The 288,358-nt window shown below is 40.5% G+C and overlaps 4 protein-coding genes across 9 annotated transcripts in view; 3 read left to right on the forward strand and 1 right to left on the reverse strand.

Moving 5' to 3' along the window:
* Positions 1 to 109,812: 109,812 nt before the first annotated feature.
* SEL1L (SEL1L adaptor subunit of SYVN1 ubiquitin ligase) lies at positions 109,813 to 146,744 on the forward strand. Of its 3 annotated transcripts, none has more exons than XM_082318115.1 (21): positions 109,813 to 109,940; positions 117,353 to 117,390; positions 117,749 to 117,971; positions 121,574 to 121,741; positions 122,949 to 123,054; positions 124,809 to 124,971; positions 126,848 to 126,901; positions 126,982 to 127,041; positions 127,661 to 127,742; positions 128,070 to 128,224; positions 128,981 to 129,037; positions 130,057 to 130,125; positions 131,435 to 131,512; positions 132,706 to 132,768; positions 133,580 to 133,667; positions 133,929 to 134,077; positions 134,645 to 134,810; positions 136,441 to 136,515; positions 137,643 to 137,815; positions 141,622 to 141,750; positions 143,182 to 146,744. In XM_082318115.1, exons 1-21 carry the CDS (start codon positions 109,868 to 109,870, stop codon positions 143,383 to 143,385), a joined length of 2,373 nt encoding a protein of 790 aa, XP_082174241.1. In that variant the 5' UTR covers positions 109,813 to 109,867; the 3' UTR covers positions 143,386 to 146,744. The 3 variants fall into 3 exon arrangements, with proteins under 3 accessions (XP_082174241.1, XP_082174242.1, XP_082174243.1); XM_082318116.1 differs by having other exon boundaries at positions 136,444 to 136,515; XM_082318117.1 differs by lacking the exon at positions 143,182 to 146,744 and adding an exon at positions 141,939 to 143,128.
* A 1,905-nt stretch (positions 146,745 to 148,649) lies between these two features.
* STON2 (stonin 2) lies at positions 148,650 to 232,576 on the forward strand (the record flags this gene model as incomplete). Its single annotated transcript, XM_082317348.1, has 9 exons — positions 148,650 to 148,697; positions 151,235 to 151,438; positions 152,377 to 152,505; positions 173,344 to 173,555; positions 174,002 to 174,256; positions 180,492 to 180,689; positions 223,083 to 224,918; positions 231,147 to 231,349; positions 232,493 to 232,576. Exons 4-9 carry the CDS (start codon positions 173,468 to 173,470, stop codon positions 232,574 to 232,576), a joined length of 2,664 nt encoding a protein of 887 aa, XP_082173474.1. The 5' UTR covers positions 148,650 to 148,697; positions 151,235 to 151,438; positions 152,377 to 152,505; positions 173,344 to 173,467.
* Positions 232,577 to 251,095: 18,519 nt separating this feature from the next.
* On the forward strand, positions 251,096 to 279,446 carry GTF2A1 (general transcription factor IIA subunit 1). 2 transcript variants are annotated; one of them, XM_082317522.1, is made up of 9 exons: positions 251,096 to 251,319; positions 258,730 to 258,831; positions 260,564 to 260,771; positions 263,244 to 263,308; positions 265,475 to 265,550; positions 267,443 to 267,576; positions 268,461 to 268,781; positions 270,220 to 270,309; positions 274,763 to 279,446. In XM_082317522.1, the coding sequence occupies exons 1-9, from the start codon at positions 251,290 to 251,292 to the stop codon at positions 274,868 to 274,870; spliced, it is 1,134 nt and encodes a 377-aa protein (XP_082173648.1). In that variant the 5' UTR covers positions 251,096 to 251,289; the 3' UTR covers positions 274,871 to 279,446. The 2 variants fall into 2 exon arrangements, with proteins under 2 accessions (XP_082173648.1, XP_082173649.1); XM_082317523.1 differs by lacking the exon at positions 274,763 to 279,446 and adding an exon at positions 273,714 to 273,743.
* Positions 279,447 to 287,971: 8,525 nt separating this feature from the next.
* Positions 287,972 to 288,358, reverse strand: part of TSHR (thyroid stimulating hormone receptor) — a gene marked incomplete at both ends in the record, with an annotated part of 70,234 nt that continues 69,847 nt past the window's right edge. For all 3 annotated transcript variants that reach the window (XM_082317150.1, XM_082317149.1, XM_082317148.1), the window contains one exon: positions 287,972 to 288,358. This exon is cut by the window's right edge and continues 1,021 nt beyond it. In XM_082317150.1, the coding sequence (XP_082173276.1) occupies positions 287,972 to 288,358 (387 nt within the window).

The raw sequence follows: 288,358 nt of genomic DNA on the forward strand, positions 1-288,358 counted from the left end.
TATCCTTTCTTTGCCAGTGCACTTCATCATAGGCCTGTAACGAGAAAGCACCCACTTATAATCTAGAAAGGGAACTGTCATTTTTCAGCCAAAGATCTAACAGCACTTAACAAACCTGAAGGGTTTGACTGTTGCAGTATGCTGGCAATGCATTGACTGAGAAGGGCTTTCAGGAGCAAAGTGAGACTATAGCTTGCGTGCCTCCCTGAAGATGCCATGCCTGACCGTACCCTGAGTGGGCTAATTCTGGTAGAGGCATAGACCTGCGTTCTGTGTGGCACTTCTGGCACTGGCCACAAAGACAGCCAGATGGACAGACAAGCTTTTGACCTTAATACTTGTGCAGATAAATAGAGAAAGGAAATTGAGCCATTGAGTCAGGGAGCCAGGGCCCAGGAATTTTAATTACTGTTTCACGCACACTCGTTTTTACACCTCCATGAATGCTCCCCCAAGCCGAGAGTTCATGGCTGGATCCAAGGCATTTAGTGCTGTTTCAACATACGCATTTAGGGCAGGGCTGCCTATTACCACAGTGCGGCTTGATAATGAACTACTTAATGGTTCGATTAACAACTTTTAACAATTGCTCTTCTAATTTCCTCTTTTCACTGGTGTTTATTTATTTATTTTATTCTACTCCTCCTTCCTCCTCTTGTCAGGCAAATATAACTAGGAGAGATCTAATTAGCTGAGGATATTGCTTTGTAAAAACTTTACTAATGATTTACTCTTGCCTATAAACCCTGGGGTGCCAGCTTCTCATGTGTCAACAGCTTCCTGTGGAGCCTCATCATTTTCTATGTGAACTTTGATCCATACTAGAAAATTAATGACTAACTCGTATAGCTTAATGTATCAAAAGAAGGCAATTCAAAACTAGCTGAAGAGATCTGTTCATTTGGTTATCGATCTGCTTATGTATTTGTCAAGAACATGCCACACAACTTTATCACATGAAAAACTTTCCAGTAAAGTCTCTGACTTTAAGTGAGCCTTTTTTGTGTAATTCAGCTGCTCTTAGCCTAGGCTGCCTTTTGCTCTCTTAGCTTTAGGGCAGGCTTTTCCAAAATCGTGTACCTTGAGTATGACCAGAATAGCAAATATTGTCAGCTATGCCACATAAACATCTGTTTGAAGCGGACAATTGGACTCACTCCAAATTGTAGCTGCTCCCACCTAGGAAATAGACTCTTCAGAGGTGTATTTGTCCCACAGTCCCTAAATCAGCTCTGAAATGCTGCTTCGTCCTGACATCTTTTTCCACTGGGAGGATGCAGGGTGATAATGCTTCTCTTTCAGTACTGTTGGTGCCATTTGAGTTTGCTTAACACAGGGAGAATACAACTCTGCCCTTACCTTCCCAGTGTCAATAACTCTCCCAGGGTCAAACCCACTGCTCCAAGGCACTTTATCCCAATGACGAGGCCTACTCCCAAGCATTTGACTGAACTTCTCCTTGATTTAACACCTCAGTTAAGGTCCACCTCAGCCCCAGAGCAAGAATACAGCCTACATCATCTCCAACAGCAGAGTTTCAGACCCTCTTGCTATTTGTTTGGAAGGCTAAATTTTGGAAGTCAAGGAAACATGACAAAACCCACTCTGCTAGTTCCTCTGTCGTATGCATCATCAGCATGGTACTATGGATCACAGGACTTGACCTGACATAAATTAAGTCCTTCAGTTGCATTTGTCCCACCATCTCCTCCTCATTCATGACTTAACTCATGACTCCTAAGAGGTATTTTGCTGTCATTGTCCTAAATGGCGCTATTATCACTTTGTAGGTTTCATGAGAGCAAGACAAGCTTTTCCCAACAGGGACAAGAGGATGCGTCTGGGAAAGTTTCTCTGAAGTCATATGAAAGAAAATCTACCAAAAGTATCAAAGAATCTAAAATACTGGAAGACATTCTACTCCTCAGAAATAAATAACCTATACTTTACAGAATAATTATAGATGATATGGCATCCACACTCAGTGTGGTCTGGTTGGTAGAAGGTGGCAGGACTGACCAAGCATTCACGACCACAGAAAGCTGCCAGAACACAGATAAAAATCTTTACATAAGATACGAGCCAAATCAGAACCAAAACATTTGTATTTTCAGTCAGGTTGTGGTTTCCCCTTGTGTCAAAGACAGAAAAGGGATTACTATCCTGGGAGTATAGCACCAGAAAACCATAAGGAAAGCTGTTGCTGCAGACAGAAGATCAGGCAAAGGCTCTCGTAAGCTTTCAGTAATTCAGGAGTTACATGAAGTGCCCTTGTCTCCAGACCCTGCATATGATTTCACCTCCAAGACTATATATGAAACCTAGGTCAAAATCAGACCAAACAACAGCTTTCAGCTTATCTTTGAGTAAAAGATGACAAGCAAGAAATCTGGTTCGATGTTCTCTTTCCTGGGTATATTTTTTTTTCCCACTGTATCAGTAATCTTCACACTTTTCACACTATAACACACTTTTTTTCCCCCCTGATAACCATATACAACACAAGAATCTAAAACTACTTTTCCTTCTTTGTGAGGGGCTGCAGCCTCACCAGTAACCAGTATAAAGCAACTGTCTCTGTGACAAAGACTACAGGCACAAAATCTGAAATGCAAATCTTACCAGCATTTACGTTTTTATAAGCTGTATTGACAGCAGCAGATTGAGAAAAAGGGAACAGTGCACTCTTAACTAAAAAAAATGCTTGCCACAGTTTCATTGCGTCAGACAGTAACTGAAAGTCAGCTGAGCTTTAGGGAAGGCATAAATGGGAACTCTTGAAGATATAATATACACTACTGACATTTAAAAAGACAAACACCAAGTAAAGAGCAAAGGGAGCTAATTTAATAAAGTAAGGGTTTGGCAGTGAGTGTTTATTTGTCTTGGAGGACTTTTTTCTTTTTTTTAAGGAGCACCATTCATGTTGCTCATTTTCAGGCTTGGTTACATCCCAGACGGATAATTTCCCAGTTACTACCCTTATTAAAAAATACTAGACTATTTCACAGCAGTAGTCCCAATCACTGTAGCAATACAATGCTGTGTATTGTGCTATTCATCTTCAAAATGCTCCATAAATATTAAAGACTAGACCATAACACTGCAGTCTACCTTGAATAAAGGTAGCCCATAGCTATTCCAGCCTAAGAACTTCATTCTCTGTACCCGAACACTGCAGTTTCCTGCTTGCATCCTTCTTGCTCTAAGGGGTTCAATGTAAGTAGAAGTGTGGTTTTAACTCAGTTTTTATTCCTTATTTGTCACCTAAATGAGAGCTGAGGCCTCTTTAAAAGTCTAAGCATGACAGTGAATACCACACCCATGAAAACTGGCCTTTCACTTTCTAAGGTGTCCTTGATGCTATATGAAGGACTAAGCAGCCAAGGTAGAATCTTCCACTAGAAGCCCGTATACTAGGATAGTTTTCCTGAATTTAAACAGCACTGCATTGGACTACACTAAAAGCTTTATAAGTGGCACTATGCAAAAACTATGTCAACACATAGCCCTTAAAAAGCTTTTTCAAATCGTTCTCTAAGATGCTAGGTCCACTTATTAGCTTCAGAGCAAACTGAAGAGGAAACACAGAGAAAGGATAAGAAACCAAGATTTTCCAGTTTGAAGGTTGTTTCTAACACTACTCTTTCATGCCAAGTGCTATTAAGAGGTTATTTCTCATGAAGAGCACTTCCTATAAACTTCAATACACTTCGGCTTGGTTATCAGCAGCTGCTTACCCAAGACCTTGGGGTGGGGGCGAGTGGTGGTTAGCAGGCACTGTCTGTCCGCACTAGGGTGTGAGCACACATGATTTCCAGGTGGAGAGAGAAATGTTGATGTTACATTGTCTACATAAATATTCTGTACCAAAGATGAAGATGTAATGTTGCTAATTCATCTGTCTTCACAATAGATATATAACCTTGTATCTTTTAGATCTCTATTGTATCTTCAAAAAAGGATAGAAGAAAGCTACAGCTTCACTAATATACTGTTTATTTTAATGCAGAAGCACCTACAATTATATAAATGTTAAGTAACCATAGCTGATTAACTCTGTTAAGGTTAATTGCAGTTGAATGTAATTTAAAGACTCATTTGAAGTTAATTATATGTTCTTTTAATAATCAACATTTTCATATTGCATAGAACAGCTGGTAGGAAAATGCTTTTATGACTAGTAAGTCCCTGTTGAGGTCTAAGAGATACCAGGGAGATTTCTCTATGAAATGCATGAAACTATTTTCCCTCTCAGCTTCAGACACTGGAATAGGGCCTTATAATCACAACATGTTGAGCGATTTTTTTCTGGACTTCCGACCACCTTCGGTACCTCAAGCTGGTACCCCAAACTTGAGTAATGTATTCAAAATAAGTCTGGAAAAATCTTGACTGCAGGAGGCTTGTATCACAATGGGTGACAATCATTTCTATCCTGGATATTTCAATTCATCAAAGATCCAATCAACCCTTTAACTTTTAAAAGGGATTACTTAAATGATGGGAGAGTGAATATTCTAGTCTCACAGAATGAAATGCTTTCAATAAGAGTAGCAGTTCACAGAAGACTTGTGTACCGATACTGAGACATTCTGCACATTTTGCTTCAGAGTACAGTCTCATTATTTTTCCCAGTCCAAATCATTGTCAAAAGCACCTGGACTTCCAGGGAGGCATGGCCTTGTAGTCTCAATACAAGACCAGACACAAAAGTTCAAAACTATCATCATTTCATGTTTTTCCACCATATTGCTTTAGGGAAGCAGTTTCAATTACCTTCCCTGGTTTCTAGCAGAGATAAAAACTTCCATTTAACATTTTAGAGGTGATATTTTGAAGAGTTCATATATTTCTTGTAAAATACCTGAAGCTACTATTCTAAAAGCACTGAACAATGCTGAAATGATATTTATGTAAGTTAGATATTTCACCTACATTTTTTTACTGATGGTTCTAAAACCATAATTGTGATAAGCATCTATAAGAGTTAACAAAAAATCTGATTAGAAAGTATAGCCATATTCTGCTATGGGAAGCCAAGCTCTCACCTCCCAGTAATCTAACAAACACAGTTTAAACAACTGGAAAAAACATTTGTAAGAAACAGAAAAGAAAAGGGATGCTGACAGCAACATTTGTGAATTACAAGCAGAGTGTTCTAAAAGAACCGAGACTGGAAGGGAAGAGTACCTCTTCCTTCTACAAGCTATAAAAAACTAGCTGAGCTATTAACCCACTTTTCATTGACAACTGGGGATCACATTGGATCTGGGTTCAGTATAAACCTGAACACCTTGCTGCCATTAGAGTATAGAACTGTGCTACTTCTGGTTCACACGGGAGTAAGAAATGAGGTGTCTTCTGTTCTGGCTGTTGTTGGATATCTGGACCTTGTCACTGTAGCTATTTTAAATTAGAGAAAGTCCACATCTGCAACAGTGTACTAATCCTATGAGAGGGAGCATTTCCATTACTTAACATAATGGTGCTGTACACAGAAGAGACAGGCAAAGCTCAGTGGAAGGATGACCAGAAACAATTGTCGAAACTTTGTCTAAAATTTGTTCCTTCTCTGCATTTCTGTTCAGCCAGCTTAGCATTTTTTGCACATTTTTTAATTCTAACATGCTGAACAGTCAACTATATTAACAAAAGTATTGCTGATTTTTAAGGTTACATTCAAAAGACAGAAGGAAAACTACCTGGATTACTGGGGTGGGGGCTCAATTAATGCATTTCCACATCTCTAATAGAACTACAGATTTCGTTCTTTTTTAATTACTCTTTCTACATTTGAGGAATACAGTTGTTTATTCAAAGAATTCTGTAGTATATATTTCTATAGCAGAAGGCTGTTTCCAGGACTGGAGATGAAGTACAACACTGGCAGTTTTCTAGGATCCTAGTCCTAAACCTCAGACGTTAGACCTGGTTTGTACCTCTCAATGCCATAAATATTGAAATTTTATTCTGTAAATCTTGAACCATGAATAAAGTTGTACCATCTTAACAACATTATATGGATTCTAAGTTTTCTTCATGACAGCATGAGGCTATCTTGCAAGAAATATTATCACAGACTTTTTAAAATCTATAAAATATATAGACTTATTTTGGACATAGTCCCATCCTTTTCTAATACAGGAATGATTAAAAATACTTGGCCCAGAATACACCTATTTTTCAATGATTTTTCACCCTCTTGTCTCCTTTTTGGGAGCCATAAGCCTCTAATATGAAATACAGAGCTGTACTGGTATAAGAGTTTGGTGGCTGATACTGTAACTCTTACATTCCAGGTTGTCTCCCTATGTCAAATTTGGACACGTGATTCTTTCTTCAATACTTCTGGAAGAAATTGCCAAAGGAACAAAGTTAACGCACAAGGCCTTTAGTCAATTTATTCTGACTTCAGTAATTACATGCAAGTACTGTTAATACCAGCCACTTGGTTATATTCACATTGATTTCTCTTTAGAGTGTCACCCTTGCAGTTCACGCAACTATCTTATATTTCTTTACTTTCTTCACACAACATACCTTTCAAATTATCATCCTTCAGCGTGTCGATGGGAACAGATATATGCTGTATCCTTTTTATCTTCAGCGAGTTTCAAAAGCAAAGGATAATGTAGTATCACACATGATAAATCCATTTTTCACTAAATGCCTTATTGTCTTTCCACCAGTGTAAAACACTTCAGATCTGAGACACCCCTCGTCTGGCCACCTCAACACCTGCAAGACTGAAATGGTCACGAAGAACTTTTAGTTGTTCCATGACACTTTGGAATGCTTCCTTTAAGTTCAAACAGTTCCCAAGCTAAACTCCCAGTTCTCTCCACAAGTAACACTAGCATCATGTCTCCTCTTCTGAGGACTGAGCACCAAGAATTTCTTCACAACATTACTTTACTTTATGGACAACCTCAACCTCAAGATCTGGTGCCTTCTATTCTTCACAAGTCTTGTGTCACATTAAGGAATACAGGTGGTGAACAGGCAAACAGAAAACCAAGAGAAACATTCTCTAGTCTCTCCCACTAAATCCATGCCTCCAATAATTACTGTGAAATATAAAGAATAAAGCAGCAAGATGACTCAGCTACCTGCCACCAGTAACTTTCAGAGAACTATTTGTGTGAGAGTACTCAACAGGGTTGTATTTTTGGCTTGGAAAAGACAAACATTTATTCATGTCAAGAAAAACAACTTGTAATACCATCTCATTTACCATGACATATCATCAAGATGATCTCTCAGAAAGGAAAAGTTATCCAGACAGCTATAATTACTTCTCTTTATTGTGAAAGCTGTACGTTCTCACTGGTGGAATAATATTTCATCTTCAAATTCATCTCCTTTCTCACTTACTGGCTTTGCTTGTATTCAGAAGTTTTGATTCCTCCTCTCCCCATCCCATCCCCCCCACCCCAGTGAACTGGATAGGTTCTGTTGTCAATGCTTCTGAGCATCCTTTTGCTAGATGACTATCCTATTTAATCATTTTAATTGAGGCATAAAAGCAATGAGAATGCTTTCTTAAACAGATTTGAAAACCTAAACCCTTAACTGAGCCTCCTGAGTCATTCAGGCTTGGAAAATAAGGCTTTTAGTTTGGCTGTTCTAGGAAAGGCAGAATCAGAGAATTGTACTTACAGAAGCTGTAGTAAAAATCACTGCACGACATTAAATAGTCGTCTATTTTTCTGCTGTTTGAGCTCTGCAGCTCCGAATTGTAAGCGTGCAGGAACATATTTAAATTATGGGAATTGCTGAGGGGATCCAGCAAAGAGTGAGTCCCAATGTTTGGGATCAGGTTGCAGCCACCAGGTTGGGATACAGGCCAATATCAACACTACATAAAAGCAAGGTCAGGAACTGAGAAGTTAAGGTGCATATGAAGTTGAAAGGCAAGGTAATAACATTGTCAAAAGTCAGAAAAATAAGTAGTCAAATATGGCCACAAAAGCTGTTTTCTAGGAAGTACAGGATTGCTGGTCAGGAATCTGGCTCCAAAAGAGAAGGGATGGAACAAGAGCAGAGAATACAAAATCCAAATGGCTGCTTGAACAAAGGAGCAAGGGTCAGAACCAGGAATCAGAGATGACTGCCCAGCTTACATACGCAAACAATAAGCAGCCCAAAGCAACTGATGGGATAAAACTTACACCCGTTTGGATGCAGTAGATCACCCAGCAGTTTTACAGACCAGTTCTCAACTGGTTAGGCTTGTCAGGCTCTTTGCTGTCCAAGCTGGAGCCCAGATGGTGACAGAAGAGTTTGTTTGTCCAGCTGAAATATAACAGACTAATAACAACCTATAAATAAATAATTTGATTTTCAGAACAGCAAATACTGGTTCTTGTTTATAGCATATAGCATATAAGTTGCTCATTTCACAGCCCCCAACAAACGCAACTGACAATCTATCAACAAATAAAATTTACTTATAGCTTTAAAATCCCTGTGTATGACATTTGTGGATTCAGTAATTGTAGGGGAAAGAAAAGCCAGACTAAAATTTACATAACAGAAATTTCCTGACTTTGATTATAGTGGGCAAAAGGAGGTTTTAGGATGCTGCAACTGCCCTACATGTTTTACACAGAGTATGAAGCGCTGGGAAGAACAGTGTCTGACAGGGTAGGAGGAGATGCAGTTCTGTTCTCTGGATTTCAGCTAACTGCTTGTTCTGCCCAGAAACCTCTGAGAGATGGTACTGTCACAGCTGCCTGCCCTCCATGGCCTGACTCTTTGTAGAAGCATAAACATGTCTGTCAGGACTGTTATCATGACTGCTTCAATGAAATTATTCCATTCAGAGTCTCTCATCCTCCTGGAAACAAATGCTGCAAGTATGAACTACATGTAGGTGTGGTTACACCTACGCAGCAACTAATCATAGATTAAACTAGATAGATGAAGCAGATATTTAATGCGTAGATAGATGACTGGTAGAGTAATTGCTGATAATCTCTGTTAGTTTGATGTAATAATATAAGGCTTTATTTTAGGCTCAAGCCACAAGTACAGGATAACCTCAGACTTACTTAGCCAACTTTTAGTCCAAAGCAGAAAAAGGCAGAAATCCATAATCTGCCTGCTAGTTCATTACGACAACACAGGGGACAGAAAGCAATCTCCATATCATAGACTGACAAAGGATAACTTTGAGATGGAGTAAGGAGACTACAACACCCTCCAAAGACACACCTGGGTTTGAGTAAAATAATTCTTTTCAGTGGTGTTTTAAAATTGCATCCCCAGCTTCAATCAAGTGCATCTTGATGTAACAGGAATACAGTTCAGAGGAACTCGAGCGACAAAGTGCTAAAGAATGTTTTACATAAGAGCATCACAGCATGAGGAGACTTGCTAAGAACTCTGCTGGCAGGACTCAAGAAAGAGCTGAGCAACTTTAATAAGATCAGGGTAAATGAAAGCAAAATAGAAAAAAAAGGCAGAAGAAGAAAAGAAAGGCCAATGTAATAGAAATCTTGTCTGACTACAAAGGCTGAAGAGATGAAAGGCAAAAGGAACTTCATGTGTTTTCTACCTTCTTGTTTTTGGGCTCAGATGCACTGGCGCAACTCTGCAAATGTCAGCAAGTCAGAAAGCAAATCAAAAGAAACAGCTCTGATCTAGGGAGTGTGCTTTTGAAAAGGAATACATCTACTGAGGGTGTAATGTGGCACATCAGGCCACCTGGATAATGAGGGGCAGCAGATGAGAAGGAGGTCGAATTATGTCAGCTCCTAAATGAGAAGGCTGATGGCAGAGACGGATCTGTTTTGCTGGAGCTTTCATTAGGAATCATTTGTGTAGCAGCACTTTGGGCCTCAGCTTTGGCACCCTCTTTGTTGTGCAGAATAAGTGCTCTTGGACATGAGATTTCAAGGAGCTAAACTCTGGCTTGGAGTCACGGATGACCAAGCTCTCTCCTCAAACTGCTTCCAGAAAGCTTACAAAACAATGAGCTAAAGTCCATTTTTGTCTACATTTTCCTAGAGCTTCAGAGAATACAGTGAAGTTAAAAGAAATTGCCTAAGTGTCGTGACTTGTGAACTGTATCTAAAAATACTGATTTATCTTTTAGATTGTTAGCTGGTTCAAGAATTTTGTCTGATATCCAAAGATTTTTGTCTTAAAATTTTAAGAAGTAAGCAAGTTATATTCATACATAAATGTAATGACAAATGTAATTTTTTTGGTGAGGTTAAAAAAAAAAAGGGAATGAGTACATAAATTGGCAGAAGTTTAAATAAGCTGTTGAGATTTTGTCAAAAAGCTTTAGACAGCAAGTTTCCAACGGAAGTTCAGGAGAAATGTGGATAAGTGTAATTATTCTGATGAATAAACAAAGGGCTCAACAGAGCAAGTTGAAAAATGGCATAAAAAGAAATAGCCATGGTCTCTTTCATTTATGTTTTAGCAACATGTTCCTTTGAAGTCTTTACCTTTACTGTGAAATAAAAATAGGATGGATGTGTAAGCAAGAACAAGTTGTTAATTTGTGAGAATTATAGAATGCTGTTGCTGTTGTTTTTCTCATTGAATTTTGTGTTTTACTTTCACAAATATTCATGCAACTGTATGTTGCAATACTGTGCAAAGTGAATTTCATCACTTGCTGCTTGTATTCATAGTAGGATCTTTACATTTACTCATGTGAACATTCAGACTATTCAAAGTGCTGAAGGAATTGAAAAGCATCATCTGACTTAATTTACAGCTAATCAATTAAACTCAAATAGCTAAATAAGAAAAGCAGAACAATATTAAATCTTTTTTATTACAAATACATTTGGTGAATTAACTTAGAAACTGGACATTGCTATGTTTGTCATTAAAACAAGTTCTCTGCTGGCTAATCATCACTTACAAACACCATGACAACAGGACAAGAAAGAGGATGGGTTGAGTCAGGTAATGATTAAGCATTACATTTTGACCAGTGCTTGGACTAGCTCTACTGTTTGATTGTCTCCAGAAAATTAGATTCTTTTCTCTTGAAATTTTGTATTATTCTGTTACCCAGCTTCACTCAGAGCTACAAATGGAAATATTGGGGAAAAAAAACATACTTGAAAACAAAGCCATGAATAAGGCTATTTCTGTTCTGTTTCAAAGCCAGCCAGGGATGACAAAAAGCTCAAAGTCAAGTCTGTTCTAATGAGATTTCTCCTCCAAAGATTTTTGGATGCACTTGGATACACATTTGAACCCTTCAGGGTTTATCCGATCAGAAATGAACTGCTGGGCAATCCTCATATGCTCGTGGATCCAAGTCATGACCTGGAACATCTTGTGCTAGAAGTGATAAAGCAGTGAAATAGCTTTATCAGAATTAAAGGGCTGAAACTGAATCAGGAGAAACACAAGACAATTAACTGGAGCACAGTAACTTTTTCAGGGTGCTTGGTATCATATCTCAAATGCTATTGCAAGGCATTTCCACAAAAGCAGAAGATATATATTATTTCACATGTTATAAATGAATCAATGCTGGCTTTCATTTGAGGATGCAAAATTGAGATGGCAACAGAATGACAGAGAGACTTTAATTTGAGTGGTCCAGGGCAGAGTAAATTGATGGAAATACAGAGTTTTGCAGAAAGCAAAAGGATTTGCTGGCTGACAGCTTTTAAGCACAGCTGCTCTCTGGGCACTAGGGAATTGTACATTTTACTGTTGCTTCAGTATGTTGGCACTTTAGTCATTTAAATCTCTGTCCAAGACTGTACACATTTGTGAATGAAATAGTCTAGGAATATAGTGCCTGAACCCATTTTTCCCCTCTCAGAGGAGGAATAAGCTACAACATGAGTGCAACCTGTTAACCAAAGTCCCTGTAATATCATGGAGACATGAGTCTTAGACACAGCTCAAAAGTCTACCCTCATTCTGACTCAAAAGCTCCAGCTGAAAAGAACTGTGGGAAACTCAGTTGATTACAGATGGTAATTTTGGGGGACTAATGAAGGTTGAGAGAGAAAAAAAGTTTGAAGGAAACTGGACGTACATCTTAGGATTTACATGGTTCCTAACACTCAAGCACAAGCTTGTCCAATGAATAAGGGTAGCTAAGAGTGAGAGAGATTTCTCCATCACCTGTTTTCTTTTCTGCTCTGAATAACAGTGGGAATAATACACAGCAGCAGAGAAACACCAGCAGCATCCCTAGACCATGGGGCTGATCTGCAGTTCCCATGGAGACAAGTATGGTTAATTAGTCTTTGAAAGAGAAGTGTCCTTTCTCCTGTGCATTTTCTTTAAAATTTTAGTCACTATATTGTATTGTCAGCCTTTTTATTTTTTAAAAAGGTAACAGTTCAAATAATTGCAATTCTGGTCCTTATAATTCCAAATCTCAGATTAAAAAACAACAATGCCAAGTTCTGGGGAAACATTAATATAATTTCATATTTTATCCTAATGAAATAGGTAGCTTAAGAGAAGATTCAGGTGTAGGCAGTGTTGAACAGCATGCACACGGACCAGCAGGTCTGTCCTGCCTGCCGCCTGGCTGCACTTCAGGTGAAGTGGTTTTAAGACGTAATTCCATCACTGCTTTCTCATTGAAATGAATGGAGAGAAATAATTAAAGGCGGGATTTACTTAATTGCTTGCAAAGCCCAAGGGCTTTCTGCACAGAAATGCAGGGTTATGTCAAGCATAAAAAATGAAAGAGCCAGTACTGTTTGTCTCTTCTGTGTACTTGCAACATTCTTGCTATGTGCACATACTCCCTTTGCTCTCTACAACAACCCTTTCCATTATTATCAACTTTACCTTCCTGAACAGCATCCTGTGTTTTCTGAGCCAAAGACAGTGTGTTTTGTCAGCAATCCTGCATTTCTGGAGTAGACAGGGATTGGTAGTATTTGCGTAGATTTGTTTGGCCAAAGATTGCCATATGTTACTTCAAAGACAGTAATTTTCTTTTTTTTTTTTTTTTAATCTTTTTTTTCCCCCATATGTTACTTGCCAGAAATTTTTGAAGGTCTAGAGCATAAGCCAAGAGCAGATTTTAGTTGGTTTTCAGCACTGATCTCTTATCTTCATTAATTAGAAGTAGGGAAAAAAAAATCTGAGAGAAAAATACTCCAGACATACTATTTGCATTTTTACATTAATTCCTTTCCCCCGTGTCTATCGTTTGGAAATATTGCCATGATAAAGTTTCCTATCAGATGTAGTCATGAAAACAGCTATTTCTAGTCAATATCATGATCTACTTCAAATTACAATTATAATTTACCATCACTAGTATTTGCACTGAAATTCAGTTTCTGCTACCAATATAAGTGATAAAAACACAGTGTCACCTGCATCTCAGATGCACCAGCTGGGCTTCTGAACACAACACGTATGAATCAAGCGACTGTGAATAAGCTTCAGAGCAAGAATTACTCACAGAAATGAGCCACGAAGGAATCAGAAAAGCTGATCTACTTCAGAAACTTTTAAACGTAAAGGGTAAGAGATTCTCTGAATAGCGTATCCATTTTAACTGGCCACGCAGAGAAGAAAGGCTTTGCAGAGGATCAGTTGAAGGTCTAGGTCCTTAATTAGCTCAATGGATTTTTGCACAGAGATGAGCAAGGGCCAGAAGGATGCCAGATGGGAGCAGCAAGCAGGCAGGGGATACAATTAGTGTATGATAATCCAAAACGCAGAACCAAGTCAGAGACAAACAGCTGTTGTATTTATCACAAAGAACAAAGGCAACAACTGGAAGGAAGAACTGCAAGTCCTGATGTAGGACATGAAACTGGATGATTGTAAACATTAAGGAAAACATAAAAGCACAGTAAGCATGACTTGACATTGCACTGAGTAGAATGGGCTGTTCAGAAATGATGGAGATGGTACTAAAGCCACAGAAAGTGATATGGATAAACAAATTCAGTTCATATCAAATAAGAGGCAGAAACATGCAAGTCAGGAATTGGAAACATGGTGGCTTTATTTACTAGAGGGGGAAAAGTGATATTGGCAACTACAAGGCCTGATCTCAATCAGGAAAAATACGAAGGAATGATACCGGTAAATGTAAAACACAGTGAAGGATAATGTCATCTTATTTGTTAGGGTAACTGATTTTATAGGGAAAATAAGTAAAATCTAATCTATCAGACATAAGGAAAGCGTTCAACATGGTCTTCAGAAGAAAAAATTTTATTTACTGTGAAGAAGATATGCTGTAGTCCTGAACTGTAAGAAGAGTAAAGAGCTAGCTAGCATGCGGAGAGAATTGCTGGTGATTACTGTTCGACAGGAGTCTAATGTAATATTTTAATTAATTAACAGGACACAAGGAGGAGATGCCAATGGTATTTTCCAGTGACAAAAAAAGGGGAAGCACTGTCAACATAAATACAAGCTTTTTCTTTTTTTTTTTTTTTTTTTAAATAGCAAGACCTTGCTGCTGTTACGTTCCAAAAGCATTGAAAAAACAGGTTCATAGCACAAAGCTGTGCTTCTAGATTCTGTACCAGAACTACAGTTCTGCTATTAAATGGGAAACCATCCTTTAGAAGCAAACAAAAAAAAGCACAACAGTCTGGGAGTGTTAGCTCATCACTGTACATATCACGAAATGGACTCTGAGGATGACAAATTCAATTCCAGGATACGTACAAGGTAAAGTATTTCCAGTGAAACAGAATGGTATTGTACAATTGCATTACACAAGGCAATAGCAGAATAATGTGATTCAACTCATTCTTGTTCAAGAAAAAATAATTTAAATTGGAACAAAGAGTGTTCCCGAAGGGAAAGGAGCAGTTATTTTAAGAAATGGCAACTGTTTGTCCAAGCAAAATGCAAGCTGATGGAGGGTATGACTGCTCTCTGTAAATATAAAGAGGAGAAAAATTAATTATTTATGCTAAAAAAAAAACCCTAACAAAAAATATGTACAAACCAGCAACAAATACAGGCATTCTAACCTTTAAAGCAGGGAGGTTCTGAACAATCAGAAATTGGCAGGAGGACCAGAAAAATTGCCTAGGTTTACGATGGAGCTAATACATGAGAAACATTTGGTGATAGGACTTCAAATACCAAAGCACCTGCTCTTTGTCCTTGTTTGGGTGTGCCACACCTCTCCCTCATTGCTCCATGCTAACCTCTCCACAGCTTGCCAATTTACATACCATCAACTAGGTAGGTGCCCTCTCACATCTAGCCTGGGCCTGATGCAGTGACTGCTCATCTCAGTCCTGTGATCGGGATCCTCTCATCACGCAAACAACCTTTTGTCAGTGCCCCCTTAAATATAATTAAAATATATATAAAAATATAAAGGGTTAATAACTAGCTGTTATATAGAAATCAGTTTATAAAGAAAAAGATAGTTGCACATATGTTAGAGATTTAGTGTTTCTCTTACTAAAAGATATTCTTGAGTGTAAGTAGGGAAAGGACCAAACTGGAATCAATGCTACATTTGCTGTGTTCTTCGTTAGAGCCACCAGAACCCAAGGTAGGACACGTTTCTCTATCAAACACCACAGAAATATGAAATCTGAATGTTTGGCAGAACACAAATTTAGCCATTCTCAAAGAGCAGGCTCTGACTTATAACTGAAAGGGTATTTCTGCAGCAGAAGGTCTATGGCGTGCAGCTGAGCAGTCTGGGTCCCTCCCACTAAAATACTTAACACTACGCACTGCTCGGAGTACAGTGAAATTGAGACTGATGATCGTCTGCTAGCTCCAATGATTTGGTGACAGCGCGCTTGAAATCTTTATTATCTGTTTTCTGGCACATTAACTGGACTGACTTACACCCCAAGCTGCCATAGCGGTCAGAGAAGTCCCTCTGATGGCCATTATAAACAGTTGCACTGAATTCTTGCTCATTATTCCTTGTGAAAGAAAACCACTACATCTGGATTATTACAAATCCTTTTCTGTTAAAGCAGCTCTGCATGAGTCATTGTCTGTGGCAGGGGAAACGCTGTAGGTCTCCAAGCATCTCTATAAAAAATCTCCTTGGAAATAAGGCTCCTTAGTACTGGGAGAATGTGACCTGCAGAGCTCTGTCCCACATACCCTTCCTGCCAAGTGGGCACAGGATAAGTAACCTCAGCCAACAGTGTGGAAGCCCTTTCTCTCTTCAGTAAGTGGTATTAAGCACATTCACCTTAGCAGTGAGGTCTACAAGAACCCAGTGTGTTCAGGAGATGATGTAATCTGCAGGGAAGAAATGGAGACTGCAAACCTCAAGAGGAAAACAAATTGATTAAATGCAGAAAGCATGAAAACCCAGTCAGTATCACAAGTGCCTCCAAGAGTTTCCTTAGTCAGGCTTAGTTTCTCTCAGCAGCTGCCACCTGTAGATCCAGTATGACACTGACTCGTGCATATGCTCCTTTTTCACTGGATTGTATACTGACTCAGACAGGTGGGATGATGTCAACATTATTTTTCTAGAAACTGTGTCCCAGTCTTTGATCTCTGATGCCCTGGCCAGATAAATTGACAGCATCAACTCTTCATTTCCTCCCCATTCAATGTGTTAATCTCATTTACAGTAACATATCAAATTTAGAGGATACATGCGTTAAGTTATACTGAGTCTCATTCAGAAGTGATCAAAGAGCGCTGTGTCAACATTTTCTCTGATGTGACATGGGAAAGGATTCCCTGCTGGCTTAGAGTCAAAAGTTCCACAAAGCAGAAAGAGAAAAACTTCTTTTTTTCTAAACCATAATATAAATACACACTTTTTCTTCACTTTTTTTTCAATGAGGTAAGAGATTCCCTGTAATGATTTCAAGAACATCATTGTCTTGCTAGAAATCCAAATCCTGAAAGGCACAATTGTGACAGAGAGCCCAAAAAAGGAACAATTCCCATCAAAAGAATCAAAATGTATTAAAATCTTCTGTGTTCTGATAAGACTGGCTGGTAATGCAATTGGAAGAAAAGTTGCTCTGTACCTTGTACTTTTACTGTCTTATTACTCTTTGATGCATCTCTTGCTATTTGATGCTTTTCTTAAAGCTTCAGTTTCTAGAGGCTTCAAATCCCTCAGGCTTTCTAGAGGATAAAAAATATAGTAAATTTTTTTATGTGATGAATTTCCATGAGGACTCATGATACTAAGAATCTTCATTTGCTGTAGTAAATCAAAATTCACATTTTGGAGTCGGCGCATCAGTCCAAAATGTCAGGATCTAGGCCCCTCTTTCATGATCTTTTCTTGGAAGTGTCTCTGCTTTCACCCACTGACATAATGCTGTTTCTCCATTTTCTCCATCCTATCACAGTCGAGCTGCTGCACAGAAAGGCTGTGAGATGCCTCTGACTGCTTCACGATGCTGTTAAAAAGGGTATTCACCCTCTGCCTGTTGTCATCTCTCAGGGAATGTTTTTTCAACATAAGTCAGCCTTCTCTGTGTGTTAGCAAGGAGAAAAACAGGGATGTATAAACATACAAGGTAAGCATGGAGAGGAACGCAGAAATTCTTTGGAAAAACTCCCCCTTCAGAAAGGGTTTCAGGCCATCATGGTACACAAATATCCATGTTTCCTTCTACTGTAATTAATTTGATGATTCTTAATTAAACCCTTCTGATGAGTCCATATGACTTAGGGCTCAACAGCTACTTAAAGGAGGTTATTTCTCATCCCATCTGGGAATCATCCAATAAAGAGCTGACTACTTAGTTGAAATATAAATTGTATCCCTGTTGGGTCATCTCTGAACTCTTTACAAGATGGCACCTGTGCTGATGCACAAAAACAGTAGCACAGCTGACAGTTTTAACAGATCTTATGTATTAGGAATGGATGCAAATTAAACAGCTCTACCTTTCAACAGCTACATGCAGAATAACAGACAAGATGCCTAAGGACTCTCAGAGGGATCTGATCAGAGAAGAGGAAGCAAGACAGGAGAATTCTCCATTTCTGAGTGTTGATCACAAAGAAGCTAGCTGGACAATTAGTTCATCAGATAACATGGCATTCAGTTTAACAAAAAGACCACAGGGTCAACAGCTACAACAGCTACATTAGATGAAATTCCTTCTGACAGAATACCACCCACAACTTCTCCATATTGAGGGTGCTTAGAACTGTGTGTAGGTGGCATAATATTCCAGATCCAGAAATGTGCAAAATCAAAGTCCTGAAGTTCCTGAAAATTCTTTCAAAAGTGAAATTATTTTCCATTGTCACCTCACCTTCTAAGCAATTTCATCCAGCATCAGTTGCAGCTGTGACTTAAGACTCGAAAGAGTGCCCATGTGTTTTCATGTTCCACACGTACCATGTACAGCAGAAATTCCGCTTAATGTCATTAAACTCTGTAAAATTCTTACCTAGTTGAACAATTAATTTAATTATACTGACAGATAATACAGATACGCTTTACTGGGAAATAAGCTGTGCTGAGTTATTTGGTGGTTCCTGATTCCACAATTCCCATCACACAACAATTTTTCCTGATGAAGATCCTTTCTAACAAAATCGGAGGGTGAAGAAATATGTGAAAACTATATTAATTGAAAGGTATTTTCAAAGGCAGTTGGTGCTAATGAGTCCAACAAGAAAAACTATAGCCAGCTATAAAAGTAAAATAGCATGACACTTAACCCTTTGCTAAGGATGGTAATTAGCAGGAAGTTTAGGCTTAGTATTAATGAGGTAGCATTTTTATTTCATTGAGATTAAGTTTAACAAGGCAAGTGGTCTAGGCTAGGGAGGAAGAGTTGCTAAGTACCATGCAGAGCATCACAAAGAGGCAGATGCAAAATTCTCCACTCAGGAAATACTAATGAAAACACCATTACCTATGGAAACCTATGGCATGGGAATACCCCTGGAGGTTTTAAAGGCATATGAATGATTAAGGAGGCCAAATCCTTGAGCTTGTTATCTGAAGTCATTTGGGCACTCTTAAAATTCCCAGCTTACAATCTGTTTTCTGCCAGGAATACATAAACGCGCAAAGTGGAGGCAAAATATGGGGAGTCCTTCCCAAAAGACCCAAAAGACCAAAACCTTGCCACAGCACTCAAGCAATCTAAATTGCATGGAGGACATCATAGACTACTGCCCTTGGCCTCACAACAACTGTTCAGCATCTTCATCTAGGCAATGATTTTATATTCATGAGAATGTTACTTTCTAAACTATTTGCATAATATCTTGACTCCGACAGACTCAAAAAATCCTTTGGAGAGAAATTAAATATTATTAAAATGAACCCTACAGATCATCTCCTCTTCTTCTATTACTGTTACTTACTTCACCAACTAGATGGGAATGGATTTGAATTTTCTTTCTGGAGTGCTGAGAAGGAGGTTACATACACATTGCTCACCACCTCTGCAAAAGCAACTGTGTGGCTTTAGCTGGCTTTGAGTATTAATTTTCACACCCTATGCCACACTCACTGTCCCTATTCTCATTGCATCATGAAGTGCTGAGCCTGACTTTTCCTACTAAGCATATTTGTGGCTGGGTGATGGGATAGGGCAATGGGAAACACAGGCTTCATTCTTCACTCCTCTTCTTTAAGAACTTCTATCTATTCTTGCATATGGGCTAATGGACATGGGCGCATGCAGAGCAGCATGTGTCTGGCATGAGGCTCTCCCCAGGTATGCAAGTGCACACCAGTGAAAGCAGTATTTAAAGCGAGTATATTTTGGGGGCAGGGATTCTTCTTGCCACACTTTGTCCATCACTTCAGTATTCAGGGGAGCTTTGAATTCTCTTTGCTTGTTCTCCTTGTTCTCTACACCATGAAGCACACACCAGGCTCTCATCCTCACAGACACTGTCCTTGTCATCCACTTCAGAATTAATGGGGCTATTAACAAGGAAAATGAAGATGATGTGGTTTGATTAGACATATCAACAATAGGTTCTGGGGCACTGGGTGGTATTTGGCCAAGTGGTTATTTGTCTGTCTCCCTGTTTTAGTACCTTAATTCTCTTCAGTAAGCACTGTACCTTGGCAGTTGCTCAGGAATCCTGAGTCATTTTCAAATACCAAATATTAAGTATCAGGTACAATATCAAATACAGCCTCCTACTCTCCAAATCCCATCTAGACTGAGAAAAAACTTATCATCATAGATCTTGAGAAGACCTGAGTACCTGTAATCTTCAGGAAATAGACATTAGTTCCTAAAGCTCTCAGATCAACCTTTTTCATCAGCCCAGTAACAACAGATATTTGTCCAACATTTTCAGGTGGTTACAATACTCCAGAAGGCCTTATAAGCAACCGACAACTTTCAATAAAGAATAATGTCATATGTATGGGCCTGCCACAAATACTGCCAGATACTTCTTACAATCAAGTCTCTGAAAATCCTCCTCATTTTTTCAATACAGAAAATTGTACATGTCATTACATAAAGTGATTACTGAAATCTATAAAGCTTGAGAAATGGGATATCTCCAGCAGTTAACAGACAAGAGTCTCTATTAATGCAGGTTAATGTGGTAATAAACCATTTGTTAACAGCAGTAATTGACCAATTGTGAGAAAATATGCTGTATTTAATGAATAATGTCAGGAAGACAGAGTGCCCAGAAACCTGCTGGCATTGCTATTCATATTTTTGCTCTCTGTGGTAGTGGATATGGGTAAGTGGTTGCTTCTAGTGGCAAATTGCTGTCAGAGCCCATTACCCCGTGCAACAACAGAGCTGGACTCTGTGAGAAGCTAAATTAAAACAGGAGCTCAAAGTAAACACAGAAGTTCTCTCTATAACAACCCATGCTCCCCATGGGTTAAAACTTCATATATGATCTTCCCTGACCATGAGATTCGCTAGTTTAACAGAAGAGATAGCTTTTCCAAGCAGACCAGCAATTCCTGTATATTAAGCAAAAGTAGAAACAAGGCCTTCAGGGCTCTGTCCTCTCTTTTGTTGAGCCTCTGAAAAGGCTAAAACAAAATAAGGAGTCCCAAATCATAAGCGGAAGGGGAAAGAGACAAGTATTTATGTTAAAAATTCCCCAATCATTCTAATATCCTCAAAGGATAACATTTCCTGCCCAGTTTGCCACCAAGAACTAGCAAAATGTGCTTCAACAGAATTTCATGATTTTTATCCTTCCTCCCCTTCCCACATTTTTCTCGCACTCCTATTTGCAATTGAATGCAACAGATTAAATAGCATTCAGACTTTCTTTTGTTGCTTTCTTATCACTTTTCTATACTCCTTTTTGACAGTACAGCTTTTCGGAGGTTGAAGTCTTGAAATGCCACTGAGAAAGAAAAAAAGAATAAACAAAAAGGAAACCATTCAGTTGTTTGCTTCCACTAGCAAAAAGTAGGAAAAAGGCACAATAGGGCGGAAGATAAAAGAATCGTATGTCACCAATTCAACATCTCTAGTTTTAAAACCTAAATGGAAGGCATGGATGGGAAAATGAAGATAAACTTTTGAGGAAAGTTCTGCAAATATACTTTAAAGACTCATGTCAACTTTTGATATTACAAGACAGTAATGGCTCTGGACACAGTCAAAACCAAGGTAGGGCTCTGAAAAGGTGTAACCAGGTAGCACTCACACAGTAGCAAATCTAGGTAAGGATCCTCAACTTGAAAGTTCTACAATATTTACATAAGAGCAAATTCATCCTTTCAGATATTCCCAACAAAACAAGATTGTTGTAATTCCTATTTTACAGCAGGAATTAATTTTGCTGTGGCACAGAATGAATCATCATCATTCCATATTTTTACTGAAATTTGATTATAAAAATCAATTTGAGCTCCCATTTACCTTCTTGTTTGTAACCATTCTGGAAACATAATTCATCTTTCACAGGCATTCATTGGATTCCAGGAAAGAATACAGTATTTCTTTTAGAGTATGCTTATCAATAACTGTGTAACGGTATATAATGGAAATATGGCTCCAAATTAAGACAGTTGAATTCAAGTAAAAAACCTACTCAACATAATTACACCCTAAAAGTAAACAAACCAAAGTTTCCCAGTTTAATTCTGAAAAGTACCAGTTTTGAACTAATTAATTTTGGAGACATTGCTAATAAATCTTAATATTTCCCAAGGAATAATGAATGGCTTGTAATTTAATTTTTATTAAGCTGTTACCAAGTCCTATGCTAATTAAATCCAGGCATCAACAGCAAGTTCTCCAAAGTAAGATCTGAAAATGTAAATAATGTATTAAAATAAGTAAATACCGTTGTCTTACCCTGAAACAAGGCGAGCCAAGAGCACAGAGAACTAAGGAATTGAGAACTAGAGGGAAATTCTGCATGCCTGTCTCTCTCATGTAGATTTGTTCAATATTTTATAATGCCTGCTGAATTTTGCATGTATTTCACATCAACAAATCTCCTCTTTGTGTAAGTGTTAAGGGTTGGCAGCTGAGATGACTTCTGCCAGCAAAGGGCTTGTGAGGGAACCTTTCCCATGGGGCTGAGATGAAATAAAAGATAAGGAGGAATGAGAGATGATACCAGACAGAAGAGCTGCCCTCAAGGGTTTACAGGAACAGACTCTCATGGGATAGAGACTCCGGTGCCACACGCTCCTCTCCCCATGCCCAGACAGACCTTGTCCCAGCTGCACCAGGAGTCAGTGACAAAACTCCGACTGACTGCAATGGGAAAGCAGCAGGCTGGGCGAGAGCAGAATTTTAGGTGTGTGGATGTCAGGTTTGAGGTGTATGCATGGGAAAGCTTAATAGATCACATCCCTCACATGGAGGGAAAGACTTTTGAATCTTCCTCTCCTTCCCTTGCAATATATTAATATATCCTGTTATCTGTATTAGAATAATCTCTAGGGATCTCAGTTAAGCTGGAGATCCACTATATTAAGTATTTATACGGTAAGAGAGAATCCTGGAAGATCTTACAATTTAAAAATACAAGGTAGGAAAAAAGCAAGGAAAAACTGTTTAGCATTATATTTTGGAGCTCAGTTAATGCCAGAAGATTACCAGTAGCACCACTGGTATTTGCTCATCCACCTCCTAGCAGACAAATTAGCCATGCTAATTTTACAAATGGAAAGTGAAGGGCAAAAAGGCTGAAGAAATCATCCAAGCTCACAGGAGAAGTTGCAGAGACAGCAGTAAATAAATCCCTCTATAATAAGACCAGTTCTTTAGGTGTTTGAGAAATACCTCTCTCTTAGGAACAGTTCAGCTTCCATATTTACTAGGGTGTGCCAGTGAGACCAAAATACTGAATTTGAATATCTGGTCAGGTATACTATGATAAGGCATCCCAATGAGAGATGATGCTGTATATTCAAGTAACAGGAGATGCTAAAATATTCTGCCCTGAAATGAGGCAACAAACACAACAAAACAACAAACAAAAAAACCCTACTCAAAACCAAAATATTGCTGTTTTCTTTTTCTTTGTAGCAGAAGAATATTGAAAAGTCTGTGTGTGAGCTGACAGCCATAGAAAAGTTTTCCATTCATTTTTGTAACCAAACCCAGACTGTGTAGTCAGCCATCCAAGCTCTTCTGAACAGGGATGGCATACAGTCTTCTCAATGCATTGCTTTGTAGTCATTGCTAAATTCCTCCCAGACACAAATAATCCATGCTGAAGAATCATTTCTTATCTGAACCATATTTAATCAATAACAAAACTAGTTCCAGTCCTCCCTTAGATCACTCTGAAGTCTGTCTCTGCCCCAGTTCTGACAACAGTTGGGGCTCGCAGAGCTGAACATGGGGGAAAAGAGAAAAAAATCCCCAGGAATTATTAGAGATGAGGAGAAAAGTAGAAAAGAAACTGGGCTTTACTTCAGATTCATGCTACTATATGTCCTTCAGGTTGATTTCCCATGATAACTTGACATAGCAACAACACAGAGGCCAGAGATGTCAACAGCATTGCTAAGGACCAGCCCTATTTCAGAATGTGAAGAGCAACATCCTTCAGTGAGACCCAATGAAGTACAGCACAGAGAACTGGCCAAGACAATAGATTTTGTTTGCATGTATAGAAGTGCCTCCAAATAACTAATCACATAAAAGCAATGTAATTTCCTAATACTCCACTGAAGCAGTTTTTAAGAGACACAAATAAGGCCAAGACTTGGCTATAGCAACCCATTAAGGCCTGTGATCTGGACATCAAAGCTGAGAACAAGGACAGGGACACCCCAAGCCTTCTTTCCGTTCTCTAAAACAGCAGGATGCATTGTCCCTGCTCCATGTCTGCAGCTAACTACTTCCCAAAGGGGAGTCAGCAGATGATCCTGAACACCAAAGTGCCTCGTCCTGTGCTGTCTCATTACTAATTCTATCTATCTCATGTATTTCAGTCATTTAGCACCAGTCATGATTTTAGCTTTAAGCTCTTCTTATGTTGTTACTCAGCTTAAAAATTCTGATGCTACTCAGCTCTCTTCTAATCAGTCGGTGGAAGTGCAGAGGCTTCTTTGCATATTATGGACCAGGTTGCAATGGTAAAGCGTAAATTCCAAGAAATTAATGCAATAACACACTCGGAATAGGTGCAGAGCTTCAGCAGAAAACATTGCCGCGCACACATGCTACAGGCCAATGATTTTATACTCTTGCAAAGATCCTGTGGGCTTCATGATTATGCATCCCTGCCTCTTGGAGAGGCAAAATGCTGGTGATCACCCAATTTGCTGTCTCTTGCCTTTGCGAAAGGCAGCTCCTCTGCAGTCCTCCCAGTGCCATGCCAGGCAGACACTGGGAGCCTGATGGAAGCCAGCACCCTCGCACAGAGAAAGGTGCTACTAACCCACTCATCTCGCTTACACAAGAGGCAGCAGCTTCCAGTTCCCAGTGACTGCCAGGACCATAGTCCCTGCTCCTAACCCTGGAACAGGTTTCCAAGATCACAGTATCTGCTGTGCCTCCAGTCTGTAAAAGGCACAGGGTCCCACAGAGTTTGTAGGAATATTCTTCTCTGACTACCAGAAATTCTTGGTACTTAAAAAGCCAAAAATAATGGTCACAGTGCATGAACACATAAAAATGAAAGCTAACTGCAACAAAGGAAAGAGAAGAGTTTCTGCTCACTGTTCAACATGTCACTGTTCTGTGCATACAAAGAAAATATGGATTCCCAGATTAACAAACTTGGTATTTAATGTTAGTGTAGGAGTGGTGTGCTCTTCTTCAGAAATATCTGGTGGGTTTAGCCTGCTTTTTACCTTTTAGCTATATATTTTCTTGGCTTTGTATTTTTAAAGTAAGTTCCAAGAGCTTCAGCGATCTTCTGTGTTTGAATTGTATTTTGCTTTGTTCTGAATGCCAGTGCATTTCTAGGCATTAATCCTGCCTGTTTATTCTATGCACATGTTTGTTCGTTCAGTTGGCTTGGTATGTAATGAGGTTGTTGGCAGTTGGGGCTTTTTTTATTTAGGATCATTAGGTTTCATGATGTCTACAAGTTCCACATAGCAAAACATTCACCCTGATATTAAAATGCACAGAACAATATCCACCAATTAATACTGGCTCCAGAAGTGACCATGCAGACACTATGAAATAAGTCTAATGAAGGGAACGTATTCTTCCACTTCTGACCTTTCTACCACATTTTGTCTTCTAAAAGAAGAAAAATGTTTCTGGCCCTTTCCAATGCCACGTCCTCTTGTAAAGTACATAATGAATACACACATGCACCACATTCACACGTGCTCACAAGCTCACTGGAAAACAGTCAACTTCTTAAAAAAAAAAAACCACCTTTGTGTCCAAACACCAGGTACTCCCTCAAGAAATAAGAATCAACCCAAAATGATAGTAAAAGAAAGAAACAGTTATTAAAGCAACAACTGTTCACAAAAGGCAGCCCTGTGACACAGCTTTCTGGTCTGCACGCTTTTGGAGGCACATAAGACAGCAGTTGCAGGGTAAGGATCTAAAGTCATAGCCCCACCAAATGTGCTGGTTCATGGTGGTCTGTAGAAGTTTATACCTATTTTACTCCTGGCATGTTCTTCCACAACCCTGGGTGATGCATCTGGAATAAATCTGTATATGGAGTCATGATATAGTGGGGAGGACAAGGCACTATGTAGCAGAAGAGAGTGTGTTTTCCCGAGGGATGTCAAGGAGAGCATATTCACCCATAGCTGGTGGTATGCAGCATCGCAGCTCTCTGCCTTTACCATGACCACAGGTGCCAGATGTATCTGGACAGCAGAGCACAGAACCAATCATCTGTTATACGGTGTCAAAGACGAGGAAGAAGAGAGGCCATGGGAGCTGTGCAGCAAATATTTGAGATACAGATGCAACAGCTGGGAACATGCAGAGTGAATTAAAGGTAAAGCTCACACTGAGTGTATGAGACTGGCTAAGCTAGACCTAAGCAGCGTGGGAAAAGGCCAGCTGAAAGGTATTCTAACCCCTAAAGACATAGGAAGGGTGTAGGGAGAATGTTGCAGACAACTCATCCCAAGAACATTGTCATAGGAGAAAAAGACCTCATTAAAACCATTTTGAAATATTTTAAAGGGTATTTAGGAAGAAATTTGAATATTTTTAATAGTTCGTGTAAAAAAATCAAGTGGTCAGCCCCTTTTAAATGATGAGGAAGGAACTGTGACCACGGGTGGTATCGTTCATATTTCTCTGAAATTGCAGAACACTCAGGTATGGGGAGCACATTAGGGTTACAGCTTTTGGTCCCCTCTGGATGTACAGCTTATGTAGACTGCTGTGACGCGTGTGGGCTTGAGGCAGGGTTGTTCCCTCAACCTTTATAGACTAAATGTCTATTACAGAGTTGTGTAGGACCGAATTCACTGACCCTGGTGTTACATTCCTATTCTATGCATCTCTTTCCTAGTGCAGGGTTTATGAAGAACAAATTGAACATTTACAATGATTGCATAGAAGATAATTTTGAAAAAGTTAGAACAAGATTTGTCATCTCTGGCCATGAGATTAAACTTTCTGCTAATTTACCTATATATCACCAGCATAACTTCTTTTGTATTTCTGATTATTCTAAGTCTCGTAATCAAGGTCAGGTTTAATACAGAGCAGGCATGTAATATAAATCCTGAGGTTTCTTTGGGTGGGTTTTGGGGTGGGTTTTTAATGTCAGAATGCTCTATTTATCATACTCCAGTATCTCACAAATAATTGCATACACTGCACTGTAAACCTTAAAGGGAAATTCAGCTATTATAAAGAAATGACAAAAACCCTCATGTTCAGAAAACCAACCCATCCATATATACTTCTTTCCTCATAAAAATCTCCCAGCCACTTTCTAATTTGTTTTAATTACAAACTTCTATTCAGGGAACAAATGGTTTATACGTTACGCAATACAAATAAAAATAGCCACACAAAGAAATCTCTATTCCCCCTAGACTGAGTGAGCTTTTCAAATGTTTGCCAGCAGGTTAAAAAATGCTTCTTACAAAAGCAATTAAAAGTAATGCCACAAATAGTCATTTGAGTCCAGTCACCTATACCCTAAGCATTTTTTGCCTGGACAGTTGTGCTTAAAATAAATGTTCCTGTGTACGCCCTCTGTTTTGCAGTCTCACTCCTGCAATATTTTACTCTCAATACTGTTAATGTGTTCAGCTCTTCCAAAATAAAGATGCATTTCCATGGAGGGCCTACCTGCCAGATTATGTTAACTGGTTCTCTTCAGTGATTCTTACTGTCATCATCCCTTGAGACGGCTCTTAGAGACTAACCCAAGTCCAAAGTCCCTGAAAGGTGTTTCTATTAAACTGCAACAGCAAACCACAGATAGATAGAAACAAATTCCAGGTCTCCACTCGGGCAAGCACTAGGGCTGTCCCAACCCGCATTTCTCCACTGCTGTGCTCTGAGCTTGCCTGCCCAGGGCTGCTCACACAACATGTCCACAAGATATGGCCATACAACAGGGTGCCGCATGCCGAACTCAGCAGCTTGTTGGCTTTTTTCTGCTTTTTCCTTTAAAAAAAAGAAATCAAGTTCCAAACAGATAGGCTTCCTTCAGATATAATATAGTAATGTAAACAACTGTAATCTTAAGAAGCTGTCCCATTAACATTCCATCCAGCATGCTCTTCACTATTTCCCTGCTACTCAACAGCACAAGTTCTACTAATGAGCTACATTTAACCTTCCTGTACTACTTTTATGCGCCAAGCTCATACCATTATGTCAGGCTGCTAAACACTGTTAGACTGTAGCTAACAGACTGTTAGACTGTAGCTGGAGAAACTGAAGCACTGAAAAGCAACATGACCCATCACAACACAGGATCCTGCTGGAAAGACTGGAATCTTCCTTGTTTTTTGCTATATGTAACACAGCGGAAGAAAACTACTGCCAGTATAAGAACAGGAAGAATTTAATCTTATTTCAGCCATGTCTCAAGAACACTGGAAATGGGAAAGTCGTATATTAGGCAGAGTGCAAACCTGCATCTGACAAAATGAATTTCAGATATGACACACCACAAATCAAAATGCTCCCATACACCCAATTCTTCTATTCAAACTCATTGATTTATCATTATAAAGCTACATATAATTAATTCACCTTCTAGTTGTGCTGCCAACTCCAGAAGTTCTAAACCAGGATTCAGAACTGGAGGAAAACAAAGTTTTTTTCAATCATGTTTTTCTGCCTGTTGTGGGTTTTGGACTCCTCCTACTCTCTACAATTCATGAGAGAGATTCACAGGTTCAAAAGTCAACTTTCCATGCATGTACAAGTGAAGGAAAAGACAGAACGACCTGTGATCACCTGCCTCATTGCATCCCCTTTCCACACAGGACAGACAGTAAAATTACTGAGCTCATTACCTCACTGTAAGATCACAGGAACCCTTTTCCTTTGAAAAACTATTTAGTTTTACTAAACTGTTTTAATTTTACTTCTGCTCCTAAAGTTGCTGCTCTACCCTCTTGCTTACAAAATTTAAAATCTACATGAATAGCACAAAGCTAAAAGTATTTTCTTCATTACTGGTTAAATATTCATACTTCATATGAATTTAGTATTTATTATTTCATTTATGTGCAACTGCTTTGCAATTTAGAGACTGTGAAGTCTGCCTTATCAGCTGACACTGTATCTAGGAAACTTCCAGCAGAACTGACGTCCGGCCTGCGCACTAACAGTGGCAAAAACCTGCCCGCCGTTACCACGATAGTGTCAGCTCTCCGCAGGGGCAGGGGGATTGACCACATGTCATCTGGAGCTTGTCTTCCAGCTCTGCTGTGCTATGATTTCTATGACTGACCCAAAATTTAATTTTATACCAGGCTGATGAAATGCAACCCATATGCCTCGTGGTGTGTAGTCAAGCAAATGCTATCTCCTCACATAAACCTTGCAGGTCTTAAGATGCAGCCTACTGGCTTTGGTGATGAGTGTGGTGTAAATGTCAAATGAGGTATCAACAGATGGATGGTCCCCTACAGTTAGGATAATATTCATTTATCCAGTCTTTACAGACTTTACGCCACGAACATCTATGTCCCGGCTAATTGTTTCAACTCTCTCTATAATCAGTGGAGATAACCTGCTCTTTAATTCACCCAATGTATTTTAGATGTGTTTTAGCAATAGTATTCTGCTGAAAGCCTTTGGGGGCTCTGATGCATGGAGCAGGAGGGGAAACTGAATATATTGTATTGGGAGATCCACAAATGTACCGGTTAAGGAGAGCTAGTGCAGTGAACTCCTCCTTCATCGCATGGTGCAGCTGCATCTGCCCAAACCTCTCACCCAGTCAAATCTGAGGGCTACAGCATATATAATCAGAGGGACTATGGACAGCATTACAGTCCATAAAGAGGATAACTTAGTGCAGACTGCTATTTCTGACCGGCATCATTACCACCACCACCACAATTTTCTCCCTAAGGACAGAGGAGAGACTGTGTTTTTAAAACCAACAGAATACAGCTGAAATCACCAGGCCACAGTAGATTCTACATGGTAAGAGCAGATTTTTAGACATGACATATGAAAGAGATGTTTATGATCACTCATTAAAGAAAAAATGTAGCACCCCAGGAATACATGTGAAGATATTCTCCAGCTCACCCACAGCCAACAGTTCCCATTCTGTTAAAGAAGAAAGCCCTTCTAAGACCGTTAGTAAACAACTAACTTCTTTGATCTGTTATTTTGATTCTGGAACAAAGAGTTTCTGAGCAGCATAACAAATTAGTTCACCCATATTAAAGCATGTCAGACATACTGTTCTCTTCAATATTTTTCATCTCCCAGCTCTGTTTAAGATACCCAGTACAATTTACATCTTTTCTGAGCAATCACATATATCCCCTTACCCTTCTGCACAGTCCAGAAGAGATACTGAGAAAAACTACAAGTTCGAAGGAATTAATGCAATGAGCCGCAAATTCTCCATTTCTTTTATTTTTAGATGTAGCTGATTCCATTACATTTCCTTGAATTCAAGACAGTGTATTTTGTTTAGTTTTAATCTTTATTTGAACTTAGTGCAAACCTCTTCTGTCTGCTCCAAAATGCTCCAGTATTAGTAGGTATGATACCTTCATCCATACACCAGAAACCAACAGGTAACGCACAAAATATTGAACCCATAATACATGCAGCTCAGGAGCACTGACTTTTAAGTACTGGCAGAGTCTGCAGGAGACATGAGTGCCTGGATTCTAGTGGCAATGATTTCTAACAGCAGAAACTTTCTTAGCATCATAGCTCATTGCTTTAATACTTTGCATGGAGTATTATATCCATTATAGATAGAGGAAGATATCCTTCATTAACAGTCTCAAGACAAAAAGCCCTTAACTTCACATTACTCTGAACAGAGTTGTATCCCATCACTAAACTTAAGAGCCACTTACAAAACATTCAGCACCTTGTGTTTTTGTTGCAGACACTTGCATTGAATTAGTCTTCGCTTCTGCTTATGGCGAGGATGATGCATTAGACACTTTCACTGTTATAAGCTGTCATGGCAGAAGAGGCATTAATTTACTGGGGGGATAAGAATGTTTTGCCTCCCCTCCCCCTTACTACCCATGCCTTTGTCCCATTCTTGCTCCTCAAGCAGACTTAGAGAATCTGTAAAGTCTTCAATTGAAGCTTTTGTTTTTTGAATGAAAGCTGTCCTTCTATCCCAAATAGAAAATTGTCAATAAAAGATATTAAATTGATATTTCCTGGTGCCACTGGGTAGCTATCCCAATGCTGGAGATAGTTTGAGAAAAGGTATAAGCACTGAAAGAAAAATGAAACGAAAAATTGAACCAACTTGGACTTTAACACATTTTACTGCACTTGTTGGCAAGAAGAAAAGAACTGGCAGATAAGCAGCATGGAAATGCCTTTTCCCCCATACAGAACATTATGCTTTAAAACGAGTGTGAACCACTTGTTTCGTTTTGTAATCTTGTTCTAACTCTATTTTCTGACAATGTCCTGAAGACCTGATTCCTGTACCCTCTACTGGCATTGTGAAGTATTTTACTTTGTGATTACTTCCAATCAAAGTCAGAGAAATTATTTGCAAAGTGATCAGTAGCTTAATTACGGGTGACAAAACCCAGTCCTATCTTGCCAAGATCACTAGGGGGGGAAAAATGTGATCTGGGCAAATCAGTCTTTTTTTCTACTTCTTCTTTTTTTCTTTTTTTTTTAAACCTCTGAGAAGCACAGAAACAAAAAGGGAAGGAAAGTACAAATACCCAGTTCTCAGTGCAAGCTAGATCAATCTAAATGACAGATCTGTATCCTGACTGCAGCTGTCCTCAGGTGCTTTTACTAACCCAAAGGCTCCAAAGAGCATCTCTTCCCCTCTCCCACTCCATTACATGGCTATGGGGTGGGTAAAGGGTTTAGGTCACCACTCTCACACACAGACACACACACACACTCTTATTGGGACTGTCACAGTTGTGACTGTAACCTGTTAGACTCGATGCAATACAGCCACTCTTTTTCCTAACTTTGTGTCCCTTGCATCAAATGCTCCTCCTCTACCCTTGTATCACCATACACACCATATCACCATACACATAACACCAGAGGCACCTTCTGCAGGCCAGTTCCACATGCTCTTCAGTGTTTGTTCACAGAGCATAAAAAAGCTTCAGTAAAACAGAAAACTGAAATTTAAGATCCTAATAAAAGTTTATTTCATTACCAGTAGCAATAACTGCTATATTTTCAGCTGCCCAGTAAGTTACAGACTTCCTTACTCATTAACTCATAAAAAAGACTCCTTTGAGTTCAGGCACAGTAAGTCATAAATTATAGAGCTCCTCATCACTGCCATGCTATGGAACTTGAATTCTGCTCTCTTCATTCAAAGCAACTTCCTCATTACCTGCTTCTGACATTTTTTCACCTCAGTTCTTATCTGCTTTGTTCCTTTTCCATCAATTCCAGCAAGTATTCCTTTTTCTAAACTACCTCTTGCTTTTCTACATACCATATTCACTGTGCAGGTATGCTCTGATGATAGAGGCTGAAAACATCAAGTGTACGGGTATCATCAAAAATACTTTGCATTTGTCAAAGTTTTCCTTTTCTAGCTAAGCGTGATCTGAAAAGGGAAAATATGGGTGTCCTGGTTTCAGCTGGGATAGAGTTAATTTTCTTCTTGGTAGCCAGTATGGGGCTGTGTTTTGGGTTTAGGATGAGAACAATGTCGATGATGATACACTGATGCTTTGGTTCTTGCTAAGTAGTGCTCAGCTGTTGCTGAATAGGTGCTAAGTGGCGCTCACACTGGTCAAGGACTTTTCAGCTTCCCCTGCTCTGCCGGGGGCACAAGAAGGTGGGAGGGGGCACAGCCGGGGGGGGTGCTGACCCCGACTGGCCCAAGGGCTATGCCATACCATATGACGTCATGCTCAGCATATAAGCTGGGGGAAGAAGAAGGAAGGGGAGGACATTGGGAGTGACGGTGTTTGTCTTCCCAAGTAACCATTACGCGTGATGGAGCCCTGCTTTCCTGGGGATGGCTGAACACCCGCCTGCCGATGGGAAGTAGTGAATGAATTCCTTGCTTTGCTTTGTTTGCGTGCACGGTTTTTGCTTTGCCTGTTTAACTGTTCTAATTTATTTTACTTCAATTATTAAACTGTTCTTATCTCAACCCACGAGTTTCCTCCCTTTTTACCCTTCTGATTCTCTCCCCCATCCCACTGGTGGGGAGTGAGCAAGTGGCTGCATGGTGCTTAGTTGCTGGCTGGGGTTAAACTACGACAATGGGCTTCTAATATTTTAGTCTTCCCTGACAGATAAAAAAGTCTTGAAGGACTGTAAAGAAGTGCAGGGAAGGAGAAGGAAAAAGAGCAGCATTGACTTGGGGTTGAGGGAAGAGCAATTCAAGTCTCTATTGGATGGACTGTTTTGCCAGAATTGTGTGTGCATGACTGGAAAATATCAGAAGCAATATAACACCACAGGTTACAAACAGCAAAGCTTGATTAGTTGAGAAAGGAAAATTTTCCTTATTACTGTATCTATTTAAATTCTTGTATAGAGAAAAGGGAGGTAGTAAGGAGGCAGGGGGAAATAACAACTAGCTAACAGGCAGCAGGAGAGAGCTCTTGGGTGTAATATTCAGTCCCCCTCACCAGCACATTGAAGGGATATGAAAGCTCCCAATCTATTTTTCTCCATTGCTATCTGTCCACTTTTATGACCCTGCCAAAGTCAAAGAATCAGTCCATTTTTTTTTTTAAATTACAACTATTGATTTCTCTCTTTTTCCTGTCCTTGTAGGAGAAATATGACTTACGAAGGGTTTCTCTGGTTGGTTTGGGCTTTGTTATTTTTGAAAGAAGACTTCTCATCCTTCCCTCCCATTCATTCCTCTCTGTATTCCCAAGAGACCTGCACTGAAAGCAGGAAAGAAGAGACACTGATGGCCCTGGTCTTTCTAAGGTCAACCACCGTAGTAAAGAACACCCTCTGTGGTTTCCTTGCTCTACTGGAAAAAGGGCACGCATGAAGCTTACATGCTCTTTGCAGAGACAGTGCACACAACCGAATCCCCACAGCCACATCAGAAAAAATTTATTTGGACACCAGGAATCACATTATCAGCCTAAGGAAACAGGGTTCATTTGGGAATGAAATAAACCCAAACCTTTGTATTAAAACAAAAAAATGAGATCACCCTGTGCTACCAACCTCACCACCTAATTACAGCTCTTCCGTACTCTCTAATTATTGATGAGAACTCCTGGTCCCATGGAAAAAGCTATTCGGCCTTCTTATGGCTCATATAAGGGACACAGCATTTACGAATATTGATTCACCCTCTCTGCCTAGTGGAAGTGTTGTTCACAGACTATAAACCCAAAGAAAGGCTGGCTGCTGTGCATAATCAGAATACATTTTGGTAGGAGTTCTCTTTTCCACTTTCCCAGTTTAATTAATGTATCCTGATTTCAAACTATTTTTAAAGAGTCATTTTTCTTCAATCAAAGGGCAAATGCTTTTCCAAGAATGTCACTCACCTAAATTCGCACCTAAATTATCCATCATTTTATAGTTTTCTCACAAGCCAGAGAAATAAAATACACAGCTGAATTAAGTTAAGACTGTCTTATAGGGGCCTGCTATAACAGCAGTGCACTGAATCTTGAAGACCACTGAAGACTCTTGTCCTTAGCTTTAGTTTTTGCAAGAATTATCCATAGTACAGGAGGATACTGGGACCAGAACTTAACTTCTGTTGAATCTACATAAAGCTGAAAGGACTTTAATACCATCAGAGAAAATATTTTGCATTTACAACGGTACAATTGAAATAAAAACTTAGCAAAGCTAAGAACCCCCCCCTTTTGCTAAAATGGGATAAATGAAGGAATCTGAGAACACCTAGATGGCCAACCCAATGTTTCGTGTTTTTGTTGAATTGTTCTGAATATTAAATAGCAAGAATGTCTAATTTCTTAAACTCAGGCTCTCCTGTCAGTGCAAAACCACCACCAGCAGCCCAAATTTCTTTCTTGCTTGGCTGATGATTACTGATCTTGACATTTGCTGGTATTCTGTGTTGTGAATAATTCAGGGATGCTGAGTTGTTCAGTGACAACTCGGAGGGTAAAATGAGATCTGACATTGCAGCCTACCTGTTTGTGCTTCAAAGCAGAACTAATAAGCAGGATCTCTCTGTTAAGCCTCGGGATTACTGAGAAGAGGCCTGAATCAAAATGCCCTCACGAACGCTCTAAAGTATTTGCCCCGCTCCAGCTGAAAGGAACATGGCGAAGACCGTCTTTGTTCAGCATTGTTCAAGAACTTGAAGTTCTTACCTGATTGTTGTAAATTAAGCCTTTGATTGAAGCCTAGAACAATGCTGTTTGGTTCCAAGCCACCCAGTTAGGAAGAAAATAAATTTCTTCTCTGGAAAATAAGGAACTCAAGGTAACAACCGCTTTCTGCTAGATCCAGCCACTGTAGAAGGGAATGGTTACCACGTTCTGCTCCACCCTTTGCTGTAGGCAAAAACATCTACAGATCTGCCAGCTGAGCCCTTCAACACTTCCTAATTTGTTCAGAAAAAATCACTTATGTTATCCTGAGCCATAGTTTGAGTTGACCTGCATGATTTTACCTGAATTAGTGAACTAGAGAGCACTTTCAGCACTTACTCCAGAGGAAGTTGATGGAGCGAGGTTAAGGTCCAAAACAGATCCTGTCTCCTTAGACTGAGAGCATTTGGAGAGGAGGAATCTCAGGTTCCACCTGATGTGGCTGTGAGGAATCAGTAGTGTGTACCAGTGCCGTGTCCTGTCCCCATCTTACATTGGGCTCTTTTTCCACTAAGGTTAAGGTAGCCCTAGACTGTGTTCTTTACACTGTTACTTGACTTTAGAAATATCAGCAGAAATACTAGGAGCAATGGAGCATAGCCAAGGTCAGTAACTTCTTCCACAGACATAGCTGTGTTTTCTGTAGCACAAGAGAGGGTAGACAGCGTAGTAGTAAGCACTTAGCTTCTTTAAATCAAAAATGAAAAGAGATGCTAGTAAAAAGCATAAGCTTTACAAAATCAAAATGGGGTTTTGTAAACCTTAAAGTGCACCTGTGATTAGCAAGCACTAGTGATAGTTCACTGTTAAAGACCACTAAAACTTTCCCTGAGGGGCATAAATTTATCCACATCCAAACATTTCTCTACAGCATTAGAAACCCAGTATCATGTACAAGACCGAGAAATCTTAAGCAAATCAGGTACTGGCCATTAAGTTGACAATTCTCATTTTACTGCCTCAGAGGCAGAGCCACGCAAAAACCAGCATCGATAATGAAAAATAATTGAGATGTATAACCTGCATCCAGTTTTACTGATCTACCCTTCCATGGCTGTAAAGTCGCAGCCTATTGTATCTGGGAACACCATGTGGTGTCTCCAAAACATTGTAGACCTCATGAGCTTAACAGCTACTGAACTAATTTTGTCACTTGATATGAAAGACATTTTGATTAGGTTAACTATACTTTTGGTAATAATAGTGGTAAAAAAAAAAAAAAAGTCTTTATATAGTCCTTGCAGTAATCTTTTTTTTTCTTTTTTTTATTCTTATGATACCTAAAATGGAGATGATGTTATCCTTAGCTGTTTTAACACTTGCACTGTTACTAGGGCTGTCACTGACACCTGGCTTGAGAAGGCTGGCTTTGTACTGTGTGTTGACTCCCATAGACTGGATGCCATACACTGTCTTGTTAACATCTAGTTACTCAGGAGTCCTCAAATGCACAGAAAATAACCTGCTGCTGTAGAAGCATCTAAGTGCAAGCTGATGTGCTATTTTCTCGTTTTATTTCTTTATGAATGCTGGGTTGGACAAAGATGTTTTTTAGTGTTGCTAAAGAGTCTAGGGCACGCTAAGATGGCTTACCAAGTACATTAAACTTTATGAGTTAGCTGAATTACTAGATAATTGTGGAGGGAGGGTAAAACTTTTTTTGGAAACTTTTGTCACAAAGCAAGCATGACTGTAATCTAATTTCATTCTCACATATACACACATGGTCCCCATTTATTTATTTATTACCATCTATCCCAAAGCTGCAAAAACTCCAGGAAATGCCCTGTATTGCCATGCTGCCACATAAGGCTGAAAGCTTGAAGCAAATCATTAGGCAGAGCAAATCACAAGGCAGCTTCAGCCACGGATCAGCACTGCTGACCTGGGCAATAGGGCTGACACTCTGCAGGCCTGCTTGTGCCTCCTGAGGGCTCCCATTCTTTTCTTTTTGAAAGTTTCCATGCATATTTCAAATAGACAAGGGAAAAATAAAGTAGTAATGGAGATTAGCTGAAAAATGGTCTTGTCCGATCCCCCTTTTAACTCTTGAGGTGTTACGATGTTAGTTTTCCATGCCCAGCAGGGAGCCAGCACACTCTGTTGCACAGGTGGAATCTTTTTCAGGTTGAAAAAATGAATTTGGGTCATTCTGAGCAGTAAATATTTCAGGATAAACAACATATGCAGAAAAGCCCCATACCACAGATTCAGCCAAGTGGATTTTGAATTTTCCATGCTAAAATTGAAAACAATGTTTCCTGTTCTGTTTTTGGTTCTGACATAGTAAAACTGGTGACCTGAAACTCAACTCAGCTGTTTTTTTCCCACTTCAGTTCTGACCTGTTCTGTGCTCCTGATATACCCATAAATGGCACTGGGACCAAAGGCTCACAAGAAGTGAGGAGATCAAGGAGGAGGAATCAAGTATCATTCATGTAGCTGCAGCAGTACTGAGCTGACAAAAGTCACTTTCAAGACCTTTCATGACCCAGATTCATCTGTCAGCTTCTGACAGCCGAGATTTGGGGGAAGGACTGTGAGTGTGATGCCAAGAGACCCTCAGAGGCTTATTTTGGACAGTGGAACCCTCAAGCAGCCTTTACAACATAGCAATGAAACATGAAATGTTTACCCTTTTAAAATAACTGACAATTTGCTGTTTCCTGCCATGAGTCAGATCTCACCTCAGAAACAAATCAACACTATGTAGAGGCAGCGGCGCGCGGGAGCTGCAGCACGCCCTTTGCAGAAGGGCAAAACAGTAGAGCAAAGTCCTAGCTATCATCAGGCCTGAATGCCACTCCCCATGTCCACCACTGAAAGCTCCATTAGAGCTCATCTGACACAAGGGATTTGTACTTACTTGACGTATAATAAATTGCCTAAAGGCCTTTATGGGACCGTACCTGAAATACATATAAGTAACAAATATTTAGCAACAATGTGTAGTCTTAATTGCTTCTCTCCAACTGTTTCAAAACCACAGAATTTCAGCCTGGAGGTAAGCTTGTGTGTATAGCTAGATTTCTTACTACCTATCATGTTAACGTCCCGCAGTGCTGTTGTTTCAATCAGGATAATGGTCAAATTAGTATCATAAATGAAATATAATATTATTCTGCATTCAAGGGCAGGTGATGTTAAAGCCAACGGCAACCGAACTGAACTCTCTCTCCACTTCGTTTTGTTGCTTTTGCCTACTAAATTAGTCTAAAGACATCCTGAAAAATGACATGGTTTCTTGAAATGTATCTGAATAGTTCTCACTTGTGACTCTCAGAAATAGCATTAGCACATGTTCTCTTCATAAGTTCACAGCTTAAGATAATATGAAAAATAAAATCATAAGAGCATATGAGACATCCTGAAAAAATGAAGCAAAAGCAGCAATATCAGCTTCCCATTGGTAGAAAATAAATAATAAAGAAAAAAAGACAAACTTGTAAAAGCCGCTGCCTACATACTTCTGATATACCACCTGCTCTGACAAAAACTTTTAGATGTCTCCATCTCCTATAGGGTCTTACTCTGCAACCTAACTTCTTCTCTTCTTTGTCTGAACTATATACTCCCTAAGACACCAAATACTTGTCTGTAAAGCATTGCATGAATACTAATGTAATATTAAATGGTGTTTACAGCATTAATGGTGTCTACACAAATAGCAAGACAATCCTCAGAGTCTTAACCAACCTTATTTTAAATTGAGAAAAACTACACAAAAGGATGAATATACAACAGTATATTTTTGAGAGTCTTTTCTATTGTGTTGTATCACCGTGTTTTCCATCATGCTATGCGTTGTTTTTCCTGTAACATCATACCTACATCCCATCTCACAGACTTCAACTGAAATTGCAAGAAAAGAGATCTCTCATAGTGTAAAGAATTCACAGGAAACATAGCTGAACCAAAAAAGCAAACGACTTCGACTTTGGATATTTATCCTCATATGAACTTGCTTAAAACCTTTTGGTATTTTCTAACTCAAGGCACTATCTTAGAATAGGATTTTCTGATAATCTCCGTTTGCCTTCAGTTCCAGAGAAGAGCAAGGGCTATTTTCTTCTACACGGTCTTTAATACGTGGCTTCTGTATTGAATTTATGAAAAATGTTTGTGAATCTCAAGTGCTCTTACTAATTTGTATTGAAAAGATGCAAGGAAATAAAGGAAGGCTGAGTGCAGGGAGCTCAAGTAATCCCAGCATCCCCTGTCGGCCTGAAGAAGATGCTTCTCAGATCTCTCTACTTGCACTAACACAGCCATGTCAACAGGAACAATATGAAGCTCCAGTTCACTGAGGCTGTCCTGCCTCACACAAGAGGTTCACATGCTGATGCCCTCTGAGAAGCTCATCGCGCTTGACTGCATTAGCAGAATGATGGCAGACCTAGTTTCTGTCAAAATTGCCCATGGCAGAGCTGTGTGACATAACACCTCCCCTGCAGACTGAGACGTGTGGGAGATTAAGGTATATTATTAGGTCAGTTTTCTAAATTTTATAGCTTGGTAATTTTCACAGATAAACTACTTTTCTGCCTTCCCCTTCCACGTCAGCCTTTTTATAACCCCTTTCAATGCTGATTATCAGTGCTTGTACTTAAAGTGCGAGTAGAACAGAAAACTAGCCAAGTTGGCAGCCTGCAAATCCTTGTGTGGACATCACATTCAACGACCCTTATATTATTTACTTCACTTACACATGGTAATGGTCTTAAAAGCACTATACAAACTGATCGGTGAACCAAACAAAAGCCTGCCTTTAGCCAGCTGCTGCAGTGGCGTATAATAGCACACAGAAACTGAGTGCAATACCTTTAGAGAGAAGTGTCTAATAGCCTACCAAATGACAGCACATAGAGATTTTACTTCCCTGACCTATGGCAGTAACATTCAGCCTAATTTTAAAGTGTTCTCCTGCTTCTCACATGGCCTCACCTGGGACCTTTTACAAGTAAGGCTAAGGTTGTATCATCAACCGCATAGTGTCCCACCAGCACAGCTGCAGTCTTGGTTCTCTACTCTCCCTGACAAAATATAAATCCTTACTAATGTACCAGAGATTCAAGCTGTAAGTTCAGCCTGGCAGCAACTCATTCAAGAGCAGACTATGCATAAACTTTCTAGATTGGAAAAACTAATAGTTTTGGCTATCATTCGTTCTCATAACATCTCTCTCCAGGGCACACCCTAACCATGGGAAGCGGCAGCAGTAGAGGAAGTGGACTTAGCAAATGGAAGAGTCTTCATTGCTCAGGCTAGTACATTGCATGCCATACCCAACACAGGCAAAACACATCATCAGCTATGCCTGACAGACTCACGTCCTTTGGTCAGCACCTGCTTTGTCTAGTGTCTTGAACTGGCTCCGAGAACAGTTTTATGTTCCATGAATAAATCCTTGACATGGAGTACATCCAATTTCCTAGAAGTGCTGATACTTAGCTATACCGCATATGCAGCCTGGAACTGGTGTCAGCCAAGCAGGTAGATGACCTTTCTACTGATAATTGTCTTTGAGTAAAATTAAAACCTCAGCCAGCTATAAATTGGCTTAAATTTTTAAAAGTCACTTTCATGGTTGGTTGACAGTTTGAAGCTGGGGACTAAACACTTCTGCCCACCAGTTAAGTAAAATATAGCCAGTTGAAATGCTGTCTCTCCAGTGAGATGGGACCAACTGATTCTGTCTCTCCAGCAAGATGGGACCAACTCTGTAGATGACAGAGGAGTTCATACCCTTTGGTTTATTCTGTCTTGTCTCTCAGCTGACAGTGTCAGCCAGGGGACCAGCAATGATATTTTCTCCTGCCCTCTAGTAGCTCAAAAAGAACCTAGCAATGAGCACTAGTGACTTGGCCTGCACTGGAACTAGAATCCTATGTTGTACGAAGCGTGTCCACAGCTGCAAGCAGTTCCTTGCCCTCCTTACAGCTAAAAATAATCTTTCCTATACACAAACTTGAGTTTATCATCTGAGTTGTACATTGTCCTGATTTTTTCCCACATGTCCACTATAAAGACAGATGAATGGCCATTTTAAAAGATACAGAAACACAGGTTCAAAGCATACCATATGGGTAGAAGTACAGAATTACAACATTAACCACCTATAGCAGTCTCTCCCCGCTAACGAATACACTGTCCCTTGTAAAGAAAAAGACGGAAAATAAACAAGCACAGGCATATTACAGACAGATTTAATCACCAAGAACCCCTCTTGTCAAGCAGCTTTATAAGAGAAATTGCTTTGGCTCCTCAGCTGCCTTCAAATCAAATGTGTAAGGGGATTTCAATTCAGAAAGGTGCTGACCAGTCTCACTGTCCTCATAAAAAGTTTTGCCATTTCTTCATTCACCATCCTATAGTTCACAGGAAGTGATTGAAAACAAAATGACAAAGAAAGTCAAAGGGAGAACTGAGGAATAGCTCTGATTTTGAAAGTTGGTCCAAAGTCAGAACAGGCATAACCTAAGCTTTATCCAGAGAACACAGCATTTCAGTACAAGAAGATGCCAAAGATGCTTTTGCAATTTTATCTCGTGGTTGCTTGGGATGCTGCTGAAACAAGACAGAGTACTTAATAAAATATGTTCTCTTATGGACAATTTGTTCTGGGCCTGGTTAAATAATAGGTGAGTGTGTTATTTTGAACAGTGACAAATATGTCTCTTCAATAATAGCACTCTGTTGCTTTTAAAACTTTTGAATGATGGATTACTGGTGTGATCTCCACTGCAGAGAGAACTGCTTAATCCACTTGCTGTGCTGCAAAGTGCCCCAGTGTACCAGGCAGCACCGTACTGCTGAACACCCCACAGGCATCAACTGAAGCAGCACACACTGTGTTTCTCAGTGCTCAAGGTACTCCAATGATATCCACCTGCAATAGTTGGATTCGGTGTCAACATCAGTGTCTTTATTATCACTCATACGTATTGCAACAGCACCCATAACATATTTTACCCTCAGAAGCAAAAAGTCCCAGAAAAATCAACTACCATAAAAAAAAACAAAACCAAAAGCAAAAAGCACACATTCAGAGAGAGATTCCTCCAGCACAATTTAGAGCTACTCTCTTAATGTAAAAGAGCAGTGGCAGATAAGGATCTGACCCATCCAATTTTAATTCTTTAATATATGCATTCTTTAAAAATAAATAATTGAACTGTCAGCTCCATCTAACTGCCTCATTACTGTTCATTCGTTTCCTGTCAGCACCACAAAAATAGTTTGGGGAAGGTTTTGCATAAGGAGAGAGCTCACAAGGGAAAGAGGGAGGGAGTTATATGCAAGAGGGAGAGCGTAGTAGACAGCATAGAGATGACTGTAGGGGAAGCAGATCAGTGGGCCAGTCAGTACTGAGATATGGGATCAAACACCAGAAAAGTAAACTATACCTGGGGCAATGAGGCATGGAAAGTGTTAGAGTGTAGGTAGCTATTAAAGTAGCTTAAGTTAAAGGAGACATTATGTACCAAGGAAAGAGGAATTTCATGTCCCTGTATCCTCTGAGTTTAAAAAAGGCCCCTAAGAAGCCAATTCTCAACAGTGGAAGGAGACTATGCTAATGCATACCCTCCAACCCAGTATTATCACATCTAGAGAACTCCTCTGTGCCACTAGCAGAAGAAAGCCTCACAGGCAGTATTTTTCATTTAAAACAGCACTGAAAACTACCCACTTGGCAACTAATGAATCGGCCCTTATTTTCCTGCCTTTCTTATGCTACAGGCTGTGAGACTGACCGATCATCTGAATTTCAAAGCAGCTTCTGCATGGAGAAAGTAGTTAAGACAGCCTAAAGCTGTATCACCTGCCTGCCAGTATCTAGTAGTGACAATAATCCCTTATAGTCCTCCCACCCTGCTGGGACGGAGGCCAGTGTTGTCCCCCTTCTCTTGTCAGAGAAGAACAACAGTCAGCACCAGAAAGTCAGCTAGAGATGTCAGGGCAAGAGGATGTTGGAGTTCAACACTTCTGTTTCTCAGCTTGATTACAGGATGAAGGCTCCCTCTGAACCGCAGTCTGACATCTGCTGCTGCGGTGCGTTCACAGGATAGCTGGGGAGTGACAGAATGGGTGAATGATAAACCCAACAGGATCCACTCACACTAACCAACTCCTGTTCTCTGCCTTCCAGCAGAAAGGCATTCACTCTGTCCTTTGTTCTGCATGGGCAGTGGATTCATATATTTTTAATAATGAAAAAATAACTTCAAAATTATTTTGCAGTCCTTATGACCACATCACTACTGTACAGTGAATTGCAATCCCTTCTGGCATTAAGCAGCATTGCAACAGCTTTGCCTTATATCCAACACTAGGGGAACTGCCATCAACTTCAGTGAATTAAACTCTGTATATAGCACAAGAGTAACTAGATTTTTCAAACCACCATTCAACTGCAAGCTTCAGTCATCCTCTGTGGATTTTTACCAAGTTCACATATATATGCAAATCAAACCGTCATAAGAATAGATGTCAAAATAAACAGCGGAAATACAATTGATCATACAACTACAGTATATCTTTGTTTCTCTCCTTGTAAGTGCTGACTACAACAGTAACTATTAAATATGAACTATCACGGTATCAGGTCTTGGTTCAGTAATAGCACTTCTCTGCATCATGAAGAGTTTAAAAAATGGAGTACTTACTCAATTGTGTCTGACTATGAGACTAATATAACTGATTCTCTGACTAATAAGCATACTAGTGGGAATTTTCTTGGTCCAGAGAATTCAGCGACTAATAATTCAAAGCCACATTTTGGCAGAAGCACCATACAGATGTTTTACATAAAAGTCCACAGTCTAGCCAGCTTGAGAAATTCAAGCTGAAATCCAAATATATCAAGTTGATAACAACTGCTCCAGTACCGCACGATAACACACGGTTATTACATATTGTTATCACACAGTGTTATCATATGTACTCTCTACATCATTTCTGTCTACACTGGCAAGAATCAAATTGTAGTAAGTGACTGCCAAATTACTAGGATGAAAAAAAACATGGGCTGGGTTTCTGAAAATGATGACTGCAAATCAGTGCCTAATGCTTACTGCCATTCTGCTGTTCTCAGATTGTCAGCACAGGCCTGCATAGGCCAGGACCTCCAAGGGGTTTCATGGTGCAAAGGATATGACAAAAGCTGGGAACCATTCCTCTTCAGCACAGCTTCATGAGGAGGGTTCTTGGGAAACATCTATTCAGTCAGTCAGGGAAAAATTGATAGAAGGCAATGGAAAGTCTCGAACTTAAAACACTGTACTTAACAAATAAGCAGTTTCATTGTAGCATTTTCGACCTTTGTTGTTCCCCACCTTAACTGCCCATTTAAATTGCATTTTCAGCTTTCAGCAGAGCCGTGTGAAGAAACATTTGTGTGTCTCATATGGTCCCTCCCCCTTCTCCACAAATTATCATTTCCCCACAATAACACAAGGAACTAGCTTTCTGTTAATTGCTCAGTAAAAGAGAGTGCCGCGGGGCTTTATTAAGAAAGATTTCTGAGAGACTGAACCATGTGTGACCTAAATTGGCTCCATAAGTGGTTTCTGGAGGGCACAGAGCAGTATTCACAAGCATAATCGCCTTTCACCTTGACGTTAATTATATACTTTACCATTCAAAATAAGTCATGGCCATGAGCTGAAGCATTTGTAAAGTAAACATGTCAGGAAAGCAAGATACTGTAAAATGAACAAAAATAGTCAATTCAGCACTATTAAAAATTCCTTTTCTTTTTACTTGCAATATCTAGTGTGGCCTGAGCAGAAAACAACCATTGGTCTCTAAAAGGAAGGCAGCAAATTTTCACCTCTCTAGGTTGCTTTGTTTAAAAATAAAAATATAATGCACAGCTCTTTTCCTCTGAATATGAAAATAAAAGGGCCTTGCTGGTTAATAACAATTTGAAGAGCTATAAGTGCCTCAGGGTCTCATAAAATACATTTCCCCTAAAAAAAAAAAAAAAAGTTTTCCGTAACCTAGCATTTCTGCATTGCATTTCCTTTTTTTTCTTCCCTTTTCTAAATCAAGGATACTTTTACAAAACAGGATCTTCATTTCTGGAATGTGCTCTACTCCACCAAAGTCAATATGCCCCATTTTTGACAGCAGCTTTTTCTGCTGGGGTTTGTTATACACTGCATAAGCGGGGACAACAGGAACCCAACAAAAATCACCATGATCCAGAGAGCAAAGTCTCTGACCCAAAGAGATGTCATCCAGGTTTTACTGATTGCCAGCAACAAATAATTATGAGTTTGGAAACACAGGTTCCAGAGCTGGCCAACTTTAAAGCACTGGCTCAGCTGAGACAAAAGTACTAGATTTTACAAGCACATTTTTGGGGCATTTAAGAAAGATCATAAAGAAGATGCATTTCCAAAAGAAAAATACAGTGGGGTTTTGTTTGTTTTAAATTGGCATCTGCCAGTCTTTTGCCAGTCCTTTGAAGACATGGTACAAAGAGATAATTCAGGTTTTTTCCTGTCATTTCAAGCTTCAAAACCACACTGCTCGCTTCCTACCGGGTAGCCTGCCTCAGCCCCTCAGCAGTCCTGCTGGGGCACTGCCTCCAAATCCTGGCTGTGCTCTCTTCTCCTAAGTCACCTCCTACTTCAAACTCCAAAATTCAGTGTGAACAATTCCCTGTTTCTCATTTGATGGAGATCTCCATTTCACCCTCTTTTCTGTCCACCATTTTGTTTGCCTGATACCTAAATGCCAACCGAGTCCTCAATTCTCCTCTGTAAGCCCACAAAAACCCAAACTAAAATACAAAATTAAATGTATGTAGCTTCAGAAAAGAAAATTTATGACAGATTTATGGAAGACAAATCACTGAAAGGTTCAGTACCTGGGAGAGTATTTTGGGGAAGTTTATTTTGTCCTTATGTTTTTTTTCTAAACAACTGCTGATGGATCCTGTTAAAACAGAGTGTTGAGACAGGCAATCCTTTGATCTGAGCCAGTAGGGTTGTTCTTACGTGCTGTCTGTACACCACCTCCATTCTCTGTTAGTTCTTTTATATTTCTTTACAGAAGTGAAGACTAAGCTTCTTGCAGAACAATTTTGTTGATATCTGACATACCCTATAAACTAAGTTATATTTCATAAGCCTGCAACATCACCCCATTGGGTCATACTGGATATTAGTTACAAGTATAATAGATTAAATTAATACTAGAAGTAGTATTCTGAAGCACCTTCTTTCAAATTACAATAATAACGTTTAGATAAAGGATTTCTGACCTCCTTCAGGATATTAACTGCAGATGGAAAAGAATGATGATGGCATTGACTAAGCACACAATAGAATAAAAAAAATTAAGGAAAATTATTAGGACTCTTTTAAGTCATTATTTTCATAGATAAAGTTTAATTTTTCCTTTATCGGCTACAGTTTAAGTCTCAGTCAAACCTCTAGAAAGGCATTCTCAGTTTTCAGTTCTCTGTCCAAACTAGTCCTCATCTAAAATCCTCTGTGAGCTTCTTAGAGATTTCAGCACATTTCCTATGTCCTTTGTAGCATTTCAAGTTACACGTGCTGCTTGAAAACATACTTAGTACTGAAATCTCTTAATGCTGAGAGTGCCCATGAACATTTCCAGGTGTTTTGAAGGAAGATGGAAGAATCCTCATTACAGATTATTAGCAAAATTGTTGCATTCCACTCTTTATTTCCTTTCAAATTCCACTGATTTCTATTTCCTTTCTTAGGAAAAAAAGTGAACACCAATACCTAATTGATCACTTTTCTTGCACTTTGGATAACTGTCTTATGCCCCGTTATTAAGATTCTTTCTGAAATATATCTTTTTGCCAGTACCATATTCCTCTCTATTTTCAAATCATTAAATAACAGCTGAGGAGTCTTACATGCAGCAGTTGATTCAGATGCATTATTATGTGCAGGTGGCACTGTCGTACCTTAAGGCACTGCTCTGATTGCGCTAGCAGTCAACCTTTTCCAGGTCTTGCCATAAAAACTGCTAGCTTATAGCAAGCGGTAAACATTTCAGAGATGACTCTAAGCCACTCTCCTAATGTGATGTTTTAAGTATATAAATCAACAACCACCACCAATAATAAAGATTCAAGGTACCAGGTTTCTACAACAGTGATGCAATTTATTAAACTGCTCACTGTAACTTGCAAAATAAGCAAAGTTGACTTGAGATAAATAAGCTTAAAAATGTCATAATGAGGAGTAGTAGCTGAAAGGGCTAAATTGCTCATGGTAATGAACGGAGACAAAATGATCAGACAGCATTAATAAGTCACAGGGAGACAGACATTCATCTCATCGTAGAGTTGTACCATCATTAACTATTGGATATCACATTCTTAAGGTATCTTAAGAGATACTTTACCTCATACTGAAACGTTTTTTAAGTAACCTTATCAGGAAAGTATTTTACAGAAACAAATATATGCACGTAATCAAGCATTAGTGCAACAAATACTGACTGACCTGTAACTGAAAAAGAAGGAAAAAGGTAATAAATTACCTGGAAAATGCTTAAATATCTACATGAGAGAGATTTGATGCAGGTAAGAATGTAAGTGTGAAAGTAACAAAGAATAGCGGCAACTACCTAGGTCCCACAGTGACAAGGGGTGTTTATGCAACCAAAGATGAGATATCAGTGATTCCTCAGTATTTATTACTATTAGCTGTAGTAAATTATTTAACACGTTTCCAGTTAGCTACACCGTACTCATTGCATACACAAGTTATGGCTGCAGTAAATTATTTCAGTAGTCATTCTTAAGAGTAACTTTACTCCAAAGAATAAGAAATCATAAACAAATCAATATTTTCACCACGGTTGGCTGAAGTACAGATAAAAACCCTATAATTACATCCACCAGCTTATCCTGTCATTGAATAGCATCTAGATTAATATGCGTACTACAAAAACTATGACATGGAAAGTAGCAATAGAAACCAATCCTGAACTGGTACAAGAACACCCTTTTAATTTCTTTCCTTTGTTCTCTTCAAGCTTGAGGCTCCAAAAAGAACGTATAGGTCACAGCATTAATGAAATATACCAGCAACATTCATTATTAACCATAAAGCAGTGTTTAGTTTCAGGGATTTACTAGCACATCTAATATTCTTCATAAATTATTATATGTCTTTTTCCATTTTGATCCCATTAAATTGACTGGGAGCCTTTCCATAGACTGCCTTAGGCCTGAATAGAATGCACAGACTCTCCAGTAAAGGAATTCAAGTAAAAGCAGTACAAATAATGAAAGGGTTTATGCAGCAAATATATGAAATATATACAAAGCTAAATCAGCTAACGTTAGGTATGGGTATAGTTTAGTATGCTGAGTTTGGCAAAATGTGAGCTATCTCCAAGAATGAGCAGCAGAATTCTCTCTCTTCTTCTTCCCAGTTGACAGAAAATCCAGCTCTGTGGGAAAAGAAAAGTTGAGTTCCCATGGGCCATTCGGTCCCCGTTTCCCTGCTAAGAACATTAGCTGGTCTGCAAATTAGAACATTTCCTACTACAGGGATGCACGTCCCACCAAGGCCACATCGACACTAGATGGTACAATGAGGTTGGGGAAATTATGAAAGGCTACTGGGACAATCACATACTAGCTGGTATCACTTATTCTTGCTCCTTGAGCGAAAGCCTTTTTGTATCACTAACTATACTAGAGCTTTCCACCTTATTGAAACATAAAAGACAAACTACACTGCTCATTTACAGCAATACAGGTAGTATTTCTAATGTTACAAAATATTGTAAAAAACAAAATCCAATTACTCCTTTCACATAAACCATTAAAAACATGTTGGATGCTTTCACTTGCAGCTGTTACATCACTGATTGGGATTAAGACCAGTTGCCAGGTATCAAGAAACTGCCATCTCCTATCACTGACTCAGAAATGTTTTCAAAACTTCTGATGATCATTTCTGTTCTTCCTCTATTTGCAAGAAGAAAAACCTATGTACATCTACTGATAACAACATAGCTCCATCTTTATGAAAGAAAATTGAAAGAAAATTCAGTAAGCATACCAGGAATTAGCTGATTGTTCATCAACATTTGTGAGATAACAAGTAAGGACAGGGACAGAATTAAAATAAATAAATGCCGATGAGAAAAGAACTCTCTCCATCATCCTTTTGATGATTCCATCCCCATTAAACTTTCACTATGTGTTCAGTTCAGTGCAGCAGAAAGAGAATAGTATTCCTTTGTAGTTATTTACCAAGAGGTCAAATTAATCAAAATTTAAAAAGAACCTCAGCTCTGATGAAAACTTTCACATGTCCTTCTTAAAACTTCAGTTCAATCATACCTGAAGCCATCTACCAAAAAATGAGGACTTAATTTTACCAGGCCTTCAATTTAACAATCCAAGACCATAAATATCCGTAAACACTATTTCACAGCACCTCCACTAAGTAAGTCATTGTTTACAAGTGAGAAAAACTAAACTAAAGCCAAAAGAAGTGAAACAATTTGTCCCAAACTTACACAGGAAGTTGGTGGCAGACCCTCGGATGCAGAAGCCTGGTCTGCTGTTAAACCATGAGGCCACACTCGAGCACAACACTGGGGAAGGCACTGGAGTGGCATTACTTTTATCACTGTACTTATTTCATGCCTCTCATGATAAATAGCACCAGGATGAAAAGTAGAACTCATTCACTTCTCAGAGGGCTTTTCCTCAAGCACACATTCCAAACCTCCTGAACACAGTTTTCAGAAGCTTCCTTGAGGTCTTCCACAGCTTTTTTCTCCTATCAATGATACCATACGCTTGAGCAGCAGCAATATTTGTGCCAAGTAGCTGGCACAAACGTGTGTGTGGTAAGTGGCTGGTTATAAGCCATCATGGTATGAAGCTTGAAGCATACTACGTTATTTCAGTTTAATGGAGTACTTTCCACTAGCAAACAATGCCAGTTACTAGTTTGTAATTATTTATTGAGCATCTTTTAAGGTCTGTTAAGGTCTCTTAAGGTTCTGCTACCAGCACAGTAACAGCTTCTTGTCTGAATAATACTATCTAAAAGAATAAGGTATGGCAGACTGCAAAAATTCTAGACTTGTATTTTTGGATCAGACTGCAATTTTAAGTAGACTTGATAAGTGCCAACAGCAGTGGGGCTGCCTAATCATTCCTCTAAAATTCATTTTTCAGTATAAAACCTGTCAAACTGCAAACTGTTCCAAATAAAGTTTTCCATAACAGGTGCTTGCCTCAAGCTGACTCTTTAGAGTTTCACCTACAATAATTTAGCAATTTCTAAGAATGAGGTTAGGAGAAAACCACCTGTGCCGTCATGCCCTTGACCCTCACCCCCAGAACCATGCAGTCATTCTTGATATGCTCCAGGTCTTCTCTGGCAGTATCACTGGTGTCAATGTAGAAGAGCAGCAGGGGAACAGGCCAAGGGCTGGACAAGCCTCAGCAGTCTCTTCGCAGTGTTCCAGATCATAAGGTGGTTTTAAGCAACAGATGATTACCTACTAATGCTAATATTCACCTATTCATCCCTGGATGCCTTCAGAACTCTTGGCTGAATACCATCCAGGTCTGAACATTTTTACTAGTCTGTTTTATAAAATTTATAAATATCTTTACAATATTCTGTATATTTATTAACAGCTATGTAATTTAGAGTATAGATGATCTCCCCTTAAATCTGCTCAGATGTCACTCCAGCAGTGGAATTCCACATTATTAAGTGGAAAGTAGTTTACCAATGCAACTCATGCCATAGGTGCTGTAGCTCATAAAAGTTTGCCTAGATTCAAAAAGCAATTGGACAGATTAATGGAAGAAAAATCTGTCAAAGGCTGTTAAATATACAGACTTCTCTTCAGGCCCAGGAATACTTGGGAGTATCCTCTAGGGAAGTATCATTATAGGTTTTACCTGCTCACACAATGGTTTGGCATTCACTATTGACCACTACTAGCCATTCTTTTGTAATTATGTAATAGAATGAGAAGAACAAAGCCAGGTCAAAGAGAAAGAAAGTTCCATCTTTTGCCTGATAAAATGTCAGACACTTAGAAATACCCATCAGTGAGAACAAAATCTCAGCATATAAAAGAAACATTTATTTCTTTATTTCCTTTGTGTAGCAAAGAAATATCTCTTTATCAGCCTGCTCCATTCAATCAGCTCTGGTCTGACATGCACTGCAGCAGATGTAAAGTTACTGTGATGCTGACAGACAAGTGTCCTCTGCGTAGAAGCAACCGTTTTAGTTTGAAGTTTGGTGAGCTCAAAAGACTCTCTAATGCATCAATGGGGCATAGAGACTGAACTTGCTATTCAGTCTTCTGGGGACCCTGAAGATGTGATGTAAATTGCACTGCTGTAGGCTGTGCTGCATTGCTGCATAAACGGAAGCAAGGCTGTCAGGCTGAAAATGTTCACCAGCGCAAAATACCCTCGCAGACTCAAGAAAAGAAATAAATATGAAGGATGGGAGGAGGGAACAATCCAACACCAAAGATAATTGCTAGGGATAAAAAATAGAGCTGTTTAGCATTTCAAAAGGAGCCTTTCTTCTTATATATGTTCACAGTGTTCCAAATACATCAACAAACCCAGAAATCCTCAAGCTAGAGTAGCAGCTGGTCTGTTCCAAAGGAGATCACCCTGATGGATTGCAATATATGGACCTGGTATGTCAGTATGAGCTAATCTGAAGCTACAGGGGCGATCTGTCAATTCTAACAAAGATAAATACAGCTTCTGCCTCACACTGTTTCGTAATGCGAGGCACTGGCCATTGGTTTCCCCAGCATGATGGATTTTGTGGTCAGGTGTGGTGACATCTCATGACCTAAATAGCTTTCAGAGAATGGCTGGTCTGTTTTGAATGATGATGGATTACATTCCAGAACTCCCTGTGAAAAATTATGTCTCAGGCTTGCAAGTACTTCATGGATATGGATAAGCCCCAGCCAGCCCTTGGTCTTTCACTTGGTAAGCCTCCTCATGGTTTTATTGCAAATGCCTGTCCATATTTTTTTCCATGCCTTATAACTCCCTCACTTGTTTCTCAATCATCTTACATAAATTGATAATTGCATCCTCCTCCGTACATCCTTGCAGGGTTACATATGGAAATATGAAGAAGGCACTGAAGTCAGAAATATTGCTAAATGAAGGTACTAAGCAACATCTGATTTCAGCTAGAGATCATGAATTTTAGCCACAATGGCAACAAAGTGACAAAGTTATTAACAGTTGGGAATCTGCTCTAACATGTGGGTTGTTCTAGTCCAGACTTTAATGAGGCACTAGCTATCCCCTCAGCAGAAAGTATCTAAATGAATAAATAGGAGATTTATTGGAAAAATTCAGTTCTAAAGATAGCTCCTTAACCCAAGTTTAATCACTTGATAGAAGAAGTTTAATCACTTGATAAAAAAAATTTGTATTCTATTTGTCAAAAAAATCCAATTCTGGTGTTCTGTAACATTTTACTACATTAGAATTTCTGCAACATTTTATCATGTTAAAATAATCTTTAGGAATGTAAAGGTAAGGAAAGAAGAAAATAATAAAATCCATCACCTATGACCGCAAATCCAGCCCTTCCTTTCTTGTGGTAAGTCACTGTGGAGCTACACTAGTGAGGTCTCTCTGTCCTCGATGTGCATACACAAGCCTGCACAGAAAGTACCACCATTGTCACTGGTTATGTGCTCCCATACCCCCAGCGGAAAATGCCGCAAGCAACACTGTTGGGCAGAAAGAGCACAAGGCGAGAAGCACTGAAGGTGACAGAGTCACCTCTGCACAGAACCAGACCAAATCCAACAGATTCCTCTGGTTACGCTGTGTGTGTGCTAAAGCTAGATTTAGTCCTGTATGCTTTACCACTTGTCTACCAACCTAATGGAAAAATTGACTACCACAGAGTATTGATACTGCATCACAGAAGAGGGCCATGTCTGAATTACCTGGAACAACAGTTGTCAAGCTCCATCTCTAAATAAATTTAACTAACTGAGTTGTGGACTTTAATAAGGATTAATGATTCAAGCTTTCTTGCACTATAGGCTAATGCACACCAATAATTGCTATTTTGACCAGGCAGTGCTGCTGTTTTCCTTGCTTTCCAGTATTTTCCACTCTTTTCCAAGGATTTAAGCGTTGTGCCTTTCTCTTTGTGTTAGGAATGAGCATTTTCAATTGAAGGTTTTTCTCTCTCTGAAAGTTGTGTGTCATTTTTTAAATATTGGGGGCATGCTAACAGCAGGGGAGAGCAGGGAAGCGCCCACCAGCACTGCCTAATGGAGTAGACAAACACCACCAATCACAGGAGAATAAATGAAATTCCAGAATATTCCTTCCATCTGTTCACTATACTGTTGCGAAGTCCCTTTTCAGTGTAATAGCCAAAGGGAGTTTAAACATGCTTCAGTACTGAAGGAATGCATTTCCACTAAAGAAGTTACTGTACCACAAGCAATGACCTCTTTCCTGTTTGAAATGCATTAATTACTGCAGTTCTTCGGAAAGCGAGTGACTGCCTGTGGGCACAAGATTAATCCAGGCGAGTGTTACGCAAGCTCTTCACGCACTGATTTTTGGAGTGCCTGCCTCTGACCTGCAGCACCCGAGCTGCTCTTTTTCTTCCTCAGCCCCTCACGTTAGTCACACCTCACTTGTTGTTGTTCTAGTACCGAACATCTATTCAACACAGCTCAGCTTGTGCCAGACCCTTCTCCTGTAATGCACGTACGTAACCAAACTGGTTTCTGCAGAGAAAAGATCCATGCTAGCAGAGGCATCTCAAGACCCTTAATAAACTAGATTGAAATAGAGCTGAAACCCAATCCTACCGTTCTGATACAGGCAAAACTGCCACAGAAGTCATTGAGAATATTGCCTAAGCAATGACTGCCTGACTAGATATTCCGGCTCCTAGTTTCTACTATTTTGTTGTTTGGAGTGTGAGTGCTTTACAGGACTGGAAGTAAAGGCACAAGAAGATTAGCTGCTTTCTGTTGGATTAGTACCCTGCATGCTGAAATCTCATCACTTGAATCAGAAAGAAGACAGGGAATGCTGGGAGCCAGCTTTTAAGCTGTCACATACCAACCCTTCCCTCTTCCCAGTAATCACATACACAGTTCATGCTAGGAATATCCAAATTCAGCCATGGTCACACTTCAACTTCAGGCGAATCAACTGTACTCCAATCAAGCAAGCAACTCTGCTGCAATGTAGAAAGTATCAGATCCATCAAGATCAGGCACATTTAACATGACATACAGACAAAATAAGCCCTAACCTAAATCTTCACCCAAGAGGCAGTTCCTGTGAGACAGCTCCCATTAGTAATTTACATGTACTGCAATATCAGACAGACTCGTTTCATCTTCATTTGTTTAAACAAATGTAGTGCTACCTACAAGGTAATGGTCTCACTGAGAGCTGAAGGTTATGATCACTTGTTCTCCTCTCACCTTAACAACCAAAGCCTTCCTTGAATGCCTGCTCCCTCTGTACGCATCAAAACTGTGTTTAAAGGATTCCCAAATCAGGCCATGGGAGCATATATGTGCCTAGGGAATTTTTCACAGGAAACAAATGCAGTAAATCAAGCCAGTAAATTTATACCTAAGACCTAAAGGTAAGTGGTTCGTTTATGTTTCTTTCAGAACTTAACATTTAAAAACAGTTCCAGAAACTTTTCAGGATTTTTTTTCTTTAAGGGATAAAGAGTATTTTACAGCCGAATTCCTCTTTACTAGCTCATGAAAACTGCAAGGAAAAAACCAACAAAGCCATTCACTTTTATTCGTTACAAGCAAAACTCTCACTGCAGAATGTTTAATATATATTGGAATCCTGATATATCCTCTTCTGTGCATGAAGAATAAGGGCAATTTTGGAAAGAGTTTCCTCCGACTTAACTAAAAAGAAAGGGAGAAAGGAATAAAAAACTGAGAAAGCATAAGTTGATTGCTTACCTTTCTTAGACACGTAGGACAAAAAGAGCAAAGCCAGAGTTTCCCGGTTGCCAGTATGCAAGATATTATAGACATTCCAATGTACCTGATGACAGAAGGGGCAGAAGTCCAGTCCTGCCTCCTTCAAAATGCATGGTTTACCAGTCTGAGCCTAAGAGAAATTTCCTCAAGCTATTACCACTGCAACACCAATGAGATTCAGTAAGCAGTTCTTATTTTATTGATAATGTTTGTTCCTTCCCAGAACTTAAGTGTATGGCTTTATTAATCTGAAATATTCAATAGGTGGTTATCATGCTCTAAGGTTTCCTTAAATATGCTGATATCACCAGAGCTTTCTAACATTCAGTCGGTTAACAGCATGGCAACTTCTGTCGCTTCAGCAAGAGATTTCTGTTGTACTTTATAAATTCCATTGCATTTAAACAATAAGCAGGCAGAAAGCTTGTAAGGATATTTGGAGAGCCTTCTAGTTCGTTCCTGCTCAAATTCCCCAAATGCAATACTCATTCTGATTTCTGAACCATATTCTGGACATGGGACAACAGAAGATGAGCTGAAGAAAGCAAAAATTAGCTTCAGAACTGCAAGAAGATGTCTAATGGGAAATATGTCTTTCTGAAAGGGTAGTGGAAGTCCAATGGAAGTTAAAAATAAATTTACTCAAAGATCAGCCTCAGGCCTCAACTTATTTAGTATCATTAGTAATTCAGGCCCAATAAGGAGGAAGAAGTACCTATGTTTATTTAATTTATTTTATGAAGATCCAAACATGATTCTGGGAGGTTTCAGGTAAATATTGACAACAAACAAGTAAGTACAAATGTCACCATGATCTGCAATGTGATGCAGTTACTGTGCAGGCCCTCTGCTATTCCCACCTCAAAGAATAATATCACAGAAGTAAAGGCTCAGGGAAGGGTGATAAAAATGGTCAAGAGGTTTGAAAAGATCACATAAAGAGACACTGAAATGGCTTCAACTCTTTGCCTTAGAAAGGGGCTACAAAGGACAGAACATGATAAAAGTACATCAAATAAGGTACCATACTAGTAAAGGAAGATGGGGAGCTTCTGTTCTCTGTTGCATAATTCTATAACAGGGAGATGTGCAATGAAACTGTGAAAGGCGGAAACTGAAAACTAGCAACAGAAAAACATTTTTCATACAACATGTAGACAGATGGCAGAATTTATTTCCACTGGAGGCTGAAGATGCCAAGAACTTAGTAAAACTTTGTAAGGAACTGAGTGTTAACAGGGCATAATCCTATATTCTGAAAGCACTGAGATGCATGCACTCATCAGAAGACGTTTCTTCTTCACTCACGTTCATGTTATCAACCCCTAATCCTGCCTATGTAAGAGAGAAACATCATTTTATCCTTGGGCATTACTTTGATTTCGAGAGCCTGACACTGCAAGAGCAAGCTCCTACCCCAGTTTACTTAACCACAATAACCAGGAGACAACCCTGAAACCAAACTTAACCCAAGCCAAGGTAAAAATAAAATAAATCTACTTGCAAAATACAAACACAGATTTTAAAAATACAAGAGTTACAGTGGAAAAAGTAAGAGAACTACATTTGCATCTACTGACCCCTATATAAGCTTCAAAGGCTTTTTTTCATTATATACTGCCCAGCTGGCAAGCTAATCTGAACTCCTACATACCTGTGCAGCCGAGAGATTTCCTTTGGATAGATCTTGTCCTTTTTACTGAAATTACTGACCACCTCAACCCTATTAACAACTACTAACAAATCGTCCACTTTCTGTAAGGTAAACATGTACTTTTATGCCTGACCAAGCGACGTTCAAACCTGAGGATGAAGCTTTTTCACACATTAAAGCACACACTATGATCCTTCACTTTGATATTTAGTTAGGTTTTATGAAGTATTGCTAATACAAACCAGACTCCTTTGCCATTTGGGGAACAGCAGTGTTTCTCAGAAGGATGCTTGCTGAATAATTGTATTATTAAATCCTGCATTTACTGTGGCAGAAAAGTTGTGAGGGTAGATGTTAATGACCAACTGGGAAGTTAAACTGGGTTTTACCAGTGAAAGTTGCTGCTGGACACTGACATACCTCTTGATCAAGGCATAAAGTGTCCAAATGTATTTTTCATTTCAATGTTAAACTGAGAAAAGAGGGGTGAAACAAATGAGAGAAGAGGTGAAAAAGGTATGAAGGAAGCACTAACAGGTGATATTCTGTTCTTTCATTCAAGGGCTGTGGTGGGCAGGTGTGGCCTTGGAAGAGGACACTTGACATGGTCCAAGGAGAGGAAAACTTGTTGGAGAGCCAGACTGCCCCAGTCGTGTTTACTGTCCACCTCAGATCTGCCCCCAGATCTGTTTCTCTAAGCTACACATGCCCACATGGAAAGGATCCCTGGTGTCTGTACTGCACCTTGCAGCCTCTCCACCACTCAGACAGGGGTACTGGAACATGAGAGAGGATGCCAGAATTAAACAGTAAAAATAATCTTTTGCTTGAGCAATATCCTTCTCACTCAGAGAAACATTTTCTGCTTTCCTACATAGAAAATACAATGCAAGCAAGATAGCCACCTCAAAGGTGGATATTTAACTGATAGAGAAGATATTTATCTGCTATACCTATGGGAAAAGGAGAGACTCTGACCTTAAAGTCTGCGCGCGTTTCTCTTTGCTAGTATTTCCTGACCTCCCATTATGGATCAAATTAATTTTGTTTCCGAATTCCCCTCACAAACCACCTCCCTCTATCTCTCTCCCCTCCACCGCCTTTCAAACCTGGTAAACATGAGCATGTCAGGCACAAAATACTTCAGCAGAGAGCATGACTCCATCAAAGCTTAATAACTTTACTCCCAGCAAGAATAATGGAAGGAGAGCTTCTTGGGCTGTATCCATCAATTTTTATTAAACATTTCCTTCAAAGCTGTAAGGCCACTCATCCCCCCACCTAGTGAAAGCAAAGCTCTGATATGGGGCAGTGCTGAAAGGCTCTGGGAAAAAAAGATGAGAGCCAACAACATGACCACAATCACCAAAACTTCAATCTCACCAAGGCTATTAGAGGATACACTGCTGGTTGCTATGAGTCACACAGAAAGATAACTGCTCTGCAGACTTCAATACGCCTTGAGAGAATTACATTTTTCTAAGCTGTGGATTGCATTTTTTTCTCCCTTTTCCTTTTTTTTCTTTTTCCTTCCCAGTTTACTCCATACCTCACTCAATCAATTTTGCTTCCTGTATGTGGCAGGCAGGGGACACTGCACTAAGCATATCAGAGGCCTGACACCCAACAGACTTTGGTGTCATTTCAACAGGGTTCTGGTGTACACCACAGGAATGGTTTCAGTATTTGATGAGGATGACTGCAAAGCTAGCAGCTAGAGATCAGAGTCAGTCTGAAGGGGGGGGATAGGAAGAACAGATTAGCTCATATGTGCTTGCAACAGGGCGCAGTAATGTCCCCTGAGCCACCTGGGGACTCCAAGATAGAAGAGAGGATGAAACAGACCTAGACCCTGATCTGATCTGTGGTTCCCATGCCCTCAGGAGAACCCAACAGCAGAAACAAGTTAAGCGACCCGCTTTTCTAAGTCAAAGAACATCTGCCACAGCCTTGCCTTTCAGGAAGGCAGAGTACTCACTGGAACAGACCCAAACTGAGCTGTTCTGAATGTTCCTGCTGCAATGGTGACAGACTTTAAAAGCCTCTAACTGCCCTCTGGTAGGCAGAGACGCCTTGTAGTTAAAGAAAGTACACTAGAAGCCAGAGCACAGTCTTCCACCTGACCTACTAAGTGACAGTCGTCTTAATCGATTCTTTGTGTGGATTATCTGGGTTACCAACTGTCCATGTCATAGATGCAGAGACAGTTCAGGTCCAGCTGGATAATAAATTAAGGCACAGCACCACAAATGTGTCCAGGCTGTTTTAAGTATCGTCTTGGTTCTAGTAATGGCACAGCCACTGAAGCACAGCCCAGAGCCAGAACTAATAAACCCTGCTAGGCTTAATCTGGCACCATGCTAGCTCTCAGATTCACAACATACAGATGTCCCAGTCCTTTCCCATGTAGTCAGCCAAAGGCCAGCTGCACCTCCTTGCTTTAACCTGACTTGACTCCACAAAGACACTTCACACACTCTCCACTCCTGATTTCCAGGAATTGTGTACTTGAGCCCGAGCTGTCATGTACCAGCATCACTCTGTGTTGTGGCTGATGAGCCATCCTGGAAACCAGAGTACCGGGGAACATAATGAAGAGACGCCCTAACTCTGGATCCAGCAAACGTGGTCCATAATCAGCAGTGATTGGAGCGGTGGGTCCCAAGCCCTATTTATGATGGGAAGCATCAAACTCCACACACTATTAGATATATGCTATTTAGGTTTCTCTGTTTTCTCGGATAGCCCAACCATCTAGTACACTGAGGAATAAAATGCTTTATAAGTATGTAAAAGTATAACAGAAGTGACTTTACATCTGTGGCTTCCAAGGTCTTATCTGCTAAATGTAAATCATTATTGTTCATCTCGAAGACTACTGCTATAGCAGTCAATTGGTTAATGGGCTAAATTCATAAGTGAGTTCAGCTCCCACTGGCTTACAGCAGAGTCAAGGTAGGTCCCATTTCAAAGCTCATAAAATCCATGAGAAAAGTCACTTAATCTCATATTTTAATATATAGATCCTGCTTAGAAAGTAGAGAGATGAGAAGAAGTTTGTGATCTGTGTACTGAAGTGATAGATTTGTTTAGCTGCAGGAATAGCTGTGTAAATTAGCCTTTCCCCAGTAACATCAGAAACCTGGAAGATATTTCATGACTGATGGGAGTTGCATCCTTCTTTCCTCCCCAGATCCTCAACTATATTGCAAATTATATCTGGGAAGGAATCAATATATCTGTGCAGCAATGCTTTAAAAAGTGTACTCAATTACAAGATGAGATTCTGGCTCTACTACCAGTCATGACACAAGGTCTGACAAGATCACATTGGATGTGACAGGCTTAGCAGAAGATGCTTTGGATGTTTTGAAAACACATCCTATCTGGTAAGACTGTCAGACCAGGACTGACAAACCCAAACTTTGCCCAAAGTAAGCAGTGTTTGATTCAGAAATTTGCTCCTGCCCACTAGTATATTACGCAATTCAGAAAGCATTAATGAGAAGTGCTTGTGCAGGAGGGAACTCTACTCCAAGCTCTGCCGTACAATGGTTGTGTGCACCTCGCCAATTACTGCTTTCTTGATGCCTCAGTTTGTTCCCCTGCAAAATAGGGCAATGTTTTTTAAACTGTGGAACACTTTGAGACATTATGTCAGAGAAGTAAAAGAATACAGACCAAATCTCCAGATGACATGAAGCAAAATTATTGTTTCAGTTGTTACCACTCTACCAAAACTGTGAATGAAAAAATGTATAACTGGAAGCCTCATTAATATCCCACGATTCACAGGATATCAAAGGAAATAAAAAGGTTCAGACCCTTGCAATTGCAATGAATCAGATGTGGAATGCACAAATGTGGAAAACTGAGGTCTACAACAAAGAATTGACTTGCTTAGGACCACACTAAGTTAGCAGGACAGCCACTTCTTGTTTCACATCCATTTGCCTTAGGCTCTGAACTTTGCTGTATCGCGAACCTTCTTGGACACTCAGCCCTTCAATTCAAGGACTGCATAGAAGATCTTTAATTCTTTGCAAACACTTCTGATATGCCTGTTTCTCTAAGTATTCTGCTCAGTTACTTCTTTGTTTTGTGCTCTTTCCATGCAACTATAAAGATACGTTGTGTTCTTTAGCCTCTCAGGTCCTCAGAATTCAAAGTTAGCCACCCTAAACTTCAAAAGCAAAGGTGTGAAACTCAAGCTAGAGGGTCACAAGCTCCAGAAACCAGGAAATATCTCATGTTTCAACTGGATAAAAAATGGATCTTAAGTTTCTTGGTACCCCCTTTTCTGAGAATCTTTAGAAGGACAGCTTTCGACATTTTTCCTCATTTGTTCTCCAACTTTGTGATTGTATTTGTCTCCCCTGACCTTCCTCCAGCATCTCTCTGGCACAAGGTAGGCCAGCTTCCTGCAGCTGAGATGCCTGCCAGCCCCAGTCCTTCAGCTGGGTCCCAGTAAGGACTCAGACTCTTGACCAGCTGGAACAAGCATCCCATTCCCCCACCTCCATGACACCAGCCACAGTTGGACCTTGACTGGTATGCGTTCCATACAGAATGAACGAGCTAGCACCTGCACGTTTGAACAGAAAATGCTACCCACCCACTTAGTAAATACATTTCAGTTTTGATGCCACTGAGTGCTGTGGTTTTGTTCTTGTGGTTACCTCACCCTAAATTCCACCATGACAACCACAGCAGAATTTTGCTTCTCTATAGCCATCTTATTACCGCTACTTCAGCCACAGTGGCACGCGGCTCAGCTGCGCCTGGAATCTGGCCCATGACGCAGCCACTCGGCACAGCCCAGGGTCAATCGATTACTGTTTCACAGCCTCAGCAAATTTATCCTTTTCTGGCTGCAAGTTAGTTAAGTCTCAACCTTCCCACAAGGAGTCAAGTAAGAATGAACAGCTCTGTGTCCACCATTTCTTGCCTGAGGGCAGATTCGTTTTGGTCACAGTTATTAGTTCCAAGATCTTGTAGATGAAGGAAGCTTTAATGAAAAGACACTGAACCACATCTTAGGCTCACAGCTGTTCTGTGATGCGGGTGATGAAACATGCTTGCTAAAAATACCTCATCAGAAATATGATCCAACCAAATATAGCTCTAGTTCCTTTATGCGACTTTAAGAGAGCGTACATAGAGATGAGACATCTTGGCATACAAGCTCAAGGGCTGTGCTATGATTTCCTTCCTTTAATAAAGCCTTCTTGCAGCCATGTGCTAAATAGAACAGCACTGAAAAAAAAAGAAATGCATTTTTGGCCCTGAACCTAATGGGCTGAAATAATTATACTTGCAGTAAACATCAGGATTCTGTTAAAGTTTTTCTGGTGCGTTTTCATAAATCTTACAATCTTCTTCCACGACAGAAATTTCCTTCACTGAGCACTTGAGTGCAGCCACTTCTTCAAAGAACACATTAGCTGCTAAGCAGCATACACCAACAGCACGTAGCTGGTCAAAGCAGGAGGTGAAGGAGACTGCTCCATCTCTTTAAGCAAAAAGGAGCTTTTTTAGTTTAAGAGACAGAAGACTTGATATAAGCCACAAGACTCAATGTACCAGCTTTAGACTCTTAAAGTGTTTGAATTAGGGAATCCTCTAATCTCTAGTAGGGATTCCAGTAACAGCTTGCCTCTAGGGGCTCTGTATTCTTGCTCTCACATGCAACGTTACTGAGGCTGCTGAAGTGGGCAGTGAGAACATTTCAGATGTTTTGGTTGTGTTCCAATTCTGTCTAAAAACTGAGAGAGAATATGGGATAACTAAGAGTTACTTTTATCTTTCATTTTTTAATGGGATTCTCTTATTCTCCAGGGAAATACACCGGATAGGATAATGTCAGCTATATTCTCCTTCAAGGCCTCTACTCCATTCTAATGCAAAACCTCCCTATATTCTATATGCACAGCAATAAGGATGCTACGCAGCAAAATCACTGCTTCTCTCCAAAAGACAAATGTTAAGTTCCCCACCCCTAGTAGGATGCCATCTGGTCCTGCCCCCAATGCGTTTCAGCTAGCCCTCAAAACACCTGCTTTATGACACACAGAAAACGCAGAGCTGCCAAGGAGGAAGAAGTAGCAGTCAGGGAGCATGGAAAGTCTTCAAGCCCTCCCTCGCACCCCACCACCATTCATCTTGCTGGTCCCGATATTTGCATGGTCTCTCTTCCCAACAATGACAGGGTCAGGTGCTTGTCCAAACCAAGATGCAGGCAGCAGAGCTGTTGTCATTTATTTCAGGGACTACTCATTCTCGTCACTTAGGACCACCTACAGAGGACAGTGCCTCTAGCTGCTTAGTTACCATCCCTGAGCCAGTGAAGACCAAGCACAGACATGGCCAATGCTAGGAGACTGAGTTTCCACCACTCACACTGTTGCCCATTTTACCACCACTTACACTGTTGCCCCAAGCATCTGCCAGTTTACTGACACTTATTACTGGCTCTGCTCAAGGATGTCTGTATTCTACCTAGACCACTAAGAACAAATTGGATTCCAGATAAATCACAGTAAGACTCCAATAGACAAGTGAGAGCTGTTACATACAAAATTTCTTTATGGTCAACTAAAAGGACATAAATTGTATGAAAATCCAAGAAAAATATTTTATTATTAGTTTAACTAATGTTCTAGCAATCTAATGAAAAAATAAGAAACACTTCTTACAATTCAAATGACCCGGTTCCTATTGTGGATCATCAGTAATGCAATAAATGCCTAGAAATAAATATCTACCCTTTTCTTCTGATGTCAAGTTCTCATCCTTTCAGTGCAGTGAGCTGTCAGCTGGGAGGAGAATGATGTTGATGGTGATCTTTTTCTTCCTGGGTCTTATATCCATTCTAGGTTACTTTTGCATGTTTATGTTCCATTTTGTAAATAGGTTACATTTTCTCCTCTCCTAATGGTTCTCAGGGTTAGTTGAGCCACAATTCCTTCTCTATACAAGGTATGATACAATAAAATGTGGCATGGTATCTTTTGGTAAAGAACCACACAACTGCACAAAGTGAAGAAAAACCTAAAGTAAATCAGGTAATAGTATAGCTAAAAATAAGCTCAAAACAACAGGATAGGCAAAAGGCACCTTACCATTGGAAAATTCTGCTATTAGAGCTGGGACAGGCCATGCAGTAGTCATCTGGTTCTAGAACTAGTTACAGGCAGAAAAGTTTAAGTAATTTTATACATAAAGCTAAAGTTAAACTACAACAGATTTAAAGACCATATAAACCCAGGCAAGGCCTGACAAGTTTTAAGGCCAGGTATGGCTAATTATTATTAGAAAACTTGAGGTCTGTTACCAGCACTTGGCAAAATCAAGTTGTCTGAGGGGTTGGACTACAGAGCCAGGGACAGGAAACAGACAAAGCCAGGAAGGCACCATTTCAAAACACTAGAAAAACACAAACTTTCAGTCCCAGTCTGGATTCCAGTTAATCTGCATGGATCAGTCTAAAAGGACAAAGCAAGAACAGAGAGACCAGCCTGCAAACGAGACAGGACACAGGGAAAGCCAGGGTGAGGTCTGGAACAAAATTGTGAAGCTGAGTAGGAGCTGGAACAACCATTTGGAAACCAAGGACTATCACAGAGAAGATGGAATCGGGCAGGGAAGTGGCCTTAGTAGTTTACAGCTCTCGTGGAGCTTTTGTGCAGATCCCTGCTTCATGCCAGCTTAGTACTTACTGGTATTGGGCTTGAGGAGTTCAACACCTTACCCCCTGCTTGATTGTAAATGCAGTTGCTGTCTCTCCATCCATTCACTCCAAGTCAAGGAAACAAGAGCCAGACATTACAATGGGTCTCCTATAAACAAACAGGCTTTTGCATGATCCCTGATGCATTCTTATTTTTCTGGATATTGTTGGAAGCATAAGTTTTCAATAAGGAAGGCACAGCAGTGAGCTAAGGATATTTAGTTGTAAATAAAACCAAAGTAGGTAACACGCCTCCAAACTGGAAGAAGCAGCCAGGGCAGTAGCTCTTACATATAGATCCCATAATAAATCTGATGTGGCAGCTCAAGCACAGAAAGTCAAGACAGAAACAATTCTATCTTATAGATCACCAGGAGCAACTTCTTTGATTTCATTTGTTTTAATCCTTTCTTATACCTTTGCAACAGCAGAAGTAAAGCCAGAAAACTCTCAAGGCAAAGTGGGAAAAAAACAATGCATGAGAGAACCTTTTTCTCCTAATTGGCAGACATACATATTATCTGATCTCATCTCACCACTATGGAAGGGCCACAAGTCAAATCCTTCAAGGCAACATCAGAAGATCTAATTGTGCTCCTGATAAGTGAGAAACACCAAACTAAGGATGAAAGATGGGTTGCTGGTCTCCACAGGACAACAGTACTGACAATGCAGAAAATATAATCCCAGCAACCATTAATTTTACTTTGCCCTTTCAACTTGTACTGACATGTGGAGATAGAGAGAAGAACATGATGCAAACACACAAACGAAATTATCAGAGGAAAGACCTGCTGTAGGTAGACTTTATCCTAGAAAAGCCCATGCATTAATCAGTAATTATTTAATATTCCTATTAAAGGTAGTAGAGATCCCTACGTCTTATTTTATGATAAATGACTGTGTGAATTGTAATGAGAACTATCTGCAGTCCTTGCAGACCCATGAGAGGAAAATGGGGAGGGAAAGGGGCTCCAGCACTTTCTAGGTGGTTTTTTGCTTCCTCTGTAGTCACATTTTTCAAGACAAGACAGCTCTACTTGTTAGGCATAGAATGGCTTTGCCTCGAGGTTACAAGGTCTTCAAAAACCTAGTAATGAGGCTGACAACATCTAGAGAAGGACATGTCCGGTAACAGGAAAGCATTGTGAAATTCAGGCAAAGCCACTCAGTATCTAATGCTTCTGCTCCTTAGAAATGATTGATTTAGATGGTGATTCAAAGAGAAAAGTATTTCTATTCAGAAAAGTATTTCCATTTCCTTAAAGGAGCAGTTATTAGTCTAAAGATTAAAATAAAATATTCTCTACTTGCTTTTGTAAAGCTCTAATTATTTAAAGGTAGAGTTAAAAAAACCTATACTACTCAAATATATGATTTTTTTTTCATTCTGTAGATATTTAACAATACAAATAGCTTCACCTTCACCTCTCCTGACCACTTTCACAAGCACTAAAATCAGTTTCTTGTCCTGATATTGCAAATGCTACAGGAAGATGTTTATTTAATGCAGGACCAAAGTGTAAGTTTTCTAAAGCTTTATGCTTTTTCACTTCCCAAGACATTCACAAGCCTATGATGCACACACCAGCACGAAGAATAAGAATGAATCCCTAAATCCAAAGTAATCATTCAGGAGTGAGTGGGCATTACTGTGTAAGAAGCTCAGACAATTCTGTATACAGAGAAGACAAGCTTTATTCCTACTCAGATTTCAGAAAGAACTCTGGAATTGCTGTTATGAGACAAGCTATGAAGTCCATATTCTCATCATCTACCTCTTTTGTGACAAAATTTGATTGCCCTAGCCCTATTTCATTGCCTTCTCCTATTAGGTAAGTGTAATACCGCTCACACCATATACACATACCCACAGATTAAAATGCACCAGTTTTAAGTTGCATTCCTTCCCCACTGCAGATGTGAGAAAATTAACTCGTTCATGTGACCAGAGTAGGAGTCAGGCTAAGTGGAACAGAGAAAGAACTGCTCCTCAAAATTTGCTGAAACGCAAAGAAATTTAAGCTGACAATACATCTCTGACAGCAAGAGAAGCCGCAGCGCCCTGCGCTGGTGTGAAGCGTTGCTGGCAGCAGGGACAGCAGCTCTGGCAGCGCTCCCGCACCGGGGATGCCCACAGGTATCTGGTGTATCCCTGGTGCCTGCTCAGGTGCTCATTTGAATCCAGGCAGCCAGTCCTTGAAATTAAGTGCAAAGTCAAGAGACTAACTTCTAAGTGCTTTTCTGCATAATGAGGATATGATTGGACTTGTTTATTGCTCCAGCAGTTAAGAAATCTCTCTCGTAATACCCATTTCCCAGAATTCCCAATCCCATTCCCGTCCCCAGCCAAAAAAACTTTTATGTTCTCTACTGTTTAACCATCAACCTGATCAGAAACTTTTCCCACTGTGGATAGGAGTTACTACTATTTTAATACAGGCTGGAGGAAACTAGGTAAGCTTAGCAACAAGATTTTGCAAAGCAAGATGTGAACACCGCTTCCTAGATACAGTGCTGGGTGTGTATGAACAGCCATACCACTAGTTGAGATGGGATGCAGGTTGACGGGCTAGGGGGTTGATAAAGGATGAGCTGACAAGACATGTTGTTCAACAGGGGAAGTACAGTGTCCTACACCTGGGAAAGGAAAAACCCCATGCACCAGTACCTGCTGGGATCCACCCAAATACAGTTTTCCTGCTAAAAATAAGTAAAGCTTTTCAAATGATGTGAGCATAAAAAGCTTTTGCTTTTCTGATCTTTATATTGTGAAACAGCTTCCCCCCCATTCTGTAAGTAGTACGGGAAGGAGGATACAATTTCCTTTTTTTGTTCAGGAAGTGGGATAATTTCCTTTTTGATGAGTTTTTTAATTTTTGGCACAAGCTGCCAGTACATATTTGTTGAGCTTCTTGGCATTCTGATCTTGTCTCTGGCACTAACACATGCTTAGAGCTTGTGGAAAATGTTCTCTAGTTCCTTAAATTTCATTCTCCTTCTCCTGTCCACCTTCAAATCTCAGTAGCTCTCACAAAAACTGGCTGTGATACCACTTCTCTTGCTGATACATGGTGAATTCCTCATCTCATTTTTCCTCAGCAACACATTTGCTAATTCTTCCTTGGCATTGCTTATAACCAGATGTTAACAGATACCGGGAGAACCCAATAGCCAATGATTTAAAACAGGCACAGAGGGAGGACACGGGAAAGGTGACTTTTACAGTGGTTTGCCAAGTACCAATTTTGACCCAGTATCATCTTGTTTCCTCCTCTCCTCCCTCTTGTGCCTGGAGCAAGGAGCAAGCTGCTGCTTTACAGACAATTTTCTGCTTAGAGAGCTTTGGGTGAGGAAATATAAAGCAAAGGGATCACCAATAGACACCAGTGTTAGTTACAGAAAGATTCCCAGCCTTAAATTTTAGAACACATTACACATACACACTCTCAATCCCCTTTCCTCGCTATGGTTAGAATAATGGGCCAACATTAATCCATTTAGGAAATGGATCCTCAAGGAAGCCTCCCTCCAGTCTTCCCCACTCAAGTCCCTGCTGCCAGCACCTAGAATATACTCAAGGCCAGCACTTAACCTGGCCCCTCTCAGAGATCAACAGTCAAGATACTTTGGGGCTTCTAAATACTCCAAGACCAATTCAAATGTGTTGATATTAAAAGTCACACAACTTCTGCTATCTCAACTCTAACCATTCAAGCTGCTGTTCTCATCTCTTCTCACTAGTAATAAAGGCTTTTTCAGCAAAATGGTCAGCTAAGTTCAGCTTTTTATATACATGGCATAAAACCAGCTGTCTCACTGTCTTGTGGTTGTATTAGGTCTACAGGACTAACAGGGAAATCACTGAACTATTATTTCATTGTTTTATCACAAGAAAGAGATGATATCCTAATATTTTCTTCATGGCTTTCAAGCACGCAGAAGGTTGTTTCTGTTTTGGCAGATACTGTTCATTTGCTAGTGTAAAGGACTCTGTGAACACTGTACCTCCTTAAAATTATTCAGGAGCAAAACTATTTGTTGATCACCTTGTAAAGAGGTGAGAGCTCCTTCTAGAAAACACTGGAGAAGGTTTAAACTCCCACCAAGCTGGGAATATAGGACCACCTGTTAAACAGCACAGCAGAAATGTTTGCCAGTTTTCCCACAGGGGAAATTTCCCTTTCATTTGCAGCATTTCCACTACTCTGGAAAATTAAGCTTTGAAGTGAAAGCTGGAATACAAGCTGAAAAATTGGAGGTTTGTTTTTTAAACAGAGAAAGGATACTTTGCTCACTCCATCAAACAGGCTACTCAGCAGAGAGGAAAGGAAGAGGTCCCTTCCATAAAACAGCTAGCCTTTAGATGCAGCTAGACCACAGCAGTCGGGAAGGGATTCCAGCACTGTCCTCCAACCCTTGGACTGCACTGTACAGGTGGCAAAAAGTTTAGTTGAAAGGAGGAGGTAAAAAGAGAGAACTCAGAGCTAAAGTCAAAATTGCCAGTGAAAATGCACCACTCAGGTGCATCGCCATGGACTGCATGATTTCAAACTCTGAACAAGGCAGGACTGGGCTACAGCAGGTACCAGTACAATCCACAGTCTACAGACTGGCTATTGTGCTCCACAGCACATGGCTGATATAAGACTGCGGTGCACGTAGACCGCTGTAGCTGTGTGTAAATTACACGCTATTTATGTCACCTCTGAATTTGGTTCATGCTGCTTTTTCCATTTAACACAAATTGGCTTCTACATATGGCAATTAAAACTAACCTGGCAAGTGGGAAAACACCTGTATAAACCCCTCATTATCCTGGCATCCCACACTACTCCTACTACATTTTAAGAATTCAGTATTGCCTGAGGTGGATGATTTTTGTGATGTTCTACAGCCAGTGAACTTCTACCAGATGAGCTGCCGCTTTCCCCAATACCCAAGTTTTAACATTACCAAATCCTCATGGATTAACCACGTTCCAGGCCTAACAGCCAAGATGTACTTTACCTAAAGGTCTATTCACAGTTGACTGGGAAATACCTGTTATAATTTATAGTCACTGGCAGATCTGCTTCAGATAGCTCCTTGGAAGTAATTATCTGTTGTGCTTCGTGGATGCCATATGTAATGTATTCCAAAACCCTAAATTGCACAGAATTTACTGATTTCTTAAGTTTATTCAAACTCAAGACTCTGATCACATTCATCAAGAGTATCACAGGCCTGGAACCAGTTTCTAAAGAACTGCAGCTGTTTTATGATGCAAAGGTAGTGCCTTCACTCTGCTTTGCTGAAAGAATAAAACAATTTGTATTTGGAACATGTTTTGCTTTGGCAATTTGAGACTGTTTAATCCTGAAACTAACAAAATTCACATCAACTAACAGATATTTGCCTGAGATTTGAAGAGAAACTAAGCTTCACAAATCCTACTACCACAGCAAATTCCTTATAATGAAAGAGAATCTGTTCTATGTATAGGATGCAGTTATAAGGACCAAGAAATACAACATTTTTATACAACCCCTATTCTATTCTGCTAGAGGCCAGTAATATTTTGAGCAGGCGGGAGACTGCATACATACAGAAAAGGACAGAGATATAATTTGGGTTAAGCCCAAGACTGAAGCCACAAGAACTGGGTTTTATTCTCAGGTCTGCCAATAATTCATCAGTGACCTTGAAGAATACTCCCATACCTTTCAAAATAGAACAAATAATGTGGTGGGTTGACCCTAGCTGGACGCCAGGTGCCCACCAAAGCCGCTCTGTCACTCCCCTCCTCAGCTGGACAGGGGAGAGAAAATATAACAAAAGGCTTGTGGGTCAAGATAAGGACAGGGAGATCACTCACCAATTACTGTCATGGGCAAAACAGACTCAACTTGGGGAAATCAGTTTCATTTATTACCAATCAAATCAGAGTAAGGTAATGAGAAAATAAAAACTAAATCTTAAAACTTAAAATCCTTCCCCCCACTCCTCCCTTCTTCCCAGGTTTAACTTTACTCCCGAATTCTCTACGTCCTACCCCCCAGCAGTGCAGGGAGACTGAATGGGGGTTGTGGTCAGTTCATCACATGTTGTCTCTGCCGCCCCTTCCTCTTCAGGGGAGGACGCCTCACGCTTTTCCCTTGCTTCAGCCTGGGGTCCCTCCCACAGGAGACAGTCCTCCATGAACTTCTCCATTGTGAGTCCTTCCCACGGGCTGCAGTTCTTCACAAACTGCTCCAGCCTGGGTCCCTTCCACGGGGTGCAGTCCTTCAGGAACAGACTGCTCCAGCGTGGGTTCCCCGCAGGGTCACAAGTCCTGCCAGCAAACCTGCTCCAGCCTGGGGTTCCCACAGGGTCACAGCCTCCTTCGGGCATCCACCTGCTCTGGCATGGGGTCCTCCATGGGCTGCAGGTGGATAACTGCTCCACTGTTAACCCCATGGGCTGCAGGGGAACAGCCTGCCTCACCATGGTCTTCATTACAGGCTGCAGGAGAATTTCTGCTCCAGTGCCTGAAGCAGCTCCTCCCCCTCCTTCTTCACTGACCTTGGTGTCTGCAGAGTTGTTCCTCTCACATATTCTCACTCCTCTCTCTGGCTGCAGTTGTGCAGGTTTTTTTTCCCCTTCTTAACCGTGTTGTCACAGAGGCGCTACCACCGTCGCTGATCAGCTTGGCCTTGGCCAGCAGTGGGTCCATCTCAGAGCTGGCTGGCATTGGCCCTATCAGATATAGGGGAAGCTTCTAGCACCTTCTCACAGAAGCCACCCCTGTAGCCCTCCGGGCTACCAAAAGCTTGCCACACAAACCCAATACAAATAAAATACCCAATCATTAACAGGTTTGTTGAGTTCATTAAAATTAGTAAACTGCTTTGGGTTTCAGAAATTTCAAAGTTTGCTTCCAGCAATAACCTTAACAGTGGTAGTAAAATTAAGCCTGTTTAATCCAGAAATCTGCTCCCCAATAGTGATGGAGAAAACCACAGCTAAATGAACATGAGACTCAGTAACAAAATAAATGTACTGATTTTTTTTTTTTTTTTTTTTTTAAAGTTATTATCCTGGATAAAGAAAGACAAAATAAAGAGATGAGGAAGAGATTTCAAGAAAGGAACAAGATACCACAAAGAGGGCATTAATGTTTCAAATTCTTCAGGTTTGCAAGAAGACTTGCAAGCCTCATGAGAAAGTCTGAAAAATATCTCCAGAGATGAGGTTATGCTTTTTTTTCAACCACTTTGTCTATAAATCAGGTAGATACTTTCATAATTATGCATACTTGTATTACTACATGCCAAAACTTCATGCTGCTTGCTCTTTTGAGCCTTAGAGCACTTTCTGCCTGACCTTCCCAGACCAGCAGTGACCTTCATATTGGGACTGAAAAGGGAAGCAAGTGATTGTGTGAGATAATCAAGTAGGGAAAAAGCGCCAGTGTCATTAGTTCTTGAAAAAAATCCCATATCCAGCTCCACTATGGTTTGTTGGTTACTCTGTCTCACCTGTGACACCTTCAAGACATCTATACAAATTTCAGAAATCTATCTCCTGCGTGATCCTAAGACAGTTGGCTCTTCAAGAATTGAAGACATTCAAAATAGTCCCTGTTAAAGAACAAAGGGGAGGGCAGGGGGAAGGAAAATTGCAGTGCACAATGTTTCATTTTTTATTCACCAAAATGATGCATGAGCCACAAGTGAGTGTACTATTAATCTCACTACAGTGAGAAGAAAAATAATCATAAAGAACAAATTTATTCATTCTTTGTGGTTTGACAGTTTCTTCATTCTACTGTGATGAAACACCATGTGAAATTAGCAACACTAGAAATTCAAACACTGGTGTACATACTTTGGGACAGGGTCTGCTCAACAGAAACAAGCACGGATTCCCCAGAGCGAATCTCCCAGTGCCAACGCCCCTATTAACCTTGAAATGTTCAAGTATGCAGCTGGGCAAAGGTTAGCTACTCCAGTGTGTACAGGTCTAAGAAGAGCCTAATGTTTTCACAACAACTTTTGTCCTTTTGCTTTGCCATTTTACTTGCTTTCCTTTATTAATTTCCTTTTTTTTTTTTTTTTAATAAGATCTGCAAGTTATGGATTCCTGGGGAAAGATGGACATTTCAAATGTCGTATTTCTAAAGACAGGTTTCCTGTCCTGGTGGTGAAGGAGAAGACTTCGGATCTGGATGTCTAGAATGCCTGGAAACAAGAAGACAAATCAAAACCTCGAATCTTTTGTCATTTTTTGATCTTGGTAGTCATTCCATTTAAGAGAATCTGCATGCTCATCTTAAATTCCTGAAGCAGCTACTAATGGCTTTGAGCTTGACTTGGTCCAAAAATGTAAAGCAAAATCCATCAAGTTTTACATAACAGAAACAAACTTCCGTAACCTACTCTAATTTCACTTGCACCTTTTAATCCAAATTCAGTTCTGGGAATTGATAATAGTATCAGCTGTAAAGTTGGGATTCAGATCCATTTTTTCCCTTAACGCTCAGACCCAGGTTTCCAGTGCATCCTGCTACAGAAATAAGAGCTATCCACAAAACAGATCCAGATCCTGATGTTTTTTAGCCAGGTGCATTTCAAAACCTATCTGCTTAGGAATACATGCCTCACACTTAGGAATCCTCAGGAGACATTAGTGAGTGTCACCACACCTTCTCCCTTCAAACAGTTGAATATTCTCCTTTGTAGTATCCTGTCCATAAGGAACTTTTTTTTTAAAATTCTGCTTCTATTTACAGTTTCATCAACTTCATCTGATCCTCTTTTGAAGGCAGGCCTATCTGAGAATGAAGGGCAGTGGGAAAGGCTAAGCAAAGTGAAGGAAAAAGGCAGCATAGTTACAATTCCCAACAAATCCTGGCCAAAAATCCTGAGGAGAAGGATGCAATAGCGTGGTGGGTTGATGCTAGCCAGCAGCCAAACACCCATCCTGCCTTTCCTCACTACCATCTCCTGTGGGGTAGTGATATATTAACAACAAAAAAAAAAAAAATCAAAGGAAGGCAAAGAGCTCATGGCTGGAGGTATTGACAGTTTAATAAGAAAACCAAAAGCTGTGTGTGCAAGCAAAGCAAAAAAGAGGTATTCACGTCTTGCCATCAGCAGGCAGGCAGATGTTCAGCCACTTCCTGGGAAGCAGTGCCTCCCTACACGTAACAGTTGCTTGGGAAGAAAAATGCCATAACCACAGATGTTCCCCCTTCTTCCTCTTTTCCCTGAGCTTTTATTGCTGAGCGCAACATCATATGGTATGGAATATCCCTTTGGTCAATTCAGGTCAGTGTCCCAACTGTGTCCCCTCCCAGACTCTTACCAACTGCTAGCCTACCCACAGGGGGAAGCCTTGACACTGTGCAAGCAGTGTTCAGCAGTAGCCAAAACACCAGTGTTACCAACACTGTTTTAGCCACAAACACAAAGCACAGCACCATATGAACTACTATGAAGAAAGTTAACTTCATAACTTCATCCCAGCCAGACCAAGTACAAATATACATATGAGAGAAGTGTTTAAACGCAGTCTAGGTTACTTCACCTAGAAAGAGTTATTTTTCTTTGCTTTTAGGACTGCACCTCATGCATTTAACTGCACCCTTCCATGGTTGTAGGATACCTAAGAAAAAATGCAGAAAGACAGAACTTTTTTTCAAACACTTATCTGCAGAGTATGTACTACAGAACGTGGATATGATGATTTAATGAAATGAAAAGGAAGAAGTAAAAGCAGGACAACCTTTCATTCTTGCAGATTATTCTTAGACTTTAACACTTCCATTTCTTGAGAATCCTCACTCTAATGTCACTTCTCACCCAGCCTACCTCCTTACAATCACGAGCCCAACCAAGTTGAGGTTGTTTCTCCCATGCTCTGTACCATCTTTTTTCCTTTAATTTTCAGCATCAGCTGGAAATGCTCTCCTTCAGTGGTTCTGCTGCCAGTCTTATGCCTGATTACTTTAATTAAAAGGCCAGAAGGGATGATTTAAGAGTCTCATCATCAGGCTTGACATAATTAGACTCCTGGACTCAGTGTCAAATGCTTACAGGGCTGCCTCAACCTTTCATCCTTCTAAGGCAGCTGTAGGCAGTACTATACAACATGCTCTGCAGCAAGAACCATTTTTGAAAAAAGCTTTAGAAGAAAGGTTTCGTCTTCTTTCTTGAGACATAAAAGATCCCCCTGGCACTTTTTCATATAGTCCAGATTTGTGTTTATAACCTCAGCCAAAGCAGCCTTAACATCTATGCCAGAAGTAGCTTTATTTTAGTAATGCCAAGTGTATGAAGTTGAAAATTGCCTAGTGATCCTCTGGAACAGAATACAGTATGTAAATAGCTTCACTATTTATATCCTGTATAGGGCCAGTTTTAAAGTCAAATGAGAAAATTAAAGGGGAAAAAGAGGTCGTTGCACTCCCAGATATTCTCCAGCACTTGTCACCATCCACTAAGCACAAAAGATCAAAGCATCAGAAACAGAACAAGATTGTTTTCAAGGTGTCTCAGATCCCACTACACTGAATTGACAACTGGGTGTGCACCACTGAGGTTTGCCAAACAGAGCCAGAAGTCGTCCACTGAGGTCATTGATATGGCTCCAGTTTCCTAATTACTACATCTACTCTGACTTTGTCCTTGGAGATTAGATTCTAGCTTTTTCTGAAATTTAAGTGCTGTTTTATATGCATTGCTTTCACAAACTAGAGGATACTGGGATATCACCTTAATTGTTAAAGATTCTTGCCTGTTGTATAAAGGTAATATTACTACAAACACAAAGAAGCACCTAAAATGTTAGTTTCTGGAAGATCAAGTTAAATAGGACATACACATTACTGAAATCTCACAGCTGGGGCCTTGTAGGTAGAACTACACAGATGTAGCCAGCTTAAACAAGGCATATAGTAGTTTAAGTAAGCAGTTACCATAAAGGATGTATTTTCACCGCTGCTGAAGTGCAAGCCTTAAAAACAAGCTTTTCTGCACTTGCTATTTCCATAAGCGTTGCTGTACTGCCATCAAGTGGGGAACATACAAAGGAAGAAGGATAAAGATAGTCATGAAGATTTATGCATAGAGGCACTACAACGAGCAAGAGTAATGGATTTCTGGATTCCCAATTCCAATAGTCACATTTTAGGAGCCAATTCCAAAGTAACATGCAGATACCTGGATAACTGCCATATCATTTCTACACAATAAAGAAACAAGACCAGGAGACTTGGACTGAGTACACGTGAGAGATATGCCACAGGCACCAAAGGCTTGTGACCAGACCACAAATTAAGCCATGTGAATAGATACTGACATAGTAATCTGAATTATCTGAAGGCCGATGTGCACAGAAACATTTTCCAGGGGAAAGAGAAGTTTAAGTTCAGCAACTAAGACACTAGCTGGGAATTAGTCTAAAAAATTGCTTGGAAGTGCACAGTGCTCAAAAGGCACATGTAATTCTATGGATGTATCCCTTCTTCCCTTCTTTGTGTTGATCTAGTTTTACAGTCAAATGCACTTCACTGAAGGGAAAACTTTGGCCAGTTTTAGTCAACTAAACAAATTAGTACCTTACCTTGTGCCACTGGCTTTAATTAACTTGGGAATGCAGTGCCCATTCCAACTTAGAACCTGTAAAACGGTTTTATTTCCCTTTGTGAAGCCCAAAGCCAGTAGGGTCCAGAGAGGAACGTCTGTCCCTTTTCAAGACGGTCACAGGTGCCACAATTGGAAACGCTGCTGAGTTCTTTCCTCTGCAATGTCCTGCCGCAAGACAGACGGTGCAAACAGCTCTGCATGGCTGGCTCTGAAGGGGCAGCAGAATGGATATTCCCAGGTAGACAAAGACGTCCTCTCACTTGAGTGAGAGCCAACTCCGAAGATGACAAGAAAGTTTTCTGAGGTTTTGAGGTTTTTCTTAACATAAAATGTATTCCCTCAGTTGCCTTTAGCCAATGAATTTCATGCAGGGACTTAGATAAATGGCATGGAAATATGACTGATCTATCCATTAAAAAAGCATGTCACCACCAAATGGTATTATCTATGTTTTATGAGTCTAAATGTGTTTTGTATGTTTCTGAGTGTGCTTCCATTAACTCTCAGGCACAAAGGAACATGTTCGCATTTGGCAGCAGGTTGTAGACAGTATGTGAAACCAGAAACTGGGAGAAATGCAGCTGAGGGCTGCCATTCTCGGCAACAAGCACTAACTGGCTGGATAGCAAAGCTCTGCCTCTTACACTCCACACTGAAGACCAAGCTTCATCCTTTGCACGTACACCGTAGGAAGGTACAGTAGAGTTTAAAAGGTAAATGCTTTCAGAATGACTAATTTGTTATTGTAAAAAGAGCATGATTCAGTTTACACATATGGAGCTGCCAGTCTGAATCAAGGCATTCTTCCTCTCTAGGCCAGCTGAGATCCAGGTATCTCTGGATCTACCCCCATGGTAATAACCACACATATGTAGTTCTCCAAGTAGGTTATGGGCAGTGCTTGATCACAGCCTTCAAAGAGGAAGGGACAGATTCACTCTCCATGACCCTGTTTTAGGCACAAGAACACACTTGAACACACTGAATTACCATGAGGTCGTCTCCTGAACCATTTTTCTATGATTCTAGGAAACTAACAAGTGACAGACCAGAGGGTGTGCATCTCCTTTGCTATTTGGAGGACAAAGCGATGACCTACTCTGGCTAAGTACTTAAGATGATAAAGAGAAAACTATACAGAAAACCAAGGATATGCAACAAAGTTTGAATAACATCCTTCCTTTGACAGACCATCAAGCACTTCAAACAGTGGGGCCCACCTAACTTGGCTAATTCTCCATTAAATTGGTCAGAGAACTGATATGCATAGTCAGGATTTGTCCCTATCATTATTTGTCCCATAAATTATGTCAATTTATAATCCAGTTGTGAGTTTGGTCCTAGGTACCTCGTAAGTTAACTTTTTTTTCTTTTTTCTTTTTTTTTTTTTTTTAAACACGCGATTCCACAGCAGCTGAAATCCACAGAAAAGATACTCCCAGAAGAGTATCTTTTCATTTAACAGGAGAGGTGGCTGACAGGCAAAAATTCACACTACAGTAGGTAAGGGAAATGGGGAATTTTCAGAAAACTGCAATTATCTCCTCAGGAACACCATACAGGCTATCTGCTTGAACTGGGTCACAATGCATAAGCTGAGGAAAAGGCCAGTAAGAACTGCCTGAGTAAGAGGGAGGTGTAGGGACAGACCAGTGATGAGGAGATAACAATGCTGCAACTGTTAGCATCTTTTGCTGTTTGCCTGTGACTTTAATAAGAAACAGCTAAAATGCCTACAATTTAGGACAGTGAAAAAGGTAACTTTGCAAAGCCAAATGTCTCATCAACAGGCATTTCAGGAAGAATCATAAATGCAGCTGAAGCAAAAACAGAAGCAGATGCACCACTGGGACAGAAAAGACCAAAATATGATGAAGCTGTACGTCAGAATCTAGAGGGACACAGACAGACAGAATGAGTTTATTCAAGTCAAACATGTCATATCGCCAACTGTGTGAGACTGCTGGTCCAAAAAGAGAAAAAAATAAATCAGTAAATCTACTTTCTTGGTGATGTTATTTTCTCCGTAATGTCTTATATAAAAAAGTCCCAAAGACCATGGACAGGAGGGTGGGCAGATGGATGAACGGATAACTTTACCCGGCAGTTCCACTGTCTGGAGTGTGATGGATGTTTAAGTGTTCTCAGTCACACTGCCAGAAAAAAGTGAGGAAGAGTCTTGCCTCTTAGCTGCAAATGCTCAGGAAATTTGGGAAGGGAGGATGCCATTACCCAATGGGAATGAAACAGTGACAGTGCAACAAATACTGCCTACACATTCTACCCTCTAAAAACAGCAGTGACAGTCCATTGCTTGGGAACTTCATAGCCTGGGAAACAGAAACTGGCCAGAGAAAAAATGCCAGGCGTGAACCAAGATCCTGACCTTGTATTACTATCCAGACTTGTACCAAATAAGCCTGCTTCTGAATTTCTCAGCAAGCTCTTATACTCAACAAGTTAAATCCAAGTAACCTTAAACTTTGTGTTTAGGGAGCAGACAATCCAAAATCCAGAACTGGATCTAAAGCATGGATAAATACTCCTGGAAACATCACCTGTTCTTCCAAGAATTTCCAACTGAGTAGAATTCATTTAATTACCAACGAATTCCTGCAGCGAAAGCTGCTTCTCTCCCTGCAGCACAATAGACGAATGAATGGATGGATGAACCTTCAGGTTCTCTGGCTTTCAGTGCCCCTGGCCCCTAAGCTATTTGCAGTCTCTGATGTCTGTGACTCTTTGAGCAGGGCATCCCACCACAGCCCTCTGGACAGACTTCATACTCTGAAATCCTTCAGCCAGGGACCAAAGGTAACAGCAAAGTAAAGTCTTCTGATCCTCACTTTTAAAACAAGAATGTATGCTAGTGATAAAAAGCACTGACAAACCATCCGTAATTCCACTGTGAAATTAACTGGGCACTTACAATCAAGCTGAAACAATTTCCAGCTATTTTATGCTACTCATTTAACTTCAAATATTTCAACCTTAAGATTTGTTATAAAGACAAAGTACTAAAGGCAGAGAGTCACTAAGTAAAGTTTCTTCCAGTTCTCCGCCCACCAGATGGTTATTATTCTTAATAATGCATACAGAGGCAGAAAGTACTTCTCTTCCCACTACTTGATACAGCATGCAGCCTTTTGGACTTTCCATTATAACCTGTGCCCTATCACGAATCTACCATGTTTCTACATACCAGGTTCCTCCTCCACCCACCTGGGCACCAGCAGTGCTTTTAAAATGGAACCAAATTAATTTCCAGGGAGCTTGCTGTAATTGGATTTTATTCTTGTGTTGTCTCACAAATCCAGAGCTATTTTAGAAGTCTATTAAACGTTTCTCTACAGAAATTAAGGTGCTCCAAATGAAAGGAAGATATAAATAATGGGTACTGTATTTCATTCTTACTCCTTGTTACACAGACTTCATTTGGGATCGTGGCCTTGTTGCTCAAGGCACACAAATACAGATTCAACAATACAGTGGAACATTATAAGCAAGCCTCACAATATAAAAAGCCTCATCAATTGGTGTCGAACTTCCTTGTTATTGGCCAGTGGCTGCACAGCTCAGTTCTCATATTATGAGACTGTTGCAAAAGAGCATCTGATAGTGAGGTTGTATCCTGTCACCACAAGATCCTGCCTAGCGACTGTGCCAGAAGACCACAACCAATGTCACACAACACTGTGACATCTTACAGGGACACTCCTGAATCATGATTCCTTGATAACAGCATGTTTCTGTTGTAATGGCATATCATCTCTGGGCTGCAGCACATGGGATCATTAACACCCAACATGTATTCAGATACTGCAGGGTATGGTGAGAGATGCCAAAAGCTAGCAGGTGTCATATCATCTGATTTTGGGTGCCTAAATTAGAAGGTTAATCACCTTATACCATCCAGAGATAGCAATACAAGCATTCATAAGACAATTTATAGCTAAAGCTTAAACAACATTGTTCTTAGCTGCCTCCTGAAAGAACCCATTTCTACCACTAGGGAACCTGGGGAACTAGTCTAAGATAAATGTCCACATTTAGATGTCCAGTGTTTGACTCAGACTGTAATGACTTAAATAACCATTTGCAAGACTATAATGCATAGAGCACAGGAGGACATACCGAACTGAAAGAAACAGAAGCAGTGAGCAAATGCTTGGCAGATACAAGTAACATAAATCCGTTTACATCAGGGGAGTTTTGTCAAAGAACCATAATGAAACTAGTTTGCTGCTGCATTTGTTTCCTGTTACAAACAGGCAGCCAGTCTCCCAGTAAGGGTATGTAACAATGTAATTAAAAACTGTAACACATAAATGCAAAAAACCAAAGTTAAGTTGGTGCTACTGTTGTTGGTATAACGTTTCCTTCATTTTGACAGCCTCCCTTCACAAGTCAAATGCTAACAAAGCGAAATGACTTCTTACAAAATGCATTTATAGCGGTGTAGACATGCACCTCACCGACCTCACTGAATGCCCGACTACATTATCATCTTTGTAGTCCTGCTGCTAAAAGAAACTGCATCATGTTTACATGTCTAAAAAAGCATATCAAACCAAGTTTTTTAAACCAAATAGAATAATTTCTTTGCAGTATTCTTGAAATACACTGTGCTCCTCTTTCCTTTGAGCTGCAATTGAGAGTGATCAAGATCTCCCATAAGGCTACATGAAAAAGATGAACAGCAAGCAAACCAAGCCAAGTGCTTCCCCAGCTCTGCCAAGAATTAAACACACAGCTCCATCAGCAGGAGGGCTTGCTTTAGTAACAAAATCTGTCTCAGCCTGTACCTAAAAGGTTTTCTAAGGCTGCAGATTAAAGTTTAAAGGCCACTAGAAAAGCCTCAAGACAGGGAGAGCTCCTATAGGAAAAATGTTATATAGAATTTCCAGAAAGAAAAAGGTAATTATTACTTCTAGTAACAACAGTAAGAGCAGCAATAGTCCCTATTTTTAATGATTCTCTTTCCCTAGAGATCTCAGCATGTTTTATAAGTTATATAAGCACCAGTGTGTCGTTCACTTAATATTGAAATTCAGCCATCTCTGAGCACAACTGCAAAAGACAGTCTTAAATTACATTTCAGTATGACAAAAAATGCTATATTAATTTGAAATCACAAGGGAAGTTTCACAAGACATTTGGAGAAAACACCTGGGCTAAAAAACACTCCCTGGAAAAGTGCCATGGAATATTTAACAAACTGAAATGGTCAAGATTTCTTGCATGTCAAATGGAAAAAGAAGGTGGCATTTCATCCCCTTCCCCCTGCCAGCACCACACTGAAACAACTGGGGAGCAGTTCATCAGTGACTAAAAGGGAAAAGCCCAAGTACCATATGGGAGTAGCAGCTGTTTAGAAGGTATGCAAAACGCACGGGCACTACCTACCCTGGAAATGGATTTATCGGGAGAAGGATGGTCAGTCCGTTAGTTCTGTTCCGCATTGCATACATGCAAGCATATGCTGACACATATTCACAGCCAATACATCTGACTGATAATTTAATATTAGCCTGATTTGTCAGTAGCACAGTATTAAAATTAAGACAAAGGTGCAGTATGATGAACAAAACTGTAGCAACACGACAGATTTCTGAAGGAAATTAGTCTGATTTGACAAAGAGTATGCAACCCAAAGATAAATGCTAGCTCAGTTTACATCTGCCCTACAGCAATTCCACTTATTACTTAGTGACAGTGAAGAAGGAGGCTGAGCATTTCACATTCTTCCCTTTTCATTAATAAGCACAATAAATCAAGGTTTCCATTGTACAAAGCAAGCTGGAATACTGTTAGCTCTACCCCAACCTAACACATGGACCTCCTGTGATGTGTCATATACAAACAAAATACTCCTCCTGCTCAGCTTTTCCATAACGCATCGTTCACTTTCATCACTGAACTCCACCAAGCGTGTGGTATTTCTCAAATGGAGATCACGTGCTTACACTCAGAAAGTCTGATAAAGTAAATAAAAAATTGCAACTGGAAGTAAGCAAAATTAAAAAAGAAATTTAAAAATCCTGTGTTTCTTTTTAAATCAGCCTTATGCTTTCCCCAGACCAGAAACACTAGTCTTGAACATCTAGGCTTGGAAACACTACATAAGCTATCTCTTTGCAACTCCTGTCATCTTGGATATAACTGGATTTTAGGGCTGAACCCCCCCTACAAAAAAAAAAAAAAAAAAAAAAAATGGGAAAAGCACATCAGAAACATACTTGGACTCATTTTATATTGTGGCCAAAACAAAGGGCATCAGTCCCAGAGCTGATAATCTAGCACCACCCCACCGTGATTAAAACATGCTTCATTTACTTTAATGTGAAAAATAGCTAAAGCCAGCAAGACAGAATTGTCTTTTCCTTTTAACCTGCTTTGATGGCTCAACTGGCCTGTGATTACAGGAGGCTTACAAGTCATCTGAACACATTAATATGCAACTACTTAATAACACTACAGTGATTAAGTGTCTAAAGTTATCTTAACCAGTTCAGTGAATGTCTAACACAACGTGAGCTAAATTAACAGTGGAGGCACAATGGCTCTGATTATGGCAAGAGTATTACAGCCATTTCTTTTAATAGTAATCTGTCAAATTGATGCCCATAGATATTAGAGAATTGTTTAACACTGAAAAGTGGCCACATTGTTGTCATTCCCAGAAGACTTACCAGCAAAAGGAATGGACCACAGAGACTTAAACTGCCCATTAATGCTCATAAAGAGTCATCGTCGAAGGCGAAGCCCTGTCAGTGCACTGGAAGGAAATTTGTCTTCCCCTGTTGCAAAGAAGACAGCAAATAGTACATTCTATTAAGTTCAGTAACTTAGCAAGGAACAAAAGCCACAACTTTTAGTGGTTTGGGAAGTTCACAGTGAACATGAGGAAAAGCTTCTTCACCAGGAGGATAGTGTAGCATTGGAAGAGGTCATCCAGAAAGATGGTGGAATCTCCAAGTTGCATCTAGACAAAACCACAGCTGACCTGGTCTATTGGCACCAACAGTCCTACTCCCAGTGGGATGCTGGGTGAGATTAAGCTCAGAGGCCCCTTCCAACCAACTTTTCTAAGATTCTGTGATCTTGTGTGCGGACGCAAACCAAGCCAAAAATTAACTTCAATGGGAAATGGTTGCAATAGCTTCTGATATGGCAGTAAGGCCATATGCCTGGACAAGTCTCAGGTAAAGACCCACAACAGACCTTGTGCAGATGCTTTCAGCAGCAGATATTTTCTCCAGAGGATGATTATGGCATTGCCTTCCGCCTATCAGAAAATATTTTAGGTGAAGGACTGAGGCATACCAGCCATCTCCTCCTTTATTTTTTTTCCCTGAGCAGCACTGTTTTGCCTATCAGACATACCTTTGCTGAAACATGAAGATGTTCTACATCTTCAAATTAGAGGGAAAGTCTGGCACACTTCAATTCCCTTCAGAACAGCTGGCATCAGCATGTAGTTGGTTACAAATGCACAAGGAATCTTAGTAGACAAGGGGAGTTCAGTAGAAGTGCTTTCTTCTTTTTCTATTACAGTCGTCATGGTTTAACATTGAAAAAAAATCTCTGCTTCAAAAGCCTTTCATGCATATGAATGTGATTTTTAGCTTGTCTTTCAACTTCACTGTTACAAAAACTTGTTAGAAAAAAAGTAAGTGGAAGGAATAGCTACTCAAGGGTAAATGAAATACACAAACTGACAAACCTTTCTTCAAGGAGTGCGTGGTTGCACCCTTCCCCCCCACTGATACGGAACATCTTCTTTCACATCTTTTAAAAATTGTGTGCACGCACACACAAGCATGCATATGCCAGTAAACACACTTCCATCTCAAGCCTTCTGGTAGTCACTGGTGTGATTTGCTCTGCTGGCTAAGCATAGTTTTAATTAGCTGGTGAAGTTCCCAAGACACAAATAAATTTTTATTTTTACTTTTTTTTTCAAACTTGTGGCCACAAGAGCTTAGAGAACCTTCAAAAAAAAAAAAAAAAAAAAAGAGAACGAGCGAGCTATGGATCTCCAAAAGATATGTTCTATAGTCCAGGAATGGAGAGGGTTAAACCAGTGAACCCTGAATTCTTACAATCTGCTGCAAAAAAGGATTTCCTTTGGCCCATGTGCACCAAATTAAAAGCTAAGTTATTGAAATGACCAATAGATCATATGTGGCAATCAAAGTGAGGTCTTGCTCCCACATGAACCATTTTGTTCCTCCCCATAATGAAAAGTGCTCGGAGTAACTAATAAGTAAGGTATAACTAACAGGCATGAAATATGTACATGCTAAGACTGGGGCATCTCTTTGGAGTGGTTCATTCTCTGACATCTCTTTTCTTCTTAGCCTTGTCTCCTGCCAGTTTGATTGGTTTGCGGTTTTTTTCCCCTCCTAGCTCACTAATACCTCCCTCCTTGTTACTTCAGTTTCACCCTCCTCCCTCCAAAATGGGGCTTTATGTTTTGCCTCGTGCTCCTCCTTCGAAATATTTAGCATGTTGTCATTAGACAAAGTCTTGATCATAAATTCAATCAAACCAGCATGCTTCCTCAGGTCTTCACAGGTTTTAATGCCTGCAGGGTAAATTTAGCATGATTTCTTTCCATTTTAACACAGCTTTCTAGGAATTATATTTAAGTATGCTCTTTAGCAAGATAACATTAAAATGTTAAAACTTCAGACGTGAGGGCAAGTTCACCTCATTCTCTAGTGAACTGTCTGAAACTATCTTCACTTAAATATTGCATCTTTTTTAGCGTAAACGTGCCTATTTCATTGTGTTATTGCAAAGAAGACTGAAAATTCCCCTTACTAGGGCATCTTGTTTTCATATAGAGTTATCTGCATATATTAAGTCAACTTTCAGACTCGAGAGAGAGAGAGGTGGAATACATCAATGTATTCAAATTCATTTCCAGCTAAGTATAATTTTTATGCCCTTCTCTGAAGTTTCTCCAATGTTGCCATGTCTGTCTTGGAGTAGAAAGCCCAAAGCTGGACATAGGAATGTAGTAATCTTACCAGTGTTGCATGCAGAGGCAAGACTACATCTGTATGTTCACCTGCTATGCCCCTTTTTAGAGTCCCAGTGTTCATAGCAGAAACTTTTTGCACATTACTAAAAACCAGTATCGAGATAGGTACTCACTTTAATAATTCCTGCTCTAAGTTATTCATTTTCAAGAGTTTCTTGAAAAGTTTGTTTCGGCACAGCCAGCATTCTTTACTCCTACGCATACTATGTTGTATTTATCTGTAGAAACTGTTCAACTGCGACAATTTAGATAATTCATATTACTCTGTAATAATGCAATAGTACAATCACGATATTATTGGCCAGTAAATAATTTAAATAACATTTCAGAACGCTGCTAAAATGCTGAATAATATAAAAGCAAACAGATTCCTGAGGGACCTTGTCAGAAACAGATACCCTGCTTTCTTCCCAACAGCAACTTTTTTAGATCTGCCATGAAGCCAGATTTTAATCCATCTAATATATAACCTCTTAGAGCCAAGTTTCATTGGTTCCCCCCCAATCAAGATGTTAGAGTGATAAGACAAATGCCTTTGAGAAATTCAAGTACACTATATTCATTCTGCTCTCTTTATCAGCCAGATCTGTGATCTTGTCAAGTGATGACAGTTTTTTATTTGACAGGACACATTTCCATAAAACCATCTTGGCTGACAATAATATGCTCTTCGTCTCTAACCTTTTGTTGATGGCGTCCAAACTGTTCTTCTCTGTTGCCAAGACTTATGTGAAAGCAGCTATTCTCTTGGCTGTTGGATAGTCCCTTACAATACTTTTAAATATTGGTATTATGATGGCACTCCTGCACTTTTACAGAGCTTCCCCATTCTCCAACACTCTCTAATACCGAACTAATGGCTCAGAGAATTCAAATGCTAGATTTATTTATTAGGATTCCAGAACTTCTGGTCATAAAATACTTACTTTTAGCTGGTGCTGCCCACATTCCACTTTGACTATAATGAATAAATTTATACTATCCATAATATAGGAGGGTTAAAAAACAGAGCAGAAACAGCTGCTGAATATTTCTATCTGTTCTGCATCGGCAAATTTTACTTTCAGTTTAGCAACAGATAACTCAATTGACCCAATTTACATCAATCAACTGGAGGGGTATTGTTCTTAATATACCTTAAAAATGCCATCTTACTACTTTTAATCCTAATAGCTTTTGGCATTCACTTTTTCCCCCCTCGGCTTGCTTTAACACAGGGACAAAGTATAAATTAAGTTAGAAGAAAATGTACTCATGTCAGCTTTATCATGAAAGCACAGGAAAAAAAGACACAATAAGATTGTCTAAGCAACAATGTGCATGGAAGACATCACACTTCATTGAAAAAAATCAAATGAAACTGCAAGCAAAATTTAGAGAATTGCTACTTCAATGTTTTTCACTCGACTCACGCTTTGAATGTTGGGAATTACTTTTTATTATTTTTATAAGATACAGGCAAATACATAAACCTAGAAGTTGCTCAATTGTTTTACAATGTAAAAATAGAATTGTTGCCTGTGAGAAACACAGCCAAAAGAAACCAATTTTAAGAGAATCAGAAAATACTGCATCTTAGATACCAACAGCCCTGACACACACTCTCCATTTCCTGGTTTTGAAGTGGTGTACAGGGAGTTGAGAGACAGAAAACTCTGCAACCCTAACCCTTTCCAAAGGGTTGGAAACAGAAAACAGAGGTACATTCTGAGCTGTAGTTTTTTAAAAAGGACATCAGTGACCAGCAGAGCTGGACAGACACAGAGGTGTTTCGTGTTTCGACTCTCTCTCTTGATTAGATCCTTGCCTAAGGATTGGTGAATTTCTACTACAGCTTTTTATGCAGCAAAAGTTTGTTCCACTCCGTTTCTCTGAGGAGTGGGAGGAGATGGAGGAGAGGCATCCATACCTCTCCCAATATGTTCAGTGCTGTTGTGCTTAGTTGTGCATATGCCAGGGACATGAAGCATATGGCCCGGGGGCTGGCAGTGTCCCGCTTAGCAGATGTCTTCAATACATTCTGCCATAAAAAGTCTTTTTGGGGGCTGGTTAACTGCTTTTTATCAGACAATTTTTGTCTCTGGTTGATAGCGAGTTATTCGCCTTAACTGAAATCTCTCTAAGGACGTTTACCAAACTTGTGCAGCTTTTCACATCCAGGAACTAGAAAATAAGACTACTACTCTCTCAAATTAAGTCTGCACCTAGCAGATAGATTGACTGCAGACTGACTGCTAGGTGCCACAAGAAGTCATAAATTTTCCTAAAGTAGTTATGCTGCTTTGGTTTTTTGGACCAAGGAGTCAGAGGCAGGAAATACAGTCAATCTTTGAGGGCAAGCACGCTTCCCTGCATGGCATTACTCCAAGCAGCCAGGGATGAATACCCCAGGTAATACATTTGTGCAGGCCTGGCATGCCAACACGTAAAGAAGGCAGCCCACACAGCTTGCAGAAAAGCAAGACAGCAAGTAAAGTACTAACTGCAGATAATAATGTTGTGAGCTATCTGGAAACCCACTGCAAATTAATCTTGCATCTTGGCATTGTAAGGACTCATCCAGCCATTTGAATGGTGAACAATACTTAATCCTGTAGACTGTTTACAAACTCCTTTACCAGAATTGCTTTCTGGCCAGTTAATTCCCACTTCATATTTGTACATTTGACAATTCTTTCCCCATAGGGCTTCCAGCGTTTGGGCACATCCATCAAAATAAAGGACAAAATAACCCTGCTAGAAATTATTCCTTTTTGCCTTTGTAGAGGACAGATCAGACAGTGGAGTAATGGCTGGATGGGATAAGAAAATGCTGTTGCACAATATCAATGCTCTATACCAAACCATGTGACAAAACCTGGAAAGTTAAAGCATCAAAGGTGATTAGCCTCTAGTCAGTGAGCTCAAAGGCAGAAGAACACACAAAAAAGACTTAATTTCTATTTTTTAGTTTATTTCTTGTTATAAAGGCTGGACACTTTCACCAAGTATCACAATCCAGTTTAGTTCTTTTTTGAGCTCAACAGCTGTATCACCCTAAAACTTTTACATCCTCACTTACAAATTAGAAGGGGAAGACTAGCACACTTTTTGAACCCTCATGAAAATACTTTATAGAGTAAGACCCAAGAGAACCCAGAAGAATTGCCCTTCAAATGCCTCAAGTTCGGAAACTAATATTTCACTTTGAGCATTTTCTTCCCTCCCATCCAGTGGTAGAGCATTCCATTCCCTAGCTGGTGACAGGAACATGCCAGGCTTCTCCCAGGTAATGTTTCTGATAATCACACAAACACCTCACATGAGATCTCATTTATTGATTCCCTTCTCAATGTGGTCAAACAGCCTGACTAAAAAGGAAATTAGATTACCTCAACAAAGTCCAGCCTTCAGTGAGCAGGGTCTGCTCCCCTTGCCTTAAAAGAAGAACAGGAAAGCTTTTTTAACTATAAACAAAATAAACAGTATCTTTTCAATCAAATTCAAGAAAATGTGGATTATTTCCCCCACCCCCTTCCGTGAACCCCTCGTGCCAGGTTCAGCATTACTTCTTGTCTCTGAACTACAGAACAATCCATGCTTTAAGAACAATAATAAGCTTAGTTCTCCAACGTTTTCACTACATAGTTGTCAATACGCCAGTGGACAAAGCTTCTCCTCCCTTCTTTGGGAGGCTATTCCCTAGACTAATACATGTCACCACCCATCTGGGATTCAGCACTCCACAGATCACAAATTCTGAACAGATCAAGGGAAAAGTGTATAATTCTGCAGACAAATTACACTCCACAGTAACCTTAATGAATTTTCCTGTATCCTCCTCTGAGAAGTTAACCACTTAATTTCTCAGACTTTCACTACTGTGTTACCGTTTAGATGCAATACAAAATATAAAAGTATAATAAGCATATATGAAAAGATTCAAATTAACAGAACTATTTTTATTGTCTTCAATTGCTGCTTAATCCTTAGAAATATTTTCCATTGGCCCTGATTCAGCAAAGCACTTACAAGCACATTTATCCCCAACTACATGCCAATGTCCCACTGAAATAAACCACGCTTTGTGTTTTCCATTCAAGTCAATACATAGACAAGATTACTACACGTAATGGACACACTGACCTACTTCAACCTAGTATAAGTCCTATCCACCCAAACCACTCAGACATCTGCTGATGACTAGACTGAGCAGATTACTTGAATAACTGATGCAGGTTTTACATATTTGTAATCACCTGTTCAAATTCAGGAGTGTAAGCGTCCATCTAGTCATTGCTACCTACATAATTCCTTACTCCCCTCCAGCCCATGAACACTATGGGTCTATTGGGTCTATGATCACAATCTTTGAACAGCCCTCGTCTTCTGACTGTTCAACTGTGCATCCTTGCAAAACCACAATAACCCCATGGTTTGACAATGGTAGTGCACAGTGATTGCTTCAGGAGACCTCAGCAATGTCACACTTATATTTTCAGGAATTAGAAGCTACTTTAAACACTCCTACCCATAGTCTCCTGATTAGCCTGCGAAATTTACTTATCAGACAAAAAACAAGAACAAAATTAACTCCTGCTATGACTGGGATTACTAAAGAAAAAAAAAAAAAGAGGGTAGAAAAAGTAATTTTCTTGATGCAACTCTTCAAAGAAAGGCTGCAACTGACATTTTTCAATTATACCAAAAAAATTGTATGATCCTGTGGTGTGTGGGTAGCTTGGCTCAAACTAAGAGAAGGAAAGAAAAAGAGAAAGAATGTCAAGTACTGCCCATCCGTATATTTTCCAAGGAGAGAAAGATGCAGGCTGGTGGTAAACTTAATAGCATGTGAATGGAAGTGAGGCAGTGGCACAGCGCCAGACTGTTTTGTTTTATTTGAGAAAGCACTGAACACTGATATATGAGATCACTTACTAGAGGAGCTGGGAGAGCAATTCACAATAAACAATTTAGTCTCCAAATGTAGCTCTTTCACTATTCAAACTGTCCACAAAGACCATGCCATTTTTATAGATGTTTGCTATTTGTAATTATCCAGACAAGTATTTCCTTTTAGTCCACATCAGTTCAAGTGCTGACTTAAGTATTCGGAGTTCACAATGACAGCACTGTAACTGCTCAGGCAAGTCAGCTGGTGGGTTTTCTCCTTCTGCTTCACTGCATAATCTAAACTCTTTTGTGCAGAACTACAAACTTCTGAAAGTTCTGTCTTGGCATCTACAGGCCTGGGGTTATTTCTCCCCAAACCTTAGCATAAAAACCCCTGCTCTTTCGGTACACTTCACAACTGATGTCAAGAACATGTCACCACAGGATTTTACTGTAAGGTTAGTCAACAATTTTTTACCCATTTCTCCAGATTTCCTTTAAAGGACATAGGGAGAAAAAGAATTAGAAGACAGTCTGAGAGACAAGACAGGTAGAATTAGTCCCTTTTGTCATATCTGCTTTGTCCCTTTAAAATTCAATTTCTTTCTGCCACCCTTTAAAATTCAATTTCTTGTTTGCTGAGATAGCATCTCATAAAAGCTTAACCAGAATACACAAAAAATATTTCTTCTCTAAATCTGAGATTTGTCTTTTCAGAAGGCAGATGTAAGTGCAAAAGAATCATATAGCTACTTTTCTAAATGTAATTTGATTTAAGACCTCATACAGGTCTCAGGATTATGGCATGGTGACATCATGTATGAGGTAGGTAATTTGATGTACATTCACTGTAGTTCACATGCATACTCTGTTTATTCATATTAAACTGCAGCTGTTGAAGTACTTATGTTTCAAAAAATAAAACCATTGGGGGTTATGCCCTGTGATTTTAGGAAACTGATGGAAAAGAAATGGAGAAATATTAAGGGTTTTTTTCCAGTTCCCAGTCATGTGAAGTCAAGTTCATCGATTCTTAATGAAGCCAATGGGTCATGAAAGAGCTTGGCATTTTCCTCTGCAACCTCAAAGACTCACACAGAATCAACACAATTGCCTTTTCCAGAAGCAGGCTGCTAAATTTCTGGAAGCAAGTTTACACTGGAGACTTGTTTGTTTCCCAAAGGCACACTTGCCTAAGTAGGGAGAGGAGAATCATGTGAAACAACACAAAACTGAGAGAAACTGAAAATAAATTTGCTAAGACTCTTGTTCCAAGCCTGCAGATCAGCTAGAAGCTAGCATTTTTCACTACAGTCGTTACTGAAAAGAGTAGGCAGTTATGTGTTTTCAAAGTGTTGAACAAAATAACTCACGTTGGCTTTAACACTGATATTTGTGGTAAACTACCAGATGCACTTGGAGCTCAGCAAAGACTAGCTTAATCTGTCAGGAAGTAGCAGAATCTTACCCACATTAGGCTCCATGCTGCTGCAGGAGAATAACCACGTTACTAGAGCTAGCTAGTTTGGTAGCTCTATATTAGGCAGTAGACATAGTAGTAGGCTGGCCTTCATTAATTCAAATAAGCGAGTTCATACTACTGCTGTTGGCATGGCTTAAGGTACTTTTCTGTCAGATTGAGAAGTAAAAGAAGCAGCAATGCATAGGTGATACAAAGGGCTTTGGACATTCCTTTTAATAAGATGAATGCTGCAATTCCACAGAATATTGTAAAAACTACAAAGAGATTCTTGAAAACTGCTCCATCTGACATTTTTGTGCTTGTAATTTTCTCATCTGACAACTGAAAAAAAAAAAAATCACTTTCTGCATCCTATTCTGTAGAAAAATGGGGATGATGATTGCTTACTTTGTCTGGGAGGAGGGGAACAGTGTCTCATATTGTAGATGCAGGAAAAACGCAGAAAGGGAAAGGAAATCTGTTTGCGCAATTACATTTTGCAATCATGTCACAAAGGACTCATATGTGTCAACATGCTGACAGTTAATGTGTCCTCCTCAACTTTCAGTTCATGGTAAAAGAATCCATTATGTTCTATTCTATTTTATATTACAAAAAAATAACATATCTATCATATGATATGATCAGACGGAAAAACTGCTTATAGGGAGTGACTCAAATAACCACACAAAACTGACTGGAAAATAATAATGGAAAGCTTCTAAATGTTCTCATCTGGACTGGAGAAGTAGCATAAAAAACAGATTCCGTTTAGCCATATTTCTAGATCAGAGCTACCTGAACCCAGAAGTTAAGTAACACTAAGTCATGATTCCATTAAGCATCCTTAAACTCAGACCCAGTAGAGGGCACAGCACATACATAAGCCACTAGAGTGCTAGATGTATATATTCAAAAACAGTAACATCGAAGCCACATTTCCAACCTAATTCAAAACATCATGCAAATCACTGAGTGCACTAGAATTTGGGGTTTTTTTCCTTTGCATATTCTATGCAAATAAGACTGCTTCATAATGCCATACTTCTCTGCTTTCTGTAAGACAAATAAAACTAAAGATACAAAGTAGAAAACAAGGTCTAAATGTTGTTCAAATCCTAGGTGCTGAAACAGAAAAAAAAGGTTTGCTGTAATTTAGCATTGGAGAAGAGATGACATAGAAGGTCTATCAAGTAGTAGAAGATTAAAAAAAAGGCATCTGAAAGAGTTCAAGAAGGATTGTGCTATCTCAGAATTAGGAGGTTATCAGTCATCAGAAACCATGGATCTCCTGAAGAGAAAAAAAAAAAAAAAAAAAGAGCACACTGTAGTCTGCACCTCCTTCTGATCTAATAAAGATTTTCCTCATAATGGGCTGCTTTTCATAAAACCTGACCCAGTAAAGCATTCACCACACTTTGTTTCATGTACACATGATGCCATGCATTTCCAGAAGATTATTCACATGGCATAAGAGTTCACAGAGTTCCAAGTTTGCTTCAGAAGATCAAAACAATTAAGTTCTTGCAGGAGAACCCCCCTGCATTAATCCTGTATTAACGATACTAGCTATCTGAATGAGAAGGCTATCAATTTCCATTAAACGTTCAGTCCCTCTCTACCCTGCTATCAGCTAAAAAGATGTTTCTCATATTAACATTTTTTTGTCTGTTTAGAGAAGTTAATAAAATTATTGTTGGTAATATATACACAGTTAAGGAAAACAACACAACTGCGATGTAGGTAATTAAAAATACAGTTACACTGACCCAAGACTCATTTCGCATAGGCCTTTAAATCACATTATACCAAATGACTAAATTATCCTGAGCTGGATTCAAACCAGTGACATCTAATTAAGAGGTACTATATCCCGTTACTAAACCTCCAAGGCACATGCTTTCATTGGCACAATGCTAATTGTTACACTGCTTTCTAACTTGATGCTTTCTGTCCTGGAAAAATCCATCTCACTAATTTCATCTCAAACTAAGATTTTTAGCAGCCCTAACAAAAATGAGCAAAGTCTGTTATTTGTAATTCACATAAACAGTGCTCTATTTTACAAAGTCAGATGTCTGTTATTTCTTTTTTTCTTAGCCAAAAGTACAAACAAACACATCAGCATAAGGGAAAAAATTCTTTGAAAGCAACACCTACTTTTCTAAAGCTATAAAGAGATTTTTAATGCATGAGAGGTTTTATAATAATTATATTTCCATGAGATTACTCAAAGATCACAAGTCTCTTTCAAATGTATAAATCTTAACCTAATTAATATTTCTGTTTAACGGATGGGAAGATTGACATAACTGACATTTTCAAATTAGGTGTCCTATAGTCAGACAACTATATTCACATTCAGAACTAAAGGTACTCAGGATCTTTGAATGACAAGACAATTTTTTAGGAACCTATCCATTGGCTAGGCTAAGAATTATAGGAGCCCACTTTCGGAAATTGCGGTCTATACGACTAGTCCATGGGTATCTTAGGAACCTGTGTGGCCAAATACCTTATTCTAACTATCGCTATTGCTAATCTTGGACTAAATATCTGTTGGATGTTTATAATTTTTTAATGTATTTATATACATCGAGAAGAAAAGAATGGAACAAACAGGTAATTTTGCCATTTCCTGTGAATTATATAAACCAGGTAGGAGTACTAGGTTTATGACACCCTAATTGTGTACCACTTAACACAATGTGCCTGCTATGCAGGCAGCTCTGCCCTTGCTTTAACCTACCTGTAAGTAGTAATGGCAGGCTACTCATCAGGAAGACTTCAGGAAGAAATGGGTATCATCTGTTCAGTAGTTTGACCAGTGTCTTGATTATAAAGCTAATAGCTTCTTGGTCTGCAAGTCAGACTGAAAGGAAGGATAGAGGCTTCTGATCTAATGAGGCTACCCATTAACTAATAATACCAGGCCTTGGAATATAGCTGTTATGCATACAGGTTAGCTAATCAGACCATAGAACAGAAGCCACTCTCGGTTCAAGTATGAAGTCAAGGCTCAGCTCATTAACTTCATACTAACAAAAAAAACCCAAATCCTGGAGCTGAGTTGTTTCTCCACAAACTTTCAGAAAATTTGAGTTTAAGCAGGGAATCAGCAGATGACACTATTTTTCAGGCACAATCTCTCAGCAGGGTGGAAAAAACAAACTCAAGTGGCTCTAGTCCATTAGATCCAGGAAAGCATAGGACATGTTTGTAATGCAGCAGTTGCAGCCATTTAATTATAGAGCTGTAAATATTTAGGGTTGTTTCCAATCCTATTTCTCTCTTTTTTAAAATGTATTATTGTAATACTCATGCCCAAAGACACTCTAATCTTTTAACTGCTCCTCCTCTTGAGACATTTAATATAAACAAAATATATCAATCAGTATCTCTACCTTATTGTCCCACAGAATAAAATAGTCTAGAAAATACATATAAAATAACAGTGCTATCTTGAGATTAGTTTATTTTTCTCTTTAAAGCCACAGCATCTTTTGCTAACCTTCTCTTTCCCTTTAGACAGAAAATAAAAAAAGAACATAAACCACCCACATATCCAACTGTCCACAGGTATCTGCATGATGTACATTATATAAAAAGAAAGTCTCTATATAACTGTAACCTTTTGTTGTCTTGTTCTCTCACTTTCTGTTTGTTCAATTGAGAACCCAACATTTTTGCATGCTGAAGTAGTAAAGAATTACAGTTACACATGGTAATCAATTGTATGTTTCAGCGCCCACTTACTGGGACAAGAAACTCTGAAGGAATCCTTCCCCATGAAAGGGGGAATGGACCACCTAAATTATACAGGGCTTTCTTCCCCTCCTCAATCTTTCCTCTAAAACATCTATCAGCAAAATCTCAGTAAACCAAAATTCCACTCCAAGTATGACACACAAGCTGAAATCAGACACTGCTGCAAGAGGTGGTGCTAGGTGTAGAATCACTTCTTTGCAGCATCTCAACTGAACACATACTAGAGCTGTACGGAAAAAAATAGCCAACAGGTGTTCATACAGTTCACTTAATTTGAAGCTCCATACTACATTTTCCACGTGCAAAAGAGCAGCACATACAGGCCTTTCAGTGTAGACAGCTCTTCTTTTAAAGAAAAAAAAAACTAGCAAGTTTTCTTCAGCAGGTACAGTATAGGTTAGATGCTGATCCATTTCTGCCCTCGCAATATACTGGTTCACTTCAGCAGTCAATAAACAACTAAGAACAAAGAGATAAAACTTGAGATAAAACCAAACACTAATCATTATAAAACCGAAATTGGATGAACTCATAACATCAAGCTTCAGCTACATCTCCAGCAAGTCTGAAAGACCAGTTTTAAATTAGACAGTAAGCCTTAGCAACAGTTAGTCTGGAATGTGTTATATAAAAATTACACATTCATCTGTTTTTCAGTCCCAAGTCAGAAAAGCATGCTTTTTCAAAATAAAATTATTTTGAGACATAAGTTGATCAGAATTCAAAAGTGAAAACAAAGTAACCAAAGGAAGTCAGTCCCATCAGAATTAAAAAAAGTCAAAGAGAAAGTGCAGAACCACAACAGCATGAACTGTTCCCCATGTCTTTGATACAAATACTTCCCAGTCCCAGAAGTGAGATAAAGACGCTTCAAACATGTTTAGTGATTGAAATGTCTAAGTCTCTGAATAATTATGAAGAAAACAGCTATTATTTCATAACTTGGTGAGGCAGATTATGCACAATGATGCTATGCATTATTTACTGTACTGAGGTTAATTTTGCCCTGCCTTTACTTTCTTTGTGGTGTTTACCTAGAGATTTTAATAGCCTTATTATTAAAATATCCGAATATCGCTCCACAAGCTAGTTCTTGTTCAATAAAGAAGGGATGCATTACTAATGCCATTTCACAGTTGAGCAATGAAAGTCTTGAGAGATTAAGACAAGATTTCTCGAAAAGTGGACTCTGAACCAGAAAAGCTTTTCCTGTTATTTTTTGGGACGCTACGCAGCGGTACCCTTGCTGAAGCTTAGAGTACTCCGCAATCTTTAACAGCAGCAGTGTTCAAGACGTTTTAAGACACTCAAAAGGCGATCCGCTCGATAAGTATAATCGACAATGGAAACCCCTCAAAAAATGCTAGCTTTTCAGAATTTCAGGTAGGGTTAACTGCAGAACCCTTGCTCTCTGTCCAGCAGTTTCCTGATTCCGTTAGCGACGTGAGTGCTCGCAAAACCCCCGCCGCGCCCCGCTGACGGCGGCCGCCTCCCGCGCTCCGCCGGCCCGGCGGGGGCTCAGCGCCAGCGCGGCGGCGCCATCTAGCGGGCGGCAGCGTCCCCGCCGCTCCGGGCCGGCGAACGACGGCGCCGGTCGCGGGCAGGCAGGCAGGGGCGCCGGGGCGGGGGGCGGAAACCTGTACCCCTGACAAATGTAATAGAAGGCGCCTTCAAATCGTATTTGCCGCGTCCAACATTCACAGCTTTCACAAGCTTTGAGGTATCTGGAATTGGATACCTTGGGTTAGTACCTAGCAGCAAACTTCAGTGAGAACTTCAGTAGAGAGGAGCCCCCCTATAATTCAGGACAAATCCAATTTACACCCCAAGCGAGTTTCCTTAAATAGATAAGATTTTACTTCAGTGTTTAGAACAGGCACTGCCGAGGAAAGACGCCCAATTACTAATCTTAAAGTGACACGTATGGCAGAAGCAGCAGTAAAGACAGCTTTCTGCTGAAGTGAAAATTGCTCTTAAACCTAAACTGTAATGCTCCTCCTGCACAACAAATGGATAGTTGGATCTCTAATCTAGTCAGTTGATAGCTGAGCGTACTGAAGCTTGTAACATGAACGCTGAGTTCCATCAAAACTGTTTAAGCGCTGCGGGTTACAGAGCAGCTTAGCAGACAAAAACCAAGGTCTTGACAGAAGTAAGCTGATCACCAATGCAACTGTTCTGAGGGAACGTTATCGAGTCAGAAGACTGATAGATCAAACATTTAAAACTCACAATCACACTAGAGAAAAAAAATCTGAAGTGCAGTTTGTACTCCGTCCCACTCCGAGAATCACCTCTCTATCCACGGCGTGAACTGATGGATGCTTCCCCTGCTGAATCTGTAGGCCATCTCAAACTCCTGGAGCAAAAGATGAATAATCCATTTTAAATCATCTCTGACTGGAGATATCTTAACCTGACCACCATAACTCTAAAGCTACTTGTGACACCCACATGTCCTTTTACAAGGCCCAAAATTTTCTGAGGTGGCACGCAGCAATAAGCAAAATGAATTCCAATTTATTTCCCCGCTGTCTCTTACAGACGTAGCATCTGTTTTTCAAAAACAGAAATATGAGCCACTTATAAGCCAAAAGCTGTGTAACCATATTAGAATGACCTCACTAAAGGCCATGCTTATGAAGCCGAACACAGTGTTATAGTGGTATAGTTATGTGTCTTCCAGATCTCAGTTGGCTTTAATTTCTCTCCTTAGAACATGCGGAATATACAAAATGAGCCTGATTCACTGGTGCAATTCTCTGTCTCGGTCAAAAGTAACATGATTGTTACAGAAATTACGGCCCATTAAAATGGACGAGCAACACACACACATTAATGTTGTCACTCATTTGCTTGGTAGGGGATACAGCTGTGATTGTCCAGTAGGCAAAAGCATCTGTGTATTATTTACCTTATTCAGACACCAATGGAAGTCCATTAAATGAAAACTAAATGAACTACTTTATCCAGAGATACTGGATTTCTTCACTGAGGCGTGAATTTGTAAATTATCCAGATTATGTGGGGTGGCAGACAGGGCACTGAGCCTTAATGAGCTAACACATACCTTAGCATGATCTGCTCTGTGCCTAATAAGACTTTTTTTTTTACACCAAGACACAGGAAGACCTACATTAGAATATCTTAGAATAAGAAAAAAATCCCTGCAGAATGCAGGGGAAATCATGAGCACAGGAGATCCTTCTAAACTTAATTATGCAACTGGCAGTTGTAAGAACTGTTACTGATAACAGAGGAAGATTAATTCCACTTCCTCAAATTACATATGCTTTGCCAGTTAAGGTCACATATGTCTTCTATAAGAATGTGCAGGATATCATTACTCCCCAGTATCAGTAATCTGGCATCTTTCATTGCCTTCACTAGCAAAAAAAACATAAATAGCACCGGAAACATGACCCCGTGTTGTAGAAGTCACCTTTTAGCTCAAATAAGAATCCAAAGACCTGTTGAAGCCTTAGACTGCAAGCTGTGAACTTTCACCTAGATACGCTGACCGTGTGCTGAACTCTTACTTAGCGACATGAAGGAAGGCCCTGAAGCCGGTGCAAACGGGAAGATAAGGTAGCCGAAACCATCGGCAGAAGTTGCAGCTATTCAAGATAAGAAAAGGAATGTCCTGCCTGGAGACAGGGAAAGGATCCAACAAGGAACAAGAAGACCCCAGACCCAAACACCACTATTGGACCTTACTGTCGCATGAGGGGAGGGGAACTTAAACTGTAAGGGTATAACTGCCCAGGGGTTTCTTTGTTCGGGGTCCCTCTCCGGAGGCACCCAGCTCGAGCTGCTCTTCACCACTGTACCACTCAATAAATTCACCTGCCATATGTCGTGTCGCAGACTCTGCTTTGGGGAAACCTAGGGTCAAGCCTGAGGGGAGAGAGAAAGCTCCAAAGGGTGAGCGTGTGTGTGAGTGAGGAGTCGAAAAGGGGCACCCATCAGCTCAGTGGAGCTGCCTGCTGCGAAGGGACCCCGGTCCTAGCAGTTGAAGTCTCTGGTGGTGTGCGTGCGACTCCCTGGATGGTGGGTGAATGCTCGGGCAGCTGCTGCTCCTTTAACACCAGAGAATTTGGCTCACACTTTCCTTTCCTTTTTTCACCAGAAGTTCAGATTCAGGATTCCAACTCATTCCTAAATATCAGAATCTGAAGAGATTAATTGTGCATAATAAATCTCCAGCTGCTGGAAGCCCTTTGACATTAGCATCCTGAATTTATTTCAATTTTTTGAAGTTTCTAACCACAGCAGCTGTAGAGCAAAGCTTGAAAACACTATGAATCATTCCACAGGGCCAAAAAGCAAGTAGAGATGACACCACAATTACGTTTTTGACGTATCATTAATTTTAAGCTATGGTCATGCATTTTTTGCAGCTTGGCTCACCAAAAGCCAGTTTAAGCATTCCATACAGGATCTGAACACTGCCCCCACCCCCCACCCCCCCCCCCAAAAAAAAAACCCCACAACTTTTAAGTGTGTCTATACTCTGAATGCAAAACCAAAAGCATACATATCCAGCTTTGGTTATGCTTGGGATCCATATGTTATGAAAACATTATCTACTGCAATAATCTGAAATAGAAGCTTTGCACCTGTGGCATGGCCCACAGTGTGGATTATCACCCACTACTGTATTCCACTACCGAGTTAGTTTTTCAGCTTTTTTTTGCTCAGGAGGTAGTTATAATGCTGATTCCAGCTACCACTTGCAGAGTTACTGAGATTCTGCATGGGCACACCACTATCAGCCTCAATACATTTGCCAATTCAAAGCCATTAAGACCAATATTTACTGAGAAATAGTCATTATAGCACTATCTGACTATAAACAACAGGGATTACTGAAGGCCTTCATCATCCTCAGGTTTACGGTACTTAAATTCTCTTTCAGAGAGTTTACACCCTACCTGTGACTACTTTCAGCGCCCCCATCCCACAGGCCCCAACCTCACCTAGTGTTTCACTAAGACATTTAGTGGGTTTATCTCTTGATTTTAAGAACAGCGTAGAAGTAGTGGTGTGTGAAAATACCCCAAAATATTGATGAATTTTAGTGGGGAAATCATCCCTATAGCCAATGACAATTTTTACTTAAATCACACTTATAGTATCCAAGGAAACTGTATAATAGGAACAAATACATAAAATAGTTATCAGAGCCCAAATTTCTTTCATTTAATATACCTATTTCCATGCTTCCACTGCTATGATTAATTTCCATGTCATCCTAAAGGTTTGTGAGTTGGAGAAGTTCTACTCAATCAACTACAGAGAGTTCACTTTGTAGCCAGCTGAAATTATGGCAAGCCTCTCTTCCCTTGTCTTTTTATAACAGACTTATAAAAAGATGGTACATCTCTTGGTTGAACTAGCTAACCTGTTTTCAGCCTCTGATTTACTGCTACCACTTGGATCTCTTGAAAAAAACTAATGCCAATTAAAAAACTTTAAGGATAGAAATCAGGAACAGGCTTTACTTCCTGATTTCACGCTCACACCTTGGATCTCATACGTCACTATTTATTTTGACCTCTTTGTCCAACTTTATGTGCACATGGCTCTACAGCATTAGAATTTTTACCTGTCAAGAAGAATCATCTGGAACAGACTAACACACTGAGAATATATGAATATACCGAGAACCATACTGTGCAAGATCAGCTGTTCACTGAGCAATGGCTTGCACAAAACGCCTAAGGAACAAAGTATCAGAAATAGAGCTTCTCGTGGTCATTTCCAGCTTTCTATGATCAGAGAAGTGTGTACTATTTATGGTAAATACCAGATTCAGGTCATCAAGTTTAATCACCAACAACAGACCTCCTCTTTGCAACCTTCCTCGTACTTTGTCACAAAAACTCATGGGAAAAAAAAGTTTCCATTAACATTCATTCCCCACTGGGTGAAATAGGACTCCCTCCTCTAGTTTTAAACCTGCTCATCATTCCTTTGGGTACTTGCTGAACTCCTGTGTTAGAAATGGTGAGTAATCATTCTCTACATATCTTCCCCATACTACTTGTGATTTCATAAGCCTTTAACAATATTTTTTAACTGCCTCTGTCCCAAGATAAAAAGTTCCAGTCCATTTACTTTCCTCTCACACTGAAGTTGGTCCATCTTTCTGAACATCCTCAGTGCCTGGGTACTTTCTATTAAGTCTTACTATATCCTTTTTAAGATACAGTGAACAGAACTGTATAAAGATTTGGACGTACATTCCCTTTTATATTCTATTCTTTTCCTAAGAACTCTGAATGTTCAATCTGCCTTAGTATTGCTGCACACAAAACTGACATATTCAGAGAACTATCACAGATAATTCAAAGACTGTTGTAGGAGTACAGCCAAGCCATGCAATACAAGGAGTTTGTGGCACCAAGCAGTGGAAAGCTAAAGCTAAAGCTTCTGTAAATCCTCTATCTTCCCCACCAACACCACAAATCTGCACATGGAAACAGCTGGGCAGTATCGCCTACAAGAGCTTTTTACAGCTATCTCCCCCCATGTTGTTCCGGCTTTTGCAATCATTCCTCAACCACATTCTCTTCCCAAACACGTTTATTATTGCTTTCATTTTCCTCGCTGTTTCCTTTATTCATCTCCCTGTTCAATTACCGATTTCTCTTTTGTCCTTGAGCCTTCTATTTGTCTCGCATGAGACTTTTTTGGTTGAAAAGTATGTAAAATTGTCTCTCAAGCATATGAGCAGCATGCAGTGAAAATGAAGTCGCTTAGCCCTGTATTAGATTCTATGAATTCATGAACATCAAATTCAGTACAAACACAACCACAGTTCACTCACACACTGCATGCAAGATCCTCCCACTTTGCAGCTTACACTTGTAACAACAGTTAAACCATGAACAGGAGCAGCTAAACCATTAGAGAAAACAGCCTTTTCACCAAAGCAAATATATTTAAAATAAAATAGGTTTGATACTTTTCCATTATTCTCTCGCTAGACATCTGATCACTAAACCATTTCCCCCCAGGACGACAGTCCAGCTTTCCTTCGAGTCTCAGATGTTTGATCAGAGAAATGCCTTTCTAATGGCTTTTAGTAAACTGAACATTGATTTTCACAGCCAAAACAAAGATAAAAAAGCACAACCTTCTGCCGAATTTTACTCCCCTGCTCCCTACCACATGCTTTTGCCACCAGAATCATGTCTGAATACTGTAAGCAGGCCAGCTTGTTAGTGCTTCAGGGGCTTGGCATGAGAGAGAAAGACAATGAAACTTGTGGCAGGAGAAACTTTGTGTGTATCAGCGTGACAATATCATTTGGTACCAAGGTAAGACCAGTACAGGCTTTGCTGGAAGCAATGAAATACGGCTGCACATCTAGCCAGCAACCAATGACTTTCACCTTGCCTTCTTCAAAGTCCAGCGGCCCATTCTGCCCCATGGGCACATAACTAGTCACACCACCTCACTCGTGGCAGCTACAGAATCAAGGCATGACAACAGCCTAATCCTGCAATGGGGAAGTCTTCCTGAAAACTCTTCCGAATATCCCTTTGCAAAACTTGTGCTGCTATTCCATTCCTGAGGAGCAGAGCCCAACTCGTACTCTTCAGTCCCAACCTCCTACTAGTCCCATTTTTTACACCCTGAGTTAGTTCTCCAATGATGAGCTTCAAACAGTCTCGGGTGGGCTGACATCTATCCTGAATATTGACCTCTTACTCCATCAAGTCTTAGGTTCTTTTAGATGCAAATTATTTCTACATATGTGTTTCTAAATACATACAGCTGATCAGTTTTTACCATTTCCTGTTCCCAAAGAACCTCAGAAAAGAATGACTCCCCCAAGCATGTTTGTTATTTGCAAGTGTTTGTTGAATCATTTTTTTGAACAAATTACACCCTGCATGACTGCTAAGATTGTTTATTTATGATTGATAGTTTAAACCTTGTGATTGTTTTCTGGTTTTCTGGCTGAATGACTCAAATTTTCTGAGCAAAGCATTATGAATAGTAAATAACCATACTTATGAGCTAACTCTGAAAAAGCCTCGGAAATAACAGTGTTGCCACAATGTAAACACAAATTAGATACACAAGAGTTCACAGAAGGCTGGGGGACAGTCAATATAGCAAAATACAATGTGCTCAGAGATGCACTCTTCATCGTCTGGCTTTGTGTTCCCCCCAGAATTACAGCTCTGGGGTTGTTACCCAGTTAGTACCTAACCCTATTCTCATAATGAATATCCTGCATGCATTTTTGCCTGCTCACCTGATCACTGACCAGAGCTCTTCCTTTGGTCCTGGGCCTGCAGTCAGCACAGAAAGTTTTAAGAACAGGACTCACAAACTGGAAAGGAAAACATCACATCCAGGTCCCACTTACCCCTGAACCCATCTCCATGCTGTACTAGTTATCTTGTCCTATTTTACCTTGAAGGCTTTCAGTCCCTTTGAGCTTTTCTTACTTTAAAGTAATTCAGGTTACTCTAGAAATTCCCATTAATATAACTGACACCGCTACATCCATAAATGCAAGTAAAGTGCAATGTATATGAAATTCTTACGTTGCAGACAGCATTAGTTTTAATTTCCTTCTGCATCTGCACTGCAACTGATGAGACACATCCCAGGAAATCATATCAAAGACACTCTAATATACCTAAATTCTCATGTATGTGCAGCAGTTCAGAAAGGGAACCGAGTATCTCTTGCGATTTCCAATTATAGACCCTTAACTGTTAGACTATGTTTCTTCTAAATGAAAGTATTTTCCTCATTTTGTCTACCTTCTGAAATTTAGGGGCTAGAATAGAATTCTACTGATTTTACACTGCATGACTTCAATAATTAAAATATTTTTTAAATTATAAATGCTATCTTTTCACCAGACTTGTACACAGATCAGCCTGATGTCACTACACTGTATCTCTAGAGTAGGCTGGCATTTGTTATGCTGTAACACACCGCAAACTCGTTTGTGTTTGCTATTCATTGTCATCTAAAGACAGGACCTTGAGCACAAGCCGACTGGATAACATTTTTTTTTAGTGCAAGCACACCAATTGTCCTTGCCGGAAGGTGTCCACACCAGACAGAGCGCTGAAGCTCTTAGCACAATCCAGAGATATAAGAAATCTATACAAGCAACTCACTCATGCCCCTGGGACTGTAACATTACAACTCTGGTAAGCATGTAATACTCAGGTTTCATTAAATCCTACAGGAAATCTCACTGAAGATAACTGGAGCTCTTCCCTTGAGAAAATGAGCAGTAAAAAAAGAAAGTGATAGCAGTAACTCAATAGCAGAGGTAAAACCAGAACCAATACAAAAAGCAGCATGATTCCAGGACCTTAAACAAACAAAGAGTATTTTTCTCTATGCCACTGTAAGAGCACATAGAATGTAAGAGCGTCTAGTTCATTAAGCTATCCAGTTAAGGACTATTCAGTGCAACCGAAATAACAAGCAACAAGGAAAGGGATAAAGCAATAAAGCAAACACACACACAAACGTTAATGAGCAGGCAATAAGGTAGACAAAGACCAGAACTCTTCAGTCACTGATTGATGGGCTGTTAAAAGGAACTACTCGGGTATAGTCTGGGGTGGGAGGGAGGAAGAGGGGGGTAATCAAGATTTTCATGAGCATGATGGGATATTTGAGGGTGTTTGTGGGAGTGTGCCAAAGCCATGGAATAATAGAAAGAATTTGTGGGGTTATGTAAAAATTATGGGATCTTTACAGGAAGTGACAAAGGCAAGGAAAGTGAGAGATAAGGATGGATAGCAGAGGAACAAACATGGGACACTTGTCTGAGCCCTACACCTGATCAACACAGAGTATCCTGCCTTCTTATTAAATCCTATTATTGACTTCCCCTTTGTAATCTCACTCTATCCTACATGAGTGCTGCAACGTCCAATTGCCAGCAGCTGGAGAACAGATCATGGGTCACCAGGCCTGTAGATCCAGGTGCCAACAATAGAGAGACCAGAATACAACAGAGATCTGGGTGCCAGCAACTGGGGCAGGGATCATACACCATTGGGAGTGAGGTGCATGCTGCTGGGGTCTAAGCCCTGCAACTGGAGCAGGGACTGTGGCTCACAGGGCCCATAGGTCTAAGTACCAGCAGTTGGAGAGACCAGACTGTTTATATTTCCCTAGGGAATTTAATTGTGCGTACACGCGTGTGCATGCATGTGCATACATACACATACTTTGCTAGCAAACCTTAAGCTAGACTAGCCAGGAAGTAGAAGGCATCTAGAAAGACTGCAGGTCTGAGTCAGTAACCAGGTAAGGGACACAGGGTCCATGCACGGACGTTAGATCACCAGGTGGTGATCTAACATCTGAAGGATGCATGAGCAAGGGGCACATGTGAGAACAGCGCATGAGCATGTGCGTCTGTTTTGCCACTGAACGTCAAGCCAGACTACCTGGTAAGTAGGGGAGGCTCTGCATACTGGGTAAGGGCCAAGGGTCCAGGCATGGATATTAGAGCCCACACTGATATTAGACAGATCTGTGAATGTGGATGTGTTCGGGAAGCTAGAGAGCAAGGGCTGATGTTTTCACTAATGAGCTTCGACCCTTACCAGCTGGACAGGAGAAACAGGACTGGGCTATCTGCATTTCTGTTTAGGTGAATGCTGGTAGTTCATAACGTTGGCTATTTAACCTCTACAATTTGTTCCTCGTCTAGACTGGCTGACAGCTCTTAGAGCTACATCCTTCTTGTTCCTCTTGACTGGATTTCTCACAAAAGCCATGCCAACAACTTATTTTCTAACATAAAATGGAAGAATGTTCCTTCCTCTCCCCATCACCGCTTCTCTCTCCCTCATTCCCTGTGATCGGGCACTTGAGTATCACAGATCAGGTGATATTAAGCTTGGCAATTTTCACCTTTGCTCCCTCAGGTTGCTTAATTAACATTTGCATTGTGTCTCTTACTGTGTATATTGGCCTTGCTAGAATCATAAGCCTCCTACAGCCATGAACACTGGAGATTTAGGAATATTATTCTCCTTGTAATTGTTTCCTCAGAAATAAGTGTCCAGAAACTTTAAAAACACCGAATAAACCCAAGAAAAACAAAAAATATCATTAAAAAGCTATGAAAATTAGTCTGTCTAAAACTACATATTTTGCACTCTAATTAAAAAAGAAAAGAAAAAAGGAAAGATGTGTCCTTTTTGTCAGAAAAATCTGTCAGAAAACCAGTGCATTTTAGGACAGAAATCTTCCCTGCAAGGTGGCTGAAGCTTGCTCCTTTTTACTTTTTTAAAGCAAGCTGAAAAGCTTTATGAGAATATTCTGCGAGGATGATTCTTGGGAAATTGCTCTTCAAAATGTACCGAGCTTCATACCTCTTCCGCTTCCACAGTTTTACATTGGAAGAAAAAAAAAAGTCATACAAGAAAGTTTCCACAATCGGAGTAAAAAACTGTTGTGCAATCAAACAATAGAGACAGAAGACAAGCAAGAGAGTATGAGAAAGACCCGGAAAGTTATCATACGTATCGCTAAACTACTCAAAACTTAACTCACACTTCCATTCTCCTACCTGGAGAATGACAAATATGCCATACAAGTACTAGGCAGTATTTAAATAGGTCCAATTCACAAACCCTTTGAAAATTTAGATTAGACAACACTTTGAGAAACTAAACTTAAGTGTACCTGGAACACAAAGGATGCAATTTGAGCCCTTATTATTTGTCTAGTCACTTGGACTGGCGCATAAAAGACCACCACATTTTGGCACAGAATAGAGAGGAGGAACACAGCAAAAATACCTAGGCTTCCATTCAAAGCTTCATAGAAGAAAATGCAAAACTGATTAAGAAAAGTAATGGGAATTTTATGGCTGCTGCACACATAAATGGAAAGGCAGCAATAAATTTACCACACTCTTAGAATACAGCATACACTAGATTAATTGGAAGTAACTCAGCCTGCAATATTATCTGATTTTTTTATTTGGAAGGTTATTAATTAATTCAGAAAAAAATATCTCCTTCCTTCATTATATTTTTCCTCATGGCCCTCCATTTCACTTAACACCCGCGCCCCCTCCAGCTTTATATGTAGAATAAACGTGGTTAGAAGCGGCCTCCGGAGGCCACCCAGCCCAACCCTGCTCGCAGGAGGGCTGATTAGACCAGGGCTGAGGAGAGATTTGTTCACTCACTTGTCGTGAACGCCTCCAGGCCCGCGGGCAGCCCGCCCCGCACCTGACACGGCTCCCTCAGGGGAACGCGGCCACCGCCGCGCTACCGCGGCACGCGCCGGCACCCTCGCACCTGCGCCGCCACGCCACGCCACGCCCCGCCTCGAGCGCCCGCGCGCCCGCCCCGCGGCGAACCTTTCCCGCCGCCCCGCCCCGCCCCGCGCGGGTCCGTCCCCCGTCCCGTCCCCCCCCTCCCCCGCGGCGCCAGGCGGCCCGGCCCCCGGCGGCTGCTCCGGGGAGCGACGTTCACAAACCGACGGGTTTAACGCTGTTCTGCTTAGCACGACAGAGGTTAAACTTAGGCCTGGTCCAGGGTGAAACCCCGCCAGGCCTGTACTGAAACAGCAGTGCTCCCACACCATGGTGCCGCTTGGTTTTGCCTAAGCTGATGGACGCTGTTATAGCTGTACTGTAGTGAGAAAAAAATTGAGTAGCACTTAGCATTCTCCTGATTAGAATCACAACTGCTTACTAGATCTGTGCAAGGCACCTACACCCTACTCAGAAGCCTCCCAGCTGAAGCAGTACCGGCCCCCTCAGGCAGAAAACCCCTCAGCCAGCCCCGGGTGGGACTGCGTGTTCCACGGCGTCTGCTGTTCTCTCCCAGGGGAAAAAACACGGCCACTGCTGGCTACTCTCGCCCTGCAGAGACCACAGCTGCAGAGCTGTAAGGATGAGATGGCTTAACGCTATTTAGACAGCGTGTGACAAATCCATTTCATAATTCAGCACAGCATTGTGTAATAGCACGGTCCTGCAATGCAGTGACATTTACTACCCAGTCATGTTCCAGCGCGTTACAGGTTGGGACGCTGGTTCCCCTTTCTCATTTGTTGTTGCTTTTTAACTGACCTACAGAAAGATGTGATTCTTAAAAGAACCGAAGAGTTGTGTCCCTCAGCCCCTTCCTGGAGCTGACACCTTTCTGAAGGGAAAATTCAACCATTACATCCTTTGTGAGTTCCACGTGCTTCAGCTGTGCTGGTTCCGGCAGATATTTAATTTACTGCTGCTTCCTATACACCTAATCAAGAAAGTGGCTTCAGCTGCCTGGAATTCTGTTGTCTGAAACAGGACTCCCTATTGCTTTTAGAAGCAAATTAAAGTCATAAACCTTACATTTTTCACTGGGGAAAAAAAAAAAAAAGGTTGATATAGAAACGTATTGACAGAAAATAGAAGTGTTTTATAAAATAATTAAGACTTAGTAAATTAAGCTAAACCTTTAACTTCCCTTTCCAGGTGCCCCGTAAGAGAGGCTGCAGCTACGGCTCTGCCTGCGGCCCTGCTCTGCGTCACGACACCCGTAGCCAGCCCAGCGGCCCAAGCACCCACCCCGCCGAGGACGGCTTCCCAGCCACGGCCAGCGACTGCTCGTCCCTCCCCGCCTCTCTGCTACCCCCGCCCGGCTCCTCACGGTAAAGCCGCGCCTCGGCAGTCGGTACTGCTCGCCGGCGCTCCCCGGCCCTCACCGCCCACGGGCGCCCCCGCCAGCCCCCCGCCCCCGCCTTTCCGACCGCTACGAACGGCCACGAAACGGCCGCTCGCCTACAGAGCGGGCCCCGCGGCACGGAGCCGCCGCCCCGCTCCCCAGCCGGCCCCTACGCTTCTGAATGGGGAATGGCGGCGCTGCGGCCGGGCCCCGGCGCCCAGCTCGGGGCCGAGCGCGGAGCTGCGGGCGGCCCGGGGCGGCTGCCGGCCGCGGCACCTCACAGCCAGGCGGGCGGCGGGCGACACCGCCGCTCCCTGCGCAGTTTGGCGCGGGGGGCTGTGGGTGACGTAGTCCCCGCCCCGCCGCGAGTCCCTGGCCGCGCCTTCGTCACGGGCTGCGCCGTGGCCTTCGCAAGGTGCTCTGGGCGTTGTAGGCACGGGCGCGCGAGCCAATCGGCGCAGTTGTTTCTAAAGGGCGCCCTCGCGTGGCCGGCGCCCGCTGAGGCACGTGCTTTCCTTCTGCGATTCTATTGGCCAAGAAGAGGGCGTGACCGACGATCCGTACCTCCCCCGAGCCAATCGGAGCGGGCCATGTAGAGCAAGCCGTTCCCCGGCTGGTTGCGTGTGCTGCGGCCAGCAGTCGGTGGTTGCTCGTCAGCGCGGCCGGCGGATTGGTGGCGGCGGGGCGGTGGGCGGGGCGAGGAAGCCGGACTCGGAGCCCCTCGGCGGCGGCGGCGGCCCCTCAGGAGCCCGGCGGGATGGGGCGGCGGGCGCGCCTCGGCCTGGTGCTGTGCCTCGCGGCGCTCTGGGCCGGAGGACTGGCCGCGGCCGGTCAGTACCGGGGCTCCGCCTCGCCGCGTCCCGCTGGGCCTCGGCTCTGCGGCGGCCTTGCCCCCTATGGCCTGCTGCGGGAGAGGGGGGGGTGTGCTGCGGCCGCCGTGAGGTGCGGGCACCCGCACCGGGGCGCGGAGGGGGCGGCGGCAACGGGGGAGGGGATCCTGTGTCCTCGCTGGGGCTTTGGGGTGCGTGGGGGCAGCTCTGTCCTCGCCGGGGCGCTGAGGCGGCGGAGTGGAGTGGAGAGGAGAGGAGAGGAGAGGAGAGGAGAGGAGAGGAGAGGAAGGGAGCTGGGCTCCTGTCAGCTGCGTGGCCGCGAGTAGGAGGGGTGGCGGAGCCGGGCTCGCCGAGGGGCGGCGGGCCCAGTGCTCACCCTGTGCCTGCTGGCTTTGCCTCACCGGGGGCTGTTCGGTGGGCCTGATGGGGCTGAACACATTGTTTAGTCTGGCTCCTGCCTCTAAGCTCGTTAGGAGCCTGCTTTGTAATGCTTGCTGTGCTCAAAAACGAAATGAGACTTCTTTTTTCCTCCCTGGCATGCATTTTCTTGCTGAGGAGATGATAATGCTGATGTTAGCATTTTCAGAACAGTTTTCTCAGCAAATACATGTAGAGCATTTCTGGGGCCTACATTATGTCGCTATAATACTTTTTTTTCTGCTTCTTTTATTGTTATGCAGCTTGGGTTTTGTGTGCTTCTCTTATGTTGTCATCTACTTCCTTTCCTGGGGCTTCTACCTCCCACACCCTTCTTTCCACCATGGGCGAGTGGGGGGAATGTGCAATGCATTTATATATGTAGTGTTTCTAAAGCCAGAAAGCACTCCTTTAATAGACAGCCTTATCCAGTGCTACTGGGGATGTGCTTTTAGGCTGTCAGTGATATTTCAAGAAAGTGATTTAACGTTTTCTCTAGAGGTAAGGTCTGTGCTTTGGGGTTCATTTTTATGTACACAGTAGGAAGTTGACATTCAAAGTTATGTTACTGGACTTCAGATTAGATATCAAGCACAGTTGTAGGAGCTTTTTAGGTAATGTTATAAGCCAGCAGGGCACTTCCCAAGGTGTAGAAAAGATACATACACATTCTGTGAAGTCAGAGAGATTTACCCAGACTTTGAATGATGTGTTCTCACTGACACTATATAAAGAAAAAAGCTAAGGTGAGAGGAGGATGTTCATGTCAGATGAACCATCTGCTGTGTACGTGGAAGTTAGGTGATAAAATTAAGGGATGGTTAAGCATGCATCTATGGCTGTGCTAGCATGCCACTCTTCTGTCTTGACTGCTTTTCCACTATTGCAAAGTTGTGTCTGTGAATATGAAGTTCTGATAGCTTAACTCAGCCTTTAAAAAGCATATGTTTAGGGTCAATTGAACTAATACAATTAGTAGGCCCAAGAAAGCACATGGTACAGTACATGAAGGATTAAGAGCTGTAGCCAAACTTAAATCACTACCGTGAGGTAAAACTCTTCATTAATATCCAGAATTAATTAGGAGAGGGTGTTCAGAGTCCAGCTTTTGGTAGCAGATTGTAGCAGGAAGACCTTTTTTGCTCCAGTTTTTGTCAAGAATCGTTCTGAAAGAAAATAAGTCATCATCACTTCATCGATGTTTTGATTTCCTCCAGTAACAGTACCGCTGTCTCTAGTAGAGTCTGGTACAAGCCTAGAGACTGTGTGTTAAATACGTCCTTGAATACTTGTTCATTCCTAATGTCTGGTCTGGAAACAGTCATCTGGAATGTGTGGACATTGAAGGGAGGGGTTTTAAGAAGGATGAGTAAAAATACTTCAACTATTACATTTCCTGACTTCAGAAGATGTTTTTAATGAGCGGGTTTTTTTAGTAGTGAGTCTTTTAACTATAGTTTTAAACCCTAACTCTGTAGTCATAAACTTTGCTTAAATCAATTTATTGAAAACTTGAGGTGAATGCAAGAAAACTCAGGCCTAAAGAAATGGGTGCTATTTTTTTTTAAGATATAATGTTAATACAGATTATGAAGAAGTTGAACATTGGGGGCTGGGGAAAGAATATTAAGGAGTCCATGGGGAACTGGGAAAAGCAGCTAAAAAAAATGGTAACCATGTGTGTTCCAGCCAAAGCTGGCTGTCTTCTGCTTATCACAGCAGCGATGGCTTTCAGCTTCTTCTGTTGATCATTCATTAAGAATGTTGAAAAAAATCTTCTCTTATTTTTTCTGATTGCCAATATTATTTGATTCTTGGGTTTTTTTCCCCTTGCTTGCAGACTAAGAGGCAGAAATTCTCTCATTCTGCCTGAAGAGAGGAAGTGATTCTTCCTCTCACTATCCTGCACCTTCCATGGCTAACTTCAGTGATAGGCAGAGGTTTTCATACTGTCTCATTAACTGGTAGGACAAATGAGCACAGTCATATACTTGTAGGAAACTTCTGTACCTATTCTCTCAAAAGACAGAGCTCAATGGCTTCCCCTGACCCTTCTGATTTTACTTACCTAACTGAAAAACATTCCCTAAACTTGTTGCCTAGTTGCCTGATACGGAATCTCAATTCCTACAGAGGAACTGCTGGAGAGTAAATTTCCTAAATAGTTAGCCAGCAATTGCAAGGAGACTGGAAATAAGATTTGTATTCAGGGTGAGAGTTGACCTATATCTTCATCTTGTAGTTGCACTAAAATGAATACGCTGCACAGATTGTAGCTGGGAACAATTTACTTGCTGCCAAGGATACTTTGAAACTAGTCTTCCTGAATAGATACCCCTTAAGGATTTTGCTTAACTCACTGCATGTTTTAGAGGTTCATGTAATAGGAATAGCATCTACCCTATGGAGTCTGTTTCTGTGCAGAATTTAACAGTTGAAAATTGATGAGAAGCAATCTGAGGTAATTTTTTTTTTTTCTTAAGATTTCCTTTTTTCCTGCAAGAATAGGAGAGACACGGTTTGCATTCTCTTTCAGAGACTAACTAGTCACTTGCACAAAAAGAACATTGAAAGAAATAATTAAAAATACCACAGAAAATCTCTGATGGATGCTTGAAAGCAGTCATTGCCAAATGTTTTTTGTTCATGCACCTCTCTCAGTAAACATTTTTTTGAGCATGCATCTTCAATGTTTAACTTATAAAAAAATACATGTATGTACTACTGTACTAACATATTATGTACATCATAAAACATGCACAAAAACAGAAATGAGAAAAGAATGAGATAAAGGTGAACTAAACACTGAATTAAGAAAAGTTTTATTTATTAATAGTATAAAAAGTATTTTCTTCCTGCACCCCCAGTGGGTTGCCTAGAGCACCCCCTGGGGTGTACAGAGCCCACTTGGGAGATCACTGCTCTAGAGCATGCAAACTCTTACTAGTTGCTTTGTTGTGATAGTGTTTGAAGCTTGAAGAGCGTGGTAAAAACTGGAAGGAAACAGACTACAGTGATCAGTTAGGGCATTCATCAGAGCTTTGGGAGATTGCCAACTGCTTGCATTTACTGAATTTTTGGCTATTTCCTGAAGATGAGTGACCATTCCAACATTGAAACTAATGATACTTCTTGTCTGGTAGTAGCAGTCCTTTAGGTTTGTGGGCTGCTCGTTGATTTGTTCTTCTAAAACAGCAAAACTTTGGAACTGTTGTGCTCCCTCAAGCTGATGACATTCTTCTTGCTGAATCACACTGCATAGCTCTTCTTGTTTCTGCCTCTCTCTCCATAGTGCTCTCTTGAAAATGGTAATTCTCACAAAACGGTAGGATCTTTATCCAGCATATGGTAGGATCTTTTATCTAGCATAGGCTGCCAGAGTACTTTTGCTATATTTAAATAGACTGATTGAATCCTGGTCTTTCTAATTGAGGGAAAAATGAATACATTTTAAAGCTGATTTTAATTATATATGAAGTGGTGGATGATTGAAACAAGTTTTTAGCTGTATGAAGTGCTTTAGAGTCCTAGCTGGGCATGAGAGCACCCAGCAGTGTCTACAGCTCAGCACTGTTTGTAAGTGAAGCATTCTGTACAACATTGTCAGCTGCTCGTTTCAGCCGCAAGTATTTTTGCCTACTTTTTCCTTTTAATATATCACTGCATCTCCCTAATTTGCTTAACAAACGGTAGGATTAATTTCCAATTGGCCTTTTCAGGGGTTTATAGAATTAGCCAGCCTTGGTAACAGGCCCAAATTTAAAAAAAAAAAAAAAAAAAAGTCAGTTACTTTTTTTAATTTAACTGTGGAAAAACAAACTAAACTGTCAGCTTTAATCTCTGAAGCAGGTGCACAAACATAACATCTGTGACTTTGTTCAGTAGTCCAGCCTTGACTAATAAGCTGTTCTTAGGTCAAACTGTGACCTTTCATAGATCTTTCATTAACACTTTCAGTATAGTTTTCTTAACTGTTTCTTAGAAGTAGGCACACTTCTATGAGTAAGCGGGTGCACATTAGTCAGCAGTTCTGTGAAATAACAAGGCTGTAAGTGATCCTTCCTCTAGTCACGTTATCGGTCATCACTGCAACCTCATCTGCCTAACTTGGAAGTCCCAAAGCTAAGAACAGTTAAACTAATATTTTGTTGTTGCTTTAGTGCTGTTTTGGAACCATGGTTTTGAAAACCATTATTCAAGTACAACTTCTTAATAACAAAGCTGGTTCTTTCAGAGAGTGTTTAAATGATGCAATAGAAATGAAATAGGCTTATTTACTTTCAAGGAAGAAGAGCAAACATTTAATGAGCTCTACCTTATGTTTATCAGATGTCTCTTGCCTTTTAATTTAGTAAACCTTTTGCTTTGCATATGAAGTTCCAATAAAATTGTTCTTTGATATGTGTGCATAGATAGTATACCCTATTTATATGTGACGTTGTATGGTCTTTTGTTGTAAAATCAACGTTCCACATATTGAAATCTGTTAGTAAAGCCTTTACTAAAAAGCTAGAATGGTCTAGTGCTGTCAGGCATATAGGCTGATTTTGAGCAGACAAAACCAAACACCCTAGCTGCTATAGCTGTTAAAAAGAACATGATGTTTGTTACTGCAGTAACAGGTACTGTATAAGTGCTTTGTATATATTAATAGCAGCATACAAGCTACTGGGTAGGTTAACCCTGTCTTAGTTTTTCCCTACTCCAGAAGCATGTCTGAATCTCTTGACAAGCGCTAGAGTTTGAAGTTGTAGGGGTGGCATTTGGTTTTAGATCAAAATTATTTAGGATGGTAGAATGTAATTTGTGGGAAACATGGTAACTTCCAATTTTTCCTGTAGTTTGAAAATAGAAAGGGAAAGGACCAGCAAGTATCCTAAATGCATACGTACTTTTACTGTATTTAAAAAACAACTGTTATATGGTGATCTGAAGTGTTGAAGTTCAGTGGTAGAACTTCTTATGACTTAACCACGGTCAGCCTTATCTGTTAAAATCCTCAAGCTGATAAGCACTGTGGTATCTGCCAAAAATGCAGCTAGCCTTGTTTTTTCTTATGCCTCTTTTGGTGTTTTTTTTTCCAAATTGATGTTTGTTTTTATGCTGTCTTGGTTGCTACTTGCAGGGTCTGTTTCATCTGGAGTGTTCTTTGCTGTCTCCACTAGTTTTTCTGAAGGGCTCCACACGCTTTCGTTTTTGGACCTGTAGGGTACAGCTGCCTACCCCCACTGACTGTTCTAGATGCTTTTTAATCCTGTGTCTGCTGGCAGTCAAATCTTTTTGAGCTTTGCATCCTCTTCAGTATGCTCAACAGACTGTTATCTATTTGTCGCAGTTGCACTGTCAAACTTCTTGTCACCTTAGTTTTGCAGCTTCACTTATAAGTCTTAGCATTTTTTCTTGATTTTTATTATGCTGTTACAGCTTAAAGTTGATCCTCATCTTTTTACTTGTTTGTTCTAATCAAAGGTTATATTTTAAATAACTGTGGAAATCGCTTTCTGGAATCTGGCTTCCAAGATTAGCCCTTTCATTGCAAATACCCGCAGTTGCTCTGTTATAGTAATAGTCTTCAAAACATGAACTGATAAAGTGTCATGTTTGTACTTTGTCACTTCAGAGATGATATATGTCTGGTAAGACACTTCACTTGCATGAGGATGAAAAGCATGTAACTTTTGTTTGCCAGCAGATGCTTACAGAAAGTCAGCCAAGTTCTGTAAACTTTTGGAGAGTTTTTTTGGCATTCAGTATTTGTGCAGGTAGTCTTTAATAGCTAACCATAACATACTAAATGCTGTATCTCATGGACGGGCACTAACTTCTATCAGTTTAGGTACCTTTTCTAGTTGTAGTGTAAGTTTCCAGCCTGTCAATGCCTTACCACTGCTATAGGGCATTACACACCCCAGAGTCTCAGAAGGGGGCGATTTCTAAATGTAGTAGGAGTTAGTGGCAGCTTTTCTTAGTCATCTGTTTAATTTGAGCTTTTATTTTGGTTTAAGTGAGTTGTGTACTGGAGAGAGGGAGGCCTCTAGCATCATCTTTCACGTGTGTGGGGGTTTTGTTTACCTAAGTGAGGTGGTATCAGACACTGATGCCTGGGAACAGTCACATTTTGGCTGTGATAATTCTAGAGGCTTTCAGTCGAGATGATAGTGCAAACCAAGTTGGTTGAAGCACAGCGAGTAGCCTGTTTAAGTTACAGGAACAAAGAAAATAGGAGAGACAGTTCTGCAAAACAATGGTAAAATTGTCATAAATAAGCTTTTCTGATTATTTTCTTCTTCCTTTTCACCTCTATTCCTTTAGGTCTCTGCCTAATAGCCTTTCTTCTTTACCATTTCTTCTCTTTCCAATCTTTCTAATCAAATATCATATTATAGCCCATTCAGATAAGAAAGATGACAGTTAAACAAGGCTTGCAGCTCTTGAACAGTATCTTAAAGACAAACTAATTTCTTACAGTTCTGAAGAGAGACCTCTATATAAAGGTTTGAATATGCTGGTCAGGCAAAATTAAATGGTGTTCTATAAAGAACAATGTTTAATTGTAAGTGAGGTGGTATTAATGTAACTTTCTGGTCGCTACTGAAGCAGTTTATACTAAAGCTGATTTGATGACTAAAAACCTTAGGTTCCATAGGCCCTTTTAACTTGATGCATACCTTTTTAAGTAGTTTAGTTGGACTAGAGCAATTCAGACTGTGTAGTAATCTAGAGGATTGATTTGGGTTTTTAAAAAAAAAAATTCCACACTTTTTTCCAGTATTGGACACACAGTTGTGTTGGCATAATTTAAGGAAGGAGGGGATTGTCTGTGAAACATTTGATTCTTCTGACAACACTAACAAGGCCTTTCTGAAGTGCATTAGTCAACTTAGTACACTAGAATGTTTCAGAACCATGGTACAATATTATAGCTAAACTCATTTTTATTTTTGAGAAAATTACTCATGGAAAAGCTTTTTGCTGACTTATAACATCTCTTCTAGATGAAGAGGGAAATCAAGATGAATCACTGGAGTCAAAGGTGAGGAAATAAGTTTCTAGTCATTCTGTTTTTCTTGTGGAGTGAGAGCACAGGTCTGAAATTCAGAACTATGATTTGATTCCTGTTTTAAACTGTTTTGTAGCTCTTGCTGTCTCATTAATTTCTCCTGTGCATCAGAAGAATTAATGTTGTGTTATATCTTTGAAAAAAAATTTTTTTTCAAGGAACTGAAAGGGATAGAGTCAATGAGAGCTAATAGAGGTAGCTCATCTTACTTTTGATGCTGCTGTTTAAACTTAGTATGTTAATTAATCATATCTCTAAAAAGTAATGGTTTTTTGCCAGCTGCTGCTCTTCAGTTTCTAATCTTCTATATTACGTGACTGCTTTCCTTCAGAGTTTATCTGCAGAGGACCAGGTAAAGGACCATTCCACGGGAACTCGAGTGGTAGCAGGTCAGATCTTCCTTGAATCAGGGAAATCGGACTCTCAGTCAGAGGATGAAGAGAACTTTCACAGTCAAGAGGAGGAAAAAGGGAATTCACTGGAAGAGTTGAACTCTCTAGAAACGTCAAACCTATTAAATAAGGATTTGGAAGAAACAGAAATACAGAGTCCAGGTAACTGCTCACAGACTTTTGAACAAGTGGCAAGAAAGATGCATCTGAGTAACTTTGGCTTGTGGATGAACACAAATAGTAATTCTGAACATATGAAATAACTAGTGTCTTAGCCTTTCTCAAATGGAATGGTAATTGCTGCTTTTTCCTTTAGAAAGTAACATCAAAAAGTTTTCAAATATATTGTGATTGAAATCTGAGTGGTTATTTTTAGATGCATTTGAAATGGTTTTCCATAATTTTTGTTGTTCCCATCTTCTTGGAAAGCTTTAACTATCAAATGGAGAAAGCCCCAATTTCTTCAAATAGGACTCAAGTGCACATGCTATGCTGTGTGTATGTATACCAACCATAGAAGGAGAAACTGCATCAGTGTTTCAGCCTGCTGGCTGTTTGCCTAGAGAGTCAGTTGACAGAGAAGGAACAAATTGTGATGCAAAGACAAACTTCCTAGGGCGGCATTGAGAGCTTTAGGGCAACATCTAAATTGCATGTAAACTTCAGTAAGTTTTTAAATATAGGTAAAACCTTATGTCCTTGTGCCTGAATTCCCAGGAAATTCTAGTATTCTTTCTAGTATTCTAGTATTTCTTTTTTACTACTAATAAAAATGTAAATTTAATATGATTTTTTGACTTGCAGCTAGTAGTGGATGATAACTAGAAGGCACAGTTGAGTACCCTAGCCTATGCAGCAAAGACTTTTCCTTTTCACTTATGCATGAAAAGTAAATCTTGAACTTTACTGAAAAAATATAGTTACATGGTAATATTAGTATTTGTCTATCTTTTCAACTGAGATTTGAATGTCAAAAGAAAGCAGGAGTTATGAAATGAGCTCCATTATATACTAACTTTCAGTGTTTTCTAATAAGCCATCCTTATTAATGCAGAACTAATATACAGTTTGTAAAAACTCAGTAATAGGATTAAGTATTGCTGTTGATAGGTGTGATGTTGTACAGGAAAAAGGTATATAAAATCCAGTAAATAGCTTGCTGCCCGGAAACAGTGAGCTAAGCACCATTTTTAGTCAGTGCAGTCTATTTCAAAAGTAAACTTTAAGATACTTTTAATGTCACATCAGAAAGGGGTAACCAGATGGCTTGCTCCCTGGCAACTAAGGTTTTTAACTACACTTGTCAAAGTACTGCAAGTGACTTTCAAAAACCACAAATTTCAGTCTTGTGCAGTTTTTGGACCCTCTTATGGAGTAAATAAGCTATGGGGATGAAAGGATTACTGGTTTTATCTAAAAAGCAATTCTGAAGGAAAAGTACTTGTATTCTGGCAGGGAAAAAAGCTGCTAAAGGACAGCTTTACTGGCAAACTTTTTAACTGAGCAGGACAGGAATCTACCTCAGGTACAGATGCTACATCTCTTGAATGAGCTACTAGTGACAGGACTGCATTAAGAGTGATTAAAGCTTTTCTAAATACAGTTTGGCTCCTGTGTATGATCATGAGATTGCATGGAAAAAAAAAATAATATTCTTCAAGTTTCCAAGTGTATTTTGCAGGATATTGAGCAGAAAAAAAAATTCATCTTCAGTAATTTAGCATTAGTACTACTAAGGCTTTTAACCTTCTAAGAAAGAAGTTATTCTGTTCTCTTCTGATTAGTGAGGAGGTCTTGTGTGTAAAGAAAGTGGTATTTTTTAGTTATTTATCTTTTGTGTTGTATGTTTTTGTAACAATCAAGTTCCAAGCAAACAGTTTTTGCTGAAAACTGCCTATGAGTTTATACAGAGCTGGCAATCCCTGCTGTGTTTGTTTTCCTATTTGGAGGAATCTTACAGTAATGTAACCAATACTTATAAGTAATGTATGTTTGGGTTTCCTGCAGTATAAAGTATGAGATAAGATATAAGTAAGTAAGGACAAGATATAATGATAAAATACCATATACTTTATTCAGACATAATAAAGCAGCTAAATTGCTACTTGCACACTCAGTTTGACAAAAAGTAATTTATCCTCTGAGTAAATTATTTGCCTCAGTTTGTATGTATCATTCTTTAAGTACACGATAAAATAACTACGGTGAGCATTTTATCCTGTGATCACATTGCTGTGCTGCTTTAGGGGTTATTATTTGTTACTGTCTGGGGGGAAAATCAGCATTATGGTTTAATTTAGAATTAAAAAAGGGCAAGGAGGAGGACTGGGGCAGACTAATTTCATAACTTTAGTGTGCAGCTAACTTTCATGCAAAGCACTGTGTAAATGGTTCATGTCCAGTTGCTTTCAGTACAGGAGACAAGGTACTAAACAATACAAGTAAAACTTCAAGTTCTCAAGTAGCGTTAATATCCTGGACCTGGAGTTTGTTCAAATGACAGTGATAAGAGGTCCCATCAGTTGTAGTTACATGTACCCTTAGGCTGAGTTTGTGCATTACTCTGTGGTAAACAGATGTCTAAAATGATTCCAGGCTAGTTGCATCTGTACACGTTATTTTTGAATGCAATTTCTGAAAATAACACTTTTCCTTGAGTGTTATGGGATAATTAACTTGGAGTGGTGTGGTGGAACATTTGCCAAGGAATCAAATTACGAAGAGCAATTTGAACAGGCTAACTATCCTGGAGACTTCCTTATGCTTCAAAAACTCAACATGAAATTTTTAAATTAGTATGGTCTCTAGACCTTACAATTATAGATGCTAGAAAAAAGAACTAGCTTTCTGTATAACCATAAGAATTACAAACTTAACTTGAAAAAACACTGTATAATTGACATTCTCAATTGCATGACTTTGCAAATGTCTTCAAATGAAGCTGAACCCAACTGCTGGATTTAGCTTAGTGAAAGAGAAAAACCTTTATAAAAGGCTAATTGAAATAATTTCATTTTCAAAAAATGAAGATAATTCTTAGTCTTCATAGATTGATTTTTATTTAAAAATATTGCAATATTGGAATCTGTGACCTTTGAAGTTCTAGTGCATGAGAAATGATAAATCATGCTGTTCAAAGTAATTTTGAATGCAACTTAAATATATTGGTGAAGTTTTCAATATAAGTATATGCAATGATAAGAAATTACTGGACTCGTAGTGATTTCATTTAAGTCCTTTCTTACAGTTGTATGCTCTAAGTGCACTCCCTGCAGATATTCAAGTACTTTCAGTATCACATTTGGCGATGTGAGTAGTTCTGTCATGATTACGTCTAAGCCTGAGGCTAAAATTAATATATGCACTGGAATGTACTTCAAGGGTAGTCTTCTGCATGGAGAAGGGAGTGCAGAGAAGAGAAAGTGAGAGGAAGGGCTGTTTATTTTGGTAGACAATAAAAATGTAACTGAGATTTGCCTTTTCCGAACTAAACAAAAATCTTTGCTTAGAACTAAGGAATATAAGAAACCATATACCTTCTGTTTCATTTCCAAATTAAAAATAAGAATAATACTTTTTCAAGTGCTATTGAGAAAAATAATTGCTTTTTCAGGCTTTTGTAAATTAGAAATTTTACTGAAAACTTGATTAAATGAACTTCATAGAAATTAAAACCAACATAGGAGTGCTTTCCTATATGTAGTAGATGACTTTACCACACAAATTAAAGGAAAGCAGTCTAATTCCTGGGTGTGTATTTTCAGTTCTGACAGCTATTGGAGGCACCGCAGATGGTGAACCTTGCCACTTCCCCTTTTTGTTTATGGAGAAAGAGTATGCAGAGTGCACTGCGGATGGGAGGGAAGATGGCAGGCTTTGGTGTGCAACAACCTATGATTACAAGAAAGATCAAAAGTGGGGCTTCTGTGAAAGTAAGTAACCTGATGTCATGTTCTTGTCCAGGGAATGCTTTCTTAAGCTTGTGTTTTCAGTCTTCTCAATGCCCTTTATTTCAGGGTCTAGAAGTTCCTGTCATATATTAATGGTAACTTTATACTGTGATATATAAGTAATTGTAAGAGCAAAGTTCTCATGATGGAAAAGATTATAATGCAAATGCCACTTCCCAAAGCTATTTGGGAAATCTTGCAGTGGAGGCATCTTGTTGTGGTTTAACCCCAGCCGGCAACTAAGCACCACACACCCGCTCACTCACTCCCCTGCCAGTGGGATGGAGGAGAGAATCGGAAGAGTAAAAGAGAGAAAACTCATGGGTTGAGATAACAACAGTTTAATAGGTAAAGCAAAATTCACGCGTGCAAGCAAAGCAAAGCAAGGAATTCATTCACTGCTTCCCATGAGCAGGCAGGTGTTCAGCCATCCTCAGGAAAGCAGGGCTCCATCACGTGTAACGGTTACTTGGGAAGACAAACGCCATCACTCCAAACGTCCCCCCTCTTGCTTCTTCTTCCCCCGGCTTTATATACTGAGCATGACGTCATATGGTATGGAATAGCCCTTGGGCCAGTCTGGGTCAGCTGTCCTGGCTGTGCTCCCTCCCAGCTTCTTATGCACCTGGCAGAGCATGAGAAGCTGAAAAGTCCTTGACTAGTGTAAACTCTGCTCAGCAAGAACCAAAACATCAGTGTGTTATCAGCATTATTCTCATCCTAAATCCAAAACACAGCACTATACCAGCTACTAAGAAGAAAATTAACTCTATCCTAGCTGAAACCAGGACACATCTATAAAATTCTTAGTTTCTGAGGCTGTAGGAGTATAGGGGTTTGACAGTGTTTCCCATTATACTTGCTGATTTGTTGCACAAAGGCAACCCTTCTCTAGGAAGCGTCCTCCTGAAGGAGGAACCTTCCTTCCTTGCACAGCTTGCTTTGGAGCAATGAAAAGAATATTTTAACAGCAAATTTGTACATGAGAGACATCACATGAGAAGAAACTGTCTACCAAGATATCCAACACCACCTTTAGACAGCTTTTTGTAGTCATTTGGGTTGTTTATTGGTCTTCAGAAACATATTTCTGACTGTATTTTCCCTTTAGAACCAATACGACTTTTGAGAGAATAGTCTTGTGCTTTGTAATTGGAGTCCTTAATGTACTCTTCTTTTTTTTTTTTAGCTGAAGAGCAGTCTAATAAGAGAAGGCAGATGCAAGAAGCTGAGGATGTTTATCAGACTGGAATGAAAATCCTTAATGAAAGCAGTAAAAAGGCTCAGAAGAAAGAGTAAGTCTACCTCCTCCACCCCCACAAGAGAAGGATGGCATGACTGCTCACTCTGGCTTAACTGAAAAATAACTTAAATGAGTTGCCCTGGGAGTTTGTACTTTATTGGACTTAACATCAAACTATGCAGTGATAGTACTGAAAATAAATAGTAATTTCAGGGTATTTAGAAAAACAAATTTATGCCTGCTTTCCTCTGAATCCACTGAAAATTGTATAAGATTAATTTCTGAAGAGTGGATGTTGTCAAAACTTTGACTTAATGCAAGATGGTGCCGCAGTTCTCTAGATACAATTTATATGTGGCAACTGCCCAGAAAAAAAAATGAGAATGTGGTACAAGGTAATTTTCCTTTTTCAAATGTTTCTTACAGGCTGGTTCTCATTATACTTCAAAGATTAAGTGGGAAAAATCAGCATTTCTTGTCCTGCTCTGTTATTGTTCCTGCTTTCTGATGTTTTTGGTCACCATGAAAATAGTATTAAACTTAATCTCAATAAATTGTTAAAACTCTAATAATTAACACTGTATGAGAGAAAAGGGTAATGCTTCTAGATGAAACAAAAAAGAAGAATGAAATGAGTGTTCTGTTCATTCTGGTCTGTTTACTTTCTACTCTTTATATATCCCAATTACTGATGAAATAGTTGTCAGCTTACCACTATAATTAAGAACAGGTATGCTAATTTAGAACACCCTGGTACTCATGTTGACAACTTCATCAGTAAGTGGTGACTTCAGGCTGCTGATTATTGGGAGCACTATTACCATGTTAAACTTAAGGAGGAAATAAGGGAGCTTATTTCTACTTTATGTATCAGGGAAACTGAAGGACAGCTAGAGGTTATCCATCACACCTTGGCAAAGACAAAGGGAGACAGTATCTGTTAGACCATGACTAGTATTCTTTTTGTATAAAACAGTACAGGAATTGTAAAACAATATTAGATTTTTCATTCTCTTGAACACCTTACACTGTCTTAGAAGATGAAATTATGTGAGGAACCAAGTGTGCCTCAGCCTGTCCTAAAGAAAGGAAACAAGTCTGAGAATAGGAAGGAGGAGAGGTAAAGAAAAATCTTGGAATGCTATCAAAGGTCCATGAGAAATCAAGCTGAAGCATGCTTGACAGTACTGTGTTATGTCGTTTAAGGTTACAGTTTTTTAAATTGCTATGAAATTACTTTGGAGGACTACTATAAGTTCTGAGGCTAAAATAGAAAGGGGAGTTTCCAGAGAAGTTTTTCATTGTTAGCATGACTGTTTCATCACAAAATTGATCATGTATGCAGTTGTATTGGACCCAACACTTAGTGTTTTCGTTGGAATAATTTTGTACTCAACAAATCAAAGAGACTCTGTAGTCTTTTTCGGGCTGCTTTTTTCTATCATGATCTGTGAAGCTGTCAGAGTAGTGGTCCTGCTAGATACCTAGTACAGGACTTAAAATCATTGCTACAAAAATGTGATCATTTGACCTTAAACTTTTTGTATATTTTACAGGGGAGGAAATGCATACTGCTTTGCATATGGAGTAGAGTGAACATTAAAATCCAGTTTGTCTATTAGCTAAATCATATGAGTTGTTGCATAGATTGAGGATTCGGAGCTGGAACAAATGACTGTAGGTAGATGCATTTGTAGAAAATAGAGGCTAAAACAGAGGAACAAAAAACCTCTCCAGAATCTTCAGGTTTATGAATGGAATCTGCTCCTTTGCCTCAAGGTGATTAAGAAATTGTTTTCTTTTAAGAGCGTATCAATATCTTCTGAAAGCAGCTGACATGAATCATACCAAGGCAATGGAGAAAGTGTCTTACGCTTTGCTGTTTGGGGATTACCTGAAGCAGAACATCCAATCATCAAAAGAACTATTTGAAAAACTAACAGAAGAAGGTTCTCCTAAAGGACAAATGGTATGTATGTCCTTAAATTCTACAGAAGTTTTTATAGGTTTATAAACTGGTTTATAGTTTGTACTTATTCTAAGGTGGTTTTATAGATTGTTCTTGCATCCAGACTAGAATGAGAACAGGAAGTGGTATCTGTTGCCTGGTTAAAAAAGACAGCAGACAGAGTGCTGCTTTTTTAAACTGTTTGAAAACTTGATGTAAAACGTTTGGTTCAGGCTCTGATGCAGAAAATATATTTTATCAATGCTTGCTTAAGCCTTTCCTAATCCTGACTACTCATTGCCTTTACCTTTTTAAATTTCACCAGTGTCTTACTTTGGTTCAAAGATTGTCCCCCAAATGCTTCTGCTTTACCTGGCTTCTGCATCCTGCTAGCATTACTGAGGGTGCAGTAACAAAAGCCACCTGCACCCTCAAGGTAAACACATGGAAACAGGTCTTCTCTTTGAGTTTAAAAAAAAAAAGGCATTAAACTACTAGTAATATAGTATGGTGGTGGTCTTTTCATTTAATTTCTTATCTGCTGTATGACTGACTAGATTGGATGTATAAGTCAAAAAACGGGTAGATAGAGGTGACTCCAGTCAACAAATCTTCTCTGAAACTCTGTGTTACTTTTTTCTTGTGGTTTTTGTGGGATGTTGCGGCTTTTCGTCTGCAGTTTTATCTTTGAGATAGGTAGATATACACACACACAAGTTTATAATCTAGAAGTTATAAACTCCTAGGAATCATGAAAGCTGTTTAGTGGAATGGGACTCGCTTTCTCCATGTGCCTTTGAACATTATAGAATTGTTCATATGTAATTGTTCACATGTAACGTCATAAAATGTGGGTTTTACCAATTTTAATGTCTCAACAGCTGCATATACTTATTATTTAGTTCTCTCTCTTGTTTCGGAAGTGTCAGCTTCTTTAGGAGTTATCCAGTTTCTTTTAGCTCTTTGGCTGCCACGTCTCCTGCTGTTTCCTGTTTAATGTTGAAGTGGTGATTTACCATAGAAAGCAGGAACATGTTTTCTCTAGAGACTTCATATCTCAATGAAGACCTTGACTTTTATTGGTCTAGAATTCAATATTGTCTGCATGAGGTGATTTTTTTTTTTTTGTGTGTGTGTGTGTGCTTCCAGAATTGCCTATAATAGTTTTAGAACACTGTGAAATGTAGACATCTTTATATAGTGTTACCTTCTGTGCTACTAGTTTCTCCTTGGAGCCACACAGCTGTAACAGGTGTTATAGATAGAGCAGTAATTATGTAAATTTTAAGAATAAAAATAACTTTTGAAAAAACCTCTGCCAAACAGCTCTGTGCATTCTAACTGCTTATATTTATAGTCATAAATGCAACTAACCCATGCCAGAACTGATGCAAAATAGTAAATTCATAGGATGTGTTAGACAGTAAATCAAACAGTAAGACTCTTCTAGAGAAGGTCATGGTTCATGTGTGTTTGCATTGGTGTATAAGACAAACAGGATACATGAATAATCTGACAGAAATTGCTGATCTTCACTTGAGGATCTTTAAACTGGGTTACTTTTACTGTTCAGGACCTTTGGATCTACATTTCGCATTCAGGGAAGTAGTAGTTTCTTCCTTGTGTTCGATCCACTGGACTGAATTCTGGTGAGATGTGTTTATGTCGGTGTCCTGGGAACTGAATAATTCAGAAACTTCATACTTTAAAAGGCGTAGCAAAGAGCCTAGATACAGGAGGTACCAAAGTGCAGGTAGAGCTTGGCATATTCTTTGCAGCTTTGAATTGTTGTTTGATTTCCTTATACTTATGTATTCCAGGAAAACTGATCTTTTTTTTTTTTTTTTTTTTTTTTTTCCTCCAAAGGATGTGCTGACAAACTTTATTTTATTTCTAGGCTCTTGGATTTCTATATGCATCTGGTCTAGGCGTCAATTCTAGTCAAGCCAAGGTAACTTAGAAATCTTCAGTGTGTGCTCCTGTATTTTATCTTGGAAGCAGATGTTAAATAACCAATGATTTTGTTTTAAGGCCCTGGTGTATTACACTTTTGGAGCTTTAGGAGGAAATCTGATTGCCCATATGATCTTGGTAAGTAAGATAATTAATAACTTTACACATGCAAGAACTTTTTTGTATTCTTAAATTTTTAATGCAAGATTTGCATTCATGTGAATACATTGTCCAAATATTAGATCATCATGCATGCATTGAGTGGGCAATAGTATCTTCCCTGTTATTCCTTGTTAAGGAAAAGTCTGCTCATTTTTAGCTGTATTCCACGATGAATTTAGATGGACCATGTTTGCATCTCTTGGCTTAAAGCAGAAGTGTCAGACTTAATTTTTATAGGCTAATGAGAACTGTGAAAGCCAGAGATCTTTACAGAAGACGCTGTTTTAATCAATATTGTGAGATTTAAGACAAATAAAGTGCAATGTGTGTAAGTAAAAGGCTTTAGGTTTTCACCCATAAGTATCATTCTGCGTATTTGCTTTTTCCTGAGTAATATCTGAAGTATATTGGCTATGCTTAACGTTTAATCGCGTCAGTCAGTTGATTTTAATGCAGACACAATGGACTTGTGGCCTTTGTTTTGTCTATTGTCTCATCAAATCTTGCTCAAGTAATGTGAAAAATGTTTGTAACCTGGCAAGCGGTATGTTGTCAAATAACCAATAGCCCCATATTTTTATATTTTCCTTCCTAGGGTTACCGGTACTGGGCTGGGATAGGAGTCCTTCAAAGTTGTGAATCTGCTCTCACTCACTACCGACTTGTAGCTAATCATGGTAAAAACTTTTTACTAGGCTAACATTCTTGACTTTCTATGTATTTCTGTATCATTCACCTAGAAGATACTAGAAGTACTATCAATGCTAATAGTATAAAAATAGAGAATCCCTGCTATTAAACAAGTTATCTGTTTGGCTCTGAATCATGATACACTGTTTTTATCTCTGTCTATTGAAATGTCTTTAATTCTTAGAGAGTGTCAAAGTAATTTATTCTGTCTGAGTAACAGTTTGAAGCTCTGTAGAGATCTGTTTTTACTAAGTTGCAGTGTAATATTCGTATTGAACAAAACTGGCTGAAAATTTATCTTATCTGTGTTTTAGTTGCTAGTGACATTTCTTTGACTGGTGGCACAGTGGTTCAGCGAATTCGCTTAGCAGATGAAGTAGAAAATCCAGGAATGGCAAGTGGGATGCTAGAAGAAGACTTGATTCAGTATTATCAGTTTTTAGCAGAGAAAGGAGATGTACAAGCACAGGTAAGATTAAGTTCACCTGATGGCATACAGAGGTTTTCAAGAATTACAGGAACAGCTTTATGAAATATGGAAAGACATTGGAACTTTAGTTTTCTCTTCCTCCTGAATCAACCTGGTTGCTATTTCCTGATTAGTTTTTAGGAGAAGAGGCTTGTATTTTAGTGTGTTTAAGGTAGAACTTGGACAGAAAATGCAAATTTTTGTGGAAAATAAGTCCAAATATTACAACTTTAGCAATTTAGGAAAGAGGATCTTGGCTTTCACTAGAAACCAGACACACTAGATTAAGGATGGCTTTAGATGTTATGGAAGAAGCCTTGATCAAAAAAACTGGCCCTGACAGGGGACCTCAATTTCTCGCTGCTTCTGCTCGTACATGACTTCTGCATGCTGCAGGCTGGACCTCTTCTACACACAATGTAGGAGGGGAGGACCCTAATATAGGCAAATTGTCACAACTTGGTCATATATGGCTTAAGAATTAGGTAGGTAGAATTCAAATGAACAATTATTATTTTGTATCTAGGACAGTCAACATCACTTTTATCTAGGATAAATTTCCACTTAGGCTAATGTGAAAAAATAGGACTGTACTGTAGTAATTGAAGCAAATCTGTGCCTTTAGACTTTGTGGCATCTTTAACGCTGATATGATCTGTCTTTGTGCATGTAATTAGCTCACTGGTATCTGTATTACTAGAAAAAGAAAGTCCCTATGGACAAATTACTTATTTGCAATGTAAAATTTATTTTTAGGTTGGCCTCGGACAGTTGCACTTGCACGGGGGAAGAGGAGTAGAGCAAAATCATCAGGTACCCTTTCTGTATATCTCTGATGCATATTACACTTGGTGGAGGGGGAGAAAGTAAAGCTGAGACCACAGTGAAGCAAAAGTGTTTAAGTACCGTCGTAACGTATTTAATGACTTCAGTAGTCTTGTTCAATAAAACTTAATTCATTCAATAAAACTTAATCTTTATGTGACTAGTACATGGAGCTGTTTTTCTTACACAGTGTTTAAGACTAATCATCTTAGAAATGAGGAAGTCAAAATCAAAGACCAGGTTTTCATCAAGTAGTACTTGAAACTGGTCAAGCTTTTGTACATGTAGTAGAGGCCATGAGGCACCGTGCGTGCATTAGCAATGATAGTCTAGTTTGTTTGCAAGAATATTTTGCTTCTGTAGATGAACCAGTGCAACTTTCAATACTAAGGATATTAAGTGTGCATAGAAGATAGAACTTCTGTTAATGTAAGCCAACCTAGCTACTGCTTATAGAAGTTAAAATAGCTAACCTCTTCAAGTATGTATTAAAAAAATGGAGAGCTGAGGATGTGCAGTCCTGCAGATTACTTCAGACTCAGCTACCAAACAGAAATTATTTAATGGTCATCACATTTAAAATACTTTTAAAATGACTGTTCTGTAAGGGTTCAGAGATGGTATGAAGTGTGCAGAATGAGTATAAACAAGCTCTGTGTAAAACCGGAATAGGAACTGGCAGATCTCTCCTTTTCTAAACAGGGTTTGGAGGTACAATAAGGAAGTAAGATTTACCTGTGTAGCTTGTGCATAGTAGCAGTTGTAGTATTTTTTTTTTTTTTTTCCTCTGCTTTTTGGAATACACTGTTGAGAGGGATTGCTGCTCAATATTCCAATTATAAGTGGGGAAACCTGTTACATATATTAAATTAGGTGGGATTGATAACTCTTATCCCCAGAAGAACCTGGTAACTTGGCAAACAACCTACTCATCTCTGCTCAATTTGCAAGAAAAGGTATTCAAATCATAATCATGGTGGCTAAAATTCTTGTTTTCTTCGCTACAGCGAGCATTTGAGTACTTCAATCAAGCAGCTAATGCTGGCAATTCACATGCCATGGCCTTTCTAGGAAAGGTAAGATATGAACACTCTCAAAAGTTAAGCAAATTGACTGCCTTTCAGTGAAAAATAACAAGTATTTCCTACTTTCTGATATCAGGCAATCTAAAACTTGAATGCTGGAATCTAAGTACTTCTGTTTTGCTGCTGTTTTTAATTGTCCTGCAAGATTTGAGTGTCATAGTCTATTATGTCTAGTCTAAATTCTCTACTTGTTCCTTCACTTTAAGAACTTCTGTTTTTTCTAAATAGTGCTTGAACTAGATTTTTTTTTTTTTTAAATTAAATAATTAAATACCTAAATGTCCTTTTTCTGTGTTGGAATTCAAAACTTGGAGTAGGCCACTATGCTCTTCCATACAGTGTGTGGGGAAAAGCTATGCTTCTCAACATTTTGCCTAGTGGGAAACGTTAAGTTTAGGAGGGAAAGGGGAAAGACGTCTATATTGTTATTCTGTGTAGAGAACTGAGGCATCTGAGTCAGAGTTACCAATAGCTCTGCATCTACTTTGAAGCAAAGCCTGAGTCTGTCTGCAAGGTGGGCCATTGTATCAGTTTTCTCAGATTTAAGTCCTTTTTTTAATCTAAAACATGATTGACAAGCTGCTATTGGTGATGTTAATGTGTTGCTGCTTAGAAAGGTATTTAGGTCACTTGCCTGAGATCTGGGTTGTAGGCTACCTTTGCCCTGTGAGGAGCTGAATCCTTATTATTCCATTTGAGTGCCCTCTAAGGTTAGGCTGCAATAAGCAGCAGCTCTAGCTCTTCTTTTTCAGGCCGTCACTGCAGTAGAGGATGCAAAATTCATGTCCTTAGAGCATGAAAAAATAGCATATTGTGCTGGTCAAGGCACCTGACAGGAGAAATCGCAAGTTCCTGCTTTCTCTACTGCTTGAGTGTTTTGTATCTTGTATCTAACAAATGCTGAAATGACCAGGGTTTCGTAACCAATTTTTGCTTTGTTTTCAAGAAGTATTTTAACTGCCAATATAGTTTGACTTCCGCTGGTCTCACAAGATTTTTGCCTGATTACGTGTTCTTCACTACACACTGGTAGAACTCAAGGGTATTTTCATGAAAACTTTTCAATTTTATGGGCAGTTCATTCCCCATTAGAAAGTTAAACCCTCTGAATCTGAATTTTACAGCAGAGACACGTTTTCTGCTTCTGGGCAAGTTCTTTAATGATTATTCAGTAATGCAGTAGCCAGAATAGTCTAATAGTACAATAGACTCACTTTCATATGCAAAGTGAAGACGCTTCATGATCTCCATGCTAAATTGACTTCTTCAGCTGTTCTTCAATAATGCCTTTCTCCTTCAGATGTACTCAGAAGGAAGTGATGTTGTACCTCAGAGCAATGAAACAGCTCTTCAATATTTCAAGAAAGCTGCTGATATGGTATGATTATCTGTAAGCTAGAAATACAGAATATGCACTAAAAAGTTGATTAACTTGGAAATGCTGCAAATGCTTCTTTTTGTGCACTTCCATGTGCATACACCTACTCCCAACTTCTATCCCAGATTAGACCATAATTGAACTCTGCTTGTCTAAGATGTCAGAAACTGCCTCCAGTTCTGGTCATGGTGCTTCACGAAGCTGTGTTCAGCACAAGGAGTCTAACTCTCATGAATACTGGCAGCAGTATGAAATACTGTCCACCTAAATAGCCTGCAATTCTGTTAAGTGTTGATTTTCCTTAATCTGAAGTTGTCTTGTCACAGAAATCAACAGTGCACTGATACTATGTTATTTTTGGTTCTGTTTTGTGATCAGTGAATAGATAATGGTGTTGGTTTTATACTCTCATCTCATTGGAGTGTTTGTTTTTGGCTGTTAATCCCTTGTATCTGTCTTTGACCTATCGCTTATGGTAGCATTTGTACAGTTAAAGCATGAGTAGTCCTCCAGGAAAGATGTTTAGCGTGTGAAACACAGTAGATCAAGTTTTGAAAGGACTGATGTAAGATAACTGTCTTCACGGTTCTTGCATTCCACAATTAGATTGCTGTTCTACACCTCTGTCCCAGAGTAAGGATCTCTCAATTTACTGATTTCCTACATTAACTGAAGGTTTCTGATATGCCCCATTGCCTGTCCTGGCACTGAAGGAATACCATAGTGCATACTTTTGCAGGGGCAGTGGTCAGTAATGCAGCCCACAGGACAGCCACTAATCTGCCCTTAAATTAAGACAGATTCTTAGAGTTCCTGTAGTTGTTTTGGGAGCTTCTGTAGCATCCAGAACATCTCAAACTTGGAAAAACTAAAGATTAATAAGCTATTAATGTCCACTTTTCTATGGGTGTGGGTTCTACATCTTGTACGACATTTTGAAAGTGCACAGTAGACTTTCATAACTAGTGTTGAAAGGTTTTTTTTTTCCTGTTAATCACCTGTGTAGTTACTGAATAAAAGTTACCAAAGATGCTATTTTCTCCCTAAATAACTATTACTTACTAGGAGCAAAGTTACAAAGCAAATCTGTCTTAAGCACTGTTTGTTTTAGTGATGTTAAAGACAAACCAAATTTGAAAGATGCAGCTGTAGGTTTTGCCTTTCTTTGCAGAAGTGTTTTCCTGTGTTTTCAGGGTAATCCAGTTGGACAGAGTGGATTAGGAATGGCTTACCTCTACGGAAGAGGTGTTCCAGTGGTAAGCTTTTGACAGTCGTCTTTCTAATCATAGGTGATTGTGTAACTTCTTGTTGTCAACAAACTTTTTATCTGAAGGGAAGTACTGTAGAAGACTTAATTGTGAGGATTTCTGTTACACTGAAAACTCCATGAGGAAATCTGTAATATAAAAAAAAAAAAAAAAAAAAAAAAAAAATCACTATGGAGTTAGCAATTATGAAACATGCTGAGTACCCTCTAATAAGTTTGAAAATGTTGCTGAAGCTTCTAGAAATGCATAGCAGTGTGAATTTTTGGTAGGAGTTTTGAACTTGGCTCTCATTTTCTTGTGAAATAAATCCTAACTGTCCCCATTTCGTGTATCTTGTGAGAGTAGAGGAACACTTTGAAACTTTAATTAGTTAATTTGCCTTGTTGCTTTTCCCACAAGAAGGTTTCTTTTCAAATGTTTTATATTTAGCTATGCAAACAGATATTCAAAAGTTGAATTAGCCCAAAGTCGAGGAAATAAGTTAAATAATTGTTCTAGAAACAGAACAGGGCATCCATTCTGTTAAGCATAACTATTCATAGCAATGCTGTATATGGATGCCAGCTTTGAGATAGCTACAGACTTAAGACATGCTAGTATCATTGTAGGCTATTTCATTTTTTTGTTTCAAAATTTTTACCAGGTGAATATTTTCGCAGTAGAACATCTTGCTGTAATTTTTCTATAATATAGATCTGTCCATGCACTTACACATGCATGCATGCATGCATGTTTTCTTTCTTTACTTAAATTGTGGTGTATTGCAATGGTCTAACGACTGGACCAAATCTTCCTGCAGAACTATGAGCTAGCACTGAAGTATTTCCAGAAGGCTGCAGAACAGGGATGGGTTGATGGACAACTTCAACTAGGCTCCATGTATTACAGTAAGTAGCATCAAAATAATGATTTGCTGTGTCTCAGTATCTGTCCTTTCAATAACTGTTCACTAGGTGGCATTAGAAGTGTAGATATACATTAGAAGTGTAGAGTAGTTGTACTGAATTGAATTTATATTTTATTCTGTTTTTTCCTAATACTTTCATAACATTTTTCTTCAATAATTTTAAAGAGTAAGAACCTACTGTATTTCATACAACTCTGCTTTTCAAGAGGAATGAATAGCAGTGACTTATTCTTTCTTTTAGATGGCATTGGAGTCAAGAGAGACTATAAACAAGCTTTGAAATATTTTAACTTGGCCTCCCAGGGTGGCCACATTCTGGCTTTTTATAATCTGGCTCAGATGCATGCTACTGGCACTGGAGTGATGCGATCCTGTCATACTGCTGTTGAGGTAAGGTCATACATTTATAAAAGTCAAGTAATACTGACTTGCAAAATGTTGGATATAACCACGTCAGCTTATATAGGAAATTTGTTGTAGCTAAAATCCACTGGTGACTGCAGAGCCAAGGCTATCAAAAGGAAAAGTGATATATTATCAAACTCCTTTGTATCTCATCGGAAAAGTCTTTATTTTTTTATGTTGATACGGCAAGTTTGTATTTGCTTTATAAACTTTGAAGAAAATCAAAAGAATGTAATACGAAGCAAACATCGGTATAAGTACTGAATTCTTCATTAGACGTGGGTTTAAGTGTAACAAAAAAGCTGATATTAAGAATAATTCTGAGTAAGCATCTGAATCTTGGCATGTATTTGCTTAGTAACCTGTATCTTAAAGTAAGCTTGTCTTAAGCAGTGAGTTTGTCTGTCAGGTTTTTTCCTGTGGAATGTAAATATTTTGAACAAGCATTTGAATGTTAGAAGTCTACCTCTTGCAAAACCTAAATTTCTGAATTCCTTGACAACCAGTCTTCTCCCCCCCCTCTTTTTTTTTTTTTTTTTTTCTCCTCTGCAGTTGTTTAAGAACGTATGTGAACGGGGGCGTTGGTCTGAAAGACTGATGACTGCCTACAACAGCTATAAAGATGGTGATTCAAATTCTGCTGTGGTTCAATATCTTCTTCTGGCAGAACAAGGCTATGAAGTTGCACAAAGCAACGCTGCTTTCATACTTGATCAGAGTAAGGACCTGAATTCCTACTGAAAGTTTTGTTTTAGTTTGGTTTTGGTTTTTTTTTTTCAGTTGGCCTGCAGTAGCCCATTTAGTAGAACGCTAGAGTGCTTGAAGATGTAATTACGTAGCTCTTGTTCAGTTAGAAATTCAATGAGACTCTTGTCCTCTTTCCTGCTCTTCATACTGGAAAGAAGTCAGTTTTAATTTTCCCCTCTAAGGATAGCTTTCTGGCCTAAAAGTTAGAATACACTTAAGTTCTGACTTACGGGATTTAAAAAATGGGATAGGGAGAGAATGCTTTAGAAACTTGCACTGTCCTGAAAATTTTCCTGCCTGGACTTCCTAAACACAACCTTAACACTTTATTTTTAAATCTATAAAGTAGGAATTGCCTACTAGTTTTATCTTTGGCCTTTACTATGCATACAAGCTTCAGTTTCCTTTGTTCTTTATCTTGTAATGTCTTTTCTCAGCACTTTTTTTTTCCCAGATTTTTTTGTGACTTTACTTTGTAGTATTCTTGAAGCAGGGATGAAAAGCTGGGCAGTTGGTTCTGTTAGACTTGAAAAAACTTGTCCCAGGTCTTTTATTGCAACTAGGTGGCTAGAACTTGGATTTCTTAGAGTTTGAGGTCATAGGGACACAATGGAAGTACAAGTGACAAATCTTTGTAGAAACTACAAAACTCAGTATTTTAAACCTTCTGGATCTCAAATCCAGAAGTCTAGGTGTCTCATTAGCAGCTTTAGCGCTTTGTATCTTAATACGAAAATCAGCTATTGGTGGCTGTTAGGCTAGTCTAGCATCTTAATTTCCAGTTAATGTTTTTCAAATGTGCCTTAGCGACTCATCTTTAGGTAAGCTACAGCAGTGACAGTCTTGGCTGGGAGTGCATTCTTGCAAAGGAGTCTTTCCCTGGGTTAAAATTCTGATTGTCATTACTCGGATATATCTGCATCTCGACTGGAGATGAATTTAAAATTATTTTATACACTTTATACAGAAAATCTGTATGTCAACTGTGAGATAGTATAGCTGAAACCATACTTACACTAGAAGTGAAAAAAATTATAAATCCTTTGAACTCTCTGAACTTTGATACTTCAGCAACCTTCAATTTATGACATGGACAAGTAAAATAACTTCTCAAGTATATGTAGCACTGCTGTGCATAATACACAGCCTCTGGCTGGTTAAGGAGTTTAAGCCTTCGTTTTACGTGACTGGTCTTGGTTTTTAGATGGTCAAACTAAAATAGCTTATGCTTTAGCCTTGTATTTGAGTGCATCTTTGAGAGAGCCAAAATTGTATGCTCTTAAGACTTGCATCTTCTGGCATTCCTCAAGTATGCTTCAGAATCTCCTAGAGCAGGAATGGGAGAGACACTTGGCAAGCAGTATTTCAGGGTGAAATGATACAGTTTGTTCCTAGCTTTTGTGTGGGCAGATATACGAAAGACCATATAAATGAAAGGGATTTTTTGTAAGTTTCAGATGAGGTACTCTTGTTTGTGCTATAGCACAGATTACTTCAAGTTTTTAATTCATTTCAGCAGACTGAATATAAGCATGGGGGTTTTTTGTGGTCTTGTGTGCATATACCATGCTCCTATTTAACTGAATTACTTTCTTCTCTAGAAGAAGCTAGCATAGTAGGAGAAAATGAAACCTATCCTCGAGCTTTGCTTCACTGGAACAGAGCAGCTTCTCAAGGTATGTCCGTACCTCACAATTCCAATTAGTTTATTTTTGATAGAGCCATTAATGTTTGATTTCATGTTTTTTATGAAACAGGGATGGAAGGAAAGCTTACCTCCTTCTGTTCAACATGAGTTATATTACACATAGGGTAGTTGCTGTTCTTTATTTCACTGTTAGCTATAATGTCATTGCAATATGCTTGCAGTTCTGAGCCACTCTGAGATCCTGAAGATTAAAAGGACTAAAACACAAATGTACGGTGTGTTTCTTTTGCCATTCCATGTGGAATTATAGAGCAGTGTTAAACAGCATTAGGAATGTTTACACTGACTTTTCTAAAAATAAATCCACTTGGAAAAATAGATACAAAGTACCCTTTAGGATTTTGGTGCTTGTCATCATTTATAGGAAATGCAATTTCCTATTCAAAGCAAGCAAAGCTCAGTGATGAAGAATGCAATCTTGATGTTCAACCAACCCAAGTTTAAACTCTGGTTGCTTGTGGTCCTACCCTAAAATAAGCAAAACTAAACTTAATCATTAAATATCTCAGTGTGAGGTCTCTAACTTTCATACAGGTGCATCTACATTAATGTCTGCCTACTAGCTTTTTACATAAGAGCAAGTGTATTGTGCAAATAGAGCCTAAGAGTTTTGTCTAAAAATCTTCAGACCTACTTGGCTTTTAGTAGAAAGTTAGAAATTGAGAGGATGGAATGGTTAAGTATTCAATTACCAAATGATGATGAGAGACTGTTTTTCAAGTTTTCAGTTCCTCTGTTTTAAAAACAAAACTGAAGCCCTTAGTGACCATATAACAAATGAAAAGTTTTTCTGTAATAAGTGACTATGAACAATATCATATAGCTTTTCAACTGATGCCACTAAATAGCAATAAAAATGTTGGTAGGATTACGGGGAAAAGGACTTTCCTGAAAATAGAAATTGGTTGTGTTTTGGGTAGCTAAACCCAATTTAAAAAAAAAAAAAAAAAGCTGTTTATGTGAGAGAGGGAAAAAGGGAAATAGTTTGTGCAAACTGGAAAGCAGTACTAAAGCCCTTATTGCATTTTCATATGAAACTAAAAGGCTTTCTTTGCCTATCTGTTTTATCTTTCTTTGTTGTTTTTTGATTTATAGGATATACTGTTGCAAGAATTAAACTTGGAGATTACCATTTTTATGGTTTTGGTACTGATGTTGATTATGAAACTGCATTTATTCACTATCGACTGGCATCAGAGCAACAGCACAGTGCCCAAGCAATGTTTAATCTGGGCTACATGCATGAGAAGGGATTAGGCATCAAGCAGGTGAGTAAGCTGTAGCTGATAGTCTGCTTCATTACGGTGCATTTACTAATATTAGATTAAGTCCATAACCACTACTGGTCTTTGGGCACTATATAACCACTTATCAGGAATTAGCATGTCTCCCAATACGTTCTCCAGTAGGAAATGGGTACGTATATCCATTTCACACTTACCTATGTGAAGAAATGAGGCATAGACAGGGGAAAAACTATTTGCCCAAAATTGTGAAGATTGGCAATAAGAGTGCCATCTGCTTGAGTAATGCTTTCAAGACTTTAAAGTGTGATGAAATGAGTGCAAATCAATTCCAGGTTCAGAGTATTTTAGCAGAAGATTGTTCTCATCTCTGAAACACTGGTTAATTTGTTTTCTGTATCACGACATTTTGAAAACAAGTTCTGTGCATCTTCAAGTAACAAACCATAAGCACCAACAATTTGATTATTAGCTAAGGTTTTTCAAATTTGACTAGGCCACAATTTGCTTTACAAATTACATTGCCTAAAAGAAGGCAGTATATCTAGTTCTCTTAGGAAGCCTATGATGTATTGCTGTCCATGAGTTAACGAAAACTTACAGAATCAGAGCTACCTGTTCCTGTATATGTCAAAATAATGTGATTAATAATTGCATACTAATTTTGAGCAGCCTACCTTACCCTAATGTATGATTAATTCATGCAGTTAATGTATGAATTTAGTAATATCTTCTGGGTTACCTGAAACTGTAAGAAATGGTTTCATTTTCCTTATTTTCAGTGAGCTTCAACATTTGGGTTTTGTTTAGGTATGCACCTTTTAATTATTCTGTTGGTCTATTAAAAGACCCATTTTTGCTTCTTTTCCCCTCAATTCTTGGCAAAAGGTTAGAACAGCAAAGGGCAAATCTTGGGTCATCTGTTACTTTGGCAGCAGCAAGCAATCAACATTTGAAAACTGCTTACTGACCTAGCTGTAGAAGTGACAATACAGTACACAAACAGCATTATTTCTAAAGCTTATCTTCAAATTTTATTTTAGGACTGTTTTCTGTTTTTAGCTCAGTCCTCAAAACTAGTTAACTTCTGAAAATGAGCTTGCCGCTAAAAGCAACAGTACTAAAGTTTGGAGTTGTTGGGTTTTTTTTTTGTTTTGTTTTTTTTTTTTAAATCCTTTCAGACATGGACATTTTTAGTTCTTTTGCTTCTGCCTTGAAAACAACTCAATTTAGAGCAAGTCATAAAAACTTTGAAAATGTTGTTACATCATGTTCAGCATAACTGCTAAGAATTTGAGAAAAATGAGTCCTAATGCTATCACCTGCACAGAGTATTCTCCAACCTGAAGCAGAGATGGCTACACATAGATAGCTGAAATGAGTACACAAGGGCTCACCATAAGCATATGCAGCGTTGCTTTATGCAGATGAGTAATACTTTCCTCTCATACAGATCCACTATGAAGGGAAGGGCCAGGGAAATGGAGATAGTTAATATAAATACAGGAGAGAAGCACTGACAGCGTCTAAGCAAGGACATTCCGTGTACAAAACCAGTCTTAGGAATTCTGGATATGTAATGTCTTTGCTTGCTGTGTCCTAAAACTTTACAACTGTAAGATGAGAGGATGGAGATTTAGGACTGACTAGATAAGACTAAAATGGTGCTGGGCTAGGATATTCTGAAAAAGGCTAAGACTGAGTTTTGAAAGAAGCAAAAGAATATCTGGCTTTCCTTTCCCAGAATGGAAACTACTGAATTTTGAGTACCTCTGAAAATGACTGACAGTTAAAATCATGCTTCCTGATGTAGCAGGTGATGTCTACCACTGAAATCTGTTCTTCCACTAGAGGCCTGTGAAAGGGACATATAAAGATTTTTAGCACTGTAGTAGCTAACAAATGGGGGATTTATTCTGTTGAAGAAAGGGACATGTACTCTTACTCTCTCCCCGCCTATGTCCACGTCGTTAAGATTGCAAGCACTCCAAAGTTAAGGAGAACGATTCAATAAGGTGGCCTGCACAACTTCAGGTCACTGTTCGTTCTGGATAATCCTGAATAAATACGGTATTTCTTACTGGTTGGTTTTTGTTGGTTTGTTTGGGTTTTTTGGTTTTTATTTTTGGTTTTGTTTTTTTTTTTTCCAAACAGCTTTTGCCTTATTCTCTCTTATTGAATAAATAGTCTTTCTTATATATATAGGATTTTGTGCTATACTTCCTGTACATAGATGGTATTCAGACTGTTTTTTGTTGGTTTGTTTGGGTTTTTTTAGGTTTTTGATTTGTTTGTTTGTTTTCCCAAACAGCTTTTGCCTTATTCTCTCTTTACTTACTGAATAAACAGTCTTTCTTATATATAGGATTTTGTGCTATACTTCCTGTACGTAGATGGTATTCAGACTCATACCAGGACAATGCCAAATATTAAGCCCCTTCAGAAATCTCACATGTGTACACTGTTACACACTTTTCATAGATCTAATGTTGTCCAATTCCTGAGCCTGCATGTCAGAATGAAGACTGTTTCCGTATAGTGCTCAAAATAAGAACGAATTAATTTCATTGAACTAATTTTCTCATGGTCTTCTCTTAAGATTTGGCATGGTATTTCAGTGCTGTTTGTGTGTTAAAGCTCAGACTCCTACAGTTATCACTTGTCTGTCAAGTGAGAGCAAAGAATGTATAAGCAGAATGAAGTGCTTGCTAATTAGAAATGAAAATAAGCCATAATTTAGGATCTGCTTCTACACTGATACTAGCACAGTACAAAGGAGGTAAGGAAACACTTTTAAATAGTTACACAAAAGACAGACTTTCCAGGCTCAAGGAGTATTCAGAGTTGTTCTATTGAATTAAAATACTAAAATGTGAGATAGTACATCTCATTCGCATAATCCATTGATTTTCATAGTGTTACTTCCACATGCGTTGTGGAACTAAGCTTTGCTGTATCATTGAGCAGAAAATCTTTATGGTATTTCACAATCAGGATGAAATTATAAAATAAACATGTAGCATGAAGTCCTGGAGATTTTTCTTATTTTAAGTGTCCGATTTGGAACACTTCCAGAGGTGAGCCTACACAGGCCTGTCCTTCACATCCCTGAGTGAACATAGGCAGTTTGTATCCAAGTATCCTAACATTGCACAGTATGTATCGGAAGCAGAGCCAAAAAAAACCCAAACAAACAAGGAAAATTAAACTATTCAGGTACATGTATCCTCTGTTCTTCTTGTTCTCTTCTGTGGTAGCTGGAACAGTAATTTAAGTTCTTCCTAAAGTTCCTGGCTGTTTGTGCTCATGCTTTTGCCAGGCTGCCCTCACTAATGCAAGTTTTGGATAAGGAGTAGAATCTAATTTGGGAGTATGTGCAGAAATGGTTAGAAGCTGCACTATGCATCAGGCATACTGTAGTATAACTGGGAGGAGTTGCTGCTGCGTACTCCTCTGTGACTTGTGTCGTCTTAGTCTTTCATGTTTGGTGTGGTATTGCAGATGTTAAGAGTATACTAGAGTTACCTAAATATGTGCCGTATTTTACAGTGCATGGGTTGAATACGTTAATACTAATCTCTTTGTAAGCTTCAATTTTAGTATCGGTTACAATAGTTTCATCCTCAGATCGAAGCTTCCCTTTATTTGTCTATTCAAAGGTGAACATCCATCAGAAAAAAGGGGAAGTCTTACTGAGTGGTTTTTGTTTAACTTGACCAAAACCCTTGTATGCAAATTACAGTATACAATAGCTTTTAGAAAAAGCTCTACATTTTATGGTTAATTTTTCAAGTCCTTCAAAATTGAGCTTTGTATTTTGTGAACTTTAGGATATTCATCTTGCAAAACGATTCTATGACATGGCAGCTGAAGCAAGCCCAGATGCTCAGGTTCCAGTCTTCCTAGCACTTTGCAAGCTTGGAGTGATTTATTCCTTGCAGTATGTACGAGAAATCAATGTAAGTAATGCAGAATTAAAAGGCAAAACAAGAAATGTGTTTTCCATTTTTAAAAGAAGCTTGAGTTGTAATCTTACTTAAGTAGAAGTCTTACTTGAGCCTTCTGAAAACTTAGGATAGATGTGTGTTGTGTTGTTGCACGTTAAGAAAGATACTGAAGCTCTGATTCGTATTTCTTATTTGTGCAGTTGTGTGAAACTGAAATGTACGCAGCCAGTGCTCTCCTGTGCTGTTCTTCCCTTGAAGAGAACTTCCCTAACCTGTTTGACTGTTCTTATCCATGACCATCTGCTATGAAAGTTAAGCAGATGATTTCAATGACATAATCACTGTTCAGGAAAAAAGAAGTAATTTTTTGTAGCCCTAATTCTCATGCTATTTTATATTCAGCTGTAACAATCCCACTTGAGTTGTGTTTGATTTCTACGGGAAAAAAATATTATTTATATTAGATAGTTTAGCTATTGTGCAGAGTTTTTGCTGAGTGATAAAAAAAAAAAATCTGCCTGGAATTTAGGTGAGTTCTTTCCATATAGTGTCTGAAATATTTCTCTGTATTCTGACATCTTACTGCCTTTTGAATTACTTAATAAATTCAAATGGTATGGAACTTATTACCACTTGGAGCAAACACAAGTTCAGGTAATCCAGCTAAGTCTGACAAAATTTAATAGTCTTGAGACTGGGGACTTTCAGGAGTGGACAGTCAAAATACTCTAAATCAATTGAGCAAATAGCCATGTAGCACTCACAGAAGCTAGTATGTAGAACACGAATATTCCAAGTTTTAAGTCTGCTGATGCAAATTGGCAATGACTCTGTAGTACCATCAGGTACAGTAGTGAGGCATAAAGTGTGTGTTGGCTAATGCTTATGCGAATGGCAGTCTGATAAAAAGGCAGTCCAATCAAAACTAACAGTAAGTCACTTTAACTTCCCTGTACCTTATCTGCACAAATCTCAGCATTGTACCACATAAGTATCCTGGGTCTTAATGTTCTGTCATTCATGGTAGTCTGCTGATGGCTTCCAGTTTGGCTGGACCGATCAGTTCACTGCCTCTGTGTATGTAGTACTTACTGCTCTTTCTTTAAGACAACTAGTATGGTTACATACTTCATTTTGATTTAAATTGCGTACTTCGATGCTCCGTATGTGAAAGCCACAAAGCCTATCTATCAAGAACCTTCATCTCTAGAACAGAAAATAGAATAGCTCATCCTACACAGCATGGCTCTTAGACTTATTGGATTTAGTTCCTGGAAATTAAGAACGTCACTGATGTGATATTATTTTTTCAGAGAGGAAAAGAGCTACTGAAGTTTTAAAACTGGTACTTGTACATGAAAAATGTTACAAGTCAAATTTAAAATCAAAGTAACTTCCCATTCTTGCTCTTTGACGTGATGATGTGGACTTCTTGTTTCTTAGATAAGGGAGTTATTCTCACATATTGATATGGACCAGCTGCTGGGGCCTGAGTGGGACCTTTACCTTATGACCATCATCGCCTTGCTTCTGGGAACCATTATAGCTTACAGACAAAGGCAACATCAGGCAATTCCCAGACCAGCAGGACTGCGGCCAGCTGTGCCTCAACAAGAACCACCACCAGAGCATCAACCACCACAATAGCAACAAGAGCCTCAGTGAAAGAACTGGATTTTTCCAAAACGAACAGTTTTCATTGTGATTTAGGACTTTGGATCAACAGTCCCTCCCCCAAAAGAGGCGCAGAGAAGTTTAAAAAAGTCTGAAAGCTGCTTAGAATGATGCCTTTTTTCAGGGATAAGAAAATTCTTTTGAAACTGATTTGAATGTTATTTCAGTGCCAATGGAATAACACTATGGCTTTTTTCATGGAAACACAAGAGTGCTACTACAAAAATGTTGCCTGCTGTATCTAGTTCCTCTTTATTCAGAGTCCTTTTCATCTCTTAGAGAGAGCAGAAGGCTAGCATTGGAAGGTTTTTGCCTGCTTGATAGCAGTTGCCCTATATAAAAGTAATAACAGTAATAGTTTTATGGCCGATTTAAGTCCAAGAAGCTGAACTATATTCAAACTCTAAAAAGACTAGAGCTGTATGAACTTATATTCTGATCTGCATCCCAAGTATTTCTACAATCCTTATTTCGTTACTTCTTAGTATTTCTTACACTTTGGTCTTTTATGCTGTCTTGGATGGTTTAACATGGATTATTTATAAACTCTGTAAAACTAAGCCAGCAAACATGCCACTCTCCATTTGTGCTTTTTTGTTTTAAGTATTTTCCTCCATTCCTGTTAGACTAGACAGTTCTCAGCAGACAGTATGTAGCCCAGGAGGCGGAGTGGGACAGATTGGGTCTGTAAAGCTCATCAGTTGAAAACTATCCACACAGTGCCCAGATCTCGCATCCTTCTAAAACTTTTTCGGAGCCTGTGTGCTTTGCAATAGTTAATGACATAAAAACAAATTGGTAGTGTTCCTAAATTATTTAAACTTGCTCTTAAAAAGAGGCTGAGTCTAGATTGCAGAAAGCACCAGTATTATTGTGGACACTGAAGAAAGGACAGAGCCAGAAATCTCAGTGAGTTAGCTTACTTTTTTTATTTGTTTGTTTTTAGAGGTGGAAGTTATGTATTTAATTTTCAACAATCCTGTAAGTGATCCGCACTGCAAGAAGGAAATGTATGTTGTATCTCGTACATGCATCTGTTTAATGCATTTACAAAAAAGGGCCCCAAAGATGCATACTCCCTACAAAAGGGCGTGGACTTATGCCAGTGATGCTACTCCAAAGTTTGTCCAACTGATAAATATCGTATGTTAGATTACAGTAGTGCTCTGGCTGTTGCCAGCCTCTCTTGTACGTGGCATACATGAGAAAGTGAAAATAACGTCTCTGGCTGTGCCATCTTGAGGATCCCTTGTAATGAGAAAATCCAATGAGAAAGACGACTAATGGTTTATGGCTTCTTGATACCACCAGGTCAGTGCAAAGGCCTTTTAATGAGTGTAAAGAATATGACCTGTGGACTGATGTTTTTAGACTGCAAGAGGAATCTTCACTTAGTAATCATTTTCATTGAACTATAATTTCAGGGGTTGGGGGTGGGAGGCAGTGGGGGGGAGTAGCTTAGAGGCAAGAAATGCAGGAGTTTCTGTTCTTATTTACCAATGGCAGTTAAATATTTGTTTCTGTACTAGCATTAAACCCTCCAAATATACTGTCTTAAAGCTGAATGAAATACAAATGAGGAGGCTTTATAGCTGCTTTCTGACAAAAGCTGTTGTGTTTAAAGGGTTAAGGGCTTCCTTTCCTGCAAATATTTTTCCAGTGGGTTGGCAGCAATATCGATATGCTTTATTTAGAATTGAGACTTTGGTATGGTTTAATACTTAGTACATTTGTAAGGAGACAGTTGCACAATAGATCTGTAGTTTGGGAAAGAAGATAAGCAATCCACTCTTTTGTAAACTGAAATGTCATGGATGACTGGTATTAAAATATAGGTAGAACTTCTCAGTACTTCAAAATGCTTATGCTGGTTATGTGAAGACAAATCTTTCATTTTAGTTTGGAGGGTTGCAGCATGTGACAGAGGAATGTCTTGTTCAGTCTTAATCATCATTAGCAGATGGAACAGTATTGAACTTAAATGTAGTGTCTAAAATGTACAGCACTCCCCAGCTGCATTTCTAAGATATCTGACTTCTGAACACTCCCTCTGAAGTATTTTTGCCTCTGTCACTTAATAGCTTTTTTTAGCTTGGCATGAATAAATTAAAGATTATATGGAAAATGTTTTTCAGTTAAATACCATTGGTTCATTGGTATTGGTCTCTTAGGATGTTTAAAAATTTTGTTACTGCATTATTAAAATGTTTTGGTTGTTTGATCTATTAGAACTAAATTCTAAAAGCTCTATCCTATTTGCATGAGAATCTCTCATCATTGCTGCTGTGTGACAGTCTTAGAGCTGACTTTCACTGAACCTGATGCATTTTTACATCCCAAGAAATCAGCAGAAGAAAACGATCGAAGATCAGCAAGTTATTTCACTTTAAAGAACTGCTTTTTGAAGAAGCAATAAGGAAGTCTTTCTCCTGCTTTTTTCCCTTCCACCAAATTACTACCACTAACTTTTTCAGATGACATTCATTTGAATGAAGTGGTAGTAGTAAAAAGGTACTTACAATAAGTAACGGCAAGTTAACTCAGGGATTAAAGAAATGAATAAGTTTCTAAATCAGTTGTCTACAACGTGACTTAAGTTTTTGTGACAATCCCTTGCTACTCTGTTCTGACGCTTGCATTTTGAGGGAAGTACATTTAACTCCTACTAGCAATATCTTTCTTGTTATGCACTCAGTTTATCAAGCAGCTTTTTTCCTAAAGGAGCTGGGTAGCTCAGTTTACTGCAATGAAGTACTGTTCCCGTTTGGTAGTGCACAGGTGGTCTTACAGTTTATATGCAGGAGTATTTTAGAAGGGAAACTTGATTTAAGAGAAGCCTTTCTGGGTATGTTCAGCATGCTTTGAATAGAAAAATTGTATTCTTTGTCTATAGTAATGTAGGCCAGAGCCTGCCTATTTGACCTTCCCAGACACATGCTCTTCTCTCCCTGCACAGAGAATGGAACTACAGAGCAGTAAGTGTTATCAGTGGGAGTTTTATATGTAGGAAAACTGTAGAAAGATATGGGGGGAAAACATTGATTCTGTATCTCAAATTATTAATCAAACACACTAGCTGTTCTTGCTGGTTTACAACTCTGAACTGTTGAGAAAACAGGATTCTAGGTCATCACTCTGGTGAAAGTTGTCCCAGAGCTGTCTGTTGAAATAATTTTCCTTGGTTTATATTGTCCATCATTGGACAATGTAATAGAAGATAAGGCCTTTGATACAAACATCCCAATGAGACTCTTACAAGAGTTCTACTCGCTTTTTAGTCATCTTCCATAACTCAGCTGCTCTTATTAAAGTAAAAAAAAAAAAAAAAAGAACCCTATCAAATGTTGTTCTTTTTGGAGAAGAACATTAAAACATGGATTGTGAAAGGACTTTTAAGACTATGCATTATCTAGTTTCCACCTATTATATGCTAGTTTTGGCCTATAAAAGGGGATCACACTCACCTTTGCAAGTTGCTTCCTTTTTAGATAGGCAACAATGAACTGAAATTCTATTTTTGTTTCAGAGAATATTGAACTAAAAAGATTTAGTTTGATTTGAACTATGTCAAATGCATATGGCAAATAGGGACTATTGGGGGGAACCCTTTGTTTTTATCAGCTGCAGTTCTTTAAAGGGTCTTGTAGGAGTTTTGTAAATTTACTTTGTATTTAAAATCAGTATAAAGGCTGGTTAAATGTAATATAATTGTGTAAACAAATTCTGTTAATAGAAAGATGTACAGATTCATTTTGTACTGTATCTTTAATCTTGTGAAATAAAGATACCACCTGTGTGGTTACCCTCAGTGTTCACAGTGGTTATGGTAACAGAGGATGTCAATTGTTAGTCGTATGCACTGATACATGCCGCTGCTAAATGCATCCCTTCCTATAAGGATACTCGCGCTTCTTTCACTTATATTCTTCTTCAAAAAAATAAATCTGTTAATTTAGGAGGGGCATAGAAAGGGGAATAGAAAGTTATGCATTGTATCTTCAACTGTGCTAGAAACTTGCTCTCTGTTTGTGTGTACGTGTAACCCGTTCTTCCGTGTATACAGCATCTGTACTGTGTGTGGCAGACACAGAACTGCTGTGTGATTCGAGAAGAGTGACCGATAACTGGAGGATTATTGTTGCATTTTTCAATACTAATGCAGGGATAATACAGTGACTAGAAACGGATACTGGGGGAGGGACTGCTCCAAGCTGACAAGTTTGCTTGCTTTTCAGGCCTTTTTCAACCCACTCATCCCTTCAGGCTCCACCTGTTGAGACTCTTGAGTCCTCCCTCGTAAATGTATTCTGTTGGTTTGCTTTCCGATGTGCTTATTAATTTGGAAGAAAACATTAAGGAGAGGGAAAGTAAGGAGAGTGAGGGAGCAATGATAACGGCTATGGAAGGCATCAATAGGTAAACTGTCTCGGGCATCAGCCCAAGTTACATAGTTTTCTGAAGTATTTGGAGGCTTCCCGTGTTGTCTGCTGCTGCCAATAGCACTTGTTGCAGGTAGGAAACAGAACTGCTTGTACTAAAACCAGCTTGAGTCTGACTGATGTAGCTCAAGCCTAGTGAGGTCATCCCTCACTTTCCAAAAGAGCCCGTGGCTTGAGATGCAATTGCTGATGTGCTCAAGTGAGATGGGGTCAGAAGTGTATATACCTTATTTTACTTGTAGCCTGTAGTCAATAGGGAGTTGTTTTCTGTGGTGGGACTAGAGTACCAGGTACATACATGATTGTGGGGTTTGGGGGTGGGGTCTGTTTTTTCTTTTTGATTTTAAAGAAAGAGCCACTGAATAATGTTCATTGAAAGCTAGTATATTTGGTTTGGTTTCCTGGCTTAGTTGGTTTTGTTTGGTTTTTATGTTGCTTTATTCTCCTTAGTCTAAGACTAAAACAGTTCATTTAAAATGAAAATATTAATAGAGATTATAGTTTGTAGACCTGTGACACTTGTTTCATTAGAATGTGTTATTTGATGTAATGCAAAAATGTTCTTCCTCAGCTCTAAATGATCCAGACCTTAATGGCGTTTCTGAATCCTGACTTTAGTTCCTATTTTTATAAAGAACTATTGAGGAAAAACGTCACTCTAGTCTACTTGTTGCAAAAAAAATTCAGAAGACTGTAAATGACTTTTTCCAAAGATAAGTTGAGGGAGGGCGGTGTACCATCCATCCAGGTAATGAATACATTAACATCTAGTCTTAATTTTCATTTTCAGAAAGAAAAATAAGTGGAGAGAGAGCACCACTGTAGCTGCATTTCAGGTAGCAAGAGGTAAATGTGATTTAACTTCCACAGCACAGTAACTGAATTCTATAGTGAGTCTCAGACAAAATGTTTTTACCCCAAAAGGTATCAGTGCCACTGCTGCTTATTCTGGTAAGCTTTCCTAAGTGCAGCAGCATTTCAGACAGACCTCCACTTAAGGGATAGGTTGCTCACATTTTTGCTTCTTTGCTACCCAACTGTTTGGGCTCTACATAACATGGATTGCAATTCCATATTTTTGAAAATAACTTGGAAGAATATTAATTTTTGTGTCGCAAAACACTTAAATTATATTTCTCCAATTCTGCCATCAGGCATTTTCCGTATTTCCTTCCTTATTTTTTTTTCTATGCCTGTTTTTCTTCATATTCATCCTTCCTCCTAAACACAGGCATAAACTGTACTGTAAAATGATATGTTCCAGTTCCCATCTGTTATTTATGAACGTTGCTCCATTTCTGTACAAGATTCATACTAATTTTTTTCTCTTTTTATTGCTTCTAATTAATTGCTTTTGCCGCAAAAAAAAGTTGTATGGGGGGTGGGAGGGTGGTGTATTTGCAGCCACAAGGGGGCATCAGTTATTAAATGGTGACTTGGACTTGTTAAAAAATATTTTAGATCTCAAAGATTAGGAAAGAAGTAACTTCCACACTTTCAGTCATTGCCAGATCATGGGAGGATGTGTGTGTGTAGAAATACTCACACATATGTATTGAGAGAAAAAAGAGTGTTTGGTTGCAGGAGCTTCAGAAACTTACTCATCAAAATGAAATAATTCAGTACTCTTATTTCTCTCATATTTGTAGAGCAAAAGTCCAAAATTAAAAATTACTGTAGCTTCTGGAAAGATCCAGTAAAGAATTACCTTCCCTGGACTGTTAAAGCTTTTTTAATATGTATATCCATCAACCTGCTGTTGTACTACTCTGCCTAGCAACATAATATTTTGGAATATTATGTACAGATAAAATGTGGACTAGTTGGGCACAGCCTCTAGGACAGTGGCTACTTCTGCAAAGTTAAATTCAGATTTTCTTCGAGTACAAATTCTTTCCCCCTAAAGCAAGTGAAAATGTTTAGCAACAGGTAATGAAGATCTCTTTTAAAATCACTTTTTCACTGAGACTGTCTGGTGAAATATTTGAGCTATCCAAATAACTTGAAATCTGTATTTTTACAATATTTTACAGTATTTGTTTCTGTCCAATCTTACTTCAAATTTTGGTAGGCTCTGGACTTTGCTATATACTGAAATTCCATTAATTAATGGCATTTTAGGTGCTTCTAAATAATTTTTTTTTATTATTTGGAAAGTTTCCCCAGATCTATTCAACAACAATTTTTAAAGGAAAAGCTTGCTTGCATTACTAGTATTAAAATGGATATGTGGAAAAAAAAATCCAATACACTTTATAGACTTCAAAGTCATTATTATAGCTGATGTTAAAACTACTAAAGAAATATGTGGCATGTTCCAGTTTAAGGCTTATAACTTTGAATTATAAAAAGGCTACTTCTTGGAGAATCATCCAGCTTTGAGTTCAAAGGCTAAAGGCCTGAAAATCTATGTTTGGTGAGTTTTCCAGTAGCTGATTACCTTCATTCCTGATGCTGTGAGACCAAGAGGACTTGAGTTAATTCTTTTCAGGTTGTATTTAGTTTCCTCTCTGGTTCTCATCACATTGATTATAGGACTGGACAGTCCATTAGGAAGAATAGCCACACCAAAATATGTATACATTTTATTGTGGAATCCAGCGTGTAATGTTAAATGTTCATCTGTAATTGGATAACTAAAGGATTTCATATCTCTTACAAATAATTTTGAGTCTGACTTGATTGTTGAAATCTGGGAAACATTGCACAGAAGGGAGGTGACTATAGTAAAAGAATTCAGACCCAGTGAGATAAATGTGGTGATCTCACTGCATGCAGCTGTGTTGGCTTTTTCTGCCCCCTTGCTAAACAAACAGCCTTACCCAATTTCCTACTAGGACTCTAATCTTTTACTCCATGGAAGGCAAAGGGTGCCAGTAGGTAGGAACTTCTCAAAACACAGCAAGAAAGAAGGGTTTCTTCATTAATTTATTATCGGAACTAACAAACATTTCAAATCTAGTGTCTCATTAGTCCTCTCTTTAGTACTGTGAAAGGTGCTAGAACAAAAGATAGACTGTGTCAATTGAAAATACTATTCTTTATCTAAACTCAGCAAACAAAATATTCATTTCCACTGTCTCCTGAGGATTTCTAGATGCCAAATCATAAAAGCTTTCTTGCAGCTACAGAAAAGGAAGTTTTCAAATTACATAAATGAACCATGTTTGATAAGTCTTTAACTCTCCATGTGCTTCTTATATTAAGCATTTGATGTGTCCAAGTTCTTCCACCAGCCATAACACTCCTACCACTGCTATTCTACAAACTCTTCACTTGTCCAAATCACAGGCAGAACATGTTCTGCAGCTACTGATTACTTTGGTTTGCTGTTACATGGCAAAACAAAGGTGCCTGAACACCTGAGCAATTTCTTTCCTTAGGGAAAATGCCCAGTCTATGAATGGGAAATGAAGGTGATGGCCTACCATGCTGGAAACAGCACCTTGTCCCAGAGCTATTGGTTTTAAACTGATCTTGCCATAACTGACACATACGATTACACGAATCTCTCCTGAAGTATGATCTTTCAGGCTTGCCTGTGTCAGCTGAAGCAAAGAGTTCACTTGTATCCACGTGTGTACAAGGTAAGGAAGCTAAGCAAACAATCTTTTGGCACAACATATTTATTTTCTCTTACTGCTCTTTATGTTGTGTCAATATCAACCCATGGGCTGAGGAGCATGTGTGAACAAACCCTCCTGTGAGGCTGTACTTTGTCATAGAGTATAAAGAAGTATGTGAAGTACAGGCTTACTTAATCATGGAAGCGGGTCCAGATGGGTAAAAAATTCTGGAAGTGCTTCTGTACGCTTCTGAATTGGGCCTCCGTTGGGATACCACTAAGGGTTAAATCACACTTCTTCATTTAATACAATGAAATATATTTAATTCTGTTAACTGAGGAATTCAGTTAAATCTGCAGTAAAGCTTGCATGAAAATCATTGTTGTTTTATATTGGAATAAAATAGCATAATTAAGAGTTTCCCAAGATGTAATGAATTATTGATATCCTCTTTATAATGAAATATTAATATTAAAAACCCTATTATCTGTCAAGTTGGAAGAACAAAAAGTCAGGTGATGTGTATATTCAAAATAAATTAGAATCAGGATTGTTCTAGCCTTTTAATTATTTGGTACATGTGTTTATAGTTATGATCTCACATGCTCTAACCCTGTAGATACTCATCATAAACACAATTTCAATGTAGGTCAGAATACCAGCAATAGAATGTTGTATTTTTATGGTTAATATGCAACATTATGTCATATTCTAGAAAACAGAAGGACATAATCTTTGTTCTTCAAACACAAACTATTTGAAGTAGGCAAACCAGACTCTCTGGAGTGTAGGGGTTTTTTTCTTTTTTTCTTTTTTTTTTTTTTTCTCTCCCCTTGAAGGGGGGAAGTTCAAGTACATCCTACCTTCTTTCTTTTGTATGAATAGCAGTTTTCAACCAGAAATTTAATGTATAATTATTCAACTGGAGTGATTTCATTTCTGATTCTCTGATGTAATAGAATATTTCAGTGGAAGGGACCTACAATGACCATCTAGTCCAACTGCCTGACCGTTTCAGAGCTGACCGAAAGCAATCTCCGTGTTTCTAATTCTGAGAAGACTCAGGAAAACATAAGAACCTGTAACAGGTATGTTACCTGCTAGTCCTTCCATTCTAGATCTTACTAGTAAAAGTATTTCAGAAACAAAAAAGTAAAAATTTCTTACAAGTCCAAATAGAATAATGGTATTAAACAGAGCTGCCTGATGCTGTGGTAATGGAGTAGTAACTTTGATGGAATAGTTGAAGAGAATCAAATGTTCTAAATCATCTTCTCCTCCCCCCCCCCATTGTAAAAGGATATTGAATACAGGAACTTCAATTTACTTAATATCAGAAAAAGTAATCAGTGCTGGAGCCAGCTTAAGCCTGTTAACCAAGTTACATAAAAGAGGGAAAAGTGCTAAAAAAGCAATAGATTATATGTAAACCTTTTTCCTTTAGTAATATTTTTAAATGAAGAAACATCCCTTTCCTCAACTTTTAAACCATCTAAAGGCTATCAGTAAACGCGCTTATGGGTGAAAAGGACAGCAAAGATGGAAAACATGACTTATTTCTGGTGCTGACTCTTAATTACAACCTGATTGACAGAATGCTATGTGCTTTAGCAATGCAAGATATGGCAACCACTGCCACTGCTGGGCTGCTCCTGATAGCCTTTGTGACTACAGGTTCATAGTGCTGTTGTGAAAAGTGACTCTGTAATGGCTGATCCTGATGCTGTTATTCAGAAAACAGACAAGGAAAAAAGAAAAAGAAGAAATGGGATTCAGGACTTGACCAAATCCAGGAAAGGATTGATGGCCTTGGAGTCTTTTTCTAGTCAGGATCTCTCCCAGGCTAGTACCTCAGAGGTCAATGATGTTTTTCTGGATCCTGGATTTATTAAAGATGGGTAAGATAGAGGGAAACAATTGGAAAACTTATCTGTAGTTCTTTTGGCTCATAAAATAATTATGAGAAGAAACAAAGACAACAGTTGTACCTGAGCAGAACTATCCTGTGTCCTTGTTGTAGTTAACCTTTACACATGTAAAGGAGTAGGGCTACCAGCCTAAATCCGTCTTGGCCCATGGGCAGTATATGCAACTAAACATATTTTTATGGATAGTTTTGTTTGGGAAATCAACGTTTTATGCTGCTGGATAAGACTGCGCGTGATCTGCAAATACTGTTTGGGAATGTTTGAGTTGTGTGATTTTTCTCCCACCCACCTCTAGCTGGCACTCGTGTCAACGCTTTGTGCCAGAGGAGGTGTCCCCCCCACCCACCGCCTGGGTCTCGGGGGGCTTTGCCGTTCTGGGTGGGTGGCCCTGTACTTTATAACACGTGTCCCCAGATTAGTATGTACCGATAGTAAACCTTCAGACCTCTTTGAAAGCTCCTTCAAGACAAAGTCAGGTGAACCAGATATGCTAAACTGCCAAGCGTAACATCAGTTATCATAACTGCATGGTTACCTTGCACTTTTGAGATTTTCCCAGTGTTTTACAAGAGCACTTTAAAAACGGTTAGTTCACCTGGCGAAGAGTTAAACTTGTGTATTTTTTTTTTTTACAGTCAGTCCCCACTAGTAATTAAGGCTGTTATGATAATGTTTAATGCAAATGTGAAGGTTATTAACATTTTTCAGCTTGCAAGGTTCAATTTTCTAGGAAGCTCTTTGGTGACTTGATACTTCCTCAGCTCTCCAGAGTCATTCTCCGAATCTGCTAATGGGTGCATACGTACGCGTCTGTGCTCACCTGTGTAGGTGATGCACAGGTTCATTTTCCATAGCTTGCCTTTCATCAGAAGCCTTGAAATTGTAGTCGGGTTAGAAATTAAAGCCTCCCTAAAGACATTTGTGTATGCAAATTGCAATTGGAAATCTTTAAAGATCAAGGCAGAAATAAGATTAATGTTTTAGATTTATATTATTAGGTCTTTAATACTACTACAACTTAAAAACAATTTGGTCCATAGACATTGAAGTTTTTTCCAACCTTAATGATTCTAAGTTATTAGTCCGGACTAACACATAATGTGGGGATATTTGCTGATCTGTGAAATTCATCGGGGTCTAACGAAAAGATTTGAGATGCCTGTTAATTTGTATTAGAAGTGGGTACACAAAATCATCAGTTACAAGTAAATATTGTCGTATTTCAGCACATAAGAATGCCAGTTGAATGACCCCGAGCGGAAGGATTTCTTGCATGATGCTCTTTATCTACACCTTTGTGTTTATTTTTGCATTTCGGTAAGAGGAGGCTAACCCATCAGGCAGCAAAGTGCGTTGACTTTGAATCGTGTTTAAAAACAGGCCACGAAAATATTTAAAAGGCTTAACGCCGGGAAGGCGGGCACAACCGCCCGTGTCAGCCCTCCAGCCGCGGCCCTGCCGAAGGCCGAGCCGGCAGCTCCCCGCCTCCCGCCCGCAGCCCGCGCCGGCTGCCGCTCGCCCGCGGCCGGCGGCTCCCCGCGGGCGGCCACCGGCCCCGGGCGGGGCGGGGCGGGGCGCCCCCGGCCAATGCGGCGCCGCGGCCCCCCGCGCCGCCGGGGAGCGCCCAATGGCGGCGGCCCCGCGCCGCCGCGGCCCGGGGGGGGGCGGGGCGGGACGGGGGCCGCGCCGCCGCCTCGGCTCAGCGCCGTGTCCGCCAGCGCGGGCGGCGGCAGCCCTGCCCCGCGGAGCGCCTCGCCCGCCGCCGCAGGTAGGTCCGCGGGGGCTCGGGGCCGCGGCCGCGGAGCCGGCGGCGAGGGCGGGCCGGGAGAGCTGCGCGCCCGGGGCCGCCCGGCCGGACCCGCGGGGCAGGAGGGTGCGCGCCCCCGCGCTCTCCCTTCCTGACAGGCGAGGAGGGGGTTCCGCGGCTCTGGGTTTGCAGGGGCGGGCGGAGGACGTCCAGAAGCCGGAGCCGAGGAAACCTAAAGCGAAAGCAGGTGGCCCTGCTGGCGGGGCGGGGGCTGCTGCCTTCCCCCCGGTGCGTTCGCTGCTGCTTCGCCCTCTCTGCGACTCGGAGGAGGGGACGTGCGCCGCTGCGCGCCCTGAGGGGGCTGAAGTTTCCCCTCCGCGCTCCAGCCCTGCCCCTGGCCGGGGCTCGGGGCACCGCTCCCGGCCGTGGCCGGCTGGACCGCGCTTCAACCTGTCCCCCCTTGCGCCTGACACCCTCCGTCGTGGCTGTTGACGGTGAAGACTGTTTATGACAGGCAGCCTAGCAACCCCCCAGCCATCTTCTCCCAAATGAGTGCTTTCCTCTGTTATTTGTAATAATGCACGCTGTGTTTCTGTGTAAGCGCTAGCAGTTTATTACTCTGCGTCTGCAGAAGGGTTAATGAGTCATTAACAGCGGCATGTGGAAGCTGCTTGTATCCACCTACCCCTCAGCTGCTCTTTGCAATTACTCATGTTTTGGATTTTTCCTCTCTTGAGTCTACTGAATTGTGCTGCTTTTGAAGTTTTTCTGTGGTTAAGATATTGCAAGGCAAAGAAAAATTGCCACTCATTTTCTGTCGTCTTGTTTGACTACACTATGTATAATTATAGGTTAAAAAAGCTCAAATTACATATTTCCATGCAAAGTGGATTTTTCTGTTGATACACGACCAGACAGCCCCTTCCCTGCACATTTGCCTCGTTCATGTGTTAAATGTCCTTTCTGTACTGCAGTTCCACTTTCCTCTGTTGATTTTTAATTGTTTTGTTGACTAATTGGCTGTAACCAGACTCAACTTTTCTGATTTTTTCCCATGGTTTGATCCTTTTTGAGACTTCAGTTTTTAAGAGTGAAACAAGTTAAAAAAAAAAAAAAAGCTTGACTGCTTAACTAGATCAGGTGATGCTTTACAGCTCACATCTTCCCATACTTAGTTGTGCCTTTCGCTGGGAATTATCCTTAGAATAACTTCACAGCATTGGTTTGAGGGCATTTTTAGTATTGTCAAGGCAAAAATTTGGCAAACATTGGTGTTTCTTTACTTGTGAATCAGCTATGAATCATTCTTGTCTTCTGTGAAATGTGCATTTCATAAACTCACTAGTTTGGGCAAGTAAATTCCAAACTACAGGTTGATTGCAAAATGCTTATGTTCACTAATTGTGGCACGTGACTTTGATTTCTTTTTTCCTTTTCTCTGCCAAGATGACTGAAACATACCTCATGTTACACACAGAAGTGAGCTCTGGACTTTGCCTTAATATTTTCCAGATAAACAGGTTTGTTAGTAAACAAAGTTTGTGTTATCACAAAGAAGCTTGAAGAGCAGTTTCCTCCAGTGAGATGTATTATGTAGGATTATGCTGCATGTATGACTTTCCTAAATACTTAGTTTCCAAATGGCTAGGTTCTCTCTTCTCTAAGAATTTTCAGATTTGGTTGATTATAACATAAAGCAGTATTTGCTATGAATTACGTTCAATCTGTTATCGTGTTTTTGTCAGGTAAATCTTTGACTTTTTCTGTATAACATTAAAGGCTTTTCATGATATTCTTATGGAGATCTCAAGCACAAAGCAAGTAGCAGTAACTTCCAAGCAGATCTAACATACTGTTTTCCTTAGATATAGGAATACAGCTGGTAACTTTATGATCGCTGCTTTTTTGTAGTTGTAGCTTTTAAATTATTTTTAAAATACGAGTGCCATTAAGAGCATGACCATTAAACTTCCCAATAAGAGAAAAAGTCAGATTTCTTTTTCTCTGACATGTTGCACTATATCTCAATTCTGACTAGCTGTACTGTGTTATGATTCATGTCCTTAATTATCATTAAGGACTTAACAGCATACCTTAGTCTTTAACTGCAGATCTCTCCTTTACACAAGTTCCTTGGATCCCTCATTACGTCAGTGGCATAATTAATTCTCTGCTGTGTGATTGGTTTAGATAACAGTCCAAGGGACGCAAGGTAGAAAAGCAACAGCTGCATCTCAATAGTGGCCAGTTCCCCATCTCGAGTCCTTGTTTGTGCTACCTTGCCAGCTATCTTGTTAAGAACTGGCAGCTGGTACAGTTCTCTGGTTGAGAAACCCAGACTGTGTGGGGGTTAAAACCATATTGTGAGTGGGCTAAATACATCATGTTTATAGAGTTCTCAGTTTTCAGCTATCTCAAGTCTGGCATCAGCAAATGAAGAGGAGAAATGGTATCTATGTGTGTTACAAATCTCTCAAGATGTTCTACTCTGCAAGGCTTCTGTCTCCCCTGTTGTAGAAGTGGTGACTTTTCCAGTCAGTGTGGCAGTTGCCAAGGTGGCATCAGCTACAAGATCATGGCTTGTGGATTCTCCTGCTCTGACACTTTGCTCCTGGTAGTACCCTTTCTTCCTGCAGCTTTTCACCCAACTATTGCACTGAGGCTTTGTGCAAAGCTCTTGTCATGACCTTTGCCAAAAAAACTAACAGAATAAGTGAATTCTGAATTGTTGAAAAGCCCTATTCTTAAAGGGAGACTGAAAGTAAAGGTTTTAGCCTCAGAAGCTTTGCAACGATGTTAGCTTTGTCTTTGAAAGTTGGAAAGCTAAAAAAAAAAAATAATCAGGAAATAAGCTATAGAACTATAAGAATTCATGTGGTGGTGGCAATCTTCTAACGTAATCTTGGCCATCTTAAAAGTTGGATGTATCTGAGCTAATTACTTAGGCTCACTCTGCAGTCAGCTGGGAAAGGAGACCCTTCAGAAGGCAATTCTTGGGCAATTTGTCTGAATTGTTAGTTGTGTTACAAAAAAAAAAAAAAATCCATAAAGTACTCAATAGCAAAACCAGATTTTTTTTTTTTTGTCCTCTGATTTCTTAATACATTTTCTTTGGACTCTAACCATGCTGGATGGTTTCTTAAAGGATTGCAAGTTCTGTTAATGGATGTAATAACTTCACAAGTGGTTAACCTCAAGGAAGGAATGCCTGTCTTTGTATGCATTGGGTATGAGCATGTGTTGTCTTCAGGGCTATGGCTGTAATTGTGACCAGATGAATTTGAGTCCTAGGAAACAACTAGAAGCCTTATAGCTCAGCTCGTACATCTGGAAACATTAGGGGTTAAATCTTTGCTCCTTGTAGATGGTGAAAGTTTTGCTAGGACCTTAAACAGGGCCAGTAATCCATCTGAAGGTGCCTATATGGGTAAGATTGCTTCCCAGGTAGGGATTATGAATCCCTTACTGACTTCTGTGGTCAATTTTCACTGTCTTTTAAATGTGCAAATAACGTGAATGGTGTGGAAGGTCCTATTTCTTTCAAAACTTAAGGGTGTAAAATTTCAGAGATTGAGATTGAAAAAACACAAAATGCAGTCCTGTGGAGATACCAGGGGATAAGCATCAGGGTTCCAGGATTCCCTTCTTTTCTGAAAAACTACGGATGCAAATATATTAGTGCATTAGTTAGAGCAGGAATGCACTTTTGAAATGAATGTCCTCATCACCTGCACTTACTGCACTTCAGTTTGCATCTCAGAGCACATAAACTGATTTTGCTTGGGATACAACTGGGTTAGAAGAGCTCCAGGAGTTCATTTAATGTACTCCGAGTGCTAATGCAAATTCAGTCTACAGGATCAGATTGGAGATAATTGGAAATAAAAGCCACAAAAAACTAGTGTAAAAGCTATGCCCTTAATGCCAAGTATTTCACCCTACAGCTCTGCTCCTACTGGTAAGGTTTTACAATGCTTGCTAGCGTAAACTTAGGATATAGCATCTTGACCACCTTGTTACCAATTTTTTAAATGTAACAATCCTCAGTATATATTTACAGAAAAAAATACAAGGGAAAATATAAACATCATAGCATAATGTTAAAAAAGTTAAGACATCAATGCATGTGTCTCTTAGATAACTATAGAAACGGATAGTGCTTTATTAATAGAAAAGACTCTTAAAGGAAGTAGGTTACTGAAATGTATAGGTGTCTTAAACATCAGTTGTATAGAGATACACTTGGTGAAAGGGAGCCATACAATTAAAGAGCTTTTGCCCTTACCCATTCCGAAAATCCTTCAATAGGTACTTTTCTGATGGTAAATATTTCCTAAAATGTTGAAAATTATCAGTCCACTGCAGTGACAAGCCTAGAAATATGTGCAAGACTTTCTTGAATTTTACATTTTTATTTATTGGAATGTCTTGATTAGTTGTGCCATTACTTCAAATCAGCACTTGGTGATTTCATCCCTTATCACTCAGGGGCATTCATACGAAATGAGAAATAAGTCTCTGAGTAACTAACCACTGCTGAAGTGCCTCTTTTTCATTCTTTGCAGAGTAAGGCAGTTGTTCTGTTTGATACTGATAGGGAAGGTGGGATAGACAGATTGCGATCCTACTGATATATTTTATTCCATAAAGTCATTTATCTTGAATATTAATTATGGTTTTTAAGCTTTGGTGCAGACATTTCCCTCTGGGAAGACAGAACTGAGTGAACCTCCTAGGAAAGAGTCCTAAAAGAAACAAATAGCAGTCCTAGAAGTAATGGAGAGGGAGCCAAAAAGCGGCATGGGAAAAATAACCTGAAAATGTGTGTGTGTAGGTTATTTAGTAATAACAATAACTACCTGCATAGAAGCCCTGTGTGATCAGGAGTGTGTGCTGTAGAGTTTGGGGAATTAGTTAGACTCCCTGGAAGAGGGGAGGATCTACACTAACACAGCGTATCAGTGAAGGGGGAAGTAGAGTATTGGTACAACATTATTTTTGGCTGTGGTTCAGTTGCCTTAATTTAGGTGTGAAAAAGACATGCAAGCCTAAGTTAGTTATCATAGCCCTTCTGGAGGGGGATTCACCTCCTTCAAAAATAGATCAGCCAAAGGATCCTCTGGAGGTGTTGTGTTCCTTCTATTGACTATAAACAGAGCATCAGATGACTATCTCAGATGTCTAACTGGGCATCCGGAGTTAGATGAGATGTGATTCATCTTGCTTTATAAAGGTAACTGAACGAAATGTCTCGGCACAATTCCTTCGGTTTGAAAGAGGGCAGAACTGCCCAGTGTGCTTCAGGATCCTATGAAGGTGCTCTAGTAGTACAAAACTATCCTAATATTCAAAGAGCAGGTAGAGTGCTCTGGAGCTGAGATTCGAAGCGGAGCTCCTGGTCCAAGGGCAGCAGACCTGCCTGGTGAGCTGGAGAGAAAGGATGTCTTTTTGCTGAGCTGTGTGTCTTGTTTCATTACGCTTCTTTAGGCCAAGTTTTAGTTGGCATTTATAGATGTGAATATTTATAGAAACTAATTTTCTCTGTGAGCTTTTGGGTTTGCCAGCTGTGAAATGAAATGAAAGAATTATCTTTAATTTACTTTTGAAATTGGGGGTGGGTATACAATATAGTAATTTTGTTCTCTTGCTGTCTGAACCAGGGGCCTCTTGTGAACAGAAGGTACCATTTTGCAGAACTGCATGGTGGTTTTGTGGTTGTGTGGGTGATGGAAATGCATGGAAAAGGCACTACTAAGCATTTTTGAAGAGAAGAAATATTACTAGCTGCATAACTGAAACTTGAGCTGGTCAAGCTCCATAGCACAAGGCCAGTTTATTTTCTAAGAAAGTAGTTTCAATGGAACAGCTGTAGGGAAGAATTTGGCCTATGAAGTTTAATGATTAGTTGCTGTTTAATTGCTAGCTGCTCCTGAGGATAGAAACTTGCCACCAGAAATGCTCCTTGATCCTTGTTATGTTGTTTCCAGTTCACCAGACTTTAAATATTTACCTGGCTAAAAATTATATCCCGTATATAAAAATTACATATGGTGGAAACATCAGGTGCATGTTCCTAAATCTCATTCCAAATTATAAGGTACATGAGTTCAGCATGAGGAATAAGATCTCAGCTGATAGGTGCATGGATCTTTTTGGGGTATTCACTGAGAGAATATCAAATGTCACTGAAGGGGATAAAACTGAGGTAGAACAGATTGGGCAGATCTGGGCTTTCCCCTCCTAACTCACTCATCTCTGATCTCTGCAATTTAATTGTCCAAGTCTCTCTGAATGGAGGCAGCTGTATTAGTTTACCACATTACATGTGTGCTCAGAGTTTGGCACCAGCATTCCCTTTTTTCCCAGAAAGGATTGCAAATTCTCCCTGTATTCAATCCAGGCTATTGATATGAATGTGCTTGGAGCCAAGACTGATTGAGGGTGGCCACAGACCTTTGGAAGCTGCAGCTCCAAACAGCTGCATTGAGCTCTTCAGTGACACTGAAACAGGCACTAACTTTCAAGTGATAATCCCTTCTTTTCAGGAAGTTTGTCTTCAAAAAAACAGAAATTCCTCTAATTCTGCTAGTTTTCAGTAGTTTGTAACATGCTTTTGTTTGTGTCTGTGTGAATTATGCTGGTGTCCAATTTACAACTCTGCCACAGTGAGCCACTGCCAGTCTCTGTAACAGAAACAGTCCCAGTCCCTTTGTGGGTCTGTGCCTTTATGAAAGAGGGAGGTAAATATCTCAAATATTTTAAAATCTACTTGTCTGCATCCCATTTCCAAAACTTGTCCGCTGGGTAGGACAGTCTTTGCCAAAGGTTAGCTGGACTCAGCTTCCCTAGAGCTGGCAAGAGAGCTGTAATGCTGCATTAACGTTGCCGTGAACTGGTATTTCCACATATCATAATGCTGTGCAGCTAAGACGTGTCGTGGGCTGAGGAGCAGAATAACCATGGCCACTTATGGCTACGTGAGGTTGGGTGGGGAGGTGGGGTGACCTGACGGTGTTACTTCCATTTCCAGAGCAGGCTCGGTAAGCAGCCGTGCTGTCAAACACGCAGCTCTGCTGGTGGTGTTGCCTAAGAAGGATTGCATAGAGGAGGATGTTCAGATTCCAAACCTTTTAATGAAGAAAGGCCTTGCCGATGTTATCTGAGTGCCCAGCATCCATCTCCCTGTCTGCGGTGCTTTATATTGATTTTTTCAGTGAAGTAAGTGAAGTCTTTCATGAAGTTCTTTCTGCTTTGTTTTCCTGACTAGACACCAAAGTCTTCAAGGCAATGGTAACCCTGTCTTAAACTTCTGGGGGCTTGGGTGGGAAAGGGAGTGTTGGGGTTGGGGTTTTTTTTTGGTGGTTTTTGGTTTTGTGTTTTGTTTGGGGTTTTTTTGGTTTGTTTGGTTGGTTGGTTTTTTTACACTGCTGCTCTACTAAAGCACATGGATAACACAAAACAGGTCATACATAAACCAGACCTTATACCTTTCTTTATAGAAAATTACCTTTGGGTTACACAATGTCTCAGCACCCAGAAATGTAACGTGAATTAAATTCTTGTCTAAAAATTTGGGAGGCAAGATACTGTATTGCCCAAGTCCAGTTGAGAGCTGAGTATGTTCATGACTTCACTTCTCTTACCATGTGACTTTCATCTTACTCTTTTGGTTTCCGCATGTGTAATTTGAAAGTGTGGGTAAGTAGAGCATACTTCTAGATATATAGAATTGCTGGTCACCTAATGCAGTTAAACTTTACACAATTTACTGATAAAGCAAATGTCTGCTATTTGAGACTGAAGAGCTAGTTGTCTGAGAAGGAAAGGATAGTGAAATGTCTCACTGTGGGTTTTTCTTTTTTCTTCTTTTTTTCTTTTCTTTTTTTTTTTTCTAGAGTATGGATGTGTTGTAGCCAGATAAATTATTCTATATCCTCAAAACATGGAATTTTGAAAGACCAAATCACATTCCTATTTCTGTGTGAAAACTGGAGATTTTTTGATGCACCTATAAATAGCAGTTTGCTTAGTTTCAGATTCTATCTACCACGTGCAAGTACATATACCTGCAGCGCTTGTGTACCACTGGCTCAAGCCAGGCGTATGAGGAGCTGCCATCGCAGCAGCTTCCCCAGCAAACAGTTTAGTCTATGGGGGAACCTTCTCCCCAGGGTGTCTGCACGGCTCTGTCACTGTACCCCATGTGCAGTGCTCCCTGCTATTCCAGTTTTGACAGTTTACTTTGACAATAATGCCCTAACCATTGAGTGATTAGCCATTGTCCGTGTCTTTTTTGTTGTAATTAATCATTCTGGTTTATGATCAGCTGGTTGATAGCCTCATAAATGCATTGGTGCAATGACTGTTTGTTTGAGCCATTCCAAGCACTGTGAAACCAGAGACTGTGCCGCACTCTGTGGGAGCTGATTCATATGAATTTCAATGTATAATACTGCATATTTGTCAACACCCTGAATGCTTCATAATCGGGCATTTGTGTCAGATTAAAAGACGAGCATCTCATGGAATCCATACAATAATGTTGATAAGATGAGCATCTCATGAAGCCATACAATAATGTTGATATTAATTATTTGATGTTATTAAGCATGAGGTGCAACTGGTCCTTCTTCCTGCTGTTGATACTCAGACTTGCAGTGGCTCCTCTTGTCGCTTCCTCAGCAAAACACTGAGTGTGATAAAATATGAGTGATTTGCTGCCGCCATGTGCCGCAGGGGTCTGCCTCTCACCATGTACCCCTGCAGCACATATGTGATTTCATGTAGATAGATGGCAACATATCTTGGATTCCTCTGCTGGAATGCACAAGGTTGCCTGCTGTCTCACAGGCACAGCTAACTATCAAAGGGGTAGTCCCATAAAGACGAGCAGCTGCTGCTCGCCGAACCAGACGATGCCAAAGTGTTGGTAGTTAGAAAGCAGAGCATTCTGAACTTCATTTTCAGCAAAGGGCTCTACCCCTTTGCACCAGAGGAAAGCCACCTCTTGTGTTCTGTTCCTTGTAAACTTCCAGAGATGAGTGAGCAACACTCAGGAACGACTATTACCTCTGCTGTCATCTTACTAACCCTGCTCTCTAGGTATGGACCTGCTGACAGAGGTACTACAAAACAGGTTCTTTTTTTCTCCACTGAAACATGTTTTATTTTTACTAACACCACTTACCAGTGCGTGTTAGTAAAAATAAAACAAACAAACAAAAACGCCAATAAACCCAAAACCAAACAACAAAAAATGAAGGATTTTCTCATCTCCTCTGTTCTACATTGTGCTAGTATACCATGCATTCTTATTTCATGTTTTCACAATTAGACAAATACAATTAGACACAAATGTGTTAGACAATAGTGTTGCAAACATTATTTTGTACTGTGTATGAATTGGACTTGTCAAGATCTTTGTTTCTACTTTATATATAGTTTTTTGTAATAGTCTATAAAATACAGGGTCCCTTTAAATTCAGTCTTTGCTCAAGCATGTTTTTTTTTCTAGAGTTGCTTTTCATTCTCTTGAAACAGGAGTAGTCATGCTAAAGGAACAGCACCATCAAGTCTAATGGGCCTATATTTAGAGTGTCTAAAATAGAGAGTGACAACAAACGTGATATTTGTGGGTTGCCCTGAAGGGCTGCAGTGTCCTGGCATCACACTAAGTTGTGTAATCTCTGTTGACTCTCCAGATGCTGGAAACGAGGAAAGACCAGTTGGATCATCCGAGGAGTTTTCTGCCAGGGCAGGCTTGTTTCCTGTGATACCTCCTCCAGTGTATTATTTTTTGTCTGGCTTTAAACAATCAAGCAGGACTTCCTTAAACTGGGAGACGGCCTCACATTTTAAGGTTGCCTTTATATATAACCATCAAACGAAGATCCCTTTTTAAACTCTTTTCCTTGGAAAAGTGCTGCTGATACAGCTTAGAAGTTATAAAAGATCTTACATAGAAGTACAGTTATATAGAAGTTTTATATATATATATATATATAGTTATTAGTTATATGGAAATACAGGGAAGGCTTGAACAGAAGATGGCTTTCTCGCTCAGTGTTCCTAATCTCCCTTTCCAGCCAACATTCATCACAGGAAAACTTCTTTGCTTTCTTTCAGGGCTGCATCACTTCTTCAATGGTCCTTGTCTTCCCGATGCTTTCACAGTTGGATTCTGTGTTTTTTCCCTCACTCTGAATCTGTTCTCCCGTTCTGTGCATACTCACAGCTCAGCTAGATGAATGCCCATCCTCTCTGTAGGCATACAGCCTCCAGTGAAGCATCTCTGTCTACAGAATCCAGTTTCTCCCTTGTCCTGAATGTGGCTAGTGTTTGAGGGCTTCACTTCTTTCTTTCTTTCTTGCGTTAGGTTTTTTTTCTTTCCCCTCAGCTTTCTTAGTCCAAAATGAGTTTAACTGATACTGTATTGATGGCAACTAATTATACCTACCGTTTTCAGTGAAGATTTTTCACCTAACTTCTAGCATGAGCTTAGTTGGAATTCAGAAGATAAAGCACTGATTTCATTTGTGCAATTGAAACCAGTCCTGAGGCACAGGAAGAATTATGCTGGCTCTCCTTTTACTAATGGAGGCCCGATCAGTTTTGAGTGGTACCGTGAATACTCGTAAAGCAGTAGTTTGTTGCAAGGCATATAGGCAGTGCTGGAATGTTAGTACCTGGCAGAACAGGATGGCATTTCATACAAGCCAGCATGTGTGTTTACCAGAAGAGTGTTTATCATCCAGCACAATATTCCTGTAAACTTATGATCGCTTACTTGCTTCCCTGTTTCTTTTGTCATTAGTCCCAGTTTGGAAGAAGGATAGGCACAGACAGGGCTTTGTGATCTGTGTTCACCTCTTGACGGCTGTCTTAAGTCATATCAGGCTGCAATGACATAGTTGGTTCAAGGGTGATTAATTGTAGAATATTATGCTTTCTACGTCAGTGAGATAATTTAAAAACCACACCTTGATAATCATCACAACAGCAAGTAAAGTACAATAGCTTTTGGAGGGTTTGGTAAATGGAATACATCTGGCTAGCTTGTCTGCGCACAATTTAGTCAAGAACATAGGAAAGCATCAATATCAGATATGCAAACTAGGGTGCTCAACGGGAGCTTTCTTCTGAAAAACATGTTCCTGGTATGATTCACTTTTTCGGTTTGAAAGAAGCCAGGTTTTAAACCAAGTTCTCTCCTCATACTATGGATTGGAATGTCACTTACTGTGGCACTACATTGTGCAATAGTTGTGAATATTGCAAATTCACCATCCAGAAGCAGAGAAGGTCTGACACGTGTAATGGTCAGGTGTGGAAGTCTGGGATTAGGGTGCTGCTTTGGAGTTCTGCCTCGTGGAGGCCTTGAGAAGATGAGGAAGGGTGGTAAGGACTGGGCATCTGCCCTCTCCTAAGGAGATGCTACCAGCCTCTCTCCCCTTACTGCATTTAGAAACCTTGTTGCCTACTGTTACTACCAAGAGAATTTTGTTGAACAAAGAAAAACCTGGTCTGTAAAGTGATTCTGAATTAGTCTAGCCCTTGGGAAGTCAAACCCTTAAATTAGCATTTTGCTTATTTTTTCTCTTATTTGTGCAATACTGACTGGAAAAAAAATTCCCAGATTTTAGAGATGTGAATGTTCTGCTAAACAAATTGGCATGTTGCCTCTTGCCTGTGATCTTTTCCCAGTCTAGTTTTAAAGCACTGTTGCTCTATACGGTAAGAGAAGCATTTGACTGCGCTTTGCCTCAGATTCTCGTTTGAGTTGAAAGGCTAGCAGTTTGGGAAATTATCCTTCAAGTTTTAATGCAATTACATGACTGGAGGCTTCAGTTACACTTTGAATGCATCATGGACCCACAGCAAGCTATATTTAAAGTCCTGAAATGCAGAGCTTCTACTTTCCGGATGTGACTGGGGATGTAAACTATCACTGTCAAACGTTTTGTCTGGCATGCTCCCTTGGTTTCTGCCTGTTATACATTACTTCCAATTGTAAAAAAAAAAAAAAAAAAAAAATATATATATATATATATATAAAAATTAGATTCCCATTCTTTTTCTGTATTGCTGATCTTCTACAGTGCCTTGCTGCATTTCTCAAGTTCTTGGGAATACAAGGCATAGAGGAAGAGGTTGTACAATTTTCCTCCAGTATCAGGTTTTGAATCCCTCTAAACAGTATCTTGTCTGACTGGCTCTCGTTATGAGGCATCCAGAACCCATGAAGTATTCCTAAGGCACGGCCTTGGCAGAAGGAGAGAGACCATTGCCTTCTGAACTGCCTAAATATCCTGGTATTCCCTGCAGGAGAGCGTCTTAGGTGCTTCCCCCCTCCACCCCTCCACCCCCCCGGAAAACAGAGGAGTTTCTGTGCCAGATAAATTGTGGTGTAGAGAAAACAGCAGCTGTTGACCTTTAAGATATTAGCCTTGATGCAAATATTCCTGAGGGAGATGCTTATGACTTTCTTACCAACGCATCCCCTACAGGCACTCTTCTCCTACTGTCAGGAAACGCGAGTTTCCAGTAAAGCTGGGATGTGTATTTGTGGGACATGGTTTTACGTGTGGTGGTTGGGTTCTTGTGGCCTAGAGAAAATAAGGGCATTCCAGGTCACCTCAGCTTTAACGCTGTTTCTGCCACTGACTTGCAGTGTGGATTTAGACAGATCACTTCATATCTATTGGAATAATTGGCTATGGCCGTTAATTAGTGTGGCTGCACTGGGTCCTGTGCTCAGGGAGACCCCACGGCTTTTCTGTCATCCAGTGTGCCAGATGGCTCTAGTCATCTTCAGTACCACACTCTGCCTCACTCCATTTCTGTCTCAAATTGCCAGGGGACAGCAGTAGTGACCTACCTTGTAATGGCACAAAGTGGATTTGACCAGGCTCTGGGGACAGCACTATCAAGGCTCTTGTTACCATTCACTTAGGTGTAATCTGTAATGGGGAAAGCCATCCCTGCTTCCAGAGAAGCTGCAGGAGTTTCACAAGGGACATCTGTTTGGCTGCCTTTGAGCCCTAATTCTTCCTTACATATTGAGTTTTCATATAAGTGAGTGTTCCTTGCACCAGGTAGTGACTGAGCTTCTTAAGCTACATCTGAAGTCGTGGAGCTCATGTAATAGCACATATGAATCAGAGTAAGTAAAACTGGTGTAAGTTCTAAAACCTGGTGTTACCAGAGATTTTTGTGGAGCAATTTATAAGCTGGGTGAGCTGTATACATGGAGGAAATAGGATTGTCAATATTAAGAATGCAATAATCGAATAACCAAATATGACTTTATTCCTGTCATCATCTAGGTCATTCATAAGGTAATCTTACCTCAGGCATTTAGGGAGAGGCTGGTGCAATGATTTTTTCAGTAATAATAAAATCCAAATCCAGTTCCTTTATTTCATGGGGTTTCTCAAGTCTCGGGTTTTTTTGCTGTCATTTATTACTGGGTTTTGTTTTTGCTGTGGCACCCTGAAGTACTTGGGACTTTCTTTTGATGCTTGAGAACAGGCTTCCAATTTGGAGTTTGTTATTCAGGTCATGATGTGCTGATGGTCAGTGCTTGTTACAGGCCAAGTGGAGGGGAAGAGCCATGAGCTCTCTCTCACTTGGAAATTTTCCCAAGGCAGCAATCATTCCTCAGTTCATGCTACTAGAATTGTTTCGTCTGTACAGGTTTGCCAAACACGTGGTCAAGATAAAATTACATATTTTTTCCTTGAGACTTTCCTGGTGTTAGTGAAACTTGATTGTTACAACAAAAGCCATGGTCAGAGTCTTTCCTTTTTTACTGTCCCTTTGGCTTAGTTTCTTTTTCTGCTACATGGAACTTAACAGCTTGTCTAGTTGTTTTCCATTGTCTCCTACAATAACTAAATGCAAAGTACAGTAACCAATTAATGTTTAGATCCCTGGGATTGTAAGGGAATGTATAAGCAAGAAAAACAGTACTGCTGTGTGGATTACGGGCTTTTTTTCAGTGGTGCTGCCATCTAAGGCAATATACTTAAAGAATCTATAAATTTAGCACAAGCTGGCTATTGATACTATAATTGCAAAACAAAACCTGACTTTAATCCTCTCAATTTTTATTCTAATTTTTTTTTCTCCTCCTGTTTTTCCGTGTAACTATAATCTAGTAACTCTGGGTAGTGGTGATAAAGGCTACTGCAGCATGCATAATTTATGTATGTAACTTGAAGCAATTGGAGAAATGACCCTTAGTGCTTAAAATGATTCACTGTTCTAAGCTGTTTCTTCCGAGTAGAGTTGAAATGTACTGAGAAACAATGTTCGAATTTGCTGTCCAAACACATGAGTAATTAAATACTTTGAATGGTATGTTTACAAAAACACCATTCCATTACAGATAGTTCTGAAGTGTCTCAACAGTGCTATGAACCATTACTACTGTTCGTGTTTGTACTCACGTAGTGTGTAAAAGTCCCACCTAAAGTGAGGGCTCATTGTACAAGGTGCTGGGTGTGAGGCTTCTGGCACAAGATAATTAATGTCACTTGCTCAAATATATGTTTTTGGCTTGGCAAAATAAAGGGAGAAGGATGATGATGATATTTCTTTTCATCTGTTACTAGAGTGGAGTTGTACAAAAGGGCAGATAGGTAAGCGTGTCACAAGAAGAAATGGCTATAAACTGTGAATTTACATAGATTGGAAATGAGAGAAGGTTTCTAGTTATCAAAGCAGTGTTGTCATTTTAGAATGAACCTTCATAATTTTTAAAAAGGGATTATGTAATGTGGTTGATCAAAACATTAGGAGGACTAAACAGGCAAGGAGTTTTCTTCCAGCTCTGTGATCTCTGCCCTTTGGAGAACTGGAAATAACTGTCACCCACTTGTGACTCAGATTTACGTGTCCCACTGTGAAACTTATGTAAAAAAGGGACACCTGAAGCAGAAATTTCAGCTTCTTAGAGTTTTGTTGCCTCGTAGTCAAGTCACTGCACTGGAATTGATGGTAAGGATCACTGAGGTCAGCATGTATAACATCTGCTTTACTTTGTATTTACTGTGTAATAGTAACAAACAAACTTTTGACTCTCAATTTTTTTTACCAAAAATCTGGTAAATTAGTTCACTTTTTTTTTTTTTTTTTTTTTTCTTTTCCCTTCCCTTAGCCAATTCAGCACCAAAAACTTAATGCTGGCCTGGCCTGGGACTGTCTTGTTCCAAGAAATGTGTTTCTATCTCCTTTTGCTTGGGTGTACAGCATAAACTTTTGCTTTAACTGTAGCTCACTTGGAGTAGAGAGGATCCATTTGTTCCCTTAGTCCTTGTAGGCTCTGAAATCCATTTCTCTAGGAATGGCCATGGATGTTTGAGAAGTCTGAAGGACAGGGAGAAAAAGCCCAAAATTTTCTTGCAGAGTATTCACTGTAGTGTTTAAATAGTGGGTGCTAATTGCTTTGCTACAGAGAGGATTCAGGTTTATCCACAGTGTCAAATGGTACCTCTGGGGACAGGTACCTCTGTAGTAGTTCTGCAAATTGCAGCATGAGTGTGTTAACTGAATGCACAATGGCATTGGTATTGTGCTGGCTAAGGCTCCTTCGTTCACAGTGGCGTTGGCTTAGGGTTTTTTCTAAGGAGGATTTTGGAAAGTGAAGAGAGGTGAAAAATAATTTAGGGATGAAGTTGTGTCTTTTCCACATAGTCTGCACAGGAGTTAGCTGTACATGATTTATCATTCTGTACAGGCATTTGGGTCAGGGGGTGGGATTGGTGCCTTCTTGTGAAAGCTGAGAGAATGCAAAATGCTGTCTTTTTAGTATTTCTTTTTTTTTTCATCCTAACATAAGCATCCTCAGAGTGCCTCTATTCTGAGAATCTTTGACATTATGATCTACTCAGGCTGACTTTCCTCTCTTTCAGGCTGCTTGTCTAAAAGTTGTGATAACCCTGATAAGTCAACACAATCTCCTTTATTTACCAAACTGGGAAGTCCATAGAAAATTCCAGCAATGGGGAAGTTGTATAGCTGGAGTATGCACTTCATGCTGCGCTGCACGGTACTTTGATGCTTTTCTGGGCTCATGGTGCTCACTATCCATTTTAAGATGTTTAAGTTTTGCTGTTTGGTACTGAGTGGATTTAGAAAAGTATGCTTGTCACAGGGCAGTAGGGTAAAAGAGCAAATCCATCCTAAAATAATGGTATAATTCTCCCACATATCTGCACAGCTGAAACATTCTATTTTCTTGCCTTCTTTCATGGCTTTTTTTCCCTTGACATTTTAAAAAAAAAAAAAAAAAAAAAAAAGGAGTCTCTGCATTAAGGGCAGGATAAACTGTTTTCTTTATTCATTTCCTGCCATTTCATGCTTCTGTCAGGACTCTTCCAGGAGAAAGGAGAGGTCAGTATTCAGTTGTTTGGGAAAAGAAGACCCGGTTACAGATACTTAAACAAGCCCAAAACAAACAGGTTATTGGTCACACAAGGAAAGCAAGATACCAAGGTCATCCTCTCCTTCCCTCATATGGTGTCCAAGTGACCCTAAACACCTGATTATTCTTTTTCTCTTAGCTTGCCTCTATGTTTAGCTTTATAGTTTCTATTAATAGCACCCAGAATGGTTGCTGTGCAAGGCAGGCAAAGGTATCTGCCCACACCACATGAAGGCAGATGTCCTGCCGCGGGAGCGGAGGAAAAGGGGTTGGGGCTCCAGTGCAGCTGTCCCTCCAGCATTAGGGAATTGGTTGTGTAACAAGGGAAAGATATGCAGGGTGACTGGCTCTGGGGTGGCCACAGGCTTTGGAAGGCCTACAGAGAGGGCATCAATCTTCTGGCAAATTGCATTTAACCATCAGGATTGTCTCCAGGAATCCTTTTTTGTGATTGCAGAAAACTGTACATTTTGTGTTCAATTCTGCTTGAAAAGATTCATCTTCAGACAATGAACATGGACCCATCAGTTCTCTCTGGGTGTCAGGCTGGTTTGTGACTTCCAAACTTTTGAAGTTTTCAGCTTTTTCACACAGCTCTTATTTGCTGACCTGCCTTCGGCAGACTTTGTGGCCCTGAAGGGAATAATCGTATTAGAAGCCATTTAATGATCTACTTCCTGCAGAAAATGCTTAAAGAGTGAATGCATTTAAATATTGGTCTGCTCTTCAGACCTAAACGTTGTTAATGGAGGATAAAGAGAAGTCTCTGAAGTACACCAACATGAAGTTTCACCCCAAAAAACCCTTTACTTAGGTGAGAGACAGCAGGCCAAGAGATGCCGCTTAAAGCTCTTTAAAATAGCCAAGTCTGAGTTTTAGTATTTTCAAGTACTTAAGTACCATGGCAACAAGAGCTTCAATGCGTGAGATAATTGGGGACACAATTCACACGCTTCCCTAGGAGGAGGCAATAGTCCTCTGAGAGTTTTGAAGTGGTCTGCAAATCTGGGGCAGTCATGGGTGCTTGCTTGTCAAAGAGAATTTTTGTCTCCGGACCTGACCTTCCCAGTTACTTTGCAGTGCCCCATTCCCTCTAGCAGATTCCCAGATCTGTGTGAGGTATATCCTATTGGAGTGCATCCTAATTAAAGTTGCTGCGTCTGTGAAAACATTTGCTGGGCTACAGCAAAATCATGCTTAACTCCAGACAAGATCTAAGATGTTGGTTTTTAAAATTAAAATGTGAAGTTCCAGTCAAGCAGCAGAGTTGACAGTGCAGCTAGCTGAGAGGGCATCTCTTCATGCCCAGACTATGATGAGAATCATGGGCAACACATCCCAATCCCAGAACCAGCTACATAAATGTTATTGATAATGAGACATGTAGTTTATTGCTTGCTCTTGAGGGGGATCAGACACTGTAAGTAGCAAGATGAGCAAGGACAAGCTGATACCTTGGAATTGGGATTAAGTTACATCATAATCAAAATTTGCTAAACCTGGGAGAATCTCCTCATCACCTCTCTTGCTGGGGTTATGAGAAGCATGGCTCCCTGAGTAAGGAATAAAACATTGTTTTCAGTGATGGACTGTTTTAACATGAGGATGTTTGAAGACTCTCAGATGCTTTAATCAAGGAGTTTCTCAAGTGTAGCACTCCTCTAGACACAGGTGACGTTCCTGTCTCAAAGGTGGCAGTACTTTGACAGTACTGTGCCTGCAGTACATAAATTGGTGTAACATTCCGGATTGTTAAAACGATGGCAGTCATTTCTCCCATTTAATTTTATAAAAGACATAATTTACTTCTTTCTTATCTTAACAGCACTTGAAAAGAAAAGAAGGTGCAAAGGAGGTGTTTCCCTCTATTGGCTCATCTTCACCATCCCTCTCTCCATTCTGCTTCTTCCTTATAATCCCCAAGAGAAGATGAGTAGTCTGCTGCGAATATGACGTCTCTGACTAGTGTCATTGCCTCCCACCAGTCTGAGTGGGTGTCCTTCACTGATGAGCTGCTCCTCCCTGTTAACCCACGAGGTAAGCTCTCTCTGATTTTCTTTGAACCCTGTGAGATTTTCTTTGTTTGAATTAGACCAACTACTGTCATACATCTAGGATCACAGAGCTTGCCTACTAAGTGGAAGCAGTATGTGCAGAGGTTGAATTATCTCCTGCTACCCCTGTGTAATAGGAGAATTTGGGCCAAAAATGTAAAATACTCTCCTAACGTGAGATTTCCTTAGCATAGATCTATTACAGGATTTGGATCTGTGCTTCGAGATTCAGGGCAGTATCCAACTGAACATGGAGGAAGTCTCACCTGTTATAATCGAGTGCAAAACTATGCCCAGTGTTAGTCTAAAAAGTACATTAGATGAAGGAAGATTTTCTGCCTACATTTAGTGGCAAATTTTAGATATTTCTATAAAAAACAATGAATAATGGTGGTTCCTACCAGTCTTTCTATTTTGTCTCTATTTTAGGTAGCACTGAGGAGCCTCTGGAGAAATGTTTTTCTTCCTCAGACACCTCCTCAGAAGAGAACCATAATGCAGATGGAGAATTTCAAGACCTCTCCCACACAGAGCTGGAAGATACAGCTGACCGGCCCAAGGTGGATTCTGCTGTGCTTGGGAACCATGTGTGTCCCAGCGCCGATCTGTCGTCATCCATCAGTGCTTGGGTTCAGTTTGAAGATGCACCGTGGACCAGTGCTTCATCAACCCACCCACAAGCAGGTGAGGCAAAGGCGTGAAAAAGTCCATTCCAGTAACGTAACAGAATACAGTGAGAGCCTACTGGATTTTTTTCCTTACTCTTTGATTTCTCAAAGGGTGAACTTTGACTAGTTTGTAGTGTGTTTTAATACCATTAATGTTATGAGAGATTCAAAAAGGGCTCATAATTTTGTTCTGGGTTGAACTACCAGTATTTTGTTTTTGTAAAGAAAATGAAAGGCTTCTGTGATTCATTCCACCTATGTTTTGACCCTGGAGACCGCCAAAATGCATTCATGGCGAAACAGTATAGTGGTGTTTTCAGTAGTGACATTTCCTATGGACAGGTATGAACAGCCATCTAAACAGTCTGAGCCGTGTTTGCCTCTGTAATCTGGAACTGGAAGAATGGTGATCACTGTCCTCTGTGGTCATAGTCTTTATCTGCTCATAGTCCCCATATGGTTTTTGCCAGAAGCTTAGTGAAATCAACAACTAGTGTGCCAGTGCCCATCAGTACTTTCTGCTGTCTTTTGATGTTATGATTTAGCAGCTGGAGGATTACAGAGACAACCAAAGTTGACCCTAATTCCAGGACTGCATGCACTTTTCTTCAAATGTAAAAGTTCTTTCTGACATACTTTAAACGTGCATGCAAAGCCTCTGGCTTGCCTCCTCAGCTTATGCTAGCTGACATGGCTATATGAGCTTCTAGCTTTTCTGTACAGACAGACTTCTGTCCCTTCTCACAGGAGGAGGCTGTGGAGTAATTGCCCAAGAAAACATTAGTTTACTTTTCCATGTTTAAATTGAGATTCTCTCTTAAGAATTCCACTTTGTTACTGCTAGTTATTAAAGCATTTTAAAGAGTTACAGCTTTACTCTGCTCACTGAGTCCAAAATACTCCCTACGACACGAATAATACTTCTGTCACAAAACTTGGATTGGCAACCTGGGTAAAACCCAACAGTTTTCCATCTGTTCTTTTTATGGGTGCTACAGACTACTCCATTTGAGACAGTGGTTAGACCTTTGTGCAGGAGAAGTGGGTGAATCTTCAGGCAAAAAGAAGTTTCTCCTAAGTTCTGCTTAAAACCTTTGTATCTTTATATTTATTTGTTGGTTATTCTTATTAGTTGTAAATAGTTACTGAGCCTGGTAATGAGGAGAGAAGGAAGAGCACCCATAACTGTAAATCTGTAAAACTGAGGTACTCTATCTCTCTACTTAATTTCACAGTTAGATGGTCCTTACTCTTACTCATACAGCCACATACTTTTTCAAATGGAGCTGTTGGTTGCTTTGACACCATATTTCCTTCCTAATGATATGATGTCCTTGTTGACTGGAGAACTCTAAGTGCACCTTCTTATTAAACAAAAAAAAAAATTATTTGCTCAGCCTAAGTAAAGCTAGCTATAACAAAGAGACTTCCATAAAACTAATTTCGTGGTGCATTACTTAATTTCCCATCCTTAAAGGGATGTGGCCCAGTCTTAAGCTATGTGCTTAGCAAAAGCACTGCTTCTTGGTTTGTGTTTTCTGTCACAGGGGAGACTAGGTTGTAGGCATAGGTCTAAGATACCCAAAAAAGGTGATCAGAGAAGATTTTCCAAAAGCATTGCAGTTTTGAAGGTGGCACCCATTTATGCCCCTGTAAAGGCTTGTCCTAAATGACCCATGCCACTGGCGGGGTATTTACACACTAACTCTTAGCATCCGACTGAGATTCGTGGAGGAGGATGGTTCCCCTGGCAGTCAGATCAGGATGTACTCCATATAATTCTTGCGTGGGAGGCTGTTATTCTTTAACTATACAGGAACCCTAAGCAGGTGATGTGGATATTTTAAAATCCTTATATATGAGCTAGTCCCACTCCTATTCTGGACCCTGTATTATAAATGGGCAGCCCAGTGCAGCTGACAGCCTCTAAAGGGAAGGTCATGGAGCAGAAGAGATGACAGCTCTTTGTCTCTGGCCCTCTACTCTGAGGGGTGTTTGACAGCAAGAGGTAGGATAAACTTCAGCCTTGTTGTTCTCAATTAATCTGCAGGTCACGTCTTTTTTTCTATGGGAGGCAGCAAAGCTGGAGACTTTGTGTTATAACCATGATACACTGACACGCTCAGTGGAAAGCCCGTGGTGACAGCAATTATTCATTTCCAGTAGCAAACAGCCTGCCTAAGAACAATAGCAAATAGCCAGATGGGGGGGGAAGAGTATAAAGGCCAAGTGTGGACAGACAGATCGGTGTGGGAGGGATGGAGACGTCTGAAATCTGTTTCCTGTGCAGGCAGCTGTGAAGAGCAACGTCCTGAAGGCTCAGCACCCCCGGCCACGTTCCTGTCAGGGCTCCAGCACTGTTAGGAAATGGTCTGTCTGTCTGTCCATTCTGAAGCAGCTGCACAGCTGACTACATAATTACCCAGGCTGATGGCCAGGCTGCCTGGAAACACATTTTGAAAAGGGCTTGCAAAGTGGCATTTTCAGAGTGCCACGAGAGCAGAGAGGATGGGCCCTAGGAGAGAGAGATGCTGTCTTACTCTGACCTTAGGGCTACAGTATTTTTTGCATAGGTTCCCCTGAAAGCAAAGCTTTGTCCCAAAGTGCTCACAGTCTAAAAAAATAGTAATTTGAAGACAACTGCTATGTAGTGGTTATCCTATAGGAAATACGTTTAAAAGAAAATGAAGGCTAATGCTGGACCCTTGTTGTCCTGGGAAATGTAAAGACATTATTGGGGGAGCAGAAGTTAGGGGGACTGTGATAGCAAGAAACAGGGCTGAAAACACAGGCAAAGAATTCAGAAGGTGAGAAGAAAGGTCAAAAATTAAAAGCACGCATTTTGTGAGCCTCATAGCGGAAATTATCTTTATTTAGGACATTCTTGTAAACCCTTCTTTCTACCAGGTTCAGGCAGAGTAAATGCTAGGCAAAATCTCTCTTTCAAAATATTTCCGCTTTTCAGGTTTATGCATAGATAACTGACAGCTGCCAAATCATGTGGATTTCTCCCTGGGAAGCAGTAACTTTTGAGCAAGGTCACAGAAATATTAAGTCACAGAAATAATGCATTGTGGTTCACTCTTCCCCATTTTCCTTTTGCTGGGCAAAGAAGAAATATGATTTTTCTCTTAGTTAGTATCAGGCTAGTCAAACTGATACTGCAAAAGTGAAAAATGAGATTTTTAGGCTCACTCAAACATTCCTATCACAAAAGTTACATAATCTGTAAATGATCACAGCCAGCCAGTGACATAACATTTGCATTTGTTACACAACGAGCCTCCAGCTCGCAATCTCATATTCTATCGGTGTTAGCTACACTCTTGAATGCAATGAGGTATTCAGCAAAACACCAAAACATTAGAGCAAGGCAAGATCTGTTACATCATCTATTCCACACACGCACACCCCTCACACCCAGCCCCCCAGCTTCTTCTCAAGAGCTTTGTCTGGTTTTAAATGGCTCAAGTAACTTGGACTCCTACCATGTCCCTTGAGAGGCTATCCCACAGTAAGGCAAATCTCAGTTTAAGCATTTTGTGCTGTTCTGTCTGAAAATAGGAAGTACATGCAACATGAGATTAGCAGCTGAAAACTAGACCAACTGTGATGCTGTCCTAAAATCAGAAAAATCTGAGGCCCTATGTGATAGGAAAGGAAACGATGCTAACAAGATTGCTTGTAATACAGCATAGGGATCAAGGAGCAGGTCATCAAAACATCAAAGATGAATGAATGCTTAAAGGTAAATCTGCATATTAAAAGCCAATCCATTGCATTAGGAACAAACATGTCAAGAAAAGTAAAATGCATGTGGAAAGAAACATTTTTCAGTTTGGGAAACAATGCATTGATTTTCAGTATCCTACGCAAGCTACAGGATTTGCATGTTAGGGACAGTTCTGGCACTGGTCTTTCAACATAATCAGATTTCTGAGAAGTTCCTGCAGCTGAAAGGCTGTGACTATACATCTATTGACATTAGAGACCAAATTCCAGATTTCTAGGAAAAAAAACCTACCTCATTTAGGAATTTGGTTTCAGCACTTTCAGGAATCTGGAGAGCAGCAGGAACATCTGAAGAGGGAACTAAACATGTGTAGATGTTTACTTTTGCTTGTCTTGCTTTCTGAGATTGATAGGTGTTTGGCTCAGCATAGGGGAAAATGCACTTTTACCAGTTCCAAGGGTTAGTGTTGGGGAACCTAGAACAGTCATAGGTGGAAGCTGACTGTAGTAAGATTCTGAAGAACATCTGTTGCAGAAAAAGCTCTCTGTGGTCATGGTTTTCCAAAGTACAAGTCTCTTTCTTTAGAAGAAACAATTATATTCTTCCAACGTGGCACAACTTATCTGGAATAAAATTAATTTGCCCTTATATGGATGTATTCTGCAACACTATTCCAGTCAGTCTCCCTCTTAGACAAAAATTGTTTTTGGAAAGCACAAAAGAAGTTGACAGTATATGAGTTATTAAATCTTATGTGTTTCTAAATTAGCTCATGTTTTTCATATTGCTGTGCCTGACTTTAAATAAAAAAAAAACACTGGAAATCTAAGATATTTTTTATACAATAATTCCACAATTTCTAGAATTCCAAATATTAAACACATTTATAAAAGACTTGGCTCTTGCTACTGGTTCATGTATGGAACTCAGCTTTTTAGTTTGTCCTCTATGTCCAAATAAAGCACTCTGTCCATCAAAGCAATTTCAGGTGAAGTTTTAAGGGTGGCTTTTCAGATGCCTCATGCCATGTTTAACAAAAGGGCTGAGAAGAGGGACTGATAGATTATAATCATACACTTGTCATCCTTTCTCTAAAGGCATCAAGCACAACACAGTGCAGAATTACTGGAGGGAGAAGTGGGGAGGTTTGATCATGTCACTTTAACACAACAACTGTCAACGTGTGTGATAAGGAGACAGATCTCCTGACTTTCAGCTCCTTATCCTTAGGGATGACTCTACTCAGAAGCAGCTCAGTACATAGGCTCACAGCTGTACAAATATAAATATAGTAGTGCCTGCTTACCTGAGGGTAACAATGCAGCTATATAAAATAAATTTGCACTTCTCAACTCTCAAGGCAGGCAGCACTGTTTGGATATTCCCTCTATGCATACAGCAGGGTTTCCATAATGAGGTGATGTCCCATCACACCACTTGGATGGAGTAGAGAGAGATAAATCCTCTTTAACATTCATTTGCCATTTTCTTCCCAAGTATCTGTCAACCTAGTAAGGGTTGCTTATGTTTTACATGGTGAGAAGAGGACCTCTGTGTCAGTAGTTGTTCTGTAACTGCAAGATTTGGGGTGCATTGAGATCTTTGCTGGTTTAAAAAATAAACGTAGGTGTACTAACTTAGAAGACAGTTATTTTGCTGACATTAAATTAGAATTAGTCTCTACCAGTACACCTTTCCTTAGTTCAGGAAGATTTTTTTATGACTTTTATTTTTTTAATTTCCTCACTAGAGCCACCCGTTGCTCCTAACATTTGTTAGACGTTGTGGGCAAAGAGTATACAATATAAAATTCATAGCAGTGGGTGTATAAGATTGTGTTCTGAACTCCGGATGATGGTTAGGCAGGATTGAACTGTTTGACATGCAAGTCTGGCAAGTGAGCAGAAGAGGATTTTTAGCCTACACTGAGCAGAAATGTTATGCAGTTTATTCAGATTGGGGCACTCCATCCTGCGTGTTCAGAAGCAAAAGCCATTTCTAGTGCGCATCAATAGGTCAATTTCAGTTTATTTTTATACTCCTCCTCCCATGTGGAGCATTCCTGAGATGACAACTACATTTGAGTGGGTGTCACAGATAGGGAATGCTTAATTAAATATAATAAAACCACTTTATAAAAATCTGTGGTATTATAAAAACTCCACTGTGTTGCACAACACAGATATTCAGATCTTGTCAGCAGTGGCAGAAACATGAAATCTTCATGTTCTGAAAAGTCACAGCTTCTGCAATACTTGAACAACAGGAAAACATACAGCTGCCAGCAGTATGAGATCTAAGGCAGACAGCTGAGTAGTGCTGGAGGGTAACAGTGGCAGGCACTAGTTAAGTTGCTGTGTGTTTGTTATAAAATAACTGTGTTGCTGTGGATGTTGGAATTTATATTTACAGAATCATTCTCAGTACACTGATATAGGGTGTCTTTGGAATAGTTGTGATCTTCTGGAAGATTGCCCTGTAAGTCTCTAATGAATACATGTTTGTTTTCTGCATCCAGTGTCTCCATCAAAAGCACCCAGCTGGACTTCCCCCTCCTCCAGCTCTTCTGAGAGGCAAGCCCATGCCTCGGAGAGCAGCTGGACAACCAACTCGGAGAACACCAGCAGCCCAAGCATTGCTCCCTCCTACACAGATCTGCAGTCAATTAATACTGAGGATTTGACCAGTGGTGGAACGTCTGCAGCAGATTCAGCTGGTAAGAGGGAAGCCTTCAAGCTTCCATCTCAATCTTTCTGACGCTACTCAAGCTCACTGCTCAGAAGTGAGCTACAGGGAACAGATCCAAAGCAGAACAAACTCAAGGATTACGCAGGCTAACACTTTGTTCTAGTCCAATTCCCAACAAATCACACCTGGATTTGACACACCCCTGATATGTGCAGGCTCCCAAAGTAAGAGCCAAATGCAGCTATGTAGCTGTTGGTGGACTTGTCTGAGTGAAATGTTGGAGCATTTCTGGTTTTTGCATACCACATCAGCTTAAGCTGATCTAGGAGCTAGTTCTCAGTATATTGTGGGAGAAGCTGGATGCCTGTCCTGAACTTCCATGCGTAAATCTTCTTAACTCGTCGGTGTATTCAGCTGAGGCAGGTCCAGCTCTGCATGCCTCTCTCTGTTTCAGTGAGTGCCAAGACACAGATCCAGGCTGCTGGATGTGTTCTTTGCACTGTGCTTTGCACTGTTACTGTAAAGTAATGCAGAGAGAGTGTAGGAGATGACAGAGGGTGGTTCAGTAGCAGGTTTTGATCACTTATGGATCCTTTATCTGACCTTGTAGGGATCTATTCAGGTGGCATCCTGACTGTGGAAAACTGGGCTGCATGGCATTGTAGCTCATTGCTCCTCAGTTGTACTCTAGGTAATCTCTGAATCAGGAGAAATAAAGCAGAGTGGTGCCACCCATGTCATGCAGAGTTGGGATGACGAGAACTCCTGAATGACGAAGCAGACTTTCACAGAGCATAAAAAAGCTGGCATGTCAGGACACAAAAAGGAAAAAAGTACACAGCTCCAGGAGGAAGCACCTGCGGTATGTTGGAAGCTGTTCATCCCAAGCTGAGGAAGGTCAGTAGCTACCCAGTTTGGTGATGAAAATTAATTCACTGGTGTCATGATAGCTCAGACATGTGAAGTATTTAATGTGTTTTCTCTCAGGTGGTGAATGTAACAATATGTGTGAAATAAGATCTGTTTTGGGAGAATGGGCTTCCTGAGCCCCACTGAGGTCATATGTACTTTCCATAAGAAACATATACATACATCACCTGAAAAGAGTATTATTTGATGGTTCAGTGAAACTGGGTTGGACATCAGGACAGGTTCATAAACAGCATCATTGTGGGTACTGGCTGGGTGCTTCAGACAAAGGATTTGTGAAGAAGTAGTATTTACTTTGGGTAAGTAGAAACCTTTCTTTCTTCAAATAATACAGTTACTGCAAGTCTGTCTGACCGTTTTTATTTTAGAATACTCTGCTTGCTGTACCTCCAAGTTTGGAAACCATTGGTAGAAAGGTAGAGCAGGCAAGCTGGCATTACGTGCCAGCTGTTTGGATGCCAGCGTGGGCATCAGTTCTGTTCTGATGAGCTCATGTCTATTAGGGTGAAATATAAGAGTTTTCATCTGGAGTATGTGCTGGATATTGCTGTTTTGTTGATGTGGTATGGGTTGCCAAAGGGTGGCTGTTGTCACTGGGACTGTCTCCACATGAGCAAGGGAAATGAGGATGCCCAGTTCATATATAACTTTGCAGCATATAGAGAAATAAAAGGCAAAGGTGCTGCCGTGTATCACTGGCACACATATGGAATTATTTGCTATATATGGCCAAAAGAGGAATTGATACTTCAGTAAAAGCTCTGCATGCAACTTTCTTACTCTTGTTTCTTTCCCAGTCAGTATGGGAACTGGTGTATTTATTAGCAAAACAGGTATAAAAAATCATTCCAATCGCCTATACATTTTTAAAAGCAAAAAAGTAGGCAATATAGGCAAGGCTGTGTCATTAGCTAAAACATAAGATACGCTACCTTAGCGGTACTGGAACTTGGAGTAAGAAATACATTGAGTCTTCCTACCACCAGGTATGGAGTTTGCGAAAGGGCAGCATGAACAAGGCATATCTGTTTGTTCCCGTTCATGGGATGGCTCACAGCCCACCCCCTGAGGTACCTGCTGGCATCAGGCAAGGTTTGTGGAGGTGAGGGAGCTGAGGACCTGGTGGCCATGGGACTGTTGTACAGTTCTGCCTGCTTTTCTGTTGTTCATTCTGCCTTCATCCCACCCTCACAGTGCATAAGTGGACAAAAGTGCATGATCACTTTCTTCTCTCCTTCCTCTCTGCCCCTCTCCAGAAATTCAGTTATTGAAACCTGACTTGATTCAAGCATTCGGTTTGCTTTTCTCTTTTCAAAAGACTGGCTGCCTCAGTCTGTAGTGGAGTTTGAAGGCTCCATCAAGGCAATGAAATAACATTTATTTTTTCCATGAAGGAAAAGAGAGGAATCCTCATGCTCTTTGTGATGGTGAAGTCACATTGACTGTTAGCCAGTATGTTGACTCCAAGGTCAAGCTTGATGGAGGGAAAAAAAAAGTCAGATTCATTTTACTGCTAAAAAATGCAATGAGAATAAGAAATCAATTTTTGATGTACTTAGTGGGGGTAAAGAATCGGGTCTATAAGAGTAGCTCAGGTTTAAAATTGTTTCAAGCAAGAAAAACATATTGGTGAGAAAAGCGTGAAAAAATCTACTCAGTGGTCAGACACTGAGTAAAATAACTACTTTAGCCATGGTGAATTTTTATTGCCTGAAGAGCATAGAATTGAATCCAGGATACTGTCTTCCATAATTTCACCACTCGTCTTGAATTTATCCTGCATGCAAAATGCTTAAACATCAACTGCCTGTCAAAGTTCAGGGCGCAGGGTTTTGTGTGGGAGCAGATGAAAGCCTGAGGTAGGTCTGACTGCAGACATCCACAGAGCCGAGTCCCAGCCGTGAGAATGCACATCTTGGTATCCAGGGCTGGTAGGCTCCAAGCAGGTGAAATTGGCCAGAAATCAACTTTCTCACAGCTGACACAAGATTTCAGCATAAAACAGTTCCAGGGGCTTGAGGTTTATCTTGCGCATGTGTTTATGTGAGATATGACCTAGGGAGATATCTGAGAAGGATGACAGAGACCTGAATGATCCCAACCTGAGAGTTTACCCTCACTACAGGGGGGACTGCAGAAAGCCTCTTGACTGATGGAGTTGGGATAAGCTCAGTGACATCCTGTAAAGACAGCAGAGTTCACAGCAGTGACAGTAAATATTGCACGAGCAGAGCTGAAAAAGATGATTTACTTTTCAATCAAAGTGCAGATAGAAGATGCTGCACTTTATTGCCTGTGCTAGTTTGAACTCTGGCACCAAGAAGCCTTTCGTATTATCTTCGTCTTCATCAGCATGGGGGGCTATTTTAGCCCGCAGCAGCTGGCCAATGAATTTGGGTCAAGTGATAGCAGACTGACCATTTAACGTGGGCATGTTTATATGATTATAACAACAAGCACTTTACAACAGCTGGGGTTTCACAGTGTGTGTGAAGCTGTATTTGGTGCTGGTGAAATGGCCTGTTGCCTCAGAGCTTCCTACCATGCATCGCCGTGTTGCTCAGCTTGGATCAATGAGCATGGAAAGAAGAGGGAACTTATGGCATTTGTGCTGTACTCTGCAAGATAAGTAACACAGGACATCTCTGTTACTGATACAAAACGAGCATTTATTCATTCTGAAGCAGATGCCTGTCTCAGCTTTCAAAAAAGGCCAAATATCTACATGTCAGAGGAGCAAGGGAGAGGCCTTCTTGTAGCTATGATTATAGATCTGAAAGCAGTGGGATCTTTTTCTGAGATTGTGCACAAATACCTCACAGCTTGATTTGGATTTTTGCATTTCATCATTCATCTCTCAAATAATTTTTATTTATGTAAATTAAAATAGACTTGTATACAAAATAAAAAGAATTATATATTATCAATGCATATATAATAAAATATAAGATATATATTTGCATAGATCATAAACTATATTCTATTATAAATTTAATAGAATATATAATAAAATCTATGTTATATAATAATGCTGTGTGTGTGTATATATATATAAAAAGCTGATTAGCCTTGTAGACCTAAGTACCCTGATAGCTTTTTTTTTTTTTTTTTTTTTTTTTTAGGTGCGTTGTTCCTAGTTCTGTTGTTGTTTCTGTTGTGATTTGTATCTTAGGAGAGCTGCAGCTACACCATGTTTGACGTTGACGGTTCAATTTGCTGACCAGTTGTTCTGTTTGGCATTCTCCTGAAGCTCTGGGACTATTGGGATACTGAGGAAGTTGCTATGTTGTTATTTTCTGAGAACATCTGCATGTTTGGAGATAGAAGGTTGCATGTGTGACCCCTAACTGCTCAAAATCCAGAAAGTTAATAAGTAGCACAAGGAATTAATTCTGAGAATGTTGTTATTTTCAAAGTAAATTGCATGGTTTAAGGGAATTCTGCTCCTTCTATTTTAAAACTTGGAGAGGACAATTCTGGCAAGCTCAGCTCCAGCTATTTCTTGAAGATAATGGAGGGCAAGTACTAACTTTTCAAACCTTTTCCCGATGCTTTTCTGCAGTAGTTCTCTTACAAATATTTTTTCTGTAACTGTAGCCAGCTAGATACTGAGTCCCAATATGATGGTTGCAAGAATGGTGTTCTGTAGGTTTCAAACAAGCAACTTTGAACAAATTACACAGCTGTGCAATGTGTTTGCATTGAATGCCAGAAACAGGCTACAGGCTCTGAAGCTATTCCATGTTAATTACCGGAGCGAGGGGGAAAATAGCATATGTTGACAGTTACCACCTTCCACCCAGAACTGCACTTCAGTTATGCTGTGTAACTATTAACCAACTTGTTCTTGTGTCCGAGTCCCAGACACGTGAAAAAAATTTGTATGTGAGAGCCTGCCAAAGCCAGCTGGAGAGACTGCAGCGAGGAACATCGAACCCTTGCTTCAAGGAGGAGGCGACTCTAGAATACCACGAGCAAATAGCACCTAAAATGTGGTCTTGCACACGTCCAATCTGTAAGGGCTAAATTCAGCACCAGAGGCAGGGGTTTTTTTTCTTCCTCATGTCCAGCCACCAGCTAGCAGTTCAGGAGTTTTATATCCTAGTTGTCATTTCATATTTTTCTCAAGGCATTTCTAACTCCCTTAAGAGTAATGCATTGGTAGGGCAGAACTGGGAAGCTAGGTGTAGGTAATTCATAGCAGTAGAAAAGTTTTGATCCCAGATCAGACCTGTGTGCTGGAAATCAGCTCCTCTTCAACACTTCATGGCCGCTTTAAGGAATTCACAGTATCCCAGTGGCTTCTGCAGTAGTCTTGAATCCTCATCCCTGTTTTGCAGTGGGGGAGCCTGCAGCTCAGTTGTGCAGGCTGGACCTAGGTGAAGTAGAAATGGTCTTTGCCATACAGTCTGGCAGTCTTGCTCTCTGAAGCAGCTGAAGATTGCAGTTACAAGCAGTGGACCAGAGTCACTGTCTCAGTCCCTCCTTATGGCAGGAAGGAAAGGCACAGAAAATCTGTCAGAAGGAAGGGGGAAATTTTAAAATGAGGAAAGAACAGGTACAATAATAAGCAATAGTTTATTTCTGTCTATTCAGTAGAGAGAATTATAAAATAAGCTTGATCTGCAGTCATCTGATTCATAGACTTTAAGGTCAGAAGGGAGGACTATGATATCATTATTATCATCTAATCTGGTCTCCTGCATGTCTCAGGCCAAAGAACCTCACCCAGTCATTTCTGCACCAAACCCATAACTTCAGTTTGAGATATAGCATATCCTGAGCAAATATCTCCATAATATTTTTCTGATTAACATCAACTGCAGCAAAGTTTGCCCTTGTTTAGCCATCTCCAACCCTTCAAAACTTCAGTTTTTAAAAAGGACTGTCCCAGTGATAATACTTAAAGCAGAATGGACATGTCACTGAGCTCAGCTCTGCCAGCCCTTGTGTCCTCAGCTGGGACTAAATGTAGTCTAACCTCAAAAGGCTCAATATCTGCCTCATCTATGCCCTAGAAAATAACACTGATTAGTTATCTTCTCTATTACCCTGCCTCCCAAAGAAGAGTGGTTGAAGCTGCTGTAGGACTATCAGATTCTTTCTTTTTCTTCAGGAACAATGAGGAATTTCAGGATGCAGGAGGAGGGGCTATAATATTGCTTTCATAGCAAGAAAGGAGTTAGAAGGAAACTTGAAAGGGTCTGCTCCTACTAATTCCTGCTAGGCTGAGTCTTATCCTGCTTACTCCTGTGAATTAATCAGGCTTCCCTTGCTCCTCCACATTCTGAGAACACCAGGTCTAAGACAGGGAAGAGGCAAAGTGTAGGAGGAGAAAGTGGTAACATGAAAGAACTGGGTCTGATTTTCATTATTGCTTAGAAATGTTTTAATTAAAAACATTTTTATTAAAAAAATTATAGTAATTTTGCTGTTTAATGGAGTGTTTTATTGCCTGCATGCCAGCATGGAATCAGTTCTGATCTCATCCATGTCATTGGCCCTGTGCTGCAAACAGCTAAAGGAGCATCTCTTAGTTCAGGTGCTGTGACTATTCTGAAGTGCGGGCTACAGTAACTGTGGATTTGTAGCAGGGTTATACTTTGTTATAAAAGAGCTAAGTTGCTGAGCCTATATGGTGTACTTGATGAATTTTACTCTTTCCACACCTCTTCACCAATGGTTTTATATAGTCAGATCAGCTGAAAGGAAAGCAGACGGAATTCCAGCCCCAGTCATGGGACTGACCTGTTGATCTCCCTTTATGTAGGCAGTATCCCAAGAGAACAGATGTGGGTAGATGCTTTGTAGTTTTATCTCATGCCAGTGGGGCAGACTAGGTGGTATGAAGCCCTCTATTTGTGTTTGTAAGGCTGTGATTCCTCAGCCACGGTGTTTACATTGGCTCCAGTTGCTCTCTAATGCAGTGCAGAAAGCCACATGCCTGTGTGATAAGCCAGAGGAGTTCGGTAGGAGATTTTGCAGCTGGGCAGGACATTTCAGTTTGAAGCTTAATTGGAGATGCAATACTTAAGTGCAGCAGCTATCTGAGATTGCCGTGTTGAAAGAGGAAAGACTAGGTTTGTTTGGAGCAATTCTGCAGGATGCTAAATAGCTTCTGAACTTAAAGCTTCTGGGAGGGAAAAGCATCAAGGCATCTCCCCCCATCCAGGTCTTTGGAAGTGGAAAACATCAGTGGCAATCTTCAGCAGCATTATCTTGCCTTTTGCATTCAGTTCCTGGCAGCACGCTGCTGTACCACTGACAGGAGGTGAAAATGGCACTATAGCGATATAGCAGTGGTGCAGCACTGTCCCAGCTTCATGCTTCACGGTGATGCAGCTGCTCCCCCGCAGAGCTTGCTGCACCCCAGGGACCCCAATTCTGCAGCTCTCAGATAGCAGCGAGGTTCACTGTGTGGAGAAATTATCCACCTGAGAACTCGCATTTTCCACAGTTATTTCTACGCGGCAGAGAAGTAAGCAAGGTTTCAGCAGCAGTACTAATTAGCAGGAGCTATAAATCATTTCATGTGTGCTTAATTAGAGATCCCAGTTCTGTGTGGAATTTCCTGTCTGAATACAAAGGGGCTGAATAGAAGTGGCAGTGTAAAACAGCAGGTGAAAAGGCTGGCAGGAGCAGACAGCACATAAGAATGAGAAAGTTCATGATGCCCAAATGCATGGATTTGCTTGTTTCTTCCTTACTATGACAGCATCTGAAACCTAAGAAAGGCTCAGGGGATCACTGGACTACACAGCACAGGAATTGGAAAAGTGCTGATGAATGCCTTTGGGGTATCAGTTGTAGAGTCGCCTTCTCAAAGAACGGTGTGGGATAAAATGGGAAGCAGGTTTGTTAAAAACAAGAGGAATATAGGAATTGTTTAAGCAAAACCTCTAGCTTCTATGGTGACAATTTATTCTTTTGTGTGCGCTTAGAAACTTTTTGTGATTATTTTTTATGTCCATTTTTATTGGAACTTCTGCCTCCTTTATTCTTTTATTTGAGCCCAATGTTAGGGAAAAGATGTAACACTTTCTGCTCTTTCAAGAAAAAAATGAACAGAGTTGGATGAGAGTACTGTAGGGAGATGGCTGATGTATGCCTTTGCTTCAACATCTCCATTTTCTAGCTGATTTACCCTTGATCAAACCAAATAATGCTGGAACACAGATATGACATGAATCTTGCATAATGAGATTGTTCATCAGTTATTAGAAGCAATTTGTTCTTAATTGTCGTTGTGTTTGACAGATGGGACCAAAATCCTCTCTCTAATCTGAGAACAGATACAAGCTGATATTTGCATTATGACTGTGCTCGTTACACGAGAGGAAGAGACTTCACGCTGCTTTCTTCATTCTGATCTTGGTTACCAAGAGTGATCCTGGATTTTGTGACGTGGATGCCAGTCCAATTTACTTCTTGTAAACTTCCTAATGATATTGCACTAAATCTCATGGAAACTGATCTGAACTAATCACTTAGGATTTGATTTTTATAAAAACTCTTTCCAGTGCTCAGCACCTGTTGTGAAGAAGTCCAGATCTGGGTTTGGCACATAAAACTCCTTTCAAAATACTCAGGTCCCAGCTATTCCTGTTAGAGCACGGCAAAATTTTCAAAGAGCTGCAGCTCTGTGTTCTCCTCTCCAAATCTAGCCATTTAGTTTAGTGCCTAGGAGAGCAGAGATCCTTTTAACATATGTCCTGTAGCTCTGTATCCTCATGCACATTACAGGCTTTGTAGAAATTATGCCATCTAAGTGTAGACTTCAGTCACCAATTTATTGAAGTTGGTGTATTTTCACGTGTAGACATTTCAGAGTTTTAAGCATGATTCACTTAAGATCATAGGAATGGAAGCTATTTCCCAGGACACTAGTGTAAATGTATTCATGAGCATTTCCTATCCACATGTTCCTGTGCCAATATTGTCTTTCAAATAGCTTTTTGCCCTCTCCAGTGTAAGCCCTTTAATATATTTATAGAGTGTAATTATATCCCTCTCTGTTTTCATTTGCTAAATTGAATGAAACAAGGTCTTTAGTATTCTGGTTCTCCATTCTCCTCCTCATCCTAACAAGCCCCTCTCAGCTTGTGTTCCTGTTTGAGTTAATCTTTCCTGGATGCGGTGACCAAAACTGTGCACAGACTGAGGTCTCGCCATAGCCTGATATCAAGATATTAGTTTCCCCGTCTTCTGGAATTCTCTCCTTGATACATCCCAGGATCTTCTTTCCTTTTGTACTAGTGCATCAGGCAAGTACCCTTTCACTATATTCAGGTTGACTGTCTATATCCTAGATCGCTTTCTCTCATACATAATTGATGAGTTCCTTCAGTATAACAAATGTATCTGTCCTTAAATGCCTGATTGTGAACTTTATATTGTTTATTACATTTCTTCTCATTTCTGTTACCTCAGTCCTCAAGATGAACCACTCCCTTCAGTATGACGTTCAGAGCTTCCTTTATATACCCGGTTCGTCCTAATTGTGTGCATTCAGCAGCTACCATTAGCACATTCATTTCTGTGCCATGATCATTACTTTAAAATATGGATAAACATAGTCTTAATCATGTAGTCTTAATCCAGAAATTCTACTAGTAGCAGCTCTAACCTAGTATTTCTATTAAAACTTCCATCTTCCTTTTAGCTTGGTTTTTACTTCTGTCTTAATACTGGTATCAGTCTCCATTTTAACTCCTTCCCACGTGGCACCACATTAAACGCTTTTTCTAATACGTACATATTTATTTTTTCATTAGAAAATCAGTTGTCAAGGAAATCTGTTAGGTTTGGCCAGAACAAACTACCTCTTTTAAAGCTAGATTCCATCCCCTTTTTTATCTTCTGCTTTTCACTTTTTCCTTCCAAAGTCTTGCATACTATTGCAGTCAGACTTTCAGCTTGTATTTTCCGAAGTCATTTTTACCCCTTATAGTTACTCTATATGCTATTCTCCAGTTGTATGGTACCATCCCCATCTGAACCAATTCTTTTAAAATCCTTGTGCTGAAAGCTGTACTTACATATGTTAGTTCCTTCAGAGTTTAGGAACAGAGCTTATCATACCTCCTGATCTGAGCACAGTAACCTCTCCAAAATGCTTTCTTACCTCATTAATGTCAATTCACATTTCCACTCCTTCCTTTTGGTTATCTGGTCTGCCTCCTGTGCCCCTATCACTATGTTCTGCATCATCATTCTTATTAAAGAGCAGTGGCAAGGTATTAATTAGCTTTGGCACAATGTCTAGATGCGTTGATGTTTAATTATCACCACAGCCCCACTTTCTTGCTTTTTGTATATGCATATGTGTGGTTTGCTTTAGCTCCAGTATGTAACGTTACCACCAAAGATTATTTCTGAGAAAGGTAGGGCCCATTGAAACTCAGCTTTCCAGGTCAGCTAGTCCTGTGTTGGCTTTATTGAGCTTTTATCTTCAGTAAGAGTTCTAGTTGTAGGGGAGAATTAAACAGTGAGACTGACAAAGTAAGTAATCTCTGTAAGAAACAAAAATATCCCTCATTCTGGTGGCTTAAACATTAGACCAGGGATGAAGCTAAACCTGCTTTGGAAATCAAAGATCAGGGCAGGATCCCTTTCTGTCAGGTTTACGTGCTGATTAGTTCATATATAACTAAACTAACATTTGGGAGTGAAGGAAGGAAATACATCTTCAGAGCTTCTATTAGTGCGGTGGCACAACTGTGTTACCGCATCCTGTGCACTCTGGTCAGGTGAGGAACGCGGGGAGAGGAGCGGGAGGTGGGCAGTGAGGGCAGAGGTGGCCCACGGTGGGGAGAGGGGCTGCACGCTGATGAGAGGCCTGATGTGCCAGGGAGCTGGGAATGTGGTCAGGAGACCCTCTTCCTCCACTTCTCCCTACTTGCTGCCTTCTGCTTCACCATGCCTGAGGACCTGTCTCCACAGCATCCCATGCTTGGCCCCTCATAGTGGAGGGTGGGAGCATGAGGGGAGTTGGGTCCAGGGTCTGTTTCCACTGCAGAAAAGGGAGAAGCAAGGCCAAGAAAGATGAGGAGAAGAGCAGGAGCCAGAGGCTTTCTGGTCCGCCTCCTGTTAAGGGTGTGGGAACCACTGCTTGCAGGAGAACCTCCCAAACCCTTGGCAGGGCTGGGGCAAGGACCAGAGGGCTGCGGCAGGTAGGAATCAGCTGTTAGAGGTGGAGCAAACAATCTCCATCTCTGGCACAGGGCAGCCAGCAATCTGCAATGCCTGGCAGCCCAGTACCGTTGGCTGCCATTTGGTTTTTGCTTTTAGCTGGCTTTGCATACACAGACAAACGTGCATGCTGGCACTCGGAAGAGGCATAAACTCACTGAGCGTAGACTGTGAGATTGTGACTTCTGTGGGTGCAGCTGCCTGCAGGAATCTCCTCACTGGTTGAAATCTCGGTGTGGGTAGCATTTGAGAAGGTAGGTGCCTATAATAGACACCTTTTGGCTCCAGCCCTAGGGTTTGTTGATCACTTTCATAAATATGGTAATTACAAAGTGCACTGTTTCCTGAAACATCCTAAGGTGGATTTTGGAGCAATGGAATAATTTAATGTATGAGCAGCATAAACACAGATAAATTAACACTTGGGTGTCTTCATTGCTCACCAGAAGTGAGAAGTGTAGGACAAGAGGAGATCAGTGGTTACTAAAAAAGGGTAACTCATAACATAAAGTGGGCATGTTGAAGTAGGTGTTTCAGCAAGTAGCTGTGTTGTTTATTATCTCAAATGCAGATAATGTGTAAGGTTAGACTTGCCACTTTCCCAGGGTTCAGGTTATGTTAAAATGGACCTTTAAAAGTCTTGGTTTTCTGGCGACATGAAGAGTATGGCTCTCCACAGCAACACTGATGTGGCCGGAGGGAGCAGTGTAGCTCTTGAGTCTGGATTCAGACTGATCTGATAGATCTGTGAGCCTTTGGAAAAGATGGGGTATATGCAGTACTGTCATGAACTACTATCAGATGTCTTCAGTTAAAGTAATCCGTACACCTCTCTGTACAACTCCGTCTCTACACAAAGAATAGGTACCAAGAATAGGCAGGTGCTAAGCTTTAGGCCATTTTCCATATGCTTTTTTTAAGTGTGTCCCCAATTTGGGATGAATCCTTTTTCTGAAAAATTTTTATGCAGTTGCATAATGGTGAGTGTGGTGCTGAGATATACATGTTCTTACAAGAAATGTGTGGTAAGAAGAGCATCAGTTTTGAATGAAGTGAAATAAATTCATATTCTTGCATAAACACCAAGAATATTCTTGATTCTGTTCATCAAAACGTATAGCCTGGTCCTCTTCTGAGATGTGCAATGGAAATGTTCATTCGGTGCAAAAAGTAGAAGGATTTCTACATGTTTGTGCCTTTTATGTTCTGCCTCTGCCTAATTGTGCATTTGTATGCTGTGTGGTAGGCATGAGTCTTTGGGAGGGGTCGGGATGGAAAGGGAGCACATGCCAGCGTGCAGGGTACAGAGAGGCATGCGGTCCGCCCGGCAGAGCAGAGAGCAGGAGGGTGTCAGTGTATTTGACATGCCAGCTTCACTGCTTCGCCGCACTTCAGGGCAGCAGAGCGCTGTCTCCAGCACAGCGAGCTGGCTCTGAAAGCGGGACACGAGGTTGGCCCAGGGTGCTTCGCTGTGCCTCCTCTCTGGCAGGCCCTTCACCAGCCAGCCAGAATGGGGATCCGGGTGGGAAAGCTAACACAAAAGAAATAGGGGGCTTTACTGGAGGCTTTGCTTTCATGAATCCATCACTCCTCCTCCCCTGGATTGATTTGTTTGTTCAGGCTTGGTTGCCTCCAGCAACACGTTGTTAGCATGAGCTGTGGCGTATCCCGGGAGACCTGCAGGATTCCCTGCAAACCTTTTGAGTTCTTGGTCTCTTAAGGCGGGAGGGACACAAAGGCATTCACTCTGTTGATGCAGTTGCATGTACATTGTTCCCCTTTGAATGCTGGTGTCTCTCTTCAGCAAATGCTGTAACTGGACTCCACAGTCTTCATCTTGCTTCTTCGTCTCAGTCAGCAGAATACACTTTTCTTAGTAAAGCCACCAAGCTGCACTGCTTTAAAGGCCGTATTTGAAACCAGGCAGTCTATTACGCTTAGCTGAGAAGGTTTCAGCAGGGCTGTGCACTTGTTATCTCTGTACACACAGGTCAGTCCTTGCTGATGGTAGACTTCGGGCTTTCTGGGTATGTCTGGCCTTAAGGTAAATACAGATTGCGTCATTCATGAGCAGCTTTCTGCTTGATTTAACACGGCTATAAAAGCAGTGAAGACACAGTGACATAAAGTAACAACATGGGTATGTACTCAGGGCTCTGCTAAGATCATACACCTCTGCTAAAACCTGTGCTACTGCAAATTCTTTAGATATAAACAAGGGTTACAGGAGCCTCCCCATGAAGTGGTCAAACCCTGTAGGTACGCATTGCATCTCTGCTCGGTTTGAAATTACAGGACTTGATTATTTTCCTCAGAAATCTGCTTCAGCTCCTTTGGCTGTTTTGTGTCCTGGACTTGCAGGGACCAGCCTATTTGTCACAGCATGGTTAAAACATTGTGAAAAGCACTTGATTTCTTGATTAGTCACGTGTGTGTCCAGAGAGGGGCAGTGTCAGATGAACTGATCTCCCATAAAGGTCAAGGCAGGTTAGCTAAGGGAGGTCAGTGTGCTAGTAGTTAAGGCATCAACACCAGATGGCATCTCAGTAACAAAGCACGGTCAAAGGGAAGGCACATGAGTGTTCCCATGAGAGTGATGCTGGTGGTAATGGGGGGGGTTACTGGGAGGGCGAGGGGCTTGAGGAAATGCAGAGAAGGTGTCTTGAGCACGATCTACTTTCACCAGGCGGTTCAGTTAGCAAGGGGCTTCGATGCTGAAGAGCTGTGCAGTTTCTTCCGTGCGCTCGCATTAAGGCTGCGTGCATTTTGCAGGAGTTTCGCAGTGAAGGACGCTGGGCACAGCTGGTTTCTAGAGCCGTGCCCCCTGCCCTGCAAGGCTGCCCTGTACCTGTGCGGAGCTGGCTGCTGCCTGCAGCTGAGGCTTCAGCTCTGCCCTCCGTCCCCGTGCCAGGCAGGGGGCTGGGGTGCTGCTGGGCCGAAAGGGTTAGCTGTGCTCTGCTGAGATTGACAGTCCAGCTGCATCCACAGAACAAAACCAGTTTGTCTCGCGTGTCTGAACAACCCAAAGGCTGAACTAATGGAGCAAACAGGTGTGAAGGGAGAGATGGGAAGGGGAGAGAGGTTTTGCCTGAGCCAGTAGCTCCTTGTCTGCTGGATAAAAGGAAAAGCAGGTCAGTAGGAATCAACACCTTCCTCATCAGATGGCGGGGAGAGGAGTTGCTCTTCAGAGAGCAAAGGCACTTGAGATTAACCCGTTATTTCCCAGGGCTTGCTTCCAAGGAGATCTCAAGTCTAACAGCATGAAACCGGTTCCCAACAGGCTGCTTCTCCTGGACCTGGAAACCCAGCTCAGGTGCCTCTTGATTTCTTTTTCCAGGGAAGAAGTGAGGAAGAAGGAAATATGAGGACGGATGGCTAGGCTATACTTTTTGTGCATTTGAATTCTTTCTTACTATGTTAAGTAGTGAACAGCTTTAATCCACATGCTCCAGTCCATCCCCTGCTTTACCAAAAAGTTTGAGTGGCTCTAGAGCCTCCTAACCACCAGTACTTTCTGAAGAGAAAAAGGAGCCAGCAAAGGCTTCCTGGTGAAAAGCAGCTCTGTTTCAGGTATGATAATTGTAAATGATACTGCCTCCTTATATGTTCTTGCAGTTTTAAGAAGAAAAAGCTATTTTTCACTTGCTGATCTTTGTACACTTATAGAAAGACTTAGTATTCTTTTTTGGAGGTGACTGTTGTTTCACACTATAAAGTTTATACTTCAGTTAGTGAAGCCCATGCAGTGCTCTGGGATCATTTTGGTTGGAAACTGCTGTATTGTATGTAGATAAGATCATAAGTGAGGTCATTCTTTTCCTCTAGAATTGCCAGCCTTATGCATTTACTAGATTTTAATAAAGCACTCGTAATACATTTTTTGAACAGCCCAGCAGCCTGCCTGTTGTACAGACTGCACTGAAACACCATCTTAACAAAGCCGGGTGAAACTTCATCCTTATTTCTAGTGTTGTCCAGGATTTCTTTTGTTATATTACATGACTTCTATACACCTATGATGCAGAGAGATTCTGGGCAGAGATAAAACTTTGCCTTCAACTGCTGAAATCTCTGAAATCCATTACCTAGCTCTAAGAAATGCTCTTTTAACACAAGGTCCTTTTTACCTTCCTCCACCTCAGGATTTTCTCTTTTCCTGTCCATTTTTCCTCTTCTGGATGCTGCACTACTTCTATTCCTTTCCAATTTAAAACAACTTAAATGCTTAAGAAGTGTGATGCTGGCGGCTTCAACTTGTTCCTAGCGGGTGAACCTGCTGCATCTTGCCTTCTGGCAGTGAAGGTAAAATGGGTAGAGGGACTGCCATTACCCTTTACTTGGTAGAAGACCCTATGTGCAGAAGAATTTCTTCATATCCTGCTTAAGAACTTAAATTGCTGTTCATTGACTGGATGATTACAGTAGCACTGCTGCAAACTAATGAAGTAATGGTACTCTCTGAGAAAATACATACCAATTCTAGCAGTGGCTAATGCTATACTGAAGTGCCCTGCAGTGTCATTTAAATTTCTTCAGTGATGATAATTTTTGCATCTTACAGGAATCTGAAACTGCAATGTTTTTCTAGCCATTTTCTCTGTCTGTATTGTGCTCTAGGACTTTGGCTCTTGCATCTGGATTTCTACTGTTGCATAAGAAAAGTGTGTTATCTTTAAAATTCAGTTCTCTGGATGAAAATTTTATGGGTATTTTCATTTTTCAACATTCATTAAATCATTCTCCCACCCCCCAAAAAATCTTTATTTCCTATACTCTAACACCATGACTCTAGTCCCACTTAAATTACCATAAATTGGGAAAATGCCACTCAAGTCAGTGCACAAGTTTTGGAGGCAACCAATCACTATGTTTAACAGTGTAATCACCTACAGTGCCCCATGCAACATGCTAGAGAGCCACATAATACAGGCAAATTTGCTAGAGTTGCACCAAACCTGTTGTATAACCAAAATGAAAGTGTAAAATAAGTTCTTGTGCCATTTTTAATCTAATTGCATAGTAATCATCAGGAGGTAAATATTCCTCACTATTTTTCCTCAAAAATTAAAGAACCTAACACTCCCTTTATATTCCTTTAGTTTTTTATTTTAAAAGCCTTCAACTCAGAAAATCACAGCTCTGTTTGGAAAACACTATATTCTGTATTTTTTCATATAAATGGAGTTGGCTTTGTGATGTGTTTAACAAAGACAGTTTCCACATTGACTATGTGCAACCAAAAGGGAACATGTTTAAAAAGAGGAAAACATGATGGTGAATGTACAGAAATGTTTAGCGTCTCCAAGCTGTATGCTGAATCTGCCAGTATAGTTTATTTTAAAGTAAATTTCAAATTAACACATGTACAAAATGGTGAACAAATGGTGAAAATGGTGAAAATACAAATTCTGTTGAAAAATAACTGCTAGAACCACTAGGGCAATGAACTACAGCCACAGCATGTTTCTTGCTATCTCACTGTCCTCTGTGATGAATGGCAAGACTGTTGATAATTCTCTTTATCCTTATAGTGTGCTAGTAATAAAGTCACTTTTAATTCCTGTGATGAGGTGAGATGGTGGGAACAGTGAAGATCTTCCAACATAATTTTCTACTCTGTGGTTTCTCCCGCAGAATTTTGAATACAAAGGCTGCCTTTATCAACTGCCTGCTTATTTTCCTCAACTTCTCATACTTTATAATTTGGCTATGAATTTTAAAGAGCATCAAATGGAGCAAAGATTAGAAATTAGCACCCTTTGTGTCCTATTGAAAGCAGAGCAGCCCCTCCTTCTTACGCACTGCAGAGTTCTTTGCTAATAAGGCTGACTGAACAAGTCTTCATTAAACTTCATGTTGCTAGGCTGGAGAATTTATTTGGCTCCATCATCCATTCAGACCATGACCTGGACAAATCAACCGTGAGGCCTCAGATGTGAAAAGCCTTTGTTTGGCTTCTCTCTTTCTTAACACAATTAGTAGCTCTGCAGCTCATCTCCTTGGGCAAGGTAGGGTCACGCCGTCCCGTGGTGTAACTACTGCTCCCGAGGTAAGTCACTTGGAGCATCCCTCAGGTGATTCAGTAGTGTGTGATTTTTAGCCATGTAACTCCCAGTTCCATGGAGACAAGTGGCAGATGAGGATAAAGCTGGTTACACCCAGTTGTCATAGTCACCCTGTACTGTCTGGGCTGGCAACCTGCTAGGAAACATAACAGGGCAAAATTTCCTCTAAATTGGTGTAAAGAAATTTGGTTTTGCCATATGTCTGTCATTAGGGTGACTGAGGCTTTTCCCCACTTCCAAACACTGTGGTCCAGATGATCACCACCTCTTTTTTCAAACAGGAGTAAGTTACAATCGGTGTGACTTCTGTGTATCATGGCAGACTGTGCACGAGTCTTTGATTAAAAATCACCTTCCACTTGAAGATAAAGTTATTACAAATAATACCAAATAAAGCAGACAGCATTTTGTAATAGTCATTAAAGCCTTAGGAGTTGTTTCACAAATACGTAATTCTTTGAGCATGTCAGAGTTTGCTTTGCTGCAGAAGAATGAAAGGCCAGAGTTTTAAGTTGTATTTCTTCATCATAAATCCTGACGATGATGCATTTACTTTGGCACTGGTTTTGCTGCTTCTTCAAATTAGGTCTCTGTTCCCTTCGGTGTTACCGCACTGGAGGGAGTGGTATGATTTCCATTCATTACGGTCAGGAGTTAAGATTTCGGGTTTCTTCCCCCAGGCACTGGTTGAAGCCTTTCCCTTTTCTGTGCCTTAAAGTCACAAGGCAGTGGAAGCATGCAGCAGGTGAGCCAGGGTGCGCCCTCTTTCTGTGTGTCTATGCATATAATTATATATATATTTCTATATACATGTGTGTGTGCATGTATAGATGCTCTTATTTGTAGATTCTTGCAGAACATCAAACAAAAATCTAAGTCGTGTTTTGTGTTGGAAGGGATGGGCGAGCATCAGACAAACCCAGCCGAGTGGCTGTTGAATCAGACAGGTCTTAACGGTGCTACAAATAATACCCTTGTCCCACCCCTGGCTTTCTGGCCCCCATCCATCCCTCTCTACACACACAGATCCAGGTCTCCTCAGCCCGCAGCACAGATTGCTTCGCAGCACCAGGAGAAACGTTTTCTGTCAGGTGGCATCCAACCAGTATATAAGGAAAATAACATTCTCAGACTCTTCTGACCCAGCCTCGTCTTTGAGGGGGACAGAGCTCCTGCCTGCAACTCGGAGTCAGAGAAAGGCTTGGTTATGCGTGATAGGAGATGCGTCTGAAGGGATCCATTTCTAACCACAGCAAGGTTGGTGTGGATTTGAATGGCAGGCACGGTTAGGACACCCTTGGGGGTGAAGGAGGCATCTCGCAGAGTTCCCAGCACGAGAACTGGACCTGTTGGGCAGTGGTCTGTGGCCTGTGAATTTATCTACACAGTCTTCTCACAGACCGTAAATGCTTAAATGGCAAAACACTGCTTCAACTATGTGGAAACATGTAACAAGCAGAAACCCATCTGAGACCGTGTCTCATAGAGCTCCCGGATATTAGTGGGTTTGGCTATTCATATTTTCAGTCATGAGAAGCCGTATTTAGCTCTGACTAGTGCCTGGATTGAGCCGTGTGTTATATAGCTGAGGATTATCTGGCTTTCAGTTAATCTTCCCTCCCAACGTATCTTGATGCCTTTCATTCCTTATGTGCTTTTTTTGCTTTGAATATATCCTGGCCTAAACCATCTCGTCCTGCTAGTATGCTACTCCAGAAACCCCTTCTGGGCCACTGAGCTTTAATTTTGCCATCTTTTCCTCCCAGGAAAAGGACCCTGGGATGGCTCCTGTTCAGAAGTCGCTGGTTGCAAAATAAATTATAAACACAAGCCAAACATGGCTGACAGGAGATTGTGTTCAGCTGAATTGTACAGGCTGGGCTTGGTTCCTTCTCTCTCTCTTTCTCAACTGCTGCAGGATGAACACAGGCCAGCAATGACAAGCTACTGCTTAAGAGCAAGTCCTTATCTGTTATCTATGCTTCAAATGCCTCAGGAAACAGAATTGAAACAGACTTTCATCCAGGTTTCATATTTTGTAAGGATGAATGTGAATAAAGCCTGGTGAGGTGTGATGAAAAATAGACCTTGTCATGGGTAGCTGGGAGAGCTTAGGGACTCTTCACTGATTTGTTCTGCAATGAGATCCATTAGGCTGTCGAACAGGCCCCAGCAGTTAAGAGCAAAAGCTCCACTGGTTAGCTGGCTACAACACTATCTGCCAAAGAAGCGTCAAACACCAAAAGGACAATCTTGGAAGGGGTGAACTAGACACCCAATATTAATCAGCTGGTTTTAGTTTTTCTGCATGGGTTGTTGGAAAAGTTTTGTGGCCATGCTGGTTTTGACAGAACTTCCATCAAGGTCCAAGATGGGGTTTTGACAGACTGGACCGCAACTGGCAATAGCAGGGCGGGTGGGGTCCTTCCCTAGGATGAAGAACATGAAGTGCAAGTTGAGCTTTTGTGTAAGCAAGAATAGAGTTGAACCTAGGTTTCCCACAGCCAAGCAGAAAGCCTGAGTCACCAGCCTAACAGGCATTTTGGAGTGAGGTTATCCTTCTGATTTTTTGCAAAGCCTGTTGAGAGTCTTTGAGGTGTTCAGCTTAGAGATAACAACAGCTCTTTAGTGTGTGTGTTTTTTGGAGAGCATATTTTTTTTTCCCACAAATCTGATTCTACTCCTAACTTGAGTTAATTGCTGTGCACATTTTAGAAGTTTTTTTTATCAAACAAAGGGTCAAGGGACTAATACCACATGAGGAAAAAAACCTCTATTTCCTGAGAAACAAGTTTGCTTCAGTATGTCCACGACATCCCAGCACCCCATGCAGTGCTCTGTCGTGATGGCCAGATTAATTATGGACTTTAATTGGGAACAAGAAACAAAAGATTACTTCATCTCCCTGCTCGTCTTACATTGCTGTTTCACACAAAAAGATCGAGGCAACAGACAGAACAGCAGACAAAATTATCTACATAAAGGTTTCCCTTGGCTGAGGAGAGGAAGGATGAAATGAGAAAAGGATCATTGTTCATCTGGAAAGTCACAAGAGCAGGTCTGAGTTTTCATCTTTTCCAGCCAGTATGTTTGTTTAAGTCCCATACCTTTAAAAGTTTTTGTTCAAGCAGTTTGTCCTTGGGCTAATTTCTTCATCTCGTTCTGCCTTAGCCTCAACTTGCTGCAAGCCTGGGAATTTTTAGCCTCTGTGAAACTAAAAGTGCTTTTTCTTACACTGATAGAGAAAGCCCTATCTGCTATATAAAGCTGTTACAACAAGGTGCAGGAGGGAATTGAGCAGTGACAGTGTTGCATAAGGGACAGCTTCATGGTTGGCAGACCTGGGGGTATTAGAAAACAAATGTTCCAGCTCTGCCGTTAATTATCTAATTTCAGATTAGTATAGGCACAAATTTGCAAAAGCCTAGATGGAGAGGCTGGCACAAGGGGGGACAGTATGTGGCAACTCTTATTTTGGTTTTTTTCCCTGAGGAGAGGCATCTAATCATTGATTCTGCCCCCTCGCCTGCCAACACAAATGTACCCCGTTAGCAAGGCAGTTGTGTCTCTTCTGCAGGCTGGCAGGCACCAGCTTTGCTGCATGCTGTTCTGTACCTTTCCCACCCGAAAGACTCCTGTACAACACACTTGTCCCTACGGTACCTGATGACATAGTAATTCGTTCCATCATCTAGTCCCCCTTCATCATTTAATTTCACACTAACCATGAGACCAAAACTGAAAAGTCGTAGCTTGGTCTTTCCTTGTTGATTCTGCACACTGTCATGCCCCACTATTCAAACCATAAAGCCGTTTACTTTCTGCAGTTAATTCAGGGTACTTAAAATAATTTCTATGCTGATTTATTTTAACGGCTAAATGTAAAATCAGTAATTTATTTGTAAGCCGGATACTTTCTGGCATGATTTCCAAAGTATCCAGATAACCTTGCCTTCAAACAATCTGTTTGTTTTCCTTTGTGTGTCAAATTCCCAAATACATTTTGTTTCTCCATAGTAACCACCAAGGGGAAATGAGAAAAACCTGAGTAACCCTAGAAATGTCACAACAGAGCAGAAGGATGCTGGCTGTTCCTCAGAGGCACTGACAGATTGTCCCTGTGGTTTTCAGTCTTGCATCCAAAATGCTTGGGGCAGGGGTGAGGGCACAGACAGGGATGACATAGGCTAAAATGGGAGATTTGGGAAGACCTGGAGGTGTATTTGGCAGGTGGAGCGCTCTGTGTTGGTGGACCTGGCTGTTTGGCATATGGGGTAGGTTTTCTTCTTTCATTTGGCTTTTATGGCAAGAACTGGCAAGAACTTCCTGGATGGTGAAGTCTGATCCCCTGCTATCACAAATGGACGTATCCGGTTACCCCCGACATAAATTTGTCTTGTTTGGTCTTTAAAAACAGGATTTTCATGCCCTTCATTTTCCTTCTGCAAGACTGCACTAGAATCTCATATTTCTAATGATCAGAAACCACTCTTGAATTTCTGTCCTTTAGTTTGAGAGAGACATAGGAAAATACTTCCAAGGAGGTGCAAAAGTAGAGATTAAAAATGACTGACTGACTTCTTTAAAATGTGCTAAGTACTTGGCATTTAAAAGTTATCTCTGTATTCACCCAATATGGAGTAAATCTGAAACAGTTCACCTGAGAGCAGAAAAGAAAATCCCAGTCCTAAAACCAGATGGTGTCTGAAGAGTTAACTGGACACAGTGATTCAACTGCTGACACAGGGAGCAGCCTGCTGCATTTCTTGCAAGGTGATCAGTTGAAACATTTTTGGGTTTGGTTTAGTTTAGTCTTGCCCCCCACAAAGGTAGCTTTTATACAAAAGAGGAAAAAACAAAACTTCGGTATTTTGTTTGGCAGTGTTTAACACAAAGTTTCGCGCCTGTTCAGCCTGCCGCTCCCAGCCTTTCTGTCCGTCTCCCACCTCCTGCTTTTCTGGGTGTGCCAGATCTGAACGTAACCTGCACATTTTTTCATCCCTCCGCCCTGCCCACCCGGCGGAGAGGGGCTGATTGGCAGGCAGCGAGCCACGGCTCCTGCTCCAGCACGCAGGGTGCATACCTCACCACTCAACTCCCACAGCAGGCAGCCATGGACAAACGCAGGCAGAGGCAGCCCGCCGGACTGACACGCCAGCCACTGGCACCGTGAAACTGAAGTTATCTGAGCCCCGGGTAAGTGCAGCAAGGAGAGAAACCACTCATCTGAGCGGTCTGGGTTTAGTTTTTTATAGCGGTGGGAGGAGGAGCATATAAACTTCATTCAGAAGAAAGGTACTGTAGCAGCAGGGGCCGATAAGTGCCCAGCGAGGCGGGTGGGTAGACGGAAGGATGGCTGATGGATGAACTACAGAGAGGGAAGACTGGAGGAGGCGTCCGAGGGAACCTCTAACACGATACCACTGACTTGGGAAAGTTTTATTTACAGGAAGAGTTTGATGCTGTGAACACTGGTAGGGTGAGGCAGAGGGTTGACTTTTGGTCCTCCGGGAACAAGCGATTAAGAAGGGGATTGTAAGTTGTATGTATACAACTAAATCAGCATGTAATGTCCTCCTGTGCCTTATTCATAGTGCCCTCTGCACTGGTACAAACGTACCGTGTTTTAAAGCCGAGGAGGATGTGGGGGAGGAGGGCAGTTTGGTTCATGAACTTTTGTGGGAGGTTATTTCTTTTCTGATCAGATGGAGGAAAAGTAGGCTGTGTCCTTGTTGATAAAAGCTTCTCTGTGGTATAAAAAGATAAACTGAAACATGCAAAAAGAGCTATAATAATTTTCTCCAAATATTGCTGAAGGGATAATGGCAATCTGTGTCTGTGCCCGCTGCGGTGTTCAAGAAAGGGAAGGTTTGGAAGCAGGTTTTGCTGTGAGATTAACAGCTCTGAGCGGCTCTGTATAGAATTTCAGTGGGTGAGTGAGCAATTCAGATTTGTCAAGTGCTGCATTGTTAGGGGACCTCAGTGTTCGGTATTTGTTGAAAACACAAGAAATGCATTGCCCTCGTGTACGCAGGAATAAGCAGCTGGATTTACATATAAGCGTACATTTGGAACCGAGTTCTGAAGTGCGAAAAGCAAAATTCAGCTAACTGTGTTGTGATCTATAAGAAAGGATAATTTGATGCAACTCCTTTTTTTTCTTCCTCTGTTATTTTTAAGCAGCAATTTGTACTGCGGTATCATTATGTGTAGGAGCACGTATGTCTGAGCACTTTGAGATCAGGTTGTGTGAGGACATCCTCACAGATATGATTATATTTGGTCTCCTGAATTTGGTTTGCCTTTCTTTGTAACTTTTACTTTCCATTCCTTACAGCCAATTCCAAAATGCTCAATTTGACATCAACTCTGTATATTTAATCTAGTTACATTATTTTTTTTCTATGAGGGAGCAGCACTAAAATTCATTCAGCTATTTCTAAATTCGTTGCACAACAGAGGAGTGAGATGGAGCTACTTAAATAACCGGTGCTATAATTTTCCCATTAAGATTAAAAGGTCAAAAAGCTTTAAAGCGATCATGTAGCTGGAGCTTCTGCATATCACAAACTGTAGCGCATCCCTGACTTAGCTCCTGTGAGAACTAGAATAATCTTACCTGCCTAAAGCACTCCCGTGACGTGGGACTTCACTGCGCAGAGTTTTTGGTAAATCAGCTCAATGGTTAATTGCTCTTGCTATTAAAACTCTGCATGATTTCTAATCTCAATTCCTTCATGTTGCCTTCCAACTATCACATATCACTTATTAGATCACAGCAATTTTTCTTTCATAGTTTTCTGTGTAGGTGCTTACAGACTGATTGTTCCTGAGTCTCCTGCGGAGGAGATTGAATAGATTGAGCTTTTGTCTTTTGCTGTGTGGTAGGGTTTTTATTCCTTTATAGTTGTTGTGGATGTTTCCTGAACCCTCCTCAGTTTTTCTACATCCCTGAATTCTGGACAAAAGATCGGGTCATAGTGGTCCAGCAGGAACCAGACCATGTTACATACGCAAGTGAAATGATTTCCCGTCTGCTTCATGTTTCTGTCTTCCTAAATCCTAGTATTACATCAGTTCTTTTAGCCTCAGGCTTGCACCAGAGGTGATAATCATCCAAAGCTTTTCCAGAATCACTGCTTCTAAAGGTGCTCTCCATCTCATAACGCTGCCCTACTTCCCTCTGACCCTCCTTACCTGAGTGAAATCCATGCGCGTTATCCCTAAGTACATCCTATTGAACACACCATTCACAGTAAAACCCATTTACAGATGACACTAAATGAGATGTACAAAATTGCTTCCATCTAAAAGTGGCTCCTACTCGCTCAGTGTAGCAAGAGAGGCTCCCTTTTGTCTCTTTAGCAAAATTGCTGCTCGCGGAATACAGGAGTTCTGCTTTACATCTCTTTTATCTGCTGCCTCATGCAGAGTGCAGACAGCCTAACCAGCCAAGGAGCATCTTCACTGAGTAGTGAAATCTGCTTGGCATCCAGCCCTCCGTGGGCAGACATGGCAATCCCCTTTCCAGGTGGTCCCTTGCTAGGAAATGAATGAAGTAACGTAGATGAAAAGAATGAACCTTAACTTTCTCCTTCCCAAATTTAAGCCGAACTCCAGAGCTTTTCCAAAGCTGGAAGCTGTTCAGTTGAGCTTAGCTTATTGTCTGTTTTGCAGCTGCCTCAGCATGTACAGGTTCCAGCTGGGACCAACAGAGAATCACTGAAATGTTGTCAGGAATGCTGATCCAGGAGTCTTTCTGTCCTGACCTGAAGTTCAGATACTCTCATGAGAGCTCCTGTTCTCAAGAGGTTTTCAGTCTGCTTTGCAGGCCAAAAAGACAATGAAGAAACACTCAGACTTTGGTGTACTTATATGAACGTAGTTTACAAACGGTTGGAGTAGACAGCTGCTGCAGGCAGGATCCTTGTTCCTCCAACCAAATCAAAAGTAAGGCCACTCTTGGATGAAAAGGGAATTGCTTTGTCTGCTTGTCATGGTTTAACCCCAGCTGGCAACTAAGCCCCACACAGCCGCTTGCTCACTCACTCCTCCCCTGGTGGGATGGGGGAGAGAATCGAAAGAGTAAAAGTGAGAAAACTCATGGGCTGAGATAAAGACAGTTTAATAGGTAAAGCAAAAGCCACATGTGCGAGCGAGCAAAGCAAAACAAGGAATTCATTCACTGCTTCCCATCGGCAGGCAGGTGTTCAGCCATCTCCAGGAAAGCAGGGCTCCATCACGTGTAACGGTTGCTTGGGAAGACAAACGCCATCACTCCAAACGTCCCCCCCCTTGCTTCTTCTTCCCCCTGCTTTATCTGCTGAGCATGATGTCATATGGTATGGAATAGCCCTTGGGCCAGTCTGGGTCAGCTGTCTTGGCTGTGCTCCCTCACAGCTTTTTGTACCCCCGCAGCCTGCTCGCTGGTGGGGTGGGGTGGGGTGAGAGGCAGAAAAGGCCTTGACTCTGTGTCAGCACTGCTCAGCAATAACTAAAGCATCCCTGTGTTATCAACACTGTTTTCAGCACAAATCCAAAACATAGCCCCATACTAGCTACTATGAAGAAAATTAACTCTATCCCAGCCAAAACCAGCACACTGCTGGACATTTTCCCCTCCATTTCTGTACCCGGGCATTACAGTGAATAAGAAGGGAAATAAGAGGATAACAATTCATCTTTTTTCTTTACTTTTTTTTCTATCAAAGATCATTAAAAAAAGTCTTGCCTACCAGAAAACCAACCAGAAGTTTTCGGTTTGGACAGTGAGTCTTAGGTGTGGACTGTATAAATCTGCATACTCTAAAGCTGCATGTACATACAGAGGCTCGATGCTGAGAGCCAAAAGTTAGTTAAAGCATACAGGATTCCAGTAACTGCCCTTCTATTAAACCCTACCCTGAATTTACAGAGTATAATGCTGCCAATGCTATCTATATTTATTCTTTGGGCTCAGGAAGTGTTTGCCCCTTCCATTAAATGACTTGCTAATGGTTCACACTGTAGCATGCTGTGCAGGAGAAGGAGATAAAATATGCAGGGTTAGTTCTTGCTGTATGCTAAAGTTGCAAAACCACCACTCAGTATCCCTGAGCTTCCCATCAGCCAGAGCTTCCTGGAAAACGACTACAACCAAGGACATTTTGTGTTTTCTCCAGTATTTCTGGTGGACCCAGAAAGATGCCAGTGCCAGGTATGGTATGTTTTTAACCTGTTTGGTGCTTGTTATTTTGATCTATTTCACATTCTGTAATTAGCAGCAAGGCTTGTCTGTACAAGCAAATACTCCAGAGGAAAGCCTTTCAGGAAAGCCAACCTGCGCCCACCCTGCACCGACAGCGCGCTTCAAATCTGCTGTTTCCGCTGCCTTCCCCATCCCGTGGAGACACCGGTTATCCCCAGCACAGCAACCCTGCCTCCTTCCCCTTGCTGGCAGAGGGCAAGCAGGGGTTAATATTTCTTCCTATTCACGAATGTCTGCGCAGAGCTGTGGCTCAGTGGGGCAGCCCGGTGGCGGTGGCGGGGGGCAGCCGGCGGTCCAGCCCATCCAGGCCGCTGCTATAGCAACAGGTTGGGAATGCCTCTGGCTTGGCCATCCCTGCCTCCATTCAGAAATGTCTGGTTTGCAGACGGCTTTATTGTCTGCCGGACAGTTGTCTTTCCATCAGCTTCCAGCGAAGGCAGCCTCTTCCCCAAAGACAAAAGGCCCGGCACAAAGAAGGGACTAAACAGGGCTAAAAGTTTAAAGGGGGGGAAAAAAAATCCCTTAATTTACGTTTTAACTGTAGGGGAGAGAGGAGAAAAATAATAATGGCTTCTCCGAAATGATAGTTTGTGATGGAGGAGAGGGGGCATAATTAGGTTTTGCTGGGATTCGATAATTGCTTCCTGATGCCTCATGAAACTACTTACAAGGAGACTGGCTTGCCCACAGGACTGTGTGGCACAGTTTTTACCCCAGCATAGTCAGGCTGCTGCCTTCTGACAGCTGCTGAGATCCTATAATAAAAGAGTTGGGTTTCAGTTTGCTTCATCAGTGAACCAATTTTCATATCTAAAATCACCAGCAGAGTTGACCCCAAGGAACAGTTTTGTTCACATCCAGCTCAGAGAGCTCAAGCACAGGTTTCGCCACGTGTCAAGCAGACATCTTGTTTTCTAGGGTTGCCCCCTTATGTTGTGGTGCACAGATGATGGGGAAATTTAGGGGGGAGGATACTGCTGAGTTAGTAAATACAGGATTTAATCTTCCAAGCTGTCAGCATTTCTAGAACATTAAAATTCTGGTTCAGATAAACACACTCCCTTCCACTACAATCTCTTTCCTTGTCCCAAGCAGAAACACGCTTTTCTTAAGCCAGAGCGAGGGCAGAATTCTCCTTCATGACTTCAAGCGCTCATATGCGTGTTCTTTAACAAATCCTACAAGAAATGGTATTTCACAAGAGATGTTAAATTCAAAGCTTTCCATACGGTGCACGTCCTCCACGTGACTGGCCTTTTTGTTTCCACCATTTGACCTCGATGTGACCTAGATGAGTGGTACGAACCTGCGAACTGGGGAGATGCAGCACAAAAGGTCAGATTAGAACATGTTCCTAAGCCCCATTAGATATTTCTTCTAGACTTGTTAACCTAGGATAAGTCAGCTGATGGTACAGTTTCTTCTGCCATCTCTTCTTCTGACACTTTATCTGCTGTGCCAAAGTAAGCCAGTGGGCAAAAAAAATTCCCCCCACCCGCCATGTCCATAATGTACTGAAACAATTCTGCAACATTATCTCATGAAGAAAAAAATCTCTTTTCCTAGGAAGTAATCAGCGTATTTCTTGAAACGTTAGAATATAACGCTCTGTAGTGAACTGAGGCAGTCATTCTTGTCCGTAGCAGTGGCGATGTTCTTAGGCAGCTCCTCTCAAGTCTCCTGCAAGAGTCAGTGCCACTATATAATAAGATATTGCTCTAGGGTACTTTAATGACCTGTTAAGTGTTTGTTGCCCCTTCATTTCTTGAATGTCCATTTGATCTGTTTATAGGAATACATTAATAATTATTTTTTCATTCTGTACTCTGGGTACCTTTCTTTTCAGTAAAGTCCTCATATTATCTTACTGTCCCGTGTTCCTTGTTTCTCTAATCCCTGTTGTTTCCTTCGGGCAGACCTCTGTTCTTTCAGGGCTCTTCTGCAAAATCTCACATGGCCCTTCAGAAAGCCGTGCTTTGTTTACAGGGCACAGCAGCTGTGGGGCCCCCGTTGTTTTCCTTCACATAGGTCACATTCAGTGCTCAGCTCTTGTCTCTCAGCCGCCACCAAACCAGCTACGCAGTTTGGTGATACAGGCAGTAAGGTTTCCTATCACATTGTCTGTCTTTTTTTTTTTTTTTTTTTTTTTGTCCTGTACCCTGAAGATCTGCTAGGTCTCGTCCACATTTCAAGAATGCAGAAGTTTATTTCCACTTAGCTTTCTGTGGTGTATTTCATGCAGGGATTGCCCTGACTCTATCAGAGCCCCGTCCCATCCGGCCCCTGTACCCTGCCTAATTCCTAGTAACTGCTACCCCAGGACAGAAATTTTCAGGATTCCTTGTTCATCACCTTTAAAGCTGGCAAGTTATTCTCTCATGTATATATGTGTGTGTGTGTGTATACACGTATATGGCAAGGGGCTCGCTAACTGAGATGGCTGACATTCGGGGTCTCTTCTTTACTTCTCCACAGGATTATTTTAATGTTTTCCACTCTTTGTCTCTATCTTACAAAGAAAAAGAAATGTCTTGGCAAAGCCGCTAGCTGAATTCCTCCCCCCCTGCACCCCAATCAAAAGGATGGGGAGCATCATTTGGGGAAGAAAGAGGACACGCAGCTAAGATTAAGCAGAGATGGGGGAAGCTAAAACTTAATAGTAAGAAAAGAAATCAGTGTGGCTGAGAAGTTATGCAGGACTAGCATAAGGGAATTTGGGCCCTGTATACCCTGTGTTTTGCCCCAGGCAGAACCGTAGCTTGGAGGGAAGATGCCTGCTGGAGATGGGAAGATGGGAAGTTACAATTTGTGCAGAGAGGAAGGAAGCATGGGTTTCCTCTTCACTTCTCGCCACACAGCGCTGTGATAACATCATGAGTTACTTTCTATTCTCCACGCGTGAGTCTCTTTTGGTCAAACTCTCACGCTTAACAGTGAGGCCCATGCCTCTCTGTTCACTGTAATAACACCAGCATGGCCCAAGGGAGAGACGAAGAAGTGGCTTGTTGGATCATTTCTGTTTGGCTGCTTCTGTAGAGTGACCCTGAATAATCCCGTGTACCGTGGTGGCTCCACACACACATACAAAAAGGAAAAACAAAACTCCAAATGACATAAAAAAGATCACAGCCCAGTCTTCGGTTCTGTTGATTTCCTGCAATTGTGAATAGCTGCACAACAGCTGGGCTTTTATGGTGGGAGCCTGGGCTGGAGGAAAAGGCTGCGCTAAGGGAGGCCCAGACCTGGAACAGATGAGTGTGGAAAGGGGGGAACAGCCTCATCAATCAGAGCAGTACATCGTAAAACAAGCCATTCCCTCATAACAGCCTCCCAGGCTGGTCGGCAGCTGCCTTGAGGTTGGAGATGAGGTGCTGATAGCACCATGGGATGACAACAAGATTCTCAGACTGGGTCAGAGGATCTTATAGCAGGAGCAGTTAACTAAAATGTAGTTAGATGAACATGCTGACAAGTTTTCTGTCTTCTGCCATCCTTGGGAGTCCTTTCATTACGTGCATATGAAGGGTGAGCTGGGTCAGCTCCATTAGTTTCCAAAGCTGGCTGAAGTTGTCGTTAGTATGGTTGTGCTAGTCAGACTGGCAGGGCAGGCGTGCTCTGCTGATACAGCCGTGCTGGTAGAAACACTCTCCAAGACAGCCCTTGTAACATGATTATAGTTTTCCTGGATGGACAAAAACTGAGAACAGTCTTTAAGTGTCACTGTAAAGGAGGCTAAAGTTAGGTTGCCACGAGTGGAAATATTTCTTCTTACTATGTCCTGTCTCCCTAAACCATCTTGCTGAGCATATATCCAAACCACATCTTTAAAGGCGTCAAGAGGTGAGAAACAGCAATGTAGCAGCCTGACTCAATTCTGCAACTGCTTTAGCAAGAGCATGATACGGATTTTGAAGACAAAGTTTATTTCCAGAATAAAGTGGCGCCTATCTGACTGCTACAAGCATGTTTCAGTATCTATTGCAGCAAGAGTCTGCTTTCCAAAGACTCAGTAACTGTTAGGAAGCTCCAGGGTTCTTCTCAGTATTTTCACTCAATGCAAAGCTTTTCTTGTTTGGGATCTCTGAGCAACCCCATAGGCCCTACTTGTGCCCTCCCAATTTCTACTTGAGCAAATATTTAGGTCTTTCAGGTGCACAGTTTAAAAGAGTGGGTATAAGCAATGCCACGCTCACCTTACACTCCTGGAAAAACTCCCAAATCTCTTTTCATTTTGTAAATATTCTCCAGCCCACCTTTCCACTCGATCTCTGTGTCTCAGGTCTTTCTTTGTCCCAGTCCTTGCTGCCTACCTGAGGCAAAATGAGGCATGAAAGACTTTGTTTTTTCTAACAAAATAAAAGGGATATTTTCTGTATTTTGTTTTTGTGTAAGAACATGTCTGCCAGATCATAATTTCTGGTGTTCCAACATTGTGCAAGCCAGAGGCATTAAAAATAACTGTATTTTAAATCATTAATTCGTATGATAGTTTCCATTGAGAGCTGGTAAGAGATGCTCTTTCTATCCATCATCACTTTTTCCCCCCAATTAATATCAAATCAGTCTTGGCAGAGGGAGCTGTGCCATACACACTCTCGCTTTAGAAAAAACGGTATTTGTCATACATAGATCTCAGGAGAGAGTATTGCTGACTGGTACTAGAGGCCTTTTGGACTTGCCTCCAGTATTTTTGGTGGAATCCTTCTTGCTTGTAAATAACGTGGACAGTGCTCTGTTTCTCAGCACGTGGGAGGAACAAACAGTAAGAAGTAAATTCCCAGCATTTCCCCTTGCAGTTGACAGCCAGTCCTGTACTTAAGCATCCAGTCTTAGCTGTTTACTGCAGCTCCTCCACCTTTCTGTTTGTTCTCACCCAGATACACCTACTTGCAAGCAGCCAGTGCACAGGGAAATTCCTTGGCACACATGAGTTAAGTATTGCTCAGACAAGGGCCACAGCTTCTACTGTCTCCAATTATTTTATTCACTACAGGAGCTCCCCTGCTTTTTCCATTTATCCTTCATGGTCCCTAGAAAGCCCACAAGCTTTCACATGACTTACGATAGCCTATTCATCAAACACACTTGACAGCAGCCATTAACACTTTCCATTACATCAGTATTTTTGCTTTGCTACAGGGAGAAAACTTGTGGAACAGAGGGCATAAATTGCTAGCTGAAGGTCACTTATACAATCACACAGTTCAGGTTAGCACCTAGGCCTTCTGCAGCCCATTCCTATGGCATACCCTTTGCATCATGCTGCTTCTCAAGCACCTGTAATTATCGTTATTTGTTGAGGGTGGGGGTGTTGCTTTGGCAGGTGCATCCTCAGCAACATCTACGTGGGTCAGGCATTACACACAGATCAGGCTGTGCTTTCTGTTTTCTCAGGCTATTTCCAGCTAGTCTCCTTCAGTCCTTTGTGTTAGGTGTCAAAAATCCCTCCAGGAATTAAAAAAAAAAAAAAAAAAAAATATTTACCTACAGATGGCTTTGCTATAGCTCCTCTCACCTTTGCATTGAGCACTTCACTTGTTAATTCATAAAACTTCACTGTAGCCTGGAGCTCCCACATGCTTTGAGTCAAGAAAGACTGGCCAAACTGGCTACCCTCACATAGTTACACGGTCTCCTCTGCACTTTAAACAGAAAATGTTTGCATGACAAGCTACAGGGGGAAAAATATTAGCATAAGCTTTGGGCAAAAGTGGAGCAGTGTTAACTTCCATAATTTATAAGTATGTATCAGCTGTGTTGTCTATGGAACAGATCTGTCTTTACAGTTACTCAGGTAACTAAATTATTAAAATATGTAGTTGAAGTTTCCACAGAGCCTTACATTAGAAATTGGGAAATGAGTCTTTGGGTTTTTTGAAATAATAGCAGTGGCATAACTTGTAAATCATTTTGATATTTTTCAGGGTAAAGGTAATATAAATATGAGATTACCTCTTGCCCGGATAACCTGAGATATGTGGACAAATCTGGCAGACAGGATGTGAGCTGCTGACTTGATATGATATAAAACTTGATCCTGGGAAATGCCTTGGGTGCAGGAATGAGGAAGCTAGTGCTACTATTTTTAAATGTTGTGGGGAGCCAGAAGTGTTGGGCAACAGTACATTTTGAAGATGTAAAATAAAAAATGTCTGGGTTTTCTCCTCTTTCCCCCATCACTTTTTGCTTTGCAGTATAGAGGTTTAAATCTTTTTCTAGCCATATAAATTTTAATTTTGTACCTTTTTATGTCAGTCATCAAGCAGAACATATTCCTTCTCTCCCTGATATACCTTGTCCTGCCTCCTGCTAAACAACGTGCAGATATGGACATCCATGTTTATTTTTGTAAGCAGAGAATTGAGCGCTTGAGAAATAAGCTTGAGGCTTATTTGACATCCCTGTGTACTGACTTGTCTTTCTTTGCTACAGAATCAGCACAAGACTGAGCAGATAGTTGGGGTGATGTTGGCTTCAGTCACGCAGGAACTGCCCACCTAGGAATCGGAGATCAGCCAGTTATTTTGCACTGACTACCAAGTTGTCATCAGCCAGTGTTACCATTTGTGGTCACAACCAGTACAGTTTCTGAATTGATGGACTGGCAATAGCAAACCCAGACTGTTTCAGACATCTAATGCACATGGTGGTCTCCTGCCTTCAATTTTCCTGTGGCTATGGGAACATTTCTCTCATTTATTCAACAGAGCCAGACCCCCATTGCTTATGCAGTACTGCAGCTGCCTTTTGGATCCATAACTTGATGCATGAGGCCATAGTGTGTTGCTTTGCAGTCAAAGGTTATGCTGCTTAATGGGACCCCAAACTCAGAGGATCCACTGGCTGGCACATTTCCACCTGCAGTCTGGCACTGCAAATGTCAGGCTTATTCCATGTGGTACTATCTCAAGCACTGAAGACAAAACTTAAGAGGTCTGCAAACCTCTGTATTTTGCTACCAGTCCATTATGTATCGCTTGTAAAATTATGACATAATGAAGTAGCGTATTGTCTGTGTATGAGAGATTTATGTGACTGCTCTTTGCAAAAGAGTGCTTGTTCAACAATGCTACTAGTATCAGCTCCTCCAAGATGGAGTCGGATTGTCTTTGCGTTTGTAGGATTGGCTACAGATTTATTCTGCTTGCTAAATACCATGAACTTCCTGAAACATCCTGGGCTAGCAGGAGCATTTCTCTTTCCTTATTTGCTCTCAGAATATTTCTTCACGAGCTCTGTGGTCTCGTCTCAGTGGCAGTTCCGCTATTGAAGGATATGCTCTATGTACTGCTGATTAAAATCAGGAGGCAGACCTCTGTGGGTGGAAGCGAAGTCCAAAGTACATTCAGAGGCAAACTGACTTCATTTATCTTAGCCAATGTGCTTTGAAAGGAACTGCTTTTGAAAAATGTCATGCACGTGTCTTCCGTTGTTCTCGTTTGCTCCTTGTTCTCCTTCTGGGTGAAAGATGAAGCAGAGGGATTCATTCTTCTCCAGAGAACCGGTCACTCTCTTATCGATCCCTCTGCTGGAGGAGGTTCAGCTTTGTATTTCCCAGCTCTGCTCTGTCCCCTCACACACAGGCTTTGTCTAGTCTAGCCAAACTGGGAGCGTAAGTTCTCCACTGGTAGTAATAATGACTAAGGCTGGGGTGTAGTCATAGTCTTGGTAACCTCTGGACTGAGCACACCTTTCTGACAACAAAGTTAGATGACGTAGTTGTAAAAATACGTCAGTCGTATCTATGCTGTGTCTTCAGGGATGGAAATAAAGTTGCTTTGTAGTGAATCACTAGGTAGGCTGAGTTGCTAAGATGTTTACTTCATATTATGTTTGTTTAATAGAATTAAGTTATAAGGAAAACCAAGCCAGGTTTTAATGCTTTCTCCACCACTTACGTGAGATCTGTCCACAACTTGGCTCAGATGATTCCTAGTTATAAAACAGTTGTGTTATGTCACATACATATTGTGAATTCTTTGAACAGGCATAGTCTTGTCTAAATCTTGTAAAAATCTTGAAGACTTCCTCTAATTATATCAGTCTTAATGTACCACCTTCTGGCCAGCTAATGGAAGCACATGAACCGATCTTCAGGAAGAACACATGCTTTCTAGATCTGTGACTCTCAAACGGGTTTAAATCAAAAAGCTGCCTTTTCTGTAATAGTTTTGGGACCCATTCCCTATCATTGTTTAACATGTAAGAGAAGAATTCCACTTTTTGTAAGTATGTTACAAGAACAAATTGTATTTACTTCAATTTCTTTTTAAAGTAGCCTTCTATACTGAAAAAAAAAAATCAAAAAAAGCTTGGTTTAAATTATAAATAATGCTTTTTCTTAGAGTACCTAATGTCTTCTAGCTATAGCTAGGAGAGTTTTATTCCCTTTTAAAGTTCCTTATTGCCTCTAACTTAATGCCACCTAAGTCCTACCTGATGTGAAGATCTAACAGTTTCTTCAGGGCACTAACAACCTTGTCCATGACTTGCATGGACTATGTCTAATTTGGAATCTGCTGTTCAAATGATAAATTGGTATTAATTGGAGACCCAGGCATATAGGCACTTCTATTTCAAAGCTAATCTTTGCTGCAGTGTTTTGGTGATTGCTGGATAGGTTGTGTGTTTATTCTTGACTGTAATTCTGTCTAAGAGTATTAGTACGCTAACTTCTAAGTGTTTACAGACTAAAACCTAAACTGTATATTTGGAAGGCACATTTTCTGAATATGGACATCTGCTGTAGGAATCTAATTTACCAGTTTTGTGCACGAGGTGTGTTACAGATGCTTGGTTTTGATTTAAAACTAGCCAGATCCATTCTGATTGCCTAACCTACTGCACAGTACAGACTGCAGAACATGTAAGAAACTTTTAAGAAATTATAGTTACAGGCGAGACCAGATGGCATAGCCGAGATCTGTACAAGGAAAAGGAGAGTTAACTGTACATAGATTATGAGTTGCTGAAATATTGTTTCAGTTATTCCATATCACATCTGAAATGTTTTTTGGTTTGTTTTTTTTTTTCTTCATAAGCCAGAGTTTTAACTACTCAATAAACGTAACACAGGAAAAATATTGAGTATTTTTAAATGAAATCATGCAGGAAAGTTCTAAGTTGCAAACTGATTTTGTTATGTTGAACATTTTCTTTACTCAAGGAATAACGACAGGGCTCTGTTTGAATTTCAGGCTTCATTTAGTTAGTTTCTCTGACTGAACAAAGATAAACAGAGGAGCGGAAAACAGGTGAGATAAAAAAGGCACTCAGGTAGCATCATACATAGCTGGTTGCAATGAAACTTCCAGCTGCAACTACCACTGTTCTCATGGGTACTCTGATACCAGTTTCTTAAATCGCTAGGTCAGGCTCCATTGTTGGGAAAATGTTCTCTTCCCTCTCCAAGCAGCAAGAGGCAATGTCAGTGAAGGAGACACAAGGTAAATAATTTAGGGCAATGAAGCACGGTGAGCACCAATGCCTGAAATGCAGTAGTCCTGCTTTCTCATAAATACATACATTTGTGTAGCTATAGAATAATAAGAAAATGTCAAAACATCAACAAAGTCCACAAAAACTCCTAAGGTCCTTTAGGATAGTACATGGAGGACAGTCCTTTTCAACAGTTTTCTTGCAGTATGAGGGCTGCTGCAATCTAGCTGTGAGAGGCTGAGTCATAATTTGCTTGTATTTCATCTTCAGTTTAGTATCTTCATGATAGCTTCCATTTAAAATGAAATATAGCAGTTCTTATAAAGATTAGAGACTCGTGGGGATAAATTAATTGAACGTAGATGAAATTCATTGTGTTTTAAATAGAGCTGGAAGCTCTGTGATATAACTTCTTTGTAACTTCAGATGATTTAACTTCTTTTGACAATTAAACTTCTTTTGGGACCTGTGATGAATTTGCAATAGTTAACCAAGCAACAGGAATCATATTTAAGTAGTCATTAACCCACTGCTGGGAACAGACGATTTAGTACTTCAGAACTACTGCAGATTTGGGATAAAACTACACTAGGTTTAATCAGGCCACTGATTTACATGGTCTAAATTTAGATGCCCAAGTTCAAAGGGATGTAATGATAGAATATGACAGAATACGATGAACTCAAAAGTTATCTAAGGATGAATCCATGCAACATGATCTGAGAAGCCTGTCAGGTGGGAGGAGGAGAAGGAATAAGAAAGGGAACCATCGAGATCAGGTTTGTGACTTCAGTCTTTCATCTTGCACCTTCTCCTGCTGGTTACTTAATCTGTGATGATTTTGAAATATCACTTAGCCGTGTGTCCGTGCCATAAAGGATGAAGTGAAAATCATAGCTTTGGTATTAACAGTGCGACACACTGGAGAACTAGATTGCTGTTACATTTTTGTATGTGGTGTGTTCAGCAGCAGGAGTAGAGGGCAAGGACTGTGTGAGCAGTCATCTCTTCCACACATCACATCTTGCAGAGACACTCAAAATCTGCAGGAGTGCTTACAAATGTACCTTCCAGCCTGTCGTGTGTTGGTGCTCAAGTGGTTTGGGGCTTTCCAGCCCCTCCCCATAATCCTCTTACAAGGAGGCAAGGTAATCGCCTCTTCTTCTGTCTCCAAAGTCTATTCTGAAGCTCATGGGAAGAAAGCATCCTGCAAGCTGGAAGAGGACATTTCTAGGTATTCCCTTAATGCTACCATATGCTGATTGATAGCATGGGTACCCAGGAAGCATGTGGAGGTAATAACTGTTATCCTCACAAGGATATCCTCTGTGCAAAATAAGCAGGTAGTAACTTCCTATAGACAAGAAACTTTCTGTGCTTTGAGTTGCAGATTCTCGCAACTGATTTCCATGGCACTTTTCTACTGTAGCTTTGTTTAGCTAGAGAAAGTCACGCTGATGACTGCAGCAGTAACACATTTGACATGCCACTACTAACAGAGCCGTGATAAACAGGAAAGTTTACAAAAACAGGCCTAGCTTCATGGCTTGTACCAAACTTGAAGCTCTTTGCAAGTGCATAGCTGTAACAGAAATATTAAGTGGATCAGTTTATAGGTTTATATCTAACTCTGTGATGTTTACACACTTACACGGTGTTCTGTGAGAGTCCTAGAAACACGCTGGATACTGTAGTACAGAGGAGCAATCACTGTTCCACATTTTATAGTCAAAAATTACAAAAAAGTGGGAAAAGAACCAGAAGCTGTGAGAGTGAAAGCGATGAGGCATTTTCCTCAGAGACACATAGCAGGTCAGTGGCCAGGCTAGAAACAGGCATCTGGTTGTACCACTTCAGAACAATAGCCCACTCGCTTTACACTACACTGTCTTGGGAGGATCAGAAACGTGACAGGCCACCAAAGAAAAAGTGTATAGACACAGTTGTTGTGACTTGGATATGGAAAAGAAATGCAAGGAAATGACCAGATACGCATGTCACAGAAAGTATGTGAAAGTATAACCTTTGTCATGGAGAAATAACTGCACGGCAACCTAGTCCATGATTTCTCCCAGATTCTGTCTATCTGTTCTTTCTGCTTTTCTATTATTGCTTATGAATACAGAGACGCTACAGCTTTTGTAACTGGCATCCTCTTGACCTGGGTGATCTTTAAAGGCCAAGTCTGAGATACTACCTGCCCGTATATCAACATCTGGTGGACTTTATGTAGATTACTTTCCCAGCAAGCACCCTAGAATAGATCCAGCTATGCCAGCAGAAAACTTAGCAATGCTTACTTTGAGGGACTGGTGTTGGCTACATCAAGGAAGCGAGTACTCCATTGGAAGGTACGACCGTGTTAAGGGTATGCCTGTACTACAGACTGAAGTGTAAAGTAGAGCTATCTGAATTAAATGTAAATTAATATATTCAGGTAACAGAAACAGTCACGCCATGAAGCTCTGAGCTAATTTCTGTCAAGAGGCAAAACAGACGAGTACTCAGAAATTTCAAAATCCAAGCTTTTGCTCAAATCCGTTTCTTACGTGCCTTTCTTTTTGAAAGGTGTATAACACTCTGAGATCTTCTTCCTGCTTCTGTGGCACAGTCTCAGTCATGAACAGTTTGCAATATCAGTGTCCTTTAGCAGCTGGATGGCTGCCTTTCCCCCAGGTGTAAGTAACATGGTGTTGCCTGGTGGTTCTGGCCAAAAAGGTTTAAACAGAAAAATGAAAAGCTAAAACAATAAAGAGAGCGAAAGCTGCCTTTCCTTGTAATGAGTCACAAGGCTGATCATAGTGAGATGTTCTACATCCATTATAACATAATACTGTTTACCAGTTTATCATACTAAAATGATTAACCCTTTTGCTACTGAACAGTTGTAAAGCCAACAAAACATGAAGAAGCCTGTGGATGGAAAAAAAATGAACAACTTACAACGCAGGCTGGCATTTTATTGTTCACCAGGAACTTAAGCTTCCAAATTATTTAATGGCTTGGTAATGATGTTCAGCCATGTATGTAGTAAGGTACAGCCAGTGCTGGTTGCAGGCACCACTTATGTGGGGGAATGAATGGAGAGATGCAGAGTTGTGTGGGCAGCCTGAGGCTGCTTGCCCCAGAGCTCACGTGTTGCTGGTGTCACTGGGAAAGGAGACAGAGCTACTGTCCCCTTCACCTCCTTGGTAAATCTGCTCCTGTGTTTTGTGGCTGGCTGGAGCAACCTGTCAGGTTGGAATCTGGAAGGGTCAGACAGTTAAAAGATATTTTAATTTTGCAAAGTAAACACCTATCAAAGTCATTTGCTTAGGAAAGCAAAAGTCAGTTGGTCAGGAAGGAAAAAGCAAGTGCTTTGTTTTGATCACTTCTTCCTTTTTTTATGCAGATCTAGTTTTTCTCAGTCAGGAGTCACTCTGGGCTGAAGACTGTCTGCACCCCATCAGCAAGCAATTGTCTTGATGTATTTTGTAGAAGGGAATTCTGAAGACAGTTATGAAAGCAAGAAGTAAAATAATGAACTTAACGTTCACCTAGGGAATGGCTTTCTTAAGTGTCCTCTCCCAGACCTACTGGGGTGCTGCCAAATTGAAGGACTTTTGCATTTTAAACATTATCACCCATGTTCAGGAACTCATCAAAAGTCAAGAAGGGAAAAATTTTGATTTTGAAATTTCTGAGTATTCATCTATTTTGCCTCTTGACAGAGATTTGTGAAAAATCTTGACGTTGCTAGAGGATGGCTTAGACATCCAGGCTGTATTTGCCTTTCCAGCAGAGGTGCCAATATTTCTCTTGGGATATGCACACTATTTCATCTAGTTCTCAGGAACTTTCGTTGGATGCTTAGCTGCATTAGCATATTGTTATTTTTATCCTCCCTGCTATTAGTCATTCTCTTACAGACAAAGCTAAACACCTGTCTTTTCTACAACCACCTCTGTATTCTTCAAATATTTATAAACCCAACCATATGGCTTTTTGGCAGCAGAAGAATGTACTTTTGATTTTAGTTTGGGAAAGAAAGGCTATTTCACTTCCCAGATTTCACATATCAAATCAAATAACAATTTATTGATTTTTCTGTAAAATAAAATTACACAAATGCTTACATTTATAAAGCCATCTTCTCTTAATGTTTCTTCTGTATTCCTGGGCATCTGGATCAAATAAGCAATTTATTTTATAAAACTTATTCAGTTTAGAAAGAAATTTTGTCAGGTGATTTCTGTGTGTTTTTCACATGGACTCTGAAGGAGGTCTTCTCATCTGCCTCTCTGAAACTTTCCAGAAGTGTTAATCCTTTATTTGTGGAATCACATTTGATTTCTGCAATTCAAAAGCTAAGATACAGGAAAAGGGAAAATTATAATTGCAGATGGTGAAGAGGTGGTACTCTCTTAAGAAACCCTGATCTTATCAACACAGGACTTTTAGAAGTCCTAAACGAAATGGGGAATGTTTTGCTGGAAATACCATAAAACCAGAGACTCTTATCACATCTTTCCATTGCCTTTGCTTTGCTTCAGAGGATTACATGCTTGCTAATCAAAGTACTGGAAAGGCATGAGACAACATAGACGGTATTGGTGGAGACCTGAGGATCAGAACAACATCAGATTATTCTTGTTGGGTTTTTTATTACTTTCTACTTTCTATTACTTTATTACATTTAGGATGTGGTTCTGGATGATAATCAGTTGGCTTCTTCTTTTTTTTTTCCCCCACAAATCTATTTGTAGTCTTCTGGCAAAACTTAAAAGATAAAGGAACCACCACTGTACCCAGTGGTGTAACCAGTAGCAGGGACTACAGAGAGGCATTGTGCAAAGCTGGGAGTGAAAGGACAGGGTAGAGAAGAAAATCTGAGAAATTGAGAAAGTGCCACTTCTTTTCAAATACACTTTGAAATGCATGGATAGTCTGTAAAAGCTGTCTGTTCTTGGTTTTGCTTTGTTATTATTGTGGCCTGAAAAACAAATTGGTATTCTGCTTCATATATAATTCTCAATTATAATAACCCTTGGAAGTTGCACGATGTGTTTTGTCTGTAGATCAAAAGGTTGGGTGAACTTCGATACAGCTGGGCTGAGGGGCCCAGAAAATCACGTTACCCAAGATATTTTAATGAGCTAATGGCAGGACTTTGGCTAACATGAATATTCCCCATTTCATATTCTAAATGGTAACTGGAATAAACATTCAAATTGTCTGTTATGGTTGAGGCAGAATGGAAATCAAGCTCATCTTTTTTGGGAATTGGTAGCAATTTAAATAATGACTTAGTTTGATGTTGTTGTTGTTGTTAATACTGTAAAATATGCTCACATCACGTGTACAGCCATACGAAAGTGCTACATTTTACACTCACTTTTCTGCTCGTACTGAAGAACAGTGACTTGTATAAAACATGGGATCTATAGATCTATCAGAAACAAAAGGCACAAATGCTAGCACTGCTGTATCATACGTAGAACAAACCCATGGTGCAGATGCAGAGCATTACTTCATGCTGGCTGCTCCTTTTGAGGAACACTCTGATTCATTAGCCCAGTGGGAAGAAAATGGGAAGAAAACCCTTTAATTTCTGAACTCTGAGAATTTATTGCTCATTTTGGAAAACACCGTATTAACACTGCTGCTATCTCCTCCAGACAGACCTGGGATTGAAGTAGCCCAGTATGATGCAGGCTTCTGGGAAGTGTCTTGGCAGAGCCCGAGACTAGGAAAACAGCAGTCAAAGGTTCCATGTCCTGACAGAGGGTGAGGACAGCTTCCACAATACAAGTCAAAAATATGTTTTTCCTTATCCTAGCGTACATCCCTAGATCACAGCTTCTCCAAGAGATTTTTCAGAGACATCCAAGGACTGGCAGACTCTTTCCCACTGCGTAAGCCAAAGAGTCTCTGCTGAACACATCCTGGGCAAAAATGCCACCTGGGCACCTTTTACGGTGCCTTCACCATATCCCCATGTGCTTTTGTGATAACAGCAAATGTGCAGACAAGTATGTGGGGACGGAGTGGAGAAGTGCTCTTCCTCAATGTTCATTCCCTCTCCCCACTGGATTCTTCTGTAGAGCAAAGGGTATGGGGACAGAAAGGAAAAAAATGAGAACAAGGCAGAGAGGGAACAAAACAGGCAAATGACAGAAGATAAGTGGAGAGAAGAAATGCAGCCTGAAAGTTTAGAGAGGGAAGCTTTAAAAAATCACTGCAACATGTGGGCTAAGTTTCTTTTTGAGGTCATTAGGTTTGAATGAGAGCAATACAATCATTGCTGTCATTCCTTTCATATTTCTTCCTGCATTCCTTTTCTGTGTTAAACTGTTCATTTAAAACTGGCTGAATCTATTTCTTCACTAATTCTTGCCAGACTCTCCAGCGTTTTAGCCAAGTCTTTTGATTATCTTTCTTGCCCAGCATATGAATAGGCCTTTCTTGAGCATGCAAACTATTGTGCAGACTGTTTTTCTTTTCGTGGAGAGAACTAGGTGACTTCAGAATAATTAGCTGAAATTTCCTCCCCTCCCCTCTTTTTTTAAAGACAATTCCTCGTCTCTCCAGGAAGATGAAGAGGTAGATATGGAGGCTGTCAACTGGCAGCTGAACAACACCTCCATGAATGGGCATTCATCTACCCCAACCACAGTTCGCTTTCCCAGCTGGGTGACTTTTGATGACAATGAAGTCAGTTTTTCACCACAGAACCTTTCTCCCTTGAAAACAGACACCCCACCTGCAGAAACACAGACTCCAGATGTTAACTTCAACCTCACTACATCCTTTAAGAAAAGAGAACGTCCTAAAAGCACATTGGGTGACCTCTCCAAAATTAAAAAACTAGATCTCTCCTCCTTAACCAAGTTGCCTTCTGTTGAAACACCACCATGGAGTGCTACTAATCCCTTCCTGGATGAATCTCTGCGAGATGTCCAACCCTCACCGATCAATCCATTCAGCTCATTCTTTGAGGAGCGAGACAGGCGTTCCAAAAGTTCTTCTGTCTCCAGTGCTCCAGGCAAAAGCCAAAGAGACTCTCTCATTATTCTCCATCAAGAGCCTGATACCATCAGTTTCCATGAGGCAAACAAAAGTGTAGCCCACACAGATGCTGTAGAGCAGCTCAAGCAACTCCAAATTGGAGACCCAGATCATGTGAGCAGCCCCACCTTGCCTGATGATGACCCCATAATGCCATATGATCTGGATACAGCCTTATTTAACCTGCCGCCAGCTCAGCCAAAGGATGGATGGCCAATGATGCTCAGGATCCCAGAGAAGAAGAATATTATGTCATCCAGGCACTGGGGACCAATATATGTCAAGCTGACTGACAGTGGATGCATACAGCTTTTTTATGAGAAAGGACTGGAGAAGCCTTTCCGGGAATTCAAACTTGAAATCAATCATGAGATTTCGGAGCGCAAACTCCAGAACTATGATGAGAATGGAAGGATACACAGTGTGCGGTTGGACCGCACAACCTACAAGGAGAAAAAGAAATATCAGCCTAAGCCAGCCATTGCTCACACAGCAGAAAGAGAGCAAATTATCAAGCTTGGGACTACAGATTATGAAGACTTCCTCAGCTTCATCAGTGCTGTGCAAGACACACTGATGAACTTGCCAGCCTCATCAACAGATCTGAGCACAGTGGGACTAAACTATCAAGAAGAAGAAATCACGGTTGATGTCAGGGATGAGTTTCATGGCATCTTGGCCAAAGGAGACAGTGTGATTCTCCAGCACAGTGTGCTGACCCATATCTATGTTCTCAGCTTCCTTTCTGGCCTGGCAGAATGCAGACTGGGCCTTAATGATATCCTGATCAAAGGGAATGAAATAGTTGCAAGGCAGGATATTATGCCCACTACTACCACTAAGTGGATTAAATTATACAGCTGTCGGTTCCATTCATGTGTGGATGAGGATATGTTTAATAACTCCCGTATTATCCTGTTCAACCCCTTGGATGCCTGCCGGTTTGAACTGATGCGATTCAGAACTGTCTTTGCTGAGAAAACTTTGCCTTTTACTCTGAGGACAGCTGCCAGCATCAATGGTGCTGAGGTGGAGGTGCAGAGCTGGCTGATGATGTCCACTGGGTTCTCTTCCAACCGTGACCCTTTAACTCAGGTCCCTTGTGAAAATGTGATGATCCGCTACCCAGTGCCAAACGAGTGGGTGAAGAACTTCCGCAGGGAGAGCGTGCTGGGGGAGAAATCTTTGAAAGCCAAGGTGAACAAGGGGGCCACTTTTGGATCAACCAGTTTGTCTGGTTCTGAGCCAGTAATGAGAGTCACTTTGGGAACTGCCAAATACGAGCATGCCTTTAATTCCATCGTATGGAGGATAAACCGACTGCCTGACAAAAACTCAGGTGAGTGGTGCATACCATCTCTGCAGGAGTAAACTAAAAGGAGTTATGTATTTTGGAAGATAGGGAATACTGGGTTTACATGGTGAGGGGTAAATCCTCCTCTGTAGTATACCAAAGGACATCAGTTAGTTGCATGAAGCATTTATCTGACCCTTCACTGCAGTAGTTTTACATATCCTACAAACATTGCTAATGTTAAAAACAGGTTTAGGTTTTCCGGATGCAAAAATATGCCTTCTGTCTCTGCTTTTATGAGTCCATTATGGGACTTAGGCATCAAACATCCCTGTGTGCTTAGCACTGCTATTGGAAGCAGGGCTTTTTCAGGTGACTTGCAAAGGCAAGATAGTATGCTACAGGGCTGAATGACAAGACCAGATAAAACGCTGTAGTTCCAGCACATGTGATTTCTTTTCCATGCATTGCCAAGCATACTGGGCCAGTGCTATATATTTCAATGCGTATACCACAACTAGTGCCTAAAAGGTGTCTGGAATAGGGATTGTAAGAGGACAGAAGATACTGTGCAACCATTTAAAAAAAAAAAAAATCCAAACACCAGTTTGTGGCTGTGTTTCTGCACTCAGTGCAGACAGGTATATACAGCTTAAATCTGAAGAGCGAATACCAACATAAAACCCACAAGTCTTTGTGTTTCTAGTAACATATTCATAATTAAACATTCAAATAATAGGAGCAAGCTACTGTTCCCTTTGGCCATCGCTGCCAGTCATTCCACTTCCTGCCTTTCATCCATGGAGTGCAATAAAGCTAGACAACTCGGGTTTATTTTTATTCGTAGTGAATTCTACTTCTTGATTTGTCCGATCTAGACTAGCTTTTTACAAATGAGATTCTTTTTTTAGTATTAATGCTGTAGTAATGCAGCTGGGTGACTGGGTGGGTTTCTGTATTCAGTGTTCCCTGAAAGTTCAGTGTTGCACCAGATTTGGCACTTTCTAAGGACATATGTTTTTCCTGAGTTTGAGCTATAGTGTCAGGAAAACAGTGATCTAAGTCTTCTTAGTCTTTTGGATCACATTTCAGCCCAAGGACACCAGCTTACACCGTAGGTTACAAATTTGGAGGGATATCACTGACAAAAGTGAAGGCTCCATGTTTCCTGTAGTGTGAGGCATAAGAAGACAGAGCTTGGAAACTCAAGAGAAATATCGCAATGAAAAATTAACCTCAGGCTGTTTATGAGCAATAACATGCTTGCGAGGAAAAAATCTCACTATGCCATCTGCATGAGCTCTGGGAACGAGATGCTGTGAAATTGGGCCTTTCTGTGGCATCTTCTCTCCAAAGATCTCTGTATACCATATAGACATTACAGCTGGGGAAACAAAAGCCCCCAAACTTTAACACAATCGCAGAAGAAGTGGCAGAACTCCTGGCTCTACTGCTTCCTGCAAGGTGACGCTCCCTTACCCATCGCAACTTTGAGGGAGATGTTGATCTATGTCTCCCGTTTCCTTGATCTCGTCTCTCCCAGCATGGGGCTTTATTATGTATACCCTGTGTCAGGGGGAAATGCATCACAGTCTTGGCGCTGCTGTTGGAGCCCTGCCACAGAGCATCTATCCATCAGTGTCACCGTGCAGAATGCAGGGCAGTTAGTATTTGTTTACATCCTGAGAGGAAGAGAGTGTCCTCACCCCTCCGGTCAGGTCAGATGTAATTTCAGGGAAAGGAAGGGCCTTGCAAGCACTGTCTTGGCCAGGACACATGAGATATGTGAGAGAGAGGGAATCCCAAAGTGATGACAGGGCAGGCCAAGTGTGGTTTAAATCTAACCTTGCCTCTCAAGGACTATTTACATTTCTTGATAGTACTTGTCCCATAGTTTTCCTTACTCAAAGTATATGGCAAACAAAGAGGGATATAAATGGTACTCAAAAGCATTGATTCCCACTCGTTAGATTTGCCTGATGGACCACATACATACACTTCTGACCATGATACTGATGCGTGGTCTACTCCCAGCCTTGTGCATGCTTGGCTGTATCCAGCCCTACCCACAAGTCATATAATAACTCACCTCCACCTATTTGCAGAAGTCCCTATAAATGATGCAGTTCTCAAGCACTAAGTATAAAAATATTCCTGACTCACACTTCGTGCCCTCTTACTGTGGCACTTGCAACTCACGCCTAACCGCTCTGGGTTCTCTGTAAACGTCTGGTCTGCTAATGAACTGCTCTGGTGCCTGGGACTCCAGAGCAGGAGAGAGGTGGTGGCATCACGCTGCAGCTGGTGAGAAATGCTGCAGGTAGGCACAGTCTGGAGACAGGCTCCACCCTGCCTCCAGAGGCCACACAACCTGTCCACACGACCTGGGGCATATGCATTGCATGACTCCCTCCAGCACACATGCCTATCTGTCAGCCCTGCGTGTCTATCAAAGAAGTACATACGTAGGCACAGACTTACTATGGGACCCTTTGTTCACCCACATTGTGTGCTCTGACACATCAGTCCCTTGCAAACGCGATCCCAGGAACTCCAGAGGTCTCCAGGTAGCCACTTGGACCTCTTATGTTTCACTCCATTCCCCGAGTGCAGGCTGGTGTGGGCTCTGTGTAGATGTGAGGCGTATGACACCATCAGCCCTGCCGGTGGTCTGCCCCGACAGCCAGTCCCACAGCCCTGCAGGGCAGGAGGGCCGGTCCCTCCCGAGGCTCACTGCTTGCGTTCAGGTTGTAGTATCCTAGCACCCAAATTGTTAAGAATTATTTCAGCAGCTTCACTGTCTTATCCAAATGTTTTATCTTTGTGCTTTCTAATGGGATGGGGCCCTTTGCACTCTCACTAGAGGATCTTGTTATCAGCACTGTCTTATTTTGTAGCCAAAGCATCGGCTTATGACAGGACATTGAAAAGCATATGACAAATGAAGGACTGTGTGTACTCTGACTATGATTTGACCTGAGAAAAAACTATGGACTGGATTCTACTGAGCACGTTGCTGAAATCCTTTCCAAAATAACTTGTTAAACTTTATTGTCCTTCTCACATTCGCAATTAATATGATCAAAGCAGTTGATAAAGAAAGCCTATTTACAGGCTCTGCAGAGCTTCAGTTGCAGCTGGCTGGGCTCCACACATTTGGTTTTTTTTAATACACCAGCAGAATATTAGGAAAACATCCACCCAGTCTTCGATCGTGGGAAAACGCTCTTCCAGCAAAGCAGGGATGTAGCCTCTATGCAGAGCCTTGGATGTGGATATTTGAACTTTGGCCTAGTTTGGCTGTAGATCCCAGGCATGCTGCCTGGTATACTTTCTGAAGTAAATTAAATCCTTTAATCCAAACATGTTGGGACATCAGGGTTGTTTGGAACAGATTCCCTCCAATCACGGTAACGCATGCATATATATGAATTATATTATCAGATGCTTCATTGTCAGAATGAAATGTTAGTAGCTCAAGGAAGCAAGAGATGCAAAACCAAAAGCAGTCTGTTGATTTCCTCCTGATTTTACTAAAAAGTGTACCTGTCCGATAGAGAAAGAGCTCTGAATGAGCCTGTTGAACAAACAGAAAGTCTATGGAAGTTGTGCCTTGTGTGCCTCACACTCGGGACACTAATGAACAGTGACATGCTTGGTATTTTTGCAGTAGCTTTGGTGGAGGAGTTGCTTTCTTAATCAGTTCATCTGGTTGCCTACCACGCTGAGGGTGTTTAAATTAGTAATTTCCATAGTTTATTGAGTGTTGTGCGTGGTCTTTTCTGTTAGTGAGTACTCTTACTAGAAGAAATAAAATCATTAAAAATTGCTTTGTTAATTGCATTGCATTAATTTTTTTTTTTTTTTGCTTTTTCCTCATTATTCCCCCCCTTTTTTATTGGAGCTTGTGAATATCCACCAACATTCAGGTGTGTTAGAAGAGTGGTTGCTGGTTCCATGTGTCCAGTTGAAATTATGAAGTTTAAAAGCTCAGATCTCCGAAGCACCTGTCACACAGAGTGCTCAAGCCCAGTTAAACACTTCCCAATGTTACCTTCACATGCGTCCATCCCAAAAGCAACTGAGGACATGCCAGCTCAGGAGTGTAGCGGCACAAGTTGAACATTTTTTAGCTGTGGATGTGGCTTACACCAGGGCACAGAGCCACCTCTCCTGGGCTGCTGTGGGCCTCCACTGCAACCCAGGCAGTCTGAAGGAGCAAGCAACCCGCGGCAAACTAGAGGAGAGGAGAAGCATAGCAAAGCAGATGAGCAGGAAGGATTACAATGAGGAGTCTGCTGAGACTGGTACAGAGTGAGGAAAGAGATACGAATGGATGGGAAGCCTGAGACTGGCAGCTGGTTGCCAGTACTAAGTGCTGAACACAGAATTTTTGAGCCAGGAATGACTCATTTTTAGGCATCTTCATAACGCAGTGCCAGAGAGCAGTGATGCCCAGGTATGTGCAGCGGCACCCGAGTGTCCCATGGCAGAGGCTGAAGTGCACTGCTGCCACAGGTGTGCCCACCACAGCCAAGCTCAAGAACTGGGCAGAAGCAAAAGCCCTGCGGTGCTGGAGGGCACAATGTTCTCCATGAGAGCACATGGGGCTGCTGCTAGCGCATGGTGGGTGGGTGAAGGTCTGCTGTGCACCACTGCTTTTTTATCCAGAAAAAGTGTGCTCCAGGTATGAAAAGGAAGCGCTGTCAGAGAGAGATCCCATCTCACTCTAGAACCAGGGCAACTCTGCTTGGGATAATTAATCCTGATGAAAAGCGGGTGATGTATTTTAGTGCTTGCAGAACTCTAGCTTTCAGATCTGCGTGATACTGCACCCACTCGTTCATAACTTGGCTCCAGCTGTGGTGCTGCATATCTCTGTGGTCTCTGCTGAACTGCATAGCCTCTTGTTGGATTTGCTGCACAGACATAAGTTTATAAACCTTCCAGTTGTGAGGAAATTCTGGCTAGACTGTTTGGAACCATGAGGCTGACTCTAGATGAAATTTTTACCCAGACTTACACCGGAAATTTTTTTCCAACTCTATTTCAGGGGTCAAGGGGGATCTTGCAATGCCTAAGCCCTCTAATGACTGCTCAATTTCATCATGTTGGGACAAGTAGTATCTCAAAATCCCACATTTTGCTTCTCAAGCTTCAGCTCAACAAGGCTGACTTTTGGGCTAAGCTCTGGATGAGGAGCTGACTTCTTTTCCTTCACAGGCAGTGTTTTCCTCCTCTTCCCAGGGGGAGCTTCTGGGCTTTCCCCACCCAGTTCTTTTTACTCTGCCTGCCTTCTTCCTTCCTTGTCTCTGTCCTGTACACCTTGCTGAGCTGTATAGAGAAGAACTTTCCCAATGAACAAGCAGTCAGAAATCCTAAAGCCTGTTACAGTGGCAGACAAGGATTCCATTCATTTATTTATACATCACTTTCATTTACACATAGTTAGATAATAGGATTCCTTCAATCAGAAAGCCCAAGGTGGCTTTGAAGGCTCTCATCCTCATTTTGCAGACAGAGAAACTGAGGCGCAGACCTCAAATGACTTGCCCAAGAGCTTAGGGAGTTGGCAGCAGTCAGAAATAAAACCAACCTAGCTTGACCTAGTCCCTACTTTAATTTTTGAACATCACTGCTGTCCAGCAAAACAAAGGGTAAAAAAATAATAACAAAGGTTATCATTTACAGATGACAGAGCTAAATGTGGTTACTTCCTCACCTTGCCATCTTTAATGACTTTCTCATGGGTTAGAGTAAGGAATAAACAGTTATTTCCAAGCTGTGCACAAATTTGCTTTTTGAAACCAGAAAAACTATTTAACCTTATCGGGTATATTTTTTTTTTTTTGCTAAAAATGGGGATAACAATTTCAAATAAATGTGAAATATCTGCCAAATCCTACCTTTACTTACTATCAACACATGACATTTCAGAAGGATGTGCCACAGTGTACTTAGCATGTTACACACACTGGGGGAATCAGAAGAGGGGAAATACATTTACCCTATGGTGCTCGATTTACATCTTATATTTACACCCACTAAAAGCAAAATAGAGTGATCGGCAGTCCTTTTTGCTGTTTATTTTGTTTAATTCCTCTGGAAACTCCAACGGTATTGAAGCAGGTAAGAGACTGTCACTTGCTACAAATTAGTTCACCTAGGCAGATTCTGGGTTTCTTGCGGTTTTGTGATGTTGCTTCCTCCTAGATGTTGTCTTTTTTGATCCATCCAACACAACTTCCGTATCTGTTTGCTCTCTTTTTCCAGCTTCTGGCCATCCTCACTGCTTCTTCTGTCACCTAGAGCTTGGCTCTGACCGGGAAGTGCCTTCCAGTTTTGTCCGCTATGTAGATGTGGAATTTGACATGCCCACCACTTCTGCGTCCAAAGCCACTGTTCGGTCCATCTCTGTTGAGGACAAGACCGATGTGAGGAAGTGGGTCAACTATTCAGCACACTACAGTTACAAGGTAAAACTGAGCATGTGGCAGTCACCATGGTTACTTTGCATACTACATTGTCTTGAAAAGTGTGGGCAGAGAAATAAAATACCAGGGGCAGATGAGGTGGGAATTTGGCACATGCCAGGCTCTGTGCAGTAGCTACCCATGTGCAGCCTGTTGATTCATGGCAAACAAGCAGTGGATTATCCCTCAGCAAAGATGGAATAAACTTGCTTGCAGTTGCTTTGTGGAAGAGCATACACACAGCCAGCTACTGGGGATTAGCTGATACGGTAAGAGTGTGAGCAAGGAGTTTTGCTGCTCTTCATAGCAGCTACAGTGGGAGTGCTAGAGTGGGAGTGCTACAGCAGACAAAAGGATCGCATTATTTCTGCGCTTAAGTATTTCTGCTTCCTGCCTGCCCTAAGGAGAGGAGCAGATGGGAAAATGCAGTATGTACATACCTGCCAAGAATCTCAGTATGCCAAAATTTGCATGTTAGCTGATCACTCAGCAGAGAAATTGGCATCCTACCTGCCTTCTTTAAGAGCAATGATGAGAGATACTGAAAAGATTCTCATGGCAAGTATTTTTAATGGTAATTGTAATTACATTTTTAGTAGTCTCTTAAATTCCCTGGAGATGCTATTTGATCTTCCTAAGTATCCCTTTTAAGAATTAAACATTGGATTATCCCTGAGTTTTCAGAGGTGTTGAAATTTAGAACACAAATGTAGATATGCATTTTGTAAATTAATCTCTTTGCTTTACGCATCAGTCTTTGCAGAGTTTAAAAGTGAGGCTGGTTTTCTGCTGTCGCTTAGGAAGCCACTTATCCTCTGCAGATTTGGTTCTGGGTTTGGATTCAGAGTACAGCTGGGGATGGTAATGAATATAAAACCGTGTGAGACGGGTTCTCTGCATGATATTATCTCTTCTGGAAATGACGTCATGACACTGTTGAATCATAAAACTGTTTGGATTAGACTGAAAACACTTAGAGTAAATCAAATCCAGCTTTCCCTCCTCAGTCTATTTCTCTTTACAACCCTCTTAGTTTACAAAGAGTTTCTTCATCTGAGAAGAACACTAATCACCATTAAGGAAGATTTTTGAATCTTTTGTTTTCCTTTCTCATTACAAATGTTGTCCCTCTTTTTACTCTGCCAGGTTGAAATAGAGCAGAAAAAAAGCTTGAATGAGGATCTGAAGGGAGAAGATACTGCAAATGTCAATGAATGTACTACACAGTGAAGGAAGATCAGTCTGCAAGTCCCAAGAGGGATGGTCAAATTAAGAGACCTGGAAGAAAGGACTCGCAGGGTTTTGGTATTTTTCTTTAAAAAAGGATGGAGTACTACTTTTAAAATAATGCTCTGAAGAGTATTATTTTTCCTTGTGATGATCCATACTTTGAGAAGAAGCTCATCAGTGGTTTGTTTGGAGCGGACCCATGGGCTTTTGCTGGAATGATTTAAGTACAGTTGGGGTATAGACAGAATGACTCGTATTACAGTCAAGCCTGCCTTTTCTGCCTCTTCACCATCTAGGTTCTGCACTGAAGTATGGTCTGGCCACCATCACAGCCAAACCAGAAAGCAGCCTTTCTCTCACTTACAACCTTGCCCTCCTACATTAAGCAGGTTTTTTATATGCCTGTTGGTTTGGTCATTGGCAGATTCACTTCCTTCTGAACTGCCAAATAAAACCCAGAAAGCATCAAGTGAAAAATGGTATAAAATCTCTTTTCTGAAGTAGTCAACAGAATGAAAACCCTGAGCATCATTCTGGAGAATCAACAAAGTCTGCATCTTAAACATAGTAAATGGTCAAGCAGATGAAGTACAGACAGGACAGCTAATCGTGTAGCTGTTCTTCTCTTCACCTCTTCCTGTCTCATCCCCCGAACGACAACGTGTCATTGTGCACATTTTCATGGGGTCTGCACAAGTTACAAGAAAGCCTCTGTAATTTCTTAAAATTTTTATTTGTTAGTCTGGGCTGTTCTGTTATCTTACCTGAACATGGTTATGGCTGCTAGTAACAGAGAATGTGTGTTACAATAGAGGTGATACAGGAGGGACTTTGCTAAGATTAGATCATTCCTGCCTAGAAAGATATTTAAAGGAAAAACACTGGGGTTTGGTTTTGGGTTTGGTTTTTGTAATATGTTTTCTTGGATGGGTGAGGTGGGTGGTTATTGAAAATGTCAGGACACGATTACTTTAACAGACAATGTTGTTTGCCTTCCTGAAAATCCTTGGAAGTCTGTCCAGCATAATATTACTTTCACGTTCTAGCTTGAACCTACAATCTAAGTAACTTGCATCTTTATAAAACCCCAACTAACTGGGACCCAAAATCTCTTTCCAAAAGTTAACAACAAGCTTCCATCATGGAGATTTTATCTCCACTTAGCTGAAAGTAACAGCAAGTCTTAAAACTTCTTTCTAAATAAAAATGCAGAAGGCAAAAATCACTCATTCATATATATTTTCAGAGAAAACAATGTTCAAAGTACCCATTTTTATGGTTGTTTCCATGGTTTGCGTAATATTTTGTCTCAAGGTAATTTTAAATGTAAAAAAGTAATTTATTAAATCATTTATCTTTTGAAAGGTTACTGCTGACTTTAAAATCACACATTTGGAAAGCCTTGACAATGTAATTTAAAATCATAATGAATTAAAATGAAAGCTTTTTTATAAATTTATAAATATATTTTATTTTACATTTCATGTAACAGAAAATTAATACACTCTCGATTTACTACTTTCACCGTGACTCCTATAAAAATCACTACAATGTTAAAATTCCAAATAAAGCATGAGATTAAATACATTGAGATTAAAACTGGTAGTGGTAGAATTTAAAACAAATTATAGGGAACTTATAAATGTCTTTTTATATGCACCTAAATTTCAGGCCTGCGTCAACCTAGTGATATATATTTACACAGGTGCACTGCTATAAATGCATAAAGTCTTAGTCCTTCTAGGACTTCTTACTAAGCACGTAATATTTTGTTGCAGGTAGTCCTACTGAAGCCCAGGGAGCTCCTCGGAGCACACCAGTTAGTACTAAGCATTTGCAATGTTTCTCTGTAAATAGAAGAATGCCGTTAACTTTTATGAAGCATTTTGAGATCAGTGGATTAAAATTACTGATAAAGTGCAAAGAATTATTATTTATTAAATGATAATTTGTATAGGTTGTGAAATATCTGAGAGCACGGGGCTGAATTCATGGCTGATTGTCAGCTCTGTTACAGGCTGGCTGTGATGTGTTGCATGGCAACTCCTCTCTGCAAAATTCACTCCGCTTTTCAAAGGCATTCAAAGAACTTCGGGGTGTTTTTCCTGTTTTTCACTGCAGCTCCTAGTGTACAGTTTCTGAAAAGGACCAGCAAGAAATCCAACAAAACCAAGCTGAAGGAGTGCTGAGATGTGGCTGAGGAAGCGTGAGAATGTTTTGTGAAAGAAACAGTCGGGAGATTTCCGACACTGATCTGCAGGCTCAGTGCCTGAATTTTTGCCTATTGCCCTCCAGCCCTTGAAAACACAAATAAATAATAGCAGATGAACAAAATTATGTTGTACTCCTTAAAGAGGGGAGAAAGTGAAAGGAACATCGTTTTCCATCTCTGTTAAATTCTTAAACTATTCAGTCTCTATCATACTCCAGCCACAGAATATTTCATGCCCGCCAGACTGAAAGACTAACATATGGGAGGTTTCTGGATTTACTTAATTTCTCTACCTCTTCATCACGGATTCTTTTTTTTTTTTTAATTCAAAGTTAATGAATGAAAGAAAGAATATAGGCCTGACTCTGATCTCTCTTATATAGTTAGTTGTACGACAGAAGTATCTCTTCCAATCCTTATGGAGTTATGCAGGCAAAACTGGAAAAGTGTTCTGGTTTATAAAAAAGCTATTTTAATCCATTCTGATCTCTGGAGAATATTTTTCTGATGTACCTGCCACTGAATTTTCAAGAGTTTAGGCTGAATACCTTGGCCAGAGTTTCAAAAGATCTTATTTCCTATTGAAGCGCTAGAGTAAGTAGTCTGATTTTTCAAAAGAGCACTAACAACTAAAATCTTTAGAAAATCTAGTGTTGGTGTCGCCACTAAATTCTTTTTTCAGTCCAGCACCATTACGAGCACTGAGCGTCTAAACACCAGGACCCTAAGTGCTGCTTTTGAGGCTTCCACTCTTCTTGCTTGATTAAACAGTGCCAGTTTTTCAGTGTTAGATACTGTCACGTATGAACTTTATGTACATGAACCATATACTCTTCATCCATAGGGGTACAGCAGTGATTTGGACAGACTGTTGATGGGAATGAGGGGAAAAGAGCTGAGAGGTTTGTCAGTTTTAGAGTAGCAGAAATTATTTAGATACAAGCTATGCCTGTAGTGGGGATGATTTTTTTTTTATTTTATCTTGGGGAAAAAAATCTCTTTGAATAGTTTCGGTTTAATACTCCTTTTGAGAAAGATATAATCACTGTCCTTTGGTTTATTTGAAAGCTTTGTAGTACTCAAACACTCTGTGCAGGAAATGTGCCTTCAAGGTAAGCATGCATTTACTCCCTGAAGCTATTCCCACTTTCAGCCTTCTTTCTATTTCTTATTACGGTTTTGTTTCATTTTTGTAATGTGGTAAGACTGGAGGTATTGCAGGGAATTTTGCCTAGAAAAATAAACTTAAACAGTCTTTGATCACAAGGGGTAAAAATGAACAACATCTCCAGGCAGCTGAGCTTATTTTAGTGAATGCGTCTTACATTTATTAACCAAGGACAGTCTGCTAGCAAAGGAAAATGGGCAAATTCAGCTGAGAAATACTGTAACTGACTGATGTTATTTTTGTCCTTTATTTTATTTAGACTCAAATTTAGTCATCCTATGAAGGAGACAGATTTTAGGTTCTTCATGGTAGCATTATCATAAGAAACACTGCAGAAATAATTTACCTTTTCTGGTGGGTTGCTGGCTGACATATTTACTTGACAGGACGTCCAAGACCTGTAGCTGCTAAAACTCCCTCTTGATCATTCACCTCCCAGGACAGTGAGCAACTGCATGCCAAAGAGCATGAAAGCAAGAGAAGAAGGTGTACAAAGTTCAGCCTGGAGGTACTTACTCTGTTGCTTGCATGAAATTCGCAGTAATTTCCTTGGCCCTTGAATACACACAAACTAATCAAGCCCTTGATAGGTCACCTCTCTTCCAGAGGGTGAAAAATTCCTTTCAGTGACTCTTAGCAGCTCGTGCTTATAGCTGTATTCATGTCCAGAACTGGCCAGCACAAGAATTTGCAGCAAGCAGAGATCACTTGGGGATGAAGTACCCTCTTCTGCCACTAAAGTTAAATCTACATCATGAGTTGTCTGAGATACGAAAATTTGTATGATAACAGGCATAGCTGTTCGGAGCCTTCCTGTTTTGTTCAGCCACCCACCCACACATCCATCCATCCATCCGTCCTCCCATCCATCCTACCCTCCCTCCCTCTCTCTCCTATACTTGCAAGTCATTCTTTGCACTATTGACATTGACTGGTTTGATGATTATTTTGTAACATGTTCCTACCTTTTGTTTTGTAAAATAAGAAAGTCTATACACTGGCTAACTTTGTAGAAGTGGTTTATTTTTTTTTTCTTTTTATTTTATCATCAGCTGAAATGGGATGTCATGTTTTGTTTGAACTATGGGAAAACTTAAATAAATGCTAAGATGAAACAGCATATCCACATTTTCACTGTGAAACTGAAGTTGTACGTGCTGTATATTCTGGTACGTCAGAAGTCTTGAATTCAGATGAGGAAAAAGGAGTGTTTTGAATGGCATAAAGAAGGATATAACTTAGACGTAATGGGACTATACACAGAAAAGAGATTATTTCATTTGATCATCCAGACGGAACGATAGACTGCAAAGGAAATGGAGCAGGCCTAGAGCTTGAGCCACATAACAGACGCATGGAGCCGTGCTGACGTAATATAGAAGAGGATCCAACATTTGAATGGAGCCATCCTGAAACAAAGTAATTGAGAACTGAAGCTTCTGCTCAGTGGGTCTCTTCTACTTCTGTTCTCTGACCGCTAAAGCCAGGAGTAGATGCGAGGGCAGTGTCTTCCTCTGATCAGAACATCTGTTTGCAAAGCAAGTGTAAGGATAAGGTCTAAACTGTTTAGAGAGTCCTCTGCTATGATTCTTTGTGTTCTTTCAAACTTGAATAAGCCATACATTATTTCATACATCTTTCCACTTCTCTCACAGTCACTGAGACCAGCTGCAGTCTGGTGTTTTTCTCAAAAGCACTCACTGAATCAGACTGAAGAGCTGGGCAGTCTCATTGACAAAAGAAAATCAGATACCCATCATAAGGGCTGCTCAGGTTATTGCTCTGAGCTCAGCACATTCACCATAGTATGTCTCAGTACAACTGACAGTAACTCACTCATTTTACAGTATAAAAAAATGGAGGTACACAGGGAATGATGCCTCGTGTTCATTATTCAAAAGTAAATCAGGTCAGCCAGAATAAAGAAGGGAAGTTAAATAGAAAGATTCAGGGGCTGTTAGTAATAGCAGTTTATTTACTGTAATTCAGATATTCCGTGACATTTGGAAATGATACTATCAAATTGGGAGGGTAGGGTTATATTAACCATGATAGCTTGATAATACGCACAATGGTTTTTAGAAGAGAAAAGTTACAGAAAAAGCTGAAAATCTGAAACCAGGGAGCTCAAAGTTCCTTGGCAATAGTGCAGTCCTTCGAGACAAGCCAAAATAACAGCCTACAAGAGACTGAGAAGTCAGAGTGCCAGCGCAATGTGTACCCAAACAAAAGACATCACTAGAATGAGATAGCACAATTTGGAGAGAAAAAACCACCACAGTTTTCTTTCAGTGCTCATAGTTGCCATGATTGCCCTTAACCATCTAATCCAGAAATGTTGTAAATCTATCAGTAGGACAAAAGCTGCTGAAGGTCAGCTGAGGTAAAGCAAAAGATGATAGAGAAGCAGCCCACTGTTTCAGCTTAGGCACAGCTCTGTGTCACAGCAGATGTGTCTGAAACGTGAAGCACACCAGTCCCAGAAAAAACTCCTGTCCTTTTCGTCACAGTATTGGAAGCCTAACAGCAACTGCCATATATAAAAAAGTGGTTGGAATAGTATTTTAAACACCAGCTATGAAAGGTGTCTTTCTCAACCCTGAATAATGGGACAGCAAAGCCTGATGGAGAGGTGTGACTGTAGCGCTGCCTGCAGCTGCACTAGGGTGCTACAGCAAGTGGCAGAGACATGCTGGGGTTCAGGGGGCGTGGGCAGACTGGTCCTTCCCTGGTCCGGGGCCTTCTGCAGTCCCCCGGTTGCTACTGCCCCAGGGGCCGTAGATAAACTGGGAGCAATCAGCTTGGCCTAAAGAGCTTCTGAAGGAAAAGGATGACTACAGGGTGAATACAGCTGAACATAATTTCCTAAGCTGAGAGCCTCTTTTGTAAAGGTTTCCCTTATGCAGAATAGAAAAGGAGAGCTCTGCTCATCTGTGTGGAAGCAAAGAAATTTGTTAGGGCATGGTCAGTTCAGCAATTGTTTCAATACAGAGAGTACTCAGATTAAAAGGGAATGAAATGGGAAAACCTCATGTCAGTGCACCGATGCAGGCAGAACTGTAGTGGAGTTCTGCCTTCTGGTCAAGAGAAACAAAAGCAAAATTGCAGACAGTTTTCAACTAAGAGATTAATAGAGTTCAACCTCTACGGCATCCTCTGTCCCCACCTCCCTTTGATCAAAATCTTGCTTAAATTGCACTGCATCAGCCAGCAGGCTTTTTTTTTCCCCCAAGCTGTCACAGGTACCCTTTGCCCAGGAGGAAGAAATGTCCCTGGCAGTCAGGAAGGGACAGCTGGTGCGAGAGGAACAGCCAGGGGAGTGCGGGTGGCAAAGTAGGATACGCTGAAGTTACAATCGCAAGAGAGAAAAATGTGTGCTAACACCTCATGAAGTCCCGTGACAAGTCAGGAACTACGCAAAAAATGTGACTTGGGGAGTCCCAGTCTACAAACACTGACCATGGGAACAAAGGGAAAAATAGTCAGTAAAAAAAATAACATGAATATTATGAAAGATTGGAAGGTTTGTGAACAAATAGAATTGAATTTGGAACTGAACCACATTGTCAAAATCAGCTCTCAAATTGTACAGGGACAGAGGACCTAAAAGACACAGGATGATGAAAGTGTGAGTTGGCTGTGACATTTCTGCTGGGTCAGTTGTGGTTTGCGGTATGGGTGCTACCTGGAGGAGTGAACTACAGATGGGAACGACAAGGCGTTTAGCTGCTGGGGTTCGCAGAAGCTAAGGGACTGTTGCTCTCTAGTGGCCACTGCAAGCTGCCAGGTTTTTGCCTGGGCTGCTGACCCACTGCACGGAGCAGACTCAATGAAACACAGGTCTCGCTGGTTTTCATACAGAATTTGGCCCATTGTTGGCACACTGAAAACCAGTTAGATCTCAAAACTGGGTGTAAGAGTTGACTACCTCAATTGATTCCATGTTTAGCTGAGAAAAGGCCAACAGACGAATTAATTTTTCAGTGGCATTGACTTCTCTTTTCACCCCAGTAGCCCTTACTTGTCTGCACACTCATGCACACAATCAGTTTAAATTTATGTTCATAAAGCACTTTAAATACCTCCAACAGAAAATGCTGTAAGATAACTTTTAACTACTGTCTATTAAAAAACAAAAGCATACATGTGTGTATAGGCATGCATAGGCCTATACAATTAGGCACTGTATGATGAAAAGAACAGTAGTGCGACTGTTTTATTTTCTGTCCACTCTTTAAAAAGACAGACACCCACCACCGCCCCGAAGTACACTGGTGGGGCTAAGTCCGAGTCTGGGCAGCCAGGCCCACTGCTCCCATCTGGTAAACCCCCGTGCAGCTGCTGCCTCATTCTGGAAGTACCAAAATTCCCAGGAGCTCTCATAAATTTGCATGAAAGATGTCTACATACACCTACTGTTCCTGTGCGTGCCTCAAACTACCACACTCCTAGACGGTTTTCAAGTCAAATATTCTCCAGCCTTCCCTCTCTCGAGGATTCTAATCCGCTGTGGTGCTCAGAACGAGCATTGTGTGCTATAAACCTGCTCAGTCGTCAGAGCACTGCACTGCGGGTAAGTGAATGGGGTTTGGCTTCTTCCCTCCTCCTTGTTTGAGGCTACCTAGAGGGCCGCGACAGAGGTGGAGACAGTTCAAGACTGAAAAGAGCAACTGAAGACTTCAAGGGTTTAGAGTATTGACCAGGTTCATCAGTCCTTGACTGCAGTTTCTGAAATGCTGTTGTGTAAATTATGGAAGCAGTCCTTGGCGCAGGAACTGGACACCAGACCTGCCCTCTCCCTCTAGACAAATATCTTTCTCTGCTGAGCTCCCTGAACACAGAAGGCCTGCCGCCCGGTGAAAGTACTTTATAGGATAAGTAATAGTACCATTTGAGGATAGTGCCTTATCTGTTTGCTGAGGTGCTATGGAAATAGAAGTGTTTAAATACATCCTTGTGCTGTATTTTCTAAGAAGTAATTTGTTATACAAAGTCTCCTTCCTAAAACAAAATGATCCTTCTGTATTAGAGCCTGTCAAGAATACAACTACATGCCTTTGAAATAAATCCCTTACAGCATGGGGACAGTTTTCCTTCCCAGAACCCACAAAAAGCAGAGGAAAATCAGTTTCAATCTGTCCTGAAGTAATTTCTTACCTAATTTTTAGGTTTAAGAAAAAGATGTACTAGTTACTAATTTTCAGCTTACATTAATCATTTAACATTTACTACGCATTATGAACCTACTTTTGTAGAAATTACAGCCAACAGTCATTGCTCTCAACGAGAGTGCTACTAGTCAATTTTAGCAGAAAGAGGGAAATTTTGAAAACATATTTCTCTGATTTGTTTTCTGCTGGGGTTACTGTACTGGCATAGGAGTTCTGCCTCCCTCTTGTGGCTACATCTTTTACTTTCGACTTGGAAAAGAAACATTTACAGTGCAGCCACAATCAGAGTTCATGGTAGTTCCCTTCCTGACTGATGCCTCATCCTCACGTTTCCTAGAAAAGCCCCATTATGCTGGGAATCTACTATACAAAAATTTTCTACCTAAGAGGAGATTCTTTTTCACTTTCATGTGGGAACAACTGAACGTGTTCGATAAAAATCAGTGGTAATTCATGCTGGTTACATTTTGTAAATGATTCTGAATGTTCAGATTCAAGTCAGCCAAATGTACAAGCTCCACCTAGGAGTTATTAAGGTATATTCCAGGTGATGTGATATTTTCAAGTGCTGCAAAAATTCATGACTTATACATTTTAGGATATCACTTTGTCCCTTCCTATCACCTTCCATTTAAATATCACATAGTCCTTTTCAGACATTAAGAAATTAAGCTATCTATCTGAAGAGTTAACTGAAATAAAAGACTGTACCTCTCAGATGATAAGAAAGCTAAGATAGCATTAAATCGCTGCCTTGGAATGACAGAGCCCCAGCTGAATGCAGATCTAATGTCCCTCCGTTGTTTCCCTAAGCCAGAAGAACATCTTCTCCCTTCAAGGTCCTCAGCAGACTTACAGCATTTGTAGCGTGATTTACCTTGAGTGTCTCTGCTCTGTGCCCTTGTATTCTTCATTCCTTAGCAATTTACACTGATATCAATAGAGCACATTGCCTGCCGCAACATTCAGAAAGACATGAGAATTGTGTCTTGAAAGCCATAGCTGGAAACTGGGCAGGAGAGACCAGGAAATTCGTAGCAGAGGTCTACAGTAATGGAAAGAGAATAAGCTGCACAGCTTAAACGTTACTGCTGCTCGTGGTTTGTTAGGTCTAAAAGAAAGTGGCTCTGTAGTTCTGCACCGCTGTCACTTGGTCGCATCCTCCAGCTTCATCTCCAATTTCAGCTGGCTTTAGCAGCAGGGCAAGGGACTCGCTTTGACCACTCATACATTTATGTAACTGTTCGGATGATGTGGATAGAGATATTATCACTTTGGCTTTGAAGGTACTCTCATCTGCTTCACATTAGATGATACCCATCGGCACCTCCTTGGCAGCTGGCCAGTGAAAACATTGACGGGAGCTGAGCCCAGCCCTGTGCAGACTCTGCCAGGGGCTGGCTGCAGCAACAGCCAGAACTTCTTGGGAAAAATCATCCCTGGTGCCTACAGACCACATCCAATAAAGGCAGCGTTGGGCCCTCGCCCTATAACCGTTGATACTGCATCTGCATCTGGCCAGACGGGTCAGAGCACGGATCAGTCCCTCCAGCACAAATGCAGCTGTCTGAAAACTCTATAAAGTGGAAGTACTGTTTTCTGCTCATCACGTGCTCTGCCCGCACCATAAAACAGGGTGCAAGGAAAATTGCAGATATAGCAGGTGCGATGGGACGCCTCACTAGAAATGTTTTCTTTCAGGACACACAGACGTGCTGATTACTAATCTGCCTAGAGTCAGTCTGTGGGAGAAATGAGGTGGCTGATGACAGTAGATCACATTGCAAAGCTAGGAAGATTTGTAGTGGAAGATGATGCTTAAGATGGAAAAACAATCTTTCATCTAAAGCAGCAAGGCAGGGAGTAGGGACAAGCAGCTGAGGGAAAATGTGAGCTCCGCTCTGTAAGCACAGCTTCACATTTTTTTACATGTTTGCAGCTGTCAAAATCTTGGTATGCCCAAGACTTACAGGTTACACATCATTTAGCATGAAGACTCAAGTGGAGAGGAGCTCTGGAAATGGGTCATGGGTTAGAAATGGCAATAAATGCCCAGGGTCCTATAGCTCCATTACAGGATGAGTTGGGGCTGCTCATTCCCGCTGTTTTCCTTTCTCTCAAAGACAGGGACTCCGACTGCCCAGCAGTCCACACGCTAGCACGGCTTTGCCAGTTAGATAATTAGCCTCAGCATGGGAACTGCTCATAAGCCATAGGCTGGCCACAACTGAGTTCAGGTTCACTGTTCCTTGCTGGGAAGGCTGAACACAGCCAAAACTGAACTGGACTTGTTTCCTGCAAATTCCGCCCAGTGCTGTGAAAAACGACTCATCTGGGGGGGGCGGGGTGTAGGCAAAGACTCATCTTGTCTGCCTGATGCCTCTCTGCTGGGTCCCAGAGGGGACATATGATCACCTCTGAATAGGCTGTAAAGTGTAGGGCACACCCATGGTTTTTCCATGAAAGCTGTAGCCTCTTTGCCCTTAAAGCAGCTCGGTGTCATCCTTAGTAAGTCAGAAGCTTGCGTGGTTTGCAAGGCCACTCACTTGGGTGCAGAGGAACAGGCATACTAAGTGAGAGGCAGTGAGCATCCAAAGTGGAACAAACCTGCCTTGCAGAAAAGCATTTTCAGTTTATGGACATGTGAAAGTGTGGCCATGGGACAAACTGCCAGGTAAAATACACCAGAGCACATCCCTGCTTGGGGGTGGCTGCCTGCGTGCAGCCTCCCACCCTGCCAGCTCCGTGAGGGAAGCCGAGGCTACACAAATGCATGCACGCTCCCAAAGGAATCACAGGGTTATCACGCACACAGACCAGCACCCTGCCATAGTTACATGCTGCACGTTTGTGTTCTGGCACACTCTGGGGGGATTACTTTATCCTAAGTCACCACGTCGAGCCTGAGGTATGTAAGGCTAGCGAAGCCACACTATAGATCGCTCTGTGCAATTTTTTCCTCTATGAATATTTCACTCTCCGATGCCTGTATCAATCAGGAATAACTTTGCTGAAGAGAATTCAGTTTTGCTGTAGAGCTTTGCACATCATAGCCGCCGGCTGGAACACATGGCAGTAATCAGTAAAAACATTTATCAGCATGCTAGGTAAAGCATTTAGGTCCGTAATGTAGGACGTTGTGTGTAGAGAGAATCTAATTGGTATTTTAAGTGCAGATTTTTTGTTACCTGACTTCTTTGTTGCTCGGCTTCATGGCTCAGAGCCAGCAATATTTTGGCTGTTGTCAGAACCCCATCACAGTTGAGTAGCTGTGATTCATAACAGTATAACAGTCACAGTCCAAGTGATTAATGTTACTACTTAAAAAGCACTTAAGCAAGGTAGTACTGACAGAATGTGTAACTCGAAGGTACTCCCTTAGCTCACACCCTTGCAGAGAAGCTCTAGCCTCCAGAATTTTAGGGGCTTTTTTTAGCTATTTAAGAATCAGTACTCTATATTCAAATTATGATTAATTCAGTCTGTAGAGACCTAAGCGTTAGGCCAAACATGTATACACATGCAAAAAATAAAGGGGTGGTCTCTGCCCTAAGACCAGTAATCTTCCTACTACAAGCCCTGTAGCTTGCTTACAGCAAGCGGGGTGTGCATTTTAGTAATGGCCAATTCTTCTTCAATAAAAGGAAGCCTGGAGACTTTTCTACATGACAAAGCATTTGGCAACAATGTTGTTTTGAAGCATTTCCTCCTCTGGTCACTTATTTCTACTCCTGTCAGCTCTTTCAGTGGCACTAACACGTCTTTTGTGGGGCTGCCCTATGAACCAGACCAGGAAACTGATCCAGGTTAAAAATTAGCTAGCACAGGAAAAAAAAAAAAAAAGGCACGGCAAGGAACTGGCACAACTGCAAAAGCAGAGCGTGTGGCACAGGGAGGGAACAAGCGCACAGTGGTATGGGAAGGAAGTACGAACGCCTGAAATCCTCATTACCACCGAATCCTTGGGGGTCGTGGGAATCACGGGGTCAGTGTCTCAATTAAGTTTTGCCTTTACGAACTAGGCGTAGTTTTGTCAACCAGAGGCATGAAAGAAATAATCTCTGATCCGCAAATCTATGAGAGCAGAAACCTCTGCTAAGGTGTAAATAAATGCAGCACATGGCAACAGCGTAGAAAAGAGCTTGTTGCCTCCTCCAGCTGTAACTGATCATTTACTAGAGACAGCTGTTATGAAGGCTATGGTGCAGCTGTGTGAAGTGATTTTTTTGAGGGATGGGCTGAGGGAGGCTAAGGAAAGTCAATTCCCTAAGCAGAGGAGGCACGAGTGGTCCTAGAAAAGGAATATTTTTGGAGTTTGTGTATAAAACAGAGAGGGAAGTGTGGTCCTGCTAGGGGAGAAATCATAGCGTTGAGAAGAAAGGGTCTAGCAGTTAGTAGCAGCTTTAGAAGAAAGTCTTCTGATGGGGGTACAGGCCTCTGGGTTTTGTGGTGTTCCTCAGTCTTCAAAGGCCTGAGAGGTCTGTTGGAGCTATACGGGACAGAAGGAGCTACAGTAACAAAACAACTGTAGTAGCTGGTTACCTGCGAACATAGTCTTCTGTGAAGATGCAACTTATGTATTTTGTTTGGAGGAGGGAAGATGGTTTTCTAATGTTGGCAGCTATGTGGCTTTGACTGTATAACTAAGCATATAGTTTTATTGTCCTGTTTAGACATGCCCTAATGTGAAAGGTGTATATATGCAAGTTGTTGTCAAACAACTATATGTATTGTAACAGTAAACAGTCTCAGTCTATATTAAAGAAAAATTCTTTGTGCTTCTTACTTTGCTTGAGTAAGCACTTGGTAAGAGCAGAGCAAGCCTGAGACTCCAAAAGTCTAATCATGAAATAAAAGCTTAATGTGTAGCAAGCTTCTCTGAAGGCCTTGCCTACTCTAGCGCTTCAAGCTGAGAATTTGCTGAAACATTTATGTCTGCCCTCTGAAAGGGGCAGAGGCAAACCACAGTGCTCCAGGATGACAAGGTTTTGCTACCCGTGGGCTGTGAGGAGGACAGTTGAATTGTGCGTATGTGGTGCAAATGCACCCTTAAAACTCGTGGTAGTGTGCTTTGGTATAGCATATTGCTTTGCTTCAAATTCTAGACGTGAGAGCAAATCCATCTAGGAAAATAGAGATGCCTTGGAATAAGGGTGATGGGAGCTATTTCATTCTATTTCTGCCTTGCTTAAAAATATTGGGGGGGAAATCCAGTGCTGAAGGCAAGAGGAATATGTTTACTCTCTTTTGTTTCCAGCTACTAGATCATGGCAAGCAGGCTGTTAGAAGGAAAATGTCACTTTTTATATATATATATATATATATATATGTATTTAATACCTTTTAATTAAAGAATGATTATACAATACCTGAACAGAATACCTGTCTGAAACTAATATCACATAAGCTCCATTACGTGCCAGCATCTCTTCCAGCTCCTGAGGGCTGGTTGCATCCAGAAAAGCTTCGGTATGATGTGTCTGTTGTTAACTTCTGCCTGTGCGCAGTTTTGGATTGTGGCTTGGGCCACTTACTATTTTTTTTTTGAGCTCTGTAGGGAGACTTAAAAACAAACAAACAAACAAACCAACACCAACACCACCCCCCCCAAAAAAAAATTCTCAAATTTCATTTGAGGTTATATTCTTTCTTTGGTACAGTGAGTGGGAGCAGCAAGAGCAAGTTAAACACAGAGGTAAACATAAGCTTTCAACTCACAATGTGTGAGCTTAACTTCCAGCAGCTTTTTCCCCTGCTAACATTTTCTAGACTGACTTCATTCTGTGTATGCTCCTGTTTTATCCTTTTAGCACATGCTGGTGCAATTTCAAGTTAAATGTGTATTTCCTCACTCTTCTGGAAAACCGCCATTTCAGAGATTGGGGCAGAAAGTTTACTTCCTTGACTAATAATAATACTATGTCACCAAAGCCTTCTGAAAAATGTTCAACAGCTTTGTTTTGTTTTTAAGGAAAGAGTGTAATACACCAGGTGAAAATTGTATGTTTTCTTCATGCCCACAGTGGGAGACTTCGCCAGCACAACTGCAATAGAAGATTGGTAACGTGGACAAGACTTATGATGACAAATCTGGAAGGCGGCCTGACGGTAAGCCTTGTTCTGTTACCTATGTTAAGGGTTGCACTCCTGTAATATAGTTAAGACCAATTTTTGTTTTCCTTGCTTAACTGCCTCTTGAGGAGGGGGGGTGGGGGGTGGGGTGGGACACACACCAGTCAACGTTGATCACACTTAAGATTTTCTGTGGTTTCAAGAACTAAAAAATTATAAACCACTGTGTCAGCAACACCTCATACTAGGTGCTCTGTGCTTTGCTGTATGATCAGAAATGTTTTCAAAGAAAAACGAGGGCATGCTGATACTGGTCAGGTACTGATTTCTCCAGGTGTAGGAGATCAGGTGTACTCATGGTCTGCTCTTGGGAGACAGAAGAGTAGCTTCAGACTATTATTATTTTTACCATTTTCAGATGAACCAAAAAAACTCCATTTAAAAAAAAAAACACACAAACAACTAAAAACTGAAGATCACAACTTAAATTTCATGTGTTTGACTTAGCATCAAGATTTTGTGGTTCTTATTTTCTGCTGGATGGCTAGCTGGTGGCTTTCAGTGGCAACCACAGGTACTTAGCACCTTTTGAGTTTCTAGATTCAAGTGTGTCCCATCCCTCACCCCATTAGCAAATACTTATGCATCAGTTATCCCTTTGCAGAATATCTTCTTGAAATATCTGCTGTGAAGAACAACGCATTAGTACTTGCCAAGAACTTTAGAATGGAAGTACAATCAACCTAAAAATCATACTGAAGAAAATTTATTCCCCGCCCCTCCCGCTTTCTACTCACAAGTTCAAAAATCTCTCTTCTAAGAGATCCTGATGGACCACAAAGAAGATGAACTAAAAACATCTCCATATCCTAGACCTTTTATATTAACTTATCAAGCTACTGTTGCAGTAGTAAGTCACTTGCTCTGCTGAGGAGAAGCAAGGAATGCTTCTGGTACTAACGAACAGAAACATCCAGGGCACTCAATGTAGACTGCGTGCCTCTGAGTGCAAAGTGTTGGCTATAAAAGACAATTTGTTTGTCTTTCTCCTAAACATTTTGTAGAAAAATAAAGATGATCGTGCCTAGGATTGCATGGGAACTTTTTTATTTTATTTATTCTTCTAGCACACCAAGGATCAGCTTTTGATCTTGTGGGCAAATGTGCTTTTCCCTATACTATCCCATCTTTGGCACAATTTTTGCAGTGAAGGAGAAAGTTTACCCAAATGTCATCGTCTTTGCTCTGGGTATAATGTCCATCATCACTGTGGAGTTCAAGTCTAGACAGTACAATGGCTAAAATAGAAGTGACCAGCCAACAGTAGAGCTGACATTATTGCTAAACCTGGTGAAGCCACCCTGACTTGTCAGTGGTAGAAACCTTAGGGAAAAAGAAGACAGACGGGATAACACACAAACTTAATATAATTCATGCCTGACTGGCAAACCAAAGGGAATGCTGGCAGATAAATGCAGTTAACTATGAAAGTAATGCTGTTATGTAGCTTATGCCTACTGATGCTATCCAGATTACCAGTATTGCTACTGCACTATACATAAACGTGTATGTTATTCCACTCTAACAAAATGCTAAATGAAGTAGAATCCCCTAACATCGATACAGCAGGCAGCTGTGATGCTGGGCAAAACCAAGGTGAACAGACTTCAGCAAGCGGCTAACTCACTTGCTCTCCCCGAGCAGCAGCTGAATTGCCATGAATTAGATGGACCATTAGTCTGACTCAATGGGGCATTTCTCATGAGGACTTGATTTTGTTCACAACAATATTCTTTAGAGGCACTCGGGGGGGGGGGGGGGGGGGGGGGGTTGCAGTGCTGCACCGCAGCTTGATATTGGTGCCTGAGAAACTGTGACAGGGCTATGCACACAGGTCTTACCTTCTGGGAATACAGTCTGCTGACCTATGGAAAGGAGCATGACACCAGACTGAGCCATTACTGCTATCATGCCCATAAGTTCACTTTTTAATTATTCAGTAAGCCACTCTGAAAAACAGGGAGGGGGGTCCAGGGAAGGAAACTGTAGCTATCCAGTGCCTCATGTCGAAAAGAGGAAAGGTATGAATGGTGATCTGATTCCGTCCTGGTGGCATGCCAGTCAATTCAGCAGTTTCACCTCACAGCGAAGTACGAACTCTCTGCAAGAGATTACTACCTTCTTATTGGAGGCATTGGAAGTCAAGTCAAACACTAGCACCTCAATCAATTCCCATAGTTCATTCATCAGACTATGAATTATGTCTTCTGAGGGGGCAGACCCTCTTCAGTCCTGCTGGCTGTGCTACGCAGGTGGAAAACTCCAGCAAAAAGGTGGAGTTTGACAGCTGAGAATGGCAAAACTTTGTAAACTATGCTATTTTTCGGCCGGGGCTCCAGCAGCATGCACAGTGAACAGTGGCTTCATCAGCTGTAAACCAGTCATGTCCCTATACAAAGTCTGCACTCCAGAAGGGAAGGAGGTGTTCATTACCGTAGAAATGAAGGATTTAGACGAATGGGATGGGAATGTCTCCTGCACCCACTAACAAGCTCTCTCCCATCAAAAGATACCAGACAGGCATTCCCTTGTTACTCAGGCTACTTAACAGGCGGGACTTCAGGCTAAAGGTAAGTAAAAATGTAGTTTGCAGCACAGTATCACAGTATTGGTTGAAGAGGTGTAACCTGCTATGCCTTGTGGATGCCAAGTCAGAATTCAGTGTTATTTTTCACTTATGCTTGAGCATAAGGACTTACACGGGTGACTTACTGGTGAAGACCGAGGGGATGAGTGGGGTTCAGCAGTTGTGCTAAGGACTGAGCGAAGGTGGCAGTGGTGAAGTTAACTTTGATGGAACAATACTCGTGGTCAAGAAGATTTTCCTCTATTATGTGCGTCTCACAGGTTGCCATAGAGAAAGGGGATAAAGAGAGAATGGAAAAGGAAGAGAAGGCAATAAAGAGGGGAAAATGGAAGTTAAGCCAGCTGGCAGGGCTCTGACAACTCCTTGCACAGCTGGGAAATCCTATTGCCCCTGATTCTGCAAAAAATGGCTAAAAGCAGCAATTTTGCGAATTGATGAGCGCCCGTGGACCGTAGTGAGTCCCTGATGGAGGACATCAGTAATTTCTTCAGATTTTGCTGCCTCCATCTTCGCCTCCAGGTCTGGACTCAGCTACGAGCCTAGTGGTAGGCCACCCTCCGGTGGTAGAGCCCAGAAGCACTGTGGGGCCTGCCGCCTACAGCCGAGGCCCATGAGGCCTTTGTTTAACCGCCTGGGAGGGAGGGCACCAGCGCTCGCCGGGCCAGGCAGGGCTTCGGGCCCCCTTCTTGTGGGCCGGGAAGAGCCGTTTCTGCCCTGAAGCAAGCGGCTGTGGGCGCGGTTTTCGCTTGCCAAGGAGCAGGCAGCTCCCGGGGACTGAGCCCAGGCGAGTGAACGTCTTCCGCAGGCTGGCGCCGGCCGTGACCGGCAGCACGGGCGGGCTCGGTCCCGGCCGTCTGCCCCTCACAGGCTGCCCTCGCCCAGCCGCCGGGGCCGCTCCCGCCAGGGCCCGGGGACAGCCCGGCGCCGGCGGCCCTCAGCGGCCCCGCCTCGCCGCTGCCCGCCTCGCGAGCGCCATGGCGTCACGCGCGGAGAGGGGCGGGGCTGCGGCGCCGCCGGCCGAGGATAGGCCGCGACTTCCGCCTCGGTAGGCCCGGCCGCGCGGGCCTTCGCGCAGCCGCTTCCGCCTCGGTAGGTGTCATGGCGGCGGGGCGGGCGCCTCACGTGACGGCGCCGGGGCCGGCGCGGTCTCGCGCGCAGCTCTCGCGGTGCCTCGCCGCCCCCCCCGCCCGCGTCCCCCTCTCGCCCTGGCCGCTCGCGCAGCTGCTCGGCTCTCGCTATATAAAGGGGCGAAGCGGGCAGAGCGGGCGGCTGGCGGCGGCGGCTGCAGCCCCAGGGCCGGCGAACCAGGCCGGGCCAGGCCGCGGGGCTGCCCGTGAGCCGGGGCGGGACGCGCGGGCTCTGGGGGGACGCAGCCGGGCAGGTTTATTGTTTTAGGGGCGACTCCCCCCCCCGCGGTTGGGGGCGTCCCGGGGGGCTCGGGACATGGCGAGCTCGACTAACACAAACCCCGTGGTAAGGACCGGGTCGGGGGGCGAGGGGGGCCCCGGGGGCAGCGCGGGCGGAGGGGGCCGGCGGGGCCCGCCGCCCCCTCCCCCGCACTCCCTTCCCTCCCGCCGCCCGCCTCGAGCGGTCCCGGCCCCCTCCCCCCGGCCGCCGGCGGGAAGGGGCGGCGGGGGGGGGCCGCGGGGCAGCCTCCCCCCGCCGCCGGGGAGCCAACTTGTGGCGCCTGGCGCCGGCCGCCTCGGCGGCGGGGAGAGAGCGGAGCCGGGGGCGGCGGGAGCGGGGCGGCGGGAGCGGGGGCGCGGGGCGGCGGCCCGGGGGCGGCGGGGCGGCCCGGCGGGCGGCGGAGCCCCGCGGGGGAGGCCAGGGCCGCGCCGCCGCCCGCGGGGTCCGGCGGGGAGGGGAGGGCAGGGCTGGCGGGCGGGGGGCGCCGCCGCCGGAGGGAGCCGCCCGGGGAAGGGGCGAGAGCCGGAGCGAGCGGCGGGGGAGCGCGGGCGCTGCCGCCCGCCCCGCCGCCGCCGTCCCGGGGCGAGGGGAAGCGGCGCCCGAGCCAGGTTTCGGTTTTGTGGTGTCGGTGGCGGCGAAGCCCGCCCGGGCTCCGCTGGAGCCATTTTATGTTGCTTTATAAGAAGGAGACGATGGTTGAAAAGCACTTATCCCAGCCCGGCCGGATCGGCTAAGCCGGGCGAAAGCCCTCAACTTCTCTCCGGCGAGCGAGGCAGTATTTATTTTAAAAAGAGAGAGAGAGAGGAGGAAAAAAAAAAAGAAAAGCAACCTCTCCCCCCCGTTCCCTTCTCGTGCTTTCTGCACCTTGGCGGGTGGCTGGCTGCTGCACTTGTACTCACAGAGGTTTGCAACAAGCAGTCACACAAACCTGCGCAGCCACCGAGCCCCCCCGGCCGCCGCTCCGCTCCGCTCCCCCGTGCGCGCCCCCCGGCCGCGACCCCCGCCCCGAAGCGCTGGAGGAGACAAACCCGGCGTCCCGGCGGCGGGCTCGGCCCCCTTGTTTGTGGCTCTCAGATCCATCATGGCTTCCCCCTGCCTTTCTGCCTCCCTGCTCCTTGTGTTCCTCCTCCCTGTGGCTGCCCTGTTTATATAGAGCTATTGCCGCTCTCTAATATAGACTCTGCTAGGATGGGAAGGTGCTTTCCAGCCCCACGTCACCGCCTCTCCATTTAAACACCACATCAGCCTTTAAATAGGGAGCGAGCCGCGGAGCGCGGGCTGGGAGGTGCATGCGTCCGCGGCGGAGGCTGGGAGACGGGCGGCTTGTCCCTCCGATCCCGGCCGGGCTTTCGCCGCCTTCCCCGTCCCCCCGCGCCGCCCGTCCCCGTCGCCACGGGCCTGCGGGGCCGTGCTGCTCTCTGCCGGCTCCGGCGGGGGCGGGGGGGTGGCTCCTAGCCGGTGTGCATGGGCTTTCCCTTGCTTTTACGCATGGCACAAAGACAGTTTTCATCCTCTCCCGCATTTGAAGCTGTTTACCTTTTTCTTCCTTTTTTTAATTTTTTTTTTTTTTTTATTTTAGTCCCTAGGATGCAGCTAGCACACGTTCCTGTGCTCCCAAATGCTCTTAGAAGTAGTTTTTCTGTTGGGTGGGGAAAGTAGAGTTTAAGCGGTTTTTACCCAGTACATCAAGGAGAGATGTGGTACTTACTTTATGGCACTTTGCCAAGGTCTGACTACAGCTGTCGCCCTAAAAGTAACGTTAATATTAAAGTTTTGTCTGTGGGTCATGGGCCGCAGGTACTACTCCATGATTTGTGTGCATTTCTGGTGACTGAAGTGTGCAAATATTTTATGACAGTCCAGGCAGAGCACAGGTTTTAGAATTTTCCCTGATACTTGGTTTAATTACAATATTTGGTATACTGCAAAACAGTATACGAAAGAAAATGCAAAGCATCCTAGTTTTCCTTCCCAAATCTGAAATTTTACAGACCTGCCTGTGAGTTAGGGTCATGCAATTGCAAAGTAGCATCGTTGCTTTGATACTTTGTCAGGTTTTGTATCAGAAAATTTTAGGAAAGTAGTCGGCCATTACATTCAGGGCAGTTACTCAGTTGGATGTGTGTCAGATGTGTGTGGTCTGAATCTGTTGTCCCGTTGATAAACTTCTGGCTTTATTTTTTGGTTGCAAGAAAAGAATCTATTTCTGTGTAGTAAATTAGAGGTTTTGCTTCTCTTTCTCGACCAAGTTAGTACTGAATAGCAATATATATATTGAATAATCTCCAGAGTACTTGTAAATATCTGTGATTCAACAGTTTACTACAACTTGCTTTCTCTCGGCTGTATTTGTGTACTGGCATAACTTCTGTGAAGTTCTCTTGGAAGGTGTGTGTGTTTGAACGTTGTGTTTGGAATAGCAAAAGCTAAGCTTAGAGCCTGCTTCAAACAGATATGCATTAGGCTAATTTTCACTGAAGTAGTAAAACCTTTCAATAGTGCATGGTCAACTTTGTCAAATTAAGGTCTCATTCAATAGCAAGGATCCCGATGCTTACCCTAGGATTACCAAAGATGAATAGGAACATTTTGAAATACTGCAACCAGGTGATAACTTTAGGAAGCTAGACTTTGAGCCTAATGTGTCAATAGTATCATGTCAGCATCTGATCAAATCTGAATTGCTAGAAATCTGTTCTTCCTCATAAAGGACAAATGTAAGACATTAACAGTTATATGCAGTATAAGATTTTGTAGGTGACAAAGGTAATTTATTTGTAAAATTCCACGATGACATAAGCTTAAATTTTAATACTTGCAATGTAGATTATGTGCGTTACTTCTTTTTACGCACATCTTTGATATAATTGTGACTAAAACTAGTTACCTTTACAGTGTGTTCTCCTAGCTGTCATATAGCTAGCTTCCAGCTGTAACTGCACGGACAGGAGAAAGATGAGCAGCGTTTCAGGGATAACTGTAGAAGCAACCAGGAACAAACTGCTGTCAAACGCGCAAAGCGTGCCGTGGTATATCTCTCCATAGCGTGTTGGTTATTGGAAACCCAAACTGCTGAAATGCCAAGTGTTGTGATAATAATTACAAAGAGATGCAGTTTTTGTACTCTTGAAACTGAAGGAATGTAGGAAGTGTAAGCCCCCAAAGGCATGTGGCATTTCTTAAAATAGCTTGCTGGTTGCTCCTTGGATTTGGAGTGTGTGTGTGTGTGCGTAGCAGTCTCACCATACTCGGAGTTTTCTTTACAAGATGCACAGAGAAAGTGAAATATAATCGTTTCCTTATGTTCCCAGAGGGGGAAGTACTAGATCTCAAGTCTTTTCTATGTGTTTGTGGTTGTATCTAATAAATCAGGAATTTTAATTGTTGTCTTTAATCTATAGTAAGTGTTTGGAATAGTGTTTATTGAAGAGTGATTTGAGTATTTTGCTCTTAAAAGAGCTTGAAGTTTACAGCAATGTACTCTTTATGAGGGAGGCACTTTAATATAAACCAGATGAAAGCATGACTATTTTAATAGCAATCTTTAAAGTTTCCATTATGTTCTCATTGCTTTCTCTGACTGAATGTGGAAATTTATGGGAAAGCTTAGCTCACCTGCTATCCCATCTTTAGACTTGTTCAGTAATTGTATTCCCATGTTTATTTTTTTGAGTAAGCAGTGTATGAAAACAAGTCTGTCATTCAACTCCAGAGTCTTAGGTGGTTTGTATAAAGAGCTTGAGCATCATATAAATAATGCTTAAAGCCAACACTTAGCATATATCTAAAACAATACAGTGTGTTCCCTTTTAAAGACCAGGCTTAAGGCTGTTTTGTAATTTTACTGGATTTGCCTCTCTTGAGGTAGGAAAAGAGCGTTGTGTGATATTCTTCAAAATTCCACTATGGTTGGCTCTTGAAGGCATTGCTGCTCCCTCTGTGGAAGGCATGGCATCTGACAGGGCTGGATGTTCAGTAGGAGGGTACAAGAGAATGTTTTCAACCGGCTAGGATTTTTCTGAGTATTATGTAAACATTTATAGGTAAAGTCAGACAGACGCTTTAATTAAAAGCATGCAGAGACTTTTTTCTCTGTTCCCTTCCTTCTAATCATACAGCCATGAGTGTATCATATATTGTGATACTGCGTGATTAGAGCAGCGTCCAAAAATTCTGACCCATCTTTAGATCCAGTGCACTGCTCATGCAGAGAGATACATGCACGTGCAAACTGCTTGTGGGTTCGTTACCCTGCAGTGCACTGGGCTCGCTGCACCCATGTGGTGCTGCTGTCTTTTGGGGGGCTTGGCTGCTCGCTTGGTCTGTGGGAAGTTGCGCAGAAGGACCCTGTGTCAACGGCACAGTGAACATCTATGCTCTTAACCTGCCTTTCTGCTCTCTTGCTAAACTAATGCTGGACACTAGAAACCAGTATCCTGCTCTTTGAATTTTTTTTTTCCCTTACTACACCGGGAAAAAAGGAGACATTCCCAAGCAGACTGTCGGGCTGTAGGGTCAGTTTGTTGTATCTGAATGTTGATATTTTTTGCTAGGGTTTTATAGACTTGAGGAGGCTTTGTGAATAAACCTTGCAAAAAAATGCCTGGCTGGGAAGACAGGAGGAGTTAACTGCTAGGGGAAATTATTAGGGCCCGTTTATGTAAAATCTATTTTTAGTAGAAAAGTGGACCTAATAGATAATTAAAGGAGAGGAGGATTTAAGGAGAAAATGCAGTCTCCATCCTGCAGGAATTTTTATTGTAATTTCAGACATACAGGTAGTTCTCTTAAGTAAAGCAACTCACATGCCTGAGGTTAAGCACGTTTATTTGCAGGCTGTGGTTTTGGCATTAAGAAACAGATGCTTTTAATACAATGAGGAACAATATAGGGAATAGGTTAAGTAGCATTTCTGTGCTAGTCGAATTGTATAAGCTTTATGCAATTTGTTTAATTATAGATATAATAGGACTTAATGTTATTAAGCAGAATGTCTTTTTGCATCTGCTATGAATTAAATCTAAGTGGAAAAATAATCCTGTTAATGATGCTTGATATTTCTAAGTTACTCACTGTGCAGATTTAAAATACTAGTGCTCAAGAGTAGTCTGGCTTTGAAAATCTGTTTCAAATGTCTCTATAAGCACAACTAATGCTGTACTTGAAACCTGGACACGTAAGCATGCAGTATGATTTTGAAAGAAAAAAATCTGCAAGTAGTCTGGTATGTTTTGTTTCTTTTGGAGAAGTTGTGTTTTGGACATAGGTGCTGTAAATGTAGTTTCAAGGATGGCAAGCTTACTCTGTTAATTGAGGCCAGAAATTTTTTTGGAGAGACAAGTGACAAAAGGATGAATTGTAACATTTCAGCTACTTGATTTGCAGCAGCATGTTTTAAAGTTGAAAACTGGCAAACTGATAAAATGTAAAATGAAGAAAAAAATAGGGTGCTGATAGCATGCCATTTGCCAAAATATTGACGTGTGGTCAATAACAGAGTGGAATGTTGTTTTTTTGTTGGGTTTCTTTTGTTTTCTTTTTTTTCCTTCTTTTTTCCCTTGGTGTTTTTTTTTGTTGTTTAGTTGGTTTTTTGTAAGAAAAATCACTTGAGTATACCCCAATGTGGCATTTGTTTAAAACACTAAGGACATAATGCACTAAGCAGCCATCAGACTGCTTAGTTCTTAGGTCCAGGCTTCCAAATAGGATCTTTTCTTGTAATATCAATGTGTTTCTTTAAGGTTTTGAGTTTTTTTGTTTGGTTTTGGGTTTTTTTGGGGTTTTTTTGTTTTTTTTTTTTTTTTTTTTAACATTTAAAAGCAAAGATATTCAACTTATTTTTGTGCGTACTGGCCACTCAGCTTTTTCCTGGACTAGTATATCATGTGCTGCTATTCCCCTTCCATTATTCTGTAACATAGGCATAACAATTCCATAACATGTGTGCAATATAATCTTTAACATATCTGCAACAAATTCAACACTTCTGGGATGCATTAAGCAACTGCGTATACATAAAATAAATGTTTCAAGTGCGTGCAGTAAATTTGTGTAGTTCCAGCACTGCTGGGCTAACTGCATGTGCTTGGAGTAGGTTTTCTGCGTGTGTTAGAGGCACAGCCCTCCTGGGATGCCAAACGCACTGCACAAGTACAGAATGATTGTTTGGCGTATATACGTATATCTGATGTGCGTGGCATCATTTGGGATTACTGCTTAAGGGAGGTAGGGAACGGGGTGGAGGAAGATGTCAGCTTACAGGAAGTTGTAGCTACTCTCAGATCAGTTTAAAAATGGTCCACCCCCAGCCCAAGGAAGAGCCTTGGTCAGTGAAGTATGTATGGTTCCCAGGCTGGAGATTGAGCAACCCTAACTTAGAGCTCATAGTGCTACCTTGCAAGTAGATAGTGCAGATATTTAAACCCAACAAAAATACTGTTGAGGTTCACGTGTATGTAGAGAGGCCCACACTGTACTGTTCAAAAGGTACGGCACATGCATAGTACAATTGTCCTGTGGTCCTAGGAATTAAATTTTGGGCTTTAATTTATAAGGTTAAGTATTTATATTCTCTTTTTAAACTTGTACCTGCATTTTAAAATTCACAAAATGGTTGAGGTTGGAAGGGACCTCTGGAGGTCATCTTGCAACCTCCCTGCACAAGCAGGGCCACCTAGAGCCCGTTGCCCAGGTCCGCGTCCAGACGGCTTTTGAGTATCTCCAGGGATGGAGACTCCACAACTTCTTTTGGCAACCTGAAGTGAATTGACAATTCACTTTATCATTGACAATTTAGGCATGAAATCAGTGTAATAGAATAATAATGTATTTGTAGTATTTCCCCTTGAAAAATTTCTACTGTAAAAACATATGTACTGATTGAAAACAGAAGTCTGTCTAGCCCAATATCCTGTCTTCAATAGTTTCTGTGAACAGATGTGTAAGGAAGAACAGGACATTCACATGAATGCTTCCAGTTTTTTGAGCCTTCAATGTTTTTTCAGCTCGAGATCATCCTGAGCCATATTTGATTCCTGTTGAACTAGCAAGCACTAACAAGTTTCTTTCCTCTGTATTTATCTAATATCCTTTTGAACTTTTAACGTTCTTTGACATGAATATTTTGCACACATGCAAGTATTTTTGAATATTCACTATGTACTTTGGCAAGCAGGAAACAAATTTACTGAATGGAAAACAATCTCCTTTACTCTGTTTTGAATTACACTCCTCATGGCTTGAAAACTCTTGTGCCATAGTTATGTCACAAAAGATAGCAAACTGTTCCTTCCCTTTTCACCCTGTTTGAGCTGTTCTTGCTGATTTATACCTTCTTGGATATTTTAGTCACTCGGAAACACACAGTGTATTCTGTAATGCAGTTTTCAGAGGTTTTTTGTGGGGGGAATCTTATTTTAAAGCTAAAGTGATAAATTTCTTTCAAAGCAATGCTGACGAGTTACTTTTTTTTTAAAGCCTAAATTGTACAGGTCTGTAATTGAAGATGTCATCAATGACGTCAGAGAAGTTTTTCTGGATGAAGGAGTGGATGAACAAGTTCTTATGGAACTCAAAACAGTAAGTTGCAATTTAAAAGTTTTTTTTAATAGACCAATACAGCAATTGGTTTTCGGATCTGCTTACTGGTGTACACAGTAAAAGTACTAACTTTTAGTTAGCTTAGCATTGTATTAATCTGTGTATCTGTAGCCCCATATCATTTGAATTACACTGCTGTATAGAGATCTGCTCACCTTGTTCACTTTCCCTAATCTGGCATGTTAAACCTGACATAAATTAACAGCAGGCATCTGAATTCAGTCTTATTTCAGTCCCCGAAATGTTATATCTTTAAAAAAGAAAGGGGAGAATGTTTATTTTAGAGGCAGACAATTGTTAAGGTTTTTCTGCAGGAAAAATAAAATACCTGCTCTGCTTGATGTTTTTTGTCTTTCTGAAGAAGAGGAGTTGCGTTGTCAGATGCATTATCAGATTTTTGCATGTGTGGTTTATGGTTTGCAGAAGTATTATTTTTGGGGGTGGTACCTAAGAAATTGCATTGTATGCATCACACTTTTCTGAAGCTCTCAGATTCATAATTGTTCTACATACAGTGAGTTTGAACTGTTACCAAGGGTCCACAAGAAAGGCAGGATGTTGGCCTGGGCTCTAGTGGGTCTCCTGTGGCTTCAGATTCTTCCTGAGTAAAAGAAGCCCTTCAAAAGGGAAGAGAAAAGGCAGGAAAAAAACCTAAAGGGAAGAAATAAAGTAAAAGGAAACTATGAAATTAGGTGCCTGCTTATCTCGGCTGTTGAACAAAGACTTCTTCAGACAGCCGGATGTCCTGCACTCTCAGTAGTTTCGAAGTATTAAAAAATGAATGGAGTGGGAAAGGACTTTTGAGTTTGGCTAAACAGAAACAGGTGAAGACTTTTTTTTCCATGAAACCATGACCTGGCTTGGTGGAAATGGAGTGAGCGCTATAAGAAAAACACCTTCGTGTTGTGTCACAGACGTGTTCTGCAAATTATGTCACAAAAGACTGAATGAGGAAAGAAACAAGAAGGAAAATGAAGTATTGAAGGCTTAGGGAGCCCTAAGCAGGATTTGAAATCGGGGTTCCTGGGTGCCTGTAGTCTTTTTGACTCTGATGTATTACGAATACTTCTGTTGCTGTCTTCTTGCAAGAGCTGCTTTTTTTGCATCTGTGGCTTTTCTTGGGAGACTTGTCAGCTGACATCAAGAACTGAAGGGCTGGAGAAGCTGAATTTGACATTGTGGTAGAAACTGTGTAAATGCTTGTACGGAGGCATTATCTTGGGTATACTGGTAGTTTCTGTTCAAGTGTGTTATGAGGCAGTAGTCTTCAAGCAACTTTTATTGAGGGGTTCCAAGAAGAAATGGCTTGAGAAAAGCTGTAATAAAGAATTATTTTTGTCATTAAAGAGGTAAGAAAGAAAGAGGGTAGAGAAGTGAGAACTTGAAGGCTAATTTAAAGTTACCAGTTTATCTCTATTCATGCTTCTATTAGGGTTGTTATGAGTCTTCCACACTTGGAAGAAAGAAAGAATGTTAAAGCTTAAGTGTGGACTGACAGTTCTTAAGGGATATTTAATTCCTCTTCTTAAAACATTGCCTCTGTGGAGTTCTCTCTTCAGTCTGTATTTGCCTAAGGGCTTTTTGGCTAAGTAGGCTGCACAAGATAAACAGTGAAAACAAATTCGATTTTGGAGTAGTGTCTTTATATTGTTACAAATCCTGTTGAGTAAAAATTGTACACAAGAGATTTCTCTTTCCTTTTCCAAACTAGCTGTGGGAAAACAAGCTGATGCAGTCCAAGGCTGTAGATGGCTTCCATTCAGAAGAGCAGCAGCTTTTGTTGCAGGTGCAACAGCAGCAACAGCAGCAGCAGCAACAGCAGCATCATCACCACCACCATCACACACAACCTCAGCCGCAGCAGACTGTGCAGCAGCAGTCTCAGCCACAACAGGTCCTTATTCCAGCGTCTCAGCAAGGTCAGACTTACTCTCTAATCTCTCTGGCAAAAGACTCTCAAGTTAGACCTACTCCTTAGCATATTCTAAATCTAGGGCAGGATGTTTATCTGATGGATAACTTTGTGTCTTTATGTTAAACTTTGTCTCTACTTGCTTCTATTTAATGGATCAAGAGACCTGACTTGACGAAAAATATCTTGGTACTTGTGTTAGTCATATTCTTCAGAAGATTTTGGAAAAGCTGAATTCTTTTCTTGGTCTTCTACTACGTAACTTATGTTTTCAGAATATGTGACTTTCAGATTCTGTCAAAAATCCATTAGCAGCTCTGTAATTTCAAGCCAATATACACATGCAGTTGACAATTTAGTCATGAGGTAGTAATGTGATTAGGAGCAAATGAATTTAAAAAAATATATTACTGTTTAGCATAAGTGGATGCTAGAATGTGAAAAATACTTGGATAACAGTCTGAGTGTATGTAGGAGATGTTTTTTCATGTTAGAACAGGTTTCAAGTGAAAAGCGTAATGGCTGGGTATTTTTGTGGTCTTAAAAGACTGCACACTGTAGGTGTGGATGTTTAAGGTATATTTTAGCTAGCCATAACAATATTGTTTCTTGTCATTATTATCTTTTATATTCTTCATTAATAATTTAAGGGAAACATTTTCACCAATTACAGTTTCATTTGAAAACTAAGATAAATACTACTGGATTTTACTGCATATATGCTGTGTAAACAAATCTGCCACCTGTGAAATGCCCGAGTTGAGTTTTCAGTGTGCTGCTAAAATTGTGGCATAAAATATTTATCTGTGGTAGTCAGTCACAGACTTCAGTATTTTATCAGATTTCAAGCAGCAGAACCTATGTTGTGATAGGCACAAAAGATAGTTATGAGTTGATTCCCCTCCTGCCCCCCAAACCCGCCCCTCCTCCAAACCCAGCCACCATATATTCAAAACAGAAGAAAACTAGTGTGACAAGAACCTGTTCTGGGGCTTTTTTCCCTTGGTGTGGTTTTCTGTGTTGTTTTTCTTGTTGTTGTTGTTGGTTTTGGTGTGTGTTTTGTTTTTTTCTACTTATAGTAATTGGTATTTTGGCTGGACATAAACTAGTTTTGATTGTTGGGATAAAATTCATTTTGAGATTAAGACCCCTAAATACACATGGCTTCAAATGATCCGGGTGTCTCAGCTTAAGTTACAGTTACAGAGCTTGGAAAGTCTACTCACCAAGACCTCTAGTGGCTCCTTAGCTGAGTAGCTGTGACTCTACTAACCAGGTTTCCCTCCACTAATATGGAGGTCCCTGTCCTCCTGTTTGAGTCCTAGGGTAGAGTAAGATCCTGCCCATAGTAATACACTTAAAATGGATTTATTGTTGCCCAGTGTTGTGGCTTGTGACTAAATGACAGTGTGGAGGCTAAAGGCAATTAGGATATCAAAGCACTTTAGTCACAGACATGCAGTTTTATGAATTACTTGACTTCCCTGTTCCATGGGGAAGACAGTGTAGTAGTTCCTTGCACGACATGGTGCAGTCCAGAGAGAGATCGGGACAATCGGCATGGTGATTTCTGCTGTCCTGTGTGTGGTCCTGGCACAGTCAGGAGATTTCCTTGGGCTCTTTTGCCCTCCCTGGGTTCCCTGAAAATTGGAGAGACAGGCTCAGATCTTGGTACAAGGTTGTGGGGCTTCCCTCCCCAGAATCTTTTCCAGAAACTCAGTTAGCCCTGGTATTCTTAAGTGTCCTTGGTTATAGGATTGGATGGAGAATACCTTGTCGATGATTAGTTTGTTCAAATCGCTCTGTCATTTTCCAATTTACTGTCACTGATATTAGCACTGGCAACCTGCTTGTTCGATAGACTTGGACACTTTTGCACTTCTAGATGATCAACAGGTTGTTTGCATAGTTTAGCTATCTGTTTCCTTTAGCACACCAAAACTATTTTGTTGTTTGGGAGAGGCGGTTCATATTTCATCTGCTTCTGCTACATTAGAAAGACAGTGAAGGTCATGAGCTTATGCTAACATCTGTGCTAACTAGACCTAACTCAAGCTAACTGTTAACATACTCTTCATCTTGCAACAATCCTTGCTTAAGTCTCTTTTAAGAGTTAACCACTGTCAATTGATGTTTTTGGAGAACTCTGATACTGGACATCAGCGAGTTTGTCAACATTTCACTAATACCTTTAATTTCAGAAATGTATTTTAAATGTTGCTTTATCTAGGGTCAGAGTAGGTAACTGAAGCCTTTGAAATAAGATCTGTAAAGCCAAAATAGCCATATCGCCTCTCAGAGCTACTGTTGTATATTGTCTTGAGAGTAAAACCTAGTAAGATCAGAGACTGTTCAGTAGCTGGTTTTGTTATGAAGCTCAGCTGATGTTTGGGTGATGTTCTTTCTGAGTTATTCTGGCTTGGATGTTATTTTGGGCAGACTGTGTAGTTTTCATGAAATGCTATCGTTTTGTTTCTAGCACCTCAGCAGCAGGTTATTGTGCCAGATTCCAAGCTGATACCGCACATGAATGCCTCAGGCATGGTAAGAAAAGCAGAAGTTTATACATGCATACACTGTCATTACGTAAGTTGTTTTGTTTAAATAGTAAACACAAATCTGGTATTAGTCATCAGATGCTTAAAAGTAATTTAGGACACACTGGTAAAGCTGTCTCCCATCTCTCTGAGTTTTGCTGCTGCACTGACAATCTAGGAACAGTAATCCAGGACTTCAATTTTGATAACAAATCTAGGATGTACCTTGATCCTCTGCTTTAAATGTGTTTAACCAAAATTTTTTTTTAATCAGGAATTGGAGTACTGTTGGTATCAATCTGCATGATGATGTTCTCGTCAGGTACCAACACAACTCTATGAACTGATGCAAGCATACCGTATTTGCTAGATGCAGGAAAAAACATTAACTACTCTGGAACTTAAGCTTAGATCAAGCGAGAGATTGTTTAGCAATTCACATTGATCTTTTCTGGTCACATTAATTTAATTCACTAATTTTGTAATAGCATATAAAACTGAGTCTGGTCATTTACCCTTTTTTTGCAGTTATCATCTCTAGGGGTTAATTTTAGTTATCTTATCTTGCTTTAAATGCTCTGGCTTAATGAAAAAAAAATTGCTTGCAAAGCCATGAAAACAACAGCTAATACAAGTTAAATGTGTGTTTTAAGACCGGAATTCATTAGATTCTTACCACTTTTATGGTAAAAGCACATGAAACAAAGTTTCATGATTAGTCAAAGCTGCAGCAGCTTGGTTAGCCTTCACTTCTCCATTTACCTGCTGACCTTACTATGGAAAAGAACCTGAACTTCGTTACCCAAATAGTGTGATTTACCCAGAGGCTGAGAGCACATTAATGTCTACCTTTTTCTTACGTGTTTTACAACCATTTAAATGTGATTTGTAACTTCCCAAGTACAACAGTTAAACATTTTTTTTTTCTGTCTCATTCAGTTAGATATTGTTGGTGGATGTTGCAAAAATGAGTATGCCATGCTTTTAAAACTCTGCTGCTGTCAAAATGTAGATGAATTGTATACCACAGAAGACTGCTGTTCAGTAAATAGTTAGAATTGGTTTGAAATTATTGTGTGTGTGCATTAGAAACATTTAAGTTGATATTAAAGAATGGATCTGACAGACCTTGAATATCTTGGAAGGTGGAGAGTAATGAGAGTTTATTCACCTGCCTTTGTCTGGGATGTGAGGATACAGACAAGCACTTTTCAGCTTGGCTTGGTGATCCCTTATTTTGGGAGTTGTAACTACTATATTGACCAGCCAATACGGGGAGATCGTATTTCTTATAAACAGGAAGTATGCACTCTACCCAGTAATGAAGTTTAAAACCTTTCAGTAGCAAAGAGTAATCAGCCATGGTTCCTTTTTAGTGGGGAAAGGGAGTCTTTTCCACAGGCAGCTGAAGTTAGACCCTTGAAATGGAGAGGCCTCTGGAGAAGTCCATCTCCCTCTGCCAGATAAGGACTTAATGCAGATTTTTGTGTTTGGAGCTCCCATAATTGTGTTGGAATTCAGTTTCCTAGTAAGTTCAAATCATTACCCATTGAGAGTCTTCAGCTTTCTCTTCTAGCCAGCTGTCTTTAGAGAAAAAATTAGTCATTCTGTGAACAGTCAGTACACTGTATGCGTATATTCACTCAAAAGAGCTGTTATGCAAGACTTGAAATGCAAATCATTTACAGAATGAAGAAAAGTGCAAACCTGATTACTACTCCTTGTGAAAACAAGACAGGCAAACATGATCATTGCTTCGGTACCTTATGTTTCTTCAGATTTGTAGGCCCATATCTTTAGCTGCTTTGAAAAAGTGTAAGTAAAAGTGCCACACGAGCAATGCACTGTAGTACTCTATTAGTAGATCAGCAGAGAAAGCAGAGGAGGAAAAAAAAATCTGCTGAGCTTGCAGATGAACAAAGAAACCACGTGGAGCTGGGTTAAGGTGTGATGCTTAGTTGCTTCAGTCTTCTCCCTATTAAGGAAGAAGGAAAAATAATTTTTATATGTAGTATAATGTACAGTTGATTAATGCCTGCATTTCAATAGCTGCAGAAACTTGTGTGCAAACGTTGTAATCAGCAATAAACAGGTACATATTTTCAAGCAGTATGTTGGGAAATGAAACACTGGGAATAATGTCTGTGATTAAAAAACTTTTCTTGTATTTCAGAGTGCTGCAGCCACTGCAGCTACGTTGGCTCTCCCTGCTGGCGTTACTCCTGTTCAGCAGATACTTACAAATTCAGGTAACTGTCTTAACATTGAGATCAAACAATGGTTTTGAGGGTGCTTGGGAGGGAGAAATTTTGGGTTTTACTCCCTGCTCTATATATTGTTAAAAAGCAGAACCTGGGAATCCACTCTTACAAGGTAGTGCAGTCTCTTCACTAGACTTCTGGATTCTTTTGCTCACTGACTTGCTCGTCTTATGAACCGTGTGGTTCTGATCTAACAGTGGTATGCGTTAGATTCTGTGCAGGTTTCCCCACTTTTTAGAGAAGCACATGAAGCAAGAAGACAGGCCTTGCTATGTCTCCCCTTTGCCTATTTCTGAGCTTTGTGATGCATGATCTGAGCACAGATCCTAGACTGGTTATAAAAGAGCAGGATCACTTCATCTGTGACTTCAGATGAGGAGTGTCTTAAGGTTGCTCGTAGCTGCTAAGCATCCCGAGTGGAATTTCTAAATTTGCTGGCAATGCTAATTTTATTTTAGATTTATCATTTTTAAATACTCTCACGCTGTACATTTAGAATATAATTAAATGTTACTTTTGTGAACAGTGTATCTGATGCTTCGTGTACTTTTGTATTATGCTGATTTTATAAACTTGATTCTACATCTACTCTGTGTGGAGAGTAAAGTAAGATATGAGAATGCTCTTGTTCTAGAATCAGTTGCTGCTTTAGCCAGAGTAATTCATCTAGTCTGCTCAGAATCACCTGGGACTTAACCTCCCTGCTTGAAACATTTGAATGTTTAATGGATATGTAGTTGAAGTAAAATTTAAATGTGTAACTATCGTAGAAACTCAAATCTTTCCAGTTTTTAAGGAATTACATCTATGTTTGTCATAGCATAGAATAATCTGTGGCTCACATTTGTTACTTTTGTTATGGTCGGAATTTTTTTTTTCTTCAGTTACATATATTGATAGTATGTTTTCTCAAACAAGGGGCTAGGGTAGTCCCTTCTTTCAGATATACTTAGTTATTTCAGTAAATAGGGCTTTGCATTTTGCTGTGGAGGGGAGACAAGGAAGTAAAATCAGTCTTTGAGGGAAATGTATAAAGTTCAGGATTATCTTAATTTAATTTCTTCTTCTCCTCCTCCATCTTTTTGATTAGAAATGTGAAAAACTAATGTTGGAATATATCTTAGCTCCTGCTTTTCAGAGTTGGAGGCCATCTCCAAAGGTGTGTGAGTCTTAGATGTAGTTGGAGGCCATCTCCAAAGGTGTATGAGTCTTAGATGTGTTTTGTGAAGTGAGGAAAGGTATAAAATGATAAAGCTACAGGATAATAAAAGAAAATCGAGTACAAGCATTATGGGAACAGAAAGCGGAGGTGGATAATAAGTGTAAGGATAGATTTTTTTCAAAAAGGCAACTGCACAATAATATTGCAAAGAAAGTTATGCATAGAGGAATTTCTTGTAATGTGGTAATCGGAGGGAAAAGCATCTGAGGAAGGAACATCGTCTGACAGGACCCTGGAAATACCACAGTGTTAGCAGTGGGTAGAATTTTTGTGGTGTGAATACCTGTATTCCTATTTTGATATATGTTCATTTGTCTTTAAAGCTGTAAAAATCTATCTTGAAACATGAGTATGTTCGTAAGTGGGAGATAATGTTTAAAATACTGTACTGTGTTAAAGGGTTAGACTTTGGCTTGGATATGTACATTTATTTTTGGATTGCATACCTCACGATCATATCTAGATGGTAAAAAACCCTATTAGTTCTTTGTTTCTGATGCAGCTGCTATAGCACAGTATCTTTTCACTGGTGAAAGTGACACATAAATGCTCTCGTTTAATTGTCGTTGGTGTTCTTCCAGGAAACAAGCTTCTAAACTAAGATAATTTTAAAAGTGAATTTCTACATTTGATTAATTTGATATTTATTTTATTACAGGCCAGATCCTCCAAGTAGTTAGAACTGCAAATGGAGCTCAGTATATCATTCAACCACAGCAGCCAGTTGTTCTACAGCAGCAGGTCATACCGCAAATGCAGCCTGGTGGAGTACAAGCACCTGTTATACAGCAGGTAAAGAAAACTTTTTGAATAGGTACACTTGAAAGAAAAAGCATTATAGTAATTACTAAAGAGACTTGCATTTTTGTGAGCAAATTGAAATAGAACACAAAGTCAGAAATGTTATACTTAAAAAAAAAAAAAGTATTGTGTTAAGAAGTGTGTTATTTAAAAATGAACAATTTTGAAATGTTGTTTTCAATGTTGCTTTTATTCTTGCCAAATTCTGACTGGCTGCAGTTTAAAATGTCTTTTGTGTGTCCCCTGATGATAATTACATTATGTGCATAATCCTAGTCTACATCCTTTTAAAAATGTGTTTAATGGTTAAAATGATTCTGTGTCACAAAACATATAGAAGAAAATACCTAAAACAAACACCACCCCACCGCTTTGGTTATTTTAGTAGTGAATACAGTATGTTTTGCGAGGACTTTTGTTCAGCTACAAGGTCAGCTGAGTGTCCAGACTGTGTAAGCATTGAATTTAGCATCGTGTCACAGTTCTGCAGTTTAAGCATGAACAACAATTTGTAGAGAGTTTAAAGTTAAATGTTTTATAGAGAAGGTTTAAAAATAATCTATTACTTGAATCTAAACATGCCTCTGCTGTGCTTGGAACTCAGGTGTGGCATTAGTGCTAGTGTTTCAGAATGGAAAGACAATAGGTTATCTTAGATCTAGCAATGCAAAATGCAGAAAATGAACACCGAGTAGTGAAAGAAGGTATGTTATTGAAGATTAAATTATGTATCTGATATAGGTGGAATATTTGTAACTCTTTGTTTCTCTAATTAGTGCAAGTCAGATTGATATGCTTTAATTGTTTTCTGTGAATAAGTGATGTAGTAGTCTGTTACATTAGCAGCCACAGTACTTGCAATGATATTCCATCAGGTTTTGGCTCCTATCCCTGGAGGGATTTCCCAGCAGACAGGAGTGATTATTCAGCCTCAGCAGATCCTGTTTACAGGAAATAAAACACAAGTCATACCTACAACAGTGGCTGCCCCTACACCAGCTCAAGCACAGATTCCTGCAGCTGGTCAGCAGCAGCCACAGCAACAACAGGCACAACCACAAGCACCACTTGTTCTCCAAGTTGATGGAGCAGGGGACACATCGTCTGAAGAAGAAGAAGATGAGGAAGAAGACTATGATGATGATGAAGAGGAAGACAAAGAAAAAGATGGGGGTGAAGATGGCCAAGTTGAAGAGGTAAACTTAACATTATTGCAGAAGACTAGAGCATGCTTGTGTTTCACTTCACTTTTTTTGCAATATTTGAAAGAAAACTATATGCTTCAAATAATATTATACTATAATGTTGTTATAGTTTTAGACTTGAACCAGTGGTTCTTACCAAGTTTTGGTGTGTTGCACCAAAAAGCACCACAAGAATAAGATATTAAAAAGGGGGGGGTGGGTACTAATAAGGTAAAAGTACTGTTATATCAGTCTCTGACAGGAAACTTGGTATTCCCTAAATCTGTCCCTAAAATGCATTTTGAACTGTCAGATCACTTCCACAGTTCTCTACAGCCTTTCCAATTATTTTAAGATGTCATTTAAAATGCCAATATGAGGAGCATACATAGCATTTCACAGTCTGTATCACTCTTGCAATATATGTAGGTAAAACTTCTAATTTTTATCAAGGAGTTAAATCACGTTTTCTGTAGTAAAAGTATTTTTCTGTTAAAACATACAGGTTGGGTTCACATCACTTTTCCATTATACTGATCAGCATTGATGTGAGTTTGAATGTTTTAATAGTTGCCTTATTAAGTATAGGTCACCATGCTTAAATATTAAGTGTTCTTTAATGCTAGGATTTCTAGTACACCTTTTTCTTCTCTCACTAGCATCTCCCCTGTTTAGCTTATATATTTGGGAGTAGGTGAGAAGATGAGGATTATACAGAAGACTTCAGAAAAGTTGGTTTACATTTATTAGAGGTTGTTTTAGCTTTTGAAATGTTTGTTGTTTACATGAGATGAAAAAAAAAACCAAACCCAAAATTTCTGCTGGAACAGAGTGTCAGCAGAAAGAGGAAAAAATGAAAGTAATTTGTGAGGGACATAAAAATGCATTCTAGAAGGTCTGGAGAAGTTATTTTGTATGTATCTATGCAAGATCATCTTAAAGCATCTTTTTTTCCTCTCCTGTTAAAACTTCCTGCATGTGTTGAGGTCTGTTTCTCTTTGTGGCACATTAAATGTGAATAAGTCATGGAATTTCTATTTTTAATGGCACATAGGGAGTGATGTGACTAATGTCACCTTTCCATTGCTTAGATGCTTTAGAAAAATGAAAATCTGCATAATGATAAATTTTTTGTAAAGACAAATTGCAAGTACCAGAACATTTACAGTAAAGGAGCAAGAATGGTTGTGGTGACAAAAGGCCACAGTGCCCAGCATCTGGCCTGCACACTGAAGTTCTAGATTAAAATTGGTAAGGATGTCTTCTCAAGATGGAGGGCAGGAAGGAAGTGTATATACATCAGCCCTCTGCTGGACAGCCCAATATTCCCCACCTCAAATGCACTTTAAGTCCTGTAGTTCATAGACAAGACTGTAGCCTCATGTGGGTAATCAAAGTAACAGCTTTGATCTTACTAAACAGCATAACTTTTTGCATGTGTTTGTTTCAGGAGCCTCTTAACAGTGAAGATGATGTGAGCGATGAGGAAGGACAAGAACTGTTTGATACGGAAAATGTTGTTGTGTGCCAGTATGATAAGGTAATCTCTACAGAATCCAAGAATTCTACTTTCTCTGTTCTTCTTCCTATCAAGTCATAATTTTTAAGTTATAATTTTTAAGTTATAATTACTTTTAAGTAATATCTTTGTGACTGTTAAGTACAGGTAGATCTGTAAAGATTATAATGTGAATGGTTATATGAGAATTAGCTATTGGTTTTTTGCCAGATTTGAGATTCTGGAGTTTTTAATATATACCTAAGATATATATATAAAAATAACAAAATAACATAGAAACATGTCAAGTTTCTATGACATGTTTGTGCTAAACTTGGTAATGAGTAAAGCTTAGAAAAATTTGGCTGCCTTTTCTTCATCGTGTCTTTTTGTGGCCTTTAACAAAAGGCCAGCTCTCTGGGCTCAGAAGTAAACTATTGTAAGGTTGTACATTTGCTGTGGCCATGAATGGCAGAAGTAGTCGTTATGATTCAGACTTGCGGAAAATTGTTCCTTGATCACTAAAAATATATCTTCTTGATGATAGAATAGTTATCAGAGGAGAAGGTTCTTTCTGTGCTATGCATTCTTTACTGAAATGGCAATGTGGAATGCTTTTGCTTATTTTGCTTTAAATCCTGCTGAACTGTCTTGCCTCCTCTGTAATGACTAATTTCTTACTGCATATTTGCCCTGGAATATGCAGGATTCATCCATGTCTGGAATTGTTTTAAATGTGTCTAGAGGATATCAGACACCTTTTTACTCAGATAGTATGCAGAAAGATTATTCAATGTGGATTTTCTTTCTTTTCCTATGCTAGATTAATGGGACTACGATCAATAAGGATCCTTTTTAAAGCAGAAAAAAGCTGTAAGCTTGTTGAATAAAAACTCCTACATTGCGAGGAATAGCTTGGTTAGAAAATTTTCAGTTATGCCCAGACTCTGCTTAGACTCGTCATCAGATTCAACACAGAATTTAAGATAGAGGAAAGTGGTATCAGTGTCTACATCCCAGCCATCTGTCTCCTCCAGACTGTAATCCAAAACTGTTAGTTTTGAGGCAGTTCTTGAGGATAGTGAGGGACCTCAGAATAGCAATCAGAAAAGCTTGTTGGGAGCTGCTAAAGCTGAGCAACAGGAACTACTCTGAAATCCTTACCCTCTTAAAAGTTAAGAAGGTGAACTCAGTAGGGAACAGTGTCCATCGTTAACCTCTAGTGCCACGTGCTCTGAAAAGACTTCATCACTTATCAAACAATTGTTGTTCAGTTTGTCTTTATAAAATACACAGGATCAGCTCAGTTGTTCTGAGCAGAGTTCCCTCTTGCAGTGTCCTGCATCAGCGGGTGGTGGGTGCCTCTGGAACAATGAGACAAGGGCAAACAGGTAGCAATGGTCACGTAGAGCGTTTTACCATCCTTCTGAGAACTGTCTCTTGAGGGAGAGATAGCGGCTTTGTATCAAATGGCCAGCAGAGGATTTTTTCCTCAATTTGTCAGAAATTAATTTGATTATTTTTTGAATCCTTGTAAACTTTGACAGGAAGCCTCATAAATGAATTATGTGATGTGTGGAGAATTACCTGGTTTTTCACTCATTAGTTCCATATGATACGTCCTAGTTCTTTATTTAGAAGAGTGTTTCCTGTTTGCTTTCTTGGTGCCTTTTATGTTATTGCAGACCATCCTAACCCTCCTCAGTCATCTCTTCGAAATCAGAGCTACACTTTGCTTGGTTGTTACTTGTACAGCTGTCCAAACATTTGATTATTCTTGCTTTCATTCTCCAGATCTGTTTTATTCTTCTGTATCTTATTTGATACAGGTAGATAAGGCTGAGGGAGGATCAGAGTTATTCATAACACAGGTGAACCTTCAATTTATTAAGTGGTGTAGCAATGTTCTGCAATAGTTCCTGTGTGCTTTTGACCCCACTGAACACAGAGCTGATGTTCTCATGGAAAAGTCTTAGAACATTGGGATCTCATTCCTGACCCATAATTGTCAACACAAACCCATCATTTTTTCTATCTGTGTAAGTTGGAATTGTTTTTTCCATCGTTACTACCTTCATGTACATTGAATGCCACCATTGTTTTATTACACAATGAGTTAGGGTGGTAAAATCATCTTGGAGCTCTTCAGTAACTGTTCTTTTGTATCATCAGTGACGTTTTGTCATTTTCCAGATGATTAGTGAATTCTTAAACCGTGTGGACTCCAGCCAGCACAAATCTGTTCTGGAATGATCTCATTTCACTGTAAGAACAGTGTTCTTTTTTTTCCATCTTCATTCAGTTATTTATTCATCTGAGGACCTTCCTTCTTACCTCATGGCAGCTCAAATGCTTCTGATGACGGATTTTTGTTGAATGCCATTTGGAAGGGCAAGTAGAGTATATAAACCAGGCTTTTCCTTGTTCATTTATTTGCTGTTGCCATGGTCTTTTTAGCTTAAAGTGAGCACAGACCGAACAATAGTACTAATAAGTGATTGAGTGCTATGATCATATCTGTTCTGGTGCTACTTTACTGTTTGTTTCTACAGCACTAATAGTAGATGATGAGATTTCCTGTCCTTGATGGAAATTGAAAAATTGAAATGGGGTTTCCTTGGTTTTATGCCTTTTGTAAAATTTTCTTAACTTTTTTTTAGATCGCCTAATTACATTTTTATGTTTTATCTGCAAAAGTTAATGATAATATTTTCTCTTTTGGACAGCATTTCAGCTTTCTGAAAGATCTTTGCTTTCTTTGAATATCTTGTTGTCCTGCTGTTTAATCGTACTAGTGGTCTTTTGCTCTTTCTGATGCTCTTTTTGATAGGTGGCAGGTATTTATCTGCTCTGTGCTTACAGTATGTGGGTTGGGGGGTGTGGGTTTGGGGTTTTTTTTTGTTTTTGGGGTGGTTTTTGTGGTGTTTTTTCTGTTTGTTTGTGTTTTGGTTTTTTTTTAGTTTTTTGCAAGATTTACTCTTCTGCCTTTAGACTGAATTTAGTTCAGTTTCATTTAATTTTAAATTAAAAATTAGAACATAAATTTATTTAAACACTTCTAGTGGATTTATTGACTTCTTATTACCCCTGGGAAAATGTTTGTCTTACGTAGTTGCTAATAGTTGTGTGTTTTGTGGGTTCATGACTTAGCTCCTTGATGAAGTAGGACTTGACTGTGTAGTATCTAAAACAGCCTTAGTGCTGCACATGGATGTTTACTTGGTAGGCATAAGATAGTTGAAGTCTTCCAATACTACAACTATGTCTTGTCCTTGTATCTTCTCTGATCTCCTTCACCACATTGGTCAACCTGCTTCCTGTAGTCAGGTAGTATTTGTTTGGGAATGGGCATGAAGAAAGAAGAGTTACTTCTGTATGGACTATTTTTGTAAAGAGAATATGAATAAAACTGTTGCTTTATTTCTTGTCTTATCCTGTGTCAACAGGAATATCCCTTATAACCTGAAGACCCATTATGTCACAGGCTCCTGTAATATGGACTCCCTGGGGAGCAAGAATGGAATGACTGTCTTCAAATTATTTTTTTTTTTTCCTGTTGTAGTATTTCTTTCAAATAGCTGGACTGATCTCCCAGCTTAATCTTAGAAATTTCTTTTAAACAAAGCCTTAAAAGGGCCAATATTTTAATTGGGAAGACTATAGGTTAAAGTTGAAGCTTCATGCCATCATCCCCAATACTGGAGATATTACTTTCCTCACTTGACACTTTACGATGAGAATTGGAATGTGAATCATATACAATGACTCACCATTGAGGAGGAATTATAGAATATAGGACTAGTATATATATTCTGTATCAGCTTGTGCATTTTGTACCAGAGATTTTCAGACTGAAAACCTTGTGAATAATCCACGTGCCTTTTAACCAAAACTTAACATTCAGAAACCCCAGAGTCAAACTCTAATATTATATCTAGAAAGTTGAATAGGCCTGCTGTCTATCTAAACATAACATAATCAAACTAGTTTTCATGCAGAATGTAGTTCAGACAAGAGGTGCAAATAATAAAACTTAGTGTTTGACCTGTTCAGGTCTGGTTTAAAGTGTTAGTCTCTCTGTTACAGTGGTTGAAATGGGGATTTCTGGCTTTCAAGTGGAGTCCGTGACTGTCGTAATCGAAGATAATTTAATCAAATTAAAGCAGCACAGGTGGATGTATCTCCTCTTCTTCCTTTCCAGCCACCTCTAAAAATGTGCTATATGCTTTGGATTTTGGAATGCCACTGTGCTTGCATGGTTTTGTGACAGCTGCTGTCCCTGGTTTAAAAAATGAAAACAAAAAATACTGCTATATGCATAATTGGGTTTTGTTTTTCATAGTTAAATGCAGAATTGATTTTTAAGATATTTGTAGTAATTTAGTAATGTATGTCTAATAGTTATTTTCATTTTTTCTTGCCCTTATAATTTACTTATGCATTATTACCTATTTCTGATGCAGAGTAATAGTTCAACTTTTTTCCCTGTTTTTAGATTCATAGAAGTAAAAACAAATGGAAATTTCATCTCAAAGATGGCATCATGAATCTTAACGGAAGAGATTATGTATTTTCCAAAGCCATTGGGGATGCAGAATGGTGAAGTTTTAAAAGACAAAACAAAACAAAAAAACTCCCTGTAAAAGGAAAAAAAAATCAAAAGCAGGAAAGGTTGAGACTTGGACGTATACTCCAATCAAAATGTGTATCTGCACATCAGAAATAAACAATAAACAAAAGTATTGGAACAAAGGTAAAATGTGGCAACAAAGACACTACTTCAGATGAGCAAGCCATGGACTGTAGCAGCTATAGCATTGTCTGGGAGCTGGTTTTGTGTGTTAGGAATACCTTAATTATCAATTCTACATACAGGTACCTACAGCTGGTATTTAGCATGTAAGGCTTTGTTCCCTTCCCTGCCTCCCTTCTTCCCTTGATTTAAGATTTTAAAATACTTCTTCCACTGATTGAAGGAACTTCTCCCTTTGATAGATTATTAATCTGAAAATGCTTATTGTGTGTACAAATCTTTGCTTTGAACACTTCCTTTTGGTAGTGAGGATGGTCAGAATGTTACTTAAACTGCGTGCAAGCTTTGTACAGAAGGGTAAGAATTAAGGTGTTAAATTTTAAATAACTTGTATAAGGAAAATATTTTTAATTCTGATATGCTCATTAATTATTATATCTATTTGTTGTTTTCAGTTCAGTTCCCCATAAACAGGTTGTTGTTCCTAGCAGTTAAAAAATGGTAAAATGATCATTTATACTTCAAAATTATTTTAATTTCCTGTAAGTGATACCTTTTATTTACAGCTGTATTTTTTAAATAATAAGCGCCTGTAGCTCCCCCCCCCCCAAAAAGTCAGATTGCTTAACTTGTTAATTATATTCTTGCTGTTTGGTGGTGGTTCCGCATCACTGAATTGAAACAGATAATATAGTTTCCACTGATTTTTTAAAAAGGCTTTGGAGACCTGTCAGATCAAATGTGTAGGTAATGGCATAATAGATGCATTCCTTCACCTGCTTACTACATATGTAGTCCAGACATCCGCAAGTAATTCAACAGACCACAAGAATTACTGAATTTTTAATATAGAAAATTACATAAAAACTCTAACATTCTGGCTGCAACTCTGTTAATCAAAGATCCGCTTTACTAAAAAGTATAGCCATAAGTTACCTGCAGCAGTTAATCTCTAAAGTTTCCAGGTGGCATGTAATTTCATGAAGAGAGCTGCACAGCTTTGAGAACACAAATTTTGTTAGAGTATCTTTAGACTGTCTTGGTAACAGAAAATCAAGCAGTCAGATGCACTAAACCTTGTGTAGTCACTTTTTCACTTGCCTATTCCAGAGGTGTGGTTTTGTTGTGGTTTGGTTCTTTGGGGTTTTTTGTTTGTTTTTTTTTTTCTTTTGTTTTGTTTTGTTTTTTTTGTTTTCTTCTTGTGAAAAGCAACAAGGTTGCTCCCCCCTCCTTCCCTTCCTCTCCTGACAAGTGAACACCTTTTCTTCATGCACAGATTATTCTTGCAAACCCTGCTTTCGGAAATGCAGTTACTTTTGAACGAGGAGAGGGAATGGGCATTATACTTCAGAAACTGTTGAGGAAGGAATGTTCATATGGCTCACCATTTCAGAAAAGTTTTATGTTTCATTGGGTGCTTGGAAAGATGATGAAAAAAAGACACAGCGAAGATAATTTTAACTAAATTGGGGAAGGCTTTCAGAAGCAGACATTTGAACCATGATTTCTGACCTTTTTTTGCTTGAGAATGAAACTTTTTAAACATTGGTTAACGAAGTCGCAAGTGTATTTTAGCAGTATATAACGACTGCTCTAATTTTCATTCTGATTTACTTGCCTCCAAGTGCATTCATAATCTCAGTAGTACGTAGAAAACTCAAAACACATTGTAAAGAGGTTTTTTTTCGCTGTGATTTTGTATACCTGTGCTCTCATTGATACAGACTAAACCTGCCTGTAGGCTGTGTCTAGAGCCATATGGTTGTTAGTAAGCCATCTACATACATAAGCTTCATGAAAAGTTAATTGATGTTTCTTCTCATTCATTCTTAAGTAATGGAATTGTCATTTAGAGTGCATTTTTGGCTTGGGGCTTCAAGGTATCTCAAACTGATCGGTGTTTGCTTTCTTCTGAACAAAGCAGATATTTTATTTTTATTTTTTTACCACTGTTGACACTTCTATGTACAACTACAATGAAATCAATAATGTACCAACTAATTCCTTCCCTCACCTTTTCCATATCTGTTACCAGTAAGTCTTAAGTAGTGGACTTCAGAAAAATTCCCGTAACGCTGCACAACCAAACCAATAAAAGGAAGAAAAATCCCTTTAGCTATAGATTCCTGTTTATACTACTGGAACCCAGATTACTTGTACAACACTTTGTTTTCGTACATCTTAGTGATTTTTTTTTTTCACCCACATACATATACTAGAAGCTGCGTAGCCTTTTTATTTATTTTTAAGGGATAGCAGAACTTTAAAGGTAATTTAAGCTTAGCCTGTTCTGAAGGATGTTAGAAGCTTTCTGAACTTGCACAGTCTCTTGCAAGCTAATTGTATGGTATGCTTTTCAGATAAGAAGTTTTGTCTTCAAATACAAATACCTGTGAAGTTTTCGGAAAGCCAGTCAAACATGAACATACCAAACTGTGCTCTTATTGCTACATCAAGTGTTCCTTTTTTTTAAATCAAAAAGCATGTTTTAATTTCATTTTATTGTAGCAGCTTGCTGTAAGAATGTAGTTTGCTTAATTTTATTATTGTACTTGAATTTTAATCATGGTTTTAACGATGTAACCGAACAGACCATTTCATTAGGTTCCAAAGAAACCATTCCTTTCAGAGGGCAAGGGATTCCCATGTTCATAGTTCATAAATGATGTTTTTCCCCCCTTGGAAATAGTGTTTTTTTTTTTTGGTTGAGGGTTGTTTTTTCCCATTTAAATAGTTCAGTATTATGGAAACAATTAATGATTTCAAGAGGGCTTATGTTAAAATTTGCACAGATAATGGAGCACCTTTTTATCATGGAAAAAATGGGGAAAGATAACTTCATAATTATAACCATGATGGCTGATGGAAACTTGTAGAGCAACTGGGCAAAACTGGGAGTCTTGTGCCTTTTCAGCTTGCAGAATACCTGTTTTGCCAGTATGACAATACTTTTTTTTGATTCCCGAGAGAGTAAATTTCCTGCAGTGCTTCAATCAGAAAAACAACTGTTTTGCTCTAATTCTGTTGGGTTTTAGTGTGTGCAATCATTTTAAAACATCTAAGTTGAAAACAAATTGAAATATGTTTTCTGTTAAGGAGATAATAGAGAATTTAGTCACATAAGGACTTTATATTGGACTATTTAAATAAAATATGTTTTTATTCCCCCTCAGTTGCTGGTTAGTGACAAGGTTTCTTTGAGGCTTCGTACTCCTTGTTCCTGCATTGTACTTACAAGTTGCATTTGAACATCATTCAGTTTCCTAAACAAGATTTAAAGTGATAATTGTGGTCCGAGTTTATTTCCAAAAATACGATACATGATTCTGAAGCACAGCTTCTAGAAAGGAGCAAAGAACGTGTTGTGTCATGTAACAGATTTTTTTTTTTTATATAAATGTTTTTTCTATTTCTGCTGCACAATTAGGAATGTTAAAGTAAACTTCATTGAGTCTGTGAAAATAATTCCACCGCTTGACAGTTAGCAGTAATTACGTCACCACATAACACTACCAGAGTAAAATTTGTTAATGCCAGTGAAGGAGTTAGACACCTTGTTAACTGAAGTTCAATTCAGTCTCTTCAATTTGTAAAAGCTCCTTTGCAAACAACAAAGCCCCCCGAAAATTTTCCCCCAAAGCAAAAGCTTCCTAATAGAATGCAATAAGATGTCCAGGAAGTGAACAGTGGTTTTAGGATAACGCACACTGGATTGATACTGGGCTGCCTTACACAGCATCCTGGGGTTTACTGTGTGCCATCCCACCCCGCCCAGGCACCCCCAACTGAAATGAGAGTTCTTTTCAGACTTGGAGATAAACGACTATACATGATGAAGAAACTTGCATATTGTTATGTATTGGTGTCTGGCATTTAAAGTCTCGTTTTCCCATTGCTGTGATTGGTTGGGAAATGTGTGAAAACGAGTCCATTGGTTTCCCTGTTGTCTACTTTTTTTTCAGGCAGTTCCTGCAGTGTGTCTTTTAATTATTATTTGGTGGATTAGACATTGTGGAACAAAAGGAGCTTTTTTTTTTTTTTTTTATGAGGAAGAACTACCTTGGGTTAGCTATATGTACAGTCATCCAATGAGACATGTTCCAGAGTGCATAGGGTACCAATAGATTACGGAGTGGGGGAATATCCTTTTTTGCTGTTCTGAGCTACTATTGTCAACTGCTGTTGTACATATACTGTTATGTGTAAGGGGGTAAATATATTTATTATGTTTGTAAAATTCATTCTGTACAATTGCAGATCAAGGTTGCTCCTCTGTGATATACAGGATATTATGTTTCAAAGGCCATGCTTGGAATACGATTAGAGAACTTAGTATTTTGATGTACTAAGACCTATTTTAAGTTTAATATTTTGCCTTTGCAAAAACTTTAATTAAAGATGTTATTTAAAAATGTTTGCCACTTCATTTACTATCTTGCACGTGCATTTGTTTAATATATGAGGCTTAATTACTATTATGTAATAACACTGAAGATTCTGAATTTATTTTCATCACACACAGGTAACTTCGCTGTCACCTACTTGTCGAGTTTGCCTTGCAGACTTCCCATTTAACATCATCACAATGTTATAAAAAAATTCACGTTTTAATCTTGAGGCCAGACTTCCACATTTATGTAAGAATTTTCTCCCTGTGGTAACTTGAGACTTAGGTCTTGAGACAAGGTTGGTTGAATAACTTGGTATGCCATCTGGATGTTAGCCTTATAAATGGAAATGCCAGACAATATTGAGAATTATAATACAGAGTTCTTGGATGGGAGCTGGCTGACCATAAAGGTTTCATCTTCATCAGTGAAACTGATTTGACAGAATTGCTTTCTAGTGTAAGCAGGTGACTTCTTTTTAGTTCCTGGCTAAAAGCAGTATCTTGAGACATGACTTGTGCTTTATTTTTAAACCTAAATTTTGAACTCGAAATTCTAAATATAATTAGAAAGGATGTAAGCTATAGGCTATACTGCCTGCATGGGGGGGTTGTATTCTGGAATGTGCTGATTTTGAAGTAATGTTTTAGCTATAGTGGTGTAAAGGTATAGCAAACCAAGGATCATAAGGAGTGGGGTCTTTTTTCCTGATGCTCAAGGGTTTTTTTTTCCCCAATACTTTTCTTGCCCTCCAGCTCTCAAGACTTGGGCAAGTCTGAAAAAAACAGTACTGCTTTTCCCATAAAATTTGCCTTACTTGTCATCTTGAAAAGGATTTGGAGACGATTCTGGATAAAGAAGTATCAGAAATTACGATGTTTTACCAAAAAAGATCATTGCAGTCTGAGCTTGCATACTGTGAAAGAAAAAAACAGCTCGAAAAAATGGCTTCTTCTTGTGCCCAAAATATTTTTAAAAGGACCCTAAAAAGAGGAGGGAAAGCAGAGTGCTGACAAATCAGTAGCAAACTCAAAACACAAAAAAAGCTGGATTTCATCCCTGTAAGGAAAGATGAGAACATTTTAATTGTGAATGTTAATTGTGCTCTCCCAGCTGTGCATGAGCAAAGTATTTCAAGGATATTTTTGGAGCAAAATCAAGTATATTTAAAAATACCTGTTTTTTTTTCCTATCAGTTTCATTTCTTCATGGCTTTATTATTTTAATTGCAGAGGTACGAGAGGATGAGAATCTTGGGGTATCAGCATACATTTCGGTATATCCCCATGTAGTTTCAACTACACATCAGTCCTTACAGCTTGTCTTAAACTGCTTTTGGAGTGTGTGTTTTGCTTTGTTTTTTCTAGCCCGGACTTTTGTTTGTACAATACTGTTAAAGACTGAAGGTCTTGCTGCTTGTTTTCAGAGCAGACTCTATTTTTTTCACCACTAATGGGATTATGCCAAAACCACTCTAATCCTTTCAGATGTAATGACATCTGTAGTACAGTCAAATGAACTGCAGTTGAACTACTTATGACCTTCAGTGTGGATATATAACATTCAGAAAATTGTTTTTATGACAATTTTTTTTCTTTACAGTGAAGACTTTCCCAGTTATTTTTGTGTGAAGTGCCTGTGCAATTCATACACAAATTCATATATCTTTTCACATACTATAAATATGCATGTCCTTGCGTGACCTGAAAGAGGGTTATCTGAAATAATGAGGTAATATGGAGAGAGAATAAATACTTGAAAATAGTGCTTTGCATTACAAATGATACCGAGTTGCCCATTCACTTCCACAGGTCAAAAACCCCTCTCTGAAGATGGGTATTGGTGAGCTGGTATTTTAAAATGCCTTCTAGTGATAACTATTTTAAAAAACATATAGCTGGGTGTATTTGATTTACGCTTTCTAATTTTTGTTTTCATTTTCAGTTCAGTTTTGTAAACATACAGTTAGTGAAATTGAAAACAGGAGGTGTTTAATTCAGGTAAGTATATTTCAATAACAAATCCAAACCAAAGACTCTCATTAAACTGTAAAAATAAAAAATCTTGAAACACAAAAAATGCGTTACGTGTGGACGCGTGATTCTGTCAAGGTAGAAATGCTTTTCCTTTGCTAGAGGTACCAAATGAAGCAGAACTGCACTGCGGACAAGCCCTCTAGATGTCTGGAACAGAAGACCTGTTTGAATTCCAAGAGGGTTGGGATGCTGCTTTACAAGTGCTGGAGCTGGCAGGATTTAATGCCAAGGTAAAGAAAAACCCTTCCTAGATGGTGATGGAGAAAACGGTTTGGACTAGCAAAATAAGGAAGGCAGTGTATTCTGCCAGGCCGCCTGGCTTCCTGATTTTTCCAAAGGCTTATTCCCGTTTCTCCTAGGAATCCTGCTGCAAGGTCCCCGCAGATAGGGCTCCTCCTGTGTCCTGCTGTACCAATGTCTGAGGATTTCGTACAGAACTTCCCCTCGGAGGAGCAACTGGCTGACTCCAGGTGGGCTGTCTGGATTCAACAGGTAATGTATTCTGGGAAACATAGTGTTCTGGGAAGTACAGCTTTTCTAAAAAGGATGGATCACAGAATTCACCCAGTGAAAATTCTGCTTGTAGGCTTTGTTCTGCCTTGGGTTGCCTTTTGCTCAGAAAACTCGAATTTTTGCAGGATGGAAGCTCTTTCCTTCTGAGCTTACCTTGTTCGAGCTTTTAACAAAGACAAAGCATTAGTGCTGGGAATAATATTTCTGACATACTATTTTTTGTAGACTGAATTTGTCTGTCTGATTTTAATAAGTAGTTTTAATCTTAAAACATTAAAACAACATCTAGTAAAATTCCGTTTGTGTGTAGAGTTGACAAATGGCTTAAGTGTGATGATGACACTGATGTTAAAAACTGGTTAGCTAAAGAAGAAGTATATTCACATCACAGACACTTCTGCACACATCACCTAAGTTGGTTTTGGGAGGGGGCAGAGGGAAAGTGGAGCAGTTCTTAATTTTAGCAGATCAAGTTGCTGTTAATGTTTATTCATAATATCTTTTGCCTTTCATTTTCTGTCCTAAATCATTGTCATATCCTTAAATGGCTTCGTAATGTCTCTCTGAGGTTGCTGTGTATACGTTGCCGTGTAGCTTAAATAACTAGATAATAGGTGGAAAATGTAAAATACTTCATCAAATAGAGCATGGGGTTTCTTCCATAGTAGAGAAAGGAGACATAACGAGAATCTGGAAAGAGGAAACTGAGAGAGCACGGAGGATAAAGATAAAAGAAGGTAGCCAGCCTTTTAAAAAAAATCAGAGTGCCAACACACATAGTTGTTGAAAGAGAAGTGTATGTAAGGCATAAAACCCCTTTTATTCTCCTGGACTTTTCATGGGAAGGTGCATCTGCCAGTGTGTCAGCCACCGCTCCTAATTGCCTTTCATCAAAATATACTTCTTGCTGCTTTATACTGACATATCATTGCTGGGTTTAATTGGAAACCTGTAGCTGGCTAAAAAAGAATTGATCTGTTGTTTCCACAGCTCCCTCTAGGCAGCAGCAGTAATCCACATATGATTTAGGGAATTCTTTCACTACAGTCAGAGTGAAACCAGGATTGTACATGCAGCACAAATAGAACCTTCATGCTGCTTGGTATTTCAGGCTATCGTGCATATGCCAGTCAGCAACAAGCCGTGGAGAAGACAGACATTCAGTCGGTGCCTCAGAATTGGCAGTGGGAAGTTTTTTGTTAAAACCCGTGTTACTGCTTGCATTTGATTTGTTGCAGCTTTGCCTTCACAAAAGACAGGGAGTGCTGTCATTTTCCTTCACTTTTCAACGAAAAGCTGCTGTGATTTCAGCTGAAGCTGTTCAGCTGTAAGACAGCCAACATGGGTTTGGCAGTCTAGCCGGTTATCAGTCTCAGTGTTTGCAACAGAGAGGCTCTTCTTGGCAGCAAAGTACTTATAAAAAGTATCACAGTATATATGCAAGTAACAATCCAACAATTCCAATCACTTTGTAATGACTGTTTAGTGAGCTCTTAGATTTGTGTTGAGAATGAAGTTGATGTTCACAACAGATTTCATTCCTGAAAAGAGAAGAAAAATAGAGAACCCGGAGAAGACTCCTCATCACAGCTGTGTAGTGAATAGCTGAGAACCAAAATGAGTGTGCTCCTCCTCCTCTAACTAATTAACAAAGCTTCATGAGCTTCAGCTGAACTGCACGGACGTGCAACAGTAAGGATATGACTTCAGATGACCACATGTACAAGGCTTGGCCTTGCATATAATCAGGACAGCACAGAAAGCTCCTACCCAAAAAGCAGGGTAAGATTCAAGTTGATTCATATTAATCCTGCAGAAGTTAAGCTCTTGGAAGGAGTAAGTTCAGGATGGCCCCAATGAGGTCCAAGTCCTTTGGTACCGTTGATGAGCCTTCCATGTTTTGGAATAGTTACCCAATATTTTCAGGGTGGAAAATAAGGACAGGCAGTTACAAAAATGACAAATTTCCACAGGATTGGTATCCTGTCTAATGTGAGAACCTGATAATTTGAGGTACCATAGCAATTCATACCAATGTGTGCGCATGGGGGGGCAGGTGTGGGACAGGGATAGGAAGTTAGAACTGACGGGTTCTGCTGATGAAACACTCTGCATATTGACCTCATAAAGCGTCCATTTGTTCACTTCCACATCATGATTTCTAGTCACATGAAAATAAGTTGGGTCAGATGGAAGCAACTAAACAGATCAAAAGTATTTCAGCTTTATGCAGATGTCTTATTGAACCAGTGTGAATTCTAGGTTGACAATGCTGTCAGAATCTCTCGGTGTGCGTCACTAAGACCTCTTAACCATCTTCTCTTCCAGGGCGTGATGATGGCCCTTCAACACCTTGTGCCTTAGCCCGCAAAGCCTACATCAAAGCATTCATTTAGTTATTCTGAGAATTCCTGCAGTAGAGTCTCTCCACCACACAAATTTCTTACTATGCAAGTGTTTTCTCATGAAGTATCCAGCCCTTAGTCACTGTGGCTGTCACAAACACGTTAGGTTTAGAAAGGAGAATGGAAAAGATCAGATTGCAGATTTAGTCTTTTGAAGAGGACCTCATGGCTGTTAGGAGATTCTTTGGATTATCTTGGATGTAATTAATGAAGGTTTTGGAACCCCAGAGCTCAGCAGTACTACTGCTGTTCCTTTCCATCCCTGCTGCACTGTTTGAGATGGCCATTTAGGACATCCCTTTCCCAGCTAGTGGTGGGGAAAAACTCAAAACCTCTGTCAAACAGTGTGTCATGTGGTCAGTCGTTTTGGCTATAGACCAGCCAAGGAGAACAATGAAGTTGAGTGCAAGAGAAAGAGTATTAACTTCTTTTATAGGAAAAATATTTTAAAACTTTCAGAAAAAAATTGCTGAGCCTCTTACAATTTCAAACAAAACATTTTATTCCTATGCTCTGCGTTATTTCTAAAGTATTCTAGAGAAAATATGTACTGAATGCCACAAAGAATACATCTTGCCGAGATGGATTTAAAATAGCAAGTATTATGCAAGGGTATATGCAAAACCAAAAATGGCTGAAGGGATTGATCACAGCAGAAATGGAAGAGAATATCTATAGGATACAAACATGTACAAGAAAAAGTCTGGTAAATAAATTATTTAAAGTCTATTGCCTGGATCTTTCCAATAGCTTTTTAAATATTTTTACCAAGTTAAACACAAGAAGGAATATGCAAGACATAAACCAGAAGTATCAAACTTTGTTCATAAAGGCAGTATCACAGAATTCTTTTAATAGACAAAAAAAATATGCAACGATGGGAGATAAAAAAGTTCAATAACGTGTAAATATATCCATCATCCATTATTAACAGGAAAGAGCTGTATTAATTCAAAAGCATACTCCAATCAGTCCAACATACCACATCTTTCCAATGTCCTACTAGTTTCCATGGAACAAATATTCTGGTTTTTTTTACGGTAAAAAGAGTTTTGAAATAAGTGATCCATGTTACTTTTAAAAGCACTTTTAAAAGAAATGTTGATTTAGTCTTTCCTCTGTTTCTGAAAAAGAATATGATTCAAGCTTGGATTTTCTTTTCCACTTGTACACTGGTATCTGTGAAGTCTGTAGCACAAATGTACAGTTTGTCCATTGGAACTTGATTGTCTCAGCTGCTGATGAGATACTAAGTAAAGGCACTCAGGAAACTTCTTCTCTCTTTAATGCTTATTCCAGTATCAGAAGGGTGACAGAACCTGGGGGCGGGCGTTGCATCTCGACATAACGCATTTTGTATGGGAGTCTCGGACACGACCAGAGTGTTCCAAATGCAGCTGTTCCAAGAGTAGAAAATTTTGCTGATCTGCACGCTTAAGAAACTACCCTTATGTTTCTGATTAACACTAGGTGAGTCCAGATCACAGAAGAGGAGGTCATAAATTATTTGCATGGTTTTCAGCAGTTTTGTTTTCAAAGTTTGCTGAGAATCAACCAAAAATGGAAGCATGCCCCTCCTCAAAATAAGCAGCTAAATTAATCTATAATGCAATATTGTAGATTTTTAATCGAGTTAACCATGACAGAATCATTTTTGTTATGAGACCATCTCACAGAGCTAGTGAATCTAGGCCCTTGTTTCTGCTCACTGAAGCAGCCTTCATTTATAAATCAGCAATATGGAACAAATTGAGTTTGAATTGGAGTATGTACATGGCATTTGCAATCATGCAATTTCCAGCTGTAGTAGCTAGCAGTTTGTAGGGCTCTACCATTACGTTTTTCCAGATACTACTAACCCACATTATAAAAGATCTGACAATTGTCTGTTCAAGTAATTAAAGTTCCTCAAAGACTATAATTCCATTAAAACAGTATAGATATCACAAAATGAATTTTAAAATGCCTACCTGAAGGCAAAGATTCACCCAATATTCTCCGTTCTCATGGTAAGCCTTCCAAATAAAAGAGTGATCAGTGGCAATCTTGGTAGCAGTCCTACCAAGCTAGTCTCTGCAGTTGGCTGAGAACAGGTCTGATCCTGCTGTCAAAACCAGGCACTCAAGCCACACAAGTGTTAACAAGCAAGCTGGGGCAGAGCAGCTCCTACCCTGAGTCCTGATCTCTGCAGGAGATGTAGAGAGCCAGGCCCCAGTTCATTTGTTTGTGGTGTATGGATGAACCGAGCACAGCCAAGCTTAATCATGGTCTGGCCCCATCTAGTAGCAGGTATGGCAGAAGAATGCTTCAGTGCTTCACTGGAGCAGAAGACTGTGGGTTGTTCCCTGTATCTGAGCTTGGATTTCCTTCAGCACGGTGTGGAGAGTATGTGTCCAAGCTACAGACGGCTATGGCCAACCTGAAGCTAACCATGTGGTTTATGTAGTTGTACTGCAGACATTACAGAAGTCAGATAACAGATCTCACTACGAGATGGAAACATGTTCTTAAAACATGTTGGAGGAGCTAGCGGTTACCCTTCAATTCAGTAACTGAAGGGCATGAAGTAACCTGAAGGCACAATCCACTCCCTTTGTCTAAGTGTAGATTTGAGGCAGCTCAACATAGCAAGTGCTAAAAGGAAAGTCATTCTAGCCCTGTAAGAGAGGGGTAAGTAGGGATAGCAGTAGTGGTGAGAAAGCAGTAGTTACAGGGTGTTCAACGTAATAAACGTGCTCAGATTAAACAGTACTGGAGTCAGGTAAAGAATGGATAATTGGGAGAAAATTTAGTGCAATCTTAAGTTTCAGCCATCAAAAAAGCTTGACTGGGTAGACTGGTCTTCAAAACAAATTCAAACTAAACCATTTCCTAAATAGGTTTATTAAAAAGTGAGAGAGTGATTGTAAGGGAATTTTTGCAGTGCACAAACACACTAATGTTTCTTACCTGTTATCTTATGAACAGCCACAAAATCAACGACATTGGCCTTTTACCACTATAAGGCAATATGAAGAGGCTTCTTGTCCTACCTCACCCGACTAAACCAAGAACTGCAAACCAAAGATTAGTTTTGTTTTAGGTCAGGATGGCAGAATCTGTTGCATTTTAGGCCCTGGTGGAAGTTTTAGAAATTTGCTGTTTGAAAACCAAACGAACCTGTTGACACATAAGCAGTTGGCATTTGAGAACTTCAACCTTTAATTTTTTTTTTTTTTTTTAAATCTCATTTTAATTATAAAACTTTATGTCCTTTTTTTAGTCATACAAGTACCCCCAAGTTTTATGCTTGGTCTCCTGCTTCCTTAAATTTTTTAGATGAGGGTATATTTCATATTTGCTGAGTTTATATATATTAATTTTCCTATTTAGATAAAGCATCTACTTTCAGCATTATTATCAGAACAGTATCTTTTGACCTGCACTGATAAGAGTGTGAGACAAGAGGTTCAAATGAGTGACTTGCCTAAAAGATGACCATGCTGAAGGTACTTTCAGACATCACAAATGATAGGCAAGGGAAAAAGGATATGGAGAATATATTCTCACTGGATTCACTGCATGCACAACCACCTCTTGACCAGATTGTGGCTGTGATGCTTTGGGATGTTACAGCTCAGTTTGCTTGCATTCTTCCATGAGAATTTGGTTCTGCATTGTCACGGCAGGAAGGTAATCATTGACTGGGTCTTGAATGCTCGTAAGAATCTGACCTACCCCTCGGCTGATTCTCTGCCCGTAAGAGCCACTGCTGTTTTTGGCTGAGATTGTCTGACCTCTGTAGACTTGAGCCTGATGCTCACATATACCAAACTTGCTTAGCAGGATAAACACATCTCTTCGGAAAGCTTTGGTGAAAATAGCATAAAGAAAGGGGTTGGCACAAGAATTGAGTGGGTAGAAGAGTACTAGCAAAATCTTGGAATTGGTGACAGTTATCAATGGTTTGTTCATAATGGCAGATAAAGCATGGAAAGAGATGGGAGCCATGCACAG

Source organism: Platalea leucorodia, assembly GCF_965183815.1.
Source record: "Platalea leucorodia genome assembly, chromosome: 7".
NCBI classification, from domain to species: domain Eukaryota; kingdom Metazoa; phylum Chordata; class Aves; order Pelecaniformes; family Threskiornithidae; genus Platalea; species Platalea leucorodia.

Coding starts and splice junctions, on each gene's coding strand:
- SEL1L (XM_082318115.1), top strand. CDS start 109,868: ATGGGGCGGCGGGCGCGCCTCGGCCTGGTGCTGTGCCTCGCGGCGCTC. Junction 124,972..126,847: donor GTTCTCCTAAAGGACAAATG/GTATGTATGTCC, acceptor TTTTATTTCTAG/GCTCTTGGATTTCTATATGC. Junction 129,038..130,056: donor GAGTAGAGCAAAATCATCAG/GTACCCTTTCTG, acceptor TCTTCGCTACAG/CGAGCATTTGAGTACTTCAA.
- GTF2A1 (XM_082317522.1), top strand. CDS start 251,290: ATGGCGAGCTCGACTAACACAAACCCCGTG. Junction 260,772..263,243: donor TATTCCAGCGTCTCAGCAAG/GTCAGACTTACT, acceptor TTTTGTTTCTAG/CACCTCAGCAGCAGGTTATT. Junction 265,551..267,442: donor GCAGATACTTACAAATTCAG/GTAACTGTCTTA, acceptor ATTTTATTACAG/GCCAGATCCTCCAAGTAGTT.